The sequence below is a fragment of the Hyperolius riggenbachi genome, chromosome 3, assembly GCF_040937935.1.
Source record: "Hyperolius riggenbachi isolate aHypRig1 chromosome 3, aHypRig1.pri, whole genome shotgun sequence".
Classification (NCBI taxonomy): domain Eukaryota; kingdom Metazoa; phylum Chordata; class Amphibia; order Anura; family Hyperoliidae; genus Hyperolius; species Hyperolius riggenbachi.
In genome coordinates this window covers 276,681,825-276,966,824 of record NC_090648.1, presented here as the reverse complement: position 1 = coordinate 276,966,824, position 285,000 = coordinate 276,681,825, and the positions used below count along the sequence as shown (strand labels likewise).

Sequence of the window (285,000 nt, the reverse complement as noted above, 5' to 3'; positions counted from 1 at the left end):
CCTGTGATTGATGCTGAGAAAGCTGAGATGGTTCAGTCTTATGCCTCTTCTATATAGATCACTTTAGAGGTGCATGCTGTTCAAAGAATCATGTACACAGCATTAGATGGCGCACAGCAGAATGTCTGCTATATCAGAGCTTTCCACCCCTGATTGAGTCATATCTGGTCACAGCAAGAGTTGCTGGAAACATAATGCATTGTTCTGTTGCGGGCCCACACCACACAACTGCTAATTCACTATCCTGTCCTTAAGCCTCACTGGTGTAGCCTGGTTCAGAGGAAAGTTGCAAGCTCTAACCACCTAATAGACATTTTGAAAAACCTATGTTTGCAGGATCATTTATGTTCAGTAGTCTCTAGCGCTGGAAAACCTTAGTAAATCATGCCTATTGACTGACATGACTGCATGTCTTTATGCTTTGCTCAGTATGTGGTGGCCACCAATCAGTCTTTATGCACAGGGTGCTGCATTTGTGAGGGCTTATTTCAAAGATTGTATAGTCACCATGCCATACAGAAATAACAGTACATGTATTCGCCAATGCCATATGGTTGCCATAGACTGAAGAAATGCCAAACAGTGCAATGTTTTGCACAAAATGCTCTCAAAACCATGAGTCGCAACCACTCCAGTTTTTAACTTGTCTAGGATTGTTTACTGATTTTTGATCTTAAGTTACACTGAATATTAATCTGTGTATTTTCTGGTAAAACCACTTGCTGACAGTATACTATTGAGTACTATGACAAGAATTACTAGTACAGTTTGAAAGGGATTAAGAACTTCATGAGTGTTGTGCTACTAAAAATCTGCACAGTGCCTTTAATAAATTTTTGACTGGGGAGGGGTATCTAAGTTTCTGAAGAAATGACTGCAGGGTCCTTAGCAGCCAATCAAATTCTGCTAATCATGTCTCTAGGGCCAGTTTAAACAACATTTGGTTGCTATGGCCAAAATTAAACAGAAGTATCTGAGGTAAGTGATATGGAGGCTGCCATCTTTATTTCCTTGTAAACAATACCAGTTGCCTAGCAGCCATGTTGATCTTCTGGCATAAGGAGTGCGAGTCAAAACCCCAGAATAAGCATAAGGCTAACACAGTAAAACCTGAGTTAGAATATCTGATCTGCTGCATGCTTGTTCAGTGTCTATGGCTAAAAGTATTTGAGACACATAAGGACTGCCAGGCAACTGGTATTGTTTAAAAATAAACAAATATGGCAGCCTCCATATCCCTCTCACCTCAGGTTCCCTTTAACAGTTTACATTTGCGTAGAGAGACTCTCTTATGTACTGTCTGTCCTGCACAAGAGTCAAATTTAATACAGTAGAACTATATAAAATGAATTGGTGTATATATAGAAGCATGAAACCTGCCATTGTCTCTTATGTATGTTGTTCCAGTGTGCATGCATTGTGGCTGTCATCACTATTTTGCTACATAGACCTTTCTTCATGTAATCTCCAAGACTAAACGAATCTCTTGGAGACAAAATAATTATTTAGTAGTAGTAGTACTACTGGATATTTCATAACTGTCAAATTGGTCTCCTAGAAATATAGGGGAGGTGTTGTATAAGAATCTCTCCCCTCATGTCACTCATTGGAGGAGATTAGTTTGCCATTAGTCTGTAACACAATAGTGGAAGATCAGGTCCTCTGTCACGTGGCTGCAGGTTTCTTCCTTAGCCGCTCTCATTAAAACAGGTATGCAAAGAGCGATTGAGCTCCAATGATATTAAATTAGTTGTGTGAGCATTATTTTTGTAGACTTGGCCTTACAGTGGATCTTCAGGAATGAACCCTAAGCTGTTCACATGAACCCCCTCCCCACCTGCCACCACTATCCCTTACTTCCAGCATACATTAGTAAATCTATACACCTTTTTTGTGTTTGGGTTTGCTGCAATCCATAGTGATGTCTCTAGCCTGTACCCCTGGCTCTTTAGGAGGCTGTGTCATGAGGATGGGGCATGGCTAAGGCAGCCATTTGCTCGTTCTATACACAGTTGATTTTGGGATTCCTGTACAGGGAACTATGGGGGAGGGGGGGTAGTGGCTGCTGAGCCTGGTAGTTGACCTCTTCACTGCTGAAATACGAATTGGGCAACAGGCAGACTTAATCCTTCAGTGTAAGAGTTCTGTGGGGTGATCATGGTATGGTACTATCAGAATTTAGTGCGATATGAGTTGCATTTTTAAGTGTTGGCTTTTTTTGTTCATCTCCTGGAGAGAGGATTTTTTTTTTCTTATGTACGTGTAATGGCCTTTCACTGGAAACATTGGCTAGCTGTAATGTTGCACTGGAGCAATTTTACTGTGCTCCCTCAGTACTTAAACCAATGCGTGCCATTCTCTGGGTCCCTCTGTGACCTTCACTGTGTCCAGCACATTCCCCCACATGCAGCGACATTCTGTATATCATGTGGAGGGACTATCAGGCTGATGGGAACTTCCCTTCCCCACACTAGTATGTTAGTGGTACCTGCATAATCACATTTTAGGCATGGATGGGCTGACGGCGTGATGCAATGGGAGCAGGTAAGTATACTTCTTGTACTGTAGATAATGTCGCCCTCCAGAATCAGTGCCTTATTCTGTAATTGAATACACATTGTTCCAATTACTCAGTTCCACTTTAAAGAGGAACGCCAGTGAAAATAATGTAATAAAAGTGCTTAATTTTTACAATTTATGTATAAATGATTTAGTCAGTGTTGCCCATAGCAAAATCTTTCCTCTCCCTGATTTACATTGACCTTTATCACATGGCATTTTTACTGCTGGCAGGTGAAGTCAATGGAAGGAGATTCTGCTTGCCTTTTGGGCAGTTGAAAACAACTGTTGTTTCCCACAATGCAACAAGGTTCCCACAGTGTGATGTCAGACCCATGGTCCTAACATCACACTGTGGGAGGGGTTTCACCACAATCTCAGCCAAACAGAGCCCCCTGATGAGTTTGTGAAAAGGAAAATATTTTTCATGGGAAAGGGGGTATACGCTACTGATTGGGACAATGTTCAATTCTTGGTTGGATATTGTACTGGTTAAGGGCTCTGCCACTGACATGGGAGACCAAGGTTCAAATCTCTGCTCTTCCTGGTCAGTAAGCCAGTACCTATTACCTCTCTAATAAGGAGACCCCTTAACACTGCTACTGAGTGCGCCCTAGTGGCTGCAGCTCTGGCGCTTTGAGTCCAACAGGAAGAAAGCGCAATTTAAATGTTCTGTGCCCTCTTGATGCTTCAATAGTGAATGGCTTCCATGTTTCTGAGATAAACTGCTGCCTTAGTGTAGATTTCTGATCATCAAAACTGAAATCCTGTCAGCAAAGGGAAAAGAGAAATCTATCCCCCCCCCCCCACACACACACACACACACTTCCTGGCATAATGTTTGCTAGTAGCTCCCTCCATTCTACTTTCTGCTAAGCCACCAACATCCTGTACATGTCAATGCTTCATACAGTGCAAGAGCAAACCAGGAACCGCAGCAGAATCTATGCACAGGAGCTCATTTTGGGCTTTGGTGAAGGACACATTTTCATAGAAATCTGCCTAAGGCCCAGTGCACACCGAGCGGTTTTTGGAGCGATCCGCCGGCCGCATCCGCCTCTAAAAACGCTTGTCTAATGTATTGCAATGGGATGGTGCACACCGGCGGTTTGCGGTTTTTGTCAAGCCGCAAACGCGCCTCCTGCTGCGTGTTTGCGGTTTTCGGAAGCGTTTCGTCCTCAATGTAAAGTATAGGAAAACCGCAAACCGCTCTGAAAAACGCTAGTTCAGAGCGGTTTGCCGGGCATTTTTGTTACAGTAGCTGTTCAGTAACAGCTTTTACTGTAACAATATGTGTAATCTGCTACACAAAAACGCACGCAAAACCGCTAGGTATGTTTAGAAAACCTCTCTATACATACCTAGAATCGCTCTGAAATCAGCTCCCAAAACCGCTAGCGTATTGCGGATCTGCTAGCGGTTTTTGGTGTGCACTGGGCCTAAGAGGGGGAGAGTAAATTTCCCACCTCTTTACCACAGAAGAATTTCAGGTTACAAGTCCTCTATTTTCTGGGTCCCATGTGACTGGCTTCCTTTTATGAACTTGAAATTATTAGTTGAAAACAAACATCCAAGTTGATGCAGAAATTAATTTCATGCAAGTGGCAGTAGCTTGGAAATGGACCAACCAAATGCAGAAGCAGATTCTGATCGGCCCACTGCCATGTTGTGCTAACTGGCATGAAATTAAGATAAAACTTCTTATTGACCATTTCTCATCTTAATTCGGGTACCTTTCTAGTACGTGCTCTTTTGTTTTTGTTTGCTTTTTACATTTTGTTGACTTTTTATTTTTCCCTGTGAAAATTTCCAAACAGTTGCTGTCTGCTTCCGCCTGTACAGATGATAGACACCTGTTCAATGATGCTGCGTGGGTTTTGGGAGATGGGTTGACGTCTTATGTAAATGGTGTGGGCGAGCATTATTTATATACAATCGCTATATCATGACAAAGCATGGCATGTAGCTTTTCAGAAACTGAACTACTTCCCAAGAATGTGAAATGCTGCTTTTAGTGTTTTGACTTATGCATGTGACAATTAAATTATCAAAACAAAAGAACAGAGTTCAAAGCAAATGTGTTCATGTATGTAAAATGGCAACACTTTCTAGGTAAAGGCTCATTCTTCAAGCAGAGAGATGGCTTTTACCACCTTTTCTAGCAGGTGCCTTCCCAGGATGGCTGTGCACACTTATGCATACTAGGTCTGCCTGATTTGTATGGAAGGTAATGTCTGCAAAGAGTAGTTAGTAAGTATTGTACTTGTCCTGCTGCCAATAAAATTTAATCTTTTATTTATTTCATGCCTTGGTGGTTCACTGATTCTTTATTGTGCTGAAATGTATAACAACTTGGTTTTTGTTGTGGTGGTTTTGTTTTCTTTTTCCTTTCTAGTATTTCCGATCAAATTTGCTCCAATGGACCGTGTATCGTGAAAGAGACTCCGTAACAAAAATTGCATCCTGTTTTTTATCATCCTACAAGTTCCAAAAGCTATTCTAATGTGTTCTGGCTTACTGCAGCACTTTCTGCTATCACAGTCTCTGTAATAAATCAATGTATCTTTCCCTTGTCAGACTTGTCAGCCTGTGTCTGGAAGGCTGCCAAGTTCTTCAGTGTTGTGGTTCTGCTATGAATTCCTCCTTCCAGGCCCCTCTATGCACACTGCATGTGTATTATTTAGATTAGAGCAGCTTCTCTCTTATCTTTTACAAGCTGGATAAATCGTCCTCTGAGCTGGCTGGGCTTTCACATACTGAAGAATTACAGACAAGGGCAAAGCTGTTTGCAGGAGAAAAAAGAGCAGCCTGAAACTTCAGTGCATGGGATTCTGCAGGGAGAAAGAAACACACAAATGATCTCTTGAGATTCAAAAGGAAGGCTGTATACAGCCTGCTTGTGTATGGTTGTATTTTCTATGTGTGGACATACTGTACATCAACCTACTTCCTGTTTTGGTGGCCATTTTGTTTGTTTATAAACAAACTTTTTAAAACTGTTTTTAACCACTTTTAATGCGGCGAGGAGCGGCAAAATTGTGACAGAGGGTAATAGGAGATGTCCCCTAACGCACTGGTATGTTTACTTTTGAGCGATTTTTAACAATACAGATTCTCTTTAAGCTACATTCACACTGGTGCATTGTCTGACTAGATAATGGCATTGCTAACGTGATGCAATGATATTGTATACTGTACCTTTACATCAGAATGTTAGTAGTACAGTATAAACAGTTGGTATAATGCAGGCATGCTGTGCGGTATTTTGCCCATTTACAGTTGCAGTGAAGCATACTTCACAGTGACTGTATGCTTTAGGCCTCTTTCAGATAGGAGGTTGAACTGCATGCTTGCTGAACAGTTCAGCATCCCGTCTGCCATTTTAAATGCAGTTGAATTCCATCGGCAGTAACAACCACACGTGTCAAGCGCTGGCACATGTTGGTGTTACAGGGTGGCAGAAGACCGCGTCATGTTGAGTCTGAGCATGGCCGTGCTCAGATCTGACTTCCATGGGGAGGCGCCTGCACCGAATGCTAACAAGCACCAGTGCAGGCGAGCAGCTGACAGTCAGTTGCCTGTGTGTTGCAACACATGAATAATGCAACACTTTCTGTCTGTTTACTGGGCTTGCAATGCCCCAGTTTAAACCTAGCCTACTGGAGCTGAACGTGAGGCCAAGACAAAATGCTACCTATAGTTTTTCTGCAAACTTGCTTCTGCATGGAAGAAATTGTTAGATCAGCCTTGCCTAGATACAAATTGCAGCTGAGCAAATTACTTCAATATTTAGGGAGCTTTTAAGGCTATTATGGTAGGTACAGACTAACCAGCAAAGCTATTATAACATGAAAGAACTACATGTACTACTTTAACTTTCAGACCAAACTTGGCTTGCTTTAAATCTCCCCAGAAGCCTTTCCTACGCTTTAAAAGGACAACTAAAGTGAGAGGGATATGGAGGCTGTTAGATTTCCTTTTAAACAATACACATTGCCTGGCTATCCTGCTGAAGCTCTTTCTCTAATACTTTTAACCATAGACCCTGAACAAGCATGCAGCAGATCAGGTTTTTCTGGCATTGTCAGATCTGACAAGATTAGCTGCATGCTTGTTTCTGGTGTACTTCAGACACTTCTGCAGCCGAATAGATAAGCAGGGCTGCCAGGAAACTGGTATGTCGGCCTCCATATTCTTCTTTTAGTTGCCCTTAAAATTCTGGTAGAGATAGATGACATAACAGAATTCTAGAGTCCTTAACCAGTTCACCCCCAAGGGTTTTTACCCTGACGGACCAGAGCAATTTTCACCAGTCGCTGCTCCTCCCTTTTATTCCCTAATAACTTTATTACTAATCACAAGAAAATAATCTATACCTCGTTTTTTTCGCCACCAATTAGGCTTTCTGTGGGTAGTATATTTTGCTAAGTTTTTTTTTTTTTTTTTTTTTTTTTTTTAATTCTAAATGTGTTTTAATGGGAAAAATACAAAAATAATGGAAAAAATTCATTATTTCTCAGTTTTCAGCCATTATAGTTTTAACCACTTGCCGACCGCCCACTGCACATTGGCGGCAGCAAAGTGGCAGCCCCAGGACCACGTAACGCACATTGGTGTTGGGTTCTGGGACTCTTCCGGGCCGGGGATCGCGCGCATCCGCCGGCATTAGGATGTTAACTCCCGATCTGCCGCATACAAAGCATATAAAAAACGCTTTGTATTGTATACAAAGCGTATTATACAGGCTGCCTCCTGCCCTGGTGGTCCCAGTGTCCGAGGGACCACCAGGGCTTGCTGCAGCCACCCTAGTCTGCACCCAAACACACTGATCTGCCCCCTGATCGCCCACAGCACCCCTCAGACCCCCCCTGCCCACCCCCCAGACCACTGTTTGCACCCAATCACCCCCCTAATCACCCATCAATCACTCCCTGCCCCCTGTAGACTCCTGATCACTCCCTCCCCCCCACCCCTCAGATTCTCCCCAGACCCCCCCCCCCCCGTGTACTGTATGCATCTATCCCCCCTGATCACCTGTCAATCACGGGTGCGCTAAGGGGCCCAACGTCCTATTCACAGGTCATTTTGGGACATTTGGTTTCAAGACTACTCCTCACGGTTTAGGGCCCCTAAAATGCCAGGGCAGTATAAGAACCCCACAGGTGACCCCATTTTAGAAAGAAGACACCCCAAGGTATTCTGTTAGGTGTAGGACGGGTTCATAGATTTTAATTTTTGTCACAAGTTAGCAGAAATTGATTTGTATTGGGGTTTTTTTTTTCACAAAGTGTCAATTTCCGCTAACTTGTGACAAAAAAAATCTTCTATGAACTCACTATACTCCTAACATAATACCTTGGGGTGTCTTCTTTCTAAAATGGGTTCACTTGTGGGGTTCCGATACTGCCCTGGCATTTTAGGGGCCCTAAACCGTGAGGAGTAGTCTAGAATCCAAATGCCTCAAAATGACCTGTGAATAGGACGTTAGGCCCCTTAGCGCACCTAGGTTGCAAAAAAGGTGTCACACATGTGGTATTGCCGTACTCAGGAGAAGTAGTATAATGTGTTTTGGGGTGTATTTTTACACATACCCATGCTGAGTGGGAGAAATATCTCTGTAAATGGACAATTGTGTGTAAAAAAAAAAAAAAACAAATTGTCATTTACAGAGATTTCTCCCACCCAGCATGGGTATGTGTAAACATACACCCCAAAACAGATTATACTACTTCTCCTGAGTATGGCAATACCACATGTGTGGCACTTTTTTGCAGCCTAACTGCGCTAAGGGGCCCTAAGTCCAATGAGCAACTTTAGGCCTTACAATTTAGCACCCCCCAAAAGGCCAGGACAGTAAACACACCCCACAAATGACCCCCTTTTGGAAAGTAGACACTTCAAGGTATTCAGAGAGGAGCATAGTGAGTCCGTGGCAGATTTCATATTTTTTTTTGGTCGCAAGTTAGAAGAAATAGAAACTTTATTTATTTTTTTTCACAGTGTCATTTTCCGCTAACTTGTGACAAAAAATATCTTCTATGAACTCACCATGCCTCTCAGTGAACACTTTGGGATGTCTTCTTTCCAAAATGGGGTCATTTGGGGGGTATTTATACTATCCTGGAATTTTAGCACCTCATGAAACATGACAGGTGCTCAGAAAAGTCGGAGATGCTTCAAAATGGGAAAATTCACTTTTTGCACCATAGTTTGTAAACGCTATAACTTTTACCCAAACCAATAAATATACACTGAATGTTTTTTTTTTTTTATATATCAAAGACATGTAGCAGAATAACTTTCGCGCTCAAATGTATAGGAAATTTTACTTTATTTGAAAAATGTCAGCACAGAAAGTTAGTCTTTTTTTTTTTTTTTTTTACAAAATGCATGTCTTTTTTGATGAATATAATGAAAACTAAAAATCGCATCAGCAATCATATAGCACCAAAAGAAAGCTGTATTAGTGACAAGAAAAGGAGGTAAAATTCATTTAGGTGATAGGTTGTATGACCGAGCAATAAACCGTTAAAGCTGCAGTGGTCTGAATGGAAAAAAAGGCTCTGGTCCTTAAGGGGTTTTATGACTGCAGTCCTTAAAGGATACCACAACTGAAATGTGACATAATGAGAGAGACATGTGTATGTACAGTGCCTAGCACACAGATAACTATGCTGTGTTCCTTTTTTTTTCTTTCTCTGCCTGAAAGAGTTAAATATCAGGTATGTAAGTGGCTGACTCAGTCCTGACTCAGACAGGAAGTGACTACAGTGTGACCCTCACTGATAAGAAATTTCAACTATAAAACACTTTCCTAGCAGAAAATGGCTTCTGAGAGCAAGAAAGAGGTAAAAAAGGGGAATTTCTTATCAGTGAGGGTCACACTGTAGTCACTTCCTGTCTGAGTCAGGACTGAGTCAGCCACTTACATACCTGATATTTAACTCTTTCAGGCAGAGAAAGAAAAAAAGGAACACAGCATAGTTATCTGTGTGCTAGGCAATGTACATACACCTGTCTATCTCATTATGTCACATTTCAGTTGTGGTATCCTTTAAGTGGTTAAAATTAAATTTTCTCCTGTGGATAAAGCTGACACACTTTATTTGCCCAGTTGTCCCGATTATTAAACCGTTTAAATTATGTCCCTATCACAATGTATGGCGACAATTTATTATTTTGAAATGTAGGTGTTCTGTTTTGTTTTTTTTGTCCAGTCCATATTTACAAGCCCCTATGTAGTAAAGTAAAAGTAATTTTCCCTCATAAAATATAGATCAAAAAAGTTGAGTCCTCAACTATTTATGTATTTTTTTTGTAGGGTTGAAGTGTAAGTTATTTGTATTATGTGTGTATGTCCCTGTATGTGTAATATACTTTTTGGCCACAAGATGGTGCAAGTGAACATTCCCGTTATAGGAAGTGATCTTTTTTTTTTGCACATTTTATTACACTGTCGGCTTCCTGTTTTATGAATTGACGCGGCCGCTGTTCGCGGTTACGTCCATTCACTCCAGGCATTGCGATTGAGTAGAGGACCGCTCGGTCCTCTTCCCCAATCACTCAACATGGGATCTCGATGGAAATGGTGGCGGGAGCAGCGCGCACACGTGCGGAGTGCCAGCGGGACCGCGCGACGTATTAAATGTCATGTTGCCATTAACAGTAAAATATGACGTTTTAATACGATATTGTCATTAAGTGGTTAAAGTGGACCTGAGCCTCTTTCTCAGGACAGAAGTAAAACTGAGAGAAATGCACCCTGTATGTATTTAGAGTTTAGCCTGTCTAATTTCCCCTCATCTGTGTCTAATCACAAGTTGTAATTTGATCTCTCCTGTCTGTGTCACTTGACTGCCATGGCAGATAAGCTCATTTGAAAACATAAAATGTTAAGACTATACTTATAAAAAAAAAAACACCTCTCGGAGATACTTACTTCGGGAGGGGAAAGCCTCAGGGTCCCAATGAGGCTACCTCCTCCCCTGTAGATTCAGGGAATACAGCGCTGGCTCCCCCAAATCCTCCCCCGACAAGCTTGACGAGGCTTGATTTATTTACCTCTGGGATCCTGCGCAGGCGCAGTAGCGCTTCTTCATTCGGGTTAGGCGGAAATAGCCAAGCCCGATTGTTACCGCTCTGCTGTGCAGAGCGGATTGATCAGGTTTGGCTATTTCCACCTTAACCCAAATGAAGAGCGGCTAGTGCGCCTGCGCAGGATCGCATTAGGTAAATATTTACTTCGGGGGACCTTGGCACTTGAGCGGAGGGACAGAGGACGACAGGGGCAGCCTAGTTAGGATCCAGAGGCTTTCCCCTCCTGAGGTAAGTATCCCCCAGAGGGGTTTTTTTACATTACAGATTCTCTTGAACAATATGTCTGCTTTCATGCAAGCAGGAAGTAGAAACAGTGCAGATTTATTTCAGGATTTGTATCAGCTGTTTTCATGAAAGGTTCTGCTGAAGCATATCTTTTAGAGCAGAGAGGAAGTTCTGAGTTGAGGTTGACTTTAACCACTTAGCAACCCTTGCCACGCTTATCTACGCCTCTTTAAAATTCACCTGGGGCACAGGGGCGTAGATAGGCATCTCCTGTTTGTTTTCCCGCTGTGAGCGTTCGCGTGCGCGATCGCATGCACGCGGATGCGCGGTCGCGTGCACGCGGATTTGCGGTCGCGATCGGCACCCGCTGGTCAGCCAATCAAAGTGCTTACAAGTTTGAATGAGCACTGCCAAAGCCAATGACAGTGCTCATTCATGCAGAATGTGTGTAAACACTGAATCAGTCACTATGCTGTTACAGTTACTGATATCACTCGTGAGATGATCTCAGATAACTAATACAGCATTAGTGAGTGATCAGCATCAGTTAGGTTTTTTTTTAAATAAATTTTACCCCCATTAACCCTTGCCTCCCTAAAATGTTAAAATTGCTGTGGTTTTTAGGGGAAAAACCCTGTGGTAGAGAAGTGGTTAAAGGAGTTATTTCGCGAAAATAGTAGGCAGTTAAAAAATGTGACAGATGACAGGTTTTGGGCCAGTCCATCTTTTTAAGGGGGATTCTCAGGGCTTTCTTTGTTTTCAACAGCATTTCCTGAACAGTTGCAAAATCTTAACTGACATAATACTGTGCAAGTGATTAGGGAGGCCGGCTGGTATCTTGCTATTTTGGCAGTTAAACTGCTGTTCAGGAAATGCTGTTGAAAACAAAGAAAGCCCTGAGAATGCCCCTTAAAAAGATGGACTGGCCCAAAACCTGTCATCTGTCACATTTTTTTAACTGCCTACTTTTTTCGCGAAATAACCCCTTTAATATTCAGTGTTGAGGATGAAGGGGGAATGTTTAACAAACATTTTATCACCCCTGAGAAACTTTCCAGGTAAATCATTTCAGCAGAAATTACGATTGAGCTTCTTAAAGGGACCCTGTAATGAGTTTTTTTTTGAAGGCCACCATATTTATTTCCTTTTAAACAATGTGTACTTGCCTGTCTGTTCTAATGTTCCCCTGCCTTATACTTAGTAACTGATCCAGGTGTGTAATTCAGACTCTGCTGAACCCAGAATGATAAGCAGAATAACCAAATACTGGCATTGCTTAACTACTTGCCGACCGCACACTCATACCGTGCGGCGGCAAAATGGTAGCTGGAGGACCAGCGACGCACATCTGCGTCGCCAGGTGCCTCCCTAATTAATCAGGAAAGGCCGCTCGCGCGATCGGCCGTTTCCTGTTGGATCATGGAGTGGGTCTCCTTGAATAGCCTGCGAGCCGCTGATCGCGGCTCGCAGACTAAATGTAAACGCAGGAGACGTTTGTCTCCTTTGTTTACATTGAACGCGCAGTAAGGCAGATCGGTGATCCCCGGCCAATCAGTGGCCGGGGATCGCTGCCATGCAAGGCCGGCCCTAGACCTTTAGCCGCCTGAGGCAAATTTTGACGTCACTTCCTGCAACGCCGGCCACGTACAATACAGTGGGCGGCGTTGCAGGAAGTGACGTCAGTGGAGCGCACGCTGGAACGAGGAAGAGGTGAGTAATCCCCCGTCCGTGCCACTTACTGTCTGTCGGCTGCTTACTCTACATTTAAAGCTGGAGGAGAGCGCAGATCGGGGGACCCAGGCGATGGAGGGGGGGGTCTGACACCCCCCTCCCCACCGCTAGGCCCAATACCCCCGTCCTGCCCGCTACCCCTCTAGCTCAGCGGCCCGCCCCCCGCACCCACAGACGGGCGGATGCCGCCCCTAGAACTTTGCCGCCTGAGGCAAAAGTTTCACCCCGCCTCATGAGCGGGCCGGCCCTGCCGCCATGTGACAGAGGACAGCCTGTCACAGGCTGCACAGGACCGATAGCGTCCTGTGCAGCCCCGATCACCAGGGGGGAGAGGGGGAATTTTGCCGAGGAGGGGGGCTTTGAGGTGGCCCCCCCCCACATCACCCAGGCAGGCAGGAGTGATCAGACCCCCCCCCCCTGCACATCATCCCCATAGGGGGGGAAAAGGGGGGCGATCTGATCGCTCTGCCTGAAACCTGATCTGTGCTGGGGGCTGCAGAGCCCACCCAGCACAGATCATAAAAAACCACGCTGGGGTAAAGGCTGGGTCCTCAAGTGGTTAAAGTAAACCTGAAGCGATCCCCAAAAATAGATATTTGCATATGTAGAGGGAAGGCTTTGGATAGAATAGTCTTCCCAATCATTGATCAGGTGTTCCAGCATCATTCCCCAGTGATTTATCCTGCTAGGTGGAATACCGCTTGGGTGTATTTGTGTCCCCGAGTGCACAGTATGGATGCCTCACCAGAAGCATCTGAGGATATTATGGGAACTGGTCCACTCTAGTTTTTCAGCAAGGACATATCGGTGCTTGTGTTGCATATACTTTTGGCCTTGTAGGGTGCACCATTTCCAACAGGAACATCTTAACCCTAATTAAAGTATGCCTTTCCATATCTTGATGTGTCAGATTTGTAATTTAAGCAGCAACCATCAGAGGGCAGTCAAGCAGGTATGAGCTAATGCTGCAAGTAGTGCCTATCAAATGCAAAATGACACTGATCAAAGGCTGATGCTAGGCTTCAGTGTAAATGCTACCATTTAAAGTGAACCAGAGACGAAGCATCCTCCTGTGGTTCCCATCTTTGGGTGAGCAACAGTGGGAATACTGGCAAAAATGCAGACACAGAAGTTAAAGGGAACCAGAGACGAAGCACCCTTATGTATTTTACCATATATATCAGTGGGAACATTAGAGAAAACACCTACCCTGCTCTCTGTTTCATTATTTACTGTTCAGATTGCTTCTTAACAGCCTAGATAAAATCCCTTACTGAGCATTCAGTCTGGCTTTGCTATAATGACTCAGCTATAATGATTTCTGAGCAGAGCCACATGGGGGCAGGCTTGGGCTTGAAAAGACAGCACAGAAGACAGACTCGGCTATAAAGATTCCTGAGCTTCATCTCCGGACAGGGGTCTCACCCAACACTGCCTTCGCCAGATAAGGGAGCCGGGCTAATCCAGCCCGACGTTAGCATTCGTCCAGACTCTCTCACTTAGCCGCCGGCCGGGGCGGGTGAGATTGAGCGGCTCCCCGCAACAGCTTTCCACTACATGCATACGGAATTGGAACGGTGAGACGTATCATGACATGCATTGTTTGTTTCCACGTCACTTATATCATTTGAGACATTCGTATGAGGATGCAACTTCTGGGTCTGCATTTTTGCCAGTATTCCCACTGTTGCTCACCCAAAGATGGGAACCACAGGTTGAAACGATAGTGTGATCAGAGCCGCCCTTAGGTTTCACAGCACCCTGAGCGTAACCAGATTTTGGTGCCCCCTTCCATTCATCCTCTTTGCACGCACGCAGGCAGATCCCCCCCCCCCCCTTTGGTATATGTAGGCAGATCCCCCCCCCTTTTTAGTGTATATAGGCAGATCCCCCCCTTTAGTGTATAGAGGCAGATTCCCCCCCCCCCCCTTTAGTGTATAGAGGCAGATCCCCTCCACCCCCCACCGGGAGGCAGTTGGGAGACCTTACTTTTCTGCTTGTAGCTGGGGACAGATGGCCAGGCGTCAGGAGTGATAAGCCGTTCTCTCTCTGATTAGTGTGCAGCACAGACATCGCCTGTGAGTGAGGGGAGGCGCTACTGGCATGCACGGCTCACACAGACTCCTGGTGTCTTTGCCCCATCAACCCCAGTGGCATCAGTCGGCAGAGCTACCACTTGCAGCAGCCACAAACGGACCCGCAGCCAGCAGGTAGAAATGCGGCCAGGGCCAGTTGAATGCACATCACAAATGCGCCTACCTGGAAGCCGGCACCCTGAGCGACCGCTCTGGTCGCTCTGGTCAAAGACCAGCCATGAGTGTGATTTCAGTTGCATCCTATCACACTATTGTAAAAACAATTCTCAATATGTCTTGTAGTTACATAAATGTGTCTCTAAATCTCTAGCAACAAATAATCATGACAACACGAGATTCTAAGAGTTTCACATGCTATAAATAAATTAATGGAGCAAATTAAGCTATGGTCTCTGTTTGACGTAAAGCTACAAGTTAGATCATGGTGTTTAGAGTATGACGTTTTGTTATATTTATAGAACCATTCTGATGGTGAAATGTTTTTGCACAGCTGTTCACCTGGGCAGTAAGATGTGTACTTGGTAGCTTTTCCAGTATTTTGAAGGTGGGTGAAATATTTCATAGATTCTTTTGGCTGCACTGAAAGTCTCAGTGGGAGTTGGCAGAATTTATTATTTCAGTGGAAGAAAAGCCAATTAGAGAAAACGCACTTTTTTTTTTCTTGCCTCTGCATAATAGATGTCAGTAAACACTCCATTTTTCATACACAGGCTTTGTGCATTTTGACTTCAACATAGCTTTGGGATAAAAAAAAACAACAAAACAAAAAAAAGCATGATTTTAGCTACACTTCAGCTATGGAGTATTTAACCCTCCTGGCGGTTATTTTTTTCTGCCAATTAGGCAGAAATCAATTTTTTTTTGTTTTGTTTTTTTTGTTTCATGTAAAGCAGAGTGGTAGCTACATGAAACACCACTAGAGGGCGCATGTGTCCCTCTAGTGCGATCGTCGCCGGCACCAATAGCAAACAGGGGAACGCGTATATAACGCGTTCCCCTGTTTGGCTTTTCCTGTCGCCATGGCGACGATCGGAATGACGTCAGCCGACGTCCTGACGTCAGACGCCTCCGATCCAGCCCATAGCGCTGCCTGGAACTCATTGGTCCGGGCAGCGCAGGGCTCTGGCGGGGCCCTCTTCCGCCGCTGCGTGCGGGCGATCGCCGCAGAGCGGCGGCAATCGAGCTGTACGTGCGGCTAGCAAAGTGCTAGCTGCGCGTACAGCACTTTGAATGGGGCGAATCGCCCCACTAGAAGCAGAGATAGCCTCCTGCTCAGCATAGCCCGAGCTCAGCTCGGGCTTACCGCCAGGAAGGTTAAGACCCAAGATTTTAAAATTTATATCTGTATGCCCAGACCATTTCTCAGTCTTTTGTGAGTGTGCTTTGTTAATGGATAATTGCATCTATGCTTTGTAGTCTAATGTAATTTTAAGGATAGGAGGAGTTTTAGGAGTTACGTTATAGTATGCATGGTTGAGTGAGTTTATATTTTCAGAAATAGGACTTAAAGAGGGCTGCTTCTAGCAACTTTGGTGCTCTAGGCAGCACAACCTAGAGACCAGGGCTGGGCTGAGGTAGAGGCAAGAGAGGCTCCAGCCTCAGGACGCAGTGTAGGAGGGGGTGCACAACTCACTGAGCTATCATTCCCCTATTGTGTTTGAAGCAGAGAGAAATAAGAAAAGTGGTACATGGCAGTGACTGCTAATCAGAGATTAAGGTGTTGGGGGCCCTGGGCCGCCTCTTATGGTACATACACACTTGAAAGATTAATGAAAGATATCAGACCAATCTTACCCCTTTCCATGTAGTATGAGAGCATACTCTACACAGTCTATTCTATTGAGCTGAACTCCCCATCAGATAAAAATCTTTGCAAGATGCTGCACACAAAGATGCTGTACACATTCAAAAGATCAGTATCTGCAAAAGATCTGTTCCTGCAAAAGATCTGTTCCTGCAAAAGATCTGTTCCTGCAAAATGCATTCATAGTCTGATATCTGCAGATCCTCATACACACCTTGTTTAACAGACATTCATCTGCAGATCCGATCCACAAGAATGGATCTTCAGATCTGCAGATGATTGTCAGGTATGCAGATGAATGTCTGTTAAACAAGGTGTGTAGAGGATCTGCAGATATCAGACTATGAATGCATTTTGCAGGAGCAGATCTTTTGCAGATACTGATCTTTTAAATGTGTACAGCATCTTTGTGCAAACAACCCGTCATTTGGACGTCAGATCGGGCGTGTGTACAGTCTGTCGTTCAGCTGATAAGAGCGGACTTGAGCGATCCGCTTGGCGGATCGCTCAAGTCCGCTCTTATCAGCTGAACGTCAGACTGTACACGCCCGATTTGACGTCCGAACAACCAGTCGTTGGGACGTCCAAACTGGTTGTTTGCACAAATCCGACATGTGTACGCACCTTAAGATCTTTCATTAATCTTTCAAGTGTGTACACACCATTAGTCCAACAGCAATCAGTGTGTGATGGCTGGGCTGGGGTGGGAGGGATGGAGGGGCACACTTTGGTGTGTCAGCCTTGGGTGCTGAAGGACCTTGTCCCGGCTCTGCTAGAGACACCCACCCACCACCACCCAAAAACAGTAAATAGAAATGATTAAAAACACAAAATCACATAAAAATAATTTGACTCTTTCATCACTACCTCAGAAAACCATGAGTGACACTTTTGGCAATACATAACCTTTTGTCTAATAAAAACCTAAAGGACTTTTATATCAATGGTTTTCTGATAGTTCTACAGTACTTTCTCTGGTAGTTAAAAGCTAATGGTCTCTCCATGTTTTCTTAGGGACGTTTTTAAAATATAATTGAATCAGTGGTTTTGCTGGCATTTGTTAAAGTGAACCTCCGGACTAAAAATCTACTCAGCAGAACTGAAAAGGCTTGGTGTTTCTTTAACAGTTTCACAGCATCAGAACTTTGTTTTTCTTACCAAAGCATCATTTTTAGTTGCATTTTTATCTAAGCTCCACCCATCAAAGAAAAAAAGCCCATGCTTTTTTCCCTGATGCTGTGCAGAGCATGATGGGATTTCCTATGTTGTTGTTCACGTTGCCTAGCAACTGGGAGAGGTGCACAGGACAGTTGGTACTGTGTCTCATGATCCCTGTCACCTCCTTTCAACCAAAAAGATGGCTGCCATCATGAAATCAAACATTTGCTGTTCTTTTAAAACAGGGTGGGTAAGAGATTATATTACCTATCTATTTTAATGAACATAACTAATGTAACTTAATGACAGTATGTTTGTTTAGGCTGGAGTTCCTCTTTAAGCAAGATGGTTGATAATATAGCCTGGTTTATGATTAGGCCCTGCAAATCGCACATCATGTTAAAAAGCAGTTTTGGCACACAATCCATCAACATGATATACTGGTATATATTATACACAGACACAAATGCATCCAAATACATATTTACATCAGCCTATATATACACATACACATGAATGCATACGTACACATGAATGCATACGTACACCGATATATACTGTCCTGCTTACACATACACTGGCACATGCGCATACACAGGGGTGTTGCTCAGATCTTAAGGGCTCTTTCACACCAGAGCCCTTTTTCGGCGTTTTAACGCAAAGTCTATACTTTGCATTAACCAAGGTAACCGGAAAGTCCATAGACGTTCATTTTACCTTTCACACCCGACGCTGTGTTTCGATGCATTGTGGTACAACGCATCCCCGCGCATTTTATTGCCGGGAATCGGCGTTTCCCCTTCGGGTAAATTAACTACTACCGCCGATACTCAGCGTCGCACCGCAGATTCCCGGCGACACGCCGCAACGCCTGCAGAAGCCGTTCTGCACGTTTTGAGTGTGTAGCCGGCCTAAAAGATCTGGGGCAGTAAGAAGAAAGGTAAAGTGGAAGATGGGTGTGACCATGATGTGGGTTTTGAAAAATTGGAAAATAAGTGTGGCCATAAAAACATTTACCCCAAATGTATAAACTGTTATGCTATAAATTGCAAATGCAGAAATCATTAACACTGAAGAATGTAACGTTATAAATGTAAATTACCATACTTTTGCATGGGTGTGGTGATAAAATAACATGAGTGAGAGCTGACCGGCAGCTGTGCTGACAGGGAAAGGGAATCGTTGCCTTAGCAATGGATGCCAGCACCGCTGAGGTTTGGGGCACTATGATGGGCACTAGGTGCCCTGACATGGTGCACAGTGGGTGAATATTCAGGTCTAGAGCCCCAGATCTTAAAGGGAACCTAAACTGAGAGAGATGTGGATATTTCCTTTTAAACAATACCAGTTGCTTGTCAGTCCTGCTGATCTCTCTGGCTGCAGTAGTAAGTGGATAACACACCTGAAACAAGCATGCAGCTAATCCAGTCTGACTTCAGTCAGAGCACCTGATCTGCATGCTTGTTCAAGGGCTGTGGCTAAAAGTATTAGAGACACAGGATCAGCAGGAGAGTCAGGCAACTGGTATTATTTTAAAAGGAAAAATCCATCTCCTTCTCAGTTTAGGTTCCCTTTAAGCCCTAATGACATGTCTGTGAACACATAAATGTTTAGTCAGATACAGCACCACCACATACACTGCAGGCTGCTCCTCACTTATTAGCAAGTTGGTCTCCTCTCAACCCATCCCCTAGTCTGCCTCAGCCTAGTTCTTGCTTTTACTACAGTTAGCAAAGATTCTCCTTCCTCACAAGCTGCGGAAACTGTCCATCTGTGAGAGTGGAAGGGAGACCTCCTACCGCAGAAAACCTGGCTATGTAGACAAGAAGCAGGCTCTATTGTCTGGCAATTTTTTTTCTGGCCTACTGGACCCCTGCACAGTGCTCATGCAGCATCAACTCCACAATAAAAGGTGCAGTGCATGCCCTGACCACTAGATGGTGAACAATGCACATGTCTTGGTGGCTTATTAAAGGACAACTGAAGAAAGAGGTATATGGAGGCTGCCATGTTTATTTCCTTTAAAGCAATACCAGTTGTCTGGCAGTCCTGCTGATCCTCTAATACTATTAGCCATAGCCCCTGAACAAGCATGCAGCAGATCAGGTGTTTCAGACTTTAAAGGGAACCTTAACTGGCGGGGAAAAAATAATTCACTTACCTGGGGGCTTTCCCAAGCCTCCTGCAGCCGTCCTGTGCCCGCGCCATTCCTTCGGTGCCCTCCGGTCTCCTTCCGCCGCTAAGTTTCGTTTTCGGACGACTGCCAGTCGTCCTCGGGCAAAGCGTCATCTTCTTCCGGATTCCCCGTCGTAAAGAGCCGTAAAGCCGGTCCGCATGACGCGTTTGGCGTCATGCGGACGCGCTTTACGGCTCTTTACGACGGGGAATGCGGAAGAAGATGATGCTTTGCCCGAGGACGACTGGCAGTCGTCCGAAAACGAAACTTAGTGGCGGAAGGAGACCGGAGGGCACCGAAGGACTGGCGCGGGCACAGGACGGCTGCAGGAGGCTTGGGAAAGCCCCCAGGTAAGTGAATTATTTTTTCCCCGCCAGTTAAAGTGAACCTCCGGACTAAAAATCGACTCAGCAGCACTGAAAAGGCCTGGTGTTTCTTTAACAGTATCACAGCATCAGAACTTTGTTTCTCTTATCCAAGCCTCATTTTTAGCTGCACAGAAGAAAACTGCCCGGGCTTTTTTCCCCTGATGCTGTGCAAAGCATGATGGGATTTCTGATGTTGTTGCTCTCGTTCTGCTGTTTTGGTGCAAATTTTTTTTTTTTTACATTTTGAATTTGACATTTGAAGCCTAGCGTGTGCAGCTAGGAGGGGTTATCAGGACGCAGGACAGTTGGAACTGTGTCTCCTGCTCCTTGTCACCTCTTTTCAACCAAAAAGATGGCTGCCCCCATGACAAAGATGGCAGCCCCCATGAATCACAAACATTTGCCTGTTCTTTTAAAACAGTGTGGGTAAGAAATTATATTACCTATCTATTCTAATTAACATAACTAATGTAACTTAATGACAGTATGTTTGTTTAGGCTGAAGTTCCCCTTTAAGGTTCCCTTTAAAGTCAGATCTGACAAGACTAGCTGCATGGTGGTTTCTGGTGTTATTCAGATACTACTGCAGAGAAATAGACCAGCAGGGCTGCCAGGCAACTGGTATTGATTAAAAGGAAATAAATATGGCAGCCTCCATATACCTCTTACTTCAGTTTCCCCTTTAAATCAATTATCAGCCTAGATTCAATTTTTTTTTCCCTACTGAGGCTTATTTTAAATCACCACCAATTATTCCCATTGGACCAGACAAAAAGATCAATGGAAGTCTCAGCAGAAAATTAAAATATCCTAAAGCCGGGGCTCCTAGTTAATGTGTGCAGGAAAGTGACAAGTACAAATGTTGGGGTAATGTTCTGTATGCAAGGAAGATATATACAGATGAACAGAAAAAAAAAATCTGAAAAACGTATTTGGATTAGGTTCCAATGAAAAACCTGTTTAACCACTTCGCATCCAGACCTTGTTTTCCCCTTATTGACCAGAGCAGTTTTGACGTTTTAGCTATGTCCCTTTTTAATCAGCCATAACTTTATCCCTACTCACGACACCTCAATGATCTAGGTATCGTTTTTTTCAGGACAAACTAGACTTTCATTGGTGGGTATTTTGTCCCTAGACCAAAAAAGTTTTCTATGCATTTTAATGGGAAAAAGAGGGGAAAAAATGAAAAAAATGCATTTTTGCTCAGTTTTTATCAATTCCAGTTTAAAAATAAAAAGTGCCACAGAAGATAAAAACATGTCACCAGTATTCTGTCCCCCAGTATAGATAGCAAAATGTGTCCCGAGTATCAGACCCCCCCCCCCCTATAGCCAGATGTGTCCCCAATATCAGTCACCCCCAGTATAGCCCGATGTGTCCTCTGTTTGGCACCTCCCAGTATAGATGTACAGATGTATCCCCAGGATTACTGCCCCTCATTATAACTAAATGTGTCCCCAGGAATAGTGGTCCCCCATTATAGCCAGATGCGCCCTCAGGATTAGCGGGTGCACCCTGGATTAGGGCCCCCCACCATTATAGCCAGATCTGCCCCCAGTATAAAATTATGCACATTAAATAAAATTGTACTCCCTCTTACTTTATCCTCCCCCCCCAGCTGCACATTTTACCCCCCACCCCCCACCAGGGGTTCAACAACCCCCATAAGGGCCAGCCAGATGTCCCCCCCCCCCCCCAGGCAGCCCCCTCGGTGGCCAGATCTGTTAAAAAAAGGATTAGAAAGTAGCCTGACTCACCTTTTCCTGTTCCAGCGACAAGCCTGCAGCCCAAGCCTCTGATCGCCGCTCTGCACGCAGCCCTGTGGTGCCGGTTACCGGGTCTTGGCTTGATGACGTCATCAAGCCGGGACTCGGCTATTCAGCATCACAGGGCTGCGTGCAGAGCGGCGATCGGAGGCTCGGGCTGCAGGCTGGTCGCTGGAACAGGAAAAGGTGAGTCAGGCTGCTTTCTAATCCTTTTTTTTTTTAGCAGATCCGACCACGGAGGGGAGAGATGAATGATCACGCTGTTTGCTACAGCGGTGATCGTTCAGCCGTGGAGGGGTTACTAATTGGCTACAAGGGAACATTTTCCCTTTCACCAATTAGTATTGCAGCTGTTAGTGCCGGGAGGTGCGCTCTGAAGCGCACCTGTTCCTGCACAACAGGGCTGCAAGCAGGTCAGTATATCTACGTCGCTGTGGCTTGGAGAGAGCCACAGCTGACGTAGATATACTGTATTGAAGGACAAAGTGGTTAACCACTTCACCACTGAGGGGTTTTACCCCCTGAGCACCAGAGCAATTTTCACCTTTCAGCGCTCCTTCCATTCATTCGTCTATAACTTTATTATTACTTATCGCAATGAAATGAACTATATCTTGTTTTTTTCGCCACCAATTAGGCTTTCTTTAGGTGGGACATTATGCCAAGAATTATTTTTTTCTAAATGTGTTTTAATGGGAAAATAGGAAAAATGTGGGGAAAAAAATAATTATTTTTCAGTTTTCGGCCATTATAGTTTTTAAATAATGCATGCTACTGTAATTAAAACCCATGAAACATATTTGCCCTTTTGTCCCGGTTATAAAACCATTTAAATTATGTCCCTATCACAATGTTTGGCGCCAATATTTTATTTGGAAATAAAGGTGCATTTTTTTCAGTTTTGCGTCCATCCCTAATTACAAGCCCATAGTTTATAAAGTAACAGTGTTATACCCTCTTGACATAAATATTTAAAAAGTTCAGTCCCTAAGGTAACTATTTATGTATTTTTTTTAATTGTAAATTTTTTATTTTTTTTTTAATTACAAAAAAAAAAAAATGGGGAGTGTGGGAGGTAATGAGTTAATTTTATGTGTAAAAGTCATTTATTTGTATGTGAAAAATGTGTAGGGTGTAGTTTACTATTTGGCCACAAGATGGCCACAGTAACTTTTTGTTTTAATGCGACCTCCAAGCTTCCTTCCGGAAGCTTGGAGGAAGTATAATGAGCATGGACACGTGAGTTTTTTCTCACAATGATCGCGCTGCCCATAGGAGAGCAGCTGATCATTGCGGGGCTTAGATCAACGAACGGGAATGGATTTTCCCGTTCATTGATCTCTGGGCGAGCGGGCGGCGGCGGTTTTACTAGCGGCGGGCGGCGTGTTTACGAGCGGGAGCGCGGGCAGCGTCGGGAACGCGGAAAGTACGTGTTTCTCCGTCCCTGGTTTTTAAAGGATGGAAAAAGGGGCGGATAAATACGTACGCGCGGGGGTAAAGTGGTTAAAGTATTTTTCAGTTTTTTTTTTTGTTTTTTTTATTATTTTAGTTTAGCCATTTATTTAGCTTCAATTCCCTAAACATAACCGCTTTCGGTATAGCAGAAAACAACTGATTTTACTGACTATTTTGTGAAATCTCAATTCACTAACGCTGGGAATACACCATGCGTTTTTAGGCAGATAGATGGTTTGATAGACAATTTCCGACAGGTCCAATCTCACTTTCGATCGTTTTATCGCTCGATTTCTGATAGAAGTGAATGGAAATTGATGAGAAAAAAATAAGAGAATCGAGTGGGAAATCGAACAGAAAAACTAATCAAAACACGATCGAACGGCAAATCGACCGCAAAAATGCATCGTGTATTCCCAGCATTAGGCTGTTACTGCATGGCAAACTAAAATGACTGGTAAATACCACAAAAATGTCAATTAGGGCAGGTTCTAGGTACAATGGGGTCTCTAGGCAAAATTAACCTGGAATCCCGTATGACAAACACCCCCTCCTCCCAAAGCAACATTAAGAGGTGCCAAATTTGCCCCACTAGGGCCCCCAGGAGCCACAAACATATGAAGGAGCGTGTGACAGCCTAATAGGTCTTGCCACTCCCTCGGGGATCAAAATAAATTCGGAGGAGCCTAACTATTTTGATCTCCAGCCAGACCAGGTCTGCCCATCCAAGAATTAAACTTCATCCCAATAATACCCCCTGTCCCATGAGAAATCTTTACCTTTTCACAAACGGATCATCAGGTATGGCTGATATTGTGGTGAAACCCCTCCCACAGTGTGATGTCAGGACCATGGTTCTGACATCACACTGTGGGAGCCTTGTTGCATTGTGGGGAGAAACAGCTATTTACAGCTGTTTCCATTTGCCAAAAATGCAAGCAGCATCTCCTTCCACTGACATCACCTGCCAGCAGTAAAAATGTCACCATGTGATAAATGTCAGAATGTAAATCAGGAAGAGGAAAGATTTTACAATGGGCAAACACTAACTAAATCATTTATACATAATTATTGTAAAAATGAAGCACTTTTTTATTACATTATTTTCACTGGAGTTCCTCTTTAAGCTGTCTGTAACTAACAGTCATTCAGAAAATGATAGAAGGGAGAAAACAGAGCAGAAAAAAGGTGAAAACTAAACTATTCAGGAAAATAAAGATAATAAAAATAATTTCCTAATTTCACAATATTATAAGGTAGTAATTACAAATAGTTAATAAGATACAAATGGTTTTGAGCTGAAACACATTTTATGTTAATTTTATGCAGCCTGGACTTGGCACTTTTTTTTTATTATACTGACAAGTAAAGTGCATCTATATCACATCTTCAATCCATTTATCATGCACTGCAATGATTCATCAAATAGCGAATTAAGTAACACATGATTCCTTAATATAGCAAATGAAATATCGCATGAGGTAAAAAACTTTTTTGCAGTTTTTCAGTAAATGACTAAACTATTACCGCATTTCATACATTTTTAGTGTAATAAGGAAAAAAAGTTATAAATACTGAATGCAGTATTCTACTGACCCATTATTTTTTTACCGAATGTGTCCTAGTGCAAAAATGGAAAAAAGGGAGCAGGGGCTCTTGTGGTAAAAAGGGTGCCGTCATAGGCGCCCATTATAAAAGCCACGGTTTGCGGCAAAGAAAAGATAAAATTGCCGGTACCTGCCAATTGTGGCATAACATGATGCACCCAAATTTACCTTCTGTGCAGCAAATCACGGCTTTGCAGCAGGGCAGCAAATCACGGCTTTGCAGCAGGGCCTCTGGGCACCCAAATTTACTTTCTTTGCCGCAAAGTGCGGCTTTGCAGCGGTGTGCCTGAGCGCCAAAATGTACTTTCTTTGCCATTATTTGTGGCTTTAGCGGCAGGGGTAGGTTAGGGTTAGGAGGAGGGGGGAGAGGGGGGGGGGGGTAAGTGTTAGGCACTACCTGGGTGGGGGGTTAAGAGTTAGGCATTGGTAGAGGAAGGGTTCTGTGTGAGAGTAGTGTTAGGTTAAGCCATAGTAAAACATCAGTAAAGACAACCAATACTTTTCTATGGGAATTAAGTAGTAGAATATTGATAATTTTACATATATTCTACAAGCGGTATTCCCCCACATCCTTTTTTCCAGGCGCCTTTATTACATGTACGCATCTTAGTGAATTGAAGTGGTGAATTGCAAATCATCTTCTCAGTAACAACAAACAATGTAATTCTTGTTTTCAGTGACAGAGAGAAAAGAAACACCTGATGGCTATTTAGCCTTTAGTCTCTATCCAAAGCCATAAAAGTTTGCATTAGTTTCTACTGTATAGATTTACTCATCTTTAATCCCAAGTTTGATGATGCTTCTGTACCAGAAAGCAGTCATTTATCTGTCAACAGCAAAGCTTTGTCTCAAGTTTTAATTATTTAGAGTGGCTCACTTCTCATCCTTTTAACAGAGATTAATGTTTGAGTGGTATATGACTAGAGACTAGACTATATAGGCCCCCAGTATATACACCAGTGTAGAGAAACTAATATGCAATTCACCACAAGATATAATGCAATAATATGAATTCATTCTCCCAAGGTTAGTGCACCCCAGTAATACTAACTAGAAGTAAAATTAATTAGCCTGCCACATTAAAGGGACACTTATGTCTTTAAGTGCACTAAAGTAACTGTGACTAGCCACATTTCATTTCTGACATCAGCCTACAACACAAAGGAATTAAGCCTGGAGGATTTACATCATGTTGGTGATATCATTAACTGAGCCCCAAGCAGCCTGGAGGTCACAGCACTATAGAGGAGAAAAGCTTATGTTAGACCTACTAACACATCACATTTTGTGTAAATTACCAAGAGAGACTTAAAGGGAACCTAAACTGAGAAGGATGTGGATTTTTCCTTTTAAAATAATACCAGTTGCCTGACTATCCTGCTGATCTGTGTCTCTAATACTTTTAGCCACAACCCCTCAACAAGCATGCAGATCAGGTGCTCTTACTGAAGTCAGACTGGATTAGCTGTATGCTTGTTTCAGGTCTGTGATTCAGCCACTTCTGCAGCCAGCTGGCCGCAATAGCAGCATAGGGGGCGATATACAGGCTGGTAACGCGAAGAATCACTCGCGTTCCCATGCCTGTCGGCCGGTGACGGCCAAACCGGAAGTGTTCGCCGGCGGGTGCAGGAGCATCTGAGCGGGGCTGCGAGGGCACCGATCGGCTGCTGGGGGCTGAGGGGAGCCCCAGGTGAGTAAATCTCATTTTTTATAGTTGCCTTAAGTTTTCCTTTAACCAGTTCACCCCCAAGGGTTTTTATCCTAACGGACCAGAGCAATTTTCAGTTGTCAGCGCTCCTCCCTTTTATTCCCTAATAACTTTATTACTACTTATCACAAGAAAATGATCTATACCTCGTTTTTTTCGCCACTAATTAGGCTTTCTGTGGATAGTACATTTTGCTAAGAATTTTTTTATTCTAAATGCATTTTAATGAGAAAAACAGAAAAAAAAAGAAAAAAAATCATTATTTTCTCAGTGTTCAGCCTTTATAGTTTTAAAATTAAACATTCTCCTGTGGATAAAACAAACACGTTTTATTTGCCCAGTGGTCCCGATAATTAAACCGTTTAGATTATGTCCCTACCACAATGTATGGCGACAGTATATTATTTTGAAATATAAGTGGTTATTTTTCTGTTTGTTCTGGCCATAATTACAAGCCCCTATGTGATAAATTAAAATTAATTTTCCCCCATAAAATATAGAATAAAAAGTTCAGTCCCTAAGGCAACTATTTATTTATTTTTTTTAAGCTGATTTTTTTTTTTTGCAAGTGTTTTTTTTGGGGGGGAGGGTTGGAAGTGTAATTTTATTAATGATGTGTATATACTTGAAAATGTATGTATTTTGTAGGTGTAATATACTTTTTGGCCACAAGATGGCGCTAGTGAACACTCATAGGACGTGTTCACTTTTTTTTTTTTTTTTTTTTTACACTTTATTAAACTGTTACATTTCCTGTTTATGTGAATGGACGTAGCCGCTGTTCGCGGTCACGTCCATTCACTCCAGGCACTGCGATTGGGTAGAGGACTGTTCGGTCCTCTTCCCCAATCACCCAGCACGGGATCCCGACGGTAATGGCGGCGGTAGCGGCGGACACACGGCGGTAGCAGCGGCGGGAATGCGCGACGTATTAAAACGTCATGTTGCTGTTAATAGCGGTAAGCGTGACGTTTTAATACGTTAGGATGGCGGTAAATGGTTAAAGTGGATCCAAGATAAACTTTTACTCATTGCATAACCGTGTTCCTTTCATATAGTTTATAGGGCATTCCTCAAGCCAAATACTTTTTTTGTTTTGTTTTAATTCTCTAATTCCCTATAAACTAAACAAGCCTCGCCCACAGCTTTTTAGAGTGCCTTGGCACTGTAGCAAGGGCTTATGGGAGCTCAGTCTGGGCAGGAGGAGGAGGAGGTTACTAGCCAGAGATTTCAGATGGGAGGACGGAGGAGGAGAGGGGACTGAATTTGTCACATTACACACGGGCAAGCTGATAGCATCTCCAGCCCTCAGCCTGTGACTAGCAGAACATGGCTGCCCTTATTGTATCACAGGAATAAACATAAACTATTGAAGCTGTTTGCAGCTAGATTTGCTGTGTAAATGTTCTAAACTTTAGATAAGATATATAGACAATTTACTTGTTATAGTTCGTTTTTCATCTCGGATCCGCTTTAAGTTCCTCTTTAAAGTGAACCAGAGACGAAGCACCCTCATGTATTTTACTACATTTATCAGTGGGAACATGACAGTAAACACTTAAGGGGCCCATACACCTAATGATTTTCCCGCCGATATACAGCAGATTCGATCACTTCGATCGAATCTGCTGTGAAATCGTTGCGCAAACGCTGACCAAACGATCGATTTCCGTCCAAAATCGATCATTCCCGTCGATCCGTCCGTGCGGAAGGTTTCGCTTGATTGCCGGCTGGTCGAGAGTGCGTTGATAATGGCATTCGAATGTCCGACGACGATGCTAGAGGCAATACATTACCTGCTCCGCCGGCACGTGTCCTCGCTGTCACCGCTGCTCCTTCTCCGCTGGCTTCCAGCAGGCTTCACTTCTTCCTGTCCCGACAGGAAGTTTAAACAGTAGAGCGCCCTCTACTAAACTTCCCCGGACGTGAAGTGAAGCTGGAGCCCTAGAGTCGAGCGTGGAGAAGAAGACAGCGGAGACCGGGGGACTCGCGCCAGCCGGATCAGGTAATGTATGCAGGGGGGGGGCGGTGGCAGTGGCAGCTTCACAGATGGTGGATCGATTTCATGCTGAAATCGATTCACAACCTGTTTGCAGTAAAGGCAGCCATACTATCCCTCTCTGATCAGATTCGATCAGAGAGGGATCTATCTGTTGGTCGATCTGATGGCAAATCGACCAGTGTATGGCCACCTTTACCCTGTTTTTAGTTTAATTTTTCTCTGCTCAATCTGCCTGTTATCAGCTGTGATAAAAATCCCTGACTGAGCATTCAGTCTAGGTTTGACCTGGAATCATTATAGCTGAGTCAGTCTTCTGTGAAGTCTTTTCAAGCCCAAGCCCTCCCCTCCTGGCTCAGCTTTCCTGCTTTGCATACTCTGAGCTCTGATGACACGGGAGGAGCTGCTGCTGCCAAGAAAGAAGCTCTGATTCTGAAACAACAGACAAGTGTGGCTGCCGTGTGCACTGTGCAGTTTCATTCCTATGAGAGACACTTCCTACAGGCAGCCACACAGCATACCAGAATAATAAAGTTGAAAGCACTCAGTTGAAAACACACAGATGTGCTTGTCTAGAGCGTAGACAGCACATCCAGAACAACTCATAACCTGGAAGCAGAAGGGATATGAGATAAAAAACACTCAAAAAGGCACACCAGGGGGCGTGGCTTGCTGATGGCGCGAGCAGGACGCTCTTGAGCTGAGCTCCGCTACACCGTGGCTCCCAGGCTATCCATAAACACGTTTCAGCTCGATCTTTCGGTTACACATGGGCGGTAGGGGAAGCAGAAAGGAGAGGAGACACTCTGGACACTCTCATTCCTCCAAAATCCACAGCTATTTTCGCCCGACAACTCGCTCTCTGAGCGCCGCTGGGGGATCCAAGATGGCGGATAAGCCTCCCTCAAAAGAAAAGGCCGCAACCGAGCCTAACACCGAGCAGATTCCGGAGGCAGACGTATCCAACCCTCCCTCCCCTCCAAGATCGGAAGGCTCAGAGGCTTACCTAGATGTAGATCTACATGATTACATTCGCTCTCTTCCGACCAAGGACGACCTCGAGAAATACGTCAGCAGAATAGAGGCCACCTATCGTAAGGAGCTGGAGGAGGTGAAGACAGAAATCCGCCATATAGGCCAGAGAGTGGAGGAGTCAGAAAAGGAGATAGAAAAGCTGGGGCAGAAGCAGAGAGACCATGATGCAATACTAGAACGTCATTCTAATCAAATTAAAGATATATACATGAAAATAGACGACCAGGAAAATAGGCAACGCCGAAACAACCTCCGAGTAAGAGGGATTCCGGAATCAACCAAGGTACAAGATCTAATCCCCACACTAACCGGTATCTTCAACATGTTCCTCGGTAGCCCCAGTGACTCTCCCATTGAAATATACAGAGCCCACCGTACTCTGGGCCCAGTTAGCACAAACCCGGAACGCCCGAGAGACGTTGTCTGCCGCCTGCATTATTATACTGTTAAAGAAGCCATCTCATTAGCCGCCCGGGAGAAAAGCCACATTGATTTTGATGGCGCCAAAATCACCATCTTGGCAGACCTCTCCCGCCTCACTTTGCAGCTGCGTAGGGCGGTTCGCCCGCTCCTAGAGGCTCTGAGAGCAAAGCACATTCCTTACCGATGTACAAGCTCCAAGTACACCACGACGGGAAATCGGCCTCTCTCTCCTCGCCGGACGACCTACCGAAGTTCCGGGAGATCCTCGGCCTACCACCAGTTAAGCTGTCCGCTTGGCCTTTGGACCCTCCGACCCCTGAGACACCTCCAGAGGCTCTTCAGCAGAGAAAAAGCTGGCAGACGGTTGGTCGCAACAACAGACGGAGACGCAGATCATCTGACCGGGAATCTGGCCCGGGCCCTGCATCCTCTCCCCGACAAGGGACACCATCATGGCCGGATTTCTGGCAAGGCCACATAGGCCATGGCCTAGGGCACCAGATAAACAAGGGGCGGCCTGCAGACAGTGGGCATTATTTGCAAGTGTCCAAACAAATGAAAGTGGTCAGGATAACTGCACTATTAGTACCAGCTGGCATCTGCCTGTGCTGTGTTACAGGCAGCTGCAGTCCGTTAACCAAACGTTTGTGAACAGTGTGTGACTAGCAAAAAGCCAGACCTTGTCCAATGACATAGCAGCAGCTGCAGGCAGTTACAGAAGGCCGGTTCTCACGTACTTGGTGTGGGGGATGAAAGGACCAGGGGCAGCACCAGCAAATAGTACAGAATACAGAAGGCAGCGTCTCACAGTACCCATTTCTTAATTATTGATTGGCCAGCGCTGTTACCCTGGAGACAGCAGTGGGTACAGGACTCACTTTTACGTGTTGCTGACCCCACCCAATGTCCAATTGTAAGCCACTTTTGACTATGTGTGTGTGGTGGAAGGCTCCCAGCACGCCCATCACCTGTAGATCGCTTGATTGACCAGTTCCCCCGTGTGACGTGATTGATTTACTTCACGTTGCCATGGAGACCTCGGCACTAGCCGCAATAGTGGACACCATCGGCCCAAAAAGTTTGGGTGTGTGTGGAGAGAGGTGGTAGGATACGGTTTCGGTTGGGGCGGCTGGTAATAGTCGGCCTTGGGCGGTAAGAAGTACAAATCCGGCCCTGGACACCATAGGGGCCTAGCCGTCCGGGATGTTGCCCCTGCTGAGTCCAGAGGATAGGATAAGTACATTGGTTTATTGCTTGCAAAAAGTCTTCTCCCCCCATGTTCTCCCCCCACTTTCCTCCCCCACTACATACGCTCATTGGTTATCCGGACTAAGTTTGCATGGTCCGCATGTAATGTACAGGAGGGCGGTCATTTTGGCCAACTTTTACAACAGAAGCTTCTTTAGGCTCGCCCATTCAGTTAAAATGGGTGCTCCTGTATATATCACCTACCAATGCGGACAACGTCTATGAGACTTAAACCACAGCTTGCCAGCGTGGGTTCCCACCATAGAGGAAAGTAATACTACATTAAGCTGTTTGACTGTTACCAATACCCTGCTAGCCTGGGGGCCCGGGAGCCGAGACCCAGTGTGTTATCGGCCTCCTCGCTCCCACTGATTATAGTCTGGTTTACCTAGACTTTCTACTCTTCGTGATTAATATCTCGAATATGTTTGTTAAATTGTTCTATATTATGTTCTTTATTTCTCTTGTTTATCATATATCTCATGTTTTCTCAGGAAATGTTTTGCATACCACAACAATGTTCTGTGCATGGCCTGACCTTGGGCTGTACTTCCTTAAGAGGTACAAGAATACTTGGCAGGTTATAATGTGCGGGGTCATAAAGTACACTCAATGTAACCATGTCAGCTAACACAGGTAGAGGTTCTAGGGGAGAGATGTGTGGATGTGCCTCCTTTAATGTAAAAGGATTCAATAACCCAAATAAACGATCCCAGATATTGCACAGTATGCATAAAGCCAAATTCAAAATTCTAATGCTACAAGAGACCCACTTTAGGTCTGATCATTTTCCTATGATCAAAGATCGAAACTACACTACGTGGTTCCACAGCACCTTTCCAGATTCTAAATCGAAAGGTGTCTCTATAGGCCTCCACAGATCCCTCCCCTTTTCTGATGTAGAGTCTTTGGTGGATCCCCTGGGCAGATACATCTTTGTCCATCTAAAAATTTGTGCCAAGCAATACACGATCGCCTCCCTTTACTTACCTAACCAGAATCAGGGTCAGACCCTTCTAAGATACCTCTCTAAACTGGAAACATTCGCCAAAGGGCAAGTGATCATAGGCGCAGACTTGAACTTGTGCTTAAATCCAGATATGGATTCCTCAGTAGGACACTCGGGCATACCCTCACATCTACGTATAAAAATTAAAAGTAAATTACAGGCGCTCAGGCTGGTGGACTGTTGGAGAGTTCTCCATCCCAAGGAAAAGGACTACACCTTTTTCTCAGCCCCTCACGGGTCGTCCAGCAGAATAGATGTTGTCCTTCTCTCCCACAGCTTACTAGACAGGGTCATCTCATCTAGCATCGGGATAAGACTCTGGTCTGATCACGCCCCGGTCTCCTGTGAGTTAGACCTACTGGGGGACGCTAGGAGCCCATGTTCGTGGAAATTAAACTCTAACCTTCTGAAAGATCAGGAATGCTTAGAGGACGTGGGTAGAACAATCAAAGATTTCATCAGGGCTCATGAATCGGATGACACCCTAGATACTTTTAAATGGGAGGCACTAAAATGCACAGTTAGAGGAGTTCTTATCTCTCACGGGGCCCGCCTTAAAAAAGCCAGGGGAGCCAGACTATCACTCCTGTTTGCGGAGATTTCTGAACTAGAGGAGAAACTTAAGAGGAATCCCACCAATCCCCAACAACTTACTCTACAGTTAAACGCATGCAGACAGTCAGTTTTATCTATCCTTGACGAGCGCTCTCTAGCTCAAAGGGAAAGGTTCAAAGGAGTTTTATACGAGAGGGCTGATAAGTGTGGCACAATCTTGGCGAGATATCTTCACCCTAGGAAAAGCGCCACATATATCCCCTCCATAGCTACTAAAAAGGGTCCCCAGGTTCATAAGGCCAACCAAATCGCAGACACATTCAAAGCCTACTACAAGGAGTTATACAACATTAAAGGCAAATTCTCTGACATGAACCCGGGGGACCTATCCCAGAGACTAAAAGCATACATACAGAAAACTGCACTTCCAACCCTGGATGAAGCAGTGGTTAGGGCCCTGGAGGAACCATTCTCAGAAGCAGAGACCCTATCTGGCATAGCCATGCTCAAACCAGGGAAATGCCCTGGCCCAGACGGCTATTCGGCTGTCTTTTACAAACATTTTGCCTCTGACCTAGCCCCTATGATGACCAAGTCGTTTAACGCAATATCTGAACGTAACCCCTTCCCATACCAAGCCTTACAAGCACACATAGTAGTTATCCCTAAAAAGGGCAAAGATCCCAGCTCCTGTAGCAGCTATCGCCCCATCTCTCTGATCAATTTAGATATAAAGGTGTTTTCCAAGATAATAGCAGAAAGATTGAAACCCAACCTATCTTACCTCATACACACAGACCAGGTGGGTTTCACGCCTTTTCGCGAAGCGAGGGACAATACTCTTAAAGCTATCTCAATAATCCATAGGGCTCAGAAAGACAACATTCCCATATGTGCTCTGTCAGTCGATGCTGAGAAGGCGTTCGACAGGATTCACTGGGGGTTCTTGAGAGAGACCTTTATTCAAATAGGTCTCGGACCTTCTCTCCTCCACAAAATCATGGGACTCTACAGCTCCCCCTCTGCTAAAGTAAGAGTAAACGGAGTCCTGTCGGACGCCTTCCGCATAGGCAACGGGACAAGACAAGGGTGCCCCCTATCCCCCTTATTATACATACTATGTATGGAACATTTTGCTAATGCTCTTCGAGCCAACCCGGACATTAAGGGGCTCCAGTATGGAGAATACAAAACGAAACTATCCCTATATGCAGATGACCTGCTTCTATACATCTCAGAACCCCTTACGACGCTACCCTGCTTTCTAAAGGAAGCCAGGGACTTTGGGGCCCTTAGCAACTTCAAAATGAACATATCCAAGACAGAGGCCCTAAATATCTCACTGCCCCCCGACATGCTCCATCACATTAAAACTTCATTCCCATTTAGATGGGTCTCAGGGGCTTTGAAATACCTGGGGATCCTCCTCCCATCTGATCTCACAACCATCTTTGAACTCAATCTCCCTCCCATGGTAGATAAAATAAATAAAGACCTAACGACATGGAACAAACTCAACCTCTCCTGGCTGGGCAGGGTCAATGTTATTAAAATGGATGTCTTGCCGAGATTGTTATACATTTTCCAAGCTGTCCCGGTGGAGGTCCCCAGTTCCTTTTTTAAAGGCCTCAAACAAAAAATTAGCTCCTTCCTGTGGCAAGGCAGGAGACCCAGGACAAACGTTAATCTCCTTTTTAGAGCTAAAGAAGACGGGGGAGTGGGACTACCCAACCTCGCTACTTATCATGAGGCCGCCACCCTGACTTTGGTTCTTGACTGGTTTTACGGTAGGGATCAAAAGCAGTGGGTCAGCCTAGAGTCCTCCCTAGACCCAATTGACCAACGAGCTCTCCTTTGGACCCCCAAGGACAGGAGACCCCCCCCCCCCAGCACTCTCCAATTCTGGTCAGCTGTGGTATTGGGTAGATGGGACAGAATGTCTAAAAAATATAGTCTTTCACCTACCCCTAGCCCTCTCACACCCATCCTAGACAACATTAGCTTTGGCTCAGGGATGCACAGGAAGGACTTCTTGGGAAGGGGTAGAGACAACTGGCCTCAAATTAGGCACTATATTGGACCCACCTCCCTGTTGCCGAGGGAGGGATGGAGAGGGGGGGAGGAAGCTCCACTACCAAATTGGTTCCTTACTATCCAGTTTCGCCAATTCTACAAATCCCTTCGTTCTATGGGGAATATACACAGGCGCCTCTCCCCTTTTGAGGAGCTCTGTTCCAGGGCCTCCAAGCCCCAACACATGCTCTCTCAAATTTACAAAATTCTGATTGCTGACTGTGGAGAATTGGCCCTCCAAAAATTACAGAATACATGGGAGAGAGACCTGGGAAGGGAAATTGACCAAGAAGAATGGGACAAGGTATATGCCCTATCACACAAAATGTCTCCTTCAGTTTTAGCTCAGGAAAGAAACTTTAAGCTTTACGCCAGATGGTATAGAGACCCAGCCAGATTAGCTAAATTTGATATCAATTCTGCCGACACGTGTTGGAGATGTGGGTCGGAGATAGGCACTTACTTTCATATCTGGTGGCAATGTCCTGCCATAAACCCTTTCTGGCGGAAAGTATTCGACTTGCACAACATTCTGTACCTCCAACCAATGCCATGTATTCCTGAAATTGGCTTACTCTCTATTATCCCTGGTTCTCTGGCAGCAGCCAAGAAATCAGTCTTTAGATACCTCTTGATCTGTGCTAGGCTACTTATCGCCAGAAACTGGAAAAAACAGGCTGTCCCCTCTCTCCCTGATCTCATCAGCCACATGAACCATATAAAAAGAATGGATGATCTCCTCCTCACGGCACAGGACAAGTACAACATTTTTACCCTGAGATGGTTGGTTTGGATTGATTTCTGCGACTCAGATGCCCTCCACACTTACCTGTCTTAATCCCTCACTGCTTCCACAAATGCTCCCACAACTGAACACATGGTTACATACCTCCACACATCATCTATTCACCGGGAATCAACCTATGCGATTATCTTGCATTTTCTTTATGTCCCATCAGGAAAGGTACCCTGGATCTTAATTCTCCTAGGTTATGCTATGAACATGCTTCTTTTTATGGTTTCCTGAGATATCCCCTGTTTTGCCTTCCCTCCCCCTATCCCCCCCCCTCCCTCCTCCCTTTCCCCCTCTCCCCTCTCTTCCCTTTCCCCCCTTTCTCAATTAAGAAAAAATAGGCAAATAATGTCAGTGACAAAATGTTATTTCTCATGCCAGCTTTTATTATGTAATCATATATGCAACTCGATAACATATGTGTTCTGTTGTGCCAATTTCAATAAAAGATTGTTGAAAAAGGCACACCAGAGCGGCAAAATTATCAGGTAGAGCAGGGGTCCTCCAACTTTTTTGAGCCCGGGGCCCACTATCCCAACCAAAATTATCTCCGGGGCCCCCCTGGGGGCGGTGGTGGGGGTGGGGGGCGGAGGTGGGAGGGGTGAGTGGGCGTGGCTAGTGTCGGCGGCAGCAGCCCCCTCTTTTTTCCCAGATTCCACAGTATAGCAAGTACAGTTTCCACAGTATAGCAAGTACAATTACCACAGTATAGCAAGTACAGTTAGCCTAGTATAGCAAGTATAGTTACCCCAGTATAGCAAGTACAGTTACCACAGTATAGCCAGGATAGTTACCCCAGTATAGCAAGTACAGTTACCACAGTATAGCAAGTACAGTTAACCTAGTATAGCAAGTACCGTTACCACAGTATAGCAAGTACAGTTATCCCAGTATAGCAAGTACAGTTACCACACTATAGCAAGTACAGTTAGCCTAGTATAGCAAGTATAGCTACCCCAGTATAGACAGTAGTTACCCCAGTATAGCAAGTACAGTTAGCCTAGTATAGCAAGTATAGTTACCCCAGTATAGCAAGTACAGTTAGCCTAGTATAGCAAGTATAGCTACCCCAGTATAGCCAGTAGTTACCCCAGTATAGCAAGTACAGTTAGCCTAGTATAGCAAGTATAGCTACCCCAGTATAGCAAGTACAGTTACCACAGTATAGCAAGTACAGTTAGCCTAGTATAGCAAGTATAGTTACCCCAGTATAGCAAGTACAGTTACCACACTATAGCAAGTACAGTTAGCCCAGTATAGCAAGTATAGTTAGCCCAGTATAGCCAGTAGTTACCCCAGTATAGCCAGTAGTTACCCCAGTATAGCAAGTATAGTTAGCCCAGTATAGCCAGTAGTTATCCCAGTATAGCAAGTACAGTTACCACACTATAGCAAGTACAGTTAGCCCAGTATAGCAAGTATAGTTAGCCCAGTATAGCCAGTAGTTACCCCAGTATAGCCAGTAGTTACCCCAGTATAGCAAGTATAGTTAGCCCAGTATAGCCAGTAGTTATCCCAGTATAGCAAGTATAGTTAGCCCAGAATAGCAAGTATAGTTAGCCCAGAATAGCAAGTATAGTTAGCCCAGTATAGCAAGTATAGTTAGCCCAAAATAGCAAGTATAGTTAGCCCAGTATCGCTGCCCCAGTGTCGCCAGTACAGTTAGCCCAGTGTAGCCTCTCCTCTCCTCCCCCCGCGCGGCCGCCGCTCCTGTTACCTTACGAGCGGGCAGTCGCTTCCTTATGTTCCCCATAGCTCCTCTCCTCTTGCAGCACCTCGTATTACAGCAGCGCTTCCCGCGCGGCTGCTGTAAGGAAGGGTAGGAAATAGGGCAGCGGCTTCCTGTAGCGGCGATCGCCGTTACCATGGGAACGCTGCCCCGCCTCCTTCCCTCCTTACAGCAGTCGCACAGCAAGTGCTGCTGTAATACGAGATGCGAGAGGGGCTATGGGGAATATAAGGAAGAAAGCGGCCGCCCGCTCATAAGGTATCAGGAACGGCGGCCGCTGGGGTTAGAGGGAGAAAGGCCAGATCCGCCGCGGCCCCCCAGAAATCTGCCCACGGACCCCGTTGGGGACCTCTGAGGTAGAGCACTTATTCTTTACAAGCTATCGACTGATATGTTTATTTTGTGTGAAACGTTCATCTCTGGTTCCCTTTAAGCTGGCCATACATGGTGTGATGTTGGTTGATTACATACAGCATGCCCTTGACCATGGTTGATGTGATCTTTCAGATGTCAATTCAATCAACCTTCCCATTCGGGAGGGCGGAGCCAGCAATGGAGGAGTGAAGACGTGTGCCTGCCGAGCTCCCGGGCCCCGCATGTTACTGAAGCAAATATATGCCACTTACCAGCCACTAACTTCGCTCCAAGTGGTATGGATAGAAAGAAAAAAGGTAAAGGCAAACACGGACAGCCTCGAACCCCTTCCCAGCGACCTGTGACACGCTACTTTCAGACGGCCACCCCGTGCCCTGCGGCCTCCAACATGGCGGACCTTGAGTCCTCGTCTCCGCAGCGGGACACCCCTCCTAGACCAGCAGCCATGAGCAACCTGGAGGATATTTGGAAGTATCTCCGAACTCTCCCCACCAAGCATGATCTCGATGAACAAACTGAGCGCATTGTCTCCTCCACGAGAACGGAGATTGCGACCATCCGTACAGACATCTCAGGCCTCACAGATCGGGTAACCACAGCAGAAGCTGATATCACACAACTACGTGCTGAAGTGGCTCGTTTAAGGGAGACGAGTGAGAAGCAACAGGCTTCCTCCCAGCTCATGAGATCGCAGATGGAGGATCTCCAGAATAGAGGCCGCCGCAACAACATCAGGGTGCGCGGGGTTCCTGAAACGATTTTGGCGGAAGACATCTTGCCTACTCTGAGGTCCCTCTTCAATGGCCTTTTGAACCGTCCGGAGACCCAGAAGCTCAAATTTAATAGAGCGCACAGAGCCCTACGGGCTATGCCTGCAGAACAAGAGCAGCCACGAGACATCATATGCCGCCTGCATAACTTTAGAGATAAAGAAGACATCATGACTGCTGCACGTGATAAGGGACCGTTGGACTGTGATGGAGCCCAAGTTACGCTATACCAAGATTTGGCGCCCTTTACTCTCGCCCAGCGCAGGGCACTGAACCCCCTTATACAAGCCCTGAAGAAAGAGGGGATCTCCTACCACTGGGGCTTTCCATTCCAGCTGATAGCCACGAAGGGCTCCAAGTCTTGCACGCTACGCCATCCTCGAGACCTCCCTTCATTTATGGACACAATGTCGCTGCCAGCAGTCGACCTCACAGAGTGGGACCCGGACTCGCCTGATTTTGGCCATCCACAGAAACCCAAGAAAAGACGTTAGAGTCTTCCTGGCTGTAAGTACTCTTACCCCCCCCCCCCTCTTCACCTCCCGAACTCCCCGAATAGACACACGGAGGAACGGACTCTCCTTCCCCTACCAACGCCCATACCCTTAACTACTTGCTTTCTGGACGAAGTCCCCTCACCCGAGGACTCCTGCTTGGGGCCCAATCCAGCGGGTGGTGTGTGCCGCCTGACTTCCATGCCCCCCCCCCTTATTCGAGGATGAGCCACCGCCCCCCCTCCCAGATACTTGGGCCCTAACATGTCTCATCTACCGTAACCTGCTTGGACGGCCAGACTTAACACATGTCTGTTTCTACTATAAGGTCTATCGTATATCCCTCTGTAAATGCACTGCTATGGTATTGTAGCGGCCGGGGTGAATGGCTTGGGGGTGGTGGGTATTGGCTCTAGACCGGGGGGGATGTGGGAGGTGGGTGGGTATGCCCCACTGGGAACCCGCGGGATACCGGGGAGGGGGCCCTGACTATGGAGATGGACGAGTGGAAGGAACTGAAGGCCCACAGACGTGAACCTTGTAATGCACGAAAGTTCATAAGCTAGCTTTGGGGAGAGGGGGGAGGGGGGAAGCGGATCTGCCTAAGGGGTAAAGTTCACCACTGATCTTTGATATACTATAGGATATACCTCAGTTATATAGTTTTATAGATTGCCTTATGCCTTGTTAATTATTTAACATATTGTTTTACACCATACATACCACTGACAGGATGTTATACCCTTTGTTGACTGGTTATAGTTATACATGCGGTAACCCGGGGGTTGGGGGCTCACCCACTGGTTTGTTGCGGGCCTTCTTACCCCAGGGGTGTATCGCCAAAGATAACTGGGAATCCTCTAAGATCCCAGATAACTGAGCGAAAGCTCACTCTAGATCTGGTTAAATCCAGACCAGGTAATATGATTTCAGCTTACATATTACACATTTGTACTGCGTGGTTTCTTACACGCTTCCTTATTTTCTGTTCTACTTGCTATACATTACTTCTTATACTGTCCCTATCTCTAGTCTTACCTTTTGAGATGAGCTCTGTGTCGTGCCGATGCTGCTTCTTGACTGCGGACATTCCAGCAGTCACTTAAATTGCTATCCCTAAATGCCAGAGGGCTGAATGTGCCTGAAAAGAGGTCGTCTGTGCTCCATTTATGTCATAAGGAACGAGCCAATGTAGTCTGTATCCAAAAAATCAACCTTCCCATTCGCTCGGTTATAAAGTGATCCGTTCAGGGGTGTAACAATAGCCTCCACAATTGGGGAGGCCCGGGGCTGTGGGGGTCTTTTCTTCCTCCCTCTCCCCAGAGAGTGGGGTAATAATTACCTGCTCCAGCCCTGCAGGTCTCTTCCATGCATCAGAACCGCTCACTCTGCTGTCGTTCGCTGCCTTCCAATCACCTGACTGATATGAGTCACATGATCGGGAGCCAGTGAATGGCGTTAGAGAGTGTACCTGGAAGTTTTGGGGGGGATGGTACGGTAGCGGCAGCCTGAGGGAAGGAGGTTGAAGAAGCATCTGCCAGGCTGTGAGGGGTCATCCTGTGTGAAGGAGGTCCATGATTGGCAGGGGTGACCCGATGATTTTCTCAGCAGCACTGATTACACTCTGGCGTTTGTGCCTGTCGCTTGCACTTGCCCCTGTGTATCAGGCGATGATGGAGAAGCAAAGGACAGATTCAATGGTGACAGTGTAGAAACTGGTCATCAACTCCCATGGCGTTCCAAACTTCCTCAGTTGCCTCAGGAAGAACAGCCTCTGCTGGGCCTTCATTTGGGTAATGGTGGTGTTCACACCCCATCTCAAGTCATTGTTGATGGTGGAGCCTAGGAAACAAATGCTGTGTACCCTGGTGACCTCGGTGCCATGGATGTAGACTGGGTTGAGTGTTGGTGCGTGCCTTTCCGAAGTCCACTGAGGTCTAACTAGCTGCGTCCTGTTGGTAAGGAAGTACTTGATCCAAGCGCAAGGAGTGAGGTTAACACCTAGTTGTACTAGGTTGCCATGCAGGCTGCTCCGGCAGATGGTATTGAAAGCGGAACTGAAGTCAAGGAAGAGGATCCTGGCGTAGGTAGTAGGTCTGCCTTATATGTCCAATCTTGTATTATGATGTTATGTTAGCCAATACAGTTTTATTTCAATACATTCTTATTGAAATGTAACTGATGTACTATGTTATATTTATGTTTAGAGTCTTCACCATTTTCTTTTTTTAATGTTAAAACTGGGAGCATTTTATCTCATGTTTACTACAATGATTCACCATTAGTTCAACATAAGTTTAAATAAATATAATTCCTCCTGTCGCATGGGAATGGAAAATCGTGATCAACTTCAAGAAAATGCTGCCTGAAGGAAACTTGTAGCGAGAAGGATTATGTAACTGAGTTCTGCAGTAACACTTACCTGTTGTGAGATAGAAAATAAAAGGTAAACATTCTTTATAACTGGGATGACCTGGTGAAATATGCTTAAATACACAAACAGGCCCATCACTAGGGCAATCCATTCAAGCATGTGCCCCGTATATATGATGTGGGTGGCATGAACCTCTCCTCTCGATGTGCCCAGTGCTGTGCTTCAATTCAATTACCAGTGACGCAGTGGGGGCAGCGGAGGTGAGCCAGAAGATGAGTGGACAGCGCAATTCCCACTACCGGTTGATGTGCATCTCCATAGTGATGAAGACGGTCCCGGATTTTTCGGCAAGCAGTGCTGCTTCTCTGAGCCAGCTTCCCGTGAGGAGCAAGTCCTTAGCTATATGTCTCTCTGTGCTGGATGTGAAGCCTGTTTCAAAATTATGCTGATGCTGTTTGGATGCCACCTAACAACATTCCTTACTGCTGCCACAGGTGCCCCTTTCTCTTTCCTTTACCAGGTTTTTGTCTGTATACTGGAACAGCCAAGTTATTATTGCTATGGAAATGAGACAGTCTGCAGTGGAGTATATATCCTGTAACCTGGGGAGGCTTTTCTGACATACTATATTACATTTGATGGAGTTGATCTGTGTGTATTGAATTTGGTGATTGTGGCACTTTTATGAGGAGTGGAGCACCTATGCTGTCCTATACTGTACCTATCCTATCCTAGTTCTGATACTGAAGGGGGGGGGGGGGAGGATTGGATGCGTGTAGCATGTGGCAAACTATATTAAGGTGACAGGAAATCTAACTACCTAAGTTAGTATGTTTGTTTTTAGCCTTATGTGTGTTTTTAAGTTAAAATGTTGTGTAATTACCTTGCCTAACTGTATTTTGGGTGGAAAACCAGGTCCACTGTCCATTTTTAATTTACGGTTGGCTCCACCTATATCCCGTCATGGCCACACCCATTTTTTTGGCACGGCGCACTCTCCCCTTGGTACCCCACATAATTTTAGCATCCTAGCAACACCCCTGATGCAGAGACAGGAGCCGCAAGGAAATAGGCTATGCGGTGGCTACAGTGAAGAGAAGAGTGAGGACCTGTTGTTCCGTTCACTGAAGAAGGTAAAGACTCGGCTTGGCTCTGCATCTCAACACAGGACTGGGCCCCGGGGGTTGCAGAGGCTATTGTTATGCCCCTGCCTATGTTCTAATAATGTGCAAACGCTGTACTATAACCCCAAGGAAGTATAAATCAATAAAATCATATATTCCCCAATCCTCTCACCCCAGTTCTCAAAAAATAAGTCTTGTCTATATCCTCAGCAGCACTGATTTGATTAGCTAGAATGGTGCAGGGTGGCGCATGACTGGCGCCTCTTATGCAATCCTTGATGTGTGTGTCCTTTCTGGCTTTATTGAAGCCTGTGTCATCTGAACTTGATGCTGTATGAGAAAGTTATCTGTACACAGGGCTGGATTTACCATAAGACACTGTAAGCACGTGCCTACAGGCACCTGATGATGCAAAGGCAGCTCACTCCACTCCCTTAGTGCCTCCCTCCCTTCTTCCCTATGCAGAGTCCTGATGAGATGTAAATGAAAGGTTACTCACCACGCTCTCTGCATTCTACTGATGAGACCTCCCATCAGTCAGGGGCACCTCTGGCTACTTAATACTGAGGTTGCTGTAACTACCTAATACTTTGGGATACCTCTAGCTACTTAATGCCAAAGATAGCTCTGGCTACCTAATACTAAGGGGCACCTGTAGCTACCTATTATGAGCAAGGGAACTAGGGGAGAAGAGACAGCTGGGCCAGCCAGTACACTTGTAGTGCGGTTTGACAGGGGTTTGGTGGTTCATGGAGGGCAAAGTCAAGGGTGACGGGACATCTGTGCCTATAGGCTCCAGGCTCCTGTGATATAAATCCGGGTCTGACCGTACGGCAGTAAATACGGCAGCAATGCAGGGAGAACACACACAACAAGGATTGAGTAAGGGCTCGTTCACACTAGGGGCATTTTAAAAAAAAAATTTGGAAGCGCTTGTGCAATGACTCTCTATAAGAAAGTTCACATCTGAGCTGTTCATTTCCAATCCGCTCAGAAAAGTGCTGCATGGGCCATTCTTGAGGCAATTCCGCTTCAGTGGAAGGTATAGGAAAACGCAAAATGCTCACAAAATCGCTTTGTGCAGCAATTGCATGAGTGTTTTTTAAGAATAAATACATTGTATTTATTCTTTTTTGGATCAAAGAGTTCACTTCCTGACTGACATCAAAAAGTGATAAAAAAATGCAGTCACTCTGCAAAAGCGCTTAGAAAAGAGCTTAACAAAAGCATCTAATGCATAGAAATCGATAAAAAAAAGTGCGTCAAAAAGCGCCATGCGAGCGGAACGCAATGGGAACAAGGCCTAAGAGTGTTAGGAATTATGCATTACCTTCTCCTGCCTGCGGGTGGCAGTATTTTCTGGGACTACCTTGAACTTTCGCTGTGCCACCAGCAGAGGACTTTGTGGACATTCGGCAGTCCGGTTGTTCTGCCTTTCTCCAGCGGGTGGCCGTGTGCTGCTTTTGCAAAAGACTTGCAGTTCTGTGTCTAGCCTGCAGATGCCTCTAATGGGAGTTATGTCAATTACCTCCAGCTGCTTCCGATTTCATGGACTATATAAGTCTGCCCCTTCCTCCAAGCAATTGCCAGAACTTTGTTCATTGTGCTCTGAGTTCCTGGACACTCCTTGATTCCTGATACCTGTTACCTTGTAGCTTGTACCTTGTTCTCTTGTCTGAACCCTCTATAACAGTAATTATAGACAGTAATTATAGATTGACGGTATACCTTGAAATGAATCAGAGCACCCAGTATATGATTTTATATAAAAAATTGTATTTGCTTATCATACATATATGTATATATTATATATACAAAATATGAACAGTTCCAAGTAGTGTTTCCTTCTAACGGTATTCCATCTCATCAAGGCTTTAGAGCCAAGCGATCATCAATCTTCTAAGTACATTCAAAAAAGAATATAACAGTTGTGTTATGTAGAATAGGATCAAAAGTAGTCTCATCTGTATCAATAGCTGTGTATATAATAGCTGTGTATCTGGTACAGGGGTCCCCAAACGTTTTGGGTCGAGGGCCAGGTCAACATACTTTAGACTGCTGGGGGGCCGGAGTATACATAAACTGATGTAGAAGTCTTTGCGGGACAGACAGTGAAGCATATCCAGGTGACAACCTGCAGTCCAATTAGACAGCAGTGTCACCTGATGTGGAATTTGATTGGAAACCAGCGAATTACTGCTTTCTGGCTTCCATGTGGATGTAGCTAACCACATTGTACCTTAATACATTTTGTGTGTGGGAGGCCTGTAAAAAAAGACTCAGGGGGCCACATTTGGCCCGCGGGCCTTAGTTTGAGGACCACTGATCTAGTAGCTGTGTAAAACTTGTAGTAATCTTCTTAAAGAAATAGCATAAAAATAGCTTCTAAAAAAACTTCTTGCTAACAACAGAACTTAATGCTGAAAAATTAATAAAGTAAATCACCAGAATATTAAGCATATTACCCCTTCTCTGTCATCTCTTCAGCATCTAGAACCATGTGTGGGAAGGTAGCTTCTGCCTTGTGTGTCTTCTCAGGAGATTGGTAGGCATGTTCAAATTATGAGCTTTCAGTCACATGCAATTTGTCCACTTTCTCAGTTCTCTGGGAAATAGGGAGCAACTTTCTAGACCACTCTCTACTTTTGAGAATTTATGTTTATCTAAGGGCACCATTAAAAAAAACGCTTTCCCAATTATATCAACTTCTGCTCTCCGATACCACCTGGTCACTAGAACTCAAATCTAAATGGGAATCAGAACTTAACTGTGTATTTTCTGATGAGCGTTGGCAGAAGATACTCACGCTAAATCAATCTGTCTCAATGTCCTCTCGGATCAAAGAGTCCAATTATAAAATCTTGTCCAGGTGGTACCTGACTCCGAGCAGATTTAATAAAATCTTCCCTAATACTAGCTCTCAATGTTGGCGATGTGACAATGCAGTAGGCTCATTAACCCACATATTCTGGGACTGCAAAGCTATAAAGCCATTTTGGCAATCGGTCCAGAAATACATTAAAATTTTAACAGACGGAGATCCGATTGAAGATCCCTCATACTACTTGCTCCATAATACCCCAAAACCCTTTAAAAAATTCAAGCGCTCTCTTTCTCGCCATTTGATCCAAGCTGCAAGAGTCATTATTGCTCGCCACTGGAAATCACAATCTGTGCCTTCAATAAGGGAATGGATTAATGAGATAAAGTTTGTCTATCAGATGGAGTCTTTGACCCACACCTTACATGATAGGGACGAGGCCTTCTCACGTACATGGATTCACTGGGATATTTTTCTAGAATCAGAAGAATACCTACAAATTCCCCAGGATACATAAATATTTTACATTTTCCCCTTCATAATGGGGTGATTCCACGCTTTTCCTTGTAAACTTGAGTTTTTTACTAGATGACGTGAGGTCTATTTGGGTTCGGCCCGGCGCAGATCTTTCTATAAATCTTTCCTACTTTATTTCATTCTAAAGGGTTCTCTGGATCTGGTCTTCAGAGGACCCATTCTATTTCTCTCCTTTACTTCCCCCTCTTTCTTTCTTTCCCCTTACCCCTCTTCATATACTCCATTTAATAGTGGTAACACTACAGTTTTACTCTTTAAGCATTAATAGTGGGGGAAGGGATAGGCCCCTGGGCATAGGATTTTAACTGTTGTGCACAATAGTTTGGAATGTTATATCTGACCTGTGGCTAGGAATGCCCCTCCCCACTAAGTGCTATTGTTATCTGTATTTATTTTGTTCAAGACTGTGATGAACCACTTGTTGTTGTTCTGTTTAAAATGCTTTTTCTTCTTCAAAATAAAATAAAGAATCTTTAAAAAACAAATTATGAGCTTTCAGCTCCTACTTTTATAGTGATTGGATGCAATATGGCTGCCTAATCTGGAATTTCCCTAAATCCCAGGTTCTAATTGGCTGAAACTTTCATGCGTAGCTCGCTATCTTTGTTTTGAATACTGTAAATAGTTGACATTTAAAATAACCATAACATTTTTGTTTAGAAACTTCTCAATTACCTTATCTTGTGAGAATTAACGTCATTTGGAGTGTTTGACATTTTGACATCTGATTAATAGGTCATTTGATGCAGTTAATTAAAAATGGAAGTCACCAGCCATCTTGTCTGCTGGTTGACTTATTTGCCCCAGACATTGCGACTTCCAAACATTAAACAATGTCATTCATGACGCATTTCTGATAATGTGTCCTTCTGCTAATTAGTTTGGAATGTGTCTGTTCTTTCCCAGACATAAGATTGGTCAGGTTGACCAAGTAAAAAGTCCGCAGCAATTTAAGGCTTATTGAAACATACAGGGCTTCTAATATACTTATTTAAATATAAAACATATTATATATTACTTTTTAAAACAATTAATCATACAATATATAATTGTATATTAAAACTTAATAATGTTCTATCTAAATCATGTAAAACAACAAGCTGTATTAATAATATTAATTTTATAAGACTATGAAACTGCCAGGTGGCATAATTGTCCTAAATACGGGACAATAGAAAAAACCTTACAAACTTGTATTGACATTCCAAAGGACAATCATAGTCAAAACAACTTTGTGGAACACAGCTAATGTGTTTTGAAACTTTTACTGCAGAATCCAGCATTTAAATGTGTTTTAGAGTATTAGATTACATTATGTGTAATTATAGGTTTAACAATAATTATTTCTTTTTTTAGAAGGACTGTATTGATTATTAATATTTATATGCAATAACTGTATATATATATATGATTGCTGCAGTAATGTGACTTTTAAAGAGAAACTCCGACCAAGAATTGAACTTTATCCCAATCAGTAGCTGATACCCACTTTTACATGAGAAAAATAATGATTTTCACAAACAGACCATCAGGGGGCGCTGTATGACTGATTTTGTGCTGAAACCCCTCCCACAAGAGGCTCTGGTACCGTACGGTACTCTGGGCAAACTGTCACAATGTAACAATGTTCAGACAGGAAATAGCTGTCTGTTAAAGCCAGACCAGCTAGAAACAGCTCCATAATCTGCCCACAGTAACAATGTCACCATGTAATACAAGTCAGAATGTGAATCTGGGAGAGGAAAGATTTTACAATGAGCAAACACTGACTAAATCATGTATACATAATTATTGTAAAAATGAAGCACTTTTTTTATTACATTATTTTCACTGGAGTTCCTCTTTAAGTTCTTTCCAGTCTTCACACAGTACGCTTATCTATGACCTTGACATTTGAAAAATGCTTGTAATAAACAAAAATGTTTTAGCTTTTGTAACTAAAATAATCTTATAACTATCACAGCCTGGAATATGCTGAGATGTCTCAGAGCAATATTTTAAAAAAGCACTCTAACTTTACAGTTTACAATAAAAGTTTGCATAGAACAATAAAACTTAAAACATACACATATGACACCTTTTCCTGCATAAATAAAGCGCTAGAATTCTGACACTCTGTTCTGATCTCCAGTTGCTGAACCTGAATCCTGTCCAGTGATGGGCTCACGAGTAGTCACAAGTCCTTAAGGACTTGACATTGTGATTTAAATGAGGCTTTATTGCCTCAGCTGTGCGGCTGGATGACAAGAGGTTAGTTACCCATAAGTCCATAGTCCTCCCTGCGCTCCAAGCAGCTTGCAGGTGTCTTATTGAAGCCTCACCACCGCGCACTTTCTCCTTCCAGCTTGAAGAAGGAAGTGTGTGTAGGGAGGCTTGCAACGCGTCTAATAGGACACGTGCAAGCTGTTTGTAGCACAGGGAGGACGATGGACTTATGGGTAACTAACCCCTTGTCATCCAGCCACACAGCTGAGGCAATTAAGCCTCATTTAAATCACAATTTCAAGTCCTTAAGGACTTGTGACTACTCGTGAGCGCATCACTGATCCTGTCTTGACCTTGCTATCTGACTTATCCCTGGTACCGTGCCTTTCTGATACCTGTTGATGACCTCGTTCTCCCATGACTACATTGATCTGCCTAATTCCTTTTTACCCTGTATATATTTGCTTATTGTACATATTTGTGTATATCTCCTGCATGCTGCATGTAAATAGATAGATAGTCAGGGTATTGTTTGTTTGCTGCGCACTGTTTTGTCTGTTTTTTGGTTTATTCACTGTATATATTAAAATATTGTTTAAATATGGTTGCATCTTATTTGCATGATAAGGTTTGTAATAAACACCTTTTGCACACTTCGACTCCTGTTTCAGTGTCAGTGTTCTGCAAACTGTGGTCTTCCGTACAAAACGTGTTTGCTCCATAACAGAGATGTATGGGAATCGGTTGGCCGGCATTTCCCTGTATACTCACGCTGGTGACAGGCAGCTGGGCTGGTCTTCCGTGCACAACACTGTTCAATGACAGCGGCAGTGTATATATGATGGAGCTTGGAAGATTTTTACACTTCTGGATGATGCCATATTTAAGGTGGTCATGGCATTCTATATGATTTCCAGAGTCCCCTGCTTTTCCCCTGCCACTGATTGGGTACTGCAGTGGACCTGAGCATTATGGAATAGTCCAAAAAACGTAGTTATCTGAGCCTGAACTTTTCAAACCAATGGACCAATATTCAAAACAAATTTGTTATTTGAATCCCAGACCGGGCACTATTGGCAGAGTTTGTATGTTCTCCCCGTGCTTGCGTGGGTTTCCTCTGGGAGCTCCATTTTCCTCTCGCATCCCAAAAAACATACAGATAAGTTAATTGGTTTTTCCCTGAATTGGCCCTAGACCAGTGATTTGCAACTTGGCTCTCCAGCTGATAAAGAACTACAAGTCCCATAATGCATTTGCCTTTATGAATCATGACTGTGACTGTCAGACTCCTGCAATGCATTGTTTGCAGATCACTGCCCTAGACTATGATACATACACTACATGACACAGACATATGACTTCGGTAAGGATTAGATTGTGAGCCCCTCTGAGGGATAGTGAGGGAAGTGACAAGGCAATATACTCTATACAGCACTGCGGAAGATGTCAGTGCTATATAAATAATAATAATAACAATTTATACAGGCAGAAAGTAGAGTTGGCTATGAATATGCCAATTGTTGTATTGTTTTATTGTATTGTTATATCTTGCATTCTGTTGTACAGCACCAATAATTGGCAATTATTATTATTGATTTGATAGCGCCAGCATATATGCTGGCGCTATCAAATCAATAATAATAATTGCCAATCTAATACTACAGTTTGCACACGGATGTTAATGGCCTGTAATAAATGTGAATCCCCAGTAGGTGTCAGCAAATAACATAGCATTGTGCATAGATTACATAAGAAAGAAGCCAAGTTCCATACTCAACACTATACAAATATTTAACTTGTATACATTATAGAGTAGTATACATCTAGGCATACATTATAGAGTAGTAGTCCCGCGGGGCCCTGCGTCTGGATGGTCAGGTCCTTCCGTCCTCCACTGTGTTCTGGGGTGACTGTGGAGAGGCTGGGGGCTGTCCGGAGCTGGGTACATCCACATGGCCTCCTGCACCATAGAGAACCCCACAGGAAGTGGGGTAGGGCGTCCGGCTTTCATCCGGAAGTGTGTTGTGCACTTCCGTTTTCCCTCAGTTCCTGTTGTGCCGCATTTCTTGTCCGGATCCAGTTCGGCGGCGGTGGATGGAGGAGCCGTCCGGAAAATTGGAGCAGGTTGGAAAATTCCGGACCGCAGACTGCATTCGGATCCGGAGGAACGGATGAGTGCGCACGGGTCCATTGATTAACAATGGACCCTTAATCGTTCGTTCCGTTTGCGGACTTTGCGGTCTGGATGCGGTCCGCAAATAAACGCCAATGTGAACCAGGCCTAAAAGGACAACTGTAGTGAGAGGTATGTGACAACTGCTATATTTATTTCCTTTTAAGCAATACCAGTTGCTCTGCTATCTTGCTGATCCTCTGCCTCTAATGCATTTAGCCATAAACCCTGAACAAACATGCAGCAGATCAGATGTTTCAGACATTATTGTCAGATCTGAAAAGATTAGCTGCATGCTTGTTTATGTTGTGATTCAGACACTACTGCAGCCAAACAAATCAGGAGAACTGCCAGGCAACTAGTATTGCTTAAAAGGAAATAAATATGGCAGCCTCCATATGCCTCTCACTTCAGTTGTCCTTTAAAATAGTTTTAACCACTTCACCACTGAGGGGTTTTACCCCCTGACCACCAGAGCAATTTTCACCTTTCAGCGCTCCTTCCACTCATTCGTCTATAACTTTATTATTATTTATCGCAATGATATGAACTATATCTTGTTTTTTCCGCCACCAATTAGGCTTTCTTTAGGTGGGACATTATGCCAAGAATTATTTTATTCTAAATGTGTTTTAATGGGAAAATAGGAAAAATGTGGGAAAAAAATTAATTATTTTTCAGTTTTCGGCCATTATAGTTTTTAAATAATGCATGCTACTGTAAATAAAACCTATGAAATGTATTTGCCCTTTTGTCCCGGTTATAAAACCGTTTAAATTATGCCCCTATCACAATGTTTGGCGCCAATATTTTATTTGGAAATAAAGGTGCATTTTTTTCAGTTTTGCGTCCATCCCTAATTACAAGCCCATAGTTTATAAAGTAACAGTGTTGTACCCTCCTGACATAAATATTTAAAAAGTTCAGTCCCTAAGGTAACTATTTATGTATTTTTTTTTATTGTACATTTTAAAAAAAAATTTTGAATTACAAAAAAAAAAAAAAAAATGGGAGTGTGGGAGGTAATGAGTTAATTTTTTGTGTAAAAGTAATTTATTTGTATGGGAAAAATGTTTAGGGTGTAGTTTTACTATTTGGCCACAAGATGGCCACAGTAACTTTTTATTTTAATGCGACCTCCAAGCGTCCTTCCGGAAGCTTGGAGGAAGTACTTGGAGGCTGGGTAAGTGTGTGTTTTTCACAATGATCGCGCTGCCCATCGGAGAGCAGCGGATCATTGCGGGGCTTAGATCAATGAACGGGAATGGATTTTCCCGTTCATTAATCTCCGGGCGAGCGGGCGGCGGCGTGTTTACGAGCGGGAGCGCGGACAGCGGCGGGAATGCGGAAAGTACGGATTTCTCCGTCCCTGGGGGTTAAAGGATGGAAAAAGGGACGGAGAAATTTGTACGCGTGGGGGTAAAGTGGTACGCGTGGGGGTAAAGTGGTTAATAGTACTTTTCCACCTACGGTACATTTTAGTACCTTTTCAGTCGTAAAAAGTGCTGAAAAATTATTCTAAATAGAAGATGAAAAATTATCTCCTAGGAGAAAACTAAGAAGAAAAAGTTTTATCGTTTTCTCCTGAGTTATCTCCTAGGAGATAATTTTCATTTTCTCTTTAAAATAACTTTTCAACATTTTAGGCCTGGAACCCACTAGAGCGCTTTTGTTTTTTGTTTGTTTTTTTAGCTTTTAGGGAGTGCTTTAAATCCCTAAACGCTCTGCCAATGTAAATGGTTTGGACATATTCTACTAGAGCGATTGCGATTAAGGAAATCGCAATCGCAGGATATGCAGCATTTTGGGAGCGTTTCCATTCTAATGAATTGTATAGGAGCAGGGAAATCGCTCCCAAAATCACTTGCAAACCGCTATCACAAATCGCTAGCGATTGCGATAGCGCTTTGTGCTTTCTAGTGGGTACCAGGCATTACAATTGAAAAAGAACCCAAAACTTGGTGAAAAAATACTATCAAAATATGTTGAGAATTTTCTTGCTTCCTGGTGGTTTAACCTCCCTGGTGGTGCATTTCTGTCTGGATTTATGGCTCTAAAAGAATTTTAGGCCTCCAATTCTTCAGTCATAACTCACCAAAATATATCAGAAAAAAAGCCTGGTAGACATTCTGCATATAAATAAAATACTGGAACCCAACATTTTTTAATTAATTACATTTATGAATACACTTAAAAAATTGTTAAACTGTACAAATAAGGCAGGCAGAGAGTAGTCAAAATCCAGGCAGAGGTCGGTGCAGGCGGCAGGCAGAGAGTAGTCAAAATCCAAGCAGAGGTTGGTGCAGGCGGCAGACAGAAAGTAGTCAAAATCCAGGCAGAGGTTGGTGCAGGCGGCAGGCAGAAAGTAGTCAAAATCCAGGCAGAGGTTGGTGCAGGCGGCAGGCAGAAAGTAGTCAAAATCCAGGCAGAGGTTGGTGCAGGCGGCAGGCAGAAAGTAGTCAAAATCCAGGCAGAGGTTGGTGCAGGCGGCAGGCAGAGAGTACATATGAAAATAATTTGTGACTACCCAAGGGATACTGAATAAGAATAAGCCTTTATTATATCAAAAGTGCAAAAGATATCTAGCAATTCCGCCCTGGGACGGACTGGGTAGTCACAAATTATTTTCATATGTACTAATTAAATTTTACTGTGACCTCCCCTATTGTGAACGATAGTGTGGGAAATTAAAGCAAAGGGTGAGATAGACAGTGAGTAAAATTGATTGGCAGGCAGAGAGTAGTCAAAATCCAGGCAGAGGTCGGTGCAGGCGGCAGGCAGAGAGTAGTCAAAATCCAGGCAGACGTCAGTGCAGGCGGCAGGCAGAGAGTAGTCAAAATCCAGGCAGAGGTCTGTGCAGGCGGCAGGCAGAGAGTAGTCAAAATCCAGGCACTTGTAGGTGCATGCGGCTGGCTGAGAGTAGTCAAAATCCAGGCAAATATCTGTAACAGTAAGGCAGAAGCACTTAACTCAGAAGCAGTTGGGAAACAAATGGCTGTATTGTTAAAATGTGCTTTCAAATGAGCTTATCTGCCATGGCAGTCAGGTGACACAGGGGAGAGATGAAAATACAACTTGTGATTAGAGAGGAATGAGGAGGTATTAGACAGGCTAAATTTTCTCTCTCTAAATATATACATATCTATCTATCTATCTATCTATCTATCTATCTATCTATCTATCTATCTATGTGGATCTGGGTCTAGATGGGGTATCAGACAGGCTAAACTCTCTATATTCAAACAGGGCACAGTTCTGTTTTCCTCCTGCCCTGTGCAAAAGTTCGAGTCCACTTTAATCTTCTCCCCGCCCCCAATGATTACATGCCGCCCGATGTCACGCTGCACACCGTCGCTTGGCTGTCCTGATTGGCCGCCGGGATCCCCGGAAAAATAATTGGAAGTAAAGGGGAGAAGCCTGGGTCCTACTAGCCAGCGCTGATTTTGCATGGGACCCAGGAAACCAATGCACACAGCGGTTTTGGGCTAGCCCGAGCTGTTGCTCTAAGCAACTTTATCTCAGCCCGAGCTCAGCTCAGGATTACCACCAGGGGGGTTAAATGGCATTTTATGACAAGTTGTGAAAATATCGCCTAGGAGAAAAAATCAGGAGAAAAAGTGAATTGCATGGCCACACACACTGGGACCCCCGTGGCTACAAGTAGAGATGGCCTGAACTGTTCGCAGCGAATAGGCCATGGGGAATGACCTTGGGGTCATTTCTGCATTCATCATATTACGCATTACTGTGCAGACGCTTTCCCAGTGGCCGTGCGTCCTTGATAGAGTTGGGCCGAACCTCCGATTTTAGGTTCGCGAACCGGGTTCGCGAACTTTCGCGGAAGGTTCGGTTCGCGTTAAAGTTCGCGAACCGCAATAGACTTCAATGGGGATGCGAACTTTGAAAAAAAAAAAAATTATGCTGGCCACAAAAGTGATGGAAAAGATGTTTCAAGGGGTCTAACACCTGGAGGGGGGCATGGCGGAGTGGGATACACGCCAAAAGTCACCGGGAAAAATCTGGATTTGACGCAAAGCAGCGTTTTAAGGGCAGAAATCACATTGAATGCTAAATGACAGGCCTAAAGTGCTTTAAAACATCTTGCATGTGTATACATCAATCAGGGAGTGTAATTAAGGTACTGCTTCACACTGACACACCAAACTCCACTGAACAGAACAGGTATGCAGTGGCGGGTTCACTGAACAGAACAGGTATGCAGTGGCGGGTCCACTGAACAGGTATACAGTGGCGGGTCCACTGAACAGAACAGGTATGCAGTGGCGGGTTCACTAAACAGGTATACAGTGGCGGGTCCACTGAACAGAACAGGTATGCAGTGGTGGGTTCACAGAACAGGTATGCAGTGGCAGGATCAATGAACAGGTATGCAGTGGCAGGATCACTGAACAGGTATGCAGTGGCAGGATCAATGAACAGGTATGCAGTGGCAGGATCAATGAACAGGTATGCAGTGGCAGGATCAATGAACAGGTATGCAGTGGCAGGATCAATGAACAGGTATGCAGTGGCAGGATCAATGAACAGGTATGCAGTGGCAGGATCAATGAACAGGTATGCAGTGGCAGGATCACTGAACAGGTATGCAGTGGCAGGATCAATGAACAGGTATGCAGTGGCAGGATCAATGAACAGGTATGCAGTGGCAGGATCAATGAACAGGTATGCAGTGGCAGGATCAATGAACAGGTATGCAGCCAGGGACAAGCTAAGGCTAACTAATCTTTCCCTATGAGAGACTGCAGTAGCTCGCCCTACTCTAACTAATGCAGGCACACGAGTGGCCACGGCCGCCGCTGCCTGCCTATATAAGGGGGGGTGGGGCTCCAGGGGCTAGTGTAGCCTAATTGGCTACACTGGGCCTGCTGACTGTGATGTAGAGGGTCAAAGTTGACCCTCAGTGCATTATGGGGCGAACCGCAATGGGGCGAACTTTTCCGCAATAAAGTTCGCGTGCGGTACCCGCACGCGAACCACCTAGGTTCGCGCGAACCAGGTTCGCCGGCGAACCGTTCGGCCCAACTCTAGTCCTTGATCGCGCGCCTGCTCCCGGCTGCAGACGCGCAATAAAGATGCGTGGCTGCCGGGAAAGCGCTTGCGCAGTAATGCGTAATATGATGAATGCGGAAATTACCCCAAGGTCATTCCCCATGGCCTATTCGCTGCGAACAGTTCGGCGAACTGTTCGCTACAAGCCTCATAACAGATCCTATGCCACTGCTCCTAATATTGCTCCCTTAATAGTACATTTGCACTGCAGCAGCAGTTATGTTGCTGGATAATTCTGCATGTGAACTCACTGCCCATACAATTCCATGGGGCTGTTTACTTTCACAGATCATGCTATTCTAATTCACTGTATGCAGGCTCTGAAGTGACATCTATGTCCACTCTCCATTGCTGTTCATGCACAGTGTGAAGTCAGCCTAAATGAAAGCTTTTTGTGTTTGTGGGGTTCAGATGACCTGAATAGGATCATTAAACTACTATTTATCTATAATCAGGGCACACAGCTCAATTGCTATCTATCCTGACAGCACACAATCAAACTGAGAAAAAAATACATCATCATGTCTATATACACCACTTTGGTTTAGAACTGCATATACTATTAGCATAAAGGGCAATCCTACGTTGTAACAATTTCACAAAGGGACCTAGACATTTGGAGATACGCCTCCACTGTAAATATAAAGCATTGTAAAAAGGTGAATACTTCTTGTTTATAATCACACAATGCACAAATGACAGCAGACTGATAGACATTGGCATGCATGATGCCTGTGAATGATTCATGTCATCTGGATACATCATATTTCTAGACTTTGTGCTAATATTACCTTCCAGTCAAGACTGTGCATGTTTCCAAAGATACTAATGGGAAGATTACTCATCCTACACTGTACTCTAACGGTATTTGGAATAATTGGTTAAAAAGCGTGATACACTTTTTTTTAAAAGCAGGATTTGTCCCTGCTTGCATGTTTCATCCAGTGTGAGTGAAATGCACAGAGATAGGGATGCGTCAAGATGAGCCATCTGCACTCGTCAGCGCTCAAGGAATTTTGTGCTGCTTCTCCTGTTCTTATAAAATTCTCCCTTCTATATCAGTCTCCTATTTGCATCTGATAATGACATCTGTTTTTTATGGAATTATGTACATTATTTTTGCATCTCGTACCATTTAACCAAGGGACATTTCTTTTGCTTCCTCAAATCTTGGGAATAGTAGCATGGTAGCCTACATTCATTAGTTTTTGCATAGGTTATATATAGAAATTACGTCCTTTCTCAATATAAGTGTACTAGGCCTCTTTCACACAGGAGGCTGAAGGCTTTGCATTCACCATCTGTCAGCTGCTCCTTGGAGGCTGGACCGGCCCAGTGCTTTCTACTGCTCGGCACAAGCAGTGGAGAGGGTTGCCCCAGCTTGGTAGTGATCCCGGAGCAATCACATCAGTGGCTATAGTAGTCAAATAGCTCTCGCTCCAGGAAATCACGGCACTTCAATGATTATGCCAATCACAGGCGCTTTTGTGCTTCTGCAAAGTGCCCGTAGTGGGATTCAGCCCTGAAGCTTATTCAGTGTAAACCTAGCATTAGAGGCACGCCGCACAGCATCAGAACAGAAATTGGGCAACTGGAATTCTTTATTATAGAATTAAGCCTCTGTAGTCCTCTCACTTCAGGTTTCCACCAATTCCTAGAAAAACCAAAAAAGCACCTATAAATCCCATGAGGCAGCCACATCTGAAGAAATCAGTTCAAACCACATAATATTTTGTCTAGATATGCATTGGTACTTTGCATTGCATTGTGTTATAATGTACACATAAAGCGACCAAAAACATTTGCAGTGGTATAACAATGAGACGTTATTTGCAATGTGCATGTCAACATGTGTGCTTCTTCCATCACAGTGCAATTGATTAGGTGGGATATGTTCATAGACTCTGAATCATGTATCCCTTACAATGCAACGTAACGTGTTAGTGTGAAAGAACGTTTTAACGCTTTCAAGTTCCTAAAGCAGCAATCATGTGACCACGCAGCTCATTTTCCAAAGCTTTGAGCTACATTCTCAGTGGCACGTGTGACTTAACGGACACATTGTGAGGTGGAATGTCGCACTGCAATGATACCCCTATGCAAAAAGTCCAGAAGCGAGTCAGCACCGTCTTGAGTAGAAAAAATAGCTCTTTTATTAATTAAAAATTAAAACAGCATGATATCAAGCATCTGTCAGCAGCGACAGCTCCGCATATAGCCCTTTTTCAAGCTAAGAAGCAAAATCATCACACTGAAGTAAATCACCAAACTCCTTAAATAGTACAAACATTAATGAGCTTACCTATGTCCGGCCAATCAGAGAGAGGCAGGGACTGGCGGACCTGATGGGGAACTAATCCCTTAGTATGTAAAATGGAGCACTCTAGTACCTCCCCCAGGAAACAGCATACATCTACCCACCACATCAGCGGGGAAAACTATTGCCATGCAAAGAGACGCCCAGGATCCCGGAACTGCGCCATCCGACACACTGACACCAGGCGCGTCATTAATCACGCGGACATAATCACATGGGTCAATCCAACCAATGACCTGAGCGCATCGCAAACGCTGTCCTGTCATTCTATTGAGGCACGTCACCAGCTGCACCGGGCATTTGTTGTTTATTTGATCAAGTGTCCGTGTGGTCTGGGCTATGTGGGCAAGACCACACAGCCACTTCGTGATCGCATCTCTTCACACAAATCTGCCATTAGAGGGGAGAGTTTTGACCACGCAGTGGCATGTCATTTTAGGGAGTGCAGACATGCAGTTTCACAATTGAGAGTTCAGGTTATTGATAATGCCCCTTTCAGTGTAAAGAGGGGAGATCGGCATAAACTGCTGCTGAAAAAAGAGGCTATGTGGATTAGGAGATTAGGTACTTTTATCTGTATTGTATTGCCCTCTGTGGATGATTAATGCATTTTAATCTTGTGCTTCTTATTTGTTTTTCAGATTATTTGGACCGGCGATGAGGAGTCAGGCGGAGATTGGCAAGTTTAAATTGTCCAGAGTTAGCTATAATGTTTGCCATGCGGGGGGGGGGATGCTGGGGATTCCTCGATTGGGCCGCTCGTTGTGCTGTATGGATACCGCAGCATAGCGTTGCGGTTATTATGGGTACAATGTTTACTTTGGAGAGTCACATGATAGCGGGGGCGGATCGCCCGGTGCAGCTGGTGACGTGCCTCAATAGAATGACAGGACGCGCTCACATTGGTTTGCGATGCGCTCAGATCATTGGTTGGATTGACCCATGTGATTATGTCCGCGTGATTAGTGACGCGCCTGGTGTCAGTGTGTCGGATGGCGCAGTTCCGGGATCCTGGGCGTCTCTTTGCATGGCAATAGTTTTCCCGCTGATGTGGTGGGTAGATGTATGCTGTTTCCTGGGGGAGGTTCTAGAGTGCTCCATTTTACATACTAAGGGATTAGTTCCCCATCAGGTCTGCCAGTCCCTGCCTCTCTCTGATTGGCAGGACATAGGTAAGCTCATTAATGTTTGTACTATTTAAGGAGTTTGGTGATTTACTTCAGTGTGATGATTTTGCTTCTTAGCTTGAAAAAGGGCTATATGCCCGAAACAGCGGAGCTGTCGCTGCTGACAGATGCTTGATATCATGCTGTTTTAATTTTTAATTAATAAAAGAGCTATTTTTTCTACTCAAGACGGTGCTGACTCGCTTCTGGACTTTTTGCTACTTGTATGGTCTGGTGTGCACAGACCATAGGGGTCATAGCACGACTGAATTCAAGTTCCCCCATTGGTGCTTGCCACACACTGTGGATATGATACCCCTATGCAACCTTCACAGTGTGGCTGATGCAGTGCACTGCAGAGGAGTGTGGTATCCCAAAGCACTGCATGCAGTGCATTACCACATAAAACAATGGCAGTGAACCATACTTTTCATTGACTGTACGCTTCACAGTATGCAACACAATGCGCATACCGTGTGGTGTAACTTTTCTGTTCCGTTGTGTTCCTGCGTTTACAGGGAACGTAACTCCCACTGTGAACATAGCCTTGGTCTAACAAACTCCATCTAGTACTAAGGATAAACAATAATTTCTCCTGTTATGCCACAGGTGTCAAACTTAAAGAGAACCCGAGGTGGGTTTGAAGAATATTATCTGCATACAGAGGCTGGATCTGCCTATACAGCCCTGCCTCTGTTGCTATCCCAACCCCCCCTAAGGTCCCCCTGCACTCTGCAATCCCTCATAAATTACAGCCACGCTGCTGACAAACAGCTTGTCAGAGCTGGCTGTGTTTATCTCTATAGTGTCAGTCTGCTGCTCTCCCCGCCTCCTGCAGAACTCCAGTCCCCGCCTGCATCCCTTCCCTCCCTGCTGATTGGAGGGAAGGGACGGGGGCAGGGACCGGAGCTATGCAGGAGGCGGGGGAGCAGCTGAGACTGACACTACAGATGTAAACACAGCCTCACAGCACGGCTGTGATTTATGAGGGATTGCGGAGTGCAGGGGGACCTTAGTGGGGTTTGGGATAGCAACAGAGGCTGGGCTGTATAGGCAGATCCAGCCTCTGTATGCAGATAACATTCTTTAAACACACCACGGGTTCTCTTTAAGGCCCGCAGGCCATATGCGGCCCTCCTTGCCATTTTATGTGGCCCGAGAGTTTCCAATGTCTATCATTGTAAGCAGTAAAAGAGAGATAACGCATTCCCTTCCTATCCAGAGGAGCACACCAGAGACAGTGTTTCTGATGGAAACATTGTCAGTTTGAGCCGAGGTGCAGCAATATCCCACGGGACACCCCCTAACTAAATTAGCTTGAGACCCCCTCCTGGGATCCAACAATGTGTCTTCTCTTCTGTTCTTCCTGAAAGTCACATGCTCTGTGCTTCCATACTTTCTTTTCCAGATCATGTGACATGCCTCAGGAGCCAGAGGTATGCAGCATAAAGTGTGTGGCTGTCAGGAAGATCAGAGCAGAACCATAGCAGCACGGGGGCAGGTAAATATTAAACTTCTACTCTGCAGAAGGGGGATTAGCCCCCAGTGGAGGGATCCAAACCCCCCCCCCTCCCCCCCCCCCATGGTCACTATAGTTTTTCCCCTTTAATAACATTTATTGAACAGTCTCAAGTAAAAGAATGTGGCCGGCAGCTTAGACTATGTTTTAGATTTTGGCCCTTTACATGATTGAGTTGACACTCCTGTGTTATGCAGTTTGAACTTGGACCAATAAAAATTCTCAGGAAGTTATTTTGGTCCAATTTCAAGATGCATATAATTTACATAACATTTGTATGCAAGGAGAAATTACTGGTATTTGCATCTCGTTCTGTATGTAGTACAAATCAGGTCTGAAACTTCTGCATTCAGAAGGGTCAATGGGTCACTTTCCTTTAGGGATGGTCAATGAGATGCTAATAATTTTGAGTGGATGCAGATTTTTCCCCTGATGCTGTGCAAAGCATAATGGGATGATGATTTCTGATGCTGTTGTTCTCCTTCTGCTGTTTTGGTGCAATTTTTTTTTATTTTTTTTATTTGAGATCTGAAGCCTATTGCGCACAGCTGGGAGGGGTGATCAGGACACAGAACTGTGTCTCATGCTCCCTGTCACCTCTTTTCACCTAAAAAGATGGCTGCCCCCATGAAATCACAAACATTTGCCTGTTCTTTTAAAACAGGGTGAGTAAGAGATTATATTACCTATCTATTTTAATTAATATAACGAATGTAACTTAATGACAGTATGTTTGTTTAGGCTGAAATTCCCCTTTAAGTAGCCATGTTTCCCAGATAACAATTTGATCTGAGGTCTGAGTGACGGGGTGGCACATTGGCAGGCATGATAGCACAGCACAGGTGTAAGCATGGCGCTGCAGCAAAGGATCAGGCATGGCACCCATGGTGCAGTGGCGCCCATGGCATAAGCCATGTCTGCACCCCTCTAGATACATCTCTGGTGTCATCTACATGGCTGCACAGTGAGGGATGTGAGAATCGCAAGACGGGTTAGGAAATATTATAAATCCTTTGGCAGGTAAAACATGTCCTTTATAGAATATATATATTGCTGCTTTTGATCCACCTTCTGCACAGGAATTAGATGGAAAGCGCACTATGAAATGTTGTAGGCAATGAGGGAGATTGATGGTGTGCCTTTCCTCTTCTGCTCCTTTTTTAAAGCTCTGATATTGGAGTAATATGTTATTTTGAAGTTAAGTTGCCTGAGGAGCCAGCCTGGAGCTGCATGCATTTGCCAGCATGTAATGCTTAATTCATTGTGTGCATTTTATATCCCACAGATTGATGACTGTGTGGCTGCATTTTGATATGTAATCATTATGCTCTTTAAACACAGATGGGTGGTTATTCCTATTCTGCATATAAATATGCTGAACATTATTAAATGTATTTATCAGCTGACAATGTCATAAAATGTATCCACCTGACTTGCTCTCCTGAATAAGCACATATTCAAAATGTAACTTTGGCTTTATAACAAACATGAATTCTATTCATACATATTTTTCTTTTCTATCCAATTAATCACAGGTCCTGTAGATACTTTTTACTAATGACAGTCTGTTTTTGTAAATGCAGTGATGGCTAACCTTGGTACTCCAGCTGTGTTGGAACTACAAGTCCCATGGGGCATTGCAATACTCTGAGAGCTCTAAGCATAGCTCGGGAGGCAGAGGCATGATGGGGTTTGTAGTTTTGTCACAGCTGGAGTGCCAAGGTTAGCCATCATTTGAATAAAACACAACAGTTGACTAATGGATTTAGAATTTAGCCAGCTGTCTTGTGACAAGGCATCAACAAGCTTTGTGGCCTCAGCTGTGTACAGTAACACTGCATCACCACCATTTTAAAATGCTGCAACAAACATTGCTCCCATTTATTATAGAGCTAATAAAGCCATGGATGGGAAAATAAGGTCCCTTTCACACTGTGTAAGTTGCAGTGCAATCAAAATGCAACAGAGCCCAAAAATTTGAACCGTGCTGTAGCAATGCGTTGTGACCGTACAGTGAGGCATCCAGTACAATGAAAGTATGCCAAATGGTGCCCATACATGGTACAATGTTTTCATTTTTTTCGATTCGTTATTCCATTAGATCAAATATAAAGATTTTTCCAACATGTTCGATTGAATTTTTATTGAAAAAAATGGGATAATCGTTCGGTTTTCTTGATAAAAAAAAGGATTCTTTTTAACTTTCATTCGATCATTTTGGTCGAATAAACATGTAAAAATAGTGACGAGGTGCAATCGCTTAGCGTTTAGCATTTGTGATTGCTAGTGGAAAAGGACCTTAAAGTGAACCTCCGGACTAAAAATCTACTCAGCAGAACTGAAAAGGCTTGGTGTTTCTTTAACAGTTTCACAGCATCAGAACTTTGTTTTTCTTACCAAAGCATCATTTTTAGCTGCATTTTTAGCTAAGCTCCACCCATCAAAGAAAAAAAGCCCGGGCTTTTTTTCCCTGATGCCGTGCAGAGCATGATGGGATTTTCTATGTTGTTATTCACGTTGCCTAGCAACTGGGAGAGGTGCTCAGGACACAGGCCAGTTGGAACTGTGTCTCATGCTCCCTGTCACCTCCTTTCAACCAAAAAGATGGCTGCCATCATGAAATCAAACATTTGCCTGTTCTTTTAAAACAGTGTGGGTAAGAGATTATATTACCTATCTATTTTAATTAACATAACTAATGTAGTCTTAATGACAGTATGTTTGTTTAGGCTGGAGTTCCTCTTTAAGTGTGATCCTGACCTAAGTGAAGCACACATCGGAAAAGGGGGTCTTCTAAACCATACTCTCCACATGGGCATGATCCAAGTTGCAAAGTTCTATAGTCCCAATTAGCTCTGCGTTTCCTTCACAGTAACCTTTTTCATCCTCAATAAAAAAAAAAAAAAAAAAAACAGTGATGCGCCTGTCTGTTACATCACTGAGCTTGGGCACAGGTGAGCACAAAGGACATACTGCGCATGCGTGGCCCAGTTTTTCCGGATGGGGATACCTGGGTTGGCAAGCTGAGGGGGGTCTGGTGTAGAAGAACAGCGAGTGACGGAGAGCAATGGAAGGCGCGGTAAGTATCTACATATACCACACAACCCACAATATATTCTGGATTAACCAGAGTCCTTCAACTCTGGTATCTTTTAAAGTTATAGGCCTGTTCTGTCAATGAAATGGTGCAAAATATGAAAAATACTTAATAGTTTTGAAATGCACTGTATGTTAAGACAAAGAAAAACAACATTGAACTGGATAAGCAAAGGGTTGGACTTAGTGAGGTGGTAGGACAAATGAACGATATACAGTTTATGGTGGATTGCGCACAGTGTGTGGGAGGTGGCAGCCAGGAGAGATGGCATGTAGGGTGGTCAGATAACTCAGGGATGGTTGAGTAGCTGAGGATCAGGGGTACTTGTAAGAAAGGCGACTTGGTAATTTAGGTGTTATCTTCTAGTACAGGGGTCAGGAACCTTTTTGGCTGAAAGAGCCATAAACGCCACATATTTTTAAATGTATTTCCGGGAGAGCCATACAAATATGTTTCAAACTGGGACAGTGCACATGCGCAGCAGAGGGCTGTCCCTGTTGCCATGGTGATGTCTATACAGTTGATCCGCCATGCAGCAGAGGTGTCAGACACGTCTTCAGCTTCTCTTGGGTTTTAGCAACATCAGCAATTTCCCTGAGAGCCAAACAGGAGAAATACAGACTAACAGCTTGTACAATTAGCTAGTTGACTTGGGAGTTGATTCACTTTGTAGGACGAGATCCCCACACTTTGGCCCAGTAGGCTGCCTGTCAAGTGACAAGCAGCTTATTGGGCCAAACAATGTGTGGGGATGTAGTCCTACAAAGTCACTGGACCTGACAGGGTCCAGAGTGGGACAATTGAAGCAGCTATTCGTTTTGGGGGGAGCATAAGTAAGTTAGCAGTGCATGCTGCAGCAGTAGTGTGCCTACTTTGAAAATGTTACTTGCGCTGCCACACTAAGCTGCGCTGTTTGAGCAGTGTAACTTAGTGAATCAATCCCTACTGATTTGTCTATGAGCAAGATGTAGCCATCAAGAGAGCCACATCTGGCTCCCGAGCCATAGGTTCCCTACCCCTGTTCTAGTAGAACAAACTACTGATATTGTACCAATTGATCAATGGCTAATTCCGATATAATATCAGTACTTTTTACCAATATTTTACTATCACCTTTTCTCACAGTAACTCTCCCTCTACCAATGCCTAACACTAACCCGAATAAATGTCAGTGCTGCTAATCGACAGTATCACTGTTAGGAATCTAGTCATGCCACTTCCTGCCTGCTGGTGGCTGCATTGTGTTGAACTCTGATGAACTTCCTTTATTCCACCAGCAGGTGGCTCTGGGGACTTTGCATGACCGGAACTTTCATTGTTCCACCACTAGGTGGCTCTATGCTGTCTGGAGACAGATCTGCCAATGCAAGGGTTGCTCTCTATGGACTTTGCTTCAATCATGCAGCAGGTGTGTCCTCCTTATATAAGGGCCCTGCAAGGAGCAACCTTTGCCAGAACTTTGTGCTCCCAAGCTTCAATATCTGGACAAATCTGGTTTCCTGGTATCTTGTATTCCTGTGTCTACTACTTTGTTACTGAACCTATTTATTGTCTGACCTCGATTCCTGCCTGCTCCTTTTGTACCGTGATTGCTCGATTGTTGCCGACTTTTATGCTTTGTTCTGACCGTGATTTTGTGCCTGCCTCCTTGTACTGCGATTGGTGTATATATTGTGCATATTTGTCCTGTGTATATGTGTATATATCCTGTATATATTTAGGTAGATAGATAGAGAGGGTTTGGGGGTTTGCACCTTGCCTTGTTTGTATGGTGTGTATGCATGTGGTGGTTGCCTCATTGTATATAGTTGCCACCGCATTTCCTGATTGTTGTTCATAGTTTGTTATGCATGCGGTTGCATTGAATTTGCATAATACTGTATGCATGATTGTAAGTAAACATTTTTGCACAATATTTCCTTCTCAGTGTCTGTGTTGCTGCAAACTGCGATCAATCCCAGTTTCTCCGGTCAGGCTTGTAACAATCATTGTCACAATCAGGCATGCTCAGATGTACCAAAATTCGGTTCGGGTACATTCAAATTCGGGTCCGCATGACATTCGAATTCGAATTCGCCTTCGCCTACGAAATTCGGTTCGAATTCATATTCGGTTCGGGGTTACGCCTCAAAATTCGGTAAAAATTCGTGTTTGCGAATTCGGGGTTTTTTTGTGTGTTTTTTTTTAAAGGGAATTCACATTGAAATAGGTGTACTTAAAAAAAACAAAACTAAAAACGTGACGTGTGGCACTGGCAGCAGGCAATGCATTGTGTGGACCCTGGCGGTGGGACCACTGACAGCAGGAGGATAAATACAGCAGCAGCAGCAGGAGGAGGAGTGACGTGTGGCACTGGCAGCAGGCAATGCATAGTGTGGACCCTGGCGGTGGGATCACTGACAGCAGGAGGATAAATACACCAGCAGGAGGATAAATACAGCAGCATCAGGAGGAGGAGTGATGTGTGGCACTGGCAGCAGGCAATGCATAGTGTGGACCCTGGCGGTGGGACCACTGACAGCAGCAGGATAAATACAACAGCAGCAGTAGGAGGAGGAGTGACATGTGGCACTGGCAGCAGGCAATGCATAGTGTGGACCCTGGCGGTGGGACCACTGACAGCAGCAGGATAAATACAACAGCAGCAGTAGGAGGAAGAGTGACATGTGGCACTGGCAGCAGGCAATGCATAGTGTGGACCCTGGCGGTGGGACCACTGACAGCAGCAGGATAAATACAACAGCAGCAGTAGGAGGAGGAGTGACGTGTGGCACTGGCAGCAGGCAATGTATAGTGTGGACCCTGGCGGTGGGACCACTGACAGCAGCAGGATAAATACAACAGCAGCAGGAGGGGGAGGTGGAGTGACGTGTGGCACTGACAGCAGGCAATGCATAGTGTGGACCCTGGCGGTGGGACCACTGACAGCAGCAGGATAAATACAACAGCAGCAGGAGGAGGAGGTGGAATGACGTGTGGCACTGACAGCAGGCAATGCATAGTGTAGACCCTGGCGGTGGGACCACTGACAACAGCTGGATAAATACAACAGCAGCAGGAGGTGGAGGTGGAGTGACGTGTGGCGTGGACAGCAGGCAATGCATAGTGTGGACAGTCCAAACACACTGATTGCCTGGAGAACACTGTATAAGGGTCCCCTGGACCTCAGTCAAGCCGGTGCCTTGTCTCAGCCGGATTGCTCCTACGGCCTCACGATATCTCCACACACAACAAAAGAGACGGCACACCACTGGCTGCAAATGCATAGTGTGGACCCTGGCGGTGCTACCACTGACAACAGCAGGATGAAAATGAGCGCGGTGTAATATGTTGCCGCTTTATAAATACAATAAATACATAAATCAATTCATAAATTCATAAATAAATCAATGCAGCAGGCCAGCAGCAGCAGGAGGAGTCAGGTAGAAATACAATAAATACATAAATAAATTCATAGGTAAATCAATGCAGCAGGCCAGCAGCAGCAGGAAGAGTCAGGTAGAAATACAATAAATACATAAATAAATTCATAGGTAAATCAATGCAGCAGGCCAGCAGTAGCAGGAGGAGTCAGGTAGAAATACAATAAATACATAAATAAATTCATAGGTAAATCAATGCAGCAGGCCAGCAGCAGCAGGAGGAGTCAGGTAGAGATACAATAAATACATAAATAAATTCATAGGTAAATCAATGCAGCAGGCCAGCAGCAGCAGGAGTCAGGTAGAAATACAATAAATACATAAATAAATTCATATGTAAATCAATGCAGCAGGCCAGCAGCAGCAGGAGTCAGGTAGAAATACAATAAATACATAAATAAATTCATAGGTAAATCAATGCAGCAGGCCAGCAGGAGGAGGAGGAGTCGTCACGTATGGCAGGCAGCAAGCAATGTATTGTAATTCCCAGGCACCTCATGTCCTCCTTTCGCCGACAACAGGTGCCAGGAACGTGCCTTCTATCCAGGCCTGGTTAATCTTCAAAAATGTCAGTCTGTCCACGCCCTCTGTGGACAGACGAGAGTGCTTCTCGGTTACCACGCCACCAGCCGCACTGAAGCACCTCTCAGACAGCACGCTGGAAGGGGGGCAAGACAATACCTCCAGGGCGTACTGCGCAAGCTCCCTCCAGATGTGCAAGCGCTCCACCCAGTACTCCATGGGGTCCACAGGCTCCTCACTGCCGGTGTCAAGCCCACTGAAGGACCCCATGTAGTCGGCCACCATCCGGATCATGCACTGGCTGTGACTCTCACCGAAGGTGGCTGCTGCTCGCACCTCCTCTCTCGGCTGCTGTACCTTCATGTAGAATGCCTGCGTCAATGACAGCAGGTCTCCTGGGCGCCTGACGCTGCTGCTGGCCGCAGGCACCTGCTGCTGCGCTGCTGGCTGCTGGACAGGGACAGAGGGAGTGGAAGGCGGGGGGAAGGCTTCCTCCAGTCGCCGAACAAGGATCTCCTGCAACTCCCTTGCTCGCTGCTCACGGTCTCTGGCAGGCAGAAACTGATCCCACCTCCCCCTCAGCCATTGGTCCAGGATCATGCTGATGCAGACGTCCTCCCTCGCTTGCATCCGCTTGACCCTGGGGTCTGTGCGCAGGCAGCCCAGCATGTGCGCTGCCATGGGGAACAGGGTGGACCATCTAACAGAGACATCAGGGTCAGCGTCCTCCTCCTCCTCTTGCCCCTGAGACTCTTCCTCCTCTCTCCACCCTCGCACCACTGCTGCTGCGCTCCGATGTTCCCCCCCAGCTGCAACGTCCAGCACCTCCAACTCCTCCTCCTGCATCAGGGCCTCCTCTACCAAATCCACCAAATCGCCAACTGCCCTATCCAGCAGACAAACAAAGGGCACCCACTGGCAGAGGGATGCCCGTTGTTCACTCACCAGGTTGGTTCCCTGTAGGAAGGGAGCCAACACCAAGCAGACCTGCTACATCTGCCCCCATTGCGCGTTGGTGAGGAGCTGGAGTGTGGTGCTGCTTCTGCTGCCGCTGCCAACGACAGTGGCATCATAGATGTACCCGTTGACAGCCCTCTTCTGCTCAACCAGCCGCTCCAACATCGCCAGGGTGGAGTTCCAGCGAGTTGGCACATCTATGATGAGGCGGTGTCGTGGCAGACCCTCCTGCTGCTGGATGTCTGCCAGTTTTGCTGCGGCAGCTGCTGAGCGGCAGAAAGTGTGCACAATTTTCCGCGCCGCTTCTAACAGCTCCTCCATCCCCAGGTAGGTGCGCATGAACTTTTGCACCACCAGGTTCAGGACGTGGGCAAAGCAAGGGACGTGGAGCAAGTCTCCACTGCTGATGGCAGAAAGCAGGTTGGCGGCATTGTCGGACACCACCAATCCCACAGTGAGGCCTCTGGGGGTCAGCCACGTCCTCTCCTGCTCCCTGAGGTACCGGAGCACGTTGGATGCCGTCAAGGAGTTTTTCCCCAGGCTTTTCATCTCCAGCAGCGCTTGGCAGTGGCGGGCCTTCACGCCACATGGCCCGGGCAAGCAACCCGTTCAGCAACCGGATGCGCCTGTGGGCGGGAGGCAGCACCTTGGTCACACCGGGGAATGCTTCGCTGAGCAGGGTCTGGCGGCGTTTGCCTGCACGGGAGGATGAGGAGGCCACTGTGGAGGGAGCTGATGAGGCCACTGAGGACTGGCTGCCCGGGGGGGGGGGGGGGAGTGAGTTGCTGCTGTGCTCCTGCTGCTGCTGGATGGGCAGGAGGGGCTGCTGCTGCTGCTGGATGGGCAGGAGGGTCGGCTGCTGCTGCTGCTGCTGAAATCTGCGCAGTGGCTGTCTGGCTCTGACCACTGCCTGCACCACTTTGCATAAGCTTCTCCAACTTATTAAAGTCCTCAAAATGTCTGCTCTGTAAGTGGGTCTGCAGGAACGAGGTACTCAATTTGTGGATATCACGACCTCTGCTGAGACTGAGATTGCAACTGTTGCAAATTGCACGGGTCGGGTCCACTGGGCACTTGGTGAAGTACCGCCAGACTGGGGACTTCAACCTGCTCTTTGAGCTTGAGGGCTGGGGTTTTTGGGTGCCTTTGGAGGATTGTGCCTTTTTGGTTTTAGTTTTGCTGCGGGTGGTGGTAGCGACTGAAGCAGCAGGCTGTGGCTCCTGCCTTCCACGCCCTGTGCTGGCCGCCTTGCTGCTGCTGCGCCTCTGCGCCAGAGACGCCTCCTCCTCCGATGACGAGCTGCCTTCAACCAACTGACCAATGAATAATCCACCTTGGTGCTCAGATCCAGCTAACCTGATATAGGTAGCAAATGCCGGTGCTCTTTTTCTGCAGGTCCACCACTCCTGCCAAACGTATACTCCACCAATGTAGAAAAAGGCACTCCACAGGCTTCAAACTTGCGTTTGTGTTTATTGAGCAAGACACACTACATGTTACGAGTCAACTGACCCTTCCTCAACTTGAGGAAGGGTCAGTTGACTCGTAACATGTAGTGTGTCTTGCTCAATAAACACATACGCAAGTTTGAAGCCTGTGGAGTGCCTTTTTCTACATTGGTGGAGCCTTCAACCAACTGTGCTGGTGGTATTGGTGGCACATAGGGAGGATCTATCAAGTCATCATCATCAACCCCAAACAAATCCTGTGAGCCCGTCTCAACCAACTCCTCTACCCCAACATCCCCTGAATCACGCCCCTCCTCCTCAGCGCCAACAACAAACTTCTGCGCCTCAAACTTCTCCTCCTCCTCCTCCTTGGATGGCCCCATGATCTCCAACTCATACTTCTCCAAAACATCCCCGTACATGGTCACAATCTCAGGGGAGAAGAGCGTGCTCATTGAGGGCAGGCTGGTCGATGGGGTCACCGTGACCATGGCCTCAAGCGCTGGTGGAGGCCTGCTGTGGACAGGAGTGCTGGTGCTGGTGGCACTGTTCTCGCTGGTGCTGGAGGCCTGGCTGGAAAAGGTGGCTTCCTGCCTCGCCATCATTTCCACCACAGCCTGCACCTGACTCTCCACAATGCGCCGTGGGTGATGACCCGTCTCAAAGATGGGCGCAACACGCTGCTGTTGCGCCTCTGCTCCCTCCTCCCGGCGGTCAGTGGCTGGCGGCGGACCAGTCCCACACCTGCTGCTGCTGGCAGTGGCTCCTGCAATGGCGCTGCCTCTCCTGGTGGTGCCTCGCCCTCTACCTCTACCTCTGCCAGTCATTGTGCACTATACAAATACAGTAAAAAAAAATAAGTAGAAGAGTGCGGGAAAGGGTGTAAACTTTAACAAAGTCTGTGTTGGTGGTGACTAGTAGTAGTAGTAGTAGGCAGTAGTAGTACGCACGCAGGTAGCTAAGAAACACCTAGCGTACTACGCTACAAGTAAGTCGTGCGGCAGACAGTCGGTGACAATTACAAACGGTCAGACGCGGTCAGACGCAATCAATCAATAGGCTCGGGCAGGCGACAGAAAGTCACAGGTCACTCACAACGGATGCTGGTGGTGGCCTGTATGTGTTGTAACTCTTATTTATTACACACACTACAGATGATAGTAAAATCACACAGTAAAAGTGAAAAAAAAAAAAGTGAACGGGTACTAGTAGACTAGTAGTATAGTAGTATTGTAGTAGACACTAGTAGTAGCACGCACGCAGGTAACTAAGAAACACCTAGCGTACTACGCTACAAGTAAGTCGTGCGGCAGACAGTCGGTGACAATTACAACAATCGGTCACACACGGTCAGACGCAATCAATCAATAGGCTCGGGCAGGCGACAGACAGTCACAGGTCACTCACAAAGGATGCTGGTGGTGGCCTGTATGTGTTGTAACTCTTATTTATTACACACACTACAGATGATAATAAAATCACACAGTAACAGTGAAAAAAAAAATAAGTGAACGGGTACTAGTAGACTAGTAGTATAGTAGTAGACACTAGTAGTAGCACGCACGCAGGTAACTAAGAAACACCTAGCATACTACGCTACAAGTAAGTCGTGCGGCAGACAGTCGGTGACAATTACAACAATCGGTCACACACGGTCAGACGCAATCAATCAATAGGCTCGGGCAGGTGACAGACAGTCACGGGTCAGGTCACTCACAGCGGATGCTGGTGGTGGCCTGTCACAGTCAGTAACTAACTAACACAGTACTGAAACTAATAAAGTAACAGACTACAGCAGTAATAATTAACTAAACTAGTACTACTAAGTACACAACTAACTAGAATCCCTAACCTACCTAAGCTAGTAGTAGGCTAAGGCTACCTAGGCTAGCAGGCCTAGCCTGCACACAGACTAACACTAGCCTAGCACAGTATACACTATACACAAGCTGACAAAAAACAATCAAAATACAAAATAGCTAACTATATAAGACAACAATAAATGTGCTTAGGAAGTGTTTAGGAAGCAAAACGCTAGGTTTAGCAGTGAAAAGCACTTGCTCAGACACAGCACAGCACTGGAGAATCTCTCAGTACCAGCAGCAGTCACACAAGTGCGTGGCTCCGCAACATGGCCGCCGCCTTATATAGAGGAGGGGAGGGCCAGGCTCCCCTCCTCTGATTGGTTGCTAGGGTTGCCAGGTCCTCGGCAGGAGGACTTCTGATTGGCCCAATGACGTCATCCCCAAATCCCGAAGCCGAACCCACAGCTCCATCCGGCCGAATTCGAGTGCGCACATTCGGCAGGCTTCGTATTTGGGTTTGGCTCGCATTGCAGCATTCGGGTTCGCATGCGGCAAACCCAAAAAACACCCGAATTTTTCGGGGAAACTTCGCATTCCGGGTCCTGCTGAGCAACCCTGTTCACAATCTTACATCAGCAAGACTCCAGCGACGTATCGGCGGTCTCCAGGAGCTCCCCACAAGCAGTCGGCGTCTCTCATAGGCTCGCATGGACGGGCTTCCTCTGTCGTTGCCAGGTGATGTAGACGCTTGGCATGCACTCTCTGGCGCTGCCTCTTAACCAGGAAGTGATTGACTACCACTAGAGGCAGCCATTGGTTGGCTGACTCAGTAGGGCTTCTTGATTGGCTGCTGGCCATATTTAAACCTGGATGGTGCAGTTGTTAGTTGCCTGTGATAGCATTATGTTGCTAAAGCTGGCTTCTGGGTGTACCTTTGCTTTTCTTGCCTGTTACCTTACCTTGCCTGAAACTTGCTTGTATACCGACTATGCTTCTAATTGCTTCCTGGACCGACCGCTGCTAGTAACTGACCACTCTTCTGTCTCATGCCTTGAATGTGGTATTATCTGTGTGTGTATGACCTCTGGCTTGCTGACTACGCTATCATGTACCCTCTGATTGACTGCCATCTGCTTACTGTGCATGACCCTGGACTGTTTGACTATGATTATTGCCTATAATGCCTCAACACATAAAAATCACAGCCTCCATAGGGTAAAACAGTAGCATAAGTTTAATAAACATAAAATTTGCACTCACAGGCATGCCCCTGAAGTCAAAAGAAGTGACAGGACCCGGAGCGCAGATGTGGAATGCAGAAGTGGATAGCATGGTGTGGCAGCTTGCGAGACCAGGGTGCAGCTTGACTGGTAGCCAGCCAGATGGCCCACAATCGGGGAGGAGCCCGTAAAAAACTTTGACCCTATGTTTTATCATTTAGCATGCGAGTGCAAATTTTATCTTTATTAAACTTATGGTATGGTTTTACGCTATGGAGGCTGTGATTTTTATGTGTTGAGGTAATTGGCAACTTGAAGACCCTGTTCAATACAGTGAGGAGAGCAAATTCCTAGCAGGTAGGGGGTGGCCTAGATAACACCAAAAACACCGTAGACCTAGTTTAGCAGAGGGTCGCAACTTAAGGGTGAGTGCTCCATCTGTCAGGTTAGGTGGTGGTGTTTACCTATAGGAAACCTGCTGGCATGGACTGTAAACCATGTACTGAGAAGTGGATACCCTAGTTAAGGACTGTTCTATTTTAAGTACAAGGAACGTTGATTGCAAGTGCGCTTTTTAAACAAATCAATTTCTGGACTACATTTACTTTTGAGGCGCACCACCAGTTTTTCTACTGTTTTACTGTCAGCACAGTGTATTATTGTAGATTGCCTGTGTCTCTGCCTATTGAGTCTTGGTGGTACCACTGTCTTATGGCCTTCACTTTCTATATCCTGCGCATTAAGGCCTGGGTGTAACCATGTGCTGGGTGGGTGCAACTTGACTCCTAAGGCTGAGCGGGAACGCACCACATAGGGTAAAGACTGCGGTGGGGATTGGGGCATAGGAAGTATAATAAGGCTGTGGATCCACTAGGCCTTAAAATCGTAGCATGGATGCACTAAGGTACTCTTTCCTTAAACAAAGTTTATGCTCTATGTAATTATAAAGTGCTCACCAAAATGACGTCTAAACTTCTGCATCACGCAACATAATCACGTCTCTATTCTTGTCAATTTCCCTGTGTAGCAGACACAGTCTCTAATCACCATCAGTCTGATATATGCAACCTGAAAGCGCTTTAACTGGTTTTACTGCTACAGCTACTAATTGCTGACAACAAATGGATCATGCTTGTCATGACTTAAATTGCTTGAACTAATATTGACAACATGCCTCCTGTGCATTAACACAGCACCCACCACCATGTGGATGGTAATTATAACATGTGCTGATGACTGACAAGTACCTCATTACAAATAGAAATATAGTTAAAGATGAATCCAAGAGTAGTATTCACTAAATAAAGCTCTAAAAATATATGTGACAGTAAACTGTACAATACTATATATTTTAAAATGCATATACAGAATAGAAAACAAAATTGTCTTACAAATGATCACAGCACTGATTACGTATTTCTCTGGCAAGGATCTAGAAATCATCACTGTATGCTTTCTATATTTATTCCAAGTACAGGAAATGTGAAGGAGGACTTGATGATATATAATGTCATGGAATTAGTACAATAGAAATTGTTTACAACCACTTTAGCATCAAGGCCATGTGTCTGAATCTGACAAACGATTGTGGGTGGATAGCATGTTTCTCACTGCTGAAGAAGTATTTTAGAAGAAAAAAAGCAATAGAATTCTCCTATGTAATGCCAGGAATAGAGTGTATACTGCTAGAATATATAAGAGACTGATCCCTGCATCAAACTATTCATTTTGTCTTAAAGGACCACTATCGCGAAAAAGTGTACAATTTAAAATAAATGTAATCACATACAAATAAGAAGTGCATTTCTCCCAGAGTAAAATGAGCCATATATTACCTTTCTCCTATGTTTCTGTCACTTACAGCAAGTAGTAGAAATCTGACATTACCGATAGGTTTTGGTCTTGTCCATCTCTCCATAAGGGAATTCTCAGCATGGCCTTTATTCTTTATAAACACACTACCTGAAAAAGATTTATACAAAGATGCAGGCCAGCTTCCCTGCTCACCATACACTTTGTGTGGCAGCTGGATGGAGCAACTGCTATTTACTAAGTGCTTTTGAAAATAAAAAAAACCCTGAGAATCCCCCACAAGCAGATAAGCTGGTCTAAAACCTGTCGGTTTGGTCAGATTTCTATTACCTACTGTAAGTGACAGCAACATAGGATAAAAGTAATTTATGTCTGTAACGTTTGCGAAATCGTTTCCGTGGTCAGCGCACAAGATGCGCGCTGACACGGCGGAAATCCTCCACAAGCGTATCATTTGGAGAACCCAGGTTAGGTGCAATGCACCGGTAGAGGGCATTTCCCACCAGCAGATGGAGCTGTGGAGTGCAGACGAGTGCAGAGAGGCAGAACAGAGCAGAGTACGAGAGTAGCAAAGGCACAGCAAACAACAATAAGAGGATAAAGAAAATAATAAACGCTAGCTAAACGCGAACACCGCACTCATTCGCAACAGCGAACGCATTTCTGCACGATCACCGCGCGTTAGGCGCCCAGTGATAAGCGTGCCACCCTAACTGACCAATGACACACAAACATGAAATAGAGAACACGAACGCTTGCTAAACGGTTACCTCACCGAGCCTACAGCAAGCGTTCGTATCAGACAAGACAGACAGACAGACGGGTGGGGCTGCCAGTAGCAACTGCTGCTCTGGCTAGCACCCCTAAGGCAGAGATACAGAAGGAGGCACTGCCACTACCACTAGGGCAAGTGCGATCCACACAGATGGAGCAGCCAGCAGCAATCGCAGCTCTGGCCTACACTCCCAGACAGACAGAACGATTCCCTGTCGACCGCCGCTGGTGACAAGGCAATCGAGTCACAGAAGGAAGCACTACCACTACCATTAGGGCTAATGCAATCCAGACAGATAAACAGAAGGGGCTACCAGTAGCAACCGCTGCTCTGGTTAACACCCTAAAGGCTGAAATACAGAAGGAGGCACTGCCACTACCGCTAGGGCAAGTGCGATCCACACAGATGGAGCAGCCAGCAGCAACCGCAGCTCTGGCCTACACTCCCAGACAGACAGAATGATTTCCTGTCGACCGCCGCTGGCGACAGGACAATCGCAACACAAAGACTGTACAGGCAAAACAGATAATACAATCTGACTGCACTAGAGGGAATGCTTAGTATAGTCCTGTAACGATCTACTCAGCTGCCTGCATGGGCAGACAGCTGTTTGCCCATTCCTTAAGTCTGAGGGCTGCAGGTCTCTGGAAAAGAGACCTGCCTGTGCTTTGCAAGTTTCTGACCTGCTCTGCTGCTGAGCAATTTGCATACACTTGTCATGCAAACGGCCTAGTTGCCTTCTTTGAAGGCTTGCAGTATAAATACCATGTGAGGTACTTATCGTGCTCTGCTGAAGTGGGGAGGCAGCTGTGGGCGCCAGAGGGTGTACGGCCTTACAACCGTTTCGCAATGGGGTGAGCCTTGCTTCCTCGGAGGCTAACTGTAACGATTGTGGAACTTTCTCCGTGATCAGCGCACAACGCGTGCGCTGATACGGCTGAAATACTCCACAAGCGTATAATTGCAGGCACCCAGCAAAAGGTGCTACGCACCCGTAGAGGGAAATTCCTGTCGGCGGATGGCGCTGGGGAGTACAGAGGAACCAATCCTCTGTACCTCCACAAATGCCAGACAGGAATTGTAGGAAGCGCAGAACGCAATCGCAAGAGAGGCGATTGCGAATGAGAACGAGCAAACGGACAGGTTGTATGTGTGTGCGCCAACCTAGTCGCCACCCCGCGACAGTGCACACACAACAGCAGATCTGAAATAGGAACGCGTTTGCCAGTGGTGCGATCGCCAGACGTGACACAAGGCAGATCAGAACAGAATACGAGGTTAGCAAAGGCACAGCAAATAATACAATGAGAATAACAAGGAAAATAACAAACGCTAACTGCACGCGAACACCGCACTCATTCACAACAGTGCACGCGTTTGTGCGCGGCCTCCACGTGATAAGCACAATAGAGACAAACACGCCTAACTAACCAAGACAAGACAGACATGTAACAGAGGACGCGAGCGCTTGCTTAACGGTTACCTCACCGAGCCTCCAGCAAGTGTTCGTAGCAGACAAGACAGACACACGAAAACAGGGACAAGCGAGAGATAGGATCCACAGCACTAGCGAAAGTGGCCAGCGCGATTAAGGAAGACAGAACAGAAGGATCCACAGCACTAGCGCTAGGCGAGTGTGATCCAGGCAGACAGAGTAGCAGAACAGAAGGATCCACAGCACTAGCGCTAGGCGAGTGCAATCCAGGTACAGAGTAGCAGAACAGAAGGATCCACAGCACTAGCGCAGGATGCGAGTGCGATCCAGGAAGGCAGAACAGAAGGATCCACAGCACTAGCGGAAAGTGGCTAGCGCGATCCAAGGAGACAGAACAGAAGGATCCACAGCGCTAGCGGAAAGTGGCTAGCGCGATCCAAGGAGACAGAACAGAAGAGATAGCTGGTAGCAACCGCTGCACCAGCTATACTCCAAGAACAGAGATCAGAACCATTTCCTGTCGACCACCGCTGGGACAGGACAATAGCAACAGAACAAACAAACAGATAAGCAATCCTAACTGCACTAAGGAAACCTGCCTAGTGCAGTTTTCCAGGAATTACTCTAAGCTGATCTTCAAACAAAGAGCATGGCTGACACCCCTCCAGGAGTGTTACACAGGACTAAATCCTTATGACCAGCGAAGCATTGTGGGAAACACATAGTACTTATAGTACACGCCTCCAATGAATGTGGCCAGGCAATTTGCATGACAACGTATGCAAATTCCTCAGCAAGCACAAGCTGCAAAACTGACAGAAGCTCTTCTTTCCAGAGTCCTGCAGCATGCAAACCTAAACAATGGTCAAAAAGCTACTAAAGCAGAGGAAAATATAGTGCGGCACTCCTATTCAAGTGTCCAGTGGAAGGGTAAAATAAGCAAAATCACTCTCACCGTCTCCAGTCAGGTCCTTGCTGCTAGCTCCTTGTTAGACGTGTGCTCCGCTGTGTTGCAGGGATAGAGAGTCAATTCATAATAGTGGAGAGAAGAAATACGTGCACCTTCCGTCTTGAATAATCCGTGTTTTATTGCAGCAGTGAAAGTAAAATCACATTGGACACTGTGTTGTAGTCAAAAATTAGTTAACATACCATATTGTGGAGCGATGAAGGTGAAGGAGGTGGGCGGCGGGTGTAGAGGCGGAGAGCGACGGCCGTTTCGTGTCGCGGGGACACTTGGTCACGCTGCGTTCCACCAGTATAGCTAGTATAGTGCCCCAGTATAGCTAGTAAAGTGCGCAGTTTAGCTAGTATAGTGCCCAGTTTAGCTAGTATAGTGCCCCAGTATAGCTAGTATAGTACCCAGTGTAGGTAGGTAGTGGCCAGTATAGTGCCCTGCTCCCCCCGCTGCTATTACCTGCAGCGGCTTCCTCGTCCCCGGCGCTTCCTCTTCCCCGCTCTCATGCATGTATGAAGAGACCACAGCAGCGCGCCTGGCGCGGCTGCTGTGACGATGCAGGGGGCAGGAAAGAGCGCGGCTCCCTGTAGCGGCGATCTGTATCGCCGTTACGAGGGGAACCGCTCTTTCCTGCCCTCTGCATCGTCAAAGTAGCAGCGGCGGGCGCGCTGCTGTGATCACTTCATAAATGCATGAGAGCGGAGAAGAGGGAGCCCTGGGGACGAGGAAGCCGCTGCCTAAACAAGTAATAGCGGCGGCGGCGGCGGGGGGGAGCGGGGAGGGGGTAGCGGGGGCCACGGACCACCAGGAAAGACTCGCATACAAGCCGACCCCCGAACTTTTGACCCCCTTTTTGGGGGTCAAAAATTCGGCTTGTATGCGAGTATATACGGTACTTAAAATTTCACGATTTTCGTGATAGTGGTCCTTTAAAGAAAAATAAGATGACTACATGGGGCTCCTGATATGGATACCCAGATTTCACTGGCCTCTAGCTGTGATCAGCATAGTTGAAGCAGGACCCAAAGTACACGTCGCACCTACAGACATTACTGTTCAGTGACGGGGCCGGTTCTAGACTTTTTTCTGCTTGGGGCAAACTTGTGAGGATGCCCCCCCCCCCCATACATACCATACTGTAGCTCAACACAATAGCACAATGGATGGCCGTGAATCCGTGACAAACAAACTACTCACCCTCAGCAGTGCCACCTCCTCCCTTCTGCTGTGCAAGTCAAATGAAACTGCTCTCCTGCCTCCCCCCTCCTCACTCACTGTCAGACTCCTCACACAGCAAAACAAGATGCTTTTCCCCAATGATGACCTCTTCACCTTGCTCTCCTCTCGCTTCTCCTCCTACTCTGACTGCATGCTGTTAGTATAAACACATGGTACAATCATGCTGCCCCTGTAATCTCTGCATCTGATGCAAATGTTTCACCTTGCTTCATGAGAGAACCAGCCTTGTTCAGTCATCATGGAGAATACTGTATCCAGATTGTTCATAGTTGAGTGATTGTTTTCATTCATTGCAGTGGAGAGCACAGGGACAGTATATGTCCCTGTTTATGTTTTCCCGCTATCACTAGCAAAAATACTCAACTATCCATGCACACTCTTGCCATATTGTCAACAGAGATATGTGAATTATGAAGGCAGCTGGTGTATCCTGTATCCAGTACTGGATTTCCACTCAAACTGTACTGATCACAGCTGGAGATTTTAGTAAACCGCTTAAAAACACAAGTTGTGCATTCAAATGCTACCCACTCAATGTAGAGGCACTTCCACCTTCCACACCTAACAAATAGGATGAAGAAGGGCTGCCACGCCACATACTCTGAATCCATTCCTTCATACAAGGCAAGGAAGCAGCAACACTTGCATTGCAAGCAACAATTGGTCTTCATGTCTGCAAAATATGCAGAAAAATTATATCACCCCATCCATCAAAATTAACTTTTATGTGCCTTACACATGTGGATGGGCAGTATGCCTTACAGTGTCACGGATCATTTGGGCTACAGCACCATCATTTCAGCATGATATTTTACATGACAAAAATATGGCAGCAACACCTGCCGCTCCTGAGAACACAGTGATCTCAAGAGCAGCACTGCGATCTTTGGCGGAGGTTCCAGATATTCTGGAAACCTGGTGGATATGCAACAAAGTCTACTTTAGCTCATAGTATTGAGAAACCAAAGGCCAGTCCTGCAGATCTTTCTTTATTTTTGTGAATGAAGTGAAAGTATAGCTTGAGCAACAAGGACCTTGACATGTTCACTTTAATAGAAAAATCAAGATTCTTTATTTTTTTTCAGTGACAGACTGCACCCAGGTTTCAAATATGATTCCATTCTTCAGGATATGGTATTCAGGGTTAAAGGATGGAAATAGAGATTAATCCCCTAAACCAATCCCGGTCTGCCCATGATGCCAAGTGAAGCAACTTCCTCAGGTGGCAGAAGTCTGGGGGCAGCACCAGGCAGAAACAGGAAGTGAAGAGCATGCCTGGCCAACCTATACTGGGGGCAACTGTACCTGGCTAACCTATACCGGAGGCAACTGTACCTAGCTACCAATACTGAGGGCACCTATACCTGGATACCTACCTATACTGAGGGTGTTTTTGGGGTGCTCACCGCAGGTATAATGTGCGGTGCAAATTAGGTTAATCAAATACTATTAATTATTCCGATCTTTAAAGAGACACTGAAGCGAAAAAAAAAATATGATATAGTGAATTGGTTGTGTACTATGAATAATTACTAGAAGATTAGCAGCAAAGAAAATATTCTCATACTTTTATTTTCAGGTATATAGTGTTTTTTCTAACATTGCATCATTCTATAATATGTGCAGATTACACAACACTCAGCATTCAAAATGAGTCTTTCAGAGCAGTCTGTGAAGTAATGAGCTCTCCTCTAGCAGAGAAAAAGTAAACAGTTATCTTACAGTTGAGATAATAAAAGTCAGATAACAGCCCTCTCCATGACTAACTTAGTCGGAGAGCTTAATGGCTTGTTTGCATAGAGATAACAACTGGAGTTTATCAACTCTTCCTGTACTGGAAACAATTAGACTCATGTATCTGATCTTAATGTTTTATTTCTTAACTGTACTACACATAGAAATCATAATATCATCATTTTTTTTCCGCTTCAGTGTCTCTTTAAAACACTTCTCATCAAAAGGGTGGATTCTGCCCCATGCAATTACTCATACATATTCTCAATATTTCCTTGTTCAGTACCATGTTAATCAGTACTGGCATGTATGTGTTTACGTCTAATAACAAAGTATCAATATCTCATTCGGCACCTTTGTACCCCATATCAGCACTAAGGCCTACAAGCTCAATCCATACTGGAGCCTGACTGCAAACTGGCTAGCAAAATCGGACAGTGCAATATACGCTTCAGTGGTCCTTTGAGGTTGTGAACCGAGTGTTAAACATGCGTACATTTAATAAAGGCAACCATTAATTTGGGTGCCAGATAATGCCGATAGTCAAAAAATTGGTTTTATTACCGATATTCTACTATCAGCTTCCCAAGCCTAAACCTCACACTTACTCTCCTCTTCCTACTCATAACACTAACCTCCCCTTACCTACATCTAACCTCCCCCTAACTACACCTAACACTAGCCTACCCTTTCTTCTGTGCTTGCTGCAGCTGAGCCCTGGACGCCCAACACTAACCTCCCCTGGAACTCTGCTATACTACAGCCAAGCGCCCATCGCCACTATCGAACCCTCGACGACCACTGCAGGTGAGCCCCTGGTGTCCAAACTGACCCCCTGGATCAGTCACATGGAATTGGACTGCAAGGCTTCCTATGTAAATTACAGTACATGAGTATTATTTTGTATTGAAGAATCACATTACATGAATTCTTACACACACATTACACCAAATCTAAAGCTAACAGATATCTTGTATATCCAGTGATAAAATACTTCAGGGATAATCTGATTAAATAGATCTAGGGTATTCACTACAGCTGATATTCTTATAAGGGGATTTAAAAAAAGAGGACTTATGAAGCAAACAAAAAGTATATAATATAGAGGCCCACACACCTAACGATTTTCCCGCCGATATACAGTAGATTTGATCACTGTGATCGAATCTGCTGTGAAATTGTTGCGCAAACGATTGATTTCAGATGGAAATCAATCGTTCCCGTCGATTCCCGTTGAGCCGTCCGTGCGGAAGATTTTGCTCGATCGCCGGCGGGTCGGGAATGCTTCGATAGCGGCGTTGGAATGCCCGACGACCGACGCAATACAGCGGCAATACATTACCTCCTCTGGCCGCGCGTATCCCCGCTGTCTTCTTCTCCGCTGGGTTCCGGATTCCGGACCGGCTGGCTACTTCCTGTTCAGGCAGGAAGTTTAATTAGTAGAGCGCCCTCTACTGTTTAAACTTCCCCGGACAGAAAGAAGTGAAGCCAGCCGGTCCGGAACCCGGAACCCAGCGTGGAGAAGAGACAGCGGGAACTCGCGCCGGCCAGAGCAGGTAATGTATAGCTGGCGGGGGGCAGCGGCAGCACCACAGATTGTGATCGGTTTCATGCTAAAATCGATTCACAATCTGTTTGCAGTAAAGGCAGCCATACGATCCCTCTCTGATCAGATTCGATCAGAGAGGGATCTATCTGTTGGTCGAATCTGATGGCAAATCGACCAGTGTATGGCCACCTGATGAGCATAAATCCTACTACAAGTAAATATACCCTGCTGTTAAGCTTTGGACCCACTAGCTTTTCTAATCAATTGCAATTTGTAAAGCTCTTGCTAATGTAATGCTATTGGGGATTTTTTTTTTTTAAATCACGTTCCTAAAGTGGGATCACACAATAGTATTACATTGGCAAGAACTTTTCAAATCACAAGCGCTTAAAAAAGGCTTAGAAAAGCATTGCTATTGGGTTCCAGGTCCTATGCCTGGGACCTACTAGCAGCGTATTTCTAAGTGCCAGTGATTTGAAAAGCTCTTACTAATGAAATGCTATGGGTGATTTAAAAAAAAAACATATCCCTCAAGTGGGATCAGATCCATAGCATTACATTAGCAAAAGCTTTTCAAATCACAAGTGCTTAAAATAGCGCTGATGCTCCTTTCACACTTGAGCGTTTTGACGGTGATTTTGGCAAAACGCTCAAACGCTAGCGCATTTCAAAGCACTAGTGTAATACAACCCTATGGGCTCGTTCTTACTTGGGCGATTTGCGTTAATGGCAGCAAATCGCACAAAATCGCGAAACGCAAACGCGTAGCCTGCACCTTTTTCCGGCGATTTCCCAGCGATCGCGTTTCAGTGCTATAGGAGTGCTAGACGCGATCGCGGAGAAATCGCTGCACTACCCAGTGATTTTTTTTCACGTGAAATTGCAGAGAAATCACTCCCGCAAAACGTTTTGCGCTTCTAAGAGTGGATCGGGCCTGATAGTGGGTTCCAGTCCTGAGGCAAAGTATGCAGCTAATGCAGCAATGTAAAAGTTATTACTACATACATTTTTTTTAAAAAGCAATCCTTTGGTGCTTAACCACTTCGCCACTGAGGGGTTTTACCCCCCTGACCACCAGAGCAATTTTCACCTTTCAGCGCTCCTTCCATTCATTCGTCTATAACTTTATTATTACTTATCGCAATGAAATGAACTATATCTTGTTTTTTTCGCCACCAATTAGGCTTTCTTTAGGTGGGACATTATGCCAAGAATTATTTTTTTCTAAATGTGTTTTAATGGGAAAATAGGAAAAATGTGGGGAAAAAAATAATTATTTTTCAGTTTTCGGCCATTATAGTTTTTAAATAATGCATGCTACTGTAATTAAAACCCATGAAACATATTTGCCCTTTTGTCCCGGTTATAAAACCATTTAAATTATGTCCCTATCACAATGTTTGGCGCCAATATTTTATTTGGAAATAAAGGTGCATTTTTTTCAGTTTTGCGTCCATCCCTAATTACAAGCCCATAGTTTATAAAGTAACAGTGTTATACCCTCTTGACATAAATATTTAAAAAGTTCAGTCCCTAAGGTAACTATTTATGTATTTTTTTTAATTGTAAATTTTTTAATTTTTTTTTAATTACAAAAAAAAAAAAAAATGGGGAGTGTGGGAGGTAATGAGTTAATTTTATGTGTAAAAGTCATTTATTTGTATGTGAAAAATGTGTAGGGTGTAGTTTACTATTTGGCCACAAGATGGCCACAGTAACTTTTTGTTTTAATGCGACCTCCAAGCTTCCTTCCGGAAGCTTGGAGGAAGAATAAGGAGGCTGGACACGTGAGTTTTTTCTCACAATGATCGCGCTGCCCATAGGAGAGCAGCTGATCATTGCGGGGCTTAGATCAACGAACGGGAATGGATTTTCCTGTTCATTGATCTCTGGGCGAGCGGGCGGCGGCGGTTTTACTAGCGGCGGGCGGCGTGTTTACGAGCGGGAGCGCGGGCAGCGTCGGGAACGCGGAAAGTACGTGTTTCTCCGTCCCTGGTTTTTAAAGGATGGAAAAAGGGGCGGAGAAATACGTACGCGCGGGGGTAAAGTGGTTAAAGGGGAACTGAAGTAAGAGGTATACAGAGGCTGCCATATTTATTTCCTTGGTACTTATCCGTTAGCCGGGCGCATCTGGCAGGTGGCGCTAATTACTATTCCCCCTCCAGGCCGCCATGGATAGTAGGGAAAGATGTAACTCTGGTGGGGTTTTGTCGCCACCTAGAGGATGCGCCCGGCTAACGGATAAGTACCATTTCCTTTTAATCAATACCAGTTGCCTGGCAGCCCTGCTGGTCTATTTCTCTGCAGTAGTATCTGAATAACACCAGAAACAAGCATGCAGGTAGTCTTGTCAGATCTGACTTTAAAGTCTGAAACACCTGATCTGCTGTATGCTTGTTCAGGGGCTATGGCTAATAGTATTAGAGGCAGAGGATCAGCAGGGCTGTCAGGCAACTGGTATTGCTTAAAAGGAAATAAACATGGCAGCCTCCATATACCTCTCTTTTCAGTTCCCCTTCAATAAACTGTATATGTGTGTGCAGTAGGTTTTATTTGATAAGGGCCCATTTACACCTGTAGGGTTTACAGGATAGTCACATAGCAATTACCACCACTTCCTACCATGTTATTGCTTCTACTGCTATCCCCTCATTTTATGCATTTAGTCTTGGCATTCATCCGGCATTCTTCTACTGATTGGAAATAAGATACAGCTGCCTAAGTGGAGCATTCATGCAGTACAATTGCAAACGCATGGTGCTGAGAAAAAGTGAGGCCTAGTGCACACCAGAGTGGTTCTGCTGCGGTTTGCGATCCGCTTGCGAGTGCGGATCCGCTAGGGTAATGTATTTCAATGGGCTGGTGCACACCAGAGCGGGAGGCGTTTTGCAGAAACGCATACTCCCGGGCTGCTGCAGATTTTGGATTGCGGATGCGTTTCTGCCTCAATGTCAAGTATAGGAAAAACGCAAACCGCTCTGAAAAAACGGTACTTCAGAGCGGTTTGCCAGGCGTTTTTTGTTACAGTAGCTGTTCAGTAACAGCTTTACTGTAACAATACATGAAATCTACTACACCAAAAATGCTTCACAAAACCGCAAAATGCTAGCTAAAACGCTACAGAAAAATAAAAAGCGTTTCAAAATCTGTTAGCATTTTGCGGATCTGCTAGCGTTTTTTGGTGTGCACCAGGCCTATGTGTTTACTTTCAGGAATTGTAGCCAGGACTTGCAGGGGCACAGAAGAGTCCTGTTAATGACAGCAGCTTGTACTACAGAGATAATGGACTTGCTTTCCATTGCAAATCGCATTGTGTTTGTAATGTTTTCTGTATACACCAAGCACTTTTTTGGGCAATCAATTGTTTTTCTCAGTGCGATTGCATTTGCCGCGTTTTTTCTGACAATTCGGTAGTAAACAAAAAATTAGAACCGAGAAATCACAAGAAAATTGCATAGCACAAAATTTGGTGTACAATATCCTTGTACTCCTATCCTTTTGACGCAAGTGCAGATGCTCAAAAATTACAAGAGACCAACCTTTGTGCTTGGGCCTACATCAGATTGCAGTAATGGAAATGTGTTACTATAATTTACATTGTGTTAACAGCGTCCTTAAAGGGGAACTACAGCGAAAAATTGTAAAATTTAAAATATGTGCAAACATATACAAATACGAAGTACTTTTTGTCCAGAGTAAAATGAGCCATAAATTACTTTTCTCCTACGTTGCTGTCACTTACAGTAGGTAGTAGAAATCTTATAGAAGCGACAGGTTTTGGACTAGTCCATCTCTTCATGGGGGCATTCTCAGGGATATATTTATTTTCAAAAGCACTTAGTGAATGGCAGTCGCTCTGTCCAACTGCCAAAAAACTGTGTAAGGAGCAGGGAAGCTGGCCAGCATCATTGTTTAAATCCTTTTTAGGGAATATCTTTATCAAGAATAAAAGCCTTGCTGAGAATCCCTATGAAGAGATGGACTAGTCCAAAACCTGTCACTTCTGTCAGATTTCTACTACCTACTGTAAGTGACAGCAACATAGGAGAAAAGTAATTTATGGCTCATTTTACTCTGTACAAAACGTACTTCTTATTTGTATATGTTTGCACATATTTTAAATTTTACAATTTTTCGCTGTAGTGCCCCTTTAAAGAAGAACAGCCGCGAAAATCTTAAAATTTAAAACACATACAAATAAGAAGTACATTTCTTCCTGAGTAAAATGAACCATACATTACTTTTCTATGTTGCTGTCACTTACAGTAGGTAGTAGAAATCTGACATTACCGACAGGTTTTGGGTTAGTCCATCTCGTCATGTGGGGTTCTCAGAATGGCCTTTATTCTTTATAAAGACATTCCCTGAAAAAGATTTATACAAAGATGCAGGCCAGCCTCCCTGCTCGCTGCACAGTTTTTTTGGCAGTTGGACGGAGCAACTGCCATTCAGCAAGTGCTTTTGAAAATAAACAAAACCCTGAGAACTCCCCCCCCCCCCCCTCCCCAATAAGGAGATGGGCTAGTCCAAAATCTGTCTTTAGTGTCAGATTTCTACTACTTACTGTAAGTGACGGCAACGTGGGTGTAAAGAAATTTATGGCTCATTTTACTCTGGAATGCCTGGTGCACACCAAAAACGCTAGCAGATCCGCAAAATGCTAGCAGATTTTGAAACACTTTTTCTTCTTTTTCTGTAGCGTTTCAGCTAGCATTTTGCGGTTTTGTGAAGCATTTTTGGTGTAGTAGATTTCATGTATTGTTACAGTAAAGCTGTTACTGAACAGCTACTGTAACAAAAAACGCCTTGCAAACCGCTCTGAAGTGCCGTTTTTCAGAGCGGTTTGCGTTTTTCCTATACTTAACATTGAGGCAGAAACGCATCCGCAATCCAAAATCTGCAGCAGCCCGGGAGTATGCGTTTCTGCAAAACGCCTCCTGCTCTGGTGTGCACCAGCCCATTGAAATACATTACCCTAGCGGATCCGCACCCGCAAGCGGATCGCAAACCGCAGCAGAACCGCTCTGGTGTGCACTAGGCCGAAGAATCATTCCACAGAAGAAGCTTGATGCTTATGGCCATGAGAGTGCATAACCAGCTCAAGAAAGGGTACACTTGTTGAAATGTTTGGATGTTGTGGGACACAAAAGCATTTAAGGAAGTCTTGAACACTCCCAAATAACCCCTAAGACTATAGTCATGGGAACTCTTAAAGGATACCCCAACTGAAATGTGACATAATGAGATAGACATGTGTAGGTACAGTGCCTAGTACGCAAATAACTAGGCTGCGTTCCTTTTTTTCTTTCTCTGCCTGAAAGAGTTAAATATCAGGTATGTAAGTGGCTGACTCAGTCCTGACTCAGACAGGAAGTGACTACAGTGTGACCCTCACTTATAAGAAATTCCCCTTTTTTATCTCTGTCTTGCTCTCCGAAGCCATTTTCTGCTAGAAAAGTGTTTTATAGTTGTAATTTATTATCAGTGAGGGTCACACTGTAGTCACTTCCTGTCTGAGTCAGGACTGAGTCAGCCACTTACATACCTGATATTTAACTCTTTCAGGCAGAGAAAGAAAAAAAGGAACACAGCATAGTTATTTGTGTGATGGGCACTGTACATACACATGTCTATCTCATTATGTCACATTTCAGTTGGGGTATCCTTTAAGGATTTTGCCTTGAAGACTTTCAAAGATGGTATTACCATACAGAAAATTTTATTATTATTTATTGATTTATTGTATTTATAACGCGCCAACATATTACGCAGCACTGTACATTAAAGTTACAGACAATATTTAGGGGTGACATACAGCAATGAGACAATACATGGAAACCAGATCACACAGCATAGTATGAGTGCAAGGTAATGCTTACTTAGTCACTGGTTGGGAGCATGCAGATTAGGCAAGTCGAGTTCACTCAGATCCATATGAAGAGTGTACGGTAATGGAGGTGCGTGATCAGGTAGGAGACATAAGGAGGAGGGCCCTGCCCAAAGGCTTACAATCTACAGGGGCAAACGCAGGATTTTTAAGGGGGGATTCCTGAAAGGTCCAGAAGCACTTATGTCCCTGAGTGCTTCCGAATACAGGTGGATCCATACTGCCCATGCACAAAAGTGCGCTGGCGTATTACGGAGCTGCCTATCTTTGGAAGTACTCAAGGACACAAGTGTTTCTGAGGGCTTCTGGAAGCAGCAAATTTGAACAGGGGACAGCGCTGGAACAACTCCCCGAGAGAGGAACGGGAGATAGACTTAGTTTGGACAATTCAGTGGAATATGTCACATGTCACATAGCGCAAGCGATACCCATATGATGCAGGGATATATGCATCTGCGGAAGATGGCGGCGCTATATAAATACTAAATAATAATAATTTGCCTCACCAGGATTGCACTTTTATTTAGCTTTCCTGTATGACAAGAAGACACAGCCAGCCAGCACTAGGGGAAGAGGGAAACAAAGGTGAATGAGGGAGGGCTGGTGCACACCAAAAGGGCTTCTGAGCGTTTTTCAAATCAACATTGATTTGAAAAGCACTTGGCTAATGTTACCCTATGTGGGTGTTCCCACAGCAGCGTTGTGATTTTTTCAAAATCACAGGTATACCGCATGTAGCATTTTTTTGAGTGATTCATTCAGAAATCGTTCTGAAAATCGCACTCACTAATTGCTAGCGATTGCTATTGTGATTTTGGTGTGCACTAGCCCAGAGAGAAGAGGAGTGGAGAGAAATTGAGAATAGCCTGAGATGGAGCATTATCTGTATTGCAGTCCCACATCACACAGAGGCTACTTGCCTGTAATAGGACTCCTGTCCCTGCCAGTCTCTCACACAAGTCAGAAAGCAGCCCTCCTGGAGTCTAGGGACTGTCAAAAAATGTTCACCTTGTTTAACACCTTATCCACACATGCAGTCATTATAGCATAGGGGAGAGACAGATTTTTGCCCACGGACCCTCCAGGCAAAGCTCTGCATCATGCTGTGTATATTTACCAGCTTGCCTGCCCTTTAATTGCAGTTTTATCAGCTAGCCTAGTATTTTGCATTGCCTTGCAACAACAAACCTGAATGCACCAGACACCAGCCCTAAATCACTGAATGAAAGAGGACCTGGGGGGAGATTGCCCCCCAGGTGGAGTGGAGAGACTGAGATAGAGCAGATAGCGTATCTGTATTGCAGTCCCACATCACACAGAGGCTACTTGCATGTACTGTGTCTCCTGTCCCTGCCAGCCAAATCTAAAAAAGCTTTATTGGCAGGACCAAATACATTTAGCATTTCCAAAGCAAAAATAAAACACTAACAACATGGTGGTGGGGGTTGTGGGAATAGGGGAAGGATATACGTATACTGTCCATAGTTGTGTGGAGAATGTAAGGGATGGTCAGCCTCTCACACAAGCTGCAGGCAGCCCTCCTGGAGTTTAAAGAAAACCTGTAGTGAAAATTAAAAGTCAAAATAACTATACACAAGTCATACTTACCTGCTGTGTAGTCTGCTCCTCAATCTCTCTCTCCTCTTCTGTGTCCTGTTTGTCCACTGCGATCAATGGAATTTTCCGTCCTCCATTTTGAAAATGGCCATTACCCCATAACAGCTTCCTGGTCAGCACACAGTTAAACTGTAATATCGCCCACTTGAGCCATAGGGAAATATGGACACATCAGTTCTCCTCTCAGCTGTAACTGACAGCAACTGATATACAACTGACAGCAACTGATATATTTCAGTTTTGACAAAATGTTGTCAGAACTGGAAGGGATCATTTTCAGAAGAAAATGGTGAGCTTCTGAGAGGAACTGATGGCAAGGTAACTATGTAATGTTCATTTGAAATTACCTTATGTGTTTATTTTAAATAATTTTACTCAGTACAGGTTCTCTTTAAGGACTGTCAAAAACTTTTCAAATTGTGAAATACCTTATGTAGCTGTCTACATGCAGTCTTTACAATAGGGAAAGAGCTGAGTTTTTCCCACAGACCCTGCAGGCAAGGCTCTGTATATTTACCAGCTTGTCTGCTTCAGCGATTTTTTTTTTTTTTTTTAAACCAAAACGAGTTTATTTGAAAAAACAGTAGAAAAGTGTACACAGGCACTACATTGAGCAAAACAGCATGAAAAGGATAACATGTCAGGGGTTACAAAACAACTGTACAGTGCAATAAATAGCTAAGTAAACATATTAATCTTTGTAAGTAAATATGAGAGACATTTAACATTAGTGTCAGAGATCCTTCATATAATATCATACAGGAGTAAATATTGGTGGGGTATTTAACACAAATATAGAGTGTGCCTCCATTATTAATTACGTGGTCTGGTATTCAGGGAATTTTTTTTAAAGGTACAGGAGTCTCAGGGGGGTGTTCCATACATCCAGAACCCCCGTCTGGATACGCCAGTGATCTAGATGGCCGTCTTAAAAAAAAAATGTGGTCAAGATTAATGGAAGAGAGATCAGAAGATTTTTTTTAATGCTAGACAAACAATGTGGCTGATTAGCCAGCACAGGATTCACCAGAGTATTATTATTGTATTTATAAATCGCCAACATATTACGCAGCACTGGACAATAAATATATACAATGATACAAGGATGACAGACATAACAAGGTTATACAACATAGAACAAAGTTATACATGCAAATTGTACAAAATACATGATCATGCAATATGGGATGGTTAGGTAGGCCCAGTAATACAAGTACAAGCTGTCATAGGACAGAAGCACATGATCCTGTAGATTACACTAGGGAATGGAGGACCCTGCCAGAGGCTTACAATCATAGTACATGGGTTGTACGGCATTGGAATTCTTAGAACCAAGGCAAAAGGTCATGGAATGGTTATATGGAACATGAATCTCAAGAAGAAGAGAACCCATCTGGCTTTGCTGGGTCTCAGCCGCCTAGCCACTTTGTATGTTCCAGGGTATCTGGTTCCCCAAATCTAGTATTGGGTGTTGAGCACCCTCCAAGAGATCTTCAACTCTTCTAGGGCAGATAGCAGTTCTGTACCACCCACATGATAGTTTTTCTTAGATGGAGTAAACTTTCTGTAGACGGTATTTGGGTCTAAATTATTGGTACTAAATGACTCCAACTGCTACCTTTAGTTATTTTAACTTTAAGGGCAAAAGGGAGTGAAAGTACAAGAAGCTGGAGAACTGGAACATAAGACTGAGGGCAGAATAATATACTTGAGACCATCTAGGGATTCCTACCGATTCTTTTGGCTAATATTTTGAGACTGGGATACTAGATGTGATGTTTCTCGCAATTACACTTCTTTGATTTTGCATAAAGTCCATGAACTCCTAGATGACCATGAAACTTCTTTACGCAGGCTCTGTGCTCTTTTACAGAAACACGGAAAACAGATAGGTTAGCAATCAGGCAGAGGTCCATAAAATACCAGAAAAGAGAACAAATGAATTCCCAATTGATAGTGTCTTCTAAGAAAATGGTGAATATGCATACAGAGTCTGTTTTAAGTCACCTCAAAGATAGCATTTTCAAAGAGGATGGCATAAAAGTATGGCTGCTCTACATAACTTGTTCAGAACCCCATTCTAATAAAAAATAGGATTGGAGGGCACATCTGCTTAGTCTGGGTTCACAATACACATTAGTATTATGGTATTCATTTTAATAGATGTCTTGTAGTACGCTGGTTTCCATCTTGCTCCACTTGTTACTGTCTGCTGAGATCATTTTATTGAGATTTTCTCAGTGGCCTAGCAATAGGGGGTGCAGAGGTAGCCACCGCATCAGGGGCCCTTGGGCTAGAGGGGCCCCCTCCTCAAACACAGTGTTAGCTCTTTATTGGTCCTGTGCTGATAATATTCACTTCTATAGTTGATTTAAATAGTAGTGATCATTAACACACAGTTTCTCATCCCCTTCTTGCACCTCTGACACTGTGGTTGTCCTTGATTGGTTTTGGTGTGTTGTATCAATTGTTATCTATAGCATGCTTAGGGGGCTCCAATGCTAAACTTGCACTGGGGCCCACGGCTTCTTAGCTACGCCACTGTTTTTTCTGTTATTTTTAATGGCCTGGAGATGACAGTTTTGATCACACTTGTAATACCTGTGCTGCAGAACGCCGAGACCCGGGCTGCAGCTCGGATTTCCGGGTCCCGGCGAGCCGCTGACGTCACTGGAGCGCAGGACAGCGGCAGCGCTCAGCTAGGATAGGCGGAGGACGCGTTCTCAGTACGCGCTCCGCTGATGTAAACAGTAACCACGTGTGTGTGTGTTGCGTGTCAGCTGATACGCCAGGCTTCTATTGGTGTTTTTTTTCTATTGTCTGTTTCTGATTGGTTAGTCCTTGTATGGTGAGCGCCCCCAGACATCGGCCGTGATAGCATTTAGCTTTGGCTTGTTGCTGGGTATGCGCTCACAAAACATTTTGATTCCTGTTGCCAACTCTGCCTTGTATCCTGATCTTGATAACCTCTGATTCCTGTTGCCGACTATTGCTTTGTATCCTGACCACGCTAACCTCTGATTGATCCCTGTTGCCGACCACCGCCTGATACCTGGATTGAGCTTGAACGCTGCCTGGACCGACTTCGGCTTTTCTCGACTATGCTATCTCTGGAAAAGTACAGTGGGGTGCAAAAGTATTCGGCCCCCTTGAAGTTTTCCACATTTTGTCACATTACTGCCACAAACATGCATCAATTTTATTGGAATTCCACATGAAAGACCAATACAAAGTGGTGTACATGTGAGAAGTGGATCGAAAATCATACATCATTCCAAACATTTTTTACAAATAAATAACTGCAAAGTGGAGTGTGCGTAATTATTCGGCCCTCTGAGTAAATACTTTGTAGAACCACCTTTTGCTGCAATTACAGCTGTCAGTCTTTTAGGGCAGTGTTTTTCAACCAGTGTTCCGCGGCACACCCGCGGAACGTTGCCTGGTGTGCCGTCCTCTTCTCCCCCTCCCGCCCGTCCCCGCAGCCGCCGCTGTTATTACCTTAGCAGCGGCCGCTCTCCCCTCTCCAGCACATGTGTTTATTCTAGCAGCGTATCTCCGGCTGCTCTGTGTGATGCGGAAGGAGGAAGGGCTCGGTTACCATAGTAACGGCGATACATATGGCCGTTACAGGAAGCCGCTGCCCTGCTTCCTTCCGCATCACACAGAGCAGCCGGAGATACGCTGCTAGAATGAACACATGCGCCGGAGAGGGGAGAGCGGCAGCTGTTAAGGTAATAACAGCGGCGGCCGCGGGGACGGGCGGGAGGGCACTATACTGGCTATACTGGGGCACTATTCTGGGGCACTATACAAGCTATACTGGGGCACTATACTGGGGCACTATACTGGCTATACTGGGGCACTATACTGGCTATACTGGGGCACTATACTGGCTATACTGGGGGGCTATACTGGGGCACTATACTAGCTATACTGGGGCACTATGCTGACTATACTGGGGCACTATGCTGGCTATACTGGGGCACTATACTGGCTATACTGGGGCACTATACTGGCTATACTGGGGCACTATACTGGCTATACTGGGGCACTATACTAGCTATACTGGGGCACTATACTGGCTATACTGGGGCACTATACTGGCTATACTGGGGCACTATACTAGCTATACTGGAGGGCTATACTGTGGCACTATACTGGGGCACTATACTAGCTATACTGGGGGGCTATACTGGGGCACTATGCTGGCTATACTGGGGCACTATACTAGCTATACTGGGGCACTAAACTGGCTATACTGGGGCACTATACTGGGGCACTATACTAGCTATACTGAGGCAACTAAACTCCCTACACTGGGGCAACTATGCTAGCTATGCAGCCGCACCCCAGCCCCCCCCCCCCCCATAGCCTGCTGCGCACGGCACTGTCCACTAGGTCGCGCAAGCAACCGGGGGTCGCGCAAACAACCGGGGGCCGCATCCCCGACCACCCCCCCCCGCACCGTTTCCCGGACAAAAATTTGGTCAGACAGTGTTCCCCGGGCCGGAAAAGGTTGGGAACCACTGTTTTAGGGTATGTCTCTACCAGCTTTGCACATCTAGAGACTGAAATCCTTGCCCATTCTTCTTTGCAAAACAGCTCAGTCAGATTAGATGGACAGCGTTTGTGATCAGCAGTTTTCAGATCTTGCCACAGATTCTCAATTGGATTTAGATCTGGACTTTGACTGGACCATTCTAACACATAGATATGTTTTGTTTTAAACCATCCTATTGTTGCCCTGGCTTTATGTTTAGGGTCATTGTCCTACTGGAAGGTGAACCTCCTCCCCAGTCTCAAGTCTTTTGCAGTCTCCAAGAGGTTTTCTTCCAAGTTTGCCCTGTATTTGGCTCCATCCATCTTCCCATCAACTCTGACCAGCTTCCCTGTCCCTGCTGAAGAGATGCACCCCCCGAGCATGATGCTGCCACTACCATATTTGACAGTGGGGATGGCGTGTTAAGAATGATGTGCAGTGTTAGTTTTCTGCCACACATAGCGTTTTGCATTTTGGCCAAAAAGTTCCATTTTGGTCTCATCTGACCTGAGCACCTTCTTCCACATGGTTGCTGTGTCCCCCACATGGTATTGTGGCAAACTGCAAACAGGACTTCTTATGCTTTCTGTTAACAATGCCTTTCTTCTTGCCACTCTTCCATAAAGGCCAACTTTGTACAGTGCATGACTAATAGTTGTCCTATGGACAGAGTCTCCCACCTGAGCTGTAGATCTCTGCAGCTCGTCCAGAGTCACCATAGGCCTCTTGACTGCATTTCTGATCAGCGCTCTCCTTGTTCGGCCTGTGAGTTTAGGTGGATGGCCTTGTCTTGGTAGGTGTACAGTTGTGCCATACTCCTTCCATTTCTGAATGATCGCTTGAACAGTGTTCCGTGGGATGTTCAAGGCTTTGGAAATCTTTTTGTAGCCTAAGCCTGCTTTAAATTTCTCAATGACTTTATACCTGACCTGTCTGGTGTGTTCTTTGGACTTCACTGTGTTGTTGCTCCCAATATTCTCTTAGACAACCTCTGAGGCCCTCACAGAGCAGCTGTATTTGTACTGACATTAGATTACACACAGGTGCACTCTATTTAGTCATTAGCACTCATCAGGCAATGTCTATAGGCAACTGACTGCACTCAGATCAAAGGGGGCCAAATAATTATGCACACACCACTTTGCAGTTATTTGTTTGTAAAAAATATTTGTAATCATGTATGATTTTCGTTCCACTTCTCATTCCAATAAAATTGATTCATGTTTGTGGAAGTAATTTGACAAAATGTGGAAAACTTCAAGGGGGCGCAATACTTTTGCAACCCACTGTATATCTCGACTGCCTTGTCAATCTGGGACTTTATCACTACAGTCACCTGGTTCATTCATCTGGACTGCCTCACCCTGTGCCTATAAACATATATACCTGTCAATACTGTGCCCATTGCATTTCCTGTTTACAGGTTCTGTTGGTGGATTACTATCTGTCAGTCTGTATGCTACATCTACCTGCAGGGTGTATTGTAGTATTGTGATAGACAGGAGTTTTCGCAGGTGTTACGGGCTGGGCTATAGGTCAGTCATATGGGCATATAGCCTGACCTATAGTCATTGACCAGACAAGCCTGACAACACTATTTTGTACTAGGTGCAGCTTTTTCCTGTGGGGGTGGAGTTTCTTTGTGGGATGAATACAGCTTATGTAGTAAACAAATCAATATCAGAATTTTACATAATAGTGGAAGATATGCTCGCACATTACACAGGGTTAAGAGACAAAAGAGAAAGAGAACCCTGGCTAATCGGCCTTACAATTTTACTTTTTAAGGGATAGTACAATAGGTGAAGGGAAGCTGTGTATGGGATGGTAAAATGATGATCAGTTGAAAGGGTGTCCTAAGAGAGAGCGTTTGTTTGCCTGAAGAGGTGAGTTTTCAGGTTACGCCTAAAGAGGGTAAGTGTGGATGAATGGAGGATATGAGGATATGTTGAGGGAGGGTGTTCCAGAGGTGGGAAGAGGACCGAGAGAAGTCTTGTAGGCAGGAATGAGAAGAGGTGTCCAGAGAGGAAGACAGGAGAACCTTGTTAAGGTGGCCATACATTAGCCGACCAACCAATCAACCAACCATCCAATTCGATTATCATAATCAAATTGGATGAAAATTGGTGCTGCTAAGTGCACGTCCGACCGAAAAAGCGACAAATTTCGGGACAGAAATTGGCCGCACGGTCGATCGCGCATGCTGGAAGATATCAGGCCAAAGTTGGTTGGTCGGGTGTGCAGCGGTATGTCGGCCGATTTGCGAATGAGCGACGAAACCCCCGCCGCAATGTATAACTGTATGTAGTGTGTGCATTTATACATTACCTGTCCGGTGTCAGCCTCCACACGGTTTCCGTCCATCTCGCCGGGTTCAGCATACACGCCGGCAGCGCATAGCATCTGACGTCAGACGCTATGTGCCGCTAGCGTGTATGCGGCTGTTACCTGGCGAGATGGACAGACACCGTGTGGAAGCTGCTACAGGATAGGTAATGTATAAATGCACACACTACATACATTTATACATTTTGGAGGCAGCGGCGGGCTGGACGCGGCGAGCTCAGCCGATTCCCTGATGATTTTATGCTGAAATCAGACAGGAATCGGCCTGTAGTGTATATGCATATTCGACCAAGAGACAAATTTATCTCTAATCAGATTCGATTAGAGATAAAATTGTCTCTAGGTCTAATCTGCCCATAATCTTCTAATGTATGGCCACCTTTAGTACAGTAGAGCTTGCACGCAAGATGGTATTTGGAAATAAGTTTATTTAGATAAGGAGTTAGGTTGTAAAGTGCTTTGAAGGTGATCTTCGGGATTTTTAATTGTATCCTTTGTGTAATGCTGGGGATACACGGTACGTTTCTGTACCGTGTATCGACCAGCTTATCCGGCCAGCTGATAATATTCAGCTGGCCCGATCAAGCCGCTCGACCCCCGCCTGCTCGATCCTTACTGGCGGACAATGGCAGGGAATCGAGCGCTGATAAGGAAGCGCCGGCGGGGACGAGCGGCAATCGATCCGCGCGCACGCGCGGGGACGCGGCTGGGGTCAATCCTGCGGCTAATCGGCCGCCGGATCGACCCGTGTATTCCCGGCATAACTGGCAGCCAGGGAAAGGACTGACAGAGGGGGATAGGGCTGGAAAAGTGGATTACGAGCTCAGGGAGAACAAGAGGAGGAACCAATAACACACAAAAGTATTATTATTATTTAGTATTTATATACATCTTCCATAGCGCTGTATAGAGTATATTGTCTTGTCACTTAATCCTGTCCCTCAGAGGAGCTCACAATCTATTCCCTACCATAGTCATATGTCTATGTATGTATCGTGTAGTGTATGTATCGCAGTCTAGGGCCAATTTTAGGGGGAAGCCAATTAACTTAGCTGTATGTTTTTAGGATATGAGAGTAAACCAGAGTGCCTGGAGGAAACCAGGAAACCCATGTAGACATGGGAAGAACACACAAACTCCATGCAGATTGTGCCCCGACTGGGGTACAACCAGGGGACCCAGTGCCCGGTATGTGAGTGCACCATGAACATGCGCATCCCTGTAAATCAACTGCGCTGTCCTAACCTTAAAAGACTTACGAGGCAAAATTACTAAAAAAAAGTTAATCACCTGCCTCATCTTTTAAGGCACGGAGGACGCCGTCCGCGCCGATCCACCGGGTCCCCCCGCTCATTAGCCCCCCGGGCCGGCTGCCGACCCCACGTCCCGGGTCGGGCTCTCCTGCCTCTCGTAAAATGGCCGCTTCCTCTGGCCGCGGCTGCGCAGTCCGCCTGGCCGCGAGTGCAGCTGCACAGCTCTAGGGCCAACCCCCTCCGACCTAAGTAAAGTTAGTTTTTAAAGGTGTGTAACGATCTGATCGTTAGAACGAACGTTACATCACGTAAAGCAACTAATGCGCTTACGCATAAAAATGAAAAGTTCCATGGAGAAATAGTGAAATGCGCATGTCAAGCTTAGTACGAACGACCGTTTCCAACGATGTACTACTTTTGCAAACGATCGTGGTTGGAAAAAATCCGCCAAGATAGATCGTTCGTTTTTAACGATCTAGCTCGTCCGTCGTTAGACTTAATGGTTTTTGGCTCCTTTTTTTTTAAACGATCGTCGTTTGAAATGATTGGGGAACGATCCTTTCAAACGACTATAGTCGCATGTGTGTACGCGCTTTTAGGTAGCTTTTCCTTGGGTCAGATAACCTTTGAGAGATGCAAAACAAAAAAATAAATAGCTATTTGTACTTTCCATATGCCTCCATGGCAGCATACATATGGGTTAAGCCCCACCCCTACCAATTAACAGGACCTTAGCTATAAAAGAAAGTGACCCCTAGCGAGCAGCATTCTCATTTCTGTCCTCACCTCCGAACAGGTTCCTTAGTGTTTCAGCGCTATTTATTTTTATTTTACTCTTACCTCGCCGACATTCCTGCGGCGTTCCGGCCAGGTTCAGCCTCTCCTGGTCGCAGCCCTGTTGTCATGACTAAATGTCAAATTATTCAGGGACCTTACATCTGGGGTGATGGGGGGAGCTTGATCTAAATGATCTTTTCTCCCCTTTATGGCTGCTCTGCATGACTTAAATACGATTGCAGAGCACAGTGTGATCCTTCTCACCTTTTTTTTTTCCCTTGCTGTCTGCAGTTGCACAGGTTAATGGTGCATAGTTCAGCTTCTCCTGCTGGGTGTTTGGTGCTGCTGAGTGCTCAGTGTGATCCCTCTCACCTGTATCTCTTGCTCTGTCTGCTGACTGCTCAGGCTCCATTATGTGAGGCATAGTTCAGCTTCTCCTGCTGGGTGTTTGGTGCTGCTGAGTGCTCAGTGTGATCCCTCTCACCTGTATCTCTTGCTCTGTCTGCTGACTGCTCAGGCTCCATTATGTGAGGCATAGTTCAGCCTCTCCTGCTGGGTATTCAGTGCTGCTGAGTGCTCAGTGTGATTCCACTCACCTGTCTCACAGTGAAAGGCTCTGAAGCACATGGCTTAGAGTGCATTTCAGCTTGGAACGCACAGCCATCAGACCAGGAAGTGTTTGCAGTAACTGCTCTCCAATCCCTGCTCTAGACCCAGCAGAGATCTCCTCACAGCTGAGCTCTCCTCCCCTCCTCTCACAAGGCTGGATACACACAGGACTGTGCTGGCTGCAACACTACCTCCCTCTATGTCTGGCTTAAAGGTAAAGGCACTGTTATTTGCTGTCCCTCTGATGTAATGCTTCTCAAGCTGCAGGAGGAGGTAAGTTATTCCAAGTATCTTGGTAGCACTATGTACTATATTTTATCATCTGCCATGCTCATTATAAACAGTTATATGAACAGTATTGTGTACTATGTGCAATATAAATGACATAGCATTCCTTGCATGAAAGTATTATCTGATTTCTTATTTTCTGCAACGTTTCATGTACCTCTTATCTTACTCATTTCATCTCTTGTGGTCCGTTGGACTGCATTCTGGATCACACTGTGCCAGAAACAGATAATTCTAAGGTCAATAGGTAAGAGTCATACAGGTAAGTGACCCCGCTTTTCTACAAAAAAAGAGAGCACACCTTCCATAAATGGGCTGTACTTTTTTATATACAAGCCCAGGAAGAAGAGAACAATGGAGGGCAAGTTCCCACCACTGTTCTAGGACATTAGTTCTTTGTCATCATTTAAGATCCTGCTTTAGATCTTTATATCATCACTCAGGATCCTGCTCAAGGAGCAGGTAAATAACCTGCCTGGGAACTGGAGGATCAGGTCCCAGTTAAAGGCACCATAGCCCCCCAGATTGCTTGGTTTGTGGCGACAGAACCATGCCAGGGAAATCAGTAAAGTAGATCTGTTTCCACCAGATGGGAAAAGAGCCAGAGTTCCACCAGATGCACACATCCAAGATGATAAAGCAGGCTGTCCAGGAATCAGTGGACTACTATGAAGGCTCTTTGGTCCCCAAGCATCCTCCCAGCAAATCAATGAAGATACTGAATATCCTCAATTATCTATGGTTTAGCATGAATCCAATGAGAGTGAGCATACAGATATCTGGTTTCTATTTCTCCTTTATCCAAGCCATCTCTGAAGCCATTCACTGGGAAGAGGAAACCCTTCTCCAGGATAAGAAACGTCTGAAATAATTATCATTCTCCTTTCCTGTCTTGAAAGAGATCAAATAAAGATGAATGGGAAAAGGTAAGGAGAAAGTCCTTCCTGAAAAAGCAGACTTTCCAAACATCATCCTTTCTTCAAGAAAATTCTCCAGTGCTAGTGTTCACTTCCATGGTGGACATGTCAGTCATGTGTCTTGCATGCCATGTAAGGTTAAAAGTCTTGATTACTTTTTAAGATGTCCTAGACCATAAACGTGATATAGATTTAACGATGGTGTATACGACGACTGGAGGGGCATGTAAACCAGCCCTGGCTCTATCTTCAGTTGCCACGGAAGTGGACAAGGATTCTGATTCTATCCTGGCAGCTTAGAGAACGTTCATATTGTCTCTAAGTTTATTAGGGAAGCGGCTATAGATTTTGTCCAGTCCACTTAATATGCCAGGCTTTTTGCCATGACAGTGAATTGGTCTGTTAAAAAAACAAAAAAAAACAAAACTAGTCTGCTGATCCCAGCTTCCAACAAAATGTGTTTAAAATTCTGTTTGATGGAAGAAATCTTTTTAGTAACAAGTTGGATCTGGCAACCAACAGTCACCAAGGCTGGTATTATACCAAAGGAGAGAAGACATTGAGGAAGGAAAGACCAGACCATAGGAATTGGCAAACTTCACATGCTAATCTCCATAAGCTCACAAAGCAGTCAGCGCAGAGTCCTATTGACAATTCTGAAGTCCAGATAGTAGCTGCAAGACTTCAGCAGTTCCATATTATCTGGACAAAAAACAATAAAGGAGGAATAAAGTGGGCCACAGATACAGAGTGGTTCGGTTTTTCTTGGATGTGCAAGTTCACTCCACCACGTAGTCACTTTGTCTTTACAGAGACCTGCTCTTTTACATTCATGACTCATTGCAGAAAACGGCTGTTATGTTGGTTCCAGAAGAGGAGCGCTTTCAGGAAGTCTACTCTCCTCTCTTCATTGTAAAGAAGTCAGGTGATCTGCGTTCAGTACTGGATCTGAAATTCCTAAATCTTCATCTTTCTGAAAACATTCAAGATGGAGTTACAACAAATGACTTGGCAGATACATTCATTATTTCAAACTTCTTTCCACCATGCAGTTGGTAACATTCTTCTCCAGTAACCATCCTCCTTCTCGACATTATCACAGCCATGACAACCTTTTTTGGTACTAGTGTGTCTGGTGGCTCAGTTGAGAAAGCAAAGTTAGGACTTTATCACTATTTAGACAATCTGTTGTTGCTAGCCCCAGATCCCAAGGCTCTACTGTGTTAGCAACAGATTCTTCTTCAAAGTCTGTCTTTGGCTGGTTAACAAACAAGGAGGAAAGCCACCTCACTCCTTCTGAGGACCTAATCTTTCCGTGAGCAAGATTCCAATCTATATCCAATGCAGTAACCAGATGAGAAAATTGCTGCCAAAAGTTTGCGAGTGCTGATTATCATACTATATTCATTAATCAAGGTGTTGTATACACCTCCTGGGCACTTCGTCATCTACAATCCAGATGGTCAAATGGGTTCACTGGCACATCTGCCCATTCCAACTAGGGTTTCTCCATCAATGAAACCACCAGAGTTACTCTCAGACCATCCTTCTCACTCCCACGATGAGACTGTCTGCGGTGGTGGCTAAACACAAGTTCAACAACTATTAACCAATCGTTCACCCATAACTCGTAAACATGCAAGCATGGTTTGACATGTTTACAGGTCGTATTAGCTTAGGTAAAATAGTCAAAACAAAGCTGATTGATTCCTGCAAATATACTCAAACACAGGGTGGCTTATATGGTGCTTCAGACCTTCAGCCATCACTGGGATGAGACGTCAGTCTTTGATATCAGGTAGCAGAGGGACACAAGGAGTCTGTTCCTCATGTTAGAGGTCAGCAATATTATCTCCAGTGCAGAGAGCAATCTCTGCAGCATCATGGCAGTTTATTTCATAGGGCCTCAGAACTCTGCGGCAGATTTTCTCAATCAAGGGGACTGAGGCAATAGCTTGTGGCCACTCAATAAAATATATCCAGAGTGATCTGTGACCATTGGGTAGGTGGACCTGATGGCAACCTACATAAACTAGATGCCAGCTTGAGGAGATTCGCCCCCACATTCAAGGGCTCAGGGTGCTCTGGCAACACCTGAAATTTCTGAATAGTCTCTGTTTTTTTTCTCCAACTCCACTTATCTTCAAAATTCTGAGACTCCTCCTAGAACAAGTGGTACTCCTGGAGGTGGGTCCATTTTGGCCAAGCCAGCCATGAGTCCCTCTAATTTGGAGCCTGAAGTTGGAACCTCCTATTCCTCTTCCAGTCAGACCAAACCCCCTGTCCCAGGACTCAATTTATCATCTGTCTCCTTAATCCCTTGATTTAATGGCTTAAGGATTGTGGGAGGAAGCTTAGAGACCTGGTAAACTCAGAATCATTGATAAACACACTGCTAAAAGCAGGAAAAACTACCACAAACTGGAAAATATTTTTTTCTCAATTGCTCTGGTAAATAATTTAGACCCAATGGGTCCACCAGCACAACATATTCTTAGCTTCCTCCAGATTGGCCTATAAAAACAACTGGCTTGCACTCTCAAAGTGCAGATTTCTGCCATCTCTGCTTTGACGGATCACTGCTGGGTCTCTCACCCTCTAATAGTTCAATTTATGAAGGCTGCCACCAAGAACAAGCATCCTAATTGCAACCTTTTTCCAAAGTGGGAACTGCGCAGGTTCTCAGTTACCTAGCAAGACCTCTTTTTGACCCAGTGGAAGACTGCAGGAGATGAGACTTAGCGACTAGAGGCATAGTTCTTAAGGTTGTTATCTCTTTGGACAGAAGAGTTTCCAAGCTCCAGGATCTAGGGGCTCATTCTTGACATCCTACTTAGTAGTTTTGAGACCACTACAGCACTTCACTTCCGGGCTTCCCTTTAATCAGGATCGGACAGTGCCATCTTTTATGGATACAAATTCCTCTGATCTGCATGTTCTAGATGTTGCAAGAACACTTAGAGCCTATGTGAATGTAACAATGGAGCTTCAGGAAATCAGAACAGCTCTTCATAATTCCATCAGGTCTGAGAAAGAGCCAGCTAACATCAAACTCAAAAGATCTCTTCATGGCTCAAATGAATCAACAAAGCCTTTTATTAAGGCTAGCCTATTATCAGGGTTTGTGACCTTGTCCCTCTGGGTGGCATCACAGTGCACTCTTCTCAGCTGTCCCCTGTGCCACCTTCGCTATCCGGGCAAAGATTCACCAGGCTGCCAACTGGTCCTCTGTCCATACTTTCATTGCCTATTTCAGAGTCAATCCAGCAGCCTCCGCTTCAGTTTAATTTAGAAAGAAAGTTATTTCTGAATCTGTTAAAGCCTTAATTTAAATTATTTTTGGTCAGCAAGTCTTGTCCCACCCTTACTTTTTTTCTGCTAGTTAAATCCCATATGTATGCTGCCATGGAGGCATATGGAAAACGGAAAATTGTATACTCACCTAACGGTAATTTTCCTTTCCATGTGCATCCATGGCAGCATAGGGATTTCCCTCACTTTCCTTTTGTTGACTTTTTGCTGTTCTCCGGTTCGGCTAGTCAATGAGAATGCTGCTCGCTAGGGGTCACTTTCTTTTATAGCTAAGGTCCTGTTAATTGGTAGGGGTGGGGCTTAACCCATATGTATGCTGCCATGGATGCACATGGAAAGGAAAATTACCGTTAGGTGAGTATACAATTTTCCGTTGTTTCTGCCCTATACTGTTATCAGTAGTGTTTCCTCTGCCAAATAGTAGTCTTTTGGCTTGTTTACTTATAAGAAGAGTCATGACTGTATTTGATTTCCGTTCAACTGCTTTATTTGCATTTAAAAAAGCACAAATTTATTAACCCTTGAAATAAAATAAAAGAACCTCAGAAATATTTTTATTAAGACTAAGTACTATATCAGAATCAATCATTTATTTTGCCAAGTACAAAGGGGTTTTTGGCTCATACAGGTTCCAGAAGGAGGGGGGTAATGTCTGAAAGCCAAGAGTGGAGGCTGCCATACTATGGCGCCACCTGTCGCACTTGGCAATCACCTGTTATCCTTAGACGGAAGATCCGAGGACATTAAAAAAAAAAAAGTTCTGCTTACAGGGGCTTCCTCCAGCCCCTGGCAGCCGATATGTCCCTTGTTGCATGGTCCGCTTCCAGCCGGTGGCCTGGGGTCCCCTCTGTCCCCCCGGATCTTCTCTTTAAGGAAACATAGAGGGGGGCGGGGAGGTGGGGGGGGGGGGGGGGTCAGAGGAAAGTGAAGGTTTACTAGTGATGACCCAGTTTTTATACTACTTATATTTATTATCTCATCATGGAATATATCACTTCAGGTATGCCCTAAGATTCCTTTCTCAGCATCACAGCAGCACTTTCAGTTTCTTGATACATCTAACCAACAAGTCTAATGCTGGGGATACAGAGAGTTTTTTTTTTGGCAGATAGAGAGCTCGATAGATAATTTCCAACAGGTCTGATTTCGATCGTTTTTCTGATTTTCTCATAGAAATTGATCAGAAAAACGAAAGTAGTTAAATATGCCCCCCCAAAAAACCCTCATGTATGCCCAACATATATTTGTTTTCTCCCTGGTGTGTCCCTGATGTTTTTGACAGTGATGACTTCACACTGCCCATCTCATTCACTGGTCTCGCCAGTAAACAGAGGTAGGAAAGTGTCATCAGAAGGAGAGTGCTTGTACTTTCCCTACCTGGAAGCATAGGAAATAACAAGGGCCTTGCCAGGGAAAAGTACCCAAAGCTTGGTATAAGGCAGTCTTATACAAGTTTCATTTCATGCTTCATTTTTATGTTTCCTGTGTAATTAATAAACCAGGAAGCTGATAGCTAGTTTTGATTTCCAACTTTCTTATCGTTTCTGCAAAGAAGACAGCAAAGTTTTCCTATCATCTTCACACTTATAACCTTTTCCCACTTATCCAAAACTACAAAGCAAAGTTTTTGACAGGCTTCTGCTTTCATGCAAGCAAGCAAAGCCCTGTCTATATTTTTATTTTTTTTACTTCTCAACATTTTGCACTCAGAGTTCAACCCAGATCAGCAACAGCCTTCCTGGCAATTGCAGCAGCTCAGCTTTGTTGACATAATTGACCAGGGAGGACTGTGTGATTATAGGGATCCTCCTCGCTAGTGCCGCAGTCAGTCAGATACTAGGGCCAGCAGTGTTCTCCTCATGGAAGGGAAGGGGAGGGCAGAGGAGGCACTGTACACTCAGGTCATGTGACTGCGAACAACAAAGCTCCGGGCACTTCCCGACACAGGAGGACTGCGAGTGGCTGCTGCTGGCAGGAAGAATACACAGAAGAGGAGAAGGAGAAAAGAAAGTGAGCAGAGGAGGCGCCGCTGCGAGTGTGGGAGGAAATGAGCAGAGGGTGGAATTGAGAGCCTTACAGAGAGCAGCCCACATTGAGGAGGGGGCGGCCAGTCATTCATGGAGAGAGAGGCAGACACGATGTATGGTGCATGAAACTCTGCAGAGCCAGCTCTCTGGAGACCAGACCAGCGACTGAGCTGCCAGGTGACACAGCGACCCCCGGAACCTGCATCCACCGTCCCCGCTCCTGGCAACAAGCATGTCTCTGCCAATCCCCGCAATCCCTGCAATCCCCCCACTACCCATGAAAGGCTTCTACCGGCAGGAGGTCAACAAAACTATATGGGAGGTGAAGGAGCGCTACAGAGACCTGGTGCCCGTGGGGTCCGGAGCCTATGGAACTGTGTGGTAAGTGCCGCACCTGGGCTGCCCCACCTGCACACAACACACAGCGCAGGTCCCTTCCGTGTATGCAGGAAGCGTGCCATTATGTGTGATGGCTACAAGGCTGCGCTCCCTCCCGGGGCTACTTGTGTTTCCGCCTAGTTACTAGCCACACTCCGAGCCCAGACAGACACAGCAGCAATGTCACATTGTCACCGAGCTGCTGCCAAACTGCCTCACATTTACCATGTCAACAAGTTCCTGTATAAAGAAGTCCTGTGATTTATCACGTGAAAGGCACATATAACTAGTATGCTCCAGGGGTGCAGAGTGTATGGGGTGTCCTTTCCGTCCTCCTCGCATGGTGGTATATCAAGAGCTGTCAGTGCCTGGATGTCACATTGTGACAGCTGCTAGACATTTTACCACAAATGACTCAAAATACAATACTGCGTGTAGAATATACATAATCAGAGTGCCATCTTCCCTGACTGTCCCTCAGAGGAGCTCACAAACCAATATATCCACCATAGTCTTGGGCTAGTTTTGGGTAAATGGTGAACACACTTAGAGACCTACAAACTCCATGAAGATAGTGTCCTGACTAGGGATGGTCAGAAATGCTGATTTCTGATGGATATCCGATAAGTGTCTTTCCAATTTTGCATACTGATTTCCTAAGAATGCCTTTGTTTATTTTCATCAATAAAGTTAGTTGTAAAACCCCCACCCCCCAACTCACAGAATCCTCTATTTTTTTTGTAGATTTACGCTATCCACATTTCCGATTGGAAACTTTTGCATTCTTTTATTGGCCTAATGCTTGTGAGTTTTGATTGGCTTAAAATTTCCACGGTAATCCAATTTCTGCGGCACTATTCCGCTTTTTCTGATTGGTCCAATGCTTCCGAGTCTTGTGATTGGCCTAAAATTTCCAAGTCTCGGTAATGTGGCATTTCCATGGTATTCTGATTTCTGCTGCGGAATACAGATTTCCGACCGGGAATTTGGAATTCTATGGAAATTGGAAGCACACCCCTAGTCCTGGCCTGGAATGCAGCCTAGCACTATAGCCAGACACTTTGCTGCTTCACTTGTTTGTTTAAAGTGTGCCTCCAAGGTTGGACAAATAACATGTTGTTCCTGGAATCTCCATTTTTGTATTGACTATGTCACAAAATAACTATTTGCATATAAACCTTCCCTGAGATAATCAGGCATGTGTGCCGTGCTGTCTGCATTCATTTTTATTAATAAGCATGTGGACTTTGCTTCATAAGAGTGCTTGATTATTATCCTCTACCATTAGCCTGCAGTGAATAGCTGATTACATTGATTTGTCTTAAGTGCACTTTCTGTTTCACTCAATAATATGCCCGTATGTGTTGCTAACTTATATAATTGTGTTTTTGTTTCAGTGTGAGTGAGTAGCTTTCAAAGTATCCATTTTATTTTTGTGCAGCTTCTGAGATAAAGCAGTACATACTGAGTGCATGGTCTTTAAAGGAAGGTTGTTGTTAATTATTTTGCTAATTGAAAAAGATTAGGTTATGTCACGTTGGAAATCAATGTCTATAAGACCTTCCTTGTGAACAGCAATTGCCTACTGGAAGATAAATCTATTATGTTGAAGCAGTAAAAGATTTCACTATGGGTGGAGTTAGGTGTTTAAGTACATTGGGCTTGGTCTTCGTCTCGGCACAATTTCAGATGCTGTAATGGCGTGCAGGTATCAAATTTTCCAGCCTCGGGGCTGTTTGTGCTTAGAAAAGTGAATATGAGTGTTAGAAGGCGCTGCATACCTTTCATTTTCAGCTTGCTTGCAGTTGCCATGAGAAAGCTGCTAGGTGCTGTTTTTCTTTGGAGATATTTTTATTCCATTATCCATGTAATGTCAGCTTCTTACGCAATGCTTTACAGAGCACATAGAACCATTCATACCTGCCTCAGTCCTGTCAGTACTTGTGACTTACAGATAGGCACACACGTTCTTCACAGTGGAATATGTTAGGCTATGTTCACAGTGTTGCGGCATAAGGGCTGCTTTGTAATGCGGTTTGCTGCACTGCAATGCACCACCTGTGCAGCAGGTGCGTTGCGGTAACAGCATGCGGCATTGTAACGCACTGCATGCAGTGCGCTGCTGCAAAACATCGTATGTTAACAGTGACTATGAAGCATACTTTTCATTGACTATACTTCACTGTATGCAACACGTGGTGCCACTTTCCCGTTGCGTTGCTTCTGTTATGAGGAATGTAATGCAATGTCCACTGTGAAGTATAGCCACCCGTACACACAATACATTTTTGCCCAAGGCGTTTTTTAGCGACTACCTAGGCCTAGTTTAATCTAAGGTGTGTACAGATCTTATGCCTGTTATGCAATTTTTCAGTGAGATCAACGGAAAATGTATAGTTCCATAATTTCCAACATGTCCAATCTGCCTCTGACAGAGAAAAGGGTACTGATCTCTAAATCCAGCAGATTGAAATTAATCGAATATGGAAAAGTTCTCATCAATTTGATGGAAAAATTGCATCATGCGTACCAGGCATAAAGTGCACAATTCTATTTTCCAGCAATACATCAATGTTACAGAGTGATGAGCATTTCTGAAAAATGCACATAAGTGAGCAAGTGTACTCGGGATGGTCAATGAGGTGCAAATAATTTTAAGTTGATGCAGGATTGGGAACATTTTATAACCATATGTATACAGCTCAAAAATGAACCAATCAAGTTCCACCTTTCTGTGCTGGTGATCATTTCTGGCAACCTTTCAGGAAATCTTGCTGTATAGACATGCTTCGCTATGTGTTTGAGCAGTCTGCTCTGCCCTATACAATATGTACAGGAACGACAAGCAGTTGGTGTTGTGATGTAAGTACAATTAAACTATAATATCAACAGCATTGGTGAGTGAACTATAGGCGCCCATACATCAGACGAGACAGATTTCTCTCTGATCTAATCAATCCCATACATCCCTGGCCGCATTTCCTTGGTGCCCGTACATGAATAATTCACCGTCTAGGTCCACTGGCTTCTTCTCCACACTCTTGCTCACACACACGCCCCACGTGGTTGCCGGCGTATTGCACATGGGCGGCCACGTGCAGTAACCTGGCAACCACGTGGTGTGTGTGTGTGTGTGTGTGTGTGTGTGTGTGTGTGTGTGTGTGTGTGTGTGTGTGTGTGTGTGTGTGAGAGGAAGAGTGTGGAGACAGAGACAGCGGTGGACACCGACAGGTAAAGTATTTATAGGACAATTGAAGCGAGAGTGATATGGAGGCTGCCACATTTATTTTCTTTTAAAGCGGAATGAAACCCAGCATTTCTTCTTTGTTTTAAAATATTATTTACAGCATATTATATACTACCATTATTATTATTATTATTATTATTATATATATATATATATATATATATATATATATATATATATATATATATATATATATATATATATATTATTTTTTTTTACTAGAACAGCATTCAGCTATTTAAACACAGGACTTACAAGCTCCCTGCAGGGAAAGCTGGACGCATCGGAACTGGAGATAACACTATCTAGTGTTTACTTAATTGTATCAAGTGAGGAATGTAAACACGTCCCTGACTGTGCAGACTCTCCTGAACACAGACAGACGCTCAGAAAGCATTTCTGCGTACATTACGGCTACTTTCCCACCAAGACGTTGCGTTTTAGGGGACGTTATGGTTGCATAACGTGCCCCTAACGCAACGCATGATGGTGTTGAAGTTGGACGTCAGATTGACCTGCGTTATGCAGCTCTCAAAGCAGCCGCTCCAGGTTAGTGATAGGAAGTCCGGATCTTTTTAAGGATTCGGATCATTTGAATCATTTTACTAGGGAAGCAGACTGGGTGAAATGACTAGCAGGACAGGACTTTCCCTGCACTGTACATTCTGTATGTTCCTGTTCCTTCCAGACAGACATCCACTGTGAATCAAATCTTTCATTGTGGTGATCCGGATGATTCGACTCCCAAAAAAGATCCGGATCAAATAAACGATTCGTTCATGATCCGGACAACACTACGAGTTCCACCACGAGTCACCACAGTGCAGTGAATATTAATTAGCCATGTGGCTGGCTGCAGAGGAGGAGATGAGACCTTCTCCAACATTACTGAGCATGTGCAAACAGTCTAACGTGGCTTAGCCCAGTATAACGTACATCATGCAGCACTTTGTTTTAACGTGCTGCGTTACTATGTAACGCAACATGTGCACTGTGAACAGCACATTGATTTTTACAGTGCTGGGAGTTAGGCTGCGTTACTGGCTGCTGTAACGTGGGACTTTAACGTCCCACTGTGAAACCAGCCTAAAAGATGAATAAACCAGTTATGAATAAAATGCAAAGGAAGCTCTCAGAGCAAAAAGATTGTACTTTGGGAACTTGTAATTTCTAAATGAATAATACATATGTACAAAAGCAAATATGATAACCGTATGGCATATAAAAAGTAGAAAAACATGTATTTATTGAATATTATGTCAGTTTTATACCGCTTTAAGCAGTACCAGTTACCTGGCTATCCAGCAGATTCTCTGCCTCTAATACTTTTAGCCATAGACCCTAAACAAGCATGCAGCAGATCAGGAGTTTCTGACATTATTGTCAGATATGACAAGATTAGCTGCAGGCTTGTTTCTAGTGTGAGTTATATTCTACTGCAGCGAAATAGACCAGCAGGGCTGCCAGGCAACTGGTATTGTTTAAAAGCAAATACATATGGCAGCCTCCATATTTCCCTCACTTCAGTTGTCCTTTATGTGTGGGCACCGGGGGAGCACATTTTACATTGGGAACAACGCCAGGGGATCCGTCACTTGTCCCGATATCGCACGCCGTTACTGCCATGCACCCAATTGACTTCGACAACTTGCATCATGTTTGATCGATACATTCAACCAATTTTTCACCGGGGTTGGTGGAATAGTCAATCGGCATGCTTTAGGTGGCACAGATTTTCATCTGATTTGAATTGGATGGTCGACTGATGTATGGCCACCTTAACAAAACGAATTACTAACAACTTTGGTGACACCTGTACTCACACTGTAGACAATCAGAAAAGAGAGATGAAGATCTTGTATGTATGTATGTATGTATGTAAAACACATGTACAGCCACTTTCCATTCTTCTCTGTCCTAGTGTGTCGCCTGTTCTCTGCACAAATCTGCAGCATGCCGTCCAGATTCGATCTGGACAACAGGCCATATATAAGATAGACAGTATTTCCCTGTGCAGCTCGCATGCAGGGAAATGCTGCAGATTCAGCCTGGATTTGGGCTTAGTGGAAATGGGCCCTAAATGGGACAGCACTGCAGGCCAAAATGTGTGCAGCAGTGTGTTATCACATAAGAGGCAACATCTGACAATGCAACATATGCACTTATGATGTTCTTGCATACCGCACACCACATGCGCACTGCAACACGTGTGGAAACGAGACCTAAGTTAACATACGTACACACTCACACACAAAATTACTTTTGCCCTCAGGAATCGGAACTCCAATCCCTTGGGCAACAGTTCAGGGCCTAATTCTGTACAAACACATTGCTAGCCTAGAGGCTAGCAATGTATTCTGCTGCTATGGAAGAACAACGGCACAGTGCATGATGGAGTAGGAGGGTTAAGGAGGAGAATAATAGTTGAGGAGAATAATATCTGCTCTTGGACAAGATGATACTGCAAATGCTAATGCAGTGACTGTCCTGACTGACCACCACAGCCATTAACTCTCAAGTGTGTCTCTGAGGCATTTACTTAACCACTTGCCGACCGCACGCTTATACCGTGCGTCGGCAAAGTGGCAGCTGCAGGACCAGCGACGCAGTACTGCGTCCCCAGCTGCAGGCTGATTAATCAGGATATCGTGCGAGCGGCTGCTTCCTGTCAATTCACGGCGGGGGGCTCCGTGAATAGCCTGCGGGCCGCCGATGGCGGCTCGCAGGCTAAATGTAAACACAAGCGGAAATAATCCGCTTTGTTTACATTTGTACGGCGCTGCTGCGCAGCAGCGCCGTAAGGCAGATCGGCGATCCCCGGCCAATCAGCGGCCGGGGATCGCCGCCATGTGACAGGGGACGTCCTGTCACTGGCTGCACAGGACGGATAGCGTCCTGTGCAGCCCAGATCTCCCGGGGGAGCAGGTAGGAGAGGGAGGGGGGAGAATGTCGCCGCGGAGGGGGGCTTTGAGGTGCCCCCCCCCCCCCGCAACATGCCTGCAGGTAGGAGCGATCAGACCCCCCCTGCACATCATCCCCATAGGGGGAAAAAAAGGGGGGCGATCTGATCGCTCTGTGTGGCCGCGGATCTGTGCTGGGGGCTGCAGAGCCCACCCAGCACAGATCCAAACAAACAGCGCTGGTCCTTAAGTTGGGGTAAAGGGTGGGTCCTCAAGTGGTTAATAGGCAGCGCGGGATTCTGATCAGGCTCTGCAAATTCCCTGTTCTTGGTGCATAGACATCTAAGGCCCATACACACAGCATACATTTGTCTGTAGTTGTGAGGCAGCGACAAACAGACAAGAGAACACAGCATATTTATGTCAGCGACAATTCGGCACCAACACACTTGCAATCGCTAGAGTTAGCGCTAAACGCTAGCTATTGCGATTCAGCAAAATCCTTTTTTTTTCCCGGCGACAGCGTTTGCGATTTTGCTATGCACTGCAGGGCATAGCAAAATCGAGGCAATAATTGCTCAACCACGCGATCGCGTTTGTGTAAAAATCGCGGTAGTGGAAATAACCTACCGTGATTCCTATGTTATTTATCAAACCCTATCGATTTTTAAAATCGCTAGTGATTTGCGCTTTTGCGATTCAGCAAACCCAATTGCGCTAGTGGAAAAGGGCCCTAAGCGATGGTTTGTGAGACAAGTCACAAGAGATTCACCAGGTGAATCGCTCAAACATGGCTGTGTCTGCAGACAGTCTGTTGACAGTCTTTGTGGCTTGCCGTGTCCACATGAACAAACCGTCGCTCAACACGTGTCTGTACAGACATTTGTACGCCGTGTGTATGGGCCTTTACATATAGGATGAATTTCTCATGTATTTAATATGGGAACAGCGGCCAAGTTAAGGAAAAATATATTTGAAACAAACTTAAGTTGGCCATACACGGTTCTATCTATATATAATTTTATTTTTCTTTATGTCAGATCGATCATTTTCTTGCAAAGTGTCTGATCAATCAAATAGGAATCAATCCATTCTGAAAGATATTGATTGATAATGGGTTGATTATAAACTTTGAAGCACGCTCACTGCATGCCATTGACCATGGTCGATGTGTTCTTTCAGATGTCGTTTCCTGTGTACGAGTGTCTGTGTTCTCCCCAGGTTCTTTTAGATGGGTGCTCCCCTTGGCTAATTTTGGTAAGCACCGGCTTACTACCTCCTCCTCCTATGCTGTAAGCAGAGTTGCACAGGCCCTGCATTCCCTCCTTGCTCCCCACTCAACTACTCCTTTCATGCCGCCCAGCTGGAGAAAGAATTCTGGGGAGGACACTGGTGTCTGATCAATTACAATTTGATTAACTTTTGATCGAGAGGAGGAATTTAATTCCATTTATGTGTAAAAAAGGGGCACTTTCATGGTGGCCATACATGGTATAAGTTTTCATTTTTTTCGATTAGATAATTTACGATTATTCACAGTTTGATTATTCCATTAGATCGAATATAAAGATTTTTCCATCATGTCCGATCAGATTTTTTTTCGAAAAAAATGGGATAATTGTTCGAATTTCTTGATCGAAAAAAAAAAAATATATTCTACTTTCATTCGATTCGATCATTTAGATCGAAAAAAAACCAGGAAAATCAAACGTTTTTATTGTATCGTGTATGGGCACCATAATGCTAAAACAGTATAGTAATTTTTTTTCATCAGTTGAGAAGTACCATATTTTTGGACCATAAGATGTCTAGGTTTAGGCCACTTTCACAGTAGGACGTTGCGTTTTGATGCGACGTTAAAGCAATGCAAATTACAACTCAACGCCCCCCTAAAAAGTCGCAACGCAACTTAATGCCCCATTATCGTTGCATACAGTAGAGCATACAGGCAATGAAAAGTATGCTTCCAGGTCATTACTGAGCATGTGCAAACAGTCCAACGCAGCTAATAATGTGTATAATGCACTGCATGCAGCACTTTCTAATAACGCTACACGTTGCACACAAACGCAATGGGTGCACTGTGAATGTCGCACAGACTTAGTATTGCTGTGCGTTAGTCTGCGTTGAAACATTTTTCTAACGTGCAACTTTAACGTCGGACTGTGAAAAAGGCCTTAGAGGACAAATACCAGGGGCAAAAAAAATATACTAAACCTGGTGTGTTCATGGTGAAAACTCTATCTAAGCTACACTGCCTTGCTTAAAGAGACTCCGTAACAAAAATTGCATCCTGTTTTTTATCATCCTACAAGTTCCAAAAGCTATTCTAATGTGTCCTGGCTTACTGCAGCACGTTCTACTATCACCATCTCTGTAATAAATCAACTTATCTCTCTCTTGTCAGACTTGTCAGCCAGTGTCTGGAAGGCTGCCAAGTTCTTCAGTGTTGTGGTTCTGTGATGCATCTCCCCCCTCCAGGCCCCTATATGCACACTGCCTGTGTGGTATTTAAATTAGTGCAGCTTCTCTCTTCTCTCTTATCTTTTACAAGCTGGATAAATCGTCCTCTGAGCTGGCTGGGCTTTCACATACTGAGGAATTATACAGGCAGAGCTGTCTGCACTCTGCAGGAAGAAACAGCCTGACACTTCAGTGGAAGATAGCTGCAGAGGGAAAGAAACACACAAATGATCTCTTGAGATTCAAAAGGAAGGGTGTATACAGCCTGCTTGTGTATGGATGTATTTTCTATGTGTGGACATACTGTACATCAACCTACTTCCTGTTTTGGTGGCCATTTTGTTTGTTTATAAACAAACTTTTTTTAAACTGTTTTTAACCATTTTTAATGCAGCGAGGAGCGGCGAAATTGTGACAGAGGGTAATAGTAGATGTCCTCTAACGCACTGGTATGTTTACTTTTGTGCGATTTTTAACAATACAGATTCTCTTTAAGTAATCCCTGCACCCCAGCTACAGTAACCTCCACCTACACTAATCCCCACCCCTTCCCCCAGCTACACTAATCCCTACTGCCCCCCAGCTACAGTAACTATCCACCTAAACTAATCTGCCAATGCTACACGTGACGTGCTGGGATGTCAGTACGGGGAGATCAGGCAATGTATAGACACACATCTGCAGTGACGTCCAGGAATTCTGTGTGCCAACCAAAGGTTGTAAGTGTGCACAGACCCGCGTGGGCAGTGGCTTAGTGCCACAGTTGTTGTGTGTTTGCGCGCCTACGCTTTGGGTAGCAGTGTCTCTGCGGTGGTTGTGTTGTTGTGAGGCAGGTACTAGGCAGCAGTAGTGGTGTGCTATTCTTTTGAGAATCGGGGCTTTACTGGTTACACAGATTCTACTGTCCCATTAGTATGGGAGCTTCTCTACCTTCTTCATAAAAATGTTACCCTCGTGCCAGTACAGATCACATGTCAATTGATAAACTATCCAAAATTAATTGGAAGGTGATCAGTGAGGGCTAATTCACACAATTGCAAAACATTTTTTACATTTTTCATCGATTGCGCCTTGTAATTCCGGGGAGTGAGAAATGCATTGCAATTGCTCCAAAAATGCTTTATACAGCACGTTTGCAATTTTATTCAAATCGCAACGCTGCAGTGAAAATGCTCACATAGGATTATATTGTCACAGCACTTAGATTGCTGGCAATCAGCAAAGCACTCAAACGCTGAAATTCGTCTCAATGTGAATCAGCTCTGAGACTTGCAGGGGGTGCCCATAACTAAACTCAAAAGTGATTGAATCAGCCAGAAAGTCTATTCAGTGTATGGCAGCCTTATAAAGCAAATCTGAAAGTATTTTTTTCCCCAACAGAAACCGTCTCTACCATACTATATCTAAATAACTTTGTTTTACAAATGCGGAGTCCTCTCCACCTGCTGGCTAAAGCTGCAGTATGTGCTACTATCCTGCTGCAGTATAAAACTGTTCTTTATGCCTCTGCAGCTCTCTGGTTAGAGGTTTGCTTATATTAGCGGTCTCAGCAAGGTGAATTTGACAGGCAATGCTGTCACACCCCTGAACCCCATGGGTCAATTTTTATGTTGGATTCGACCACTTTATCAAATCTTCTGCTGATTTCAAGACCACATCAGCTTTATGTATGAATATTCAACTTCAGATCAGTCTCAGACAATTTTCTTTGATTGCAAGGGTGATTAGGCACAGCAGTAAACTTTAGGGGCGTTTGTTCGTGGCTTAGAACTGGCCCCAATGCTCCTCATTGAAGTACTGCACGTTCAAGCAAATGGGCAGCACCGGTACTGTCGTTTACCAACATTTGCACACATGCCACATTTGTATCCCTATTTTCCCATCATTTCAGGAAATTGAAAGTCAGTTGAAATATAATTGCATTGCGTTTCATTGCAATTATATGGTCTGTTGTACCGGACATAGGGCTTGATTCGCTAAACCGTGATAACTCATATCACAGGCGCACTATTGTTTTCGCAAATTCTGCGCGCGAAAATTCTAGATTGCGTGCAAAAACGCTGGCACGGCTGTGATATGAGTTATCACGGTTTAGTGAATCAAGCCCATACTGTGAAAGAAGCATAAAAGAAAGGCCTTTCTCATAAAGACTCAGTCTTCTGCAAAAAAACAAAAACAAAGCTACTGTGAAATCCTGTTTGTGAGGAGAATGTAGGCATCATTTTTATTTTAAAACTGTTACTAAATTCAGGTACACTTTAAGATGTATGTTGATCAGTCAACTGGTATAATCATGTCCGGGCTTTGTGCAGATGTCTCCTGGGAGAAAGGTAATTTGTGCGCCGGGTGAATCCACTAGTAGAATATCGGCAATATTGCTGATATTCTACTAAGGCTTTTACCTGCTTCTACACTAATTCTACTCCTAGCTGCTTCCATATCTAGCCCATACTGTAAACCTTATGCTGGGAATACACTGGTCGATTCTGAGCTGATAAGATGGTTAGATACATAATTTCCGACATGTCCGATCACCGTTCCATCGTTTTGCCGCTCGATTTGTCGTTTAAGTGAATTGGAAAAAGCTAAGAAAAACGAGTGGAAGATAAGAGAATCGAGCGGGCAAAATGATTGAGCACCAGAATCGACCCGTGTATTCCCAGCATAACAATTCGCGTCCCATCTTACTGTAAATTTGGCCTTCAGCTGTTGCTGATGCCCACATTACAAGCTGGGTGCTGCTATAGCTGCAATCCAAATTGCAGTCTATGGTGGCTCCCAAAATACCTGCTTTGTGTGCAGATACCAGTAGTCACACTAGAGGGGGGACTCTGTCTTGCTTTTCCCTCTTACACGCTATTGTCACCAGTGACTTCTGCCTCCCCTGTGTATTGCAGTGATGTGAGTGCTTGGCTAAGTTGAGTGAGCCTATTTGTAGATCCTTTGCCAGATGAAATGCCTGGAGTGTGATTTTTTTTTTTTCCCCCTTACATCTCTCGGAGCCTGTTTTAGGGCTTTCCACAAGGATGATGTTAAAATATGACATTATGTAAGTATTAATCTAGTAGCCAATACTAACAAGAGTATGGGTGTGCTATAAAACAAGTGGCAGGTTCATTTCTAGAGCATTCCACTTTGAAATACTGAATGCAATTATTGGCCTGAGGGCTGCGTGAATTATTAGAAGGAAGCAAAATACACTATGCTTTTTGGCCGCAATTCAATTTCAGGGCACATGTTACGCAGAGAATTTCCATGGCAGGGTTTGCTTTGTCAGTTGGTGTTATGATAGTATGGATGTATAATTGTGCATAGTAACTTGGACAGGGTGCAGCCATGGCTAGGTGACTTCCCTTGGCTTGGTGAAAATCTTGTAATTATTAGTAACCAGTGTTATTAGGTTGTTGTTAGATACTCACTCTGTGAAATTCAAGAAATATTCACTGAGGGCTCGTTCACACTATTAGCGTTTGACGTTTTTTTTTTTTTTGTTTTTTTTGTACGTGTTTTTTTTTTTTTTTTTTTTAGCACTGCCGATTTTAGAAATCGCCCTAAAAGCGCTTGTGCAATTTTTTCCTATGAGTGTTCACATGAAAGCGTTTCAATTTCTTTGAAATCGCAAACACTCTACATGTACCACTTTCTGGGCGCTTTGGCTCAATGGAAGGTATATGGAAATCACAAAGCTCTTGAAAAAGCGCTTTGTATAGCGATTTCCCGAGCGCTTTTATTTCTGGGTCAAAGAGTTCACTTCCTGAGTGGCATCAGGAAGTGAAAAAACAAATCGCTCAGCAAAAGTGCTTTTCTAAGCGTAAAGCGCAGGAAAAAGCACTTAAAAAGCTTAATAAATTGCTCAGCGATAGCGATTTATGTGAACAAGGCCTGAACATTTGTCAGCACTAGACCTGTGGAGTTTTTGATGCTGCCTATATTGAACTTTTTTGATGTGATTGCTGTGAATTATTTTCACTTGCCATCAAAAAGGTCAATCCACTGCAATGTAAATACTTTTGTTTTGAACAGATGTTCATAGATGGAATCAACCACCTCTTTCTGATGCTACGTACACACATGCGACAACGATCGTTCGTTATGAACGACGAACAAACTTTTAATTGAAGAAAGAACGACCTAAGTAAAGTTAGTTGTAAAAGGTGTGTAACAATCTGATCGTTAAAACGAACGTTACATCACATAAAGCAACGATTGCGCTTGCGCATAAAAATGAAAAGTTCCATGGAGAAATAGTGATATGCGCATGTCAGGCCTAGTACGAACGATCGTTTCCAACGATGTACTACTTTTGCAAACGATCGTCGTTGGGAAAAATCCGGCAAGCTAGATCGTTCGTTTTTAACGATCTACCTCGTCCGTCGTTAGACTTAATGGTCGTTGGCTGCTTTTTTTTCAAACGATCGTCGTTTAAAACGATCGGGGAACGATCGTTTCAAACGACTATAGTCGCATGTGTGTACGCACCTTTATTGATATTGCTGCTATTGGAGTACTTGCCCTTCAGCTTCCCTCATGTTGGCCTCCCAGCCTCTCCCTTTTATTAATTGGCAGTTATCCAAGTAGCGTCTTGCATATTTTTGGGTCTATAACCTGTTTACAACTGCCAAAAAAACCAAGCAGCATCTCCTTCCACTGACATCACCTGTCAGCAGTAAAAATGTCACCGTGTGATAAATTTCTGAATGTAAATAAGGGAGAGGAAAGATTTTACAATGAGCAAACACTGACTAAATCATTTATGCATAATTATTGTAAAAATTAAGCACTTTTTTATTACATTATTTTCATGGGAGTTCCTCTTTGAGTATGCACAGACGCACCTATGGGCAGCGGCTTAGTGTGGCATTCAATTCATTTGAGAATAGGGGAGTTTCCAAGTACCGTGACAGGCTATATTTTTCAGCTACCTCAGGTGGTACATCCTCTGACTGTATGATAGCAGCAGTGTTTTCCCATTACAGATTCCTGGAGATTATCCACTTGAGGACCGCAGTGTTAACCCCCCCCCCCCCTAATGACCAGGCCATTTTTACAGAAATAGGCCACTGCAGCTTTAAGGCCTCGCTGCAGGGCCATACAACTCGGCACACAAGTGATTCCCCCCCCCCCCCCCCCCTTATTCCCCACCAACAGAGCTTTTATCGCCCCCAGGTGTGTGTGTATAATTTATTTTAATATCCCATCCTCCTCCAATAACCCCCCCCCCACCCACCCCCCTGTCTGCCTATCACAGCGATCGGCTGTGAGAGGCTCCCCTGTAATCCCCATCCCTGGCCATTCACGCCAGACGGCATGGAGTGGTCCTGGAGCTGCTTCTCCGTTCTCGCCAATTGGTGTGGAGCGGTCGGCAAGTAGTTAAATATGCACAGACGAACCTACAGCTGCACATGCACACCACAACTGCCGTATTAAGTTTCCATCCACACTAAGCCTCCGCTGCCCACAACTGTGCTGTCCACACTAAGCCTCTGTTGAACTATATGCTGGAAAATTGAAACGTTTTATCTTCCATAGCTGTGCATTGTGAAAAAGCTTTGAGGTTTTTTACAGTCCAGTGTGAAAGAGGCTATATGGCAACATGGACATTACCTTGCTCATCAGGGTCCCTTTTAGTTATAACTGACTAGCTGATTTAGTGTAAAAGGACCCTAAGACTGGTTTCACAGTGGGACGTTAAAGTCCCACGTTACAGCAGCCAGTAACGCAGCCTAACTGACAGCACTGTAAAATCAATGTGCTGTTCACAGTGCACACGTTGCGTTACATAGTAACGCAGCACGTTTAAACAAAGTGCTGCATGCTGTACGTTATACTGGGCTAAGCCACGTTAGACTGTTTGCACATGCTCCTCTGCTGCCAGCCACATGGCTAATTAATATTCACTGCACTGTGGTGACTCGTGGTGGGACTGTAGTGTTGTCCGGATCATGAATGAATCGTTCATTTGATCCGGATCTTTTTTGTGAGTCGAATCATCCGGTTCATCACAATGAAAGATTCGGTTCACAGTGGATGTCTGTCTGGAAGAAACAGGAACATACAGAATGTACAGTGCAGGAAAAGTCCTGTCCTGCTAGTCCTTTCACCCAGTCTGCTTCCCTAGTAAAATTATTCAAATGATTCGGTTCAAAGATCTGGATCTTTTCAATGATCCGATTCAAATGATCCAAATCCTTAAAAAGATCCAGACTTCCTATCACTAACTTGGAGCGGCTGCTTTGAGAGCTGCATAACGCAACTCAATCTGATGTCCAACTTCAACACCACCATACGTTGCGTTAGGGGCACGTTATGCGACCATAACGTCCCCTAAAACGCAACGTCTTAGTGGGAAAGTAGCCTTAAGGTTGGCCACACACCATACAATTTTTAAAATATCTTTTCAATTCAAGAATTGCAATCAATTTTTCTGATTGTAACATTTCAAAAATCTGACCAATGTCACACATATGTTCAATTTTTCCCCAATTATGAAAACAATGATTTAAAACTCAGAAAAACATTGCTTGGGACAGTACATCAAGGTAAATGACAATCTACCACACACCATACAGTTTTGATAAAAATTGACCAGAAAAAGCCAATACTCCCGATCTTCTTCTTTTATCGAATAAAAACAACAAATTCAATCAGATTTCTCGAACGAACGAAAAAAAGCTTTTGATTTTTGGGACAACCAATCGTACTTATCAAATTGGTTTAGAATTGGATCTTTTAATTGTATGGTGTGTGGCCACCTTAAGTCACCGCCCACACCTCCCATGCATACTTTCAACCTTCGGCTCGTATATAGGGTTGGTAGAGTTTTTGTATCCTGCTGTCACTGAATCCATCCCCCATTTTGATCGACTGGTTTGATTTTCGGGATGATCAATGAAATGCAAATAATTGCAACTTGATGCAGGATTATGCAAATTCTTTATGCAAATATGTGCAGCTTGAAAATGGAGCAATCCATTTAAACCTTGGTGGAACTTGATTGGTCCATTTTTAGGCTGCATATATTTACATATATAATTTACATACAGTAGTCCTGCACCAACTCTGAAGTAATTGCATCTCATTGATCATCCCTATTTGGTTTATGCGTAGTACAGGAGAAGGTGGCACTGCACCTAATCATCCAATCAGCAGAAAGGATCATTGACTGTAGCTTACCGTCCCTCTGCCACAGCAGTAGCAGAAAGAGTGCCATCAAGATTGTCACTGACTTCTCGCCCTCAATCACTTCATTTTCCAACTTCTGCTGTTAGGAGTGAGGTGCCAAATTATGATAAAAACCTCCAGGCACAGAAAGTGTTTCTTTTAGCCACACAAATTCCTCCAGCACTAACAATAATGCTGGAACATGAAAACATTAGACCACACAGCTGTAACTTGGCAAATGGATGCTTCACACATTTTCGTTCATTTTATTCATTTATTCCCATATTGCAGTGTTTCTCACACTTTTTTGGGTGAGGGCGCCCTTGATGGCTTTGACATTTTTTTCAAGGCACTCCTTGGCAACAACTACTACCAAAATGCTGTTATAACCCTTGTTAGGCAGCACCCACTCCAGATTGTAAGTAACCCCCATTAGCAGGACAAGCATTTCCTTACCTATCCTCTGATGTTTAACTTAAACACAAAGGTTAACTGGCAGTTTATGCAGCCGCATTGTATATCAATATGTGGTTGCATTACCTGATGGCAATGCACAGAGGATGGGGATAAATGCCAAGGCACCCCTGGGAGGAGCTTGAGGCGCACCAGGGTGCCGCGGCACCCAGTTTGAGAACCCCCTGCCATATTGTATTTCTGATTGTTGTATCCATGTTGCAGGCATAGGGGTTGATTCACTAAACCGTGCTATGTCAAATGGCACACCTTATCAGAGATAACACACCTTGTCAGAGTAGCATAGCGAGCGCTACGAACTTATGCCTGCTAATTGGCAATGGCACTCGTCCTGCCCTGAGCCCCTGCGGGTTCGTAGCGCTCGCTATACTACTCTAAGGCGTGCTATCTCTGATAAGGCCTGCTATTTGTCATAGTACTGTTTAGTGAATCAACCCCATAGTATGAAATCTAGGCGTTATATAGAATGTGGGTTAAGTGAAGTATGAAAAGCTTCATATTTCATACATTGCTCAGGCATTCTGCAGAATGCCCAAAGGCAAACAAGCAAAACATAGTTTTAAGAAAAGTGTTTTTCTGTTTTTTTAATTATTTTTATTTAAGGATGACAGTGACAAGGAAATGGGAGGTTATGAGGTTAATGTTGTGTGCTCTTTGCTTCAATGCTGAGAATGCTGTTGAGGCAAACCATTTATTAGTTTTATTTAAAAACGCCGGAGACAAGTAAATGGAAGGTTACAGGGTTAATGTTTTAGTGCGCCCTTTGCTTTGATGGTTAAAACGCCATCAGAAGTAAAATATTATTTACATCAAATCTAGTAATAATAAAGGCCAAACAGCAAAAATAGACTCACAACAAGAAATTCCATCCTACGGTTTTTGGAGGGGGGACCACTGTGCGAGTTCCCATTCACAGCAGAAATGGGCAACAATGGGTAAGACTGCTTTTTCTGATTCAGAACCATGCAAAGAATCTTTGGCATACTCTGTGCCGGATCATAGTGTTCACCTTGCATTCCAAAGTACTCACTCTGAGTTAAAGTACAACTGAAGTGAGAGGAATATGGAGGCTGCCATAATTATTTCCTTTTAAGCAATACCGGTTGACTGGTTATCCTGCTGATCCTCTGCCTCTAATGCATTTAGCCATAGACCCTGAACAAGCATGCAGCAGATCAGGAGTTTCTGACACTATTGTAAAATCTGACAAGGTTAGCTGCATGCTTGTCTCTGGCTATTCAGACATTACTGAAGCCAGATAGATCAGCAGGGCTGCAAAACAACTGGTATTGTTTTTAGAAGTAAATGTCAGCCTCCATATTCTTCTCACTACAGTTGTCCCTTTTAAAGGACTTCCAAGGCGAGGAGGATTACTATGTTTACTCACCTGGAGCTTCTTCCAGCCCCTAGCAGCCATCTCGGTCCCTCCACGGTGTCCCTGCTGGCCGCTCGTAATGATTGCGGTCGGTTTTACTGCGCCTGCCCGCAAGTCCACGGCCTCTGGTGGGTACTGTGCCTGGTAACATGGCGAAGAAGAGCCGACTCGCCACAGAGTTGTGATCATTACGGACAGCCAGAAGGGACACTGAGGAGGGACTGGGATGGCGTCTAGGGGCTGTAAAAAGCCCCAGGTGAGTAAACACATTGTAATCCTCCTCGCCTCGAAAATCCTTTAGGCTACTTGCACACTAAGACGTTGCGTTAGGTGCCACGTTAAGGTCGCATAACGTGCACCTAACGCAACGCCTGGTGCTCTCTGGTGTGGACGTCTGAGTGAGCCGCGTTGTGCTGCTCACTCTGACGTCCGTGATGCGTACTCTTGGACGCATACGGCATCAGGAGGACGCTACCAAGAGCTGCGTTATGCAGCTCTTGGTGCATCTTTTTTGTGCTGTGTGATGTGGAGACCACGTGATCCGCATCACGTGGTCCCGCCGGCCAATCACCGCACAGAGCGGCCGCTCCAGGAAGTAAGTGCAGTGAATATTAATTAGCCATGTGCCTGGCCGCTCTCCCCAACATGACTGCGCATGTGCAGACAGTCTAACGCCGTAGCATGCTGCACTTTCGGGAGAACGTGCAGCGTTACATGTAACGCAACGTGGGCTGTGTGAACAGCCCACTTGTGTTACATTGCTGTGCGTTGGGGGAGCGTTACAGGCGCACTAACGTGCGCCTGTAACGTCCCTGTGTGTAAGCAGCCTTAAACATGTTCCGGACCACAAAATGCCTTCAATCTGCAGCTACCATTTGTTCTGCAGGAAATGGAGACTGAGCATGTGTGGATGTGGTTGCAGGACTGTGAACCAAAAGAATAAAAGCCTTTGTGCAAAAAAAAAAATAAAATTAAAATGCTGTCCTAACTTTCTTCTCTACAACTACAAGAAGCTGGTGGCAGTTCTTCCCCATATAAGAGTAACCTGGTTTCAAAGATCTCTCCCTGTCGATAAAGGTAGAAAATAAATTGCTATTCAAAAATGCATTTAAAATAAAAATACATTCCTTTTTTCCCCAATAAGAGTGCTTTGCGTGTTTAAAATACTTTCTCCTCTATAAAGGCATTTTTATGGCACGGTTTTCAGACTTCTTTGCCCTAATTAGTACCTTGTCAGTCATTCCTTGACAGGACGCTTATTTTGCACTCTGCCTGAACAGGTCAGGCCAAGTACGTAATATTTACAAAATGAAGTAGACCACTTATACTTAAAACCTTCTGGCTTGCAACAGAGTGCCTGTAACATATATGGGTTGATTCACTAAACCGTGCTATTGAATAGCGCTACATGAATTACAGGCGTTATTGTGCGTGTAAAACTTTACGTGCGTTAAAACTTAGAGTGCATTCATTTAAGCGCATAGAAGTTTACGTGCGTAATGTTAACATTTGTCAGCTGTTTGCCTCTATAAACTTTGCTCAACAGTACTTGCTTCAGAATAGTTTGAGACTGGGCAAGTAAGTGCTATTTGTTTGTCTGTGTCCTTTTATAATTTTCAGCTGCTTTTGGCCTCTAGGTAGGGTTTTTTTGTTTTTTTTTAGTAGTAATTAAATTATGTTGGTCATATGTACAATGCCAAGCAACCATAACTTTTATTAATTGTATATCACTGTATGCATTGTAACATGTGGATACTGTGTAGTGTGACTTGTGTTGTTTCCTGTGTACTGTGAAGCTGCAACACACTGTTGGGGACATTGTGAAGCTGCAGCATACTGCTGGGGACATTGTGAAGCTGGGACATTGTGTGCCGGAGCTGACATAGAGGTAAAGGGGACAATTGGCCCAGGGCTCTGCAGGGGCACCTGCGCTGCTGGACCCCAAGTTGCCTCTACCTCCTCCTGCAACCCAGGTTCCCCCCCCCCCCCCCCCCCCTGTGGACGGTGACTTCCCAAAGTGAAAGTGAGCCGTGGTGGGGGAGTGTAGGGTTGTTTGGTAATGTCGCGGGCACAGGTCGGCTGCAGGGGGTTGGCAGAAGCTCTAGGTAAGTGAAACTTTTTTTTTTTTTTTAAATCTCTTCAGGTCCGCTTTAATATTGAATACCAGTGATACAGGAAAAATGCTTTAAAATACAGATAGTGAAACAATAAAAAACGTGCAGAAAATAAAACCTGGGAGCTTCCAAATACCTAAAGGTAAAAGAGCAGCCTACATAGTTGAACCATTTAAGGCGAATATTTATTTGCAACTAATTAGACGGAAGAAATAATTTTTCTGAGACCCCAGGTGCCCAGAGCCAGTGGTGGCAGGGCTGGATATATCTGTCTATATTGCATGGGCAGTGTAAGGGGGAAGTTAGGCAGAGACCAAGAACAGAAATTGGAGGTGATGGTTAATATTATAGTGAAGCAGAATGTCGTAGCTCCCATCTGTTCATTTTTGGATAGTCCTTCCTTTGTTGTTCCTTATTTAGCTTTTACATTCATATCTCTGTAAATAAAAGTATCTAGTAAAAAAAGTGTTTGACATGCAAGTTTAGTGGGAAAGCAAGTCATTTTGTCTTAGAATATGGGAGGAAACTGGAATGCTTTGCAAATTTAAGCATAATATGAGGGTCAGCTGTTTTCATTTAATCAATTTAGGAAACTTTTTATTTACATTATTTTAGACACAATGGGCCTGATGCAGTAAACTCTGGTAAAGTTGCTGTGCGCAGGGAGTGCATGGCAATTTTGCTGTTACTATGCAGGAGGCTCACCATGCGATAACCCTTAGCGCCACATGGGTTACTGGGTTAGCACGCGGTGCTATGGTAATGCACGTTACTGTGGCATGTGTTGCCACAGTAATGCACACTAATGGTTAACAGCTGGTGCTCCTCCTGCGCTAATAACGGCAATTAATGCCCTGTGCACGGCAACTTTACCAGAGTGTTTTGCATTAGGTCCACTGTATCTGTGGGCCTAATGCAATAAATGATCCCCTACTTTATTATTATTATTTTTTAGTATTTATATAGCGCCGACCTCTTCTGCAGTGCTGTACAGAGTATATATTGTCTGGTCTCTCAACTGTCCCTCAGAGGAGCTCACAATCTAATCCCTGCCATAGTCCTATATCTGTATGTTTCGTGTAGTGAAGTGTATGTATGGTAGTCTAGGGCCAATTTGGGGGAAGCCTATTAACTTAGCTGTATGTTTTTGGTATGTGGGAGAAAACCGGAGGAAACCCACGTAAACACGGGAGAACATACAAACGCCTTGAAGATATTGACCTGGCTGGGATTCGAACCGGGGACCCAGCATTGCAAGGCGTGAGCGCTAACCTTTGCGCCACCGTCCTGCTTTATTTAAGCATTCATTTTTTTTATTTTTATTTTTATTTTTTTTTTATTTTTTTACAAGGTTTGCTGTAGTAGCATCACACTCCTCACCTATGAGTTGGGGGAATTGGTGCGGGGGTTCATGTTGATGCTGCTAAACAGTTACTGGTATTCTGCAGTCATATGACAAGAGGTGCAGTGAGAGAAGAGATTAACCTGACAGATGCAAGTTAAAGAGGAACTCCAGTGAAAATAATGTTTAAAAAAGTGCTTCATTTTTACAATAATTATGTATAAAGGATTTAGTCAGTGTTTGCCCACTGTAAAATCTTTTAAATCCCTGATTTACATTCTGACATTTATCACATGGTGACATTTTTACTGCTGGCAGATAATGTAGCGGCTGCTTGCAGCTTTGGCAGTTGGAAACAGCTGTAAACAGCTATTTCCCACAATGCAACAAGGTTCACAGACAGAAAACTGCCAGAAGTACCACAGTCCTCAGAGTTTCTTGTGGGAGGGGGTTTCACCACAATATCAGCCATACAGAGCCCCCTGATGATCCGTTTGTGAAAAGGAATAGATTTCTCATGTAAAAGGGGGTATCGGCTACTGATTGGGATAAAGTTCAATTCTTGCAGTGTTTGATGCAGGAAATGGCTGCTTCTGCTAGAGCCTAATCACACAATCTTTCTAGTTCATGACAAGGCTCCCTTTAATTTGTTAGATACCAGGGCTGGACAAATTTCAGGAGCCAGGTAGCCTAGGCTCTTTAAAAATTACAGCTAGCGTCTAACTTTTATGTTTTATCTCTAGCACCTAAAAATATCCTGCCTCCTCCTGGATTGTTCAGACTAGACCCAGATTGCCACATTCATTTATTCAATCCTGCACTATATATCCATGTTTCAGCTCATTTTTTTAAAATCTATTGTGTTTTAGACACTATACTATAGTTGTAAACTGGAACATGTACATAGTTTATTATTTCTATTTGTACTTGTATGGTTAGAACAGAGATTTATGGTTATAAAAGCTTGTGGTTTCACTGCATGCAGAACTGTATCCTCCAAACTGTACTTTGATCCTCCAAAATGGATCCTTCCATGGAGGACGTTTCTAGCGGGTAGCTGAGTGTACCAGGGTCCCACAGGCTTCTGCCAGGCCTGCGATTTACTCGACATCATCTGACAGCAAAGGAACGTCAGCATGCTGTTATTCTCTGCTGCTCTAAGCTTTTCTGGCTAACCTCTGCTCTTGCTCCTCAGCATTGCTTCTTTTCTGCAGAAGAGCTTGGACTGCTTATCTCGAAATACCATCCTTGGAATTTCTGCCTGTGAAAAACAAAAGTTTGCTTTCTTAAAACAGAATTTGCGATCATTCAGGTTGGAGTGAGCTTGAGATGTCTCCCAGGGCATCACTGCTGAATATATGCAAATTAACCATTGTACCCTTAGAAGCTAAACACACCTCCAGAACCGCTGGAATTCAATGATGTGTCAGCTTGTTAATTTGTACAGAGCCATAACAATCCAACATGCACACAGACTGTTTCGGATTGTTTGATCCTCATCAGTGCATGGCATGGACTAATTTGGCTCTATGCAGTAGGGCTTGTAACACCGAGAGATACAGACTAACCAGCAAGCTCATGGTGACCCAGAACTCATTGGAGTGTGTAAGGGACTACAATGGTCCTAAAAGCCCCCTTACTAAGATGTTAAGAAAAACAAAAGTTTGCTTTCTTAAAACTGAAAGAATTTGCGATAATTCAGGTTGGAGTGAGCTTGAGTTGTCTCCCAGGGCATCACTGCTGAATATATGCAAATTAAACATTGTACCCTTAGAAGCTAAGCACACCTCCAGAACCGCTTCTAAGGGTGCAATGGTTAATTTGCATATATTCAGCAGTGGTGCCCTGGGAGACATCGCAAGCTCACTCCAACCTGAATTATCGCAAATTCTTTCTGTTTTAAGAAAGCAAACTTTTTTGTTTTTCTTAACATTTTAGTAAGGGGGCTTTTAGGACCATTGTAGTCACTTACACACTCCAATGAGTTCTGGGTCACCATGAGCTTGCTGGTTAGTCTGTATCTGCCTGTGAAAGACCTGTTTAAATGCAAAACTGCACAAAGTCCCAATATGTTTATCATTAGATCTCCAAGTACACCTTTTATCTGTAAAGTATATGAGTAGAAAAGTTTTTTGCTATGCTGTTGTAGTAGAGTAGACGCTAGTGCTAGCTTAGAGAGGAAGTGCACACTACTTCCAACATTGATGGTGTCCTATTTATTTGCTGCATGTGCAGCCAGTTATGTTCATTCATATGTCTGCTTGGGTTTGGAGGGTGCTGATTGGTTCAAAACTGCTGCATGAAACATCTGATGGCTGGTTGCTGCCCACCTAGATGGTACTGTGAATGATGCTGACAGATGATAAATTGGCTGAAATCTATATACCCATAAGTTGATAATAGCCTGATTTTCTGATTAGTCACTTCATCTGAGGAAATTGTTTGGGGTGTAGCAGTTTTGACAACCAACCGCCAATCTCATCTTACTAGGCCACAGTTGCCATACAGGTCTCATTCACTGGAGACGTTTTGAGGCAATTTCATTGTCAGCGTAGTAAACGTTTAAGATTGGTTTGGTGGGCCCATACATCTCGATTGTGTGTACAGTCAGTAAAATAAAATTATCGATTTCACACTGGAAAGAGATGGTAATGCTGCCACCACTGTCTGGATTAAATGGGAGCAGACAGACTCCACCTAGCTACTCCTAAAACCTAGCTAGCAAATCAACAATTTATAAAAGATTAGACAATTCGGTAGTGTCTCTCCTGAGGCAGAGTTCTAAGCAACGATCAGATAAGCAGAAACCAGGCGAGCGCAAGACTGAAATGATTCAATTGTTAGTTTTATTCTAAAACTATACACACAAATATACTTTACAACCGACAGGTAAATCTACCTGTCAGCAGGACAGATTGGATTGATGGAAATAAGAAATGAAAAAGGAAATAGAATGTCTTTATAATACAGTTCACAATACCGTTATTGGATGTCCTGGAAATGACAAAGTCTCTGGTGTTAATTAATCCTAGTTGGTGAAGGGCCCGTGTCCAGTGGGCAGGTCATTGATGAAATCGACCTCAGTTGACGACAAAGTCTGTGGACGCTGGTCTCGGTGTCCTTTGCTTTTTACCCTAATCTGTAGCTGGGAGGGGTTATGAAACACAAGTGAAATTGGAGCAGGTCTACCCTGTCCCTAAAGAGCCCAAAAACTGCCAGAATTCTTGTTCCTCCACGCTTTTGGTACCAGTAGAGTCAATGAAGACCTAGACTTGCATCTTCACGTTCAGTGCAATGTTACAAATCCCCAGATATCAAGCATGAGGGGTATGACCCTTGTAGTATTTTAAAGTGTTACTTTAAACCTGTCTTACTAAATTATCTTAGATCCTATTATTCTGGAAGTTCCCCAGAACGTGTTAGGCTGCGCCACACGATCTGTGTGACAGTGAACCACATAGTCTTCTATACTATGAAATATGACAAAATATAGAAATTGGGTCACAGTAGGTCCGCTGCTTTGAGGGGGACATTTATAAGATCTGTCCGTTTTGCAGCTCTGGAGGAGGTAGTCAAAAATGCAGACTGCTCTGCTAGACCTGGTTTACGATTTCTGTCAGAACAGAAGCCAGATTTATGGCATTGTTACACAGCAGGGGGCTATGCTTTACAGGAAGCTGAATAAGAGATTAGGCATAATTAGTTATTTCTACCCCTTTGATGTAGCTTCTTAAAACTCCAGCTACTAGCAGGGAAAGATTTGTTAACATGACACTGCATTTGAAATATGTGCACTGTGTAATCGCAGAGTTTTGGAAAATTGTATGACGGCTGGGGACAGGCGTCACAGCAATCTTACTACCTTGCACCATTTAATTTCAATCAAACCTCCCAGTATATTTTTGAGTAGAGATGGTCAATGAGATGCAAATAGTTCAGAGCAAATGCAGAATTGTGCAAATTTTGTATGCAATTTTTTTTGTAGCTTGAAAATGCACCAAAAGGTGTAATTTGATTGGTCTTTTTTCAAGCTGTATACATTTGCATACACAATATGCATAATCTTGCATCAACTTTGAACAATTTACATCATATTAACCATACTATTTTTGAGTTTTGGTGGTAGGCTAACCCACACAAAATCTGGAAGAACGTACAAAATCCATGCAGATTATTGCAAGTGTGCAAGCCCTGCACCTACCATTGGAAATGCTTTATCTAAATGACTTGAATATTGGTGTAGAGGGCTTTTCTTCTGGTTATTAATGTTGTAATGGATAATTTCAGCATGTCCAGCTGTATGTGGAAAAGAGTACAGTAGATAACCACTTCGCATCCAGACCTTTTTTCCCACTTTATTGACCAGAGCAGTTTTGACAGTTTAGCTATGTCCTTATTTAAGCAGAAATAACTTTATCCCTACTTAGGACACAGAAATGAAATATATATTGTTTTTTTCAAGACAAACTAGGCTTTCATTGTATGCCATTTTTTCCCTCGAACAATTATGTTTTCTATGAATTTTAATGGGAAAACGAAGAAAAAAAATAGAAAAAACCTTTTTCTCAGTTTTACCAATTCCAGTTTAAAAATAAAATGTGCTATTGTAGATAAAAAAAACACAAATTTTGCTTGGCTATTCTTACTGCTTATCACAAAATTTAGACTATGTTCCGGTCACAATTTATGGTGAAGATATTTGATTATGAAATAATGCTACAGAGTGTGTTTTTCACTATGAAAATAAAAGTATTTTTAATGGTAAAAATCAATCTCATTAGCTCAGGAAACATATATTCCCATTCACCAATTAGTGCTGCATCAGATAGTGCCAGAAATGTGCACAGGAGCAAGCCCAATCCTGCACAGCACTGCTTCTGTACAAGTCAGTAGATCTACTGACTTGTGGCTAAAGCCCCATCTACACGATACGATTCTTTGTTGCGATTCCATTACGATTCTATTTACGATCCGATTACATCCAACATTTCCGATCGGGATTCAATTCTATTTGCCATTGTTTTGCAATGGCAAATCGAATTGAATAGAATCTAATCCTGATTGGACATATCGTATTTAATCGGATCGTAAATAGAATCGTAATCGAATTGCACAAAGAATCGTATCGTGTAGATTGGGCTTTAGATGAAGTCACAGAGGACGTATATCTACTGACTTGTGGATAAAGTGTTGGTAGTGATTTTGTACTTCCATAACATTACACTATTTTTATGACACATTCACATCAGCTCATGTATGGTGTGGTGGTTTCTGCTGTAATAACATGCTGTGTGTTTACCGGACAGCGTGCGTGTTTACAGTGGCAGTGAAAACCTACTTCTGTGGACTATGCTTCACATCACACTTCTAACACGCAATGCAACTTTCATCACTGCTATGTTGCATGTCAAGCGGTGACAGGCATGAGGTTACAAACGCTGCCATTTGGCTGCATTTTAATTTCAGCTGAATGGCGCTTGTGGACAGCAGACAGGATGCTGAAAGGCCCGACTAGCGGAGTTCAGCCTCCTGTCTGAAAGAGGTGCTTGGCTATTGCTGTGAACACATGCAGAGCTTTAGCGCAAACACCTATATATTTGTATAAGATAGGAAAGCCTGCTGAAGCACTTAGCATATACAGTATATACAATCATTAAAAGTTTGGGTTTGGAATAGTGTAACACGTTTAGTCGCTACAACTCCTAATTTTTAAACATATCCTTTCATTAAAAAAATTGAAAATATTTTTCATTTTGGGACAATTAGAAAGGTTAGCCAGTCCTATCTCAGCAGTCATAACCTTTTGATGTGGACTCCTCTCTAAAATCAAATCCTGTTGGTATTTTGAGCAAATACGGTAGCTCATTTATTTGTTTTTACGAGCCACGTGCTGCTCGTTCCTCTATGTGCTAAGACCATGTTGTGTCACATGAGGAAGCTTAGGAGGGGAAGCACCACTCTCAATGGTTAAATGAAACTCGTACTGAGAAGAGTATAGAGGATCCCATTGCAGACTTCTGTTTTAAAACTGCCAACATTTTAAGCTGATCCTTCATTATAAATATAGTTATGAGTCATTAACGCTCAATGACTGAGGCAGGGAACACACTTGTCTTTCAGTTTTCTGCGTGCGTTTTCCTGCATACTTTTTCTGCACACCAAGTGTGTTTCTATGCAGGAAAACACGCGCATTTATTCACAGCAGCTGATGTAGTTGATAGAGAAAACTGACAAAATGTGCATAATCAGGATGCAGAATGTCAGTTTTTTTTCTGCGTGCGAACAACATATTAAGTGTGTACTAGGCCATTGATTAACATGAGTTCTCAGTTTTTCTGTGCAGAAAACGCGCACGAAAACCGTCAAGTGTGTTCCCTGCCTGAACGAAAAATAAAAATCTGTGTCTTCTTCCTGACTTCACTTTGCATGCTTTCTTATGTGGTTCAGAATACTAATGGCAAAGGATCACAATGAAAACCAAGCATTTTTAAGGTGGTTCAGCAGTGATGGGTTCCATATTTCTCTCAGGACAAATGAATGAAAATATAGTTACTCTAGCGGGGACATACTATAAGTCATGAGGCATACTGTGAGAAAAGCCTACATATGTTACGTACATTATATACATACAGCCAGTGAAGTTCATTGCCAGTTCATTAGAGCATGCAGTTATTCTCTTATAAAACTGCTGTACACAAAGTCTGTAAATTAAGCCATGTACAGATTCTCGGTTTTCATTTTTCTTCATCATTTCCAGTGACAGTCTGTTGTTTAGTGATCCACTAGAGTGAATAATATATAATATACCCCACCCACAGAAAGTCATATGATCCATAACACTGGTCACATAATAGTCACATGATAATGAACAATAATGAAAGCATCAAATAAACTAAACAAAAATCACCTCTAGGTTTTAAATATGGCTGCCTGTGAAAGTGTAAATCAGGACAGTATTGTGATTGGTATCGTTATTTACCTTAGAAATTAAAAAATGATTAACTGTTCTTGAATTCTGGGTTGGCGTTCCTTAGTGATTAACTGGGGTAGACGCTTTCTGTGTAGTTCCCCAAATGTGATTTTTGTTTAGTTTTTGTCGCTTTCATTGTTGTTCATTATCATGTGACCAGTGTTCTGGATCATATGACTTCCTGTAGGTGGGGTATAAAGGTGTCACTGGTGTGAGGTGTGGCACACCTGAGGTGTTTTTTTTTTTTTTTTTTTTTTTGAGCCAAGTGTGTACTTTTAGCCATAGATAGGGTTGCCAGGTCGGCTGATGGAGAAAACCGGACAGGGGGTGGAGTTAGGGGTGGAGTTAGGGGCGGAGTCAGAAGCGCACTTTTATGTAGAGTGGGGCTAAGCAATGGGCTTTTTTTTAAAAAAAATTTATAGTATTTATATCGCACTGACATCTTCTGCAGCACATTACAGAGTACATAGCCATGTCACTAACTGTCCTCACCAGTAGTACTGGTCCAGTGCACATAAGACAGTTTTTCACCAGTAACTGCACATAAGAGACAGCTTTTCACCAGTAAATGCACATTATAAGAGACACCTTTTCGCCAGTAAATGCACATAATAAGAGACAGCTTTTCCCCAGTAAATGCACAAGAGACAGCTTTTCCCCAGTAAATGCACATAATAAGACACAGCTTTTCACCAGTAAATGCACATAATAAGACACAGCTTTTCACCAGTAAATGCACATAATAAGAGACAGCTTTTCACCAGTAAATGCACAAAAGAGACAGCTTTTCACCACTAAATGCACATAATGACAAACAGCCAGTGTTCCCAGTATATGTAGCCAGGGATATATGTGCCCAGTATATGTAGCCAGGGGGTATATATGTCCCAGTATATGTAGGCAGGGGTGTAAATGTCCCAGTATATGTAGCCAGGGGGTATATGTGCCCAGAATAGGTAGCCAGGGGGTATATGTGCCCAGAATAGGTAGCCAGGAGCTATATGTGCCCAGAATAGGTAGCCAGGGGCTATATGTGCCCAGAATAGGTAGCCAGGGGCTATATGTGCCCAGAATAGGTAGCCAGGGGCTATATGTGCCCAGAATAGGTAGCCAGGGGCTATATGTGCCCAGAATAGGTAGCCAGGGGCTATATGTGCCCAGAATAGGTAGCCAGGGGCTATATGTGCCCAGAATAGGTAGCCAGGGGCTATATGTGCCCAGAATAGGTAGCCAGGGGCTATATGTGCCCAGAATAGGTAGCCAGGGGCTATATGTGCCCAGAATAGGTAGCCAGGGGCTATATGTGCCCAGAATAGGTAGCCAGGGGCTATATGTGCCCGGAATAGGTAGCCAGGGGCTATATGTGCCCGGAATAGGTAGCCAGGGGCTATATGTGCCCGGAATAGGTAGCCAGGGGCTATATGTGCCCGGAATAGGTAGCCAGGGGCTATATGTGCCCGGAATAGGTAGCCAGGGGCTATATGTGCCCAGAATAGGTAGCCAGGGGCTATATGTGCCAAGAGAATAGGTAGCCAGGGGCTATATGTGCCCAGAATAGGTAGCCAGGGGCTATATGTGCCCAGAGAATAGGTAGCCAGGGGCTATTTGTGCCCAGAATAGGTAGCCAGGGGGTATATGTGCCCAGAATAGGTAGCCAGGGGGTATATGTGCCCAGAATAGGTAGCCAGGGGGTATATGTGCCCAGAATAGGTAGCCAGGGGCTATATGTGCCCAGAATAGGTAGCCAGGTGCCCCCCCCCCCCCCCCCCCGCAGGAGGAGAACAGTGCAGAGAGAGAGCTGGGAGCAGCGGTGGAGAAGGGGGGCAATCTCCCCCCCCCTCCCCCCTGCCTTCCCTTACCTTAGGGTGCTGTCTCTCTCCCCTGCTGTCTCCTCCATCATGTGCAGCAGGCTGGCGGGTGGCGGGCGGAACTTACCTCGGTCGCAGGCGCCGGAAGTTCGGGTCCCGCAGCCGCTGAGAGAGATTTGACTCAAAAAAGATCCGGATCAAAGATCCGAAACATTCATGAGCCGGACAACACTATTCAGACTGATAGTGTTGTCCGGCTCATGAATGATTCGGATCTTTGATCCGGATCTTTTTTGAGTCAAATCTCTCTCAGCGGCTGCGGGACCCGAACTTCCGGCGCTGGAGCGACACAGAGGTAAGTTCCGCCCGCAGCCACCCGCCAGCTTGCACTTCATATTGGAGCCTTGGAGGAGACAGCGGGGGAGAGAGAGCACCCTAAGGTGAGGGAAGGGGGGGGGGGAGATTGCCCCCCTTCTCCACCGCTGCTCCCAGCTCTCTCTCTGCTGCGCTGTTCTCCTCCTGCGCTGCGGGGGGCGCTAAAACCGGACAACTTAATTGTCCGGTTTAGCATGTTTTTTTACACCGGACACAGGGGCCAAAAACCGGACTGTCCGGTGTAAAACCGGACACCTGGCAACCCTAGCCATAGACAATGAACAAGCATGCAGATCAGATCTCTGACTGTAGTCTTATTGGATTAGCTGCATGCTTGTTTCAGGTGTGTGATTCAGACACTACTGACTAGAAAGATGAGCAGGACTACCAGGCAACTGGTGTGGTTTAAAGGGAAATATGGTAACCTATCTCTCACCACCTTGGGTTCCTTTTAAAGATTTCAAAGGTTGGAGAGTGATGGACATGCTTTGGAAGGGAATACCAGAGGAAGGATGAAGTGGGTGAGAAATCTAGTACTACATATTTTTATGCGAGGAGGTGATTCTAGAGTTTGCCTTATGGAGTTTGGGGTTAGCAGAGGGTAAAAAGTCTTGGAGACTCTTAAATAAAATATTAAAATAAGTAATTGTCCTTTCATTAATCACCATGACAAAAAAAACAAAAAAACAGCTAGGCATTAACGGCAGTAGAATCCATTTATAGTTAATTCCAGGGGACCGGGAAAAGTAGTTTTACTATATCAGAATTTTAACATATCAAAAATTGTCATTCTCAAGCTTATAAAGTAAACTATAGTACTGTCTGTTAATTCAGTCAATTTTTTTTTCAGTGCTTCAGCAAGCAAGCACAGACAATGTTTAAGCTAGATCTAAATGCACAGCATGCAATGATTTGCATGCAATAATTATGAAACAGCTTGCACAGGAAGCCTAGGTCTCATTGGTTAATGCAGATACAGTACTAATAGTGTGCTCCTCTGTCCACATTTCTGTTCAGCCTGAATGATACTGTAGCGTTGCAGCTATGCACAAAGTCGCAGATGACAAACTATTCCCTCTGTAATCGGATAGCAGCTTACACCGGAAGCATAGTTCTCGCTGGCTGGTGCTTTTGAGGTAATCCATGCAGGCCCAGAGTAATGTGCAGATAACTAGCAAGCTACAAGTGGCTGCCAGCCCACCCACCGACCTCAGCTCATGGGTCTCTCACTGACGTATCACTCGTGCTCCTGCCCACTTTCTACTAAAGCTGGATACAGAATACCACAGGGGGCAAAACAGGTTTACTATAACAGAAGTTGTATTATATCAGGGTTTACTATACCAGGCGTTACTCCCATATACTTATAATGGTGCATGGCCGGGACCTGGACATTTTAGTTTACTATACCTGAATGCTTACTATAATGAGATTATACTGTATTAGACCTTGTAAACCATTGACTTCAAGTGACATCACTGGGCGGAACGAAGGCTGAGTACCCACTGAAAGGTTAGTTTGTGGAACTCTGCCCATGAACGATTGTTTCACGATCTATATTTCAGTAACGGAAGCGGCGTGATGTAAATGACATAGCACGAACGATCGTAGAAACAAATGAATTTTCTTTTAGCAGAAATCTGATAGATTAAAACTTCAGCTACTTGATTGCTTGGAATGCTGGCTTTTTTGTATCTTCTGCAAGGCTCGGCTTGCCTTATCCAGCCATACACCCCTGGACACAAGACAGGAGTGCAGATTACTTTCACTGATCTAGTATTGACCACACTGGTGCCAGACAGATTTCACAACTATTGCAGGCATTGCTCGCTAACTACTCCTGAATCCCACCCCCTACCTATGGACAATCCTGCTCAATGTTCGATTGAGAAGGCCTTCATTTTCAATAGATCTTTGTTAAGCCTTGTACACACGCATGACTAAAGTCTGCTGAGGCGCCAGCAGCCAATACTCAGGCGCGTATACAGTGTCCTCCTTCTGCCAGTCCTAAAGCGGTCCGTTGGGCGTATCAACTTGGCCGAGTGATGGCCAACTTCTTTGTGTATGCGCCCCCCCCCCTTGTGATGTCACACACATGGTGCACTGTCGTTGTTGTGCCCCCTTCCCCGTAGCAACAGGATGCATTGTCTGTTACACAGCTGACACGCATCTGTACAGGCTGGCCTAGCGATGTCGCTCAAGGGGATCATGTCCCGATCCCCGATGGGCAATTGAAGTCAAAAGTGTGTATGCGCCTTTTAGGTTTGATGTGTTTTCTGACTCTAACATCTAATCTATTGAACATGTCTAGTAGTGTATGCCTAGCTAAATGCTCAATAAAATGCATGGCTGTATTGCTCCAACTGTGTTGAGCCAGTGCCTTATCAATTAACTGGTTGGTTCATAAAATTATAGTTATAATAATACTACAGATTTGTTGCCATAGACCTCCTCCAGGTTCTTAACTAACTTTTCCTGTCTGACACCAGTACATCATTCCTGGGACAGATTGTACAGTATTGCTGTATGGACAGTATGCTGTGTGTGGGTAGTATACCGGCTGCATGGGATAGTTTCATGAATGTCGCAAACTGCACTTTATTTTATTTTTTTTCAGATTGTGTGCTAATTAAAGCCTATCTCACACTCATTAGTTTAGTGTCAAACAGAATGCAGCTAATTATACAAAATCTGTAATGTCCAATATGAGGCCTTGTCCTTACAGAGATCTGACTCTGCAGTGTGTGTGTGTGTGTGTGTGTGTGTGTGTGTGTGTGTGTGTGTGTGTGTGTGTGTGTGTGTGTGTGTGTGTGTGTGTGTGTGTGTGTGTGTGTGTGTGTGTGTGTGTGTGTGTGTGTGTGTGTGTGTGTGTGTGTGTGTGTGTGTGTGTGTGTGTGTGTGTGTGTGTGTGTGTGTGTGTGTGTGTGCGCGCGCGCTCATTCTTTTGTGCTCTTTTCAGACATTCACATTTGCCTTGGTTATGTAAGCTAACTTGTAATTACATGTTTGTGTTACAGCTCTTCTATCGACAATAGGACAGGAACAAAAGTAGCCATCAAAAAGCTGTACCGTCCCTTTCAGTCTGAGCTCTTTGCAAAGCGAGCGTACAGAGAGCTGAGGCTGTTGAAGCACATGCAACATGAGAATGTAAGTATCTTATTAGTAGCTCATGACAGATATACTTGTGCCGTGTGAAATTACATGCTGCCAACAAAATCCACACATTCCAACTGTTTTTCAGTGAGAAAGTCATTGTTTCCACAAGACAAGAGGCCACTTTATGTATGCTGGCATTTTATGCATCTTGTACTGAAGAGCCAGTCACTTCACAGGATGCAAAGGTTGCTATGGCAGGGCTGTCTCATCACCTGTGATCAAAGCTGGCAATACATGGAAATGTTCATTCTACCCATAACCAATGTTTCAGCTGGTTCGGTCCTAACTAGGGCTGGTTCACACGGAGGGCAGAGGCTTCCGGGGGCGGCTGGAAGCTGCGTCGTCCTGTGACGTCTCGTTTGGGGGGCGGCGGTACGGCGATCTTCGACTTCCTGTTGTGATCTGCGTGTTTTGTCCCCCGCAGGGGGGGACACGAAGCCGCGGTGGCTAGGCGACCCTGGACGCCGCATGCAGCTTTAGGGCTGACTGAAACGGCGTGGTAAATCGGAACACCGCGTTTGTGCAATCGACGGTAACCACACAATGCTAAACGCTCCCATTCACTTTAATGGGAACGTTTAGCCAGCGAGTCCCGAACGATTGGCGGTAAATGCCGCCAAGCGTCCGTGTGAACCAGCCCTAAAGAGCACAATCAGCAATTAGTTTCTATAAAGCCCTAATTCAAGTAGTTTTTTTCTTTAAAACTGGATAACATAGACTAACCATTATAAAAATTACATACAATTTATATAGCAAATCCACAGTCCCCACTACAGCCATGCCAATGGATATGCTTCCTGTTACTGCAAATAATTAAGTTGGGATCCATTCTATTTATCAGTATGTTTTCATATCTTATCAATGACACATTGTTTTGTGATGAGGTGTACAGCCATATTAACCACTTTCCCCTCCACTACAGTATATCTATGTCAGCTGTGGCATCCTCCAAGCCACAGCGACGTAGATATACTGACCTGGCTGCAGCCCTGCTGTGCACGGTCGGGTGCTCTTTAGAGTGCACTGTCAGCTGCAATACTAATTGGTGGAAGGGAACATGTTCCCTTTTGGCCAATTAGTCCACCCCCCTCCCATGAACGATCGCTGCAGTAGTGAACTGCAGCGATCCTTCATCTGTCCCCCTCGGCGCACATGTAGTTAATAAAAAGGCACAAGCAAGCAGCCACACTCACCTACCTTGTTCCTGCGACTGTCCTAAAGGCTGATCCTCCGATCCCCGCTCTGCAGTCAGCCGCATATTGCCGGTAACCCGGGTCCAAGCTTGATGACGTCATCAAGCCGGGACCCGGGTTACCGGCAATATGCGGCTGACTGCAGAGCGGGGATCGGAGGATCAGCCTTCAGGACAGTCGCAGGAACGAGGTAGGTGAGTGTGGCTGCTTGCTTGTGCCTTCTTTTTATTAACTATATGTGCACGGAGGGGGCTGCCTGATGGGGGAAGGGGGGGGGGGGACACCTGACTATAGTTTCTTGGGGGAGGGGAGGGGGATTACCTAAAGGGGATTTACACGTTTACTGGGGGGCATCTGAGGAACCAAGGGGAGGGGGGTTTACAAATTTTGCACATCTGGGCACCTGGGGGGCCCATAACTTAATACTGGGGGCACGTTTGGCTATAATGGGGGGCAGCGCTAATCCTGGGGGTACATCTGGCCATAATGGGGGTAATCCTGATCTGGGGACACATCTTGCTATAAAGAGGGGCACTATTCCTGGGGGTGGATCTGTCAATCTATTCTGGGGGTGGCAAACACGGGACACATCTGGCTATGCTGGGGGGGCTAATATTGGGGACACATCTGGCTATACTGGGGGGTGGGGTGATACTGGGGACACATCTGGATATCTTTACTGGGGCGACTTTAACTGGTGGCACAGTTTTTATGTCAATCGCACTTTTTATTTTTAAACAGAAATTGGTCAAAATTGAGAAATAGTGAAATTTTTTAATTTCCCCCCCTTTTTTCCCATTAACATGCATAGAGAGGAACATTTTACTTGGGACCAAATACCCCCCAATGAAAGCTTAGTTTGTCTTGAAAAAAAAAAAATATAGATAGATAGATAGATAGATAGATAGATAGATAGATAGATAGATAGATAGATAGATAGATAGATAGATAGATAGATAGATAGATATAGATATATATAGATATAGATCATTTATGTGGCACGAGTACAGATTAAGTTATTGGTGATTAAACAGGGACACCGCTAAAGCGTCAAAACTGCTCTGGTCAATAAGGGGAAAACAAGGTCTGGATGCGAAGTGGTTAAGCTAAAAAGCATTGTTTGACAATTTTCAGTTCAATATGTGAAAACATAACCATGCCCTTTTTATTGCATGATTTCATATTAACGGGCTAATTTATAATGATGATGGTTAGCCTAATCATCCGAAATATGCCATTATTTGGGGTGGATTAGGGCCTGTTTACACTGGCATTTATATGGTAAATCGATCCGATTTCCGTTCGAACTGATCGGTTTTCGTACCCATTCAGTTGGTTGAGTTCCGTTACCCCATATTTCCCTCCTCATTTTTCCTCTGTGCATGAACGGCTTTGTGCTACTGTGCATGCGTGAGCCATAGTTGTGCCTTCGGAGTACAGTGGCACAAAAGGGAGTTCAGCCCCAAAGGTTCAGTGGGCTCTCAGAATATCTGTTAGGCCTCTGGAGCATCCTGAGGCTCCCCACTACTTTGGTAACAAGCTAGCTAAAAACCATTTTCCTTCTCACTGGTTTGCTTTAAGATGAACATTGGCGCCAGAGTAAAATGCATGCCAAATGACTTTTTCCCGTGCACCTGTCACAGTTTTGGTCTTATTAACTACTGCGACCACCTAACGCAGGATGGGGGCTGCAGAGTGGCTCTCTCGTTCCTCCAGGACGCACTGGTGCGTCATCTTGCAACGCTCAAGATTAACAGGGAACGAGAGCCCGTTCACTGCAGAGGAACAGGGAGATGGCCGCGCTCAGCCTGCCAGCCGCGATCGGAGCTGGCAGGCTGTAAAATGTAAATGTAAAAACTGTCCTAATCAAATGTACAGCACTGTGATCTACTGCATCGCTGTACGGGGGGACAGCTCTCACTGAGCTAACCCTAGGAGAGGCTTCCCAACTGATCACCCTCATAGGCTGATGCCTACAAGAGGTGATCATGCTGCTGGATCTTGCAGGGACGGAGGGAAATTTTTTTTTTAAAAAAAAGGTATTTTTATCTTTAAAAAATGCTTTTAAAATTAATAAAAAATAAAATAAACACATAGCAGCAGCAATCAGATCCCACCAACGGAAAGCTCTGTTGGTGGGAAGAAAAGGCGTTAAGATTCATTTGGGTGGTAAGTTGTATGACTGCGCAGTAATCTGTTGAAGCAGTGCAGTGCAGAATTGTAAAAAAAAATCCCCTGGTCGCTAGGGGGGTTTAAGCCTGTGGTCCTCAGCTACCGTAGTTAATCTGATGGCTCTGAGTCTCTTACCTACAAGTTTTGGACTCGTCCATCTTTTCATGGACAGTTCTCAGACAGGAGTCTGATCGACATTTTGAATAGCTTTGAATTGCTTTCCGCATTACAAAGCTAGAGTTGGTTGTTCTTTTATTTGTACTGTTTATTAAAAACTTTTCGGTATTGTCGTAAAATCGAGAACTTTTGGCTCTGTCCATAAACTAGCGAGCCAAACCATACGCAAAGAAATTCCATATGACCCTTACTGTTAGGCCTCCCTATTCCAAACACTCGGACATCCACGTAGAAAATGGCCAACATTATTTTGGTTGCGGCCAGATTATCTATTGCAGCTCTCTGGAGGTCTACAGCCTCTCCAACATTAGACAGGGTTCGATCTAAAATTGGGTTACTTAGGAACATGGACTATCCTAACAGCTACCAAAAAGAGCACAATGCCCGCTTTTGAAAAGGTGTGGGATTTCTGGGATATTAACATTGTTATGGCAGAAGCAATCACTTGAGCTGACTTCATTCCTTATCTGGTAGACCTGGTTGGTTAGACTGGATTGGTGGGAGAACTTTTGGTGCCTAGGGGAGGCGGGGGGAAGGGGATCGCCTGATGGTGCCAGTGCAAAATATCTACTTAGCCAACAGAATTAGTGTAGTTCTAAGGTTTATGTTAGAATTTGTTAATGGTACTTACGGTATGTGCATAATCATACTATTGCTCACCATCTGATTTTTATTCTTCAAAAAAACTCTGAGGATTTTATTGCTTTGGACTACTGTTCGATTTGAATATATACACTCTTACTGTATTTCTTTGTATCGCAATTTCCTCAATAAAAAAATTTTAAGTACCAAAAAAAAAGTTAGTTCAACTTAGTTATAAGATTTTGATGACTCCTGGTGGTTGAGCTTCCAACCACCAAGATTCTGTAATCAGAGAGACCAGGACCAATGGTGCAGTATTATCAGGTATATGGATATAAAATAATGATAAAATATACACACAAAGGTGAGTTGCACTTCTGCAACCACCGACAGAGCCTACGGAAAATTAACCGTTCCTGTTCGGTATCCCAGGTCTGCTGGGCAGGTGCTAGTTGGTCCCTCTCCTCGGGTTTTTGAAACACGTAGTGTCCAAAACCCCGAAGGGTTGAACTACCGTTAAAAATAACTGTAGGAGGCACCCAAAGATATTCTAACCTCTAAATTATGAAATCTAGGAGTAAAATTGTCTTAGCTCCATAAAAGAACAAACCTCTTGGGTAGAAATAATTTTAATGATGCACAAAAGACAGCGTGTTTCTCAGGTACTGGCCCGCTTCCTCAGGTCAATAACAAGAACCTAAGTCTGCAGCAGTCGCGCATGTGGCCACCTCTTTTAGCAAAAAAGAGGCGCCCACACCTGCGACTGCTGCAGACTTCGGCACTTGTTTTTGTTACCTTGACAAAGGGGACCCCTTGGGCCTCTGAAATGTTTGTTAGTTATACAGATAGATGTGTCACGTTGATTGAATAAACAAGGATTTATTATTTACTGGAGTGTGTAGATCCCTTGGATTGTCGTACATTTGATACTGGTCCTAAACCTCAGGATTGGTGTGAGACTTCTCTTCTGCCAATATTAGAATATCTGTCGGCGCCTCCTACGTTTTTTTTTTTTAAACTTTATCATAAGGCAGTTTAGGGTCTCGGTGAAAGGGTTTTTTTCTTTGTTTGCTTGGGGTTTTTTTTGTAACTGCTAGCATCCAATCTGCATTTTCTTGAGATCAAATGGGTTATTGTGCAACACCAAATCCGTATTTATCTGAATTACCCACTAGTGGACAGAAAATTCTAGTGTTGGCTGCTGTCCCCGAAAAAGTTTATAGATGGCAAATGTTTATACAGGAAATTAATAAACCTTGCTAAAAGGGTAATTTTTACAACTGTTTGTTTTATTAAAGCTCTGCTATGTTTACTTTTGATGGTGACTTTTTTTTTAATTTTTATCTGGCTTTCTGTTATACTTTTCAAGGATATTTTATCTGAAAGGCTGTTCGGTATTTTTATACTTTGTCACCATGGAGACAGGGACACTACAGAAAGTATATAATGGAGATACTCTGTAGCATCCTGTAACCTTGAATCAGATGCCAGTACAAAGAGGCCATGTTCAGCGCAGTAGCTTCAGAATATCTCTTTTATTTCTTTTTGGCTATTGTTCTAGATAGAAAAATCACAAACACGAATCAAGCAGCAAATGTGCTTAATTGTATAATTATGTATTTATATAAATGCCGACTTCTTCCTCAATGCTTTACCGAGAACATAGTCACGTCACTAACTGTCCCTTAAAGGAGCTCACATCTGAATCCCTACTGTTGTCATAGTATGTCACTGTCAGGATAAGAAACCAATTAACTTATCAGTATGTTTCTTTTATTTTTTTTTGGGACGTGGGAGGAAATCTGAGTACCCAGAGGAAACCCACACAAAGAGAACATAAGACTCCATGCAGATATGGGAATATAAAAATGCGTATGTGCAACTATTCCTTAAAGGGAAGGTTCAGGGACTATTAAAAAAAAAAAAAAAAAAAATCCGCATCCACTTACCTGGGGCTTCCTCTAGCCCGTGGCAGGCAGGAGGTGCCCTTGGCGCCGCTCCGCAGGCTCCCGGTGGTCTCCGGTGGCGCGCCCGACCTGGCCAGGCCGGCGGCCAGGTCGGGCTTCTTCTGCGTTCCAAAATGCGCCTCACGTCGGCGCGCTGACGTCATCGGACGTCCTCCGGGCTGTACTGCGCAGGCTCAGTAAAGCCCGGTGGATGTCCGATGACGTCAGCGCGCCGCCGTGAGGTGCATTTTGGAACGCAGAAGAAGCCCGACCTGGCCGCCGGCCTGGCCAGGTCGGGCGCGCCACCGGAGAACACCGGGAGCCTACGGAGCGGCGCTGAGGGCACCTCCTGCCTGCCATGGGCTGGAGGAAGCCCCAGGTAAGTGGATGCAGTTTTTTTGTATTGTTTTTTTTTAATAGTCCCTGAACCTTCCCTTTAAAGCAGGTCTGTGGAGTTGGTACAAAAATCCGCCGATTTTTTTTTTTTTTTTTTTTTTTTTTTTTTTTTTTTTTTTTTTCCCCCCCCTCAGGTTAGGATTCCACCGACTCCTCGGCTCTGTCTCCTCTAATTTGCATATTACAATCTTGTTGATTTGAAAGTATGTAACATGAAATGCATAACTGCCAACTCTTAGGAATTTTAAAAGACAACTGAAGTGAGAGGGATATGGAGACTGACATATTTATTCCCTTTTAAGCAATACCAGTTGCCTGGATATCCGGCAGATCTTCTGCCTCTAATGCTGGGGATACACGGTACGTTTCTGTACTGTGTATCAACCAGCTGATTTGGCCAGCTGATAATATTCAGCTGGCCCGATCAAGCCGCTCGACCCGTGCCCAATCGATTCCCGCCGGCGGACAATGGCAGGGAATCGAGCTATGATAAGGAAGCGCCGGCGGGGACGAGCGGCAAGTGATCCGCGCGCACACGCGGGGGCGCGGCTGGGGTCGATCCGTCGGCTAATCGGCCGCCCGGATCGACCCGTGTATTCCCGGCATAACTGGCAGCCAGGGAAAGGACTGACAGAGGGGGAGACGAGCGGGGATCGACCCATGTATGCCCAGCATAAGACTTTTAGTCACAGACTAAAACTAGTCCTTTGTAAGAGTACACATTCTTCATGTACAATCTGAACCAGGCTTGTGTGATAGACAACACCTCTGTGTTCAATGTGCACAACATTCTCAGTGGATTCCCTGCATCTCTGTGGGGAGTGCATATGTAGATTATAGTACTACTGTGTAACAAAGTAAACCTGAGGCAGATGAAATTAAAGTTTTGTACATACCTGGTGCTTCCTCCAGCCCCCTTCAGGCTAATCAGTCCCTCGCTGTCCTCCTCCACCACCTGGAACTTCTGCTATGAGTCCAGGTACTTGAGCCAGTCTGGCGTAGTGCGCATGTACACACTCCGCCTCCGGGAGCGTACTACACCTGCGCAGCACTATTGTGCAGGTGCAGAACGCTCCTGGCTGTGGGAGCAGCACGTGGCTGGACTGCGCTGACTGGCTGAATTACCGTCTGCCAGAAAAGCTTTATGTAGCTGAAGATTTCATTTTTCAGCACGACCTGGCACCTGCTCACAGTGCCAAAACCACTGGTAAATGGTTTACTGACTATGGTATTACTGTGCTCAATTGGCCTGCCAACTCTCCTGACCTGAACCCCATAGAGAATCTGTGGGATATTGTGAAGAGAAAGTTGAGACGCAAGACCCAACACTCTGGATGAGCTTAAAGAGACTCCGTAACAAAAATTGCATCCTGTTTTTTATCCTCCTACAAGTTCCAAAAGCTATTCTAATGTGTTCTGGCTTACTGCAGCACTTTGTACTATCACAGTCTCTGTAATAAATCAACTTATCTATCTCTTGTCAGACTTGTCAGCCTGTATCTGGAAGGCTGCCAAGTTCTTCAGTGTTGTTGTTCTGCTATGAACTCCGCCTTCCAGGCCCCTCTATGCACACTGCCTGTGTGTTATTTAGATTAGAGCAGCTTCTCTCTTCTCTCTTATCTTTTACAAGCTGGATAAATCGTCCTCTGAGCTGGCTGGGCTTTCACATAGTGAGGAATTACAGACAAGGGCAAAGCTGTTTGCAGGAAGAAAAGAGCAGCCTGAAACTTTAGTGCATGAGAGATGCAGGGGGAAAGAAACACACAAATGATCTCTTGAGATTCAAAAGGAATGCTGTATATAGCCTGCTTGTGTATAGATGTATTTTCTATGTGTTGACATACTGTACATCAACCTACTTCCTGTTTTGGTGGCCATTTTGTTTGTTTATAAACAAACTTTTAAAAACTGTTTTTAACCACTTTTAATGCGGCGGGGAGCAGCGAAATTGTGACAAAGGGGAATAGGAGATGTCCCCTAACGCACTGGTATGTTTACTTTTGTGTGATTTTAACAATACAGATTCTCTTTAAGGCCTCTGTTGAAGCATCCTGGGCCTCCATAACACCTGAGCAGTGCCACAGGCTGATTGCCTCCATGCCACGCCGCATTGAAGCAGTCATTTCTGCAAAAGGATTCCCGACCAAGTATTGAGTGCATAACTGAACATAATTATTTGAAGGTTGACTTTTTTTGGTTTTAAAAACACTTTTCTTTTATTGGTCGGATGAAATATGCTAATTTTTTGAGATAGGAATTTTGGGTTTTCATGAGCTGTATGCCAAAATCATCAATACTAAAACAATAAAAGGCTTGAACTACTTCAGTTGTGTGTATTTGAATCTAAAATATATGAAAGTTCTAATGTTTATCAGTACATTACAGAAAATAATGAACTTTATCACAATAAAGAAGAAAAAGAAAAAAGTTTCCATTTCTTCTAACTTGTGACAAAAAAAAAAATGAAATCTGCCACAGACTCACTATGCTCCTCTCTGAATACCTTGAAGTGTCTACTTTCCAAAATGGGGTCATTTGTGGGGTGTGTTTACTGTCCTGGCATTTTGGGGTTGCTAAATTGTAAGCACCCCTGTAAAGCCTAAAGGTGCTCATTGGACTTTGGGCCCCTTAGCGCAGTTAGGCTGCAAAAATGTGCACATGTGGTATTGCCGTACTCAGAGATAGTATAATGTGTTTTGGGGTGTATTTTTTTACACATACCCATGCTGGGTGGGAGAAATATCTCTGTAAATGACAATTATTTTTTTTTGATGATTTTTTTTTTTTTTTTTTTTTTTTTTTTTACACACAATTGTCCATTTACAGAGATATTTCTCCCACCCAGCATCGGTATGTGTAAAAATACACCCCAAAACACATTATACTACTTCTCCTGAGTACGGCGATACCACATGTGACACTTTTTTGCAACCTAGGTGCGCTAAGGGGCCTAACGTCCTATTCACAGGTCATTTTGAGGCATTTGGATTCTAGACTACTTCTCACAGTTTAGGGCCCCTAAAATGCCAGGGCAGTATAGGAACCCCACAAGTGACACCCCAAGGTATTCTGTTAGGTGTATGGTGAATTCATAGAAGATTTTATTTTTGTCACAAGTTAGTGAAAAATGAAACTTTGTGAAAAAACAATAAAAATCAACACTAACTTTTGACAAAAAAATAAAATCTTCTATGAACTTGTCATACACCTAACAGAATACCTTGGGGTTCTTTTTTCTAAAAAGGGGTCACTTGTGGAGTTCCTATACTGCCCTGGCATTTTACGGGCCCAAAACCGTGAGTAGTCTGGAAACCAAATGTCTCAAAATGTCCAGGTGTATAAGCATCTGCAAATTTTGATGACAGGTGGTCTATGAGGGGGCAAATTTTGTGGAACCGGTCATAAGCAGGGTGGCCTCTTACATGACAGGTTGTATTGGGCCTGATCTGATGGATAGGAGTGCTAGGGGGGTGACAGGAGGTGATTGATGGGTGTCTCAGGGGGTGGTTAGAGGGGAAAATAGATGCAATCAATGCACTGGGGAGGTGATCGGAAGGGGATCTGAGGGTTTAGCTGAGTGATCAGGAGCCCACACGGGGCAAATTGGGGCATGATCTGATGGGTAGGTGTGCTAGGGGGTGATAGGTGGTGACAGGAGGTGATTGATGGGTGTCTCAAGGTGTGATTAGTGGGGGGAATAGATGCAAGCAATGCACTGGCGAGGCGATCAGGGCTGGGGTCTGAGGGTGTGGGCGGGTGATTGGGTGCCCTAGGGGCAGATAGGTGTCTAATCTGATGGGTAGCAGTGACAGGTGGTGACAGGGGGTGATTGATGGGTAATTAGTGGGTGTTTAGAGGAGAGAACAGACGTAAACAATGCACTTGGGAGGTGATCTGACGGCGGGTCTGCAGGCGATCTGATGGTGTGGGTGGGTGATCAGATTGCCCGCAAGTGGCAGGTTAGGGGCTGATTGATGGGTGGCAGTGACGGGGTAATTGATGGGTGATTGATAGGTGATTGACAGGTGATCAGTGGGTTATTGCAGGGGAGAACAGATGTAAATAATGCACTGGCGAATTGATAAGGGGGGGTCTGGGGGGACCTTAGCGTGTGGGCGGGTGATTGGGTGCCTGCAAGGGGCAGATTAGGGTCTAATCTGATGGGTAACAGTGATAGGGGGTGATTGATGGGTAATTAGTCGGTGTTTAGAGGAGAGAACAGATGTAAACAATGCACTTGAGAGGTGAGCTGACGTCCGGTCTGCAGGCGATCTGATGGTGTGGGTGATCAGATTGCCCGCAAGGGGCAGGTTAGGGGCTGATTGATGGGTGGCAGTGACAGGGGGTGATTGACAGGTGATTGAAAGGTGATCAGGGGGGATAGATCCATAAAGTACGGGGGGGGGGGGGGTGGTCTGGGGAGAATCTGAGGGGTGGGGGGGGGTGATCAGGAGTCCCCAGGGGGCAGTTTAGGGACTAAAAAAAAAATAGCGTTGACAGATAGTGATAGGGAGTGATTGATGGGTGATTAGGGGGGTGATTGGGTGCAAACAGTGGTCTGGGGGGTGGGCGGGGGGGGTCTGAGGGGTGCTGTGGGCGATCAGGGGGGGAGAGATCAGTGTGTTTGGGTGCAGACTAGGGTGGCTGCAGCCTGCCCTGGTGGTCCCTCGGACACTGGGACCACCAGGGCAGGAGGCAGCCTGTATAATACACTTTGTATACATTACAAATACACTTTGTATGCGGCGATCATGGGGTTAACAACCTGCCGGCGCTTCCGAACGGCCGGCTGGTTGCCGTCGCGGGTGGGCGGAGCCTATTACTGGCGGATGCGCCCGTTCCCCGGCCCGGAAGAGACCTAGGACCTGACGCCAATGTGCGTTACGTGGTCCTGGGTCTGCCACTTTGCTGCTGCCAATCTACAGTGGGCGGTCGGCAAGTGGTTAAAAAATACAGGGACTGCTTTATTGATGCAGCACAAGTAACTGTTTTTTGATTGGTTTATTTAATTTTTGTGGACGAAGCAGAGCTATTACTGTATATATACATTATTTATGACTATTATCTGAGAAATAGAACATGTTATCATATTTTCTATTTTAATTAGTGTAAATTCATTAGAAGTCGGTGCATTTTACTTCAGGCACCCAAAATTTGCTCCTACTCTTCAATTCCGACTCCACAGCCCTGCCCTTGCCCTATTATCTCCAGCATGATCTTAGGGCTCTTTCACATCAGCTAACGCGTGCAGGAGCTGTTCTCCTGCACGCGTTGTCTGCCTGCGGCGTGTCGTCGGGTATCTGCGGTGCGACGCAATCAGCGGCGGTAGCTGGTAATTAAACCCGACGGAAAACGCCGGCTCGCGGGTGCGTTGGCCGAAAAACTGCGCCCGGGTTCGGCGGAACCGCAACGCTTTGAAACGCAGCGTTGGGTGTGAAAGGTAAAATGAAAGTCTATGGACTTTCATTTTACTTGGTTAACGCAAACGTTAGCCGTTTGCGTTAACGCACAAAATCGCCGCAAGTGTGAAAGAGCCCTTAGTGAATTGAGGCCAATGGCCTCAATTCACTAAGATCATGCTGGAGATAAGGCAAGAGAAAACTTACCTCCACACAGTAAGAGAGTTATCTTATCTCTTCATTCCTTACGTTACCTCCTCTGTAGTTATTTTCACACACAGTTAATGAACAGCCTGTCTTTAACTCTGGAGTTATTTTAAGGATTAAAGAGTTAACTTAGACAGAAGAGTTAACTTTAAGTTTGCCTGAGGTAAAATGTTTCCTGAATACTACATGCCTTATCACCATGGTAACAACTCTAGAAGAGTTATTAAAGACAGGAGATAAGCTTAGTGAATTGAGGCCAATGTATCCTTTTTTCCTCTGCAGGGGAGATTTCACAGAGCAGGCTAGTGAACTTTTAAACCCATTTAGAATGCTCAGTAGTGTCTAAACTGCAAATTTTAGAGAATGATGCAATGTTATAAAAAACACTATATTAGAATATTAGAATATTTTCTTTGCTTCTAAAATTCTAGTAATTATCCGTATTACTCAACCAATTCATTATATCATAAAATTTTTTTTCTCGCTTCAGTGTCTCTTTAAAGGGATAATGTAGGGGGTCGGGGGAAAATGAGCTGAACTTACCCAGGGCTTCTAATGGTCCCCCGCAGACATCCTGTGTTGGCGCAGCCACTCACCGATGCTCCGGCCCCGCCTCCAGTTCACTTCTGGAATTTCTGACTTTAAAGTCAGAAAACCACTGCGCCTGCACGCCCGTGTCCTCGCTCCCGCTGATGTCACCAGGAGTGTACTGCGCAGAAACAGACCATACTGGGCCTGCGCTGTGCGCTCTTGATGACCTCAGCGGGATCGAGGACATGGCAACGCAGGCGCAGTGGTTTTCAGACTTTAAAGTCTGAAATTCCAGAAGTGAACTGGAGGCAGGGCCGGAGCATCGGTGAGTGGCTGCGCCAACACAGGATCTCTGCGGGGGACCGTTAGAAGCCCTGGGTAAGTTCAACTCATTTTCCCCTGACCCCCCCCCCTACAGTATCCCTTTAAGTCGATTTTACATCAGATTGTCATGGTTGCTGTATAGAAAGCTTAAAGGGTCACTTAAGTCACTGTAAAAAAAAATGAGTTACTCACCTGGGGCTTCCAGCAGCCCCCTGCAGCTGTATCGTGCCCAGGCCGACTCCATCAGATGCTCCTGGCCCCGCTGGCAGCCACTTCCAATTTTGGCGACAGGAGCCAACAGGCCAGAAACGCGAGTGATTCTTCGCATTCCCGGCCACAATAGCGCCCTCTATGCTGCTATATGCTAGATGCTATAGCAGCATAGAGGGTGCTATTGTGGCCAGGCAGGGCTGTGGAGTCGGAGTTGTGGAGTCGGGGCAATTTTGGGTGCCTGGAGTCGGAGTCGGGAAAAAATGCACCGACTCCTAATGAATTTAAACTGTAATTAAAATAGAAAATATGATAAAATGTTCTATTTCTCAGATAATAATCATAAATAATTTATACATACAGTAATGGCTGTGCTTAATCCACGAAAATGAAATAAACCAATCAAAATTAGTTACTTGTCCCCGTATTTTTAAAGTCAGGTATACACATCTGATTGTGACTGTACAGAGTGTATATGATGTGTACACAGGAATCTTATATAAACTAAATAACATCTATGCTGTAAGTATAAAGCCTGATGTGTAGCTGTGTCACTAATAGAGATGGTCAATGAGATGGAAATAATTCTGCGTTGATTCTGATTTATGCAAATGTATGTTTTCTCTTTGCTCATTAAATCAAATAATTTGATATGTTGTTAAAATTTAGTTTGGTGACTACGAATTAAATGGTAACTGAGAAGGATGAAAAGAAAAGGTTTTTTTTTTTTTTTTTTTTTTTTTTTTAATACATACCTGGGGCTTCCTCCAGCCCCCTTCAGGCAAATCAGTCCCTCGCTGTCCACCTCCACCACGTGGATCTTCTGCTATGAGTCCTGGTAATTCATCCAGTCAGCGCAGTCCGGCCGCATGCCGCTTCCACAGCCAGGAGCGTTCTGCACCTGCGCAACAGTGCTGCGCAGGTGTTGTACGCTCCCGGCGGCAGAGTGTGTGCATGCGCACTACGCCAGACTGGCTCAAATACCTGACTCATAGCAGAAGATCCAGGTGGCGGAGGAGGACAGCGAGGGACTGATTAGCCTGAAGGGGGCTGGAGGAAGCCCCAGGTATGTATAAAACTTTAATTTCATCTATCTCAGGTTTACTTTGTTACACAGTAGTACTATACTCTACATATGCACTGTCCACAGAGCTGCAGGGAATCCACTGAGAATGTTGTACACATTGAACACAGAGGTGTTGTCTATCACCCATAAACCTGGTTCAGATTGTGCATGAAGAATGTGTAATAGAGGAAGAATCTCCTCATTCTCCTGCAGAGTACCTGCACATCACTCTTACATGTACCCACAGTTACATTGCCTAGGGCCTGACAGATGTTCTTTGTTACGGCCTGTACCTTTTACAAGTACTCTTACCAAGGACTAGTTTCAGTCTATGACTAAAGGGAATAAATATGGCAGTCTCCATATCCTTCTCACTGCAGTTGTCTTTTAAAATTCCTAAGCGTTGGCAGTTAAGAACGAATTTCATGTTACATACCGTACTTTCAATCAACAAGATTGTAATATGCAAAATAGAGGAGGAGGAGTCTGAGTCGGTGGAATCCTAAACTGAGGAGTCGGTGTCGGTGGATTTTTGTGCCGACTCCACAGCCCTGTGGCCGGGAATGCGAAGAATCACTCGTGTTCCCGGCCTGTCGGCTCCTGTAGCCGAAATCAGAAGTGGCTTCTGGCGGGGCCAGGAGCATCTGATGGAGTTGGTGTGAGCACCGGACAGCTGCAGGGGGCTACTGGAAGCCCCAGGTGAGTAAAACTCATTTTTTTACAGTGACTTAAAGTGGACCCAAATTAAAAATACAAGATTTCAGAAATAAAATCTATTTTCTAAATTATAATAATAATAATAATTAGCAGCCTTTTTTCAGCTGCATGATGACAAATATAAAATATTTGACATTTATTGGAGAAACCCCTCCCTTCCTTTCAAATTGCCAAGACAGGATCCGGCAGACTGGTGGAGTAGGTGGTGTCCAGCAAAGGAGGAATTGCTAATGGCTGCCACCTGTATAACCCTAGTTATAAAAAGAGATGGGTGAAATACATGTACTAAAATGCTCATAGGCTTGAAGCAGTGTTTATTTATCTTTGTATGTGTCAGAGTTGTGCAACTATTTTGAATTAAAAAAAAAGTTTTTGGTTTGGGTCCGCTTTAAGTGTCCCGTTAAAGGGGGCCATACACTAGACGACCAACTATTCGACCATCCAATTCGATTATTATAATCAAATTGAATGAAAATTGGTGCTGCCAAGTGCATGCCTGACTGACAAAGCGACCAATTTCGGGACAGAAATTGGCCGCACAGTCAATCACGCATATTGGAAAATGTCGAGCCGAGGTTGGTTGGTCCGGTGCGCAGCGGTACGGCGGCCAAATTGCGAACGAGCGGCAAGACGACGAAACCCCAAACGCTGCCGCCGCAATGTATAAATGTATGCAGTGTGTAGTGCATTTATACATTACCTGTCCTGTATCAACCTCCACTTCGTCAATCTCCAGGTTGCGCTCTGACATCACGAAGGCGCATAGCAGCTGACGTCAGACGCTATGTGCCGCTAGCGTGTATGCGACCCGATGAGATGGACGGATGAACCAGACGAACTGCTACAGGACAGGTAATGTATAAATGCTCTACATTGCATACATTTATACATTTTTGGGGCAGCGGAGGGGCGGACAGCAGCGGCTCAGCCGATTCCCTGATGATTTCATGCTGAAATTGGATGGGAATCTGCCTGTAGTGTATGGGCAGATTTGAATAGAGATAAATTTGTCTCTTGGTCGAATCTGCCCATACTCATTCTAATGTATGGGCACCTTAAAGGTGGCCATACACTGGCCCGATTCCCGGCCGTTTCGACAGCAGATTCGATCCTGGGATCGAATCTGCTGCCAATCGTTCGCGGTAAACGCCGCCGACGATCCGATTTCCTCCCGAAATCGGATCGGTCCGTCGATTGCGCCGTGCGGGAAATTACCCTCGATCGCCCGCGGTTAAGTGCGCGTCGCTAGCGGCGGCCGATCCGATGAAAAATACATTACCTGATGCGGGCTCCCGGGCGTCTTCTCTGCATCTTCTCAGCGCTGCACCCGCTCCATCCCGGCGCTTCCTGGGTCACTGCAGTGACCCAGGAAGTTCAAATAGAGGGCGCTCTATTTGAACTTCCTGGTCACGGAGTGACACAGGAAGCGCCGGGATGGAGCGGGTGCAGCGCTGAGAAGATGCAGAGAAGACGCCCGGGAGCCCGCATCAGGTAATGTATACGGGGGGGGGGGGGGGGGGGGACAGGCGGCAGGAGCAGCTGAACAGATTGTGATCGGTTTCAGGCTGAAATCGATTCACAATCTGTTTGCAGTAAAGGCAGCCATACGATCCCTATCTGATCAGATTCGATCAGATAGGGATCTGTCAGCTGGTCGATCTGATGGCACATCGACCAGTGTATGGCTGCCTTAAGTCTTGTTGGCGTCTCTGCTGGTAAAGATTCATTATGCTAGATCTGGGGACACCTGACAGAGCGTCTTTGTGTGTGTACCTAGCTTTTGCTGGCAGCAGCCAGTTTAGCTAGCATTTATTCTGTCATTTTACTTAAGGTGGCCATACACTGGCCCGATTCCCGGCCGTTTCGACAGCAGATTCGATCCTGGGATCGAATCTGCTGCCAATCGTTCGCGGTAAACGCCGCCGACGATCCGATTTCCTCCCGAAATCGGATCGGTCCGTCGATCGCGCCGTGCGGGAAATTACCCTCGATCGCCCGCGGGTAAAGTGCGCGTCGCTAGCGGCGGCCGATCCGATGAAAAATACATTACCTGATGTGGGCTCCCGGGCGTCTTCTCTGCATCTTCTCAGCGCTGCACCCGCTCCATCCCGGCGCTTCCTGGGTCACTGCAGTGACCCAGGAAGTTCAAATAGAGGGCGCTCTATTTGAACTTCCTGGTCACGGAGTGACACAGGAAGCGCCGGGATGGAGCGGGTGCAGCGCTGAGAAGATGCCGAGAAGACGCCCGGGAGCCCGCATCAGGTAATGTATACGGGGGGGGGGGGGGACAGGCGGCAGGAGCAGCTGAACAGATTGTGATCGGTTTCAGGCTGAAATCGATTCACAATCTGTTTGCAGTAAAGGCAGCCATACGATCCCTATCTGATCAGATTCGATCAGATAGGGATCTGTCAGCTGGTCGATCTGATGGCACATCGACCAGTGTATGGCTGCCTTTACTCTTCATGGTGAAAAGCTATTACTGGCTGGGCTGTTGATCACGTAATCATGCAAATAAGATGGAACCTACCAGGATGTACTCTGTGACATTTACATCAGCAGTAGAGTATGCAAGCGGTCACAAACATTTGCCCTTTTTTCATTAAATCTTTGTTAGGCAAGCTGAATATTAACTTAGAGAAGACCGTTAATTCAGAATAGAGAATTCCTATATACAGTATAGACCAAAAAAGTTTTTTGTCACACCTTCTCATTCAAAGAGTTGTCTTTATTTTCATGACTATGAACACTGTAGATTCACACCGAAGGCATCCAAACTATGAATTCACACATGCGGAAGTATAGTAAATAACCAAAAAGTGTGAAACAACTGAAAATATGTCATATTCTAGGTTCTTCAAAGTAGCCACCTTTTGCTTTGATTACTGCTTTGCACACACTTGGCATCCTCTTGATGGGCTTCAAGAGGTAGTCACCTGAAATGGTTTTCACTTCACATGTGTTCCCTGTCAGGTTTAATAAGTGGGATTTCTTGTCTTATAAATGGGGTTGGGACCATCCGTTGCGTTGTGGAGAAGTCAGGTGGACACACAGCTGATAGTCCTACTGAAAAGACTGTTAGAATTTGTATTATGGCAAGAAAAAAGCAGCTAAGTGAAGAAAAAAACGAGTGGCCATCATTACTTTAAGAAATGTAGGTCAGTCAGTCCGAAAAATTGGGAAAAATTTGAAAGTGTCCCCAAGTGCAGTCTCAAAAACCATCAAACGCTACAAAGAAATTGGCTCACATGCGAACTGCCCCAGGAAAGGAAGACCAAGAGTCACCTCTGCTGTGGAGAATAAGTTCATCCGAGTCACCAGCCTCAGAAATCGCAGGTTAACAGCAGCTCAGATTAGACACACAGTTCTAGCAGCAGACACATCTCTAGAACAACTGTTAAGATGAGACTGTGTGAATCAGGCCTTCATGGTAGAATATCTGCTAGGAAACCACTGCTAAGGACAGGCAACAAGCAGAAGAGACTTGTTTGGGCTAAAGAACACAAGGAGTGGACATTAGACCAGTGGAAATCTGTGCTTTGGTCCAATGAGTCAAAATTTGAGATCTTTGGTTCCAACCACTGTGTCTTTGTGCGATGCAGAAAAGGTGTACGGATGGACTCTACATGCCTGGTTCCCACTGTTAAGCATGGAGGAGAAGGTGTGATGGTGTGGGGGTGCTTTGCTGGTGACACGGTTGGGGATTTATTAAAAATTGAAGGCATACTGAACCAGCATGGCTACCACAGCATCTTGCAGCAGCATGTTATTCCATCCGGTTTGCGTTTAGTTGGAGCATCATTTATTTTTCAACAGGACAATGACCCCAAACACACCTCCAGGCTGTGTAAGGGCTATTTGACCAGGAAGGAGAGTGATGGGGTGCTGCGCCAGATGGCCTGGCCTCCCCAGTCACCAGACCTGAACCCAATCAAGATGGTTTGGGGTGAGCTGGACCGCAGAGTGAAGGCAAATGGGCCAACAAGTGCTAAGCATTTCTGGGAACTCTTTCAAGACTGTTGGAAGACCATTTCAGGTGACTACCTCTTGAAGCTCATCAAGAGAATGTCAAGAGTTTGCAAAGCAGTAATCAAAGCAAAAGGAGGCTACTTTGAAGAACCTAGAATATGACATATTTTCAGTTGTTTCACACTTTTTGGTTATGTACTATACTTCCACATGTGTTATTTCATAGTTTGGATGCCTTCAGTGTGAATCTACAATGTTCATAGTCATGAAAATAAAGAAAACTCTTTGAATGAGAAGGTGTGTCCAAACTTTTGGTCTGTACTGTAAATATATTTAGATTAGGTGGTAGGCTTAACTCCTAAAATAAAACCCCCAATTCCCCCCCAGTACTGCAGACACCCAGGAATGGATGCTGTATGCCTACTTTTACTCCCCTGTGTGCGCATCTTTTTGGCATTTTAACCTTGAGAAAGAGACACCGTTGTCTGGAAATGTTGGAAAATTTAACTATGCAGCAGTAAAGATTGTATATTTCTAACTGGAGTGCTGACCATTTACTCTTTTGTATGCATTGTTTGTCCAGTTACCACTGGTCTGAGCACCCAGGAACTTATGGTCTATACCCTATGGAATACACAGCTTCCCCCACTTCAATGACACTGCATCTCCCATTTGACCTGTCCTCCAGTGGCAGCGCCCTGCTCTCTACTTTCTGGTTGTCTTGCATGTACGCAACATGCATAAGAACAAGGAAGTATAGCGTGAGGACAGATCAAATGGGAGACTCAGGGCAGTGCCATTTGGCCTTGGGTCAGGCGAGACAGTTCTTAAAGGACCTCCCCTGTTCTTGAAGTACTTCTGCTGCCACTACACTGCCTCTGTGGCCTCTACACTGCTATTAGGGAACAACTAAATCACCAGGAAAGCTATATGAGGCAGGGAGGAGGACCACTAAACTGCAGGGAATGCTATATGGGGGACTAAGGGGGGCAACTAGACCACCAGGGAAGGTATATGGCAAAGGAAGGGGGGTTACTAGACCACCATAAAAGCTATATGGGGTAGAAGGGGCCACTAGACACCAGGACATAATGTATGGGGAAAGAGAGGGCCTCTTGATCACCAGGAAAGCTATATAGGGAGGGAGGGTGGCCACTAGACCACCAGGGAAGCTATATGGTGGGGGAGGGGGTCCACTAGTCCAACAGAGAAGTAATATGGAGATGTAAAAGTGGCCTGGGTTTATAATTTCCAGGTTATATACTACCCTAGGTTTATACTCAATTTTTTTCATTCTGGTTTCTCAAAAAAATGTTTTATACTTTGATTGGTTTATATTTGAGTACAGGTTGACCCCGGTTAACGAAAGAGATAGGGGACTGTAGGTTCGTTCTTAACCTGAATCTGTTCTTAAGTCGGAACATTGTGCCATCTCTGTCCCCTGTACCTCCTCTGTGCTCCCCTGTGCCTCCAGTGTCCCTCTCTGTGTCACCTCTGCCCTTTGTACCTGTTTATACAAGTTTTAAGTCATTTTTTTTCTTTGATTATTTAAAAAAAAAAAAAAAGATTTTCTCAAAAACTACAAGTCCAATTTGAAATTATTTTTTTTTTACATCCATGCTGTTTGTATCGGCGGGTTGTTAGTAAGTTGGGCGTTTGTGTTGGGAATCCCTGTATATAGAGTAAGATAAGTTTTATAGTCCACTTCAAACTTCTTTCTTGAAGGTCCTTTTTACATGATAGAGGCACATTGAGGTAGGCGGTCACACTTTACAGATTCATGTGCGGTTTTCCGCAGTATGAATTCCCATTAGAACTGACTGGCCATGTAAGTAAACGTAAATCAATGGGCTCATTTACATCTAATACAATTCTTTTTTTCATGAATGGAAAGAAAGGGACAGCCTTTTGCACCTTTTAGGACACTGAATGCATTTTCAGTTTTTTTTACCTGTGGAAAATGCATTTTTTTTTTTTTTTTTTTTTTTTTTTTCATATGAACATGCATGGCATCCAAACATAATATATATGAGTGCACATTCAAGTGTAAGCCCTGCCTAAATGGTACACCCTCATATTTCAGATTTATTCTTTGATAATCCACCAGCTGTAATAATACATTTATAGAGAAAACTGCCAGGGAGCAAGACTACGGAGGCACCTGTCACATGCTGGAAGACTCCTGCTTGCTTACAAAGGACTAGGGTGATGTACACCTTAACCACTTGAGAACCGCAGTCTTTTCACCCCTTAAGGACCAGAGCTTTTTTCTCTATTCAGACCACTGCAGCTTTAACTGTTTATTGCTCGATCATACGAGCTACTATCTGAGGCCTGGTGCACACCAAAAACCGCTAGCAGATCCGCAAAATGCTAGCAGATTTTGAAACGCTTTTTCTTCTTTTTCTGTAGCGTTTCAGCAAGCATTTTGCGGTTTTGTGAAGCTTTTTTGGTGTAGTAGATTTCATGTATTGTTACAGTAAAGCTGTTACTGAACAGCTACTGTAACAAAAACGCCTGGCAAACTGCTCTGAAGTGCCGTTTTTTTCAGAGCGGTTTGCGTTTTTCCTATACTTAACATTGAGGCAGAAACGCATCCGCAATCCAAAATCTGCAGCAGCCCGGGAGTATGCGTTTCTGCAAAACGCCTCCCGCTCTGGTGTGCACCAGCCTATTGAAATACATTACCCTAGCGGATCTGCACCCGCAAGCGGATCGCAGACCGCAGCAGAACCACTCTGGTGTGCACTAGGCCTCAATGAATTTTACCTCCTTTTCTTGTCACTAATACAGCTTTCTTTTGGTGCTATTTGATTGCTGCAGTGATTTTAAGTTTTTACTATATTCATCAAAAAAGACATGAATTTTGTCAAAAAAATGATTTTTTTTTTTTAACTTTCTGTGCTGACCTTTTTCAAATAAAATAAAATTTCTAAATACATTTTTGTCCAAATTTATTGTGCTACATGTCTTTAGTTTATATTTATTGGTTTGGGTAAAAGTTATAGCGTTTACAAACTATGCCAAAAGTGAAATTTCCCATTTTGGGGCATCTCTGACTTTTCTGAGCACCGGTGACACTTGTGACCAAAAAAAATGAAATCTGCTACGGACTCACCATGCCCCTTTCTGAATACTTTGGGGTGTCTACTTTCCAAAATGGGGTCATTTGTGGGGTGTATCCTGGCATTTTGGGGGGGTGCTAAATTGTAAGCACCCCTGTAAAGCCTAAAGATGCTCATAGGACTTTGGGCCCCTTAGCGCACCTAGGCTGCAAAAAGGGGTCACACGTGGTATCACTGTACTCTAGAGGAATAGTATAATGTGTTTTGGGGTGTATTTTTTACACATACTCATGCTGGGTGGGAGAAATATCTCTGTAAATGAGATTTTTTTTTTTAAATTTTTTTTTTTCACACACAATTGTCCATTTACAGAGAGATTTATCCCACCCAGCATGGGTATGTGTAAAAATACACCCCAAAACACATTATACTACTTCTCCTGAGTACGGCGATACCACATGTGTGACACTTTTTTGCAGCCTAGGTGCGCTAATGGGCCCAACTTCCTATGAGTACCTTTAGGATTTCACAGGTCATTTTGAGGCATTTGGTTCCTAGACAACTCCTCACGCTTTAGGGCCCCTAAAATGCCAGGGCAGTATAGGAACCCCACGAGTGACCCCATTTTAGAAAGAGGACACCCCAAGGTATTCCGTTAGGAGTATGCTGAGTTCATAGAAGATTTTTTTTTTTTTTTTTTTTTTTTTTTTTTTTTTTGTCACAAGTTAGCGGAAATTGTTTTTTATTGTTTTTTACACAAAGTGTCATTTTCCACTAACTTGTGACAAAAAAATAAAATCTTCTATGAACTCACCATACACCTAACGGAATACCTTGGGGTGTCTTCTTTCTAAAATGGGGTCACTTGTGGGGTTCCTATACTGCCCTGACATTTTAGGGGCCCTAAACCGTGAGGAGTAGTCTAGAAACCAAATGCCTGAAAATGCCCTTTGAAATCCTAAGGCTGGTTTCACAGTGGGACGTTAAAGTCCCACGTTACAGCAGCCAGTAACGCAGCCTAACTCGCAGCACTGTAAAATCAATTGTGCTGTTCACAGTGCACACGTTGCGTTAGGTAGTAACGCAGCACGTTTAAACAAAGTGCTGCATGCTGTACGTTAAACTGGGCTAAGCAGCGTTAGACTGCTTGCACATGCTCAGTAATGTTGGAGGAGGAGGTCTCCCCTCCTCTGCGGCCAGCCACATGGCTAATTCATATTCACTGCACTGCAGAGACTCGTGGTAGGACTGTAGTGTTGTCCGGAGCATGAACTAATCGTTCATTTGATCCGGATCTCTTTTGTGAGTCGAATCATCCGGATCATCACAGTGAAAGATTCGGTTCACAGTGAATGTCTGTCTGGAAGAAACAGGAACATACAGAATGTACAGTGCAGGGAAAGTCCTGTCCTGCTAGTCATTTCACCCAGTCTGCTTCCCTAGTAAAATGATTCAAATGATTCAGTTCAAAGATCCGGATCTTTTTACAATGATCCGATTCAAATGATCCGAATCCTTAAAAAGATCCGAACTTCCTATCACTAACCTGGAGCGGCTGCTTTGAGAGCTGCATAACGCAGCTCAATCTGATGTCCAACTTCAACACCACCATATGCTGCGTTAGGGGCACGTTATGCGACCATAACGTCCCCTAAAACGCAACGTCTGATTGCGTTCTGAGGGTGTGGGTGGGTGATTGGGTGCCTGCAAGGGGCAGATGAGGGTCTGATCTGATGGGTTGCAGTGACAGGTGGTGACAGGGGGTGACTGGGTGATTGATGGGTGATCAGTAGGTGATTACAGCGGAGAATATATGCAAGCAATGCACTGGCAAATTGATAAGGGGGGGTCTGAGGGCAATCTGAGGGTGTGGGCGGGTGATTGAGTGCCCGCAAGGGGCAGATTAGGGCTTGATCTGATAGGTAGCAGTGACAGGTGGTGACTGGGTGATTTGATGGAGGATTAGTAGGGTGATTAGAGGGGAGAACAGATGTAAACCATGCACTTCGGAGGCGATCTGAGAGTGGTCTGCGGGCGATCTGATGGTGCGGGCAGGTGATCAGGTGCCCGCAAGGGGCAGGTTAGGGTCTCATCTGATGGGTGTTAGTGACAGGGGGTGATTGATGGGTGATTGACAGGCGATCAGTGGATGATTACAGGGAAGAATAGATGTGTACAGTACACGGGGGGGGGGGGGGGTCTGGGGAGTGTGTGTGTGTGGGGGGGTGATCAGGAGCCCCCAGGGGGGCAGTTTAGGACCTAACCTAAAAAATAGCGTTGACAGATAGTGACAGGGAGTGATTGATGGGTGATTAAGGGGGGTGATTGGGTGCAAACATGGGTCTGGGGGTGGGCAGAGGGGGGGGGGTCTGATGAGTGCTGTGGGCAATCAGAGGGCAGGGGGGAGGCAGATCAGTGTGTGTGTGTGTGTGTGTGTGTGTGTGTGCAGACAGGGAGGGCTGCAGCCTGCCCTGGTAGTCCCTCGATCACTGGGACCACCAGGGCAGGAGGCAGCCTGTATAATACGCTTTGTATACATTACAAAGCGTATTGTACGCTTACTATGCGGCGATCTCTGGGTTAACAACCCGCCGGCGCTTCCGAGCGGCCGGCGGGTTGATGTCGCGGGTGGGCGGAGCCTATTGCTGGTGGATGCGCGTGTGATCCCGGCCAGAGAGCGCAGAACGAGCCGTCGCTGATTGGCGCATTACGGCTGTTCTGCGCACCACTTTGCCGCTGCCCATCGGCTCTGGGCGGTCGGCAAGTGGTTAAAAAGAAATGCAGAGACAATGGGAGCACAATAGCGCTTAGGAGTTGATTCACTAAGGGAAATGTCACTTAGGGGTTGATTCACTAAGGGAAATGGCGCAAGTAACCTTCTGTTGTGCTATTTCCACAGCGTGCTTTAAATGTAATTCGCTGCATGCTGTTAGCCGCGTAGCGCATGGATACACAGGAGCGCACGCTATGCTGCGGGTAGTGCAGCATAGCGAACTCTTATTACCTTAAGCCTCCTTCCAGCAAATAAGGAGCGCTTCTCCACTCCTGCACTGAGCATCTTCACATCCAATCACTATAAAGAACTTGAATTCCGAACTCTGATTGGCCTAATAGGCTGCTACCTGCAGCATAGCGTGCGCTCCTGTGTATGCGCTTGCTATGTGGCAAATAGCGTGCGTAGCATGCAGCACAGTACATTTAAAGCACGCTGTGGAAGTAGTGCGGGTAACAGGAGATTACTTGCGCTATTTCCTTTAGTGAATCAACCCCTTAGTTTGTAGAGATAAAAGAAGGGAGGAGATGAGATTATACTCACAAAGGTAGGTTGCTTGAGGGACAACCAACCACATGAAGCGGGTGCAGAGGGAGACGCTCCGAACTTCGTTAAATTGTGGCACTTGATTGGCCTTATGTTTGATGAAGTGAGCATGCAACCACAAAATGCGTTGCCAGCAGGGCTGTGGAGTCTGAGTCTGAGTCGGAGTTGGGCAATTTTGGGTGCCTGGAGTCGGAGTCGGGGAAAAAATGCACCGACTCCGACTCTGAATGAATTTGTAACTGTAATTAAAATAGAAAATATGATAAAATGTTCTATTTCTCAGATAATAGTCATTAAAAATAATGTATATATACAGTATATATACAGTAATAGCTTTGCTTAGTCCACAAAAATGAAATAAACCAATCAAAATTAGTTACTTGTGCTGCTTCAATAAAGCAGTCCCCGTATTTTTAAGGTCAGATATACATATCTGATTGTGACTGTATATATGATGTGTACACAGGAATCTCTTATATATACTAAATAACATTTATGCTGTAAGAATAAAGCCTGATGTGTAGCTGTGTCACTAATAGAGATGGTCAACGAAATGGAAATAATTCTGCATTGATGCTGATTTATGCAAATGTATGCACTCCCTTTGCTGATGAAATCAAATAATGTGATATGTTATTAAAATTTGGTTTGGTAACTACAAATTAAAGAGATTTAAAGAATGTTATCTGCATACAGAGACTGGATCTGCCTATACAGCCCAGCCTCTGTTGCTATCCCAAACCCCACTAAGGTCGCCCTGCACTCTGCAATCCCTCATAAATCACAGCCGTGCTGTGAGGCTGTGTTTACATCTGAAGTGTCAGTCTCAGCTGCTCCCCCGCCTCCTGCATAGCTCCGGTCCCTGCCCCCGTCCCTTCCCTCCAATCAGCAGGGAGGGAAGGGATGCAGGCAGGGACTGGAGTTCTGCAGGAGGCGGGGAGAGCAGCAGACTGACACTATAGAGATAAACACAGCCAGCTCTGACAAGCTGTTTGTCAGCAGCGTGGCTGTGATTTACGAGGGATTGCAGAGTGCAGGGGGACCTTAGGGGGGTTTGGGATAGCAACAGAGGCCGGGCTGTATAGGCAGATTCAGCCTCTGTATGCAGATAATATTCTTCAAACCCACCTCGGGTTCTCTTTAAAGGGTAACTGAGACGGATGAAAAGTAAAGTTTTATACATACCTGGGGCTTCCTCCAGCCCCCTTCAGGCTAATCAGTCCCTCGCTGTCCTCCACCACCTGGATCTTCTGCTATGAGTCCTGGTAATTCAGCCAGTCAGCGCTGTCCGGCCGCATGCCGCTCCCACAGCCAGGAACATTCTGCACCTGCGCAATAGTGCTGCACAGGTGTAGTATGCTCCTGGCGGCGGAGTGTGTGCATGCGCACTACGCCTGACTGGCTCAAGTACTTGGACTCATAGCAGAAGATCCAGGTGGTGGAGGAGGACAACGAGGGACTGATTATCCTGAAGGCGGCTGGAGGAAGCCCCAGGTATGTATAAAACTTTAATTTCATCTGTCTCAGGTTTACTTTGTTACACAGTAGTACTATACTCTACATATGCACTCCCCACAGAGCTGCAGGGAATCCACTGAGAATGCTGTGCACATTGAATACAGAGGTGTTGTCTGTTTACAATCTCCTCATTCCCCTGCAGAGTACCTGCACATCATTCTTACATGTACCCACACTTACATTGCCTAGGGCCCGATAGATGTTCTTTGTTCCGGTTTGTACCTTTTTACAAGTACTCTTACCAAGGACTAGTTTTAGTCTAAAGGGAATAAATATAGTAGTCTACATATCCTTCTCACTTCAGTTGTCTTGTAAAATTCCTAAGGGTTGGCAGTTAAGAGACGAATTTCATGTTACATACTTTTAATCAACAAAATTGTATTATGCAAATTAGAGGAGTCTGAGTCGGTGGAATCCTAAACTCAGGAGTCGGAGTCGGTGGATTTTTGGACCGACTCCACAGCCCTGGTTGCCAGTGCTAATAAATTCATGTTTCCTTTACAAATAGATTGTGTCATCTTGAGAGGTAAGCCACCTCGATCTTTCTCTCGTTTAACTTTTTTAACTCGGTTTTATCGTATCCTGGGCTCTCTTTACCCTTGTCCTGCTTGTCTATGTTCTGATAAGTGAACTTAATTTCAGGCTTGCAACATATAAAGGGTGTTAGTGGGCACTCCAATCTGCAAGGTTGGGTGCTTTGATATCGTGGCATAGGCAGTGCCACAAAGTCAAAGTTTTCCAATATATCAGCACACCGTTTTTCAAGAAGTCACGCTCTTTTTTTTTTCTTTCTTTCTTTCTTTTTCTTTCTTTCTTTTTTTTTTTAAGCCATATAGTCCACAAGAATATCTGACAATTGTTTTGGGGGGCCGCACAGGGTCCCCCTTTATCAAGGCGCGTGGTTACGATATAAGACATATACTATTTGAGATCGTAACCACACGCCTTGATAAAGGGGGACCATGCGCATCCCCTGAAACAATTGTCGGGTATTCTTGTGGACTATATGGCTTAAAGAGACACTGTAACAAGAAAAACATCCCCTGGGGGCGGTACTTACCTCGGGAGGGGGAAGACTCAGGATCCTAATGAGGCTTCCCCCATCCTCCTACGTCCCACGGGGGTGTCGCTGCAGCCCTTCAAAGCCGGCGCGACAAATCCGACAGCCTGTTCAATATTTAACTTTCCAGGCTCCTGCGAGGGTGCTGTTTCGGCTCTTCTGACGGAGATAGGAGGAAATAGCCGATCTCCGTTGGGTCCGCTCGGCTCTACTGAGCAGGAGACTTGTGCCTGCGCAGTAGAGTGGCCCGACGGAGATCGGCTATTTCCGCCTATCTCCATGGGAAGAGCGGATACTGCGCCTGTGCTGTAGCCACGGAGGTAAATATTTACTTCGCCGCCGCTCTGGGAGGATTTTCACCGCCACCGTGGGACCGAGGAGGACGGGGGAAGCCTCAATAGGATCCAAAGGCTTCCCCCACCCAAGGTGAGTACCCCCCAGGGGACGTTTTTTTCGCTACAGATTTTCTTTAATAAAGAGCGTGACTTCTTGAAAACCGGTGTGCTGATATATTGGAGCATTTTTAAATTTCAGGGTTGGCCTGATGTTTTTGTTTTATGCTGCACCTGGTCGGTGACATTTTTTTGTCTGCTGGTTTGGTCAACCATCCGCTGCAAGAAAGAGCTCTTTCTTGAACAAACCTGAACAGATTCTCCTGTCTCTGCTTTGGGAGAATGGACAGCTTACTAGCAATCTGCCTTATGGTGATTGGAGAAACTTTTCACTGCTGGATTAGCACACCAACAGCTGAAGTTTGTCAGCAGAAACTGGACCACTAGGCCTTGTTTCACCTGACCTTCAGGCCCATTCATACTAGATAGTTTTGCCGGCGATTTCGGCAAAACGCTCAAGCACTAGCACTTTTTAAAGTGCTAGTGCAATAATACCCTATGGGCCCATTCTCACTTGGGCGATTTTCATTAATTGCCGGCGATTAATGCAAATCACCAAACACAAACATGTAGCCTGCACCATTTTCACGCGATTTCCCAGTGATTAGTTTCAGTACTATAGAAGCGATAAACGCGATTGCTAAAAAGTGTGGCAATTTTTTCGTGTTCAACGCAAAAAGTCGCCTGATAGCAAGTGTGAATGGGCCCTTACTGTGCAGTAACTGTGGGACAGATTGGAAGAGGTGCTTGACAGCCTACCATCTTAAAGGGAACCTGAAGTGAGAAGCGATATGGAGGCTGATATATTTAATTTAAACCATATGCATTGCCTGCTGATCCACTGCCTCTAATACTTGTAGGTAGAAACCTCTAATCTGCGTGCTTGTTCAGGGTGTATAACAGAAATCTGACCAGATTAGCTGCATGCTTGTTTCAGGTGTGTGATTCGGAGACTACTGATGCCAGAAGGGTCAGCAGGACTGCCAGGCAACTGGTATTGTTTAAAAAGAAATAAATATGGCAGCCTCCTTCTTAGGTTCTGAGATTTACTGTATATATACTGTGTCTTCAATCTGAAAGTCATTTTATTAACTGAATGCCATTAAAAGATAATTCTACATTTTTAAAGTGATGGTGGTTATCCACTTCCCCTGGACATGTAGTCAAACAATCAGTAGTACTCCCTAGCTCAGATGTGCCAATAACTCACAAAAGTCTCTAATTTCCAACAATGTAAAGATGAACTGTGGCTGTACTATGTATTTGCATGCACACATTCAATTTGGAGACCCAGCAGATCTACAAACAAGTGGGCTGAGCCTATAAACTGTTTACAATGTGGAAAATCAAGCTATGGATCCCCGGACCACAGTTACTGCAGTCATCCGTTATCAGCATATCCCAGCAAAGGAATGACAATTATAGCTTACCTGCATGTCTGGATGGGAGTAGATAACTCACCTTTGCATTTAAAGTGAATCTGAGATGAAAAACTAACTGTAACAAGTAAAGTTTTTAGATAGTTTACTCAGCAAATCTAGCTGCAAACAGCTTTAACAGTTCATGATCATTTATTCCTGTGATACAATGAGGGCAGCCAAGTTCTGTTTGTCACATTACACACAGGCAAGCTGATCTGTATCTCCAACCCTCAGCCTGTGAAAACTTCACTTCACTCCTCACCTAATCCCTCCTCCCCTCTGCCTCTGACACCTCTGGCTAGTAACCATAAGCCTCTGCTACTGAGGCTGAGAGTGCCAAGGCTCTCTGGAGAAGCTGTGGGCGAGGCTTGTTTAGTTTATAGGGAATTAGAGTATTAAAACAAAACAAAGTATTTGGCTTGAGGAATGCACTATAAACTTCTGTATATTCTGGCATATAAGACTACTTTTTAACCCTTGCAAATCTTCTGGAAAGTCAGGGGTCGTCTTATACGCCTGGTGTCATTGATGGTGGGTGATACGCTCCCCTATCCTGTTACCCACTCTCAGATCTTGCTGCTGAGGACTGTAGTCAAGCGGCGTAGGCGCACATGTGTAAGATCTGAGAGGCAGAGAAGGAGGTAAATGGGTTACAAGGGTGGGCCAGAAGTGTGAAAGAGGCATGTTTTATGGGCACAATGCGATCTATTCTTCCATACCACTCTGATAAACAGGGAGAGTTGACCAATCCAACCAGTCAATCACCTATATACTGTTATATACTGGGTACCACATACAGTACAACACCAGTATGTGTTCATACATAGCACCACTATATGATTTTTTTTTTTTAATGTTTATTTGGTGTGCGTTAGAAGAGGGGTAGTCTTAAACGACGAGTACATCCTAAACTCTATATTTTAGCTGGAAAATGTGGGGGATCGTCTTATGCGCCCAGTCGTCTTATACGTCGGAATATACGGTATATGGAAGGAACACAATTATGCAATGAGTAAAAGTTTATCTCGGATCCACTTTAAAGTGAACCTTAAGTCGAGTAAAAAAAGAGTTTTACTCACCTGGGAGCTTCCCTGACGGCGAAACCGGAAGTGGTCGCCGCCGGGGACTGGAGCATCGCAGAGACACGGCGAGGGCACCGATCGGCTGCAGGGGGCTGAGGGAAGCCCCAGGTGAGTAAAACTCATTTTTTTTACTCGACTTAAGTGCCTCCTTAAGGGTGCAGCTGTCTTTTTTAAACAGGGCTGTGGAGTCTGAGTCGGAGCAATTTTGGTTACCCGGAGTCAGTCGTGATTTCATAAACTAAGGAGTCGGGAGTCGGAAGATTTTTGGACAAAATTCACAGCCCTGGTAAGTATTAGACTAAGGAGTCGGAGTCGAGGAGTTGGAGACATTTTGGGTACCTGGAGTCGGAGTTAGTCAGCAGTTTCGTAAACTAAGGAGTTTGAATATTTTTGTACCGACTCCACAGCCCTGCTTTTAAAGTGCATCCGAGATGAAGTTTTATACATTGCATAATTGTGTTCCTTACATATAGTTTATAGCAGTGTTTCCCAACCTTTTCCGGCCCGGGGAACACTGTCTGACCAAATTTTTCTCCGGGGAACGGCGCGCGCGCGGTGGGGGCGATGCGGCCCCCGGTTGTTTGCGCGACCTAGTGGACAGTGCCGCTATGGGGGGGTGTGCGGCTGCATAGCTGGCATAGTTGCCCCAGTGTAGGGAGTTTAGTTGCCTCAGTATAGTGCCCCAGTATAGCCAGTATAGTGCCCCAGTATAGCCAGTATAGTACCCCAGTATAGCCCCCCAGTATAGCCAGTATTGTGCCCCAGTATAGCTAGTATAGTGCCCCAGAATAGTGCCCCAGTATAGCCAGTTTAGTGCCCCAGTATAGTGCCCCAGTATAGCCAGTATAGTGCCCCAGTATAGCCCCCCAGTATAGCTAGTATAGTGCCCCAGTATAGCCAGTATAGTGCCCCAGTATAGCCAGTATAGTACCCCAGTATAGCCCCCCAGTATAGCCAGTATTGTGCCCCAGTATAGCTAGTATAGTGCCCCAGAATAGTGCCCCAGTATAGCCAGTTTAGTGCCCCAGTATAGTGCCCCAGTATAGCCAGTATAGTGCCCCAGTATAGCCCCCCAGTATAGCTAGTATAGTGCCCCAGTATAGCCAGTATAGTGCCCCAGTATAGCCAGTATAGTACCCCAGTATAGCCCCCCAGTATAGCCAGTATTGTGCCCCAGTATAGCTAGTATAGTGCCCCAGTATAGCTAGTATAGTGCCCCAGAATAATGCCCCAGTATAGCCAGTTTAGTGCCCCAGTATAGTGCCCCAGTATAGCCAGTATAGTGCCCCAGTATAGCCCCCCAGTATAGCTAGTATAGTGCCCCAGTATAGCCAGTATAGTGCCCCAGTACAGCCAGTATAGTACCCCAGTATAGCCCCCCCAGTATAGCCAGTATTGTGCCCCAGTATAGCTAGTATAGTGCCCCAGTATAGCCAGTTTAGTGCCCCAGTATAGTGCCCCAGTATAGCCAGTATAGTGCCCCAGTATAGCCCCCCAGTATAGCTAGTATAGTGCCCCAGTATAGCCAGAATAGTGCCCCAGTATAGCTAGAATAGTGCCCCAGTATAGCCAGTTTAGTGCCCCAGGATAGCCAGCATAGTACCCCAGAATAGTGCCCCAGTATAGCCAGATTAGTGCCTCCCGCCCGTCCCCGCGGCCGCCTCTGTTATTACCTTGTTAACAGCGGCCGCTCTCCCCTCTCCGGCGCGTGTATATTCAAGCAGCGTATCTCCGGCTGCTCTGTGTGATGCACTGATGCGGAAGAAAGGAGGGCAGCGACTTCCTGTAACGGCGATATGTATCGCCGTTACTATGGTAACCGAGCCCTGCCTCCTTCCGCATCAGTGCATCACACAGAGCAGCCGGAGATACGCTGCTAGCATATACATGGTCTGGAGAGGGGAGAGCGGCCGCTGCTAAGGTAATAACAGCGGCGGCCGCAGGGACGGGCGGGAGGGGGGATAAGAGCACGGCACACCAGGCAACGTTCCGCGGCACACTAGTGTGCCGCGGAACAGCGGTTGGGAAACACTGGTTTATAGGGCATTCCTCAAGCCAAATAGTTTTTTTTGTTTTTTGTTTTAATACACTTAATTCCTTATAAACTAAACAAGCCTCGTCCACAGCTTCTACAAAACGCCAAACGCACTCAAACCCATGTAGCAAGGTCTTATGGGAGCTCAGTCTGGGCAGGAGGAGAAGGTTACTAGCTAGAGATTGCAGAGGGGAGGGAGGAGTGAATTTTTCACAGGCTGAGGGGCGGAGATGCAGTTGCAGATTACCTGTGTAATGATGACAAACAGAACATGGCCGCTCTCATTGTATCACAGGAATATATCATCTTAAACTGTTGAAGCTGTATGCAGCTAGATTTGCTGTGTAAACTATCTAAACTTTAGATAAGATATATAGACAAGTTACTTGTTATAGTTAGTTTTTCATCTCCAATCCGCTTTGAATATTGTCTTTTAACTTTAGTCTGCAATTTTTGTTTGGAAACTTGCTGTGAATGATGGCAATAGTATATGGATTTGTGCTAAAATACCCCAAATACTTATGTACAATATATTAAACTTATTGTCCACTTTTCACTCCTGCAGCTTCTCTAGTAAAATGATGGTGCCATTGTAATAAACCAGAGTTGAATAACCTCTTGCTTGAGATAGTGGTGTGCTTTCTTTCTTTCTTTCTTTCTTTCTTTCTTTCTTTCTTTCTTTCTTTCTTTCTTTCTTTCTTTCTTTCTTTCTTTCTTTCTTTCTTTCTTTCTTTCTTTCTTTCTTTCTCTCTTTCTTTCGGTGCTCTGCGGAGCTTGGAACCATTTGAACTTGGATCTCCATATTTGTATTTGCATCCCTGAGAAATGTAGCACATTGTTAGTTGTTTATTCTTTCAGCATCCTTTTAAAGCTAAAATATTAGGCTTAAATGCAGCCAATCTTTATAGCAATGTCTAGAAGGAATCATACTTTAATGTAAAACCCGGATGAAATGAAAAGGGTTTATACTTTCATTGGGCTTCCTACAGCCCCCTATAGTCTGTCTGTTCCCTTACTGTCGTCCTAGTCTCCTCCATTGTGCAGTTGTGAGGCCTGCAATCCAGCTAAGTTGCAGTAACACTGCTCATGCATGGTCCTGGGAGTGTTCTGCGCAAGCGCAGTTACTGCATGTGCAGTGGCCTTTGTCTAAGCCCAGTCGCAGACTTTATGGGTCTCTTAGCGAAAACACTGAGGGAACCGGAAATCTAGGAGCATTTTGAGCATCAGGAGAAAGATTTTCAACATTATGAAAAAGATAAAGCAAAGGATCCTTTTGGTGATCACCACATTTTAAACGCTTCAGGAATAGAGAGCCCTGATCACAAAAGCTCCTATTCTGTGGCAGTACCATATACAATGTACCATGCTACATTTCAGGCACACTGCAGGGTAGCCCCTGGGGGTGCTTACATTTAATGTGGAATGCATATTTAGTGTGATAAAGAAAAGGAGGTGGGAATGTGTCCACGAAAGAAATCGCATGGTTCATAATCAAATTCCTAAAGATCTAGCTTCTTTTTAGTGCTATGTGTTTTATTCTCATCAAATTGGGTAAAAAGGGCTCCACGTGGCCAAGGACATTTCTGGCGCTGCCACAGGCCGTAATTTGAATAACTGCTACAGCGGCACTCGCTAAGTAATTTGGGTGCCAGTAACAGATGAAGCTCAAATTACAATAAAAACAGTACAATTTGGCCATCAGCAATAGCTGTAAGACGAATTGCATCTTACTCCCGCTGCACGGCGCCTTGGGGATAGAAAAGTAATTAATATCATCTGGAAATTTACCACAGCAGGGTGAGCAGTATTTCAGCATCACCCTGCACCCAAATTTCCTGGCGACTTTTTTACATGTGTGCATTCTCATTCCATTTATTTAAGTACTTTTCTTGTGGCTGCACTTTTAGAGATACTTGTGTGTACTTAGAATAATTTAAATTATACTGCTTTGTCACTAATTTGAACTTTTTCCTTTTCTCCTCTGCAGGTTATTGGCCTTTTAGATGTATTTACGCCGGACTTGACACTGGAGAAATTCAATGATTTGTAAGTTGTTGCAGTAGTTAGTGTTTGAAGGAGAGGGGCTGCTGTACATGACATACTGAACACATGCCTGGAGAGGCTGTGCCATTGGTATTTGGTGTAAAAGAGTGTGATGTGGTAAGATGCTCCCAGACTTTTCCTCTGTTCCCCTGATATTGTAATGTATGACATTGTCAGCACCTCTCTCTGATGAGTTACTATTGGCTATGAAATAACCTCTGCAATCCTTTCTGGTTTCATGCTCAGCATATTTTCAGTTAGTCCCTTCAGTGATCCTCCTTTTCAGAAGCAAGTTGTGACAGGGTTTAAGATCTACTGAGACACTTCTGACTGGTAAATTGCCCCACCTTTTTCAACTTACACAGTGATACAATGTAAATGACTGCTGAGACTCTCTTACATCAAACAAGTATTGGCTGGGTGGCAACCGTTAACAGTTATGTTAGATGTTAATACCGGCTCGGATCGATCTTTTGGTGAATTATGATGTCTTTGCTCAAAGTGAAAGGTGTGTGTGTGTGTGTGTGTGTGTGTGTGTGTGTGTGTGTGTGTGTGTGTGTGTGTGTGTGTGTGTGTGTGTGTGTGTAGTGTTTAAATTTTTTCCCTTATTTTTTATTATTTTCTACATTGGACAACACAACTATGAAGGAACATGTTGAATTATGCAGTAAACAAAAAGTTTTAAATCAGAATAGGTTTTCATTTTAGATTATTCAAAGTAGTCACCTTTTTCAGTGATGACTGCTTTGCATACTCTCAATAAGACAATTATGTAGTCTGGAGTTGTCTAGGTTCATTGACCTGCTGAAAAACGTGTTGTTCCCACAAAGCACAAACTATATTGGGTACCCTGTTGTTACAGAATGTTGTGGTAGTCTATGTGCTATGGATTTTGAACAAATAGCCAACAGTGTCACCAGAAAAGTCTCCCTCACACCATCGCACATCCTCCACGCTTAAAGAGAATCTGTATTGTTAAAATCGCACAAAAGTAAACATACCAGTGCGTTAGGGGACATCTCCTATTACCCTCTGTCACAATTTCACCGCTCCCCGTCGCATTAAAAGTAGTCAAAAACTGTTTTAAAAAGTTTGTTTATAAACAAACAAAATGGCCACCAAAACAGGAAGTAGGTTGATGTACAGCATGGCCACACATAGAAAATACATCCATACACAAGCAGGCTGTATACAGCCTTACTTCTGAATCTCAAGAGATCACTTGTGTGTGTTTACCTTCTGTCCCCAGCTTCTCTCATGCACTGAACATTACAGGCTTCCTGCAGACAGCTCTGCCTATGTCGTTAATTCCTTAGTATGTGACAGACCAGCTCCTTTCACAGCCTCCAGAGGAGGATTTTTATCCAGCTCTCTTCTATCACTGATAAGATAGCAGAGAAGCTGCTGGCTTATGTAAATAAAACACACACTGGAGTGTGCATAGAGGAACAGTTCAACACTGAAGAACTTGGCAGCCTTCCAGACACAGGCCGACAAGTCTGACAGGGGAAAGATACATTGATTTATTACAGAGATGGTTATTAGAGATGGGCCGAACGGTTCGCCGGCGAACGGTTCCCGGCGAACTTCGGTGGTTCGCGTTCGCCTCCCGCAGGCGAACGTTTCCGGAAGTTCGGTTCGCCCCACAATGCACTATGAGGGTCAACTTTGACCCTCTACATCACAGTCAGCAGGCCCAGTGTAGCCAATTAGGCTACACTAGCCCCTGGAGCCCCACCCCCCCTTATATAAGGCAGGCAGCGGCGGCCATTACGGCCACTCGTGTGCCTGCATTAGAGAGAGTAGGGCGAGCTGCTGTCTGTCTCTCATAGGGAAAGATTAGTTAGGCTTAGCTTGTTCCTGGCTGCATACCTGTTCTGTTCAGTGAGCCCACTGCATACCTGTTCAGTGATCCTGCCACTGCATACCTGTTCTGTGAACCCACCACTGCATACCTGTTCTGTGAACCCACCACTGCATACCTGTTCTGTTCAGTGGACCCGCCACTGCATACCTGTTTAGTGAACCCGCCACTGCATACCTGTTGTGTTCAGTGAACCTGCCACTGCATACCTGTTCTGTGAACCCGCCACTGTATACCTGTTTTGTTCAGTGAACCCGCCACTGTATACCTGTTCTGTGAACCCACCCACCACTGCATACCTGTTCTGTGAACCCACCCACCACTGCATACCTGTTCAGTGATCCTGCCACTGCATACCTGTTCTGTGAACCCACCCACCACTGCATACCTGTTCAGTGACCCTGCCACTGCATACCTGTTCTGTGAACCCACCCACCACTGCATACCTGTTCAGTGACCCTGCCACTGCATACCTGTTCTGTGAACCCACCCACCACTGCATACCTGTTCAGTGATCCTGCCACTGCATACCTGTTCTGTGAACCCACCCACCACTGCATACCTGTTCTGTGAACCCACCCACCACTGCATACCTGTTCAGTGATCCTGCCACTGCATACCTGTTCTGTGAACCCACCCACCACTGCATACCTGTTCAGTGATCCTGCCACTGCATACCTGTTCTGTGAACCCACCCACCACTGCATACCTGTTCAGTGACCCTGCCACTGCATACCTGTTCTGTGAACCCACCCACCACTGCATACCTGTTCTGTTCAGTGAACAGTTTGGTGTGTCAGTGCAGTGTTCTCCCCAGAATTTTTTTCCAGCCGGGTGGCATGAAATAGTAGCCGGGTGGCATGAAAAAGCAGCCGGGTGGGACGAGATGAAAATGCAGGGCAACTGTGCTTACAGCATAGGAGGAGGTGAGAAGGTGAGCCGATCACAGCCGGGTGGTCACCAAATCTAGCCGGGTGGAGCACCCGGCTAAAAGAGCCTGGGGAGAACACTGCAGTGTGAAGCAGTACCTTAATTACACTACCTGATTGATGTATACACATGCAAGATGTTTTAAAGCACTTTAGGCCTGTCATTTAGCATTCAATGTGATTTCTGCCCTTAAAACGCTGCTTTGCGTCAAATCCAGATTTTTCCTGGGGACTTTTGGCGTGTATCCCACTCCGCCATGCCCCCCTCCAGGTGTTAGACCCCTTGAAACATCTTTTCCATCACTTTTGTGGCCAGCATAATTATTTTTTTTTCTCAAAGTTCGCATCCCCATTGAAGTCTATTGCGGTTCGCGAACTTTACCGCGAACCGAACCTTCCGCGGAAGTTCGCGAACCCGGTTCGCGAACCTAAAATCGGAGGTTCGGCCCAACTCTAATGGTTATAGTAGAAAGAGCTGCAGCAAGCCAGATCACATTAGAATAGGTTTAGGAACTTGTAGGATGGTAGAAAAAACGTTGTAATTTTTGTTACAGAGTCACTTTAAGGCCTCTTTCAGATAGGAAGCTGAACTGCACGCTTGTCAGCTGCTAATCTGAAAGAGGCCTAACAGTTTGAACCAGACATGTAGAAACTGTCCACTTACCTTTTTCTCTGTCTTACACAGACACAGCTGGTGGAACAAAAAGGCCTTAATTTGGACTCCTCAATCCAAAGTTAGGACTTCCACTAGTCTAATGTCCATTCCTTGTGTTTCTTGATCCAAACAGTATTATTCTTCTTCTTTTTCTTCTTCCTCCTCAGTAGTTGCATCTTTGTATTCATGATGCCTAAAGTTCACTTTGCTGCAATCTCCTCTGAACCGGTGACATTGGGATGTGTCTGCTACTTGAACTCTTTTTATAAGATTTATATGGCCTCTAATTTAAGGAGGTGTTAGTTTGCAATTTCGGAGGCTGGTAACTTTAATGAACTTATCCTCTGCAGCAGAGGTAAGTCTTGGTCTTCTTCTTTTTGGGGTGGTCTTCACGAGAGCCAGTTTTATCATAGCATTTGATGAGTTTTGTGTTTGCACATTCAAGTTCTTGAAATTATCCAGATTCACTAAACTTCATGTGTCCACATTTTTGAAGGGGACTCTTCATCTATTTTCTCTATCTAAATTTCTCAAGAGAGCTATAGATGCAGTACCACTCAAAAGTTTGGACACATAAAGGTAACATCGTGGGTCTCCTTTACACATGCTAAATTCTCCGCCGAGACTGTGCTTAACGGCCATCTCGGCCAAGTGTCATCTAGCCTGTGTACCTGGCTTTACCCCAGACATCTAGACTAATTGAGACTGAATAGAAGGCGTGAATTTTTGTATTATCTTTAAAACCTGCGTAAACAATTATGAAATTAAGTGACTTCTTTTGAAGCCACTGTTGACCAGTGGCTTCAAAAGGCCCAAACCTATAATTATGGATAAAAAAAAAATTTCCCGCCCCCAGGCCAAATTTTGTCCATTCCAATCCATTTAGAGCCCTTTGTCCACATGTAATATCCAATGTACACCATTCCCTCTCCTTTATGTACAGCTGCCTTGGGCATCAACTCCTATCTTTTTTTATCGCTTAACCTTTGCAGCCCCCCTTTTCCATATGTAGCCATGCAGTAACCCTATCTTCCATGTCCTGCCACCCGTTGAGCAGTAGCTTTCCAGAAATCCATCCCTGACACAGATTACCTTTTCACACTTCTAGCAAACCAATTTGACTCTGTCCAAAATTGTTCATTACATAATTGTAAAATAAGCTCCATTTGTCCTTTTACATTTATGAAGTCTGGAGAGACCTGACTTGCAGAGTTGGCACGTTTTGCTGCCCAGAATAAGAATTATCTGTACATAGGAAAATTGACTTACTTTTTTACCTCATTTGATCTGGTAAAGGTGGTTGAAGTAGTGATGGAATCTCCTCATGAACATAAAAAAACAATGTCTAGCTGAATATGTTACATTTGTTTAGCCGCTCTCTAAAGCTTTATAAGTCTAAAGGTTCATATTGTAGCATTTTATCCCAAGGATCATTATCCTGTTGTTTTTCTTTTGGCCTTTGTTGCCTGTGCCCTCATTCTCTGTGTTTACTTTTCTCTGTGCAGGCACTTCACAACATGGCAATATCTATCTTAGTAAAATTCTAAAAATGTGACAGTCTGAAAATGTGCGTCTTTTCTCTCTTGCCAACATCAGTAAGCACTGTGCTTGATTGTGCAGAGCTATTAACCTTGCATTTCATGGAAGTACACCACCCACACAGTATCCAGCAAGCAGGCTTACATTATATACTACTATCTGCTACATTAGTGATGGAGGGTAAAGGCTGTTAATTCAGAGACCGAAGAGACTCTTTTATAGGATTGGTCCAAGTGAAACTAATATATCAAATATAGACATAATCCTGTCAGACTAAATCCTCCATTTGTTTTCTTAATATCCTGGATATTCCACATGCAAAATATCTATATTAACCATTGCAGAAAGGAGATGACTACTCCTTGCTATTACATTATCACACATTTAGCTCTGGGTGAAGGCAGTAGAAATAATAAATTGCCCCTTTCCTATAGTTTGAGAAGCAGTACTTTGTGATAGTGCAGACCTCGGGACTGCAGTGAAAAATATTTCTGCTGCAGTCTCTGAAGAATGTCAGTAAGTGAATCTGTCCACCATAGTCCACCAACAGCTAAAATACTCATTTAGGATGAGAATTCCTTTTAAGGTGCATCTTAGTTCACTGACTAATGCACATCAATAAAGGCCACTTGGAGGCTTCAATTACTATTTTTTACAGTTTAATTGGCAGTAGTAGGTACCTGCAGTGCCCAGAGTACTTCTATCCTGCATGTATGAGTGCAACATTTCCTTAGTGATTATCTGAACTCACGTCACACTTAACATACGTTTGAAGAAAGTAAAATAAAAAGTAGTAATGGCATCCCTGCCATTACAATCACTAGAGGGCAATAAGAAGCAGAGTCCTGCAAAATATGTTTCAGTAGAACCTGGAAAAAACAAAATTAAGTATTTAGTCCTGTTTACAGTATTTCAAGTGGAGGACTTCTGTTTTTTTTTTTTTTTTAACTATCCTCACCATAAACTGTCATGATGGTAATGACTTGTACAGCGGTATGCAAGTAGGTATAAATGTTGCTTTAAAGGAGTTATCAGGCAGGAAAAAAATGAGTTTCACTTACCTGGGGCTTCTACCAGCCCCATGCAGCCATCCTGTGCCCCATAGTCACTCACTGCTGCTCTGGTCCCCCTCCATCAGCTAGTTTAGTTTTTGCTGACATCGGGGATTTTGCTGACATCAGTAAGCACTGTGCTTGATTTTTTTTTTTTTACGCGTTGAACCACTAACGTGTAAAAATGTATGTGTTAATGTTTCTGCACCAGCAGGAATGCGTGAAAATGTACGCAATGCGGCCCGCCGACCCCCGAGGTCGGCAAAGGCTAAACTAGCTGATGGCGGGGGACCAGAGCAGCAGTGAGTGACTGAGGGCACAGGATGGCTGCATGGGGCTGGTAGAAGCCCCTGGTAAGTGAAACTCATTTTTTTGTTTGCCTGATAACTCCTTTAAGATGTAATAAAGGTGCTTCTCTATGCAAAGACTATATCCCTGCTACAGATAGATAGATAGATAGATAGATAGATAGATAGATAGATAGATAGATAGATAGATAGATAGATAGATAGATAGATAGTATTCTTGTATTTAAAACAAATTATGTATGTGCCAGTTTAGGCCAGTGTTCTCCCCAGGCTCTTTTAACCGGGTGCTCCACCCGGCTAGTTTTGGTGAGCACCCGGCTGTCATCGGTTCACCTCTTCCTCGCCAGCCAAGCGCCAGCCCTGCATTCTCTCATCTCGCCCCACCTGGCTACTTTTTCATGCCACCCGGCTGGAAAAAATTTCTGGGGTGAACACTGTAGGCATTCTACTATGATCTCATAAATGCGGAGGGAGAAGACTCATTTTGCACCCAGCTCCATCTCTTATCACAATCTCCTGAACAGAATCCTCAGCCCTTCTCAGTTGACGGCACGGGTCTTTCACTTTGCACATATATGCATTAAAAATAAGGATGTTGAGTTGTCTGTAACTCAAAGGCTGCTGGAAAACCAACACTGGCACAGGTATATTATGTTTTGAACCATGAATACTTTCTGTATAAGGATTTTGGTTTTGCTTAGCGGTCTGCCTAAAGGCTCCTTTTTATACACTAGTTGTTTTGAAAGCAGACATGGGTGTAAAGGGTTTTTTGGATGTTTTTGTCCTCTGTTCTTGACTTATTGAAATAAACCCTTGTTTTTTTTATTTAAGATGGAAGGGATTGCCTATTTTATTTTAGATCTGTTTGGTACTTCACACTGAGGGTTTGCGTCATTTGGTCCCCCTCCCAACTGCCTGGTTATGTTATGTCAGAAATATACAGAGTTGTTTGTACAAGTTACCTGAGCCACAGTTTCTGGATAATCATATTTTATTTCTTCTTTCTCATCTCTTGGTTATAGTTATCTGGTAATGCCATTTATGGGTACAGACTTGGGCAAGATCATGAAGCATGAGAAGTTATCAGAAGATCGCATCCAGTTTCTCGTGTATCAGATATTGAGGGGTCTAAAGGTTGGTATTTTTTCCAGTCAATTAAAATATTGAAAAGCCTTGCCTGCTGTAATATATTAAAATCATAAACTAGTTCTTGAATGTAAGCTGAAAGTTATGCTTTAATTGCTGAATCTTTGTGTGTGTGTGTGTGTGTGTGTGTGTGTGTGTGTGTGTGTGTGTGTGTGTGTGCATGCAGCACTTGTTGGAAATATGAATTCTGAAAAGTTCAAGGGAATGTGTTGTCTTTCCACTGTGTGTACTGTGTTGAAGTTGTATTATACTTTACTGTCTGTTTACAATGTTCTTCAATTTATCTGAGCTACAGCAGTGCACTCTTTTAGCTATTCAAATAATTAAATACAGTAAAACCCCAATTATCAGGCACCAACGGGATTGGCTGATGCTGGATAAGTGTAGTTTCTGGTTGCTTGAGAGTCAATGCATAGCTCCCAACTGTCCCTCTTTTGGAGGGACAGTCCCTCTTTGGGAGATCTGTCCCTTTCCTCCTCATTTGTCCCTCTTCCAGGACTTTGTCCCTCTTTCTATGTAAATATGTATATTTCTCTACTAAAAAATGTAAAATGTGTTTGACTCTAAACTTTATTCCCATCCTTTAAATTGATAGATTACTAATTTGCAAATGTTAATATGAAGGAAATGGACCAGGATAGAAAGGACCAGTGTGGTTTGAATTATAAAACACGTTTTTCTTATGAAAGCTTTATGGTATACATGACTAGGGGTGTGATGGGGCGTGATCAGGGGCATGGGCGTAGCTTAAGTGTCCCTCTTTCTCATCTCAAAACGTTGGGAGGTATGGTCAATGTTATAAATAGGCCTAGCTAAAAAACATTACTATACCCCACTATATATATATATATATATATATACACACACACACACACACACACACACACACACACACACACACACACACACACACACACACACACACACACACACACACACACACACACACACACACACACACACACACACACACACACACACACACACACACACACACACAGTACATTCCAAAAACTCTGTAATAATGTTGAAATACAGTAATTAAAACAAAATTAAGCCAAAGGAGAGACTTAACTTAATGTAACAGAGGTTTATTAATGTTGAAGGAAGTGTAAAAGTATATTTATGCATCCTGCAAGGCCAGGATTTTTTTTCTGGTTGTTTGAGACTTCTGGTTGACTTCTGGTTGAGTTCTTGATAACAGGGGGTTTACTGTAGTTTTCAGAATTTACTTGAGAAGACTTTATGAAACTAAGTAACAAATTAGGTGATTATCTGTTACTGCTTGTACTTGTGGCATTGAATTAAAGGTTGCTGAGTTCAGCAAGTTTAGTTATCCAAAGCCACAAGTTTACACTGGACTGATCCAGCTGTTTACACCTGTGTCAGGTGACAGTGTGTCGTCATTAGGTGCAGCCGGGCAGGTTGGAGCCTATCCTGATTCCGTTCATTATGCTTTGATTTACAGGCATAAGCACTGTCTGCTTGTGGCTCCCTTCTCCCTGTCTATAGAAGGACATGGAACACTCAGCTGAGGGCTCCTGTCTGCAGTGCTGCTTGCAGTTCACATATCCTGCGGTGGGCCATGATTTTCTGCACATCTAACTCTCCTTGGATTTGTGTAGCTACTTTAAAGAAAACCAGAACTGAAAATTAAGTCAAAATAAACATACGCAAGTCATACTTGCCTCCCGTGTAGCCTACTCCTCAATCTCTTTCCCTTGTCCCGCGTCCTGTTTGTCCACTGGAATTCTCTGTCCTCCATTTTGAAAATGGCCATTTCCCCATAACCGCTTCCTGGTCAGCACACTGTTAAACTGTAACATCGCCCACTTAAGCCATAGGGAAACATGCACATTGCCCAGCACATCAGTTGTTCTCTCAGCTATAACTGACAGCAACTGATATTTTACTGACAGCAACTGATATGTTTCAGTTCTGACAAAATGTTGTCAGAACTGTAAGGGATCATTGTCAGAAGAAAATAGTGAGCTTCTGAGTAGAACTGATAGCAAGGTAACTATGTAATGTTCATTTGAAGTTACCTCATGTGTTTATTGTAACTATTTTTACTCAGTTCAGGTTCCCTTTAAGAAGCTCTATTGCTCTTCCCAAATGATCTTCACCAAGTGTGCCTAGTGTTATAGTACCGGATTTTTTGTCTTCCCATGCTTTTAAGTTTTGGGAAATGTAGGAAACCACTATTTAACATTTTATTCTGCAATCTAGATGTGTATTATACGGATGTGTCCTTTTCTTCCTATTGATATCCTGGGCATTGTGGTGAACTTACGTTTTTACCTTTTCTGGAATTCCAGGTACTTTCTTTAAGTGGTTCATTATCATCATCATTATTTATTATTGTTGTTGTTATGCATTTTGCAGCACACTCACTTTCAACAAAACTTTAGTACAACAAACCGTTCTGGTCACTAGTTTCTCATAAGAGATTCAGGGCCATATCCTATTTGCACAAATCCAGTTGCCGGATTCACCAGTGCGATGGCCAAGCATTACTCAGGCAAATTGCTATTCGCCTGAGCGGATGCTCTTATGTGCCGGGTGATGGGGGGTGAAGTTTTGTGTTGTGGAGCTGTCTTACAGCATGCATAGCACTGCTACCTTGTTCCCCTGGGAGATGCGCTGCTCTCAATGCTGTCACCTAAGGTGAGATCTGTCCAGGGGCATCCCTGTGTGATACGGATGCTTTTCTCTTATGGTGCAGATTGATAGGTAGCCACTGTTCCAGGAGCCTGGTGTGTAGCAGCAGACATCAGATACAGTAAGTGTCAGGCCTCTTGCACACTGCTAGCAATTCCGATTCAGATTCCTCTTTTTAATCTGTTTTTACATCCGATTCAAATTCCGATTTGCAGTGTGCAGGGAGCAAACTGCAAATCGGAATCTGAATCGGATGTAAAAACTGATTAACCACTTGCCGACCAGGGGAATTTTCACTGATCGGTGCTGCGTGGGCTCTACAGCCCGCAGCACCGATCAGCAGTGCAGCAGGGCGATCAGACTACCCCCCTTTTTTCCCCACTAGGGGGATGTCCTGCTGGGGGGGTCTGATCGCCGCCGGCCATTAGTGGGTAGCGGGGGGGGCTCCTCAAAGCCCCCCTCCGCAGCGTTTTGTGCGCTCCCTCCCTCCCCTTACCTCCCTCTCCCTTGCTGGGCTGCGCAGGACGGATATCCGTCCTGCGCATTGTGGGATAGGCTTCAGCCTATCATATGGCGGCGATCCCCGGCCAATCAGAGGCCGGGGATCGCCGATCTGACTTACGGCGCAGCAGCGCCGTATGATGTAAACAGCGGGGATTTCTTCCCCGCCTGTTTACATTTTGCCGGCGAGCCGCTATCGGCGGCTCTCCGGCTGTTCACGGAGACACCCTCCGTGAACTGACATGGAAAGGCCGCTCGATCGAGCGGCCGTTTCCATGGTAACCCGCAGACGACCAGTTTACGCCAATCGGCGTTAGCTGGTCGTCAAGAGGTTAAAAAGCGGAATCTGAATCGGAATAGCGTGCAGTGTGCAAGAGGCCTCAGGAAGTCCAGCATATAGCAGCGGATATTCTTCTATCGAGATTAAAGGAAAAGACAGACAGCCCTGGGGCTGTATATCTATGCCCCGCAGGACTTCATCTAAAGTCCCAGGGGCATAGATATGTCTGTCGCCACATTCACCATTCTCGTCACCACCAGTTAGTTCAATGATCAGTGAATGGAAACACTGTTGCCATTCACCGATCAAATTGCCTGTGATCAGTGATCACCTGCATCAATGAGATGCCAGTGGTCATTGAGAAAATGAAAGTGAAAACACCAACCTACTCTTAGGGCTGGTGCACACCGAGCGGCTTTTTGGGCGTTTTCAGATCCGCTTGCGGCTGCGGATCTGCTTGGTCAATGTATCTCAATGGGGTGGTGCACACCAGAGCGGCAGGCGTTTTGCAGAAACGAAAAATGCCTGGGTGAGGCATTTTTTGGATTTCGGATGCGTTTCTGCCTCAATGTTAAGTATAGGAAAAACGCAAACCGCTCTGAAAAACGGCACTTCAGAGCGGTTTTGCAGGCGTTTTTGTTACAGAAGCTGTTCAGTAACAGCTTTACTGTAACAATATATGAAATCTACTATACTGAAAACCGCAGCAGCAATCCGCAAAACGCTAGCAAAACGCCTCATAAAAATAAAAAAAAACGTTTAAAAATCTGCTAGCATTTTGCGGATCTGCTAGCGGGTTTTGGTGTGCACCAGCCCTTAGGGCTGGTGCACACCGAGCGGCTTTTTGGGCGTTTTCAGGTCCGCTTGCGGCTGCGGATCTGCTTGGTCAATGTATCTCAATGGGGTGGTGCACACCAGAGCGGGGGGCGTTTTGCAGAAACGAAAAATGCCTGGGTGAGGCATTTTTTGGATTGCGGGTGCGTTTCTGCCTCAATGTTAAGTATAGGAAAAACGCAAACCGCTCTGAAAAACGGCACTTCAGAGCGGTTTTGCAGGCGTTTTTGTTACAGAAGCTGTTCAGTAACAGCTTTACTGTAACAATATATGAAATCTACTATACTGAAAACCGCAGCAGCAATCCGCAAAACGCTAGCAAAACGCCTCATAAAAATAAAAAAAAGCGTTTAAAAATCTGCTAGCGTTTTGCGGATCTGCTAGCGGGTTTTGGTGTGCACCAGCCCTTACTGTATACTTTCACATTACATAGGAATAAAGTGTGGGGGTCATCTAATGGCCAAATAGTAAAATTACACATACATACATAATATTAAATAAAAATATTTTTTAAAATACATCCATTTATTTAACCCTTTACCTCCCCCCCCCCCCCCCCCCCCATAGTTAGCAAAATAAAATACCTGTATTATAAAAATGAAATTAACCTTCCTGGCAGTATGGACGAGCTCAGCTCGTCCATTGCCGCCGAGGCTGATATCTCTGGTCCTGCTGGGCCGATTTTCACCAAATAAACTGCGCAACACGTAGCTATCACTTTGCTAGCTGCGTGTGGTCGTAGATCAGCGGAAGAGGCCCGCCCGAGCCCTGCAACGCCTGGATCAAACACTTTGGGGCAGTGCAAAGGGCTGGATCGGAGGCGTCTGACGTCAGGACGTCGGCTGACGTCCATGACGTCATCCCGATCGTCGCCATGGCGACGGGGTAAGCCTAACCAGAAATCACGCGGAGTTGTGATCGCCGAAAGCGATCAAAAGGGCGCACCATGTGCGCCCTCTAGTGGGCTTTTATGCTGCCAGTTGGCAGCATGAAAAAAAAATTACGTTAAAAAAACCCTGCCGCCGCCACCCTGGCAATTTAAATAGAACGCCAGGGTGGTTAAAAAAAGTGACTTTAAAAAACAAAAACCATAGTTACAATAGGGATTTTTTTTTTTTTTTTAATACGTTGCCATGCGGTTGCCATCAGTTAGTTTTGCAAATAAGGGCTTGTAATCCTTGACAGTCACAACTGAAAAAATACACCTTTATTTCCAAATACATACTAGGGACATATTTAAAACGTTGTAATAACCAGGACAAGTGCGCAAATAGAATGTGTGGGTTTTATCCACAGTAGCATGTTTTTATTTTCAAACTATAATGGCTGAAAACTGAGAAAAATGATTTTTTTTTTTACATTTTTGTTTCCTATTATTCCCATCAGAATGCAGCTAGGAAATATACCACCCAAAGAAAGCCTAATTGGTGGTGAAAAAAAACAAGATATAGATTGTGATAAATACTGAGGTCATTGGCGAATAAAAGGGAGGAGTGCTGAAATGTGAAAATTGCTGTGGTCCTCAAGGGGAAAACTCCTTAGTGATGAAAAACGGAAGAATACAGAAGTTTCTTTTGCCTTTCAATACCCTTAAATGTTACTTTTACACTAAGTAGGTAGAGGGTCAAAAGTGATTCTCTATACCTTTTTATCTGGAAGTGGCCAGACATCGGGGGGTCACCTTATTAAAGGGCGCTTTCAGATTCCAGCATAAGTCCCACCTACCACAGGACCTATCCTCACAGGCCCTCACTCCCTCCTGGGCACCGGTTGTTGGGATGAGCCCCTTCTCCATGATATGGACACAGGCTCTGTAGGATAGGGGGAGGCTTTGTTGCCCCTCTGTTACAGAGCCCTCATATTGTACTGTATACCTTGTGGGTTAGTATGGCGGACCCCATGTAGGTTGACCATCCTAGCTATACCAGCCAGCATGGGTTTAGAATGGGTTAGTTAAAGCTTTGGGGGTGGGGCTACTCCTTTCTGTCTTTTAATTTTTTTAAAAAATTTTTTAAATATGAATTGGTGACAAAGCCTTCTCCTCTCCTACAAAGCTTTTGTCCATATCATGAACACAGGGCTCATCCCTACCTCTGGTCCTCTAGGTTTTTGATACTTTTTTTTAGACTTAATGTTTTATATTAAATCCAAACTGTTAATGAAATGTACAGTGTATGCCTAGCTTGAGGAAGGGTATATGTAACAAATGACCCAATGCAGTTCACAATTAACATTCTCTAAAGATGTGTGCACACCTTTTATGGATGACGCCCATCGGGGATCAGGACCTGGTCCCCCTGGGGCGACATCGGTGGGCCAGGTTGCACACACACACTGCATTGCTATGTGGGGGGACAATGAGCAGTGTGTATGACTTCACGCAGCGGAGCGAACAATGGGATTGGCGTCTCTGGGTGGTGAGTAGATCCGTAGGTTGGGGCTGCCGTACACATGCCTGATTATCGGCTGATGCGGTAGTTATCGCCAACTTATAGGGGAACTGTAACCCAGGATTAAACCTCATCCCAATCAGTAGCTGATGCCCCCTTTCCCATGAGAAATCTTTACTTTTTCTTGAATAGATCATTAGGAGGGTCTCGGCAGAGCAGCTAATTTGTAAATGAAGGATGTTAACCCTATATCTGCTTCCATGAAAGCAGGAAGTAGACACACTGCAGGTTTATTGCAGGATTTGTATCGGCTGTTACAAAGAAATGTTTTTCTTTAACCCTCTTGGCGTTCTGATTCTTTCCGGATTTTAGGTTCTAAAAGCAGTACAATTTTTTTGCACCCTTTCAGACACTAAAACCAGGGCTGTGAAGTCGAAGTCGTGGAGTCGGGCAATTTTGGGTGCCTGGAGTCGGGAAAAAATGCACCTAATGAATTTGTAACTGTAATTAAAATAGAAAATATGATAAAATGTTCTATTTCTCAGATAATAGTCATTAAAAATAATGTATATATACAGTAATAGCTGTGCTTAGTCCACAAAAATGAAATAAACCAATCAAAATTAGTTACTTGTGCTGCTTCAATAAAGCGGTCCCCGTATTTTTAAGGTCAGATATACATATCTGATTGTGACTGTATATATGATGTGTACACAGGAATCTCTTATATATACTAAATAACATCTATGCTGTAAGAATAAAGCCTGATGTGTAGCTATGTCACTAATAGAGATGGTCAACGAGATGGAAATAATTCTGCATTGATGCTGATTTATGCAAATGTATGCACTCCCTTTGCTGATGAAATAAAATAATTTGATATGTTGTTAAAATTTGTTTTGGTGACTACAAATTAAAGGGTAACTGAGACGGATGAAAAGTAAAGTTTTATACATACCTGGGGCTTCCTCCAGCCCCCTTCAGGCTAATCAGTCCCTCACTGTCCTCCACCACCCGGATCTTCTGCTATGAGTCCTGGTAATTCAGCCAGTCAGCGCTGTCCGGCCGCATGCCGCTCCCACAGCCAGGAACATTCTGCACCTGCGCAATAGTGCTGCACAGGTGTAGTATGCTCCTGGCGGCGGAGTGTGTGCATGCGCACTACGCTTGACTGACTCAAGTACCTGGACTCATAGCAGAAGATCCAGGTGGTGGAGGAGGACAACGAGGGACTGATTATCCTGAAGGCGGCTGGAGGAAGCCCCAGGTATGTATAAAACTTGAATTTCATCTGTCTCAGGTTTACTTTGTTACACAGTAGTACTATACTCTACATATGCACTCCCCACAGAGCTGCAGGGAATCCACTGAGAATGCTGTGCACATTGAACACAGAGGTGTTGTCTGTTTACAATCTCCTCATTCCCCTGCAGAGTACCTGCACATCATTCTTACATGCACCCACACTTGATAGATGTTCTTTGTTCCGGTTGTACCTTTTACAAGTACTCTTACCAAGGACTAGTTTTAGTCTAAAGGGAATAAATATAGTAGTCTACATATCCTTCTCACTTCCGTTGTCTTGTAAAATTCCTAAGCGTTGGCAGTTAAGAGACGAATTTCATGTTACATACTTTTAATCAACAAAATTGTAATATGCAAATTAGAGGAGTCGGAGTCGTGGAGTCGGAGGTATCCTAAACTGGGGAGTCGGAGTCGGTGGATTTTTGGACCGACTCCACAGCCCTGACTAAAACCTGGAAAAAATCAGGCTGCCAGGGAGATCTGCAGCAGCCCAGCAATCACTCACCTCCCTGGCTCCAGCGCTGAAGTTATGCCTCCATCCTCCGGGTGGCGCTGCAATTCTAAAGTGAAATTGCCGGCTGTTGTCATGACTACAGCCGGCAATCTCACCATCAGGAAGCAGAGCCTGGAGAAGAGTAAGAAGAATGCCAGCCGACGTCTGGATCTCCGGGAGGTATGTAGAAACGCTGGCGCTGCGCGCATTGCTCTGCATACAACCTCTGGCGGCTACCCCGAGCAGAGGTCGGGATCACCGCCAAGGAGGTTAACCACCTTAGCGGTATGGACGAGCTCAGCTCGTCCATTACCGCCAGAGGGTGCCGCTCAGGCCCTGCTGGGCCGATTTTGATCAAATAAAGAGCAGCACACGCAGCCGGCACTTTGCCAGCCGCGTGTGCTGCCCGATCGCCGCCGCTCTGCGGCGATCCGCCGCGAGCAGCAGCGAAAGAGGGTCCCCCCAGCCGCCTGAGCCCTGCGCAGCCGGAACAAATAGTTCCGGCCAGCGCTAAGGGTTGGATCGGAGGCGGCTGATGTCAGGACGTCGGCTGACGTCCATGACGTCACTCCGCTCGTCGCCATGGCGACAGGAGAAGCCAAATACGGAAGGCTGCTCATTGCGGCCTTCCGTGTTACTTTTGGCCGCCGGAGGCGATCAGAAGAACGCCTCCAGAGCGCCATCTAGTGGGCTTTCATGCAGCCAACTTTCAGTTGGCTGCATGAAATAGTTTTTTTTTTATTTAAAAAAAACCCTCATGCAGCCGCCCTGGCGATCTTAATAGAACGCCAGGGTGGTTAAAGGTTATTATGCTGTTCTTTATCTCTTAGAACATAAAGTTCAGGTACACTTTAACCTCTTGAGGACCTCTGTGTTAACACCCCCCCCCTCCCCCATCTGGATCCTAATGAGGCTTCCCCTGTCCTCCTCCGCCCCGTCAATCCAGCCGAACAGCCGACTCCCGAACAGCGGTGAGGTAAATATTTACCTACCGTGATCCAGCGCAGGCGCAGTATCGTATCTTCGCGCTAGGAGGAAATAGCTGAGTCGATCCTATCCGCTCTACTGTGCAGATGCAAAGGATTCGCGCCTGCGTAGTAGAGCGGATGGGATCAGGCTCGGTTATTTCCGCTAATGCAGGCTTGTGTTAGGTAAATATTGCTCCACTTGTCAAGCTGCTTGACAAACTTGTCGAGTAGGTTTCGGGGGAGCCAGCGTTGCATTCCCCCAAGCTAAAGAGGACGGGAAAGCCTTATTGTGACCCTGAGGCTTCCCCCTCCAGAGGTAAGTATCCTCCAGAGGGTGTTTTTTTTTTCGTTACCTAGTCTCTTTAAAGCAGGGGTCTCAAACTCGTGGCCCACGGGCCATTTGCAGCCCTTGATACAATATTTTGTGGCCCTCACCAGCAAAAGCTTCCTTATAGTTGGCTTCAGTGCTCCCAAGTAATCCGCCGCATCCCCGCCGCTAAACGAGGGCTGCAGAGCCCCCAAAGCGCCCGGGGGGCAATCCGCCAGCATTTCCTGGAAGGGGCAGAGCTTTCAGCTTCAGCTCTGCCCCTCCTGACGTCAATCGCCGCATGGATCGCCGCCTCTCCCCACCCCTCTCTGTGAAGGAAGAGTGAGAGGGGCGGGCAGAGCCGGCGATGCGCCGCGATTGTGAAATTCCATATGCGGCCCAGCCTCACCCTGACTTTGCTTCCTGCGGCCCCCCAGGTAAATTGAGTTTGAGACCCCTGCTTTAAAGGCTAGGTTTTTTTTGTTTTTTTGGGGGGGTTTTTTTTAGCAGATAGGAAGTTTTGAGTTCAGGCCCTCTTTAAGAATCCTGGGTTTCTAAATGAGACATTTTTCTGCAGGCCACTACCTGATCAACTTTCCAGTTGGGAAGTGTGCTATCATTTGTTTGGTGAGCTTAGATATTTTTGCCAAAAGATCTAAAAATACAGTGATGTGAAAAACTATTTGTTCCCTTCCTGATTTCTTATTCTTTTGCATGTTTGTCACACTTAAATGTTTCTGCTCATCAAAAACCGTTTACTATTAGTCAAAGATAACATAATTGAACACAAAATGCAGTTTTAAATGATGGTTTTTATTATTTAGTGAGAAAAAAAAACTCAAAACCTACATGGCCCTGTGTGAAAAAGAAATTGCCCCCTGAACCTAATAACTGGTGGGGCCACCCTTAGCAGCAATAACTGCAATCAAGCGTTTGCGATAACTTGCAACGAGTCTTTTACAGTGCTCTGGAGAAATTTTGGCCCACTCATCTTTGCAGAATTGTTGTAATTCAGCTTTGAGGGTTTTCTAGCATGAACCGCCTTTTTAAGGTCATGCCACAACATCTCAATAGGATTCAGGTCAGGACTTTGACTAGGCCACTCCAAAGTCTTCTTTTTGTTTTTCTTCAGCCATTCAGAGGTGGATTTGCTGGTGTGTTTTGGGTCATTGTCCTGCTGCAGCTCCCAAGATCGCTTCAGCTTGAGTTGACGAACAGATGGCCGGACATTCTCCTTCAGGATTTTTTGGTAGACAGTACAATTAATGGTTCCATCTATCACAGCAAGCCTTCCAGGTCCTAAAGCAACAAAACAACCCCTGACCATCACACTACCATCACCATATTTTACTGTTGGTATGATGTTCTTTTGCTGAAATGCTGTGTTACTTCTACGCCATATGTAACGGGACACGCACCTTCCAAAAGGTTCAACTTTTGTCTCGTCGGTCCACAAGGTATTTTCCCAAAAGTCTTGGCAATCATTGAGATGTTTTTTTAGCAAAATTGAGACAAGCCTTAATGTTGTTTTTGCTTAAAAGTGGTTTGCGCCTTGGATATCTGCCATGCAGACTGTTTTTGCCCAGTCTCTTTCTTATGGTGGAGTTGTGAACACTGACCTTAATTGAGGCAAGTGAGGCCTGCAGTTCTTTAGATGTTGTCCTGGGGTCTTTTGTGGCCTCTCGGGTGAGTTTTCTCTGCGCTTTTGGGGTAATTTTGGTCGGCCGGCCACTCCTGGGAAGGTTCATCACTGTTCCATGTTTTTGCTATTTGTGGATAATGGCTCTCACTGTGGTTCACTGGAGTCCCAAAGCTTTAGAAATGGCTTTATAACCTTTACCAGACTGATAGATCTCAATTACTTTTGTTCTCATTTGTTCCTGAATTTCTTCGGATCTTGGCATGATGTCTAGCTTTTGAGGTGCTTTTGGTCTACTTCTCTGTGTCAGATAGCTCCTATTTAAGTGATTTCTTGATTGAAACAGGTGTGGCAGTAATCAGGCCTGGGGGTGACTACAGAAATTGAACTCAGGTGTGATAAATCACAGTTAAGTTATTATTTAACAAGGGGGGCAATCACTTTTTCACACAGGGCTATGTAGATTTGGAGTTTTTTTTTCTCACTAAATAATAAAAACCATCATTTAAAACTGCATTTTGTGTTCAATTATGTTATCTTTGACTAATAGTCAATGGTTTTTGATGAGCAGAAACATTTAAGTGTGACAAACATGCAAAAGAATAAGAAATCAGGAAGGGGGCAAACAGTTTTTCACATCACTGTATATGCAATGTCCTAATTATTTTGACACTTAGCTAGTGTAGTGCCCACAGTTTTCACATCTCCAGCTAGTGGTGTGGTATGGGTAGTGCAATAGCAACAAGTGTGTCACCTTAATTCTTTCATAGATCAGTGTTGTTGAAGCTCAACTCCAGGCTGACTGCTTAATAAACAAGTGATATATAACGTGTATGTGACTTACCTGCCAAAAGATTAATATTGTTGTGCCAGTTCTATGGTCCCCAGTAAGCTGGCATAGCCAGTATAAGAAAGTCAGTGCCTACACTTGTCTTTCTTTTCCAGTTTAGCTTCACAGCATGGGCAAAGTTTGCTGGCTGTATAGTGCAGGTTACTAACGTAGCTCACTTATAATGTCCTCCTTGTATTCTCTGCTCTTGAGAGTACAATTCTCTGATAGAAATGCTATAGTCTTGACTCTTGACTAGCCTACTGTGCAGCCCTTGCCTCTCAGCGCGAGAGCAGTGTGACCGCAATTATGTGAAGGCACGAGTATATTGAGAATCAATTGGGTACTTTTAGCGGCTGTTAACAAAACTAAGTGACTGCTTACTAAGCATATTACTGAATTTATTGATGATTTTGTTTGTATTTGCCTGGAGCACAGCTTAAATGGTGAATCAACTCTGTTTTTACATTAGATGCACTGCAATGGTTTATGACTTTTTTTATTTGGGGGGGAAAAAGGGTATTGAGCAGCTTTGTACCTATTGTGAAGATCCGTTCAATATTTTTACAATACCCCACTTTTGTGTCTGTGGGGAAAGATTGAAGTAAAGGACAGAATGTTTCACACTGACTTATATAGCTTTGTTACCTTGGAAACGTTCATACTGCAGTTCTTTCTGCACTAAATGCTGCAGTACTTCAGCATTTGTCATCACACATGCTATTGTAAGCACAGAAGCTGTAATAGAAGTCAGACAAACCACCTGCATGCTGTCCAGCCATTAAAGTTTATCTTTAAATATTATACTTCTGGTTTAAGAAATGTCTATTGGAAAGAATAGTCCTTGCTGCAAACATAAAATCATATTACCATAAGTCATTTTTTTGTTGTTGTTTAGTTGTTACTTGAAACTTGTAGTTGTATTTTAAATGCTTCAGAATGGATTTTTATAGTGGAATATTCTAGCAGCTCATGAAAAAAGCCAGCACTTGTCTGCATTGCAGCTCTGGCTTAATGTATTCCAGCGTTGCCATTTTATGACTTGTGCTGGTTCAGCTACAAAGCCTTTTCCTAGTTTAACCTTACATTTTTTTTTAGATATTCTAAACTAGGAGTTCTTCTGGACTTTTTTACATTAAGTAAAATGTTTTTTAAAATTTTTACAACTTGTAAATGCATAGAACATTTTCAACACAATGGACATTAACATTAAACCATCGATATTGCTTCTAGCTATGATCGGGTTAGCTGTATAGCTATTGCAATTGATGGAGTATACATGGAGTATTTGCATGCACTCAAATATGTTGACCAGGATGCCACCTTAGGCACAAATAGGGTTATATATAAACTGTATGACACCCACCCCTTTATTTTATCTCACACATTTGTATAGTAGAGAGGAGAAATCAAATCCCAAATCAAACCAGTATAACAAGTAAAACATTGGTATTATGAGGCATTTACCGTATGCATTTCATGAATCTCTGTTCACGTCATCAGGAGCACATTGGCCCGGGCTTTCTTGAAATTTGCAAAAAAAAAAAGGATTCACATTCTTGTATCAAAAGATCAGTAAGAATTTGATAATAATAATTTTGATATAGTGCCGACATACTCCGTTGATATAGAGCAGCGCTGTCCAACTGGCGGCCCGCGGGCCGCATCCTGCCCCCCAGGCCACCTGCTGCGGCCCGCTCGTCTCCCTGGGATGCAGGCATGGCTTGCGCTATGGGCGCCATGCCTGCTCCCTCTTATTGTGGCCTCTCCTGTGTCCCCGCTGCCGCTGCCCCACAGCTCAGACCTCACAGATCGCGGCGACTGAGGTAAACAGAGTGTGCATGGTACCCGCACGGAGTACGTCACATGCGGAAGTGAATCATTAGTCACTTCCGCATGTGACGTTCTGCCGCGCGGGTGTCATGCGCGCGCTCTGCTTGCTTCAGTCGCCGCGATCTGTGAGGTCTGAGCTGTGGGGCAGCGGCAGCGGGGACACAGGAGAGAGAGGTAACGGGCTCGCTATCTAACTGGTGGGGGCACCTGTCACTATCTAACTGGTGGGGGCACCTGTCACTATCTAACTGGTGGGGGCACCTGTCACTATCTAACTGGGGGGGCACCTGTCACTATCTAACTGGGGGGGGGGGCACCTGTCACTATCTAGCTGGGGGGGGGCACCTGTCACTATCTAGCTGGGGGGGGCACCTGTCACTAACTGGGGGAGGCACCTGTCACTATCTAGCTGGGGGGGGGGCACCTGTCACTATCTAGCTGGGGGGGGGCACCTGTCACTATCTAGCTGGGGGGATACCTGTCACTAGCTGGGGGGATACCTGTCACTATCTAGCTGGGGGACACCTGTCACTATCTAGCTGAGGGGGGCACCTGTCACTATCTAGCTGGGAGGGCACCTGTCACTATCTAGCTGGGGGGGCACCTGTCACTATCTAGCTGGGGGGGGGACACCTGTCACTATCTAGCTGGGGGGGGGGACACTTGTCACTATCTAGCTGGGGGGGGGCACCTGTCACTATCTAACTGGGGGGGGGCACCTGTCACTATCTAGCTGGGGGGGCACCTGTCACTAACTGGGGGAGGCACCTGTCACTATCTAGCTGGGGGGGGGGCATCTGTCACTATCTAGCTGGGGGGATACCTGTCACTATCTAGCTGGGGGACACCTGTCACTATCTAGCGGAGGGGGGCACCTGTCACTATCTAGCTGAGGGGGGCACCTGTCACTATCTAGCTGGGAGGGCACCTGTCACTATTTAGCTGGGGGGGCACCTGTCACTATCTAGCTGGGGGGGGGGACACCTGTCACTATCTAGCTGGGGGGGACACTTGTCACTATCTAGCTGGTGGGGAACACCTGTCACTATCTAGATGGGGGGGGGGGGGGACACCTGTCACTATCTAGATGGGGGGGGGACACCTGTCACTATCTAGCTGGGGGGAGGCACCTGTCACTATCTAGCTGGGGGGGGGGGGGGGGGCACCTGTCACTATCTAGCTGGGGGGACACCTGTCACCATCTAGCGGGGGGGGGGACACCTGTCACCATCTAGCTGGGGGGGGGGGGGACACCTGTCACCATCTAGCTGGGGGGGGACACACCTGTCACCATCTAGCTGGGGGGGGGACACCTGTCACTATCTAGCTGGGGGGGGGGCACCTGTCACTATCTAGCTGGGGGGGGGCACCTGTCACTACCTCAACTGGGGGGACACCTGTCACTACCTCAACTGGGGGGACGGACGGACACCTGTCACTACCTCATCCGGCCACACCACAGCATCACCGCCAGCCCGGCCACAGCAGCACCGCAAGGCATTTCAGCCCACACATCATCCCCAATCCGGCCCAAAACGCTATTGCCAGGCACAGCAGCCAGTAGAGGAGAATTTAGAAGCCAGGTGAGAGGTGTCTACCATATTAAAGGGGCATTCTGCTTATTTATGTGAAATGCTGTCTATTTATGTGCCTCATGACTGCTGAATTTATCGTGTTGGGGGCCTCATGATTGCTGAATTTGTCTTGTTGAGGGCCTCATGATTTGTTGGGGGCATCACGATTGCTGAATTTGTCTTGTTGGGGGCATCACGATTGCTGAATGTGTCTTGTTGGGGGCCTCATGATTGCTAAATTTGTCTTGTTGGGGGCCTCATGATTGCTGAATTTGTCTTGTTGGGGGCCTCATGATTTGTTGGGGGCCTCATGATTGCTGAATTTGTCTTGTTGGGGGTCACATGATTGCGAACTGTGAGACCATGGAAAAGCTGAATCGTCATCATGAGACAATAGCATTAACCTTCCTGGCGGTAAGCCCGAGCTGAGCTCGGGGTAAGCCGCCGGAAGGCACCGCTCAGGACCCGCTGGGCCGATTTGCATAATTTTTTTTTTGCTGCACGCAGCTAGCACTTTGCTAGCTGCGTGCAGTGCCCGATCGCCGCCGATCCGTCGCGCCGCAGCCGCCCCCCCCCCCCCCCAGACCCCGTGCGCTGCCTGGCCAATCAGTGCCAGGCAGCTCTATGGGGTGGATCGGAATCCCCTTTGACGTCACGACGTCGGGGACGTCATCCCGCCCCGTCGCCATGGCGACGGGGGAAGCCCTCCGGGAGATCCCGTTCTTTGAACGGGATCTCCGATCGCCGGCGGCGATCGGAGGGGCTGGGGGGATGCCGCTGAGCAGCGGCTATCATGTAGCGAGACTTTGTCTCGCTACATGAAAAAAAAAAAAAAAAATTAAAAAAAAAGATTTGCTGCCCCCTGGCGATTTTTTTTGCAAACCGCCAGGAGGGTTAAACCTACTTTTTTAGTTTTTTAAAACGGAAAATAAAACTGGGAGGTTCTAAAAAAAACAAATTTTTCAGGAGTAGGATGGATGAAATTGTTTATCTTCACAGTTTATTTTCAACTTGGATTTTCCATAATGTTCATGTATGAGTTAAAACGTTTGTATGTAGTTTAAATTGCTGTTGCCACTTTGCGATAGATAAGTGACTTTTGGGTTGCAGTTTGGACACTCGGCCTCCAAAAGGTTCACCACCACTGTCCTAATCTAATGTCCCACATTGCTAAGTTCACGTAAATTTGTCTCCACCCGTGGTCACACCCGCATTCTGTTCCATGGCCACACCCATTTTTCGGGGCGGCGCTTTACGCACAACAGAACCCTCGTGTTTGGCGCGCTATGTGCGCCACACAACTTCACCAAAATTTTAAATTGCATTATGTGGAAAGTGCTGCCAATCTAATTGTCCTTTAATTGCATTTCTTTCCTGGGGGTGGGGGTGGGGTGGGGGTCTGCGGCTCTAGCAAGAACCTTCGGCCCTCCACCATGGGGTCTGAAAAAAAATATGGCCCTCCCATGCCCATGAAGTTGGACAGCACTGATATAGAGAATATCCACTGATGGACATCCCGACTGTAGGATTTCTGTCTATGCACCAAATGCAGACTGCAGGTGGCTTGACCTTCCATTTTTAACTCCTATGGATGCGTATGATAGTACATTACCATTAGTTAGTAATGCAAAAAAATTTTTCCAGCCTGTCCTTATATTATGAATATATCTGGCTGTGTCTGCCTTTTTCTTTTGAGATATCAGTGACGTTTTTACTGGAGAGAAAGTTGTCCAGATTCCTCCCCATTTCATAATTACCACCAAAGGAACTGGAAAAGAGCAGTATCCAGTCTCATCCTGTAAACACAGATCACCTGATCCCACCTCCATTCTCTGCTGAAATGTTAACTCTTGAATAGCAGTGCTGCGAATACAAAGTTTCATAATCGTAAGAATTCTCTAAGCTGCATTGCTGGACACCAGAGGTAATGTCTTCAGCAAAGGGAGAAACTGGAGAGTAAGAACTTTCTGTTAGTTACCCATGCTATGCTGGAGGGATCTCTGAGTCATAAGGCTTTTTCAAAGGTTATTTCTCTGGGACGGCTGCATCATCAGAAATGTGTATTTAAGAGTGCTGCAACATGGGAAACCATGGTTGCTCACTTTAAGCTGAATTATTGCAAATGCCTTCTGTTTTAAGAAGGCAAACTATACTGAGCGTATAGTAAGAAGGCTATTTGTCCTCTTTTACTTTCCTAGTGGTTCTGGGTCACCATGAGCTATCTGGGTATTCTATAAGATGACTTGTGTAAGTAAGGCTCCGTCAACACTATGATGGGTTAAAAACTGATGCCTTACCTCCCTGATTTTGTTCTGTGTTAATGGATTTATTTTGATCCTTACTACGTTTTAATTCATTGGATCAGTGTTTATATTCGTTTTTGGTTCCGTTTTCTGTGCAGCCAATCCGACTACCAAGGGATGTGATAACAGCTACTTTTCTTTTGTGGGGAGGGGATTTCTGTTCAGACATGTTTAAAAATCTTGGTCATCTTGTGGTCTGGGTGCCCTATCTCATCTTGCACTGCAAACATCAGACCCTATAAACTAAAATAACATACCAGTAATTGTCATGTTGGTATGCTCCTCTCCAACATGATGCTGTCCAGGGGAGGAAAAACAGAAAATTGTCATATGCGTTTCCATTTGACATGCCTAGTGTGAATGGTTGCACATTTCGTATTCATGTTCATTATTTCCATTGGCATCTGAATTGTGTACAGTGTCCGAGGAAAAATGGTACAGGTCAGAACATGCGTTCTGCTTGTGTTTTGTTTCCGGAACAGATCCAATGGATCCAAGTGTGAATGGATCCTATACTTAACATAGGATTCGTTGACATTTCCATTTCAATCTCCAGGGAATCAGACAAACTGTGTCCATTTGAACAGTGAGCGTGAATTGACCTAAAGGTGCCCATACATCTAGTGATGTATGGGCAGATTTGACCAAGAAACAGACCTTTCTCTGCTCGAATCTGATCGGAGAGAGATCTGTTGGCTGCCCATACACCACAGGCTGATTCCCCATTGATTTCAGCATAAAATCTTTGGGGTATTGGCCCTGTGATGACACCTTGCCGCCCCTGGCCGCATCCCCCTCAAATGTTCGATTCCCCCGTTGCTGATGTCACACACACGCTCCACCTGCTATATGCCAGTAGTCCTGTAGGACAAGAATGCAGAAGTACGACGGAAACTCTGCATACTCGGTAGCAGCGCCCAGGTAAAGTGTTTACATGCAGCGGGAGGGGGGCACATCTTAACATTTTGGGGGGACAGCGGCTGGGGGTTCTGTCTCGGTCATCGCACTATCGCACCCCATTTCCACCGCACACCGATCAACTACAACAGCCCCAGATTTCCCAGCATGTCGGATACCATCGACCAATTTCTGCCCAAATTGTTGATTGGGCGTGCCTGTTGCCTCACAGCTTTTTATCCGATTTGATAATAATCAAACCGGATGGTCGATCGTATGACCTCCTTAAGGGCATGGTCCCCTATTCACCTTTAGTAACAGTGAAGGACATGGATAGAGAACTAGAGCTTTTGAATAGCTGTAGATTAAGACTGAGAAATAAATCCTTTTATTTGATAGGATTGTGACTTTGGTTTGTGCATGGATTGAAGAAAGCTTGTTTTGTGGAGAACTTGATCTTATACAGACTACTGCACACAAGTAATCACAGTTCCACTGACGTGCAGGCAGACAGCCATATAATTTTCTGCTTCATTTACATTACACTAAAGACCCTATGTATAGTGCCTCCCCTTTAATATGGGGAATATTTAAGCCGCACTTGAGTGGGATGATAAACCACACAGAACTGGAACAGTAGCCAAACTAGAAAGCCATTTTAGTGAGTCAGTAACTTATACGTTTTAAAATACTAGAGAAAAGGAATAGTATAAAGAGAAAGCATTGCAGGTTGCCAGTTTATTTTAAGAAATTGAGGACCTCACCAGACTATTTAAGTGCCTACAGGTATTTTTAAAATATTACGTCAAAATTCATCTAAAGGGTAAATTAACTTCTATAGCAAACTTCACTTACATTTGTACCCTGCGTAGCCTTCCAAAAATATTTGCTGCAAATCTACTCCAGGTGGATGATTTTCTTTTTGAGGCATCTACAATCTCCTATAGCCTCAGTAATGAAGTATAACTAGCACTTTTTACTGGTTCTGGGGGAGTTTATGGTATACTGGAAGGGTGTAGCCTGTAGCTTCAGTATTGAAGTACTGTATAACTAGCACTGTACACTGGCTCGGAGGGAGTTTGTGGTATACTGGTAGGGTGGAGCCTGTAGCTTCAGTACTGAAGTATAACTAGCACTTCACTTTATGCTGGCTCTGAGAGAATTTATGGTATACTGGAAGGGTGGAGCTTGTGGTGAGAGGGCAAGAAGGAGCACTGTTGTTTGTCCCAAGCTCTTCCTCTTAGTACAACAGTAACTATTTAAAGGGAACCTAAACTGAGAAGAATATGAATTTTTCCTTTTAAAATAATACCAGTTGTCTGACTCTCCTGCTGATCCTGTGCCTCTAATACTTTCAGCCACAGCCCCTCAACAAGCATATGCAGATCAGGTACTCTGACTGAAGTCTGACTGGATTAGCTGCATGCTTGTTTCAGGTGTGTGATTCAGCCACTACAGCCAAAGAGATCAGCAGGACTGCCAGGCAACTGGTGTTGTTTTTAAAAGGAAACATCCATATCCCTCTCAGTTAAGGTTCCCTTTAAGAAAAGCTATTATTTTATTAAAAGAATGATTGAAATGAAGTGTTACACAAATTATTTTGCAATTTATTAAAAATTCACTCTACATTTCAGTTTGCAGCCAGATGTGTGAGATAGTTCATGATATACTTACTTGCAGCCATGTACAATCTTTTTGGTGGACCGCACATACAGTAAAAAAAATTTCATATTGTGATAAAGTTCATTATTTTCTGTAATGTACTAATAAACATTAGACTTTCATATATATTTTATATTCATTACACACAACTGAAGTAGTTCCAGCCTTTTATTGTTTTAATATTGATGATTTTGGCATACAGCTCATGAAAACCCAAATTTCCTATCTCAAAAAAATAGCATATTTCATCCGATAAATAAAAGAAAAGTGTTTTTAAAACAAAAAAAGTCAACCTTCAAATAATTATGTTCAGTTATGCACTCAATACTTGGTCGGGAATCCTTTTGCAGAAATGACTGCTTCAATGCGGCATGGCATGGAGGAAATCAGCCTGTGGCACTGCTCAGGTGTTATGGAGGCCCGGGATGCTTTGATAGCGGCCTTAAAGGGAACCTTAACTGAACGGGGGTAAAGAGTTTCACTTACCTGGGGCTATTACCAGCCCCCTGCAGTAGTCCTGTGCCCTCGGAGCCGCTCTGGAATCCTCTGGTCCCCCGCTGTCACTTAGTTTTGTTTTTGCCGACTCACCAGTCGGCCGGCCGCCATGCCGTCATCATTGGACGCATTCCCTACTGCAATTAGCGCTGTTACGGACCACAACGCACAAAAATATGCGTTATCGCATATCTATGTGGAATGCGGCAACGCGTATTTTTGTACGCGTTGCGGTCCGCAACAGCTGCAGGGGGCTGGTAATAGCCCCAGGTAAGTGAAACTCTTTACCCCCCGTTCAGTTAAGGTTCCCTTTAAGCTCATCCAGAGTGTTGGGTCTTGCGTCTCTCAACTTTCTCTTCACAATATCCCACAGTTTCTCTATGGGGTTCAGGTCGAGAGTTGGCAGGCCAATTGAGCACAGTAATACCATAGTCAGTAAACCATTTACCAGTGGTTTTGGCACTGTGAGCAGGTGCCAGGTCGTGCTGAAAAATGAAATCTTCATCTCCATAAAGCTTTTCAGCAGATGGAAGCATGAACCCACTTTTGAACCAGAAACAGCGGCAGAAGCGCCTGACCTGGGCTACAGAGAAGCAGCACTGGACTGTTGCTCAGTGGTCCAAAGTACTTTTTCGGATGAAAGCGACTTTTACATGTCATTCGGAAATCAAGGTGCCAGAGTCTGGAGGAAGACTGGGGAGAGGGAAATGCCAAAATGCCTGAAATCCAGTGTCAAGTACCCACAGTCAGTGATGGTCTGGGGTGCTATATCCGCTGCTGGTGTTGGTCCACTGTGTTTTATCAAAGGCAGGGTCAATGCAGCTAGCTATCAGATTTTGGAGCACTTCATGCTTCCATCTGCTGAAAAACTTTATGGAGATGATTTCATTTTTCAGCACGACCTGGCACCTGCTCACAGTGCCAAAACCACTGGTAAATGGTTTACTGACCATGGTATTACTGTGCTCAATTGGCCTGCCAACTCTCCTGACCTGAACCCCATAGAGAATCTGTGGGATATTGTGAAGAGAAAGTTGAGAGACACAAGACCCAACACTCTGTATGAGCTTAAGGCCGCTATCGAAGCATCCTGGTCCTCCATAGCACCTGATCAGTGCCACAGGCTGATTGCCTCCATGCCACGCCGCATTGAAGCAGTCATTTCTGCAAAAGTATTCCCAACCAAGTATTGAGTGCATAACTGAACATCATTATTTGAAGGTTGACTTTTTTTGTTTTAAATCTTTTATTGGTCGGATGAAATATGCTAATTTTTTGAGATAGGAAATTTGGGTTTTCATGAGCTGTATGCCACAATCATCAATATTAAAACAATAAAAGGCTTGGGCCTCAATTCACTAAGATCATGCTGGAGATAATAAGGCAAGAGAAAACTTACCTCCACATAGTGAGAGAGTTATCTTATCTCTTCATTCCTTACGTTACCTCTTCTGTAGTTAATTTACCTCCTCTGTAGTTAATTTACCTCCTCTGTAGTTATTTTCACATGCAGTTAATTAACAACCTGTCTTTAACTCTGGAGTTATTTTAAGGATTGAAGAGTTAACGTAAAGACAGAAGAGTTAACATTAGGTTTGCCTGAGGTAAAAGGTTTCCTGAATACTACATGCCTTATCACCATGGTAACAACTCTAGAAGAGTTATTAAAGACAGGAGATAAGCTTAGTGAATTGAGGCCTTAAACTACTTCAGTTGTGTGTATTTGAATCTAAAATATATGAAAGTCTAATGTTTATCAGTACATTACAGAAAATAAAGAACTTTATCACAATATGTTAATTTTTTGAGAAGATCCTGTACATTTGTAGATGGGCACAACTATCACCAGTCTCTCCGGTGCTGGGTCAGATTGCCTGTGTTGCACAAGTTATAAGGTACGTGTCCCACAATACAAGACATCGCTGCTATGTCAGCTGAAAACATTATTTCAGAAATTGCAATATGGTAGGCTTGTTTGCTTCCCACAAAAGTTTAGATTTTGTTGTCAAGATGTCAAGCAGCTGCCGCTGGAGTGGAGGATAGATCAGTGGGGAAAACAACTCCAAATAAGAGATTTCTGAAAACCAGGCAGGGGAAAAAGGGTAAGTGAGATGTGCATTGTAGTTTCGCCTGTCCATTGTTGAGGTTGTTATTATTGGTCACAAAACTGCATTCCTTTTCTCATCTTCTACTCGTTGAGTCCAAGAACAAGCTGTTTGGTGTTTAAAAGTATACACTCACCTAAAGGATTATTAGGAACAACATACTAATACAGTGAGGAACTGTGGTAAGGGTGGCTCAGCACCCTGTAGAAAAAGGCACAGGAGACAAAAGAATGGGAGCCCAGTAGTGCAATAAGTCAGTAATCACAATGAAAAAAAGTAATTAGAAGCAATACTCACAAAGGAGGGTTGCAGGGGGCAACCAACCACAGTACGCAGGTGGAGACAACAAACCCGACTCCACTCGGGGTGGTCCAAGCCAGGTGGTTGCTCTCTTGGAAGAAAACGAGGGACAGAAGTCCACTGTAGAAGAATCCACCAGTGCTCTGACACCACCCCTCGGACAGGGTATGTACGGGGGTATACTTAGCACAAAAGCGCCTAAAAACAGCTTAAAAATGATAAACAATTATCATTTGGCACTGCTATTGGCCTGAGGAAGTGGGCTGAGACCCGTGAAACGTGTTGCCTGTGCTAAATACAATTTTTTTGTATTACTTACAGAGATTTTGTAATTGAGGTAAGCTACCTCACATTACTTATCGTTTTTTTAAGCTGTTTTTAGATGCTTTTATCATACCAGGGCGCCTCTTTCCCCCTTTATACTAATACAGTGTTTGACCCCCTTTCGCCTTCAGAACTGCCTTAATTCTACGTGGCATTGATTCAACAAGGTGCTGAAAGCATTCTTTAGAAATGTTGGCCCAAATTGATAGATAGCATCTTGCAGTTGATGGACATTTGTGGGATGCACATCCAGGGCACGAAGCTCCCGTTCCATCACATCCCAAAGATGCTCTAATGGGTTGAGATCTGGTGACTGTGGGGGCCATTTTAGTACAATAAACTTATTGTCATGTTCAAGAAACCAATTTAAAATGATTCAAGATTTCTGATATGGTGCATTATCCTGCTGGAAGTAGCCATCAGAGGATGGGTACATGGTGGTCATGAAGGGCTGGACATGGTCAGAAACAATGCTCAGGTAGCCCATGGCATTTAAACAATGCCCAATTGGCACTAAGGGGCCTAAAGTGTGCCAAGAAGACATACCCCACACCATTACACCACCACCAGCCTGCACAGTGGTAACAAGGCATGATGGATCCATGTTCTCATTCTGTTTACTCCAAATTCTGACTCTATCGAGACTCATCAGACCAGGCAACATTTTTCCAGTCTTCAACTGTCCAATTTTGGTGGGCTTGTGCAAATTGTAGCCTCCTTTTCCTATTTGTAGTGGAGATGTGTGGTACCCAGTGGGATCTTCTGCTGTTGTAGCCCATCTGCCTCAAGGTTGTGCGTGTTGTGGCTCACAAATGCTTTGCTGCATACCTCGGTTGTAACGAGTGGTTATTTCAGTCAACGTTGCTCTTCTGTCAGCTTGAATCAGTCGGCCCATTCTCCTCTGACCTCTAGCATCAACAAGGCATTTTCACCCACAGGACTGCTGCATGCTGAATGTTTTTCCCTTTTCACACCATTCTTTGTAAACCCTAGAAATGGCTAGAAATGGCCTAGAAAAATTGCTTAAATCGCCTTTCTGTCCCATTTTGACATTGTTTGGCGTTCAGGAGATTGTCTTAACCAGGACCACACCCCTAAATGCATTGAAGTTACTGCCATGATTTATATTTGCCTGTCCTGCCAAGGGAGCTATGATCAGGAATACTACGGTTTGAGTATGATAGTACGGTTTGAGCAAAGTATGACATTCCACGCTTTGGATAATGGAGAGAGTGAGGTGCATCTCATGGAGCAAAAAATATGGTATTTTATGTAATAACCCCATATCTTTAAAGTGGACCTGAACTCTTGCACAGGACTGAAGTAAAACAGAGAATTGCACCCTGTATGTATTTATAGGGCTTGATTCACAAAGTGGTGCAAACTGTTTAGCACGGGTGTGCTAAACAGTAAGCACGTGAAATGCTTTTCGCGGACTTTTGCGCGCGCAAAGTGCCGCGATTCGCGCACGCAAAAGTCAGCGAAAAGCACTTCACGTGCTAACTGTTTAGCACAGCCGTGCTAAACAGTTTGCACCGCTTTGTGAATCAAGCCCATAGAGTTTAGCCTGTCTAATTCCACCTCATCTATGACTAATCACAAGTTGCTATTTGATCTCTCCTCTGCCACGGCAGAGCAGCTAATTTGTAAACACAAGATGTTAACAATATGTCTGCTTCCATGAGGGCAGGAAGTAGACACACTGCAGATTTATATCAACCTTTAAGGAAAAAACATTTCTTTGTTAAAGCTATTATGCTGTTGTGTATCTTTTAGAGCAGAGAGGAAGTTCTGAGTTCAGGTTTGCTTTAATGCATTTTGCCACCTAATTTTTATTTATTTTTTTTTTTTTTGTTACATTGCCGTTGCGTAACTTCATACCATTCTTTCTGCAAAAAAACTCAAACCGCACAGCTTTGTTTGGTGGTTTGTGACCATCCACCTTCCTCTGAGAAATTCACTTCTGGTTTGATACTTGCCTAAAGTAGAGGGAAGCCCCCTGGATAGTATAGAGCCTGCTTGTTATTCTAGTGTTGTCCTGCAGTAAAGCGCTTTGACCGAACAGTTCTTCTGAACTACTTCTGTCCCCAAGTAGTTCCTGAGAATGAGTACATCACTACTGCAGACATCGGTGGAATGATGGCCCGGGCGGGATGGCCCGGGCGGAATAATAGGAAGGCACTCGGCGCTAGTTTACTTTAGGAGACCCAGCAGGAAACCTCAAAGGGATTTTCAGCGAATGTGATTGGGTGGACAGCACCCTCTGCTGGGTTTCCTATAGGTGGTTGTTCTCTATGCCCACACTATTTGGCCAATCACAATGCTTTTGTGCTGTTACAGGGTGCTGTGATTGGAGAACTATTCCTGATAAGGTTTCCTTCTGGGTCCTCTAAAGTAGACTAGTACTATGCACTATAATCCAGAGCTCTTCCTCTACTTGGGTTAAGTATCAAACCTAAAGTGAATTTTATTCCAGAGGTTTTCAATATGGTTCAAATCTAGAGACTGGATTGGCCAAGACAGACTCTTGATTTGGTGATCCTCCACCCAGATTTGATTGCCTTGGCTGTGTGGCATGGAGCATTGTTCTGGAATTGCAATCTTCTGAGTTGGGGAACATTGTCTTAGCTGTTGGAAGCAAATGTTTTTCTAGGATAATCTTGTATTCATGTGTCCATCACAAAGACACATCTGCCCAATTTCATCCTTACTGGAGCACCCCAGATTTGTTGTCGCATTGTTCCTGTTTACTTTCGCCACTATGCCATCGTTTCATTATTGGGGGAACGGAGAACAGCTGTTTCCTTAGGGACTTTAATATGTATGTCATGAGGGTATATTACTGTTATATTTTTTTTTAATCTAAAGCCTTGTAAATATTATTTATAGCATAAAAAAAAAGTAAACAGAAAAAATACACTTTTTTCCCAAATAAAATATTATCGCCATACATTGTACTAGGGATGCAAAAACCACTTAATGACCGCCTAATGCCGATAGGCGGCGGCTGGTCGTTAGTGGTTTTACATGGAACCGGTTCCATGTCAGTTCACGGAGGGTGTCTACGTGAATAGTCTGCGAGCCGCCGATCGCAGCTCGCAGGCTAAATGTAAACACGCAGGGAAGAAATCCCCGCTGTTTACATCATACGGCCGTAGAGGAGATCGGCGATACCCGGCCTCTGATTGGCCGGGGATCGCCAGCATCTGATAGGCTGTGCAGCCCATAGCCTGCGGAAGAAGCAGGTAAGGGCAGAGAGGGCGAAAATCGCTGCGGAGGGGGGCTTTGAGGAATCTGTCCCCGCCCCCCCACAAATCACAGGCAGCCGGCGGCGATCAGACCCCCCCCCAGCAGGACATCCCCCTAGTGGGGAAAAAGGGGGGGGGGGAGTCTGATCGCCATACTGCAAACCTGATCTGTGCTGTGGGCTGGAGAGTCCACACTGCACAGATCAGGCAAGAAGCGCCCGGTCCTTAAGTGGTTAAATGTTGTAATAACTGGCACAAATGGGCCAATAAAACGAAACGTGTGGGTGTTCTTTCATAGCACATTTTATTTAAAACTGTAATGGCTGAAAACTGAGAAATATTTTTTTTTTCATCTTCACTGTAAAATGCATATAAAATTAAATAATTCTTAGCAAAATGTACTGCCCAAAGAAAACCTAGTTTGTCCCGGAAAAAAATCATATATAGATCATTTCAGTGTGATAAGTAGCGATAAAGTTATTGGCCAATGAATGGTAGGTACGTGATGTGAAAATTGCTCTGGAACAGAATGGGAAAAAAACAACGGGTAGGGAAGTGGTTAAAGACCCAGAACAGTCGGGTACTAAAGTGGTTAAATAAGATATGATTCAAGTGATCCACTTAATCAGTACCTCATGAAGCAGAATGAGCTGTCCTTATGTAGGAATTTAACAGGCACTTGCGGATTTAAAAATAAATTGCCGTGGTGTCAGGGATGAGGTGGGAGAAAATGTGCACCTTTTATTTAATAGTCATGACTTTATTCCTCGTTTTCTTTATGTAATCCTCTGGAGTGAAAATCATTAGGAATTAGTACTGGACAGGATGGTTTAAAAATACGTTAGGCCTTAGTCTTCTTAATCAGTAGATGATGTGGGTGTAAAGAGAATCAAGTCTAAATTTAGCTTTGACTATTTTTGTAATTTCTATACTTAAAATAACATTCATGAGAAATCACATCTGTAGCACGTTTATTTGAAGAAAATGACTTAAAATGCAAGCTGAAGCCACTTTTTTTTTTTTTTTGTCAGTTTACCTGTTAATTTGAGAGTGGGACAAGATGTTTAACCACCCTAGCGTTCTGGACGAGCTGAGCTCGTCCAAGAAAAAGTTGCTGCCAGTGTTTAGGACGAGCTCAGCTCGTCCAGCGCTGTCCCCACTCACCGCTGTGCAGCGCGTGATTTCCGCCGCCTTCTCTGTGCTGCTGCGGCTGCTGCGGGGCTCCCTCTCCCTCCTGCTGGGCTCTGATCGCCGGTCCCAGGCTCCCCAGGCTCCCCCGATCCTCCGGTCCCCGCTCCCCTCTTCTCTCCGCAAGCCTACGGAGATCCGGCAGTCAGGGAAGATGGCGTAGCCCAGCTACTACCTCTGATGCCGGCTCCTGCGCCCCCTAGTGTCCGTCGCGGCGACAGCATCATTGGATTACATAGGGAAACAAACTCTATGTAATCCAATCATGCTAGTGTAATTCAAAAAGTTGTTAACACAAACACCTGTCAGCTCTCAATAAAAGCCCTGAACAGTTACTGGCTCTCCCTCTTTCAGAGTCCCCAGCGTCCAGTGTTAGTCTGTTGTCAGCTAGCATCTGTGATTTCTGTGCGATTTCTGTGCGATTACTGCTTTTTTCCAGCCTTAGCTTCGTTCATATTACTGTCAGATTGCGTTTGCTTTTGCTGTTTTCTTTTTTTTTTTTTTTTTTTGTCGCTGCCCGTGACCCCGTACCCTGCTTGGGGTCATGGCCTCGTCCTCCCGGAGGCGTGTGCGTGACGAGGAGTTGCTGGATGTCCTCGAGGCAAGCGACAGCGAAGACGAGCTCCTAGAGGAATCGACAGACAGCGAGGTTCCCGGTAACCTGTCTTCGGAGACGGAGACCAGTGATGAGGAAGCCGAGGAGCCAGTGACGGTCGCACGCACCTGGTGTGAGCTGGGGAGCCCCACTCAAGCTCCGCCACCCCGGTTCCCCTTCACAGGGGCACCCGGGCAGAAGATCGCGTGCGACGAGAGTCCGCTGTCCTTTCTGGAGCTCTTCCTGACTGATGACGTCATCCGCAAGATCGTTGAGGAGACGAATCGCTATGCAGCGCAACATCAGCAGGAATCTTCTCTACCCAGGTTCTCGCGGAGCAGGAAGTGGGAACCTGTGACCAGCAACGACATCTGGGTGTTCCTGGGGCTCGTCATCCTCCAGGGAGTTGTTGGTAAGCCGCTGCAGAAGTGGTACTGGACCACTAATAAGATCCTCAGTACGCCCTTCTTTGGATCTGTTATGTCCGAGCCACGGTATACCCTCATCATGAAGTATTTGCACTTCGGAAACAACGAGGAGTTTGATGAGGCCACCCATCCCGCACCCAAGCTGAAAAAAATTTGGGACATATACCAGATGATTGTTGCGAACTTCAAGGCTGTGTATGTTCCAGATCGCGACATCACGGTTGACAAAAGCCTCATGGCATATAAGGGGAGACTGAGCTGGGTGCAATTTATTGCATCAAAAAGGGCACGCTTTGGGGTGAAGTCGTTTGTTATGTGAGGCCAACTCCGGGTACATCTGGAACTCTGTAATTTACACGGGCAAAGGCACCAAATTTGCCCCTCAGTTCAGCCAGTTTGGGTGTGCCACCTCCTCTGTCCTAACCCTAATTGAGCCATTGCTGGATCAGGGGTACTGCCTGACAGACAATTTCTACAGCTCCCCTGAACTTTTTGATTACCTGGTCCAGCATAAAACCGATGCCTATGGTACCTTGAGGGCTAACCGTCGCAATCTGCCGCCGGCCTTTTCTGCCAGGAAGCTGAAAAAGGGGGAGGTCGTTGCCTGGCAGAAAGGCAAAATGATGGCTCTAAGGTGGAAGGACAAACGTGATGTATGTGTCCTCAGCACTATTCATAATGCTGAGACTGTCCGCACCACCAACAGGAGTAAACAGGAGGTGGATAAACCCAAAGCCATACTGGATTACAATAACACTATGGGGGGTGTGGACAGGGCTGATGGAGCCATGACTTTCTATCCGGCTGTCCGCAAGCAGCAGCGGAAATATTATAAAAAAAATTTCCGCCACTTGAGCAGTGTTTGTGGAATGGCTATGTGCTCTACAAGAAAAGCTGTGTAAGGCCTGTACCCCACCATGACTTTGTCTGGCAGCTGACGGAAGCAATCTGCATGAAGTACCCCCCACCAGAGTCAACATCTAGACCGGGGCGCAGGGCATCATATGTCGTGAATCCGGCACGGCTTTCAGGGAGACACTTTGTGGAGTACTTGCCACCGACCCCACAGAAAGCAAACCCTACAAGAAGGTGCGTTGTTTGCTGCAATAAGAAGGACAAGGATGGCAAAAAGATGCGGAAGGAGACCCGCACTTACTGCCCAGATTGTGACGTGCCACTTTGCGCATTACCATGCTTCAAGATCTACCACACTAAAGAAGTGTTCTAAGGCAGTGTTTCTCAACATTTTATTGGTATGTACCCCTTTTAAAACCCCGTACTCACCAAGTACCCCCTAGCATAGTAAACATTATCACAAGTACCCCTTGATCAATATATATTTAATTGTAGTATATGATAATTGGTTCTGAACAATTTCCAAGCATTTACTATTGCTTTTAATTACTTAAAACACTAATTTGGTGTTTTTAAAATAAGATTTGTCATTTTCTAAAACTCTAAATTTGTTATTCTTGGTCAAGTACATCAAGCCAGAGTACCCCCTGGAACCATCAGAAGTACCCCCTGGGGTACGCGTACCACACGTTGAGAACCTAGGTTCTAAGGTACACTTGTACCCTGTATAATTTTGTTTCTGCCTTCATTTATTTATTTCTGCATTGATTTATTTATTTCTGCATTTTCTTTATATTTCTGCATTGAGGAAAAATGCAAGGTATTTCAGTTAGTTATTAATAAATTTTATTTTATTTTTGACAAGAATTAGTGTTTGACACTTTTATTATACTCAGAATGTATACTAAACTCTTGCTTGGCTCATTTTGGTAAGTTACAGGAAAAAAGGTGCTGAAAATTAAATGTACCGCTTTTTGCACAGAAATCCTTGGGAATCAGAACGCCGAGGTGGTTAAAGGGGTACTACAGCGAACAATTTTAAAATTTAAAATATGTGCAAATATATAGAAATAAGTACACTTTTTCCAGAGTAAAAGGAGCCATAAATTACTTTTCTCCTATGTTGCTGTCACTTACAGGAGGTTGTAGAAATATGACAGAAGTGACAGGTTTTGGACTAGTCACAACGCACACGATCGCACGCCATCTGCGCTACTATGTGCTGCAGATACCATTCACTACAGTGAATGGGATCTGCGCTGCGATTCCCAAAAATGCATGCAGCAGTGCGATAGCGCATCACACTGCTGCACAGCGCATATGATGGGAACTGTAGAAGGGCTGTCTATGCCTTCTACCGGTCTTGTGTGTCGCACACTATGCGTGCTGCCAAAATGTGCACGGCAGCACGTATAGTCTGAGCCCTAACAAATTTGTTTGTAAAGGTGTAAGGATACAGCAACACATCAATAATCTGAGAAACTGATTCTTATGATTTATCCACACACTTGCATTTTAAGCAAATATTGAATAGGGTAGAGGAACTAAAACTAATGGACTATGTGTTCTATACTATGAGAATGAAGTTGCCAATTTATCATGCTACTTGGGATGAATGGTCAGTTGTGAAAATCAGGGCTGTGGAGTCGGAGTCGTGGAGTTGGAGTCGGGCAATTTTGGGTGCCTGGAGTCGGAGTCGGGAAAAAATACTCCGACTCCTAATGAATTTGTAACTGTAATTAAAATAGAAAATATGATAAAATGTTCTATTTCTCAGATAATAGTCATTAAAAATAATATATATATATATATATATATATATATATATATACAGTATATATACAGTAATAGCTGTGCTTAGTCCACAAAAATGAAATAAACCAATCAAAATTAGTTACTTGTGCTGCTTCAATAAAGCAGTCCCCGTATTTTTAAGGTCAGATACACATATCTGATTGTGACTGTATATATGATGTGTACACAGGAATCTCTTATATATACTAAATAACATCTATGCTGTAAGAATAAAGCCTGATGTGTAGCTGTGTCACTAATAGAGATGGTCAACGAGATGGAAATAATTCTGCATTGATGCTGATTTATGCAAATGTACGCACTGCACTCCCTTTGCTGATGAAATCAAATAATTTGATATGTTGTTAAAATTTGATTTGGTGACTACAAATTAAAGGGTAACTGAGACGGATGAAAAGTAAAGTTTTATACATACCTGGGGCTTTCTCCAGCCCCCTTTAGGCTAATCAGTCCCTCGCTGTCCTCCACCACCCGGATCTTCTGCTATGAGTCCTGGTAATTCAGCCAGTCAGCGCTATCCGGCCGCATACCGCTCCCACAGCCAGGAACATTCTGCACCTGCACAATAGTGCTGCACAGGTGTAGTATGCACCTGGCGGCGAAGTGTGTGCATGCGCACTACGCCCGACTGGCTCAAGTACCTGGACTCATAGCAGAAGATCCAGGTGGTGGAGGAGGACAACGAGGGACTGATTATTCTGAAGGCGGCTGGAGGAAGCCCCAGGTATGTATAAAACTTTAATTTCATCTGTCTCAGGTTTACTTTGTTACACAGTAGTACTATACTCTACATATGCACTGTCCACAGAGCTGCAGGGAATCCACTGAGAATGCTGTGCACATTGAACACAGAGGTGTTGTCTGTTTACAATCTCCTCATTCCCCTGCAGAGTACCTGCACATCACTCTTACATGTACCCACACTTACATTGCCTAGGGCCTGATAGATGTTCTTTGTTCCGGTTTGTACCTTTTACAAGTACTCTTACCAAGGACTAGTTTTAGTCTAAAGGGAATAAATCTAGTAGTCTACATATCCTTCTCACTTCAGTTGTCTTGTAAAATTCCTAAGCGTTGGCAGTTAAGAGACGAATTTCATGTTACATACTTTTAATCAACAAAATTGTAATATGCAAATTAGAGGAGTCGGAGTCGAGGAGTCTGAGTCATCCTAAACTGAGGAGTTGGAGTCGGTGGATTTTTGGACCGACTCCACAGCCCTGGTGAAAATGTTCCCAACTTCTTAATGTATGTACCCTTAGTGGGGCCTTGTACTGTAGGGTCTCTACCTGGTTGTATTATTATCCTATTGTCAGGGGTGGATAATACCTTCTATATAGGCTATTTTGAATATGGAGGGGAGAGGGCACATTCTGTATTGGGTTATGGTATGACTTGATATTCGCCTTGATATTGCCTATTGGTTTGTTCAATTTCTGAAGTTCATGTTGAAGATCAGCGAAAATTGTGACTTTATTGCTTCGAATATTTCATGTATTGATATCTGGTACATTTTTTGCACAAATGTTAAATTGAAGCAATGGATGATATGTACTTAAAGAGGGATTGTCAGCCACAAAATCAAATTCCATTAGCCACTACTCTGTTTATTATCCAGCCTCATCCTGCATTGCAAGCACTCCAATCTATTCAGAAATGTTTCTGCTGTAATAAATCTTATCTCAGTCAGCCTGGCTCTATTTGTTCCAGTGCCAACCAGAAGAAAGCCTGTCCCCTCTCCTCCCATATTCCTGCTCCTCACTGGTTGGCTGACTGCCCAGTTCAGTGAACTTCAGAAATCTGATCAATACTGTGCTTGCATGTGTTTACAAAGCAAGCTAGCTATGACAGTGCAGTTTCTAGGAGAAAAAAAAGGAAGGGAGAAAATGTCATCAGTATTGGCTTCAGTCAGAGGGAATCAAGATGGTAAATGCCTGAAACAGAATTAACTTTATTTACTATATAAAAATCCCTGAAATCAAAAAGTGGACAGTACAATACATCTGTTATGTAAGTAGAGCAAGTAGTTAACTACTTATATATGCGTTATGTTTTTTTCCTGGGATAGTATGGCTGTCCCTGCTGCTTTAAGATGATCTGGAATGTTTGTTGAATCTCTTGTTCAATTTTTGCAACAAACCTTTAGTAAAAGAAATATTAACACACTCAATATTTTAACCTCTGATCTAATTAGTGGCTTGCTAGTGTTCCACTTTACTCCACTCCAATTTATTGTGAACAGCAACTCGGCCACAAATTCATAGGCTACAGCAAAATGATCATGGGCCCCCCAGCAGATCAACCTCCTTACCCCGCACATGGGCCTCGATTCATAAAAGTGCTTTCGGTAAGGTAAATTCGAGCGGGGAAACACCGCTGTCGGTATTTCAGCCTTCTGGGTGGTCATTCATAAAAATGTTTCTAGTTGTTATAGGAGTGCGGAGATATTCCGCTGTAGGTTGGCGTTAGGCTGTCGGTACGCATGCGGAAACAGGAGAAGCTGGCCGAGTCCCTCCGTGCGGTGTTGTCTCTGCTGCTGCTTGGGAGGTCTGTCCCATTCACTGCACTGTATTCCGCACGCTTCTCGCCACATCAGAGGTAGCGGTAATCCCCGTCTGCATACCGCTTCCTCTAATCTTTATGAATTGACATTTGTTACTTTTCTTAAGATAATCACCGCGCAAGGCGGTGATTTATCACTCTGCTCGCGAATGTCGGCTTTTCATGCGGAAAAAGCCTTTATGAATACAAATTTTGCTATGTGGTCGGTAAAGTGAGCTGTTTTCAGCATTTCCGCATGCGGGAATGCTTTATGAATCGAGGCCATAGTGGCCAGTCATCTCCCTACCCCACCCCCGCACATAGTGGCCAGTCATCTCCCTACCCCACCCCCGCACATAGTGGCCAGGCATCTCCCTACCCCACCTCCGCACATAGTGGCCAGTCATCTCCGTACCCCACCCCCACACATAGTGGCCAGTCATCTCCCTACCCCACCCCCGCACATAGTGGCCAGTCATCTCCCTACCCCACCTCCGCACATAGTGGCCAGTCATCTCCGTACCCCACCCCTGCACATAGTGGCCAGTCATCTCCGTACCCCACCCCCGCACATAGTGGCCAGTCATCTCCCTACCCCACCCCTGCACATAGTGGCCAGTCATCTCCCTACCCCACCCCCGCACATAGTGGCCAGTCATCTCCCTACCCCACCCCCGCACATAGTGGCCAGTCATCTCCCTACCCCACCCCCGCACATAGTGGTCAGTCATCTCCCTACCCCACCTCCGCACATAGTGGCCAGTCATCTCCGTACCCCACCCCTGCACATAGTGGCCAGTCATCTCCCTACCCCACCCCCGCACATAGTGGCCAGTCATCTCCCTACCCCACCCCCGCACATAGTGGCCAGTCATCTCCCTACCCCACCCCCGCACATAGTGGCCAGGCATCTCCCTACCCCACCTCCGCACATAGTGGCCAGGCATCTCCCTACCCCACCTCCGCACATAGTGGCCAGTCATCTCCGTACCCCACCCCCGCACATAGTGGCCAGTCATCTCCCTACCCCACCCCCGCACATAGTGGCCAGTCATCTCCCTACCCCACCCCCGCACATAGTGGCCAGTCATCTCCCTACCCCACCCGCGCATATAGTGGCCAGTCATCTCCGTACCCCACCCCTGCACATAGTGGCCAGTCATCTCCGTACCCCACCCCTGCACATAGTGGCCAGTCATCTCCGTACCCCACCCCAGCACATAGTGGCCAGTCATCTCCCTACCCCACCCCTGCACATAGTGGCCAGTCATCTCCCTACCCCACCCCCGCACATAGTGGCCAGGCATCTCCCTACCCCACCCCCGCACATAGTGGCCAGTCATCTCCCTACCCCACCCCCGCACATAGTGGCCAGGCATCTCCCTACCCCACCTCCGCACATAGTGGCCAGTCATCTCCGTACCCCACCCCTGCACATAGTGGCCAGTCATCTCCCTACCCCACCCCCGCACATAGTGGCCAGTCATCTCCCTACCCCACCCCCGCACATAGTGGCCAGGCATCTCCCTACCCCACCTCCGCACATAGTGGCCAGTCATCTCCCTACCCCACCCCGGCACATAGTGGCCAGTCATCTCCCTACCCCACCCCCGCACATAGTGGCCAGTCATCTCCCTACCCCACCCCTGCACATAGTGGCCAGTCATCTCCCTACCCCACCCCCGCACATAGTGGCCAGTCATCTCCGTACCCCACCCCTGCACATAGTGGCCAGTCATCTCCCTACCCCACCTCCGCACATAGTGGCCAGTCATCTCCGTACCCCACCCCTGCACATAGTGGCCAGTCATCTCTGTCTACCCCACCCCCGCACATAGTGGCCAGTCATCTCCGTACCCCACCCCCGCACATAGTGGCCAGTCATCTCCCTATCCCACCCCCGCACATAGTGGCCAGTCATCTCCGTACCCCACCTCCGCACATAGTGGCCAGTCATCTCCCTACCCCACCCCCGCACATAGTGGCCAGTCATCTCCCTACCCCACCCCCGCACATAGTGGCCAGGCATCTCCCTACCCCACCTCCGCACATAGTGGCCAGTCATCTCCGTACCCCACCCCTGCACATAGTGGCCAGTCATCTCCGTACCCCACCCCTGCACATAGTGGCCAGTCATCTCCCTACCCCACCCCCGCACATAGTGGCCAGTCATCTCCGTACCCCACCCCTGCACATAGTGGCCAGTCATCTCCCTACCCCACCCCCGCACATAGTGGCCAGTCATCTCCGTACCCCACCTCCGCACATAGTGGAAAGTCATCTCCCTACCCCACCCCTGCACATAGTGGCCAGTCATCTCCCTATCCCACCCCCGCACATAGTGGCCAGTCATCTCCCTACCCCACCCCCGCACATAGTGGTTAGTCATCTCCGTACCCCACCCCTGCACATAGTGGCCAGTCATCTCCCTATCCCACCCCCGCACATAGTGGCCAGTCATCTCCGTACCCCACCCCTGCACATAGTGGCCAGTCATCTCCCTACCCCACCTCCGCACATAGTGGCCAGTCATCTCCGTACCCCACCCCTGCACATAGTGGCCAGTCATCTCCCTACCCCACCCCCGCACATAGTGGCCAGTCATCTCCGTACCCCACCCCCGCACATAGTGGCCAGTCATCTCCCTATCCCACCCCCGCACATAGTGGCCAGTCATCTCCGTACCCCACCTCCGCACATAGTGGCCAGTCATCTCCCTACCCCACCCCCGCACATAGTGGCCAGGCATCTCCCTACCCCACCTCCGCACATAGTGGCCAGTCATCTCCGTACCCCACCCCTGCACATAGTGGCCAGTCATCTCCGTACCCCACCCCTGCACATAGTGGCCAGTCATCTCCCTACCCCACCCCCGCACATAGTGGCCAGTCATCTCCGTACCCCACCCCTGCACATAGTGGCCAGTCATCTCCCTACCCCACCCCCGCACATAGTGGCCAGTCATCTCCGTACCCCACCTCCGCACATAGTGGAAAGTCATCTCCCTACCCCACTCCTGCACATAGTGGCCAGTCATCTCCCTATCCCACCCCCGCACATAGTGGCCAGTCATCTCCCTACCCCACCCCCGCACATAGTGGTTAGTCATCTCCGTACCCCACCCCTGCACATAGTGGCCAGTCATCTCCCTATCCCACCCCCGCACATAGTGGCCAGGCATCTCCCTACCCCACCCCTGCACATAGTGGCCAGTCATCTCCGTACCCCACCCCTGCACATAGTGGCCAGTCATCTCCCTATCCCACCCCCGCACATAGTGGCCAGTCATCTCCGTACCCCACCCCTGCACATAGTGGCCAGTCATCTCCCTACCCTACCCCACCCCCGCACATAGTGGAAAGTCATCAACTTATCTGCTTCCTCTAAACCAGGTCACGCTAAACCAAATTTATCAAGCGAAGCTTTGAAACTGTAGTACCTGCTATTTAGTGCTAGGTAAAAAAGGAAAAGCCTCTGCATTTGATCTCTGAAATTCTCTAGAACCTGGGATGATTGGCGAATAATAGGCCATGTTTTTTTTATTCTAATATTGCAACTTCCTATAGTGCTGGAAAAGCCTCCAGGATTGGGTATGAAAAAAGAAAGGACACAATTTCCGTCCAACACTCCTATTTTGCATAGTGTTAGAGTTTCTGGCCTTGCACTGGATGGCAACATCTCAAGGTATTTTCATTACTATCTTGTTTTGTGAACCATTTCAGTGTGAAATGTTGCAAGAGCTCGTTGTCTCCAGAGATTATGTATGGTATGTGATAGACGATGATCCATTGTAGCCCAAAGCATTAGGTTATTTCAAGACCTAATTATATTTCTTATTAAAGAAGATCAGGATATTAACAATTCGAACAGCTCTACTCCTTTTTGCCACACCTCAAAGAGGGAGACGATCCAGAAATACTAGAATCCCTAATTATTTAATTGCTCAAATCAGTAACAATTATTACAAATAACACCAATCCTGTAGTGACCATATATAAAATAACCACCTAAAAGGACACCTCAATTGAGAGGAATATGGAGTCTGCCATATTTATTTTCTTTTTAAACCATGTAAATTGCCTAGCTACCATGCTGATCCTCTGCCTCTAATACTTGTAGCCATAGGCCCTGAACAAGCATGCATATCAGGTGCTTGACTGGTTTTGCCACATGCTTGTTTCATAAGTGTGATGTATGAAATGCAGGATGCTAGGCAACTGGTATAGTTTTAAAATTAAGTGAAATACATATGGCAGCCTCCATATTTCTGTCACTTTAGGTGTCTTCTTTAAGAGGGCTAAATCCTGGTTTGGAAGAATAATTACACAGCCTGCTGTAGCATCCTCATATGCTGTACACAGAATTGTGCAGAGAAGCGCCGGCCCTGCATTCTCCCACTGTGCCCCACCCGGATGCTTTTTCATGCCACCCGGCTGGAAAAAAAATTCTGGGGAGAACACTGACCGTTCCGATGTTAATTTTCCTTAGGGTAATGGGGTACTGGAACTAGCACAGCATACGACTAGCGTGCATGATTTCAGCCACTCATCACCTCTGTGTAACTCAGTAGGCTGCTCCGGAGACTGGCCGCTGAGACTACAGGGCCTGTTCGGCAGTAAATATGAAATAAGTTCAGCTTTTTTAATCTCCCCATACTGTGCTCTTGCCACTCTTGCAGTTTGCACCTTCTAAAAGCATCTCTTGTCAGTTTTAACCAGTTCCCCACCGCTGCATTGTGCATCTATGCCCCTGTGGGCTTTACTTGGTGCTGATAGTCATTCACAGCTCTTCACTACTTCCTGTGTGCTGTTCAGTACACAGAATAGTATGAGGGCATCTAGTGGCCAAAAAGAAAAATACACCTAAAAATGTTAATCAATAAATACCCAATTTTAAACCCTTATTTCCCCCTCCTATCTATATAACTATACTTATTGTCCAAAAAAATGACAGCATAAAAAAAACATAAATGGGTACCTTAGGGGCTCAGCTTTATTAATATGTATGTCATTAGTGTATATCACTACTACTTTTGCAAATTAGGGCTTGTAATTTATTGATCTACTATAAAGAAATGCAAATGGAAACAATACACCTTTTATTTCCAAATACAATATCGTCAAAATACATTGTACTAGGGACACAATTTAAACATTCTAGGGACACAATTTAAACATTGTAATAAACGGGACAAATGGGCAAATAAAACGTGTCGGTTTTATCTATTGCACATTTTATTTTTAAAACTATAATGGCTGAAAATTGAGAATTAATGATTTTTTTTCTTATTACTCCCTTTAAAATGTTGCTAAAATAAAATAATTCTTAGAAAAAAGTACCAGCCAAAGAAAGCCTAGTTTGTGGCGAAAAAAACTGTATAGATCATTTTGGTTTCATAAGTGACGATAGTTATTGGTGAATGAGTGGGAGGAGTGTGAAATGTGAAAATTGCTCAGTGTTTTAAGGGGAAGTAACATGTGGTGGGGAAGTGGTTCAATCGCTCAGTCTACACCGCACTTATTCAACTGCACATAGGGATGGTATGTCTTTGAGGAGTCTCCAGGTGCCGTTACTATGCTCACAACTCTTTACTTCCTGGTCACATGATAATATACCTTGACACGTATCACCCTCTGCTTTGAGCTCCTTTTGGTGCATAAAAGACTGCCTTCCCATCAGTTCCTTAACCACATATTGACTAGCTAACGGCGGCTGGATATTTGTGGGTTTCCATTCCATGTCAGTTCACGGAGGGTGTCTCCGTGAACAGCCTGCGAGCCTCTGATCGCGGCTCGCAGGCTAAATGTAAACACGCGGGGAATAAATCCCCCGTGTTTACATCATACGGCGGCGTATGAGGCGGCGCAGGACGGATCTCCGTCCTGTGCCGCCAATAGGAAGGAGGGGAGGGAAGGACAGGGAGGCTGGGAATCGCTGCGAAGGGGGGCTTTGAGGAGCCCTCCCCCCTTCCCCCCCGCTCGGCCACACAGAGCGGCGGTGATCAGACTCCCCCCCCCACACCCAGCAGAACATCCCCCTAGTGGGGAAAAAAGGGGGGGAAGTCTGATCGCTCTGCCTTTCACACGATCTGTGCTGCGGGCTGGAGAGCCCATGCAGCACATATCAGAGAAACCAGCCCCGGTCGTAAGTGGTTAAACAGCTTCCTTTACTTTCATCTCCTTCCTCGTGCATAAGCCTTGTCATAACTTCTTGGGAAGCTTAAAGTCAGTGGCGGACATACGGCCGTGCAGGCCGTGCCGCCGCACGAGGGCCCCTGAAGTTCCGTTTTCTTCAGGGGCCCATGAAGTATTTTTTTTTTTTTTATATATATTTTTTTTTTTTTTTTTATTCCCCCGGGGGGGCCCCCCCGACTCCTATCCTCCCTCCCTCCCTCACCTCGGGGGGCCCCCCTCCCGATATGCGCGGCGGGAGAGCGAGCGAGCGGCAAATGCAGGAAGTCTTCAGGGCTCTCCAGGCATCCGCTAGAGGCCCAGCCGCTTAGTCTCCAATATGTCTCCAGTTGGAGACATATTGGAGACTCAGCGGCTGGGCCTCTAGCGGATGCCTGGAGAGCCCTGAAGACTTCCTGCATTTGCCGCTCGCTCTCCCGCCGCGCATATCGGGAGGGGGCCCCCCGAGGTGAGGAAGGGAGGGAGGATAGGAGTCGGGCCCCCCACCCGGATAGCTACCCACCCGGCTACCTAACCACCTACCCACCCGGCTACCTAACCACCTACCCACCCGGCTACCTACCTACCCACCCACCAGGCTTCCTACCTACCCACCCGACTACCTAACCACCCACCAGGCTTCCTACATACCTACCCACCCGGCTACCTACCCACCCACCAGGCTTCCTACCTAACCACCCACCCGGCTACCTACCCACCCGGCTACCTACCCACCCACCAGGCTTCCTACCTAACCACCCACCCAACTACCTAACCACCCACCCGGCTACCTACCCACCTACCCACCCGGCTACCTACCTACCTACCCACCCGGCTACCTACCTAACCACCCACCCGGCTACCTACCGGGCTAGTTACCAACCCACCCACCAGGCTACCTACCTACCCACCCACCCACCAGGCTACCTACCTACCCACCCACCGGGCTACCTACCTACCTACCGGGCTAGTTACCCACCCACCCACCAGGCTACCTACCCACCCACCCACAATGCTACCCACCCACCAGGCTACCTACCCACCCACCCACCAGGCTACCAACCCACTCACCCACCCACTAGGCTACCTATCCACCCAACCACCCATGGGAGCTGCGCGCCGGATGGAGGCTGGGACAGGAGGTCTGCTGCTGCAGGTGAGTAAATGTTTTTGTTTTATTTATATTAGCAGGTGTATGTTCTGGGCAGATCTGCCACATGATTGCATGTATTTTCTTCGCAAATCTGCCGACATGATTGCATGTATTTTCTGGGCATATCTGCCGACATGATTGCACGTATTTTCCGGGCATATCTGCTGACTTTTTTGCACGTATTTTCTGGGCATATCTGCCGACATGATTGCACGTATTTTCTGGGCATATCTGCCGACATGATTGCACGTATTTTCTGGGCATATCTGCCGACATGATTGCACGTATTTTCTGGGCATATCTGCCGACATGATTGCACGTATTTTCTGGGCATATATGTGTATTTTCTTAAGAAAACCTGCACAATTATGTGAATTTTCTGGGGAAAGGGTCACCAAAACTTGGGCCCACTGTCTTTGCGTTGCACTTTTCAAGGGAACCTGAGGTGAGAATAATATTGAGGCTGCCATATTTCTCTCCTTTTAAGCAATACCAGTTGCCTGGCTGCCGTGCTGGTCCTCTGCCTCTTATTCTTTCAACCATAGACCCTGAACAAGCATGCAGCAGGTCAGGGGTTTCTGACAATATTGTCAGAACTGAGAAGATTAGCTGCATGCTTGTTGCTTGTGTAATTCAGTTTATTACTGCAGCCAAATAGATCAGCAGGGCCGCCAGGCAACTAGTATTGTTTAAAAGGAAATAAACCCTCACCCCGGGTTCGCTTTAAGTTAGTTAGCTCCGCCCTCATCCGGTCATTGCCACGTCCATTTTTTTGCCGGTTCTATCCACTATTTTTTGCCGCGGCGCGATTCGCGCGCCGCAGGTTGTAGCCACGCAGGTCATAGGGGGCCCACAATTACAATTTTGCACAGGGGCCCACTGCTGGCTGTGTCCGCCACTGCTTAAAGTGGACCTGAACTCTTGCACAGCACTGAAGAAATACATAGAGGAATGCACCCTGTATGTATTTAGAGAGTTTAGCCCGTTTAGTTCCCCCTCATTTGTGTCTAATCACAAGTTGTAATCTGATCTCTCCCCTGTGTCACATGACTGCCTATGGCAGATAAGGCCATTTGAAAGCACAGGATGTTAAGAATATGTCTGATTCCATAAATCAGGAAGTAGAAACCATGCAGATGTAGTTTAGGATTTGTATCCGGTGTAACAAAGAAACGTTTTTGTTTAAAGATTGTTATGCTATTGCGCATCTTTTAGAGCAGAGAGGACATTCTGAGTTCAGGTCCACTTTTAAGAGTAACAGTCAGGCATAAAATCAATTCTCTATTTGTATCTGTTAATCTAGTAATATAGTAATAAGGGTGCTAACCAGGCAATCCAAAAGCTTAAAATCACTCTTAACCTCCCTGGCGTTCTGATTAATTGCGGCGCACGGCCGCGGGAGAGTTTTTAATAGTTTATTTATTTATTTTTTTATGTAGCTAGCCTAGCGCATGCTTCCCCCCTCCCTTTGCTTTCCCACCCACCCCTCCGATCGCCGCCAGCGCAAATACCCAACAGGAAATCCCGTTCTGAACGGGATTTCCTGTATGGGCTTCCCCCATTGCCAGTGATTGGCCAGGCTGCGCAAGGGGTCTGCGGGGGCTCTATTTCGTGGCGGGTAGTGGCGGCGATCAGAACAAACATGCAGCTAGCAAAGTGCTAGCTGCATGTTTGAAAAAAAAATTATGCAAATTGGCCCACCAGGGCCTGAGCAATACACCGCAGCGTTTAAGCCCAGGAGGTTAAGGGGCCATACATTAGCTGACCAACCAATTGACCATCCAATTCGATTATTATAATCGAATTGGATGAAAATTGGTGCTGCCAAGTGCATGCCCGACCGACAAAGCGACCAATTTCAGGACAGAAATTGGCCGCATGGTCAATCGCGCATGCTGGAAAATTTTGAGCCAAAGTTGTTTGGTCGGGTGTGAGGCGGTACGGCGGCCAAAATGCAAACGAGCGACGAGACAACGAAACCACTGCCGCCGCAATGTATAAATGTATGCAGTGTGTAGTGCATTTATACATTACCTGTCCGGTGTCGGCCTCCACGCGGTCTCCGTCCATCTCGCTGAGTTCCGCATACAGTCCGGCGGCGCATAGCGTCCGACGTCAGACTCTATGCGCCACTAGCATGTATGCGGTTAACCTGGCGAGATGTACGGACACCGGGTCGGAAAGTTCCTACAAGACAGGTAATGTGTAAATGCACTACACTACATACATTTATTCATTTTGGAGGCAGCAATGGGGCGGACACATGCGGCTCAGCCGATTTCCCTGATGATTCATGCTGAAATTGGACGGGAATTGGCCTGTAGTGTATGGGCAGATTCAACTAGAGACAAATGTATCTCTAATTAGATTCTATTAGAGATAAATTTGTCTCTTGGTTGAATCTTCCCATAATCGTTCTAATGTAAGGGCACCTTTACCTTTTTTCCCATAGAATATCCCCAGGTCCACTGGCTCTTATTTGGTACATTGCTAAGGAAGTTGCAGTGCATGCTGTGTTTTTTGTTTTGTTTCTTCTTCTTGTTTCTTCTTCTTTGTTATTCCACTCAGACATAACTAATGCAGCCTGATTGGCTAAAGCCTCTTTCCCTCCCGTTTTCCCCTCCCACACCTCTTTATCTCTGATTGGCCAAATTTTCTTGTGCTGAGAATTACTCACCCCTGCAGCAGCTTCTGAAATCCGATCCATACAAATAAACCAGCTCTGCAGAGTCGCACAATGATGATTTATGACAATGCACTTCCTACTACAGAGCTGGATGGGAGTGTCTGAGGACTGGGAGGAGGGCAGGCAATGCATAGACAATCAGGCAGAGGAGAAAAAAAAAAAAAAAAAAGAATAAGGCCTGGGGCACACCAAAACCCACTAGCAGATTTTGAAACTTTTTCTTATTTTTCTGAAGCGTTTCAGCTAGCATTTTGCGGTTTTGGGTAGCAGAATTCATATATTGTTACAGTAAAGCTGTTACTGAACAGCTTCTGTAACAAAAACTACTGCAAAACTGCTCTGCACAGGCGTGTTTCAGAGCGGTTTGCGTATTTCCTATACTTTACATTGGAGGCAGAAACGCCTCCGCAATCCAAAAAGTGCCTCAGCCCGGGAGTATGCGTTTCTGCAAAACGCCTCCCGCTCTGGTGTGACCCACCCCATTGAAATACATTACCCTAGCGTATCCGCAGCCGCAAGCGGCTGCAAAAACTCATGAAAACCCGCTTTGTGTGCACCAGCCCTGAGAGAGGAAATTACTTTAGGATTGGCTTCAAGACAGACATAGTCAAGATGGAAAATGCTAAGGATTTTCTCTTTTTATTAAAAAAAAAATAAATAAATAAAAAAATAACTAATATCAAAACATGGAGAGTGCAATACATACAGTGGGTTGCAAAAGTATTCGGCCCCCTTGAAGTTTTTCACATTTTGTCATATTACTGCCACAAACATGAATCAATTTTATTGGAATTCCACATGAAAGACCAACACAAAGTGGTGTACACGTGAGAAGTGGAACGAAAATCATACATGATTCCAAACATTTTTTACAAATAACTGCAAAGTGGTGTGTGCATAATTATTCAGCCCCCTTTGATCTGAGTGCAGTCAGTTGCCTATAGACATTGCCTGATGAATGCTAATGACTAAATAGAGTGCACCTGTGTGTAATCTAATGTCAATACAAATACAGCTGCTCTGTGAGGGCCTCAGAGGTTGTCTAAGAGAATATTGGGAGCAACAACACAGTGAAGTCCAAAGAACACACCAGACAGGTCAGGGATCAAGTTATTGAGAAATTTAAAGCAGGCTTCGGCTACAAAAATATTTTCAAAGCCTTGAACATCCCACGGAGCACTGTTCAAGCGATCATTCAGAAATGGAAGGAGTATGGCACAACTGTAAACCTACCAAGACAAGGCCATCCACCTAAACTCACAGGCCGAACAAGGAGAGCGCTGATCGGAAATGCAGTCAAGAGGCCCATGGTGACTCTAGACGAGCTGCAGAGATCTACAGCTCAGGTGGGAGACTTTGTCCATAGGATAACTATTAGTCATGCACTGTACAAAGTTGGCCTTTATGGAAGAGTGGCAAGAAGAAAGGCATTGTTAACAAACAGCATAAGAAGTCCCGTTTGCAGTTTGCCACAAGCCATGTGGGGGACACAGCAACCATGTGGAAGAAGGTGCTCTGATCAGATAAGATCAAAATGGAACTTTTTGTCCAAAATGCAAAACGCTATGTGTGGCGGAAAACTAACACTGCACATCACTCTGAACACACCATCCCCACTCTCAAATATGGTGGTGACAGCATCATGCTCGGGGGGTGCATCTCTTCAGCAGGGACAGGGAAGATGGTCAGAGTTGATGGGAAGATGGATGGAGTCAAATACAGGGCAAACTTGGAAGAAAACCTCTTGGAGTCTGCAAAAGACTTGAGACTGGGGCGGAGGTTCACCTTCCAGCAGGACAATGACCCTAAACATAAAGCCAGGGCAACAATGGAATGGTTTTTAAACAAAACATATGTGTTAGAATGGCCCAGTCAAAGTCCAGATCTAAATCCAATTGAGAATCTGTGGCAAGATCTGAAAACTGCTGTTCACAAACGCTGTCCATCTAATCTGACTGAGCTGGAGCTGTTTTGCAAAGAAGAATGGGCAAGGATTTCAGTCTCTACATGTGCAAAGCTGGTAGAGACATACCCTAAAAGACTGTAGAACCACCTTTTGCTGCAATTACAGCTGCCAAAGTATTGACTCAGGGGGCCGAATAATTATGCACACCCCACTTTGCAGTTATTTATTTGTAAAAAATGTTTGGAATGATGTATGATTTTCGATCCACTTCTCACGTGTACACCACTTTGTATTGGTCTTTCACGTGGCATTCCAATAAAATTGATGCAGGTTTGTGGCAGGAATGTAACAAAATGTGGAAAACTTCAAGGGGGGCCGAATACTTTTGCAACCCACTGTATGCTATGTAAGTAGAGCAAGTATTTATCTACTTATATATGTGGGTTTTTTTCTGAGACAGTATGGCTGACAGCTCCTCTTTAAAAACAGACTCTCATAAAGTCAACTTCCACGTTTGCTTTAGTTTTAGCATCCTGGTCCTTCAAGACATGCACAGCAAACTGTAAACCCAAATGCAAGGATAAGTTTAACTACAAAATGATTTGTATACCACTTATACATTCTATATACGGCATAGTATTATTCTAGTAAATGAAAGTTTGTTTTAAAAATCCTCACTAGAGATGAGCTACATGCACTCGTGTATGTTTTGTGCTAAATGGAAAGTGACCTTTTTATATTTAAGTATGAGCTGCATTAATGATTTTCAATAGCTGGAGAACGAGTCACCAAGGCCATTGCCAGTAAGAATGCTTCTTTGTATTATGAAATGAAATTATGTTTTTTCCCCTCTAGATAAAATGCTGCAGAAAAAAAAAATACTTGCTAATCCTCTGACGATAAAAAACTCATGGTCATACAAAGACACGTGTTGGATTTCCATAGCAACATAAAGGTTGCTGCCATTGCATTACACAATGTTGCCAATTTAACCAATTAGCAGTCTCCAAACAATGTTTTTTAATTTGAAGACTACTGTGCACTCTAATCTGCCAGCAAATCTCTTTTGGCTTCCTATTGCGGCAGGGAGCAATTCTAGTTACCTGTTACAGCCGGCTTCTTCCCTTCCTCCGCCCATGGATCTGAACTTACTGCAGGTCTTCTAGGTTCCTATCACCTCTAATCGCATAATATGATGTGATCGGGGTCCAGGAGACTTTTAGTGTTACAGCACCACCCGGTGATGGAAGATAGTGAAGAGACTCTATCATTCCCTCTCCTCCATCATCAGGTGGTGCTGTAATGCTGACATGCCCATTCACATGTCATATCGTGTGATTGGAACCGAGAAGACATCTCTGGGTTACATCGCCAGTGTGGTGGAGGAGAGAAGAAGCTGATCCAGCTGTCTGGACAAGTAAAAAAGCTCCCTGCCGCCCACTCCTGCTAGCTTGCCAGGCTGGGGAAGGGACACTTTCCCAGCAGCTGGAAAAATTCGACCCTGCATCCAAATATGGTTTACTATATTTGGTTGCTAAAGGGTTAAAGAAACTTTAGTTGAATGCCTCATTCAGCTGTATTACTTTGCTGTCTGGGTTTGCAGGACTGACTTCCTGTGAGAATGTCAAATGCAGCTTGATCAGACTGCATAGTGTTGTCTCCAAACCCTCCCCTCATCCCATCATCACATCATCACATACTTGAGTTAGGATCTGTGGGTGGGGTAAATGGCCAGTCTTTACCCCAGAACACATAGCTGACCCTGCCCACAGAAAGGGTGTGGGTTTGGTCTGGTGATGGTTCTCTGCAGATAATCTCCCACTCTGCTGGCAGCTCTATACTTTGTGCACAGATCTCTGGGTCATGTGACTGGCTATTTCTAAGGAACTTTCTCTGGAACAGCTAGCTGCCTTAAATAGAAAAAAAATGTGTGTAATGGAACAGATGCCTGTTCCATTTACTCACAAAGAAAAATCTGCAAGGGTGAACTTGGGCTTTAAAACCATTATAGTTCTTTAGCTTGCTGTGTATTGTCACACCTCCAAGCAGCAAATAGTAGTACAAATAAGCATTCAATAACAGCGTCTGTATGATTAAGCTCTTGTGGAAGCTGCTAACCTAGGTGGTCCAGCTACATACACACATTGAATGTTTTCACTGAGTCACACTGTCCTGGATTTGCTGCTTTTGTTATGGAACGGCTGGTATTATTTCTTGACCAAGTATTTAATTGTATTTATTTAACAAATATACAAATGAGCCAAACAGCGGTTTTACATATCTGGTTAGAACTCGGACATAAAATACAGGTCTGTGAAGTCATCCACTTTCTAGTTATAGTTTTTTAGTTTTAGTTTTTTTTCTTCATACACACTCTTGAAATCCCTAGTGAAAACAGTGGAAATGTTTGTCTCAAAAACTGTAGCAATTAAGAAATTACAAAATAATTTTCTTTCTATCAGAATGCATAGATACAAGTCCCATCTTAAACAGACATTTGCAGCTTTGCTATCGTATGTTAAAAAAATGCCATTAATGTGATATTTTTTATTTTGGATTAAGACTCTTGGGACCTTGGCTCCTGGGGGTCTTAACCGTGAGTCTGAGTTGGGACCCTGCATTTAACCCCCCTGGCGGTATAAAAAATTCCGCCAGGAGGCAGCGCAGCAGTTTTTTTTGTTATGCCATGGCGACGGGGCGGGATGACGTCACCGACGTCGGGACGTCATTGGGAGTGCCGAACCACCCCTCAGCGCTGCCTGGCACTGATTGGCCAGGCAGTGCACGGGGTCTGGGGGGGGGGGGGGGGGCGGCGCGACGGATAGCGGCGTTCGAGCGTGGGGCGGCGGCGATCGGTGTGCTGACGCAGCGCTAGCTGCGTGCAGCAAAAAAAAATTAAACTAATCGGCCCAGCAGGGCCGGAGAAAACCTCCTGCGCGGCTTACCCTGAACTACGTTCGGGGTTACCGCCAAGGAGGTTAAGTGAGTGATTTTATATCGGGCAATGACGCTGGGTCCCCGATCATTATGCTAGACCTGTTGGATTTTTATTTGTGTTTATTTATTTGTCTTTATTTTTTTTGTTTTTATATTTTACTCAATTTTTGTCGTTCGAGTGTCGTATTGTGGTCGTTTGTATTTTTCCACTAGTTGATATTATCTAGCGATGCGATTTTTCGTGTACATTTTTTGCGTTGGATGATTTATGCTAATTTTAGTTAGCGTTTGATGCAAATTTTCAACTGTCGCAATCTGACCATTTTGACATCACTTCCTGTTTATACCTGTCCGTTTTTAGTTTGTTTTTTTCAGGACGAACCTGATTGGAGGAAACTGGTAGCTTTCATTTCCCCATCGGGTCCTCCTGACTTTTGTACCTGCCCCCTGCCCCCTCACAGGTCTCGCTTCTGATTGGTTGACCCAGCGTCACTGCCCTTGCTTTTTGATTGGCTCATTGTTTTTGAGCCTACTATATAAAGGCGGATGTTGTATTACTGTGTCAGAGGCTTTGCAAGCTTGAGAAAGGGAGGACGTCCTCCCGAAACGTCGTTGCTTCATGCACTAGCCTCATGTTTGCTGTATCCTGTCTTGACTTGATCATGTCTGAATAAAGAGCTTATAATTGCATCATGAAGACTGTGCTGGGTCATCTTCTGGTTTTCCAGTTATACCACCTACGGCAGCTGAAAAGGTTTGGCCTACCACCGGAAGCGATTGTGCAGTTTTAAACTGCAATTATCGAATCTATCAGTGCATAATCCATAGCTGTCTGGTTCGTCTGAACCTGATTACAGGAGAAGGTGAGATTGCAGTGCATCATCGGATCAGCAGAAATATTCATTGGTTCCAGTTTACCTTCCCTGCAGGACCGTTAGCAGGTGCAGAATGGGATTGACCAATATTGTCTAGGACCCTGCCCACTCCATCTTCCAACGTCTTCCTGCAGGAGTGAGATACCGGTCAGTCACAACAAAAACTTTGTCACAGGAGCAGTTTCTTTCATCAGGGTGACCCTGCTATGCAGAACCACGCTAATCCATCCAGCACAATCAAATTCTGAAACTCCCGGGACTTGAAAACATTACAACACAGAACTGGAAATTGAATGCTCTCATCCAGTTTTCCACTATTTTAACTACTCTACTGCCCTTGATTTGTGATATCTATACTGTCTGTCCTTGTATCATATTGTCGGTGTTTGTTAAGCAACTGCCAAGTCACATTCTTTGTAAGTGCAAATTTATTTGGCCAACTAAAATTGCATATGTGTAAAAAGGGCAGCAGGCAAATTGCACTGTTTTTATCGTAATTTGAGTTCTGTTGTTTGCCAGCAACCAAATTACTCACTGCGTGACGTTATAGCCGTAATTCACATTATAGCCTATTGTGGCACGCAAATGTCCTTGGCCGTGCAGCACCCTTTTTGCCTGACTCGCTAAAATGTACCCTTTTTAAATTTCACAATTGTAAAGATTAAATACACAATAAAAATGGCAACTAGTGATCAACAGAACTACAAATTAACAGCTGTGAGCAGGGTAACTTGTAGCTGGTTCCATGTGGCTTCTGTATTTAACTGTATGTGAGTTCTGTATTTACACTTTACAGAATCCTACTGCAAGATGGATAGGAGAATTCTAGCTATTATAGATATTTTCATCGGTTTCTTGGGTTGATTCCCAGCTAGGGTTGCAACGGTATGAAAATTCACGGTATGATAACCGTCAAAAAAAATACCACGGTATGACGGTATTACGGTATACGGTATTACTCAATTATTCTCATTACAATTACCCTTATAAAAATGAGAAAATGTCAAAGTTGAACAAACTCTTCTTTATTAAACTCTTAATGGTTAGGGTCCTCCTGTCATGCTTGAAATATTTACTCTTCTACATGTCAAAAAAACAATACCAAAAGTAAATCTCAATCTCTCGTGTCACATGACTGCCTATGGCAGAGAGGGCAGATAATAAGGCCATTGGAAAGCACAGTAGGTTAATGTGTGCTTCCATGAAACAGGAAGTAGAAACTGTGCAGATTTATTTTAGGATTTGTATCAGCTGCAACAAAGAAAGAAATTGCTGTTGCATATCTTTGAGCAGAGAGGACGTTTTGAATTCAGGTCCACTTCAAAAATGTTGGTGAAGCATAGTGAAAGTTTTATACATAACTGCGGCTTCCTCCAACCCATCATGCGCACAGATCCCTCCCAAGCCGCCATCCTCAGCTTTTTCTATCGCTGGTATTGAGTCCGGTAACTTGAGCCAGTCGCGGCCAGTCTGAGCATGCGTAGTGCGTTCTCTACAGCAGAGAATAATACTACGCAGGCGTAGTACTATTTTCTGCCAGAGATGGAGGGAGTGCACTGCGCATGCGTAAAACTGGCCGCGACTGGCCAAAGTTACAGGACTCAGTAACAGCGATAGAAGAGGCTGAGGATGGCAGCGAGGGAGGGATCTGTGCGCATAATGGGTTGGAGGAAGCCGCAGTTATGTATAAAACTTTCACTATGCTGTGTCTCTGGTTTCCTTTAAAGGATACCAGAGCTGACAAATAAAATGCAAATGGGTGGAGCGGACATGAATTAGGTGAAGTCCTGTGCTAAGCCACTGCGGGCGATTTCATTAAAAAGTAGGGGGACAGAGTAGAACAGGGGGGAGCGTTGGGCATGAGGAGACACACACACACACACACACACACACACACACACACGCTCAGACATCTCACACACACACACACGCTCAGACATCACACACACACGCTCAGACATCACACACATACATCAGGCAGACACTTCACACCCACATGCCATAGTACATATACACACTGGCTGCATTCATACAAACACAGGACCTCGCACACAGTAGCACTGCTTATCTGGTGTCGCAAGCTTCAGCTCCCCACCTGCAGTGTGTCTTTCGCTCCTTCTCCCAGGCCGGCGGCATACTCATCATTTTCATGGGGGAGGAGCGCTGGACATTCCTTTGAACACTGATCTGTATCAGTGTTTATGTCAGCTCTGCAGTCAGGGGAGGCAGGGGGCTGCATGCATCTAGCAGAAGGGAGAACGGGCTGTAGCCTTTTCTCATTTGCCTATTTATTTTGCAGGAATGACCTGGTGACTCCCCCTCTGCCTTTGTGGTACAGTCCACAATACAAAAAAAAAAAAAACACAAGCAGATACATTGCCGGGAAAATCATTCGCCGTGTGCGCTCCAGCCGTGGCCGCGTCATTACAGGACGCGCATCACCGCCCAGCTCCTGCACTCATATCGGCAAGCCTCCCGCAATCAAGAACAAGCTTTGGGAGCTTGTCTTTGTTAGGAAGGGAGACACAGAGCAGGACAATGCCGGAGCAGTGGCGGGGATGCGGAAATACAGCAAAAACTGGTATTTCCTAAAAGTGCTTACCGTGATTACCGTGCATTGTAAAACCGTGATATACCGTAATACCGGTAAATCGCGGCAACCCTATTCCCAGCACCTAAAAAAGACATTTTTCCCATTATTTTAAAGCAAATCTGTCACTTGTTGATGTACTAAACTGATAATGAAAATTGGCATGCATCGACAAGTCTTTACATGCCTTACGTTTTCTTCACATGCTTCCTGGAAGCCATGAAGTTTGGGATGTTCTGTTATGCAGATTTTGCCTCCATCTCCTGGAGCTGTGCTCTAGCCTCTAGCATGCCTTTCTGACCTCCTACACCTCATTATTGGTCCATGATGTCTCCAGTTAACTGTGGTGGCCTGGTGGAGGGGCGAGAGCATGTCAGTCTTCAACTTCAGCATATTTGTATTATAAACTACTCTGAGATGCTCTGCAATGTATCCTCTTCTAAACTGACTGATCATCCTAGCAGTGCCTGAAGATGTGGTGGCATAATCCAGTCTTTTATGGTCAGACTAAGAAAGAATGTCTGTTGTGTCACAAACATAAGACTGGCCAAACGCTGTTTCCTAGAAAATCACTACTTTTTTTTTTCTACCCCAAATAATTTCCTTTTAAACTGAACATTGCTTGACTGTCGTGCTGGTACTTTGATCCAAATGAGTATATTATCCAGGTGTGTGTGTTCATCAGCTTCAGGATACTACTCACATTCTTCGGCATTGTTGAAGCTTGTATGAAATTCCTAATTCTCTCAGCGCTGTTTCTACTTGCTATATTTTCTATACTGAAATTTAGAGCCACACTTGCTGCTTAGTTCCTTCTGTCACTCTCATTAGCTATAATTTTATTGCTCTTAAAATAAATCCACAGATGTAAACTAGGCCGGATTTATACTTTTTGTACCCCTAGGCCAAGTATGTTGTGGCTCTCCTTTCTTGTGCAGCAGTGGCCTTTCAATTCCATGAGCATCATCCATGTACAACAGCCCCTTTCTTTAATGAATAATCTCCCTTAAGCATCAGGTTCCCTTTTTTTTCATGTGTTCCTCGCCATTTTTCGCTTCCTCTTCCATACGTAGCAACCCCTCTTTCATGTCCAGGTGCCTTTGGGCTCCAGCCGCCCAAAGCCCAGGCCTTTGTTGCCTTTGCAGAAATCTGGCCCTGAATATAAAAATATGGGCACATTTCAGGGTTGTGTAGCCTCGCTGCTTGTATGGTTACTGAAGCCAAGGTCAGGATTTTGGACTATGCTTAAAGCTGCACTTTCAGCAGATAGCTGAATACAGAATATGTGACATTAAAAATCCATTGTTTTGCTATTAATTTCTTATTTGGAGTTTGTATAGTAAAAGTTATAGCAGGGGTTAAATATTATGTCTTCATTTCTTGGACCAAATTTGATTTGGCATGTTCAATCACAGAGATTTGTATATGAATACAAACCTCAAGACTAAATATTTTCTAAACATTCTAAACATTCCCACTAGTTGATACAATCTTGATTGTACAATCTTACTTCTATTTAATAATGGACTACCTAACAGTTCAAAGTATTTCCCCTAAATATATCCTTGTACTACATAGATTTGTTAAGACTGTACAAACAAGATTGTATCCTTGATGGCCACCTTAAACTGGCCATAAACTTATAGATTTCTACCCAATGTTCCAAAATACTCTATTCCTTTAACCTCCTTGGTGGAAATCCCGAGTTGGGCTCGGGCTGGAAATCCACCGATAAGAGCGGTAACCGCGAGCTGTATTCATGGGAGGTGTACAATGTGCAGGGCTGCAGCAGATCTATCTAGTGGTAGGAATTTTAGGATCTAAAAGCTTGTGAATAAATTGCACCGCTTTCAGACACTAAAATCCTGAAATAATCATACCGCCAGGGAGGTTGAGAAAGAAGTCACTTTAAAAGGAATCTATTCCTACCACACGCAGCAGACCAATTTTGTATTGGATTCCAGCAGGGTATCTATTGAAAAACAATCAAACTACAGCTTGTCACTGTTTGATTCAATGCAACACTGTGGCCTATTGATCATCCGCTGCTTCTGCCCCACCCCTAGTCGACCTAGATTTTCCATCCTGTCCGTTCAATGCTTTAGATCTATTTTTGGTCAAAATCAAACATTTAAAATCTATTCCTATTCAATTCGATGATAGTGATTGAATATGCATGGGATTGAATGGGAAAATCAATGTGTGTATGGTCACCTTTAGTGATTAGGTTTCTGTTCACTGCAATGATTGCCTCTGGGTTGTCTGATTGTCACAGGAGACGCAGACATTTGCATTACGGTCCCATGCTATTGTGATGTTGTGTTTCAGCTTATTCCTTCCTCCTCACCTGTTACTGGAGCACATAACTGGCAGACTATCTGATCTGGTTTAGAAAACGTTACATCACCATCAGGAAGAGGCTTGTTTTAGCCAGTCAGTTAACAAACCCGGATATGTTGTCCACAAAGACTCCATCTGTACATAACTTACACATGCTGTGTCTTGCTTCTGTCACATTCTGTGACCTTATGTTGTGTCCACATACTACAGTCTACCTGCTTCCGTTCATTTGGTAATTTCCTCCTGTTTGGCTTTAACAGTGACTTGTCGATTTTAGTCAAGAAATGAAAGTTCTGATAAAAATCTGGTAAATCTTTTAAAATCATTTAGATTGACCAACTAAATTTTGTAACTATGTTTTATTAAAGTCAAATTTGCAAGCGTTACAAATGTACTTGTAAGTAGGAGAGTTGAAAGGACAATGGTTTCCCATCCCCCCCCCCCTCCCCCTTACCTTTCATGTTTTAAAATTGTAAATACATTATTGAGCTATGTTATAAGAAGATCTGAATACCTGTATATGGTGCCCCAGATTGATTACGGTTTGTCATTTTGTAACCTATTGGCTTAGCTAATAAGAACTTTTGAGTATACAGGGAAAAAAATTGGTAGGTGAACGTTTACTCTTAAAATATATTTAATTTTCCTTGGAAAAAAAATGTTCTGATACCCTGTATCAGTGCTGCAGATACAGTACTAAAAGTGTGTTTCTCCATCCACATTTCTGTGCAGCCTGGATGATACTGTAGCATTGCAGCCATGCACAAGCAAGTCACAGATAACAGGCCATTCCATCAGTAATCAGACAGCCGCTTACACAGGAAGCATAGGTCTCACCAGCTGGTGCTTTTGAGTTAATTCACGCAGGCCTAGAATAGAGAGCAGATGGCAAGCATGCTACAAGTAGCTGCAAGCCCGTCCACAGCTCATGGGTCTCTAAAGGTATGACGCATGGTCCCGCCCACTTTCCACTATAGTCGGTTACAGAATACCGCAGGGGGCAAAAAACAGGTTCACTATTAACAGAAGTTCTATTATATCCGGGTTTACTTTACCAGGCATAACTCCCGTATACTTATAATGGTTCTTGGCTGGGACCAGGACATTTCATTTACTAGACCCAAAGTTTTACAATATTGACGTTTACTAGACCATGATTATACTGTATATGGAATGTTTACTTGCAGAACTGCAGGAACTATAGACTTAAATGTAACCACTTGGTGGCACTATTACACGTTGTTTTTTTTGTTTTGTGTTGTGTTTTTTTTAACTTTTCATTATTTTTGGCATCTGTCCAACCAGAAGCATGGAATATAATTTGTGGTTAAACAGTGGCACTCAAATGAGTTCATTTGTAGAACTATCCTGTGTAGATACATCTGTTCCGTGTGTGTGTGCGATTTAAGTTGACTTGATGTACAGCAAAGTCCCCATTATCCGGCACCCATGGGGATTGGCTTATGGCGGATAAGTGTGTTTTCTGGTTGCTTGAGACTGAATGTTAAACATAAGCCTAGTTAATAAAGTGCAATCCCTGACTGTATACATACCATGAACTCTGTATTAAATGTTAAAATACAGTAATTGAAAGTATATGAACCTTGTGAGGGCCATGGAATCCAGTCTTTAAGCACAGCAGACTAAAGCTGGCCATACACTGGCCCGATTTGTGGCCGTTTCGACAGCAGATTCGATCACTGGGATCGAATCTGCTGCCAATCGTTCGCGCTAAACGCACCCGCCGATCCGATTTTCCTCCCGAAATCGGATCGGTCCGTCGATCGCGCTGTGTGGAAAAATACAGTCGATCGCCCGCGGGTAGGGAGCGCGTCGCTAGCGGCGGGCGATCCGATCAGGTATACATTACCTGACGCTAGCTCCCGGGCATCTTCTCCGCGCTGCACCGCTCTGTTCCTGCTTCCATCCCAGCGTACATTTACTTCCTGTGTCACTGCAGTGACCAGGAAGTTCAAATAGAGGGCGCTCTATTTGAACTTCCTGGTCACGGAGTGACACAGTGTACGCTGGGATGCGGTGCGGGGTGCAGCGCGGAGAAGAGGACCCGGAGCCAGCTTTAGGTAATGTTTACGGGGGGGGGGGGTTGGACAGGCGGCAGGAGCAGCTCAACAGATTGTGATCGGTTTCAGGCTGAAACCGATTCACAATCTGTTTCCAGTAAAGGTGGCCATACGATCCCTCTCTGATCAGGGTCCGATCAGATAGGGATCTGTCAGCTGTTCGATCTAATGGCAAATCGACCAGTGTATGGCTACCTTAAAAGTTGGCCTTCAACACTGTGAGTACTGCCAGAGATTTGTTCTGGTTGGTTGAGACTTCTGGTTAGTTGAGTTCTGGGTAACTGGGACTCTGTTGTACTATGCTGTAATGAACTAACATTTCATTTTTCTTTCTGCTTTTACAGTACATCCATTCAGCCGGCATCATCCATAGGGTAAGTAGTCAAACCTTGTTGTTTGAATATACTTTCAGCTGTCTTGTAGTGTTCCAAAATGATAAAATAAGTCTGTAAGCTGGTTAAGATAGAAGATGATCTGATATCCATTAAGTTTAGCTTGTTACATTCCCAATTGTCCCTGTGCACTATAGCCCTTTATCCACAATAGGAAATTAATTCATGTTTGACAGTAATGGTCCCTTTGTGTTTCTTTAAGATTAGGAAGCCAATAAAGGTTGAACTTGACTTGGATTTAAATAGTTCTCTCCTCCAAGCACTATACTATTTTGTTGTATGAGGATGTCACCTCAAGTGACTGCCTAGCACCATCTCAGCCTTGGTAACTTTTTAATTGCTTTAATTGTATATTCTGATTCAAAAGCCAAGTAGGTTATATAACCGTTTCCCTGACATCGTTTCTTACTGTGGGTTTTCCACAGAGGGACATCAATTCTATTAAATCTGTGTGTAAATGTCTCTTCACCAGTAACAAGGTAACCTAGATTCAGGTAGAAATAGAAGCCTAGGGAAAGTGCAGGTTTATGCTGTGACTTATGGGTACAGTTCAATTCTGCATTAATGCCGTCGGTGGTTGGTGCCACTTCTCAAGGTTGTTGTAAGGCCTGGAACCCACTAAAAAGTGCAATTGCTAGCGATTTGTGATGGCGTTTTGCAATCGATTTTGGGAGCGATTTCCCTGCTTCTATACAATTCATTAGAATGGAAATGCTTCTAAAATGTCCGGCGATTGCAATTTCCTTAATCGCAATCGCTCTATTGGAATCTGTCCATCCATTTACATTGGCAGAGCATTTAGGGAAATCGCTAGCGATTTGAAAGTGCTCCCTAAACGCTCCAAAAAAAACCCCGCTCTAGTGGGTTACAGGCCTCAGGCCGACAAAAAGCTAAAGTCCAAGAATAGTAGTGTTCAAAAGTTTTCTGATGTACTTGCATAACTCCAGTAAGCACAAGAAACTACTGTAGGTGTGAACCTTAACTGACTAGGTTTATTGATTTGGCTTCTCATCAAAAACGATATGGTGCTGTTTAATGAGATTTAAAGTTTTATCTAGTGTCTGTCTGGCTCATCTAATGCTGGGAACACATGATGCAATGACCAGTCTGATCGATGGGTAGTCTGACGGGAAGTAGTATCGTGTGTACATGTGCAGACTGCTCCCGACCGATAAAGGCATTGATTAGAACTTCACAAAATCATCCCCTTTATCGATCAGAAAGAGATGGGACGGGTCGGAAATAATCATCCAATTCCCATCGATCAGACCGGAAGTTGCATCGTGTGTTCCTAGCATAACAAACCATCAACATGAAATGTAACAAATGTGCTTGTATTTATCTGCAGGATCTTAAACCTGGAAATCTAGCAGTGAATGAAGACTGTGAATTAAAGGTAAGTAAAATGAACACGGTTTCAGCTGCCCTCTGTTCTGTGTGCGTTTTTATTTTACATGCTTGAATACCTCCATGTTAGGTGTAAATGGGATTGGGCAGGGTATGCAGTAATCAGACCAGCAATTAGCCGTCTGTTGCCCTTTGTAAAAACAGCTCAGAGGTACACGCACACGCACGTTCTTAACATGGACTATGTATACCACAGGAGGTACTTATGATGTGTACACATAATTCCAGTCATTTGATTGGCCCAGTTCCAAGTTGCACACAATTTGCTGGGAAATTTCACACAAGCAATAATTATTTGCATCTCCTTGACTGTCTCTGGAGGTGCTTGAGAGGATGGTGTACTTGGCAATAGATTAGGTTGAGCTTGGAATCATCCATTAAGTGGTACATACTGTGATTACTTTAATAAACACTGTTCTGTAACATTCTAGCCTTTGATACAATGTATACAGCCCAATAGTCTATTTGAAGCATCCAAAAAAGGCATTCGTAATATTAGACCATAAGACCATCAAATGCTCTCGTTTCTACTTGACTGTTTCCTTGAGTTTCTAGTGAGGGTTACATTTGTGATTGCTAGGTAATCCCTCATAGGAAAGCAAGAATTCTCCTCACTGGGAGCAATAAGGTGATAAAAACTTACCTCACATATCAAAGAAATAGTAGGATCAATTCACTAAGGCTGTGTTATCAGGTATGCTTTATTTCTTCACTGGTGATATTTTATGAAATAGCACACATTTTAAGAAAGGAGAAGTCAAGTTAGGATAGCACAACTCTTGTAGTAGCTGAAGACTTATTCTTCAAAACATCAGTCCACACAAAGTTTGTGTAGACTAATGGCTTGAAGAATAATAGTCTTCAGCTACTACAAGAGTTGTGCTATCCTAACTTGACTTTTGCTTGTTATGATGGGTAACCTTACTTATCACCCTGGTTATGCACTGCACCATTCCAAACACTACTACTGTATCTTACTTTAAGAATACATGTGGTATTTAGGAACTATTTGTGGTATTTCACTTTTGTTTTTGTTTTTTTTAAGTATTCAAGTGGTATGCCTTATTGCGGTAAGTAGGAAATTGAAGCAAACTGCAACATTATTAACCACTTAACGACCAGCTAACGCCGATAGGCGGCGCCTGGTCGTTAGTGGTATAGCATGGAAACGGTTTCCATGCCAGTTCACAGAGGGTGTCTCCGTGAACAGTGTGCGAGCCGCCGATCGCAGCTCGCACACGTAATGTAAACACGCGAGGAAGAAATCCCCGCTGTTTACATCATACGGCGCTGCTGCGCAGCAGCGCCGTAAAGTAGATAGGCGATCCCCGGCCTCTGATTGCCCCCCCTCCCCCCCCGCTACTCACTAATGGCCGGCGGCGATAGGACCCCCCCAGCAGGACATCCCCCTAGTGGGGAAAAAAGGGGGGGGAAGTGTCTGATCGCCCTGGTGTAATCCTGATCGGTGCTGCGGGCTGTAGAGCCCACGCAGCACCGATCATTAAAAATTCGCCTGGTCCTTAAGTGGTTAACATCTTATCATAAACGGAATACCTTAAATCGTGCAACACCCCTCCCCCCCCCTTTTTTTTAAGTGTTATATAGATACGTTTATCTTAGAAGCCTTAGGCTACATTCACAGTGGTGTGTTGCAGTGCGTTGTAATGGCTGCTTTGTAACCTATCTTACTACTTTTCAATGCGGCACTCAGTGTGGCGGGTACTTTGCGGTACAATGGGTTGTGGTATGGTAAAGCATTGTCATGGTGAATGCAATGCAACTCCCACTGTGAATGTAGCCTCAGGCTAGTTTTACAGTGGTGCCTTGCAATGCACATAACGGCCGCATTGTAATGCAGCTTTCTGCCTTGCAAGGCACCATCTCTGCAATGTTCACAGTGAGCCTGGTGCAGTGCGATCTAACAGCGTCCAGTGCATTACCGCAAAACACACGTTAACAGTGAAGCATACTTTTCATTGACTTCGTGCTTCACTGTATGTGACGGAACATGCGGATATGTGGCATTGCTTTCCTGTTCCGTTTCTGCTTTTACAGGGAATACAATGACTGCTATGAACCTAGCCTGAATGTAAAAACCAATTGTTACTATCAAACATACCCACTAGGGGTGGGCAATGAGATGCAAATAATTACAAGTTTATGCAGGCTTATGGAATTTTTCTATGCACATTTATCCTGCTTGAAAATGTCCAGTCAAGTCCTACCAAGGGGGAATTGGAATGGTCCATTTTCAAACTGCCTACATTTCCAGATCATTGGTGTGCTCATCGGACAATGCTGCTTATGCACTGTCTGCTGTCCCTGTGTATTGCATACTGAGCTGGATTGCTGAAATTCCATTAGCAATGCAGTGGTGTGATCAGGCCCTGCAGTCATATAGAGTACACACATACAAGAAATGTTGCTCTAGGGATCTGGGTAATGAAAATGTAGTAATTAGTTCAACATCACTAAAATCTTTCAGAGCTGTCCTTGGGTGAAATTATTCTGTAGAAATTACACAGACCTCTCTCCTTTTCTGTAGCCTTTTAAAAATGTACAAAATAGGTTTAAAAGGCTTCACTTCCACTATTCTACCTCTCCACAGGTGAGGTAAAATAAAAACAGGCTGAGAGTGGTGATAAGTACAGGCTTAAACTTTACCGGAAACCTGTAGGGGGAAAAGGGGGCCCACTTGGGTACTGACCTTGAGAGAGGGAATCTTCTGCATCCTCCTGAGGTGCCCAGGTCCTTCTCCACCGGCCGTTCCAGCACATTCCAGTCTCCACATGAAAACCATTGACAAGGGTTTGTTAATGGCTTATGCATGTGCTGTAGGACAGACCCAATTGGGCTTTGGCGAAAAAAGCCAAGCCCATACGGGTCTGTGCTACTGTGCATGCCCGCCTGTGCAATAGCACGGACTCAGTCGGGCTCTGCTTTTTCCACCACGGCCTAAGCGCTTTGGGGGTCTCTGTGTTGGAACAGCCTGACAGATGAGAATAGGGGAAGCCTCTGGGGGACACAGAGGTTTCCCCCTCCCAAGGTAAGTAGCTAAATATCTGCATCACAAACTTCACAGGTTTGCTTTAACCTCTTGAGGACCATGGACTTAAACCCCCCTAATGACCAGGCCATTTTTCACCAAATAGGCCAATGCGGCTTTAAGGCCTCGCTGCAGTGCCGTCCAACTCAGCACACAAGTGATTCCATCTCCCTTTTCTCCCCTCCAACAGGGCTTTCTGTTGGTGGGGTCTGATCGCTCCCCCTAGGTTTTTGTTTTGGTTTTTTTTTTATAAATATTTACCTCCTTATAATTTTAACCACTTCAGGATTCTGCGTACGCTTAACTACGCCCCTGAATCCTGAAGTGGTTTCCATGGAAACGGCCGCTCGTATGAGCGGCCGTTCCATGTCAGTTCACGGAGGGTGTCTCCGTGAACACCCTGCGAGCCTCCAATCGCGGCTCGCAGGGTAAATGTAAACACGCGGGGAAGATCTTCCCCGGTGTTTACATATATACGGCGCTGCGCAGCAGCAGCGCCGTAGAGGAGATCGGCGATCCCCGGCCTCTGATTGGCCGGGGATCGCCGGCATCTGATAGGCTAAAGCCTATCCTATCCTGCGCCGCACACAGGGGACGGGAAAGGGAGGGAAGGAGGCAGAGCGAGGACTAGTGCTGCGGAGGGGGGCTTTGAGGAGCCCCCCCCCGCTAGGCACAGCAGCGCGGCGGCGATCAGACCCCCCCAGCAGGACACATCCCCCTAGTGGGGAAAAACGGGGGGAGGTCTGATCGCCCTGCCTGATTTCTGATCTGTGCTGCGGGCTGAAGAGCCCCCGCAGCACAGATCAGCCAAACCACCCGGTATCCGGAAGTGGTTAAATTTTGTTTTTATTTTTTTATTCTAACTATATCCCCTCCCTCCCCGCCAGCCAATGACTGTGATTGGCTGTCATAGGCTTCAGCCTATGACAGCAGATCACCCCAGGGGGACAGCTGTGTCACGCGGCTGTCCCCAGTACAGCGCTGCTGCAGTTGGCAGCGCTGTACACTGTTATTAGACAGCGGTTTCGCTGTCTAACAGTCTGGGAGGCTGATGACAGCTTTCCGATCCGTCATTCAAGCAGGGATGTGTGTGACCCCCTGCAAACTCTGCCCCCGGGACTTGACACCGATCAGCGTTAGGCTGTCCTGGGGCTGCTGCCGCGTCCACACCAATTGGCGTGGAGAGGTGTTTTAGTGGTTAATACCATGTAACATAGCACTTGTGAATTGACTCCATGCTATAAAATAAAGCAACATGCTTTACTTTATGAATTTTGTTTGTATTTTTTAGAATTTTCTTTATTTTAACACTGCAGTTGGTAAAGTAAGAACAAACAACTTAGTGAATACACCTCAGGGCTGGAACACACTAGATTGCTTGCTTTGAGCGTTTAGGGAGTGCCTTAATCTCTTGAAGACCACGGTTTTAAACTACCCCCCCCCCCCCCCCCCCCCCCTAGTGACCAGGCCATTTTTTACAAAATAGGCCACTGCAGCTTTAAAGGGGACCTGAACTGAGGAGGATATGGATTTCTCCTTTTAAAATAATACCAGTTGCCTGACTCTCCTGCTGATCCTGTGTCTCTAATAATTTTAGCCACAGCCCCTCAACAAGTATGCAGATCAGGTGCTCTGACTGGAGTCAGACTGGATTAGCTGCATGCTTGTTTCAGGTCTTTGATTCAGCCACTTCTGCAGCTAAAGAGTTCAGCAGGACTGCCAGGCAACTGGTTTTGTTTAAAAGGAAATAGCCATATCCCTCTCAGTTTAGGTTCCCTTTAAGTGGTTGCTGCAGGGCCGTACAACTCAGCACACAAGTGATTCTTCCCACCAACAGAGCTTTCTGTTGGTGGGCGAGGATTGCTCCCAGGTGGTGGTTCGTTTTTTTAATACAAATAGCAAATTTATTTATTTCTTTATTTTTATAGCCCTCCCCTCCTTCCTCCCCCCACCAGCCAATCAATCAGCGTGGTCGGCTGTCATAGGCTTCAGTGGATAACTTTTCTGCCTGCCTTAGATAGCAGCGCTGTACAGTGTTATTAGATGGTGGTTTCACTGTCTAACAGTCTCCTAGCAGAGATTGCCGCTGGGAGGCTGATGACGCTGGAGCTCCGTCATTCAAGGCGGGGATGCGTGCACAATCTCCAACTCCAGCCATTCACACCAATTGGCGTGGAGTGGTCCTGGGGCTGCCGCTTTGCTCACGCTCACGGCAGTGGTCCTGGAGCAGTTAAAGGGACTCCGAGCAGTGCAGAAACTATGGAAAGATGCATATCATTTTAAAGCTCTCTTTCTCCTCTTTCCAATGATATATAAACCGCTGCCCTACGCATTTTAGTTTTCGCTATTTTCAAAATTGCCGCGGCCGCGATTTCAATCGCGAAAATAGAGAAAACTAAAAGGCGTAGGGCGACGATTTAGGTGTTGCCAGAAAGAGGAGAAAGAGAGCTTTAAAATTATATCCATCTTTCCATAGTTACTTGTATTACACAGGGCGACTTTTTCCTTAAAGGGATACTGTAGGGGGGTCGGGGGGAAATGAGCTGAACTTACCCGGGGCTTCTAATGGTCCCCCGCAGACATCCTGTGTCGGCGCAGCCACTCCCCAATGCTCCGGCCCCGCCTCCGGTTCACTTCTGGAATTTCTGACTTTAAAGTCAGAAAACCACTGCGCCTGCGTTGCCGTGTCCTCGCTCCCGCTGATGTCAACAGGAGTGTACTGCGCAGACACAGACCATACTGGGCCTGCGCTGTGCGCTCTTGATGACATCAGCGGGATCGAGGACACGGCAACGCAGGCGCAGTGGTTTTCTGACTTTAAAGTCAGAAATTCCAGAAGTGAACCGGAGGCGGGGCCGGAGCATCGGTGAGCGGCTGCGCGGGCACAGGATGTCTGCGGGGGGCCATTAGAAGCCCCGGGTAAGTTCAGCTCATTTTTCCCCCGACCCCCCCTACAGTATCCCTTTAAGTCAGCAGCTCCATTCTGCTGAATGGAGCTGCTGACACTGGGTAAAGTGTCGTCCTGTGTAATACAAGTAACTATGGAAAGATGGCTATCATTTTAAAGCTCTCTTTCTCCTCTTTCTGGCGACACCTAAATTGTCGCCCTACGCCTTTTAGTTTTCTCCATTTTCGCGATTGAAATCCCGGCCGCTGCAATTTGAATCGCGAAAATAGTGAAAACTAAAATGCGTAGGGCAGCGGTTTATATATCATTGGAAAGAGGAGAACGAGAGCTTTAAAATGATATGCATCTTTCCATAGTTTCTGCACTGCGCGGATAAATTCCACAGTAGCGATTGTGATTAGCGCAATCACAGGACATGCAGCATTTTCGGAGTGTTTGCGCTTCAAAGTATATAAGTGCTGGCAAATCGCTCATGAAATGCTACACATAGCGATTTTTGTGTGATCTTATATTACTACAAACTGTAAAAAAATAATAGCAATTTGTAACAGCCAATCAGAAATAATCACAATCGCTGGCATGAAGCTTATACTTTTTTTTTTTTAAATCGCTACCAAAATCGCGGGCAAACGCTCATGAAATTGCTTACAAAACGCTAATTAAAAATGCTTGAGACTTAAAGTGGATTCCAGGCCTGGGTGAAAACCATTATGTAAATGAGTTAATGCCACAGGGAATGATATCGCCACTGAAACACTTGGTGAATTGAGCCCAATGTGCTGTTTCTAGCTTATACTGTAAAAGGTTTGGGGTGCAGTTCATAGTGCTAGTGTTTCTCCTTCTTAAAATATGTGGGCTGTTGCAGCAACAAATCAGAACCGCAGTGCTATTAAAGCCATTTATGTTGCCTTGTAAACATCCCTTGGTACTCATTAAACAGCATAGACAAGTACATCTGATTACAAGATAAAAATATTTGCACTTTAATCTTCAAAAAGATGTTTTACTATGCATGCTTGATCATAACATCATTACTGGAGCTTGCTTCTCTCTGATCATATAAATTGTAGCAAATTTGTCTCACTTTTCATGAAAACTCAGGGCTCCTGGCAGTGTTACAAAGTCTGTGTAGTGATTATATAATGATGCGTATGAGCTTCTCGGGGCTAGAATCTCTGCTCTGCATTAGGATTTAATATTCTTAAACAAACTGACCAGGTTTTAGTCCTATACAGTATATGTGCAGATGATGGTCCATGTGTGTCTTTTTAGGAAATGTTTTTATAAAGCTACTGCAAATATAGATCAGCTGATAAGCTCACTTAGTGCACTTGTCATGCGTCACTGTTCTCTGTCTCCTCTTGAATTAAGTTAATACTCCCACACTGAGCTGTTGGCTGATATCCTGGTAATTATTACTCACATATGTTCACAGATCTTGGATTTTGGACTGGCGAGGCATACTGACAGTGAAATGACAGGTTATGTGGTGACCAGATGGTACAGAGCCCCAGAGGTGATTCTGAATTGGATGCATTATACCCAGACAGGTATGGTGTTTGGGCTGGTTTTCCAACTAGCTCAACTGGGTCTTCCTGTTCTAACACATGTACATGTACATTTGTTTTAAATGAAACCTGCCACTTCCTTCACAAAATAAAGCAAGATCTGCCCACATAGTGTATTTGCTGCATTACATTTGCTTCTTCTTTTAATAGCTGCCAGTTGCCCACGTATTTCTAGATGAAGTGTAACTCTCTAGTCACAGCTCAATTTTTCTCTTCTCTGTTGGATTGCTGACTGACTGATGCATGCAGACAGGTTAGAACCTTCCTCATATATCTGGAAGACTTGTAGGGATTACTCCTTGTTTCTTGTTCCAGTGACACAACAAAAATTGTGGGGAAATTGATCCAGAGTGAACACAGGTTACAACAGAAATCACAGTGGTTCTGGCTCTTTCTAACGCTTTACAGAACTTCAGCTAAAATAGACCCCTGCAAGTCCCTGGAATTGCATGATCTAAATCCGTTTTGGATTCAGCTTCTGGTCAGTACCACCCTTTGTGTCATGTTTCCACCTCTGAATAGGTACTGAGGCTGCTAATGACAGTGGGGGAGGGGATCATTTAGTGCACAGGTGTGGAACCCCAGGCCTGGAGTGCCAGATCCATGCCAGTGTTTAGGATGGACTGAGAAAGAGAGAAATGTGTTCTACCTGATGGACCACACCTTTCCTGATTCAGACCCAGCTGTGTCAAAAACGTGTGAGGACCTCGGCCCTCGAAGGACCGGTTTGACATCCCTGATTTATTGTGCCCCCTAACTTCCCATATACAGGAAATGTCGGCCAATCGCAGCGCAAGGTGGTAAACCTCCCTAACATAGTGCCTAAAAGTCCCCACAAATTATAGTCTTGATTGTACAATCTTACCACAGCTATGCTAGCCGCAATGCATGCTGGGAGATGTAGTGTGGTGCACACACAAGACACTGGGGTATGGGTAAGTTTATACAAGCAGTATTGTATCATTAGTGGGCACCTCTATAGCCAGGTTCATGCCTATGCAGTATGCACACACAAGTGCACTTATTAGTTGCATTGAAAACTTTTACATAACAGCAAAGCTGAAAGGTATTGAGGCAAATGATCAATTTTCTGCTACCGGTGCTATGAACAAAAACAATGTACACTGCTTGTTTTGACACAGGCAACTGTGTGCTAAAGTAGAAATAAAATGTGTTACTAGCAATTAGTGTTCTTTTGCACATTATTTGTCAGATGAGATTTGTACAAGAGAAATAATAGTTGCTAAATGATGACTAACAGAACTCCCGGCATGCGTGCAGAATAAAAACAATGTGAAGTTTTAGCAACATATTGGGAATGCAGCTTGGTAAATAAAGTGAAGATATGCTTGAACTAAGCCAGTACAGTCCTATGAATAGTGGAGATAAGTAACTGTATAGACCTCGGCTGTGTTGAGTGTAATATAGATGAAGCATGCTTTTGCCCATTATAAAACCTTGACAACATAAGCCACGGGTGGGCCGCCACTTAAAAGCAATATTCAAGTAGGTAATGCGAGTTCCTACATTAATATGCATTGAAGTGTGGTTCTTCGCTTCCCGCTAGGAGTTACACAATATGTCTATTGCTGCCGTATCCTTGTTCTATGCCCTGCCACAGCTACATTATTATCTCTATTATACACAGCCGTACAATAACTTTGTTTTTCCAAGAACAAACCTACAAACACTTTTAATTTCACGCCCACTACAACAGCATTTTTTTGGTGTACTTTTTTTCTTTTTTATTGAAATGTAGCAAAATGGTTCTTTATCTTGTGCACAGAAATAAAACCCAGAAAAACCGATGCCCCTTGTTGTGTTCTGTAAACCCAGCGGGGCACAGAACATAATATAGTAAATGCAGCTGTGCTGATGAAATTACTGTAACAGCTGTAAAGTAGCTTGTCACCCAGAATAACAAATGCCATTTTTTAAAAATAACTTAAAACAAACAGGTTATTGTAAGCAAGTTATTAGAAAGATTATTTTTTTTTTTAATGAAGTTCGCAATGAACATTGTCATTTTAAGGGAGGGTTCCAGTGTAAAGTAAAATGTAATGGCTACTGAAGACTATGCCACATGTCTGGATGCAGATTCAAGCTGTGACACACTGCAGTATGCTCACATATTGTCATACATGGGGGCTAATTATCTAAGGTTACGCAGAGCTGAAGAGCCTGAGGCATTCAGTAAATCTGGCCTGGATTTAGTTTTTGCTATTACAATTGGTGTAGCTTGCATGTTCTACCGTGACAATGTTTTTTAATACATCTACAGTATAGAGTTCTTACTGCAGGTGTGTGCTCATGATGACTATTCCACAAATATTTTACCTTCTCTGTATGTGATCTGCTATTATCCAGACAAGGACAAGCAGGCATCTGTGAGCCATAGAGCCCTTGGTCCATGTTCCCCAATGAGGAAGTACTGAAGGCCAGGGTGGTACAGTGATAGAACAACAATGGTTCTGAATACCCCTTACAGTGCATAATCTATGCCGTCCTAGCCTATGCGTGCCAAACTATAGGACTATTGTGGAACTGTTCTCTTTTATTCCAATAATTATGAAAAGTTCTAGCAGGATATTTAGTACCTGAGGAATAGCCCTGCTATTATTGGGCAAAACAAGATCAGCCTCACCAATTTGCATTTGCTAATTTTCTTTAGTAGCCTGATTTTGGAATACTGTTTATGTGGATGAAAATCTTCTGCCACTAATGGCCCATACTCACGAGGGACTTTTGTCGCCCGTGAGTATGGGCCCGTGAGTATGGGCCGTCGCGCGCGCGCGCACCCCGAACTGTCGCCCGTCGCTCATGTCGCCATGCGATTGAAAGTTTCAATCGCATGGCGACAGTCGCCGCCGCACTTCCCCCGCAACTGTCGCTAGTCCGCGTGAGTACGCGGACTAGCGACAGCAACCTCCATTGTGGTAAATGGAGCTTCCGGCGGGGGGAGGAGGAACGTCGGCGACAGCTTCCGTCTCGCCGCTGGTCCCTCTTCCGCGTGTGTACGCGGAGGGACCTGGCGAGGAGCTGTCGCCGGCCTGTCGCCCACACGCTCACGTGTGCTGGCGACAGGCCACTTCTGCAGCCCGTGAGTACGGGCCATAACCCCCTTCTTACTATACTAACAAGATAGTTCTAATCCTTACTAACATGTAGCTTCCAGGGGGCGGCCAACCGCGAAGGCTAATATCCCCCTAGGGGAAGAAACGCGACCGCACCATACACGCGACGCGAAGGCTACTGAAAGCCTCACCGCGCAGCCGCCGCAACGCCCCCAGACGCGACGCCACGCAGACGTCCGTCTGAACCAGCCCTACTAACAGTGTAGTAGTAGTAGTGTGGAACCCCAGTGGTCAGAGGTGTATGTGTTAATGGAATCCTAATTGGTTTTAACTGTGTAAAGGTTGCCACATACGATACAATTTTTTCATATTTTTTTAATTTAAAAATTACAAAGCATTTTTCTAATTGTGTAACATTTTTACCATTGTGTAACACATGTACAATTCTTCCTCCCCAATTATGAAAAATTAGCCACCCCCGATCAACTTATATTGATAAATATCAGATTTTTCGCTCAAATAGATGTAAAAAAATCCCCCACTTCTGTTTTGTTTTTTCTTTCCCTCTGTACAAGTGATCATTTTTACCGAATTTCAGTAAAATCTAATAGTATTTTGTATCACGTGTGCCCACCTTTTTGAATCGATATTCTCGTAATAATGGAGCTTCAATATTGAGTCTACCTTTCTGCAGTGATTAGGTTTTATACTGTTCATATTCCTGATATCGGCAATCTTTATATGGATTTTTATTAAATCCAGGCCAGGGATGCCGGATTATCTTGGTTTTCCTGATCTCCAACCTTGGAGAACTAGTAAGTTATGGTCATATCATCACCATTGACAATTTAAAAAACAAAAATATCTGTGTCACTTATCAAGCCTGTTTACATTTGGAAACTATATAGAAAAGATATCACACTACCGAATAAATTGTACAGGTAAATAAACAATAAAACACTTTGCCTTCAAAGGCCTGACCGTTTATGTACACAAACAAAGGGGATTAAATTAGCCCTTTTCCTCCTGTATTACTCCATATACAAGCTGTCTGCTTGCTCTGTTATCAACAGGAGGGGTTTGCTTCACAATACATGTAGACCAATTCAACAGTCATTTGGTTTGCATAAATATGCAGCACAATGTTCCGTCAACTAACTGCAACACTATAGCGAGGGTCCTTGCTGATTCCCCCCCCAACAGTTTGTATGGGGTGTAGCTATCTCGCATATGTTTGCATCAGAAATATCCTGATGGGCAGTGTGCTTGACCAAAAGAAGCCGTTTTTTCTTGACTGTTTACATATATAAAAAACACCTGCCCACTAGGGGAGGTATACCATGTGGGTAAAGTCTGCCACTGATACTATTAGATCAATTATAAACCCCATAGGGGTCAGGTATTAAAGAGAATCTGTATTGCTAAAATCACACAAAAGTAAACATACCAGTGCGTTAGGGGACATCTCCTATTACCCTCTGTCACAATTTCGCCACTCCCCGCCGCATTAAAAGTGGTTAAAAACAGTTTTAAAAAGTTTGTTTGTAAACAAACAAAATGGCCACCAAAACAGGAAGTAGGTTGATGTACTGTATGTCCATAGAAAATACATCCATACACAATCAGGCTGTATACAGCCTTCCTTTTGAATCTCAAGAGATCATTTGTGTGTTTCTTTCCCCCTGCAGCTCACTGAAGAGTTACAAGCTGATTGTTTGTTTCTTCTTGCAGACAGCTCTGCCCAGTTGTCTGTAATTCTGCAGTATGTGACTCATCAGTATGTGAACAGAGGATTTATCCAGCTTGTAAAAGATAAGAGAGCAGAGAAAAGCTGGCTAATGTAAATAACACACACACACAGGGGAGTGTGCATAGAGGGGGCATGCATAGCAGATCACACTGAAGTGTTGGCAGCCTTCCAGACACAGGACAAGTCCCACAGGGGAAAGATAAGCTGATTTATCACAGAGATGGTGATAGTAGAAAGTGCTGCAGTAAGCCAGAGCACATTATAATAGGTTTAGGAACCTGTAGGATGGTAGAAAACACAATGACATTTTTGTTACAGAGTCCCTTTAATACATCTTCATAGAAGGTAGCTGGGTATTGACTTGAACCGAGAGTGTGTAGGTGAGACATAGAAGTACAAATAGGGTGCCACTCAACGATTGTTTCACCCTAAAGCGGAGCATCGTCACGAGTACATATAGTGCACAAATTATTTATAATCTATTTACAATAGTCCTCCCCCCACCATCCAACATAAATTCCCCCCCGCATACAGCCCCAGTCAGAGCTCTGTTTTTTACATATGTAAACAGTCAAGAAAAACTGCTTCTTTTGGTCAAGCACACTGCCCATCAGGATATTCCTGCAAACATATGCGAGATAGCTACACCTCATACAAACTGTTGGGGGGGGGGGGGGGGATCAGCAAGGACCCTCGCTATAGTGTTGCAGTTAATTGATGGAACATTGTGCTGCATATTTATGAAAACCAAATGACTGTTGAATTGGTCTACATGTATTGTGAAGCAAACCCCTCCTGTTGATAACAGAGCAAGCAGACAGCTTGTATATGGAGTAATACAGGGGGAAAAGGGCTAATTTAATCCCCTTTGTGTACATAAACGGTCAGGCCTTTGAAGGCAAAGTGTTTTATTATTACATTTGGAAACTGCCTGATCTTTTTGTGTTGGCTAAACTAGCTGTGTGGGCCGGTTGACCTTGCTAAGCTGGTACTCGCCTGACCTTGCTGTAGGGGTGCTAGCATATTGTTTACCTTGTATTAAAAGAAAACTTGTGATATTAAAAGTAGAGAAATTCACATACTCGTGGTAGAGGGAAGCCTCTCGATCCACCTGAGGCTTCCCATGTCTTTATCGAGACCACTGATCTAGCGCTGGGACCCTGTGGAAGTTTGGTGCTGCACTCCCGTCTGTGAACGAGCCTGGCAGTAGTTTGGGCCACAAGGCTCCCTGCACAGTGTGGCCATGCACACCTCTCAACAAGCCCTTGCCGGAGAGATCTGGACCGCTGGGTCAGTGGGCAGGTGAGGGGACGGGGAAGCCTCTGGATTATTCAGAGGCTTCCCTCTACTATGAAGCAAGCCCACCGATTGCTACTGAAGGTGGGGGCAGTAAAAATTATTAGTATTAAAGTAAACCTGAGATGAAGAATAAAAAAGTTTTATACATACCTGGGGTTTCCTCTGGCCCCCTTCAGGCTAATTGGTCCCTCGCCATCCTCCTCCACCGCCTGGATCCTCCGGTCGGCAGGCCGGTAATCTCGCAAGTCAGGATGTACTGCGCCTGCACTGCACGGCCGGTAATCTTGCAAGTTGGGGCAGACGCAGTCCGGCCATTTTCCCCCATTGCGCTCCTATCACCAGGAGAGTTCTGGTGCCTGTTCGGTAATACTGCACAGTGGCAGAACTCTCCTGGTCTTGGAGCGCGATGGGGAGCATGGCTGGACTGTGTCTGTACTGACTCGCAAGATTACCAGGCTGCCTAGCGGACGATACAGGCGGTTTGGGAGGATGAAGAGGGATTGATCCGCCTGAAGGGGCCTGGAGCAAGCCCCAGGTATGTATAAAAATGTTTGGTACTTACGTATTATGCCGTCTGGAAAGTTTGGCAGCTTTTTGTTAAAGTTCTGTTTGGTCCCCCTGGAAAATCTGACCATTTTTGGAAAGATGAAAGTCCCGGCTTTCTGTTGCACCAGGTCCCAAGTTGGTATGATGCTCAGTTCCCAAGTTATGGGGTTTTGAAAGAGGGGTGTCTCCTGAACTTGGCTGCAGAAAGTGCAATTACAGAAGTACAGGACGAACCCCTCATGATGATAAGCAGCACACCCAGTAGGTAGTCTTCTTTCTTCGCAGCATAAAACTGTGACTTCAAAACTTGTCATGTGCGCTGGGTCTCTCATTACAGATGAAGGAGCAGTGCAGCTATGCACCCTCGTCTCCTCTCTACCTTACTGGCATGGGCAGAACTCCTTTCCACTGTGCTCTCTGCAGCAAAGTGCAGGCGACATGTCCCCCAAACCCCCCTAACTTGGGAGTGGGGCATTGCATTGACTCGTGACCCAGTGCAAAGGAAAGACGGCACTTCCAGCTTTCTAAAAATGGTTAGATCTGGCTAGGGGACGAAACCGAACTTTAACAAAAAGCTGCCAAACTTTCCAGACAGGATAATACGCAAGTACCAAATGGTTTTTATTCCTTATTTCAGGTACCCTTTAAGTTAAAAGTGTAGTCACAGAAATGAGGCCTAGTCATCTTATCTAGTTTCTTCTTTTTCTTCCCTACTCCTCCCTTCTAGATTTTAAGTTTACAAGGGAAGTTTTCTCCCCCTAGTGTTGCTTATCTCTGCTGTGCTTGTTTTCTAAAATAAGTAAAAATGAAATCTATTTTCTATATTGCACTCTATACAGTGTCATTTATTTTTTTTATTAATTTATATTTTATTTTATAGTGGACATATGGTCTGTTGGATGTATCATGGCAGAAATGTACACTGGCCGGCCACTCTTCAAGGGTAATGACCGTATCCCTTTCTATTCTCCACGGTAGCTACTTTCTATAGTTACATTCTTGACTATGCTGAAAAAAAAAATATTTTTGTCTAGTTCTGTTATTGGACTGAAGTAATCTAAGAATATCCTCTAATTGCTCATTGATTAGAGTGCTCATATTTTAAATAAGGCCTCTATAACTGTAAGTGTATGAGATGTTAACTACACAATTTGTTTATAGTCTTTTGGCCCTCATACTACATGGAAATGGTAAAATTGGCCCATCATTGGCCTATCAACATTGGCTGTGTGTATGCACCCTAAATCCTGTCTTCATGTTTTGATCACATGCCTAGTGCTGAATTGAGTTAGTTTGCTTTGGGTGGGTCTGTCATTGCTGCCTATATTATGTTAAGGTGCGTACACACGTACTACAGCAGCCAACGACTGGTCCGTCAGCACCTCCCTCTGGGCGGGTTTTCAGCAGACTTCAGTGCGTGTGTATGCACTGTCGGCGGTCTGATAAGGCTGTTCCTGAACGATCCGCCCGGCGGATCGTTCCTTATCAGTCCACCGACAGTGCATACACACGCACTACAGTCTGCTGAAAACCCGCCCAGAGGGAGGTGCTGACAGACCAGTCGTTGGCTGCTGTAGTGCGTGTGTACGCACCTTTAGCCTGAGGCCGGCTTCAGACTGCAGATTGGCGTTAGCGGTGCGGCCAAAAACAGGCCTTCAGGGATCACTGCATTATTATGCTGTAATCCTCGTCTGGCATCCAGCCAATCAGGAAGTGATGCTCACTTCCTGCTTGGATTTGGGTAGGAGCTTTTCTGCTTGGCGACATTGCAGTTTCTGTTCAATGAGGTCCTGAAGTAATGGAAATAAAACATGTAATGAAAAACGACATATTTATTATTTATTTATATAGCCAGAGATTATTTACAGTAAAACCTGCAGGTCTACAATTGCCAAAGTTCCAGAGGTTAGAGTAGAAATGAGACACAGAGGAAGTGAGCGTAAAATAAGTTTAGCTTCCTAGTTGGACCGTCACCTCAAAACACCAATAGGGAGGTTGGAAAGATTAAAGCGGTGGGACTTCCTATAGACGCTCTTAGCAGCAGTTGCAAATATGCTTGTTATTCTCCTTGGCTTGGCTCTTGAACACAAAAACTGTATTGTCATACAGTTTTCACAAGAAGTAATCTCTGATTATGTACGTTACCATAAATGCTTTTGTCAGTTGTATTTTACCTTGATGTGATCGTTTTATTGAATCAAACATGCCACCAAATGTTCCTGTGTGTACATCACACGGAGAACGTTCACAGTAAGTGAGAGACCAAAGGTGACAATACATAAGGCAATTTTGTGGGCCGATTGACCTTCTGATTCAATAATTTTATTGAATTGGAGGAAAATCGCACAGTGTTTAATATCTGGATGACTGACACACTTCCGGCTGGTGTCCTCCTGTGCATGTTTGCAAGGTTTTAACCACTTGAGGACTGCAGTGCTAAACCCCCCTAGTGACCAGGCCATTTTTAGCAAAATAGCCCACTGCAGCTTTAAGGCTAAGCTGCAGGGCAAGTGACCCCCCCCCCCTTTTCTCCCCACCAACAGAGCTCTCTGTTGGTGGGGTCTGATCGCTCCCCCCATGTTTATTTTTTTTAATAATAAATATTGTCTGTTTTCTTAAAAAAAAAACCTGTCTCTTTAAATTTCCTCCCTCCTGCCATCCCTCCTTCCCCACAGCCAGCCAATTATGGCGATCAGCTGTCATAGGCTGATCGCAGCGCTGCACCAAGTAAATAGATGGCGATCACGCCGTCTAACAGTCTCCCGAGCGGCAATAGCTCCGCTCCCCAAGCAGGAGATACTGCAAAACAGAGCCCCAGGACTTATCGGCGTTAGGCGGTCCTGGGGCTGCCGCCGCGGCCACGCCCATTGGCGTGACGCGGTCAGCAGAAGGTTAGTCTCATCACTCCACCGGTGGGACTCTTGGCTTCCTTTGCTGTCACCACAAGTGCCTGTACTATGCGGCAGCAGGAGCATGTGTCATCATAACATGTGCCAAGTAGCTAGGCCAATTTATGATAGATTTCATGCTGAAACCTATTGAAAATTGGATTGTGGTCTATGGCCAGCAACAGATAGATCCCTCTATGATCAAATCTGATCAGAGACTGGTCTCTTGGTCGATCTACCCATACATGGCATTTGTGTGACTAGACACACCTTTCTGATCTCAAGGATGCTCGTGTACCCATGTGTATCGCAGTACACTCTGTCCACTGCTGTGATCCAACCTTCACCAATGTGGAAAAGCATTGTATGTTGCATTTCAGTGCAATTAGTGTTTCAGCCCCAATCAGTGTGGCTGAGACTCGCAAAGCACAGAAAAAAATTAGAAATTTCTAGCGGAAACGACATCACCTGTATAATAATAATTTTTAAACCTTGCTGTATGTTCCCTTTTGAGTATTAATGCAAATGTCTCAGTAATTCTTACTGTTGCAGGCAGACTTCTTAGATGGATGTACACAACATATTCTCAGATAAGCACTGAAAAGAGCATAAGTGTACCATTAAGAGCCTAAGATGCACTCTGCTGGATACTTTTCAGTAAAATCTTTAATTGATCTAACTTGCGGTACATGCCTCTTTAAAAGTAGGCAAGAGCTTGTACTTTGAAAAAGATAATTAAAATCTCTTCCGGCTAAAAATAAATGTACTTTCTCTTTTTTTTTTTTTTTTTACCCTCTCCTACAAGTTCTTCAGAGTCACTTAGGGATTTGGTGTTCTTGTAAGAGAAAGTGTAATTAGTATTTATATGTTATATGCAAGATACTGAAACCAACCCATTTGTTGCCTGTGGTGGAATGCCAAAGTAAAGACTAATTCAGGGGCAAATTACCAGTACTTTATTTTAAACCTGTTCTGTGTTCAATACGGTAATTCTAAGGGTTCAGAATTGTTTTATTAAAGAGAAAGCACTTGAACTGCCATGTTATGATTAACAATCATACAGATATTTAATAAAAAACTACCATACTTAGAACTTTTGCAGAAACAGACATCGAATAAACAGTTAACAACCTGACTGTGTATGGCATGAGGATGATATTTTATCATCGAGCAGAGGGCAACTGCACAAAATTAAGTACAGGATGCCAATTGTACATTTAATTTGAAAACCTTTTTAGCATTGTTACAGTTGGCATATAGTGGGCATGGTTGGTACAAGAATATAAATTAAAATGTAAGGAGGCCCAAGCAGACCTAGAAGCCCATATTGTATATATTGAGAAATGTATTAGGCTTAGTAGATGAGGAAGTTATGCGTTCTATTTTGTCGACCGCATTTATTTTAGAAGCTTAAGCTCCATATACATACTAGATAAAACTTGGCTGATAACTACCACCTCTGCCAATGATTGTGGTATATAAATCAATAATGTCTATACACAGCCTGCTTACTACTGTGCTTGGGTCTACTCCCTATGTCCCTGTAGATTGTAAGCTCACAAGGGCAGGGCTCTATTCCCATTTGTTTTCTTTCCACTGCTGTTTTTTGTATTGTAGATGTTTTTGGATTGTCATACTTATGTTGGACTTCGTTTGTCTTATAAACCCAGTCTTATTTATTATATTGTGTAGCATTGTGGAAGTTGATGGTATTATATAAATCCGTGGTAGTAGTAGTAATAATAAAATGTGTATACAGTATTTTATTCCTTAACTTGAGGATAAGATCTGGACCAACTTACAGAAATCATGAAAATTACTGGAACGCCAACGCAGGATTTTGTCCAGAAGCTTCAGAGCCCTGATGTAAGTAAAGCGGTCTATATGTTGTGATTTCTGATATGTTGACGTTTATGCTGATGCATGCGCAGTTCTTCTTTTTGCATCATGCATTTGTTCTTTGGCCTTAAGAATCTTGCTTAATAGTAGATACAAGAATTTGGCTATTGGACAATGCTTACGTGGTTAAATGTTTGTTCTGTTCCAGGCTAAAAATTATATCAAGAGTCTCCCAAAGGTGCAGAAGAAAGACTTTGGGTTATTGCTGAGATACGCAAACCCTCTTGGTAATGCTTTTTATTGTGCATTTGTTTTTGATTATTGGGCCATTTGAAATGACGTTTACTGAATATTTCTTAAAGACCTACTCCAGGCACGTTATATATGCCACTTGGTGCCAAGATGTTACACCCTGAATGTAAAAGCTGGGGCAGCTGAAAAGTCTGCTTAAAAAATTTGTAACCGATATAACCTTCCAATACAATATTGCACTATAAACCTACAGACAATGAGGTTTCAGTAGGACACAGTCTTCTTTTATGTGTGTACAAAACAATACATAATAAACATAACCTTTACTTCATCAATTTAAAGAGTCTGAAGCCATAAAAAATTTTTTTTTTTAACCGGACAGTTTTCTTAAAGGGAACCTGAAGTGAGGAAAATGATTTATAATAAAAACATGACGTAGCTGCAAATGAATATTATATACTAACCTCACCATCAGTTCCTCTCAGAAGCTCACCATTTTCTTCTTTCAGTGATCCCTTCCAGTTCTGACAATATTTTGTCAGAACTGAAATATAACAGTTGTTGTCAGTTATATATCAGCAGCTGTCAGTTGCAACTGAATGTGCAAGTTTATGTCCATGTTTCCCTACGGCTAAAGTATGTGATATAACAGTTTAACAGTGTGCTGAGCAGGAAGCTATTATGGGGTAATGGATTTTTCCATCCTCCATTTTAAAAATGGCCATTGATCACAGTGGACAAATGGGATGCAAGAGAGGACAAAGAGATTGAGTAGTAGACTACACAGGAGGCAAGTATAACCTGTGTATGGTTATTTTGACTTTTTATTTTCAGTTCAGGTTCTCTTTAAGCAATATGATTGTAGCTGAAATGCCACATCCCCGCGGCACAACAAGATATTTATACCCCCAAAATCCTGGGGCTAAATTCCACTACTTTCCAGGTCGTGGATTTTGCTCCCCGGGGAGGCAGAGCTTTGCACTGTAGCTCTGCCTCTGCTCGCGTCAATCTCCACAGATCTCTGCCTCTCCCCGCCCCTCTGTGAAAGAAGACAGAGAGGCGGAGATTGACGCGAGCAGAGGCAGAGCTACTGCGCAAAGCTCTGCCTCTACCCGGAAGGGCCCCCAAATTTTGCCCTGGGAATTTTGGGGGTATAAATAAATCGTTCTGCTGCGGGAATGCAGCGATTCAGCTATGATTTTATTGCTTAAGATAAATGGCCATTAAAAATAGGTATTTTTTTGTTTAAAACCTACAAGATCAGTATATCCATGTCCAAATCTAAAACAATCTTGCTCCTAGCTGCATCCCATAAAACCCTGAAGCTTAACGTAGGCTTCATTGCTCTCAGCCCATATCTTCCGAGGAAGTGTAAATTTATACATCACAGGGGCATATAGTTCCAAGGACTAGTATATCAAAAAACAATGGTGTTTTATTAGCTTGTAGATATCACTAACGCTGTAAGCACATACACATGCACCACACATCCAGTGTAGCAAGGATCCTGGTGATGGCAGAGGGAGCCTTGCTACACATAGAATAGATGAGTGGTGCCTGTGTATATGCTTACAGCATTAGTGTCATTTTATTAGTGTTTAGATAGCATGTTTTTTTAATATACAAGTCCTTGGAACTATATGCTCCTTGCAGACCCTGTCATGTAAGTACAAGTTTACACTGCCTTTAAAAATTGGTCATGTAATCTGAAGGAATACAGCTGAACAAGCAAAACTGTATGGGAGATGCTGATACGGTTTCTCATGCATTATGTTACTATGACTACAGCTTTTACACAAATAAAAGTTCTGCCACTGTGTCCCTACATAGGACTAGCTAAACATGTGCCTGGAATTGGGCTTTAAATGAATCTTCCAGTTTAAGCTAGATTTGGTCCTCTGCTTTAAGACTCTTTTAATGTAAGAAAATGAATAGATCTCCAATTTCCTGTACAGTTACCAATACAAAAAAAGTTATTTTGGGTGTGAAATGTTTGCAGGTGTAATAAAGTATGCATGCATGAATAAGGAGGAGTGTCTGCCCCCTGTGATTGATAGGGAAAGTATTTTCTGTATTAATATATAAAGGGGGTCTCAGAAATTGATCCATCTTTACTTTCAACTGATCAAAGTTTGCAAATAAACATAAACTGTGATACTGGGTTTTACCACTCTCAGAAGTGACTATGAATGGTCACTTGCTGATAATGAGAAGATCATTTTTAGGGACAAATAATGTGCAGGTTTAAAGAAGACACTTGGCAGAATTGGTTATCTTTCAAGTGGCGGTGATATTATGCAGGCAGCATCACTCCACATATGTCACATTGGAAGCTCCACGTTGCTATGACAGTTAACCTGTAACAATACACTGGCAGAATTATGTAGAGATTTTTAATACTCATTGAGGTGTATGTACTTGTACATCTAATTTTTTTTTTTTTTTTGATTGGCATTTAACATTTATCAAATCATGCTTGCTTGCATGCATAGAAAAGGTCAAAAACCGAGACACTTTGTTGTGCAGTATCAGCCAAGAGAAATACAAAAAAAAGTAAAAATATTTACTATTTTAAGAGAACTTTAGGTGAGAGGAATAGGAAGGCAGCCATTTTAATTTGCTGATTAAAATGCCAATTGCCTGACTTCTGTGCTGCCTCTAAGACAGCTTACTCAAGGTGCACACACCCTGGGCAATTGCCCACTTTGCCTCTATGGAAGCACCAGCTGAAAAATTGACCACCTAAATGCAGCTGCTTCTGCATTTGATTGTTGCATTTCCAAGCTGCATACATTCTTATTTTGAGATTAGCATCTAATTGACCTTCCAGGGTGGATACAGTCACGCTTGTGCATGAGCTCTCTGCCTGAAATGCTGATTTATGTTGTAAAATTTAGGATTTTTTTGTTTTTACGTTTTATATTCCTGCTCATCTTCCCTTTATTTGTAAAGCTTGCATTATCATTTCAATAGCAAATAATTAAAATAAGTATATTGCTCTGTAGGTGGAGTTAGCATTGTATTTGTATTACGTTGTGATTTAAGCCATGGCTCTAACAATAGGACATTAACCCCTACCCCACCCTAACTTACCCTAAAACGGTAATTTAAAAAAAAAAAAAAAGCTGGTAAACGTGTTGATTTGTCAGAAGTATATGCAGTGATGGGACTACTCCAGGTCGCATACCACCTCCCAACAAGAACACTATAGGAGTCTGACATGCCCTCTCATTACTTGGCTTACAGATGCCAAAGGGGTAATATGGCAGTAGCCTTCCATTTAGTGCCTTCATATCTGGAGGAAACTGCCTGAAGTGGCTTCATGGTTGTCCCTTCTGCCAGGAGAGGGTTCATGCCAGCATTTGCCTTTAAGGCAACAGATTTAGGGTTGTTTACCTACATGCTGGGTCCATAAAAGGTCGGTAGATAAGGATTAACATGCCATGCTGCTGCAGTGTCTGGAGTCTAGCTGTAAGATTAATGTGTGGCTTCATAGAGAGACTGAGAGGTTTATGTAGGAGTAATATTTGTGCCTCTTGTTTTGCTCTTCAGCTGTCAACCTCTTGGAGAAGATGCTGGTGCTGGATGCTGAGAAGAGAATAACAGCAACCGTTGCTTTATGTCATCCATACTTTGAGCAGTTTCATGATTCTGATGATGAGGCAGAAGCAGATCCATATGATGATTCATGCGACAATCTAGACTTGCCACTTGAAGAATGGAGGTGTAAGTGTAGAAGGAAAATGCTTTTCTTCTGTATTTGGTCTAGCTTATTGACATTTTAACTGTAAAGATAATTCTGATATGTAGTAGCTGCTTCTGTGTTCCTACAAATGCCTTGTTGCCATTTCTGTGGTAAAGTCCATAATGAAAACTGTTCCAAACACAAAATATAAACATCTCGTTAATGATGTTGCTCATATGCATGAATACAAGCCGATCAGATTAATATTTATTTGATTATGACATGGTGCAAAGCACTTTTACATAGATCCTGTTTCACCTTAAAGGGAAGGTTCAGGGTGTAATAAAAATACAAATCCACTTACCTGGTGCTTCCTCCAACCCGTGGCAGGCAGGACGTGCCCTCGGCTTCCAGGTCGGGCTCTTCTGCGTTCCAACGTGCGTCTCACGCCGTCGCGCTGGCGTCATCGGACGTCCTCCGGGCTGTACTGAGCAGAACTACTGCGCCTGCGCAGTACAGCCTAAAGGACATCCGATGACGTCAGCGCAACCCGCACATTGGAGCGCAGAAGAGCCCGACCTGGAAGCCGGCCTGGCCAGGTCGGGTGCGCCACCGGAGAAGACCAGGAGCTTGCGGAGTGGCGCCGAGGTCACGTCCTGCCTGCCACGGGCTAGAGAAAGCCTCCGTTTTTTTTTTTATTACACCCTGAACCTTCCCTTTAAAGTGAAACTGTCGGGCATAGAATTAATTCTTTATTTTTATCCGGTAAACCAGTAATAAGGATGCTAACCAGGCAATCCAAAAGTTAAAATCATTATTACTTTTCTCGTTGATAAATTATCATTCCCCAGTGTACCTGACTGTTAGTACACACAATTTGGTAGACAAAAAGGAAGTTGCCGGGCATGCTGGGTTGTCCTTTTTTGCTTCCCCTCAGACTTCACTAATGCAGCATGATTGGCTGAAGCCTCTTTCCCTCCTGTTTTCCCCTCCCACACCTGTGTTCCTCTCTGATTGGCCAATATTTCTCATGTTGAGATAATGCACTTTCTATAGCGAAGGGCAGGAAAATCAGGCACAGGAGACTAAGGGAGGAAATTACTGGATATGAATTGGCTTCAAACTAGCCACACTTAAAATGGGGAATGCTGAGAAGGATTTTTTTTTTTTTTACTGTAGAAAAATCACTAAAATCAAAACATGGACTGTGCAATACCCATGTTATGTAAGTAGCGCAAGTATCTACTTATGTGTTTTGTTTTTTTCTGAAATAGTATGGCTGACAGCTTATCCTTAAAAGGAAGCATTTGAGGATTAAAGATAAAAATTTGAATTTTCCATACAACTGATCATTTTTACTGAATAGTCATAAATTGAATCCTTATTGTATTGTGTGTGGCCATCGTAAGGTGAGACAGGATCTGAATAGTTCTATATAAAAGTGCTTCACACTGTCAGAGAGATATTAAATGGACACTATCGATTTGATTCTATTTGATTCTGACAGTGTGAAGCACTTTTACATAGAACTAATCAGATCCTGTCTCACCTTACGATGGCCACACACAATACAATAAGGATTCAATTTATGACTATTCAGTAAAAATGATCAGTTGTATGGAAAATTCAAACTTCAAATTTTTATTTTTAATCCTCAAATGTTTCCTTTTAAGGATGAGCTGTCAGCCATACTATTTCAGAAAACAAAACAAAACACATAAGTAGATAAATACTTGCGCTACTTACATTACATGTGTATGGCACAGTCCACGTTTTGATTTTAGTGATTTTTCTACAGTAAAAAAATTCATTTCATGACCATTCAGTAAAAATGATCAGTTGTACAGAAAATTCAAATGTTTATCTGAACAAGAAAATTGAATGGTGTAGGATAGATTGTCAGTTTCCTGACTTATGGCCTGTTCCCACTACATGCAGATTGGATGCAGAAAAACTGACTCCAATGAATGCCTATGGGCCGGTTTCCACTAAACATGATTTTTCTGATGCAGATTTCCCATAGGCATTCATTGGAGTCAGTTTTTCTGCATCCAATCTGCGTGTAGTGGAAACAGGCCCTTATAGAACCATACAATTTTTTCAGTTTTACCTTTTTATTTTGTGTGTGTTAAACTGGTCAGATTTCTCAAATGTTACAATCAGAAAAGTTGATGGTAATTCTTGAATTGAAAAATATTTTTAAAAAGTATGGTGTTTGCCTACCTTTAATGAGTTTGTACTGTAATGTTCCTACTGTTCTTGTGCATGTTCTGGAGTCCGTTTCATAAGGTGTGACTTAAGGCTGGATTTCCATCTCAGGACCCTGTAAGCGTAAAACAATCTAATACCTTAAAGGGAACCTGAAGTGAGAGGGATATGGAGGCTGCCATATTTATTCCTTTTAAACAACACCAGTTGCCTGGCAGTCCTGCTGATCTCTTTGGCTGCTAGTATGTAGATTGCGCACCTAAAATAAGCACACAGCTATTCTGGTCAGAATCATCTGATCTGCATGCTTATTCAGGATCCTTTATGAAGATATATACACACACGTGATAACAGAGACTGTAATGACTGTTTCTGCACCTGATCATTGTGTGTCACCAATTAAGGATGAGCTCATAAGTAGTTAACTACTTGAATTTGTGATTAAAATAAGGCTTAATTGCCTCAGCTGTGCGGCAGGGAGAGAGGGGGTTACTTACCCATAAGTCCGCTGTCTTCTATGCGTTCCAAACGTCTGTTGCAAGACTCACTACGTGCACTTCCTCCTTACGGCTTTAAGGAGGAAGTGCACACAGTTAGTCTTGCAACGCGTCCAATAGGACGCATACATTTGGAACGCATAGACAGCGGACTTATGGGTAAGTAACCCCCTCTCTCCCAGCCGCACTGCTGAGGCAATTAAGCCTCATTTTAATCAAGAAATTTGAGTAGTTCACTACTCCTCAGCTCATCCTTGTCACCGATCAGCCTTTCTAGGGTATCGTTAAGGATCTGTTCACTCGGATCTTTAACCCCCTATGCCTGAGCATGACCTATCGCAATGCTATTTTCAAACACCTTTCTGGGGTGGGAGGGTATTTGAAAATAGCATTGTGGTAGCTGCACTTCTGGCTGATGTAGAAACCCTTCAATACATGTCTAATTGTCTGTTTTTGTTTATCCTAGGCATCACACATAAGGAGGTGACAACTTTCAACCCGCCGGTGGCCGAGTCAAAGGAGACGTCTGTATAGCATACAGCTGTGCCGAAAATCAAACCTAGGATATAAATTATGGAAACTTAACTATGAAACTGGATACTTGGATATTAAGTGTTTTATGAATCATTTGTGTTCTTGTTTCATTCCATCAGGATATAGTGCCTTTTTGTATTTCTTTTACGTTGGGACTTTTTTTTTTTTTTTTCCTTTTTTGTCTTACCCATTTTACTGCGGAGTGTATCATACGAAAGATGAGCATTGTGACCTTACTGTTAGCCTTGAGCCAGCTCTCTTAGCCTTCTGTGTTAATAAGCAGTGTGCCCTATGTGTGCAGCAGCAAGTTATTGCTGGTATACTGTACTTCTATATATGTAGATTCAGGTGAGCCCTGGAACATTCCAATACACTCTGCAGTATTATGAAGAATAAACCTTTTAATCAATATTTGCATTATGTGGCTGTGTTACCAGTAGGAACTACATTCCTTCCCACATGGTTAAAAATACACTCCCAAACAAGGCAAATGTGTCCTGGAGTGATAATCCTGGCTGACCTGTCATTTTAAGTGGATAATCAGAATCTGTTTAATTTCTCTCTTCCCTCTTGACACACCCCATGAAGCTTCCGTCTTTTTCTAAGGCTTTGCACAAAAACACATGGCAGCAGGTGCAGAGGAGTAAACCCAGGTCAGTTCAGTAATCATTTAATCATTAGAGATCTCGCAGTGCACAGCTTCACAAAAATCCCAAACAAATTACTGTTCTGTTCCTCTCTGAGAACATTTTAACATTACACAAAGCAGCACTTTGATTAAGCAGGCTATTTATGGTGAATAAACATGCATTGGCTGAATCTGCTACTGTTAAGTACTTAATGTCTAGTTACAAACTATTATGGCAGATTATGAGCAGCTGTAATAAGAATTTAATGACTGCTGTATCACTGTACAGGTCATCTGCTAGACTTTATAACATTTATGGGAGAATGCCATTCTCGATCTCCGCTTCATTATGTCAAAATGCTAATCGTTGTCTTAACAAGTCATCTGAGGTCTGGAAGGCTAGCTAGCTATTAATCAGCTTCTGACTGCCTTGTGCCAAGCCTTGCAAACTTTACAAGAGATTCTGATTGGATGATGAGTTGTCATTCACAATCCAACATGGAATTTGCACTTCTGCCTGGTAAGATGAAGCTGATTAGTTTAGCTGCTTCTTATTATGCTGAATAATAAGCAGCAATTGTTTAAGCAGAACTAAACTTAAGGTAGCCTACACTATACAATTTGTTCTGCTTTGTTTCTTTTTTTGCTTAAAGTGGATCCGAGATGAATGTTTACTTATTGCTTAATTATGTTCCTTTACTATTGTTTATAGGGCATTCCTCAAGCCAAATACTTTAGTTTATAAAAAAATTAGAGTATTAAAACAGAACAAGCCTCGCCCACAGTCTTTCAGAGAGCTTTGGCATTTTCAGACAGTAGCAAGGGCTCATGGGAGTTCAGTCTGGGAAGGAGGAGGAGGGGGGGGGGGTAGTTTTTTTTCACAGGCTGAGTGCTAAAGATGCGGATAAGCTTGCCTGTGTCTGTTTACAAACAACATGGCTGCTGTCATATCACAGGAAGAAACAATAATTTTCTATTGAAGCTGTTTGCAGCTAGATTTGCTGTGTAAACTAGCTAAACTTTAGATAAGATATATAGACAAGTTACTTGTTATAGTTAGTTTTTCATCTCGGATCTGCTTTAATTAGATATTTGATTATACAAAAAAGTCCTAAATGGGAAAAATTGTGGGCAATTGACATATAGAACCACAATGTTAATTATTGGTGAAGTTAATCGTTATGACACTTGCTGTGCCAATTAAAAACAGTTATATAGTGTATGGCCAACTTTAGCAGAACTTGGGTTATATACAGTGAGCAGCCTAGTCTGCTAAGTTGCAATATCTACAGCACTGCAAATGTTACGCTGAAATCCAGTAGCCTGTTATTACATGTAATTGTTTTAATTAACCTTAATTGTGTCCACAAAGTACTTCAGTATGCTTGCTGACAGCATACAGCTTGCATAGCCCTGGAAAGAGCAAGCCCGATGCCTTTTTATTAACATGCACCCATAGCTAGAGTTGTCTTTACCTCCACCCACGCACCCTGGAACAGTTCTGGAAATTGGTACACAGGCTGTCACCATTAGTGGACTCTGCAAAAAGCATTATTTATTTATCACATGGGGGCTATTTCACTTGATTGGATGATGCAAAAGCAGATGTGCATGAAGCCTTAAACTTTCCCTACACTTTTTAAATGTAGATATTAATGTGTTGGGCAGTACCTGAATGAAATAAGTGACATGCTTGACTTTATGCTTCATGTCACTCACCTAAAGCATGATGCAGCTTTTCCCCTTCATTGCATTGTGTCCCCTGTAAAAATAGGATCACATTGCCCTAGTGTGAACTTAGCCTAATGCAGGATTCCGTCAGTGCTTCAGTTTGATAATCTCTGTTTAGGCCCTCTGACAAACGTCATGCTGCACATTTTGGATGGTATAATTTGCTGCTGTCAACTATAAAGCCTGCTACACACCTTCAATTTTGATTGGCCAATTTTACTACTTTCGTGTAGTATGAGGGCCCACAGACTTTGAATCCTGTTAAGATTGAGTAGTTAACCTCTTGAGGACCGCAGTGTTAAACCCCCCTAAAGACCAGGCCATTTTTCATTAAATTGGCCACTGCAGCTTTAAGGCCAAGCTGCAGGGCCACACGACACAGCACACAAGTGTTTCCCCCCCCCCTTTTCTCCCCACCAACAGAGCTCTCAGTTGGTGGAGTCTGATCGCAACACCCCCCCCCCCCCCCCAATATTTGGGTTTTTACTGTTTGTGTTTTTAAATAAAAAGTGTTTTGTTAAAACTTTTATATCCCGCCCTCTCTCTCAGCCAATCCCCGTGATTAGCTGTCATAGGCTTCAGCCTATGACAGCGGATCACCTCTGTGCCTCAGGAGAGGACAGCCATGTCACACAGCTGTCCCCAGTACAGCGCTGCTGCCGATTGCAGCGCTGTACGTGTAATTAGATGGCGATTTCGCCATCTAACAGTCTCCCGAGCGGTGATTGCCGCCCACCAAGCAGGAGATGCGATCTCCTGCAAAACAGAGCCCCAGGACTTTAAGCCAATCAGCGTTAGGTGGTCCTGGGGCTGCAGCCACAAGTTAAAGGATACCCGACGTGACATGAGACACACATGTGTATGTACAGTGCCTAGTGCACACATAACTATGCTGTGTTCCTTTTTTTTTCTCTGCCTGAAAGAGTTAAATATCAGGTATCTAAGTTGCTGACTTAGACAGGAAGTGACTACAGTGTGACCTTTACTGATGAGAAATTCCCTTTATCTCTTTCTTGCTTTCAGAAGCCATTTTCTGCTAGGAAAGTGTTTTATAGTTGGAGTTTCTTATCAATGAAGGTCACACTGTAATCACTTCCTGTCTGAGTCAGCCACCTACATACCTGATACTTAACTCTTTCAGGCAGAGAAAGAAAAAAAAACCTGAACACAGCATAGTTATTTATGTGCTAGGCACTTTACATACACAGGTCTATCTCATCATGTCACTTCAGGTAACCTTTAAGCTGTTACACTATATATGGGAGGTGGTAAAATTGTCCAATCATTGATAATCAAAATGTTTTGGTCTGTACCAGGCTTTAGTCTGGGGAAAATAATAGCCATCCATGCCATCAGATAGCGATAAATATAGTTGTTCTTTGAATGTATTTGGATGACTTTTTTGCTACAAGTTCATATTTGTTCAACTCCCATATCATCCCCATCATGTGTAATTTGTGTACATAAAGAATACACTGTGTTAGAGGAACAATAGTCATCTGAATTCCTTTTTGAAAATAAAAACCTCTTGAAAGTCACGCTGATCTTTTTGGCTTCCATAGTTTGGATTACAGACTAGGAACAAGCATAAGGCAGTAGGAGTGGTCAATGAGAGCAAGTTTATGCAAATATACCATATGCAGCTTGAAACACAATAATCAAATTCTACCTTGGTAGGATTTCACTAGTCCATTTTCATGCTCATCTTGGCATTATTTTCATCTTCTTGACTATCCTTAACAGTTAGTAGATTTGATCTTCACAACCAATTCAAGTGTAACTGTCAGGCATAATATCAAAAGCAATTCTCTATTTTTATATGGTAAACAAGTAATATGGATGCTAAGCAGGCAATCCAAAAGTAAAAAAAAAAAAAACACTCCTAGGCCGGCTACACATTAAAAGCTCCTGCACACGTTGCGGCGTGTCGTCGGGAATCCGCGGTGCGACGCTGAGTAGCGGCGGTAGTAGTTAATTAACCCGAAGGGGAAATGCCAATTCCTGGCGATAAAATGCGCCGGGATGCGTCGTACCACAATGCATCAAAACGCAGCGTCGGGTGTGAAAGGTAAAATGAACGTCTATGGACTTTCCGGTTACCTTGGTTAACGCAAAGTATTGACTTTGCATTAAAACGGCAAAAAAGGGTTCTGGTGTGAAAGAGCCCTTACATTTCTTCTCAATAGAATATAATTTCCCAGATTCCCTGGCTCTTATTTGGTACATCTGCTGCACAAAGGCAGTTACAGGGCATGCTGTTTTTGTTTTTCTTCTTTACTTTCCTCACCTCAGACATAACCTGATTGGCTGATGCCTCTTTCACTCCAGTTTTCCCCTCCCACAGCTCTTTTCCTCTCTAATTGTCCAATATTTCTCATGCTGAGAAAATTACTCACCCCCAGCAGCAACCTCTTAAATCCAATCCATACAAATAAACCAGCTCTGCAGAGTCACATGATGATGATTTATGACAATGCACTTTCTACTGCAGCGCCGTGTGGGAGTGGCTGGAGACTGTGTATGCATTAAATCAGGCAGAGGGAAAAAAAAAAAAAGTGTAAGGGAGGAATGACCTCAGGATTGGCTTCAAGACTGACTCCTGGGGTAAATACCTCAAATGTCAAGTCACAATGTAGATTGCAAGTGGTAAAAAAAAAAGTAAAATATTTGGTAATTTACTTCTAGCCTGGGGCTGTTGATAAAAAAAAACAACAAACAGCCATTTGTGAGGTTACAGATACGTGTTAAAGGACACCTAAAGTGCGGGGGATATGGAGGCTGCCATATTTGTTCTTTTAAACCATACCATTTGCTTGGTAGTGATCAATGAGATGCAAATATCCCAAAATTATGCAAAATTTTATGCAAATACTGTATATGCAGTTTGAAAATGGACCATTGAATTTAAACCTGGGTTTAAATTGATTGGTCCATTTTCAAACCGCATATATTTTGCATAAATAAATTGCACAAATTGGCATATCCTTATTGCTTGGCAGTCCTGTTGATCTCTTTAGTTGCAGAAGTGTTTGAATCATACACCACTAAAACAACCATGTGGCTAATCCACACAAACATCTGACCTGCCTGCTTTTTCAGGGTCTATGGCTAGATGAATTAGAGGCAGAGTATCAGCAAAAGTGATGGGCATGTCTAGGAGAACTAGGGGAAAAGCATGTGATTTGCAGGGTTGAGCTCCAGATCAAATTCAGATGATATCCGATGAGTTTCATTCGGATTTCAGCCTCCTAATTAGTGCACCTGAGCGGGTGTGTGCTGGGGGATTAACTTGCCCAGCAGCCTTCTTTAACCGTCCCATGACTAGTTCCAAGCCGTGTCACGTGACTACTACACTTCCTCCTTCAACCTGGAAGGAGGAAGCGTTTGTGGTCACCTGACCGCTGCTTGAAACACAACGTGATCGTGCCGTGGGAAGGGTTAAAGTTTAACACACACACACACACACACGGAGGATGAAATCCGAATGATAACCAAAGCTCATCACTGGTTATTTGTTTGATCAGCTGATATATTTTCTAAGCTCTGATTCCTGCTTTAACCACTTGCCGACCGCACGCTTATACCGTGCGTCGGCAGAGTGGCAGCTGCAGGACCAGCGACGCAGTACTGCGTCGCCAGCTGCAGGCTGATTAATCAGGAAGCAGCCGCTCGCGCGAGCGGCTGCTTCCTGTCAATTCACGGCGGGGGGCTCCGTGAATAGCCTGCGGGCTGCCGATGGCGGCTCGCAGGCTAAATGTAAACACAAGCGGAAATAATCAGCTTTGTTTACATTGTACGGCGCTGCTGCGCAGCAGCGCCGTAAGCAGATCGGCGATCCCCGGCCAATCAACTGGCGGGGATCGCCGCCATGTGACAGGGGACGTCCTGTCACTGGCTGCACAGGACGGATAGCGTCCTGTGCAGCCCAGATCACGGGGATGAGCAGGTAGGAGAGGGAGGGGGGAATTTCGCCGGAGGGGGGCTTTTGAGGTGTCCCCCCCCCCCGCAACATGGGGGGTGGGGTTAAAGGGGGGAGGGGAGGTTAAAGGGGGGGGAGGGGGGTTAAAGGGGTGGAGGGGGGGTTAAAGGGGTGGAGGGGGGGTTAAAGGGGTGGGGGGGTAAAGGGGGAGGGTAAAGGGGGAAGGGGGGGGTTAAAGGGGTGGGGGGGTAAAGGGGGAGGGGTAAAGGGGGAAGGGGGGGTTAAAGGGGTGGGGGGGGTTAAAGGGGTGGGGGGGTAAAGGGGGAAGGGGGGTTAAGGGGTGGGGGGTTAAAGGGGGGAGGGTAAAGGGGGGGTTAAAGGGGGGTGGGGTAAAGGGGGAGTTAAAGGGGTGGGGGTTAAAGGGGTGGGGGGGTAAAGGGGGAGGGGTAAAGGGGGGAGGGGGTAAAGGGGGAGGGGTAAAGGGGGGAGGGGGGTAAAGGGGGGAGGGGGGGTAAAGGGGGGTGAGGGGTTAAAGGGGGGAGGGGGGTTAAAGGGGGGAGGGGTAAAGGGGGGAGGGGGGTTAAAGGGGTGGGGGGGGTAAAGGGGGGGGGGGGGGGGTAAAGGGGGAGGGGGGGTTAAAGGGGGGGGGTAAAGGGGGGAGGGGGGGTTAAAGGGGGGAGGGGGTAAAGGGGGGGTTAAAGGGGTGGAGGGGTAAAGGGGGAGGGGGGGTTAAAGGGGTGGGTGGGTAAAGGGGGGAGGGTGGGTGGGTAAAGGGGGGAGGGGGGGTTAAAGGGGGAAGGGGGGGGTAAAGGGTGGGCCCTCAAGTGGTTAAAAGGAACTAACTATAGCAGCCACCATATTCCTCTTACTTCAGGAAAAAAAACATATGGCCTTCTAACCTAATATATGCAATACAACAGTATTAAGCAAGAGCAGAATCAGCATGCAAATGTGCAGAGAAAAGTATATTAGCTGAGGTTGATATAACTCATAAGCAGGGCTGAGGAGTCTGCATTCTTTTCCCGACTTTAGGTACCAAAAAATTACTTAGACTCCTAATAAATTTAAACTGTAATGAAACCAGAAAATATATATAAATATACTATTTCTCAGATAATCATCATAAATAATTTATATATATAGTAATAGCTCTGCTTTGTCAACAAACATGAAATAAACCAATCAAAAAATACCATACTTGTGCTGCTTCAATACTCTTGCTAAGGACTAGTTTTAATCTATGACTAAAAGTATTAGAGGCAGAAGATCAGCCAGCTAGCCAGGTAACTGGTATTGTTTAACCACTTGCCGACCGCACGCTTATACCGTGCGTCGGCAAAGTGGCAGCTGCAGGACCAGCGACGCAGTATTGTGTCGCCAGCTGCAGGCTGATTAATCAGGAAGCAGCCGCTCGCGCGAGCGGCTGCTTCCTGTCAAATCACGGCGGAGGGCTCCGTGAATAGCCTGCGGGCCGCCGATGGCGGCTCGCAGGCTAAATGTAAACACAAGCGGAAATAATCCGCTTTGTTTACATTGTACGGCGCTGCTGCGCAGCAGCTCCGTAAGGCAGATCGGCGATCCCCGGCCAATCAGCGGCCGGGGATCGCCGCCATGTGACAGGGGACAGCCTGTCACTGGCTGCACAGGACGTCCTGTGCAGCCCGGTCACCAGGGGGGGCCAGGTAGGAGAGGGAGGGGGCGGATTTCGTCGCGGAGGGGGGCTTTGAGGTGCCCCCCCCCCCCCCCAACACCCGGCAGGCAGGAGCGATCAGACCCCCCCAGCACATCATCCCCCTAGTGGGGAAAAAGGGGGGGCGATCTGGTCGCTCTGCCTGCACCCTGATCTGTGCTGGGGGCTGCAGAGCCCACCCAGCACAGATCAGCTAAAACAGCGCTGGTCCTTAAGGGGGGGGGGGGGGGTAAAGGGTGGGTCCTCAAGTGGTTAAAAGGGAATAAATATGGCAGATGCTATATCCCTCTCACTTCAGTTGTCTTTTAAAATTCCTAAGCGTTGGCAGTTAAGAGATGTGTTTCATGTTACATACTTTCAATCAACAATATAGTAATATGCAAATTAGAGGAGACAGAGTCGGTGGAATCCTAACCTGAAGAGTCGGATTTTTGTACCAACTCCACAGCCCTGCTCATAAGTGCTATGTGCAAAAACAGAGCAACAATGTACAACAACAAGAAATGCATGTATGCAGGCCAGCAGATCCATCAGTGCAAAACCAGAAAATCTGATGGAGCACAAAATGGTAATGTCCCACCCAGAGAAACAAAGTGGTTTCCCAGGTAGTCGACAAACTGACTCAGAGAGATGTGAGTAAGAGAACTCAGCGATGTGAAAACAATGTTACCAGCTAAAAAGAGGTGACAAACACTGGTAATAAAACGCCTGATCACATTTGCGGTAGGCTACAGCAAGTACAGATGGCAGGCCAGCATGCCACTATCTAGTTAGGATAAAAGAAAGAATCTAAAATACATTAGACCTCAGTATAGATGTGAAAACATAACTGGTACTGTCAAACAATTTTTAATTTAAAAGGACAACTGAAGTGAGAAAGAATACCAGTTACCTCGCAGTCCCGCTGCTTTGTTTTCAGTAGTGCCTGAAAAACACCAGAAGCAAGCATACAACTAATCTTGTCAGATCTGACAATGTCAAAAACACCTGATATGCTGCATGCTTGTTCAGGGGCTATGCAAAGCAGAGGCAGAAGATCAGCAGGACAGCCAGGCAACCGGTATTGCTTTTCAACTGCCAGTTTATTTTTTTTTATATGAAAATTTAAAGGTCACATACACATGTAACTGGAGCAAATTCAGTGTATTCCCCAATATAGGATCCACATAGTTGCTTACATCCATATAGATACAACTAGAACCAAATTGAGTTCAATAGAAGATAACCCTCAACTTATTTTCCCTAAACGTTCAGTCAGGCATGGAGGATGTCCCAGTGCTTGTGACTTGCATGAAATTGCCACATAATGGACTAGAGGCCTCACTACAGTCCAGTACGACCATGTCATTCCTAATATCACTTTGTTAACGTCTTCACCACAACAAATCCAATTAATGGACATAAATAACAGTAATAATTATGGAGCAGAGGTTAATCCTTATGCATAATTAAATGCCTCTGTACCAAGATGGGCAACCAACAAACTAGCTGCAATCTTTACAGCTTTCTCCCCCCCCCCCCATGTTCCCCCGCAGATCACTTCACTCACACCTTTCACCCTGGGTACATACACACGGTGTTGTCACCCCAAGCAGATATGGAGGAGCCTATATTGGTGAATTCACTGAATTTGCTCCAGTTACACGTGTATTTGACCTTTAAATTTTCATATGAAAAAAAAACTGGCAGTAGAACAGCATATACTTGTAACCAGGGCTGTGGAGTCGGAGCAATTTTGGGCACCTGGAGTTGGAGTCGTGGTTTCAGAAACTGAGGAGTCGGAGTCGCATGATTTTTGTACAAAATCCACAGCCCTGTTAAGTATTAGACTAAAGGGTTGGAGTCTGAGCAATTTTGGGTACCTGGAGTCGGAGTTGTGGTTTCAGAAACTGAGGAGTCGGAGTCGCAAGATTTTTGTACCGACTCCACAGTCCTGCTTGTAACGTGTGGTTTTTCTATAGTTTGACCAGTGCTAGTACTGCCTATGGCTGCATAACTCGATATATATGGTCAGGTTTGTTTAACTGGTATTGCTTAAATGGAAATAAATATGGCAGCATCCATATCCATCTCACTTCAGTTGTCCTGTAAAGTATTTTAAGAAATAGAGCACTAAAATGTTGCCACCGTGTTGGACGTTCTGGTTGGCAGTTGACCATCTTGCTCAATGGAAACCAAGCCAAAAGTCTCATACACACACGGCCAGCTGCCTGGCGGGGATTGGGACCTGATCCCACGGGCTACATTGCAGAGCTCAGGCTGTACAAATGTGTTGCTAGCCTGTGAACTAGCGACGTGTTATGTTGCTATAGACGGGGAGAAGGGCCAATGGGGCTGTATGGAAGTGATATCATGCAGGGGTGAGTAAAAAAAAACAAAAAACCAAACAATGCTCTCAGCTGAAGCAATCTGCCTGGCAGATCACTGGCCAATGCATTCAGGGCCACTAGATTCTTGGCAGAGGCAGTAGTGGCTGCCTCAGCCAGATTTCATCTAGCATGTGTATGGGGCTTTAGCCTCTTGTCGTTAACAGGACAAAGTTGCCTTCCAAAGCTCCCTAAATATCTTAGAGAGCCTCATGTTTGTGGGCTCTGAATTACTTGGGGAAACCAGCAAGCACCCAAGTTAAGGGGGTAATCAGGCTTGAAAACAGGATGTCCTGTTGCATTGTTATGGTTTTTTTTTTTTACCAAAATAAAACCATGCAGGTATGTGTTGTAAACATTTTACCTAACAAAAAAAAGTAAAGACAAATGTTCTTTAAAAATAAATCAATCCCTGTATGCATTATATGCCCCTGCAACATGCTTGCTCTTTAGCAGGTGAGCTCTAGAGACGTCAGTGAGATGCTGTAAGCAAAATCTATGCAACCTGGAATTAGGCCAATCAAAATTACGGGAAGAACAGTTGACTGGTCCTATTCCAAGCCATGTACATTTGCATGTCAAAATGAATGGTTATTGTGGTGCATACACTTTACACATCTCAGACGTTACTAATGAGCCAATAATAAAATGATCATACACGCCATAATAAGTGCCGCCATGAATAAAACAATCAACCTTAGTACTACATAGACAAGACATACAAAAGTAAACGAATGATGCTGGTACTTGCCAAAATATCTAAACTTTATTGAAAACCAGAATGATAAAAAAAACAATAAAAAACACAAAGCTGTGGGGGTACATCGGAACATGATGAATAAATAATGAATTCTAATGCACAACATCCAGGTATAGTCAAAAATGTGTGTTCCATGCATAAGCCATAATGAGCAACAACAATGCACAATTAAACCCACACAGTATACATGGAGTCCTGACAGCTAAGAGAGTATAGATCCACCTCTGATTAATACAGTCAACTGAACAGCCGTCCTGAAAAAAATGAGCAAAGATGCAAGAAGAGTGATAAAGGGAACCTAAACTGAGAGCGATATGGATGTTTCCTTTTAAACAATACCATTTGCTTGGCAGTCTTGGGCTGCAGTAGTGGCTGAACACACATGAAACAAGCATGCAGCTAATCCAATCTGACTTCAGTTAGAGCACCTCATCGCTGAGCGGATCGTTCAGAAACAGCCTTATCAGTCTGCAGACAGACTGTACACACGCACTACTGTCGGGAGAACGACCGCCCAGCTGGAGGGTCTGACGTTCTCTGTAGTAGTGCGTGTGTACACACCTATAGAGACACAGGATCAGCAGGAGAGTCGGGCAACTGGTATTATTTTAAAAGGAAAAATCCATATCCTTAGTTTAGGTTCCCTTTAAAGATATATGTTACCTAGATAATAGAAATGGCTCCAGGGAGTGTGTGGGGAGCTCTGCTACACATTAAGTAGTAGATGAGAAAAGCGTGAAAAAAGTGCAGAAACTAGATGGAGGAAAAGGCTGAGTAAAGAAAAAAAAGATACAATTGAGGTGTCACATAGCGTATGATAAAATGACCAATCAATAGATTGGTCAATCAAAACCGGGGTATGCGCATATCCAAGGGGATAATTATTAGCATTTCAGAAAAATAAAGAGCCCACAGTGCCCTCACCTGTCACTCGCTCCGTGGAGCAGTCCATCAGTTGTCCACACATACAGAATTCATCAATCATATCGGTACAAAGTCTGATAATTAGGCATGCATAATTTTAATAGGGGGAGAACAAAAGTGGGAAAGGAAGATCTATTTGTGTTACTGGAGGATAATGCCCGGATGAGGGAAAGAAAGAGAGAGAGAGGAGGGAGGGGATGGAGTCAAAAGGGGGTACTGACTACTAAGTCTGTATTCTTTAATCTATGAAAAATCCAATAAAAATTATATACGAGGAAGGGTACTGAAAACCAAAGAGGTAGCAGAATGACATGGCACATACAGGTCATTGCGTCCCCATCCCACAAGGGATCAGGTGTTTACGGCTCTAGAAAACACGCCAGGTCATTGTGGTAGTTGAATCCAAGAGGCCCCATTATTTCACTCCTGATTATCATTAAAGGGACTCCGAGCAGTGCAGAAACTATGGAAAGATGCATATCATTTCAAAGCTCTCTTTCTCTTCTTTCCAATGATCTATAAACCGCCACCCTACGCATTTTAGTTTTCGCTATTTTCGCGATTGAAATTGCCGCGGCCGCGATTTCGATCGTGAAAATAGAGAAAACTAAAAGGCGTAGGGCCGTGGTTTATGTGTCGTCAGAAAGAGGAGAAAGAGAGAGCTTTAAAATGATATCCATCTTTCCATAGTTACATTGTATAACACAGGGCGACGTTTTCCTAAAGTCAGCAGCTCCATTCTGCTGAATGGAGCTTCTGACTTTGAGAAAAAGTCGCCCTGTGTTATACAATATAACTATAGAAAGATGGATATAATTTTAAAGCTCTCTTTCTGACGACCCCTAAATTGTCGCCCTACGCCTTTTAGTTTTATACAGCTACCTTACCCCCTGATCCCCCTCTGATCACCTGTCTATCACCCCTCAGCACCCCCACCCATCAGAGCAGACCCTAACTGCCCCGCGGGGGTAACCGATCACCTGCCCAGGCCCTCGATTGCCCTCATACCCCCCTCCTGATTACATCCCCTGCTCTTCGTTTACATCTGTCCTCCCCAGCAATCACTAACTGATCTGCGATCAGTAACCCCGTGTCTGCCTCTCATCAGATCAGGACTCAGTCTGCCCCGTGCGGGCTCCTGATCAACCCCCCACCCCCTCAAATCGCCCTCAGACCCCCCCCCCCCTAATCACCGTCCAAGTGCATTGTATTTGACTGTGCTGTGATTGTATCGATTGTGCTGCGCTTGTATTCGATTGTGCTGCGATTGTATTTGATTGTCCCGTGATCTGCTTCGATTGTCCCGTGATTGTTTGATTGCCTCTGAGACCCCACTTCCCGCCACACCCAACCCACCCCCCCCACCACACCCAACCCCCCCCCCTCCCCCCCCACCACACCCAACCCCACCCTCCCCCCCACCACCTCCAACCACCACCTTCCGAGTGCATCAGATTTGCTTGTGCTGTGATTGGAGTCGATTGTGCTGTAATTGTATTTGATTGTCCCGTGATTGTTTGATTGCCTCTGAGACCCCACTTCCTCTCAAATACTCCCTTTTTGCTAGGTAGGTGCTCTTTTTTTCTGGGTAGTCTCGGAGGAAAACCCCATAAATTTAGCAATCCACAATGGCAAGAAGGGGGCTTTCCGATGAGGAGGTATACAGGTACATGGACCAGTCGGATGAGTTCTTTTGGGAAGAATCATCCGTCGAATCATCCGGGTCTGAATTTGAACCTGTGGAATGCAGTGGTTCCCTGACCGAAAGTGATGACGAGGCTTTGGTCCCGGCTAGAGCCAGGCGTACCAGACCCCATGTCGTTAGACCGCAGGTGGCACAGGATCCGCGTCAAGGGCAGCAGGGTGGTGCTAGCGCTGATGATAGTTTTCTTGGTGAGGCAGGCACCAGCAGCGCAGCATCTCCTGGACTTGGTACTAGTACTTCTGTAGACCCTGGCAAAGTGGTGAGCGCCAGCATGGAAGTTGAAACTGGTACGGTGGCAAGTGCAGTAGTACCCCCATCGCAGCCACCAAGAAGAAGACGGCCCGTAGTACCCATAGACTCCCAGAGGTGCTGGCACATCCAGATTGGCAATCCCCTAATTCCGCCGCACCGGTAGTGCCCCCTTTCACCGCCCAGTCTGGATTCCAGGTGGCGACAGCTCATCTAGGAACGGCCCTAGACTTTTTGCAGCTGTTCATCACCCAGGTTCTCTTGGACTTAATTGTGGTTGAGACCAACTGTAAAGCCACACAATTCATCACCGAGCACCCGGAGAGCATGTATGCCCAGCCTTTCTGACATTAAAATCTTTTTGGCCCTTATCCTTCACTTGGGACTAATGAAACAGAATGTATTGCGGTCGTATTGGTCTACGAACCCAGTACATCATGTTCCCTTGTACCCTGCTGCCATGTCCAGGACACGATTTGAGTCCATCCTGCGCTTCCTGCACTTCAACGACGACGAAACCTGTCATGAAAAGGGCCACCCTGCTTATGACCGGCTCCACAAACTTCAGCCCCTCATAGACCACCTGTCATCAACATTTGCAGATGCTTATATCCCTGAACTGAACATCTGTGTAGACAAGTCCCTCTTACGCTTTACCGGGCGCCTTGGCATCAAACAGTACATCCCAAGCAAGCGCACCCAGTATGGGGTGAAACTGTATAAGCTCTGTGAAAGGGCCACAGGCTATACATGTCGTTTTAGGGTCTATGAGGGAAAAGACTCAAAATTGGAGCCGGTCGGATGCCCTGACTACCTGAGGAGCAGTGGAAAGGTTGTGTGGGACTTGGTGTCACCCTTGTTCCAGAAGGGGTACCATCTTTTTGTGGACAATTATTACACAAGTGTGGCCCTCTTTCAGCACTTAAAGTTAGAAGGAATCCGATGCTGTGGCACTGCGCGGCCTAGTCGCCAGGGCTTCCCCCAACGGCTCGTTACCACCAGACTTGAACGGGGGCAGAGGGCCGCCTTGCGTACTGAAGACCTGCTCGCGGTGAAATGGAGGGACAAGAGGGACGTTTACTTTCTGTCCACCATTCACACAGACACGACAGTCCAAATTCAACGGGCAACTAAGGTAATTGAAAAGCCCCTTGTCGTCCACGAATATAATGTCAACATGGGAGGGGTGGACTTCAATGACCAGAGGTTAGCGCCCTATTTAATTTCCCGGAAAACAAGACGCTGGTATAAGAAAGTGACTTTTTATCTGATTCAATTGGCAGTTTACAATAGCTTTGTTCTCTACAATAAGGCTGGGAGAACTGGAACTTTCCTTCAATTTCAGGAACAGATAATTCTGGACATCCTGTATCCAGGAGGTGCCAGGCCCCCCCCCTAGCCGACTGCATGGAAGGCATTACGCCTATCAGATTCCGTGTGCCCCAGGTCAACGCATCCGAAGAAAACGTTGTCGTGTCTGCAGCAGTGCTAGAAGAAGGAATGACACCAGTTTTTATTGTCCCAAATGTCCTGACCAGCCTGGCCTATATGTAGGGGAGTGCTTTGAGAGGTACCACGAGCAGGTACACTATTAGAACCTAGGGAACTCCAGACATAGGAGTAGGCACACACTCAGTGGTCTTTCGCACATTGTCCTAGGTGGAGGAGAGGTGAGCTTGAAAACCAAAAAAAAAACGGGTAAGCATAAAAGTCGGAAGAAGGATCGGTTTTCATGCTTGATATTGCTGATCTGTCCTGGGTTGGCGATATAAGACGGCATGTTTGAATTTCCCTTGAGTGTGGACACCCCTGGTTTATATGTGATTTACTTTGGGCCTATGATGATGCTTTAATGCCGCACAGAGTCATCTCTATTGGCAGGCATATTGCTGTATCCTACAGGCATAATGCTGTATACTAAAGTTCTGAGGCCCAGTCACATAAGTTGGTGGCTCACCCTAAGTGCAGGGTGGCACGGGGTGTCTCTCTCCTGAGGTTATCACTGCCATTGATGTGGAGCAAGGTATGTTTGCCGTTCATTTTTCCTTTCAGCCCAGAGTGCATTACTTGTATACCCAATATAAAGGAGTATAGCAGAAACTCCTAATACTGGCCATACATGTAATGATTGCAGAGACCCTAAAATGCCAGGACAGACTCCACAAATGACCCCATTTTGGAAAGAGGACACCCTAAAGTATTATGTGAGGTGCACTGTGAGTTCATAAAAGATTTTAGTTTTTGTCAAAAGTTAGCAGAATTTTTTTTTTAACAAAGTGTCATTTTCCGTTAACTTGTGACAAAAAATAAAATTTTCAATGACCTCACCATTCCCCTCATGAAATACCTTGTTGTGTATTCTTTCCAAAATGGGGTCATTTGTGGGGTTTGTTAACTGTCCTGGCAAGTGGGCGGGGTGCTAAATTTTGAGCACCCCTGTAAAGCCTAAAGATACTCATTGGACTCTGGGCCCCTTAGCGCAGTTAGGGTACAAAAAAGTGCCACACATGTGGTACCGCCGTACTCGGGAGAAGTAGTACAATGTGTTTTGGGGTGTATTTTTACACATACCCATGCTGGGTGGGAGAAATACCTCTGTAAATGACAATCTTTTCAATCTTTTGATTTTTTTTACACACAATTGTCCATTTACAGAGTTATTTCTCCCACCCAGCATGGGTATGTGTAAAAATACACCCCAAAACACATTGTACTACTTCTCCTGAGTACGGCGATACCACATGTGTGGCACTTTTTTGCACCCTAACTGTGCTAAGGGGCCCAAAGTCCAATAAGTACCTTTAGGATTTTACAGGTCATTTTGCGGCATTTGATTTCATGACTACTCCTCACGGTTTAGGACCCCTAAAATGCCAGGGCAGTATAGGAACCCCACAAATGACCCCATTTTAGAAAGAAGACACCCCAAGGTATTCTGTTAGGACTATGGTGAGTTCATAGAAGATTTTATTTTTTGTCACAAGTTAGCGGAAAGTGACACTTTGTGAAAAAAAAAACATTAAAAATCAATTTCCGCTAACTTGTGACAAACAATAAAATCTTCTATGAACTCACCATACTCCTAACAGAATACCTTGGGGTGTCTTCTTTCTAAAATGGGGTCATTTGTGGGGTTCCTATACTGCCCTGGCATTTTAGGGGCCCTAAACCGTGAGGAGTAGTCTTGAAACCAAATATATCAAAATGACCTGTGAAATCCTAAAGGTACTCATTGGACTTTGGGCCCCTTAGGGCAGTTAGGGTGCAAAAAAGTTCCACACGTGGTATCGCCGTCAGGAGAAGTAGTACAATGTGTTTTGGGGTGTATTTTTACACATACCCATGCTGAGTGGGAGAAAGATCTCTGTAAATGGACAATTGTGTGTAAAAAAAAAATTAAAAAATTGTCATTTACAGAGATATTTCTCCCACCCAGCATGGGTATGTCTAAAAATACACCCCAAAACACATTATACTACTTCTCCTGAGTACGGCAATACCACGTGTGGCACTTTTTTGCAGCCTAACTGCGCTAAGGGGTCCAAAGTCCAATGAGCACCTTTAGGCTTTACAGGGGTGCTTACAATTTAGCACCCCCCAAAATGTCAGGACAGTAAACACACCCCACAAATGACCCCATTTTGGAAAGTAGACACTTCAAGGTATTCAGAGAGGGGCATGGTGAGTCCGTGGCAGATTTCATTTTTTTTTTGTCGCAAGTTAGAAGAAATGGAAACTTTTTTTTTTATTTTTTTTTTGTCACAAAGTGTCATTTTCCGCTTCCTTGTGACAAAAAATAATATCTTCTATGAACTCACTATGCCTCTTAGTGAATACTT

General features: G+C 44.6%; 2 protein-coding genes across 2 annotated transcripts in view; both read left to right on the top strand.

Moving 5' to 3' along the window:
• The window catches only part of MAPK11 (mitogen-activated protein kinase 11), a 67,497-nt gene extending 62,639 nt beyond the window's left edge, over nt 1-4,858 (top strand). Inside the window, exon 12 of the mRNA XM_068276362.1 lies at nt 1-4,858. This exon is cut by the window's left edge and continues 1,132 nt beyond it. The gene's annotated coding sequence lies outside the window, so the exon portion shown is untranslated.
• A 101,135-nt stretch (nt 4,859-105,993) lies between these two features.
• MAPK12 (mitogen-activated protein kinase 12) lies at nt 105,994-271,086 on the top strand. The gene is made up of 12 exons (XM_068276361.1): nt 105,994-106,489; nt 139,733-139,862; nt 174,640-174,698; nt 182,065-182,176; nt 239,641-239,670; nt 241,037-241,084; nt 248,485-248,599; nt 256,167-256,238; nt 259,961-260,040; nt 260,222-260,300; nt 263,818-263,991; nt 267,122-271,086. The coding sequence occupies exons 1-12, from the start codon at nt 106,341-106,343 to the stop codon at nt 267,187-267,189; spliced, it is 1,116 nt and encodes a 371-aa protein (XP_068132462.1). The 5' UTR covers nt 105,994-106,340; the 3' UTR covers nt 267,190-271,086.
• Nucleotides 271,087-285,000: the final 13,914 nt, after the last annotated feature.

What these genes read in the sequence shown, in the direction of transcription:
- MAPK12 (XM_068276361.1), top strand. Translation starts at nt 106,341, where the DNA reads ATGTCTCTGCCAATCCCCGCAATCCCTGCAATCCCCCCACTACCCATG. An exon ending in AGCACATGCAACATGAGAAT is followed by an intron (nt 139,863 to 174,639) that starts GTAAGTATCTTA and finishes TCTCCTCTGCAG; the next exon opens with GTTATTGGCCTTTTAGATGT. An exon ending in ACTCTTCAAGGGTAATGACC is followed by an intron (nt 256,239 to 259,960) that starts GTATCCCTTTCT and finishes CTTGAGGATAAG; the next exon opens with ATCTGGACCAACTTACAGAA.